Consider the following 288358-nt stretch of genomic DNA (forward strand, 5'->3'; position numbering starts at 1 on the left):
TTCCAAGATCCTATAGGGAACGATGAACCGAGGCTTGAACTTAGGAGAAAAGACCTTCATAGGAACAAAACGAGAAGACAACCACACCAAGTCCCCAACACGAAGTCGAGGACCCACGCGGCGACGGCGATTAGCAAACTGCTGAGCCCTCTCCTGGGACAACTTCAAATTGTCCACCACATGACTCCAAATCTGATGCAACCTTTCCACCACCATGTCCACTCCAGGACAATCAGAAGGCTCCACCTGACCAGAGGAAACACGAGGATGAAACCCCGAATTACAAAAGAAAGGAGAAACCAAGGTAGCAGAACTAGCCCGATTATTAAGGGCAAATTCGGCAAGCGGCAAAAAGGTAACCCAGTCATCCTGATCAGCAGAAACAAAACACCTTAAATAAGTTTCCAAGGTCTGATTAGTTCGTTCCGTCTGGCCATTCGTCTGAGGATGGAACGCAGACGAAAAGGACAAATCAATGCCCATCTTAGCACAGAACGTCCGCCAAAATCTAGACACAAACTGGGATCCCCTGTCAGAAACGATGTCCTCCGGAATCCCATGCAAACGAACCACGTTCTGAAAAAACAGAGGGACCAACTCAGAGGAGGAAGGTAACTTAGGCAAGGGTACCAGATGAACCATCTTAGAAAAGTGGTCACACACAACCCAGATGACGGACATTTTTTGAGAGACGGAGATCCGAAATAAAGTCCATGGAAATGTGCGTCCAAGGCCTCTTCGGGATAGGCAAAGGTGACAACAATCCACTGGCGCGAGAACAGCAAGGCTTAGCCCGAGCGCAAACTTCAGAAGACTGCACAAAAGAACGCACATCCCTCGACAAGGAAGGCCACCAAAAAGACCTGGCCACCAAGTCTCTAGTACCAAATATTCCAGGATGACCTGCCAACGCAGAAGAATGGACCTCGGAGATGACTCTACTGGTCCAATTATCCGGAACAAACAGTCTTTCAGGCGGACAACGATCAGGTTTATCCGCCTGAAACTCCTGCAAAGCACGTCGCAAGTCTGGGGAGACAGCCGACAAAATCACCCCATCCCTAAGGATACCAGTGGGCTCAGAATTTCCAGGGGAGTCAGGCACAAAACTCCTAGAAAGAGCATCCGCCTTCACATTCTTTGAACCTGGCAGGTATGAAACCACAAAATCGAAACGGGAGAAAAACAGTGACCAACGAGCCTGTCTAGGATTCAGACGCTTGGCAGACTCAAGGTAAATCAGATTTTTGTGATCAGTCAAGACCACCACACGATGTCTAGCACCCTCAAGCCAATGACGCCACTCCTCAAATGCCCACTTCATGGCCAAAAGCTCCCGATTACCAACATCATAATTCCGCTCAGTGGGCGAAAACTTTCTAGAAAAGAACGCACATGGCTTCATCACTGAGCAATCGGAGCTTCTCTGCGACAAAACCGCCCCCGCTCCAATCTCGGAAGCATCAACCTCAACCTGAAAAGAAAGCGAAACATCTGGCTGACGCAACACAGGAGCAGAAGAAAACCGGCGCTTAAGTTCCTGAAAGGCCTCCACAGCCGCAGGAGACCAATCAGCAACATCAGCACCCTTCTTAGTCAAATCCGTCAAAGGCTTAACAACACTAGAAAAATTAGTTATGAAACAACGATAAAAATTAGCAAAGCCCAAGAACTTCTGTAGACTCTTAAGAGATGTAGGCTGCGTCCAGTCACAAATAGCCTGAACCTTGACGGGATCCATCTCAATAGTAGAAGGGGAAAAAATATACCCCAAAAAAGAAATCTTCTGGACTCCAAAGAGACACTTTGAACCTTTTACAAACAAAGAATTGGCCCGCAGGACCTGAAACACCTTCCTGACCTGCTGAACATGGGACTCCCAGTCATCAGAAAAAACCAAAACATCATCCAAATACACAATCATAAATTTATCCAGGTATTCACGGAAAATATCGTGCATAAAGGACTGGAAGAAAGAAGGAGCATTAGAAAGTCCAAAAGGCATCACCAAATACTCAAAATGGCCCTCAGGCGTATTAAATGCGGTTTTCCACTCATCACCCTGCTTTATCCGCACAAGATTATACGCACCCCGAAGATCAATCTTAGTGAACCATTTAGCCCCCTTAATGCGAGCGAACAAATCAGTCAACAATGGCAAAGGATACTGATATTTGACTGTAATCTTATTCAAAAGACGATAATCTATACAAGGCCTCAAGGAACCATCTTTTTTGGCCACGAAAAAAAAACCTGCTCCCAAAGGGGACGAAGATGGACGGATATGTCCCTTTTCCAAGGACTCCTTAACATAATCCCGCATAGCAGTATGCTCTGGCACTGACAGATTGAACAAACGTCCTTTAGGAAATTTACTGCCAGGAATCAAATCTATAGCACAATCGCAATCCCTGTGAGGAGGAAGCGAATTGAGCTTAGGCTCCTCAAAAACATCCCGATAATCAGACAAAAATACAGGAACCTCAGAAGGAGTAGATGAAGCGATAGAAATCGGAGGTGCATCATCATGAACCCCCTGACATCCCCAGCTTAACACAGACATCGTTTTCCAGTCCAAGACTGGGTTATGAGTTTGTAACCATGGCAGACCAAGCACTAAGACATCATGTAAATTATACAGTACCAGGAAGCGAATCACCTCCTGATGAACGGGAGTCATACGCATGGTCACTTGTGTCCAGTACTGAGGTTTGTTCATAGCCAAAGGTGTAGAGTCAATTCCTTTCAAAGGAATAGGCACTTCCAGAGGCTCCAGACTAAACCCACAGCGGTTGGCAAATGACCAATCCATAAGACTCAGGGCAGCGCCTGAATCCACATAGGTATCGACGGAAATGGCTGATAATGAACAAATCAGAGTCACAGACGGAATGAACTTAGACTGTAAAGTACTAATGGCAACAGACTTAACCTTTTTTGTGCGTTTAGAGCATGCTGATATAACATGAGCTGAATCACCACAATAAAAACACAACCCATTTTTCCGCCTATAGTTTTGCCGTTTACTTCTGGACTGAATTCTATCACATTGCATTGTCTCAGGTGCCTGTTCAGAAGACACTGCCAAATGGTGCACAGGTTTGCTCTCCCGTAAACGCCGATCAATCTGAATAGCCATAGTCATAGACTCATTCAGACCTGTAGGCGCAGGGAACCCCACCATAACATCTTTAATGGCCTCAGAAAGCCCATCTCTGAATCTTGCAGCCAGGGCGCACTCATTCCACTGAGTAAGCACCGACCATTTCCAAAATTTCTGACAATATATTTCTGCTTCATCTTGCCCCTGAGAGAGAGCCAATAAAGCTTTTTCAGCCTGAATCTCTAGGTTAGGTTCCTCATAGAGCAAACCCAATGCCAGAAAAAACGCATCCACATTGAGCAACGCAGGATCCCCTGGTGCCAATGCAAATGCCCAATTCTGAGGGTCACCCCGCAGGAAAGATATAACAATTTTGACTTGCTGAGCAGGGTCTCCAGAGGAGCGAGATTTCAAAGAAAGAAACAACTTGCAATTGTTCCTAAAATTCAGAAAACTAGATCTATCTCCAGAAAAAAACTCTGGGATAGGAATTCTAGGTTCAGACATAGGAGCATGTACAACAAAATCTTGTATATTTTGAACCTTAGCAGCAAGATTATTCAGGCTGGAAGCCAAACTCTGGACGTCCATGATAAACAGCTGAGGTCAGAGCCATTCAAGGATTAAGAGGAGGTAAGACGCAGCCAGGCTGCAATTAAGGCTAGGCAGCAAACTGAGGGGAGGAAAAAAAAAAAAAAAAAAAAAAACTTCCTCAGACTACTTTTCCTCCTACTTCAGCCAATACGATTACCATTTTCGGGCCGGCTATACTGTCATGATCCCAATGGCAGGGGATCACAAAAGGACAAGCACAAAAAACAAAACAAGCTCTAGGGTGATGGAAACTGAGCTGACCGCGATCCTGAACCTAAACACACAACTAGCTGTAGCCGGGGAACGTGCCTACGATTATTCCTAGACGTCTCGCGCCAGCCGAAGGACTAACTTCCCCTATTAGAAGAAACACAGACCACTCTTGCCTCCAGAGAAACACCCCACAGAAATAGCAGCCCCCCACATGTAATGACGGTGAAATGAGAGGAAAGCACATACGTAGTTATGAAAACAGATTCAGCAAAATGAGGCCCGCTAAAGCTAGATAGCAGAGGATACAAAAGTGAACTGCGCGGTCAGCGAAAAACCCTACAAAAAACCATCCTGAAATTACTTGAACTCATGTGCCAACTCATGGAACATGAGGAGTAATATCAGCCCACTAGAGCAACCAGCAAAAAGGAATCACATATCTGCAAGCTGGACTAAGACAAAAATTAAGCAAAACGTGGAACAGGAAAATCAAAAACTTAGCTTGTCCTGAAGATTACAGAAGCGGGAAGCAGAGGTAACAAGACACACTGATTACATTGATAGCCGGCGAGGAAATGACAAGAAAGCCAGGTTCAATAGGAAACTCCCATATCCTGATAGAACAGGTGGACACCAGAGACCGCAGAAAACACAAGTCACCCAGTACCATCTGTAACCACCAGAGGGAGCCCAAAAACAGAATCCACAACAGAAAGCACTGATTTGGTAGTGATTATGATGGACAGCTGCCCTTGGCCAATGCCTGCTTCTCATTTAAAGCACGACATGCAAGTTATAGGGTAGATTATATTTCATTAAATAAAAAAGTCAGACACTAATTGTATTTTTCCAAATATTAAATTAACCAAAACTTGAATCCAGATACATGCACCCTAGTCCCCACTAACCCACATAAAAGCTATTAACCAACTGAGGACGAAACTGCTCATTAGCTCATGACACTGACAGTGCTCACTGTCTCACTGCCCAGAGTTCCTCTCCCTCCTCACCACCTATAGTCCTTTATATAGTGTTATGCACCCCTCATAGTCCTTTATATAGTACAATGCACCTCCATATAGTAAAATTCACATCCATTGTCCTCCTTGTAGTATAATGCACCCTCCATGTAGTATAATGCTCCCATCATAGTCCTCCATGTATTCTAATGCACCCCAATAGTCCTCCATATAGTATAATGCATCCACCCTAGTCCTCCATGTAGTATAATGCATCTTTAATAGTCCTTCATATAGTATAATGCACCTAGTAGTCCTTATGGCCACCACAATGTACTCACTGTACATTGTAGCTACTGCATAAGGACCAACTCCCTACAAGACACATACAGACAATACTATTAAAAGGAAAAGTAGACCCGTTTCTAATATTAACTAGTAATATTTTAGCCCTTTGTTTAGCGCCTCACCGGTTAATATGGGTATTTGCTTAAAGGGGTTGTACACTACAAGCACAAACCTTTCTCAATCCAAATGTTTGGCTACAATAAAATGGATTCTCTTTGCCTCTTGTGTCGGTGCTGTTCCACCTGTGTCGACACTTGCATTCCTATGGCTCCAGAGCGGTTGCATGACACTTGGTGCCTGGCGCCCAATTAGCGCTGGTGTCACTTTCCCTGCCTTTGTACGAATTGAACATGAAGAAGAAGTCAGAAATCAGATGCAGCCCTGGCTTCGTTTTCATATTCAATTTGTACGACGGTGGAGACAGTGACTCCAGTGCTGATTGGGGGCCGGGCACTAGATGTCACAACAGCAGCACAGGAGCTCCGGAATTGCGAGTGCCAACACAGCTGGAACCTCGCCAACATGGGAGACAAATAGAGCCATTTTATTGGAGCCAAACATTTACATCGAGAAAGGGTTGTCCTTGTAGTGGACAACCACTTTAAGGGAGGGGAGGGATGTCAGCTACAAAAGAAAAAGTCTGTAGCTAGTCATTCTACCTGACTGCAAGCTGCCTAATTTTTCTGTATTCCCATGCAAGAAAGAGGTCACAATGCAGTTTTGCAGTCATGGGCCGACTAGACTTCTATTGTCCTTTCTGATCAGCGTCGGCGTGGAGCACCTTGAGCCCTCCAGAGAATATCATTCTTGGGGCCCACTATGTAGCTACATAGAAATAAATACAAGACCACCAATTGTGCGGTATAACGCGCTAATATCTGGTATAATATAAGGTAGTACGTCTTAATTACCATATTTTGCGGATGATAAGACACTCCAGATTATAAATCGCACCCCAAATTTTGAGGAGAAAAATAGGAAAAAAACTTTTTTTTAATAAAATGGTGGTGCTTCTTATCCACGCGTCTTATTGCTTACCGGGGGTGGTGGCTGCGGTGAAGCGGGGTCCCAGGGGCGCTGATGGAGGAGGCAGGAGTGGGGTGATGTTGCAGGCTGGGTTAAGGGGGTGTCCCGATGTCCGGTGCTGCTGTGCTGTGTCCCATGCTGTTGAGCGGTGTCCGATGCTGTTGTGCTGTGTCTGATGCTGCTGCACTGTTCCAGATCTTAACTCCCGAGATCTGGGTACCGAGATTTCCATCTGCGCATGCGCCACTCTCTGGTGGCCATTTTCCCGGAGTCCACCGCACAGAAAACCACGGGGGCTCTGGACTTTCACAAAATGTCGGCAGAGCCCCCGCAGCACCGCCGAACACAGTACAGCAGCAAATTTTTTGGGGAAAAAAAGTGTGTCTTATTATCCAAAAAATACGTTATGTAGCAGGACTTGGGGTAGCCCCCTCATAGAATATACACTGTGCAGAATTATTAGGCAAGTTGTATTTTGATCACATAATACTTTTATTACATGTTGTCCTACTCCAAGCTGTTCAGGCTTGAGAGCCAACTACCAATTAAGTAAATCAGGTGATGTGCATCTCTGTAATGAGGAGGGGTGTTGTCTAATGACATCAAAACCTTATATAAGGTGTGCTTAATTCTTAGGCACCAAACCTTTGGTAAAATGGGTCGGAAGAGAGATTTGACGGGCTCTGAAAAGTCCAAAATTGGGAGATGTCTTGCAGAGGGATGCAGCAGTCTTGAAATTGCCAAACTTTTGAAGCCTGATTACCGAACAATCAAGCCTTTCATGGCAAATAGCCAACAGGGTTGCAAGAAGCGTGTTGGGCAAAAAAGGCGCAAAATAAGTGCCCATGAATTGAGGAAAATCAAGCGTGAAGCTGCCAAGATGCCATTTGCCACCAGTTTTGCCATATTTCAGAGCTGCAATGTTACTGGAGTAACAAAAAGCACAAAGGTGTGCGATACTCAGGGACATGGCCAAAGTAAGGAAGGCTGAAAAACTATCACCAAGAAACATAAGATAAAACCTCAAGATTGGGCCAAGAAATATCTTAAGACTGACTTTTCAAAGGTTTTATGGACTGATGAAATGACAGTGACTCTTGATGGGCCAGAGGCTGGATCAGTAAAGGGCAGAGAGCTCCTCCACTCCAACTCAAACGCCAGCAAGGTGGAGGTGGGGTACTGGTATGGGCTGGTATCATCAAAGATGAAGTTGTGGGACCTTTTCGGGTTGAGGATGGAGTGAAGCTCAACTCCCAGACCTACTGCCAGTTTCTGGAAGACAACTTCTTCGACATCATTCAAGAAAAACATGATTTTTATGCAGGACAATGCTCCATCACATGCCTCCAACTACTCCACAGTGTGGCTTGCCAGTAAAGGTCTCAAAGAAGAAAAAATAATGACATGGCCCCCTTGTTCACCTGATCTGAACCCCATAGAGAACCTGTGGTCCCTCATAAAATGTGAGATCTACAGGGAGGGAAAACAGTCCACCTCTCGGAACAGTGTCTGGGAGGCTGTGGTGGCTCCTGCACGCAATGTAGATCGTAAACAGATCAAGCAACTGACAATCTATGGATGGAAGGCTGCTGAGTGGCATCATAAAGAAAGGTATATTGGTCACTAATTTTGGGGGTTTTGTTTTTGCATGTAAGAAATGTTTATTTCTAAATTGTGTGCAGCTATATTGGTTTACCTGGTGAAAATAAAAAAGTGAGATGGGAATATATTTGGTTTTTATTAAGTTGCCTAATAATTCTGCGCAGTAATAGTTACCTGCACGAACAGATATCCTCCTAAGATAGCCAAATCTAAAAAAAAAAAACACTCCAACTTCCAAAAATATTAAGCTTTACTATTTATGAGTCTTTTGGGTTGATTGAGAACATAGTTGTTGATCAATAACAAAAACAATCCTCTAAAATGCAACTTGCCTAATAATTCTGCACACAGTGTAATGTTTCTTTGTGAAAATATAAAAAAACTAGATTCTAACGCATCGGGTATTCTAGAATATGTATGTAGTTTATTTATGAAGATTTTAGAATAATACAATGAATACACAGAATTCAGCTGGCCGGCGCGACCAATTAGTGAAGCGTGGCTCAAATCCCGCGCCATTTCGTGGCCAGAGTGCGCCTGTCGCTGATTGTTCGCAGCCGGCCACGTAGTATATAGCACAGCCACGTAGTATATAGCAGCCCACATAGCATATCACACAGCTACGTAGTATATAACACAGTTCACGTAGTATGTAACAGCCCACGCAGTATATAACATAGCCCACGTAGTATATTGCACAGCCACGTAGTATGTAGCACAGCCCACGTACTATATTGCACAGCCACGTAGTATGTAGCACAGCCCACGTAGTATATTGCACAGCCCACGTAGTATATTGTACAGCCATAGTATATTGCCCAGCCACGTAGTATATTGCACAGCCACGTAGTATATACCACATCCACTAGTATATAGCATCCAACATAGCATATAACACAGCCATATAGTATATAAACATAGCTCATGTAGTATATAACAGCCCATGCAGTATATAACACAGCCCACGTAGTGTATAACACAGCCACGTAGTATATAGCACAGCCCACATAGTATGTAGCACAGCCCACGTAGTATATTGCACAGCCACGTAGTATATTGCACAGCCCACGTAGTATATTGCACAGCCATAGTATATTGCACAGCCATGTAGTATATACCACATCCACTAGTATATAGCAGCCCATATAGCATGCAACACAGCCACGTAGTATATAACACAGCTCACGTAGTATAAAACAGCCCACGCAGTATATAACACAGCCCACGTAGTGTATGACATAGCCCACGTAGTGTATAGCACAGCCCACGTAGTATATAACACAGCCCATGCAGTAGATAACACAGCCACGTAGTATATTGCAGTCCACGTAGTATATTGCACAGCCAACGTAGTATATAACACAGCCCACGTAGTATACTGCACAGCCCACACAGTATATAACACAGCCCACGTAGTGTATAACACAGCCCACGTAGTGTATAACACAGCCCACGTAGTGTATAGCACAGCCCACGTAGTATATAACACAGCCCATGCAGTAGATAACACAGCCATGTAGTCCCACAGTATATAGCACAGCCACATAGTATATTGCACAGCCCACATAGTAGATTGCACAGCCCACATAGTATATTGCATAGCCATAGTATATTGCCCAGCCACGTAGTATATTGCACAGCCACATAGTATATACCACATCCACTAGTATATAGCAGCCCACATAGCATATAACAGCCACGTAGTATATAAAACAGCTCACGTAGTATATAACAGCCCATGCAGTATATAACACAGCTCACGTAGTGTATAACACAGCCCACATAGTGTATAGCACAGCGACATAGTATATAACACAGCCCATGCAGTAGATAACACAGCCACATAGTCCCACAGTATATAGCACAGCCACGTAGTATATTGCAGTCCACGTAGTATATTGCACAGCCAACGTAGTATATAACACAGCCCACGTAGTATACTGCACAGCCCACACAGTATATAACACAGCCCACGTAGTGTATAACACAGCCCACGTAGTGTATAGCACAGTCCACGTAGTATATAACACAGCCCATGCAGTAGATAACACAGCCACGTAGTCCCACAGTATATAGCACAGCCAGGTAGTATATCGCACAGCCACGTAGTATATTGCACAGCCCACGTAGTATATTGCACAGCCATAGTATATTGCCCAGCCCACGTAGTATATTGCACAGCCTCGTAGTATATACCACATCCACTAGTATATAGCAGCCCACATAGCATATAACACAGCCACGTAGTATATAACACAGCTCACGTAGTATGTAACAGCCCATGCAGTATATAACACAGCCCACATAGTGTATAACACAGCCTACAAAGTGTATAACACAGCGACGTAGTATATAACACAGCCCATGCAGTAGATAACAGCCACGCAGACCCACAGTATATAGCACAGCCATGTAGTATATTGCAGTCCACGTAGTATATTGCACAGCCAACGTAGTATATAACACAGCCCACGTAGTATACTGCACAGCCCACACAGTATATAACACAGCCCACTGTTATGATCTGGTGGCCTTGGAGCAGCATGAGACGTACTCTGGAGAAGGTGGTCCCTGTACTGACCGCAAACCCTGAACCTAGCAGCACAACTAAAAGCAGCCGTGGGGGGTACCTAACACTCCCTAGACCCCTCGACACAGCCTAAGATCTAACTACCCTAAAGACAGAAACAGGAAACCTATCTTGCCTCAGAGAAAATCCCCAAAGGATAGATAGCCCCCCACAAATATTGACTGTGAGAGGAGAGAAAAAAACATATGCAGATATGAAATCAGATTTTAGCATAGGAGGCCATACTAGCTAAAAAGAAAGAATAGAACAGAGTACTATGCGGTCAGTATAAAAACACTAGAAAAATATCCACCGCAGAAAATACGGATCACCACATCTGACTAAAGACATGTAGGGTATATCTGCATCTCCAGAGAAATAGCTAGACTGCAAAAAATCCTTCACAGACCAAGCTGGACAGGACAAAAACATGAAAATGCACAGAACTATAAGGTCCACTGCAGGTGGACAGCAAAAACAAAGCCAGGACTTATCTTTGTAGAAAAACACAGCAAACTGGAGAGACCAGCAGGGAAGTGAATCCTTCAAGAACAATGGACAACTGGCACTGACTAAAGGATCCTGCAAAGCTATATACCCCAGTCAGCCCTGCAATTAGTAGATACACATGTCCACTCCTGCAATCCAGGCCCAACTGCATTACCCTCTACAACCACCGGAGGGAGCCCAAAAGCTGAATTCACAATAGTACCCCCCCTTGAGGAGGGGTCACCGAACCCTCACCAAAGCCCTCAGGCCGATCAGGATGAGCCCGATGAAAGGCATGAACCAAATCAACGGCATGGACATCAGAGGCAGAAACCCAAGAATTATCCTCCTGGTTATAACCCTTCCACTTGACAAGGTACTGAAGCTTCCACCTCGAAAAACGAGAATCCAAAATCTTCTCAACAACATATTCCAACTCCCCATCGACCAATACAGGGGCCGGAGGATCAACAGAGGGAACAACGGGCTCCACATATTTCCGCAACAAAGATTTATGGAAGACATTATGAATAGCAAACGAGGCCGGAAGCGCCAGGCGAAAGGACACCGGATTAATAATCTCAGAAATCCTATAAGGACCAATAAATCGAGGCTTAAACTTAGGGGAAGAAACCTTCATAGGAACATGATGGGAAGATAACCAAACCAGATCCCCAATCCGAAACCGGGAACTGTTATGATTAGGTAATTCAGAACCACAATGGACCTTGAAGTTCAGAGCACACAAAGTGACCTGACAATTACCAAAAGACATAGGACGAGCTCTGAGACGTGGGAACTCTGCTGACCGCAATCCCTAATCCTATCCAACCACACTAGAGGCAGCCGTGGATTGCGCCTAACGCTCCCTATGCAACTCGGCACAGCCTGAGAAACTAGCTAGGCCTAAGATAGAAAAATAAGCCTACCTTGCCTCAGAGAAATACCCCAAAGGAAAAGGCAGCCCCCCACATATAATGACTGTGAGTAGAGATGAAAATACAAACGCAGAGATGAAATAGATTTAGCAAAGTGAGGCCCAACTTACTGAACAGACCGAAGATAGGAAAGATAACTTTGCGGTCAACACAAAACCCTACAAACAACCACGCAGAGGGGGCAAAAAGACCCTCCGCACCGACTAACGTTACGGAGGTGCTCCCTCTGCGTCCCAGAGCTTCCAGCAAGCCAGAAAAACCAATAAAGCAAACTGGACAGAAAAAATAGCAAACAAAAATAACACAAGCAAAACTTAGCTTATGCAGAGCAGACAGGCCACAGGAACGATCCAGGAGGAAGCAAGACCAATACTAGAACATTGACTGGAGGCCAGGAGCAAAGCACTAGGTGGAGTTAAATAGAGCAGCACCTAACGACTTCACCACATCACCTGAGGAAGGAAACTCAGAAGCCGCAGTACCACTCACCTCCACCAACGGAAGCTCATAGACAGAATCAGCCGAAATACCACTTGTGACCACAGGAGGGAGCTCTGCCACAGAATTCACAACAGTGAACCAACACACCGACGACGATTAGCAAAACGTTGAGCCTCCTCCTGAGACAGCACCAAATTGTCCACCACATAAGCCCAAATCTGCTGCAACCTGTCAACCACAGAATCCACACCAGGAAGGTCAGAAGGCTCAACCTGCCCAGAAGAAAAACGAGGATGAAAACCAAAATTACAAAAAAAAGGCGAAACCAAAGTAGCCGAACTAGCCCGATTATTAAGCGCAAACTCGGCCAATCGCAAAAAGCCACCCAATCATCCTTATCAGCAGACACAAAGCATCTCAAATAGGTCTCCAAGGTCTGATTAGTTTGCTCAGTCTGGCCATTTGTCTGAGGATGAAATGCAGAAGAAAAAGACAAATCAATGCCCAGCTTGGCACAAAAGGCCCGCCAAAACCTAGAAACAAATTGGGAACCTCTGTCGGACACAATATTCTCCGGAATACCATGCAAACGCACCACATGCTGAAAAAACAACGGAACCAAATCAGAAGAAGGCAATTTAGGCAAAGGCACCAAATGAACCATCTTAGAAAATCGGTCACAGACAACCCAGATAACCGACATTCTTTGGGAAACAGGAAGATCGGAAATAAAATCCATAGAAATATGTGTCCAGGGCCTCTCGGGGACCGGTAATGGCAAAAGCAACCCACTAGCACGGGAACAGCAAGGCTTAACCCGCGCACAAATCCCACAGGACTGTACAAAAGAACGCACATCCCGCGACAAAGAAGGCCACCAAAAGGACCTACTAACCAAGTCTCTGGTACCAAAAATCCCAGGATGGCCAGCCAACACAGAACAATGAACCTCAGAAATCACTTTAGTAGTCCATCTATCAGGAACAAACAGTTTCCCCACAGGACAGCGGTCAAGCTTATCAGCCTGAAATTCCTGAAGAAAAACAGGGACCATCGAGCCTGTCTAGGATTCAGCCGTTTGGCAGACTCGAGGTAAATCAGATTCTTATGATCGGTCAGGACCACAATAAGGTGCTTGGCCCCCTCAAGCCAATGTCGCCACTCCTCAAATGCCCACTTCATAGCCAACAACTCCCGATTGCCGACATCATAATTGCTTTCCGCAGGCGAAAACTTCCGAGAAAAGAAGGCACATGGTTTCATCAAGGAACCATCAGAACTCCTCTGAGACAAAACGGCCCCTGCCCCAATCTCAGACGCGTCAACCTCAACCTGAAATGGAAGAGAAACTTCTGGCTGACGCAACACAGGGGCAGAAGTAAATCGGCGTTTAAGCTCCTGAAAGGCAGAAACAGCCGCGGAGGACCAATTCGTCACATCAGCGCCTTTTTTGGTCAAATCGGTCAGAGGTTTAACCACACTGGAGAAGTTGGCAATGAAACGACGATAAAAATTAGCAAAGCCCAAGAATTTATGAAGGCTCTTCACAGATGTGGGCTGAATCCAATCATGAATGGCCTGAACCTTAACCGGATCCATTTCTACAGATGAGGGAGAAAAAATGAAACCCAAAAAAGAAACCTTCTGCACTCCAAAGAGGCACTTTGACCCCTTCACAAATAAAGCATTATTACGGAGGATCTGAAATACCATCCTGACCTGTTTCACATGAGACTCCCAATCATTGGAAAAAAATCAAAATATCATCCAAATATACAACCATGAATTTATCAAGATAACTCCGAAAGATATCATGCATGAAGGATTGGAACACAGATGGGGCATTAGAGAGTACGAATGGCATCACAAGGTATTCAAAATGGCCTTCAGGCGTATTAAATGCAGTTTTCCATTCGTCACCCTGCTTGATACGAATAAGATTATATGCCCCTCGAAGGTCAATCTTAGTAAACCAGCTAGCCCCCTTAATCCTAGCAAACAAATCAGTAAGCAAAGGCAAGGGGTATTGAAATTTGACCGTGATCTTATTCAAGAGGCGATAATCAATACAGTCTCAAGGAGCCATCCTTCTTGGCAACAAAAAAGAACCCTGCTCCCAACGGTGAAGAGGATGGCCGAATATGCCCTTTCTCCAAAGACTCCTTAATATAGCTCCGCATGGCGGTATGTTCAGGCACAGACAGGTTGAAAAGTCGACCCTTAGGGAACTTACAACCTGGAATCAAATCAATAGCACAATCACAGTCCCTATGCGGTGGAAGGGAACTGGATTTAGGCTCATCGAATACATCCTGGAAGTCAGACAAAAACTCAGGAACTTCAGAAGAGGGGGAAGAGGAGATTGACATCAAAGGAACCTGATCATGAACCCCCTGACAACCCCAACTAGTCACAGACATGGATTTCCAATCTAACACCGGATTATGTAGCTGCAACCATGGAAAACCCAGCACAATATCATCATGCAAATTATGCAACACCAGAAAACGACAATCTTCCTGATGGGCTGGCGCCATGCGCATGGTCAGCTGTGTCCAAAACTGAGGTTTATTTTTAGCCAACGGTGTAGCATCAATGCCCCTCAAAGGAATAGGGTTCTGCAAAGGCTGCAAGGGAAAACCACAACGTCTGGCAAATTCTAAGTCCATTAAGTTCAGAGCGGCGCCTGAATCCACAAATGCCATGACAGAAAATGATGATAATGAGCAGATCAAGGTCACAGATAACAGAGATAACAGAAATTTAGGTTGTATAGTACTGATGGCAACAGAACTAGCGATTCTCTTAGTACGCTTAGGGCAATCAGAAATAACATGAGCAGAATCGAAACACGAGAGAAAAAAAAAGGATATGCACACAGTGGGATCAACCTAGTATAATAAATTTTATTTTATTATGACACCTCACCACACAGAGGCAAAACGGGGAGAGACAAACATTTAAAAACATTTAAAAACTAGACAGACCTACCCACATCCCCCCCGAATGCAATAACGAGGGACCATATACAAATATACAACAAATGTGCAAGTTATGCAGGGAACAAACAAATTGGCAGAATAACAAAATGACAATACATATATTTAATCCCTAATGCTGCCAGCTGAAGAAATCCCCACACAGACAAATACTTGTTGGATCCCAAAATGTAGGCAATGTCTCCCAGTCATATCACAGGCCTGTAGCAAATGCAAAATGCTGTTCCCAAAAGCAATCCAGTGCTTAGCCAAGCAAATGCCTAGTATAGCTACAGCCTGCCCTAATTCTAACACCCCATATCATATGTTACCAGGTACAATGCAGCGCTCCCTGCCACTGAAGAGATAATACCTCATTGATACCAAATGAATGAAAGGTGCCTTTGGGGCAAATATAAGCGCAGCAAACTTATAGAGGTATATATACCTAAGTAAAACTGGTGTGGAAGAAAGAGCCAAGACCAGGATCCAAAGCGGGGGAGGGGGGGAAAAAGGCCCCACGCGTATCGACGCTGCTAGAGCAACACTTTAAGCAAAAGAAAAAATAGTCTTATCTGGGGTCCAGATGATAAGCATATGCCTCTGCCTCAATGCCCTGCCATGATGCCAATTCATCAGGAGGCTAAAGGATCAGCCGATGCCAGTAGATACGCAGCAACACGGCAGTCAGGACATCCTAGTTGCAAGTGTGTTGATTTTTTTTTTAATTCAGATTTTTCAGATACAATGAACAAAAACCAGCAATTCAGTTATTTGCACTTTTTGCACTTCCCACTGTGAGACATGTATAATTTTTACTTTGATTACTGGTCTCAAACTGCAGTACTTCTGTACAGCAGTGCATGAGACCTGAAAGGGTATGTTACCATGGGCCGGATTACATCCGGATTAGCTGCGGATTGAACGCTGCGTACAACCACAGTGTCCAGATGCTACAGCATAGTGGAGGGGATTTTATGATATCCTGTCTCCACTTTGCGTGCGAACACGCATCCGGCGGCCCTGCGTTTCTGGACATGCGGTGCGTCTTTTTAGACCGCAGCATGTCTGTTTACCTTGCTCCAATGAACACATTCGAAATCACAGCTTGCACAGAAGGGGGCGGCGCTTTCGGCAAAGTGGGGTTTCTGCTCCGTCCAAAGCACCGACAGTACGGCCCATGGAGACATACCCTTAGTGTCTCACTGACTGCCTGTGATGCCAAGCTTATTGCTGGATCTCATAGGTGACCATACCCTGGGGTCATCACATGACCTCAGGGTACCATGGTAACCATCGGGACCCATGATTCAACACTGGGGTTCGACAATTACTTAGGGGGTCTTCTGACTCCCTTACAACTTAAATACCGCCGTCGCAATGGACAGCGGTATTCAAGGGGTTAATTATCCCCGATGGGACGCAAAACTGGCAGGGTCTGATACTGAAGGATGACAGCTGTCATGTACAGCTGATACCTGGGGGAAATCGCCCCTGCTGGGCAGCGCTATTCTTTCCTTCCCCATCGCTGTTTTAAAAATGGCAATGCGTGAATAAGGCCCCTTAACAACTGCTGGTATAATACGAATCGGTGGTTGTTAAGGGGTTAATGGTGCTGCAGCTTCCGCGGCCTTTCAGAAAAGGTGTGTATATACTGACAGATCCTGTGATACTTAGATTGCACAGAGGTGGACTTCCTTTTATTTAGCATGTGACTTATGAAGGTAATTGCTTGCACTAGAAATTTTAGTTAAGTGGTGAATATATATTGTGACAATCATTGGTGAAGTTATGGAGGGGAGACCCGCATCATTGCGCATATTGGTGTCGGTGATGTAAAGTCAGAATAGATTCCTCCAACACACTACGTGTTGGGACCATTTATTGAAAGTTCTATTATAGGCTGGTTTTAGTGAACATTCATAGAGGGTATCTCCACCTGCCTTGTCCTGACAGGACCTGTGTGATGTTGAGATCATGTGATCACATGTTGGTTAAATCACATGGTCTGGGCTTAAATAACTGACTAAAAGCTTTCAGCGTGTGCCTGGAGACGGAGCACTCCAGGGAAGTGTGTGATAAACCAAAACCGTGGACATAGCTTCCTGTAAGCAGACAGATCCCAGCTAGGAAAAGGACTGTTTTTCTTTGTTTTGCCCAGAGGGTCGTGGTTACTTTCCCAAGCTTGGTTTACAGTATGTGGTCTTCAATAAACCAAGCATTTTCTTAAAGAGACAGTGTTCAGGTACTACCTCTGTGTCCAGCCGAGTGAGCTGCTCTACCACAATATGCACATGAAAAATTGTAGCTATTTGATCCCATAAAATGTATTCTTATATTTTTATCACCTCATTAACTTAGACTATTTATAGACTACTTAATGATGATGCATCACACAAATCAGATTAAATATTTTTGTAAACAGGTTGTAATATAAAATATGTATAAAGCCTGAAACCGGGTGGGATTAATACTTTCACAAGTTAGTTTAGATCCTGGGGAGCTGAAACCCAGTAGAAAACTTTTCAAACAAAGATACACACCAAACTGTAATTGTTGAGACTTGGAAAATCCAGGTCACATTTATAGCACAATGAAACCAGTAAGACGGAGACCCAAGAAACAATGGTGAAATTGTATTTTTTTTCCTTGACATGTCACCCCACTTTCTTTTTTCCAGTTTTTCATTACAATTGGGTTAATTTGGTCATTTAAAACTACAACTCCTTAATATAAATCCTCATACAGTTATATTTGAAGGAAGTGTAGACAGATTACACTGGTCTACAAAAAAAAAAATTTCTGGCATGGACTTTAAGAACAGTTTTAGACTAATTTGAGGGTGCTGAATTCAAATCTGATTTTATAATTTCTCCATCACATCACGTTTTTGCGCTATAGGTATATAGCCCATTTTCATGAATTCCATGATAAATATAAGGCTAGGTTCCCATTGCGTTAATGGGACCGCGCTAACGGACAGGGTTGCATGGCGAAATTAACGCTGTGCAACACGTCCGTTAGCGCGCCCATTGGCAGCAATGGGAACGCGCATCGCTAGCGCGTGCCATTTTCGGCACGTGCCAGCGATGTGCCGGTGTTTTGTGACGCGCTTCGGACTCTGCTTGCAGCGTCCGAGGTCCGTTTCCCGCTCTCGCAGATCGGGGATCTGCGCTAGCGGGGACGTTAAACCCGACCCCGAAAAAGACATTGCATTAGCGCAATCCGCTAGCGCTAAATGGATTGCCCTAACGCAATCTGAACCTAGCCTAAGTAGTGTATGAAAAGTGCCGGTTTATACGGTTCACTAAGGTAAATTTAGTTTTCATTTAGTCTCCCAATGAATGTGAGAATATCTTTGTTTTCTTTGAACATGCATAATTCCCATTTGTTATGATAGCACCCTTTTTTCTGTGCTACTGGGACAGTAGAGCATTGGGTGAAAATTGAATGGCCTCAGCGACAGTTTGGCATCTGGCGATAAGAATCTCATCCATGATCCTCTAGTGCAAGGGTCCCCAACCTGTAGCTCGGGAGCCAGATGTGGCTCGCGGTCCCATGAATTGTGGCTCACGGCTGTCTGCCAGCTTTGTTCATTAGCTCCAGATTTAGTAAACAGGTATGAAGAGCACATCTCAGAATGGTGAAATTTGTGAGTAGCCCTGCACAGAAGAGCAGATTTGGGTACACTTCTACTGGTCTTGGTGGTTTAGAGATAATTTAAGTATGGTACGCAGGAGACAGGATGATACTACCGGTCAGGAGGTGCTTGAAGCTGAATGTGATTGTGTTGGGAGTGATGGAAGAATGCTGAATGGGGGTTTGGTAGGAACCCCTGGATCTTGGTAAACTGATTCAGGGTGATTTGTGTGGAAAAACTTTGGTTATCATTATACCCGTAATTGGGGATTTGGTTGCCACTACTGTGAGGGGAGCAGGAGCTGGATGTGGCTGTCGACCCTCTTGCAGAGCTGAATGTAGCTCCCAAGGTCAGAAAGGTTGGGGACCATTGCTCTAGTGGATAGGAAGGACATTGTCTTTCCTCCCTTACACATAAAACTTGGATTGATGAAGCAGTTCCTCAAAGCTCTCAATCACAGTGAAGAATGCTTTATCTATATATGTTCAATTTTTCCTGGTCTTAGTGAAGAGAAGAAAAAGGCTGGAATATTTGATGGACCTCAAATAAGAACATTTATGAGAGACCCAAATTTTATCACATCAATGAATGAGACAGAAGAAAGAGCTTGGAATGCATTTTGTAATGTGGTGCAGAATTTTCTAGGGAATAAGAAAGCAGACAACTATGAAGAGATTGTGGAAGAGCTACTAATGAGTCTGCAAAATCTTGAATGTACAGAATGAGTATCAAGATTCACTATTTACACAGCCATTTGGACTTTTTTTCCAGAGAACCTTGGGGATGGGAGCGAGGAACAAGGGGAGCGTTTTCATCAGGACATTAAAACAATGGAAAAACGGTATCAAGGCCGGTGGGACTCACATATGATTGCTGACTATTGCTGGAGCTTGATGAGAGACAACCCAGAAGCCGTACATCACAGATCAGCCAAGAAAAGAAAGTTCAAATAACTGCCATTTGTCATTCATCTGTGTGCCATATATGTGTTTTTATACTTTGTAGTTTAATTCTGTAAGTATATTTGATGACAGACTTTGTAATCTGTTATTCTTTGATTAAAAATATACAAAATATAGTGCTGAAAATCATGTGTTTTTATCATAAAACATTAGGAGTAATTTTCATAAAAAAAATCTCGAAATCCTGATGTGACAGCCAAAAACGGAGTTCATATTCGTAATCAGCAGCCAAAATTGACTTAAAATAGGTTTTAAAACCTTTTGCCAGAAAAATTGCGTTGACCAGTGTTATGGCTCTTAGAAGGGGAGGATAAAACAAAAAAGTGCTAAAACACAAAGTCATGATGAGGTTAATTGGTAGTAGATTGCCTTTTTGGTGCAGTTTTCTTCCGTCTCCGGGAGAGCCAGCTTGCATACCTTTTGTAGAAAAACCATGCTGGTATCCCCCTTTCCTCCCTAACACACCCCAGCAGGATCTTCTCAAGGAGAACTGGTATTTTTTAAGATCTCTGCAAGACTTTAGGCTTTGTGCGCACATTGCAGATTTGCTTGCAGAAACTTCTGCAAGGTTTCTGCATTTCTTGGCTGAAAATATGGATTTACAAAAACTCATGAAAAAAAAGCGCATAGAGCTAAATAAAGATATATAAAAAAAAAATGGAAATGGCATCACAATTTATCTTTGTTCAACCTCTTCAGCCAGATACCCTCATTATTATTATTATAGCGCCATCCCCGACATCCTCTTCTCCTACAAACAATCAAAAAATAATAAACTAACATATAATACCATCATGTCTGACGTAGTCCACTTAATACAGAGTGTCCCACAGGAATCTCACGTGTAGAACAGACAGACTGCTCTACCCGGCGATACCTCCTGTCAGTGTAATCGCTCCCGCAGTGTATCGCTGCGCTGCCTCCCGCCAGTGTATCGCCGGCGGCTGGGAAGAGCGGACACATCTCCCGATGTGACTGTGCTACGCATGATATCGCCGTGGGACACTCGGTATTACATGGACTACGGCGGACAGGGAGTATATGTTGGTTTATTATTTTTAATGGTTTGCAGGAGACACGGGCATCGTGGATTAGGCATTCAGCGAGTGTGTATTTTGCATGCGAGTATGTAAAGGTTTAGATTTTTTTTTTTTTTTTTTTTTTTTTTTTACAAATGAACACAGGCACCAGCTGAGGAGACTATTCTCCCATCATCGGCTCATACTGTCTTTATTATGTGTGACAAAAGACGTAGCCGGATGGGAGTAGCAGCCCCATCAGATGACGCCCAAGTACAATCACTATGGGCTGTTTGTCGCATGGGTAGACAAAGACACACAGAGAAAGACATTCTCTGCCCACACTCTTCCTCCTTCTGACATACTTTCCCTTTGACAATTCGCAGCGTTTTTGGCAGCAAATCTGCAAACCTTTTTACACCTGCATTTTTGCTGCAGATTTGACTGACTCAATTGAAGTCAGAGTCAAAAACGTTGCAGAACCGCAAAAAGAATTGACATGCTACAGAAAATAAAAACGATGCAAATACGGATGGAAATGTACTGATCATGTGCACAGCACTTCAGGATTGTCATTGAATTACCTTGCTTTAGTATTCAATTGCGTTTTTGGACCATTTATGCGAGTAAAAAAAACGCAGCGAAAACACAAATGCATCGTGTGCACATAGCCTTATATGGGAATGCATTGGAGTAAAAAGAATGATAAATGCCAAGTCTGTGCCTTTTTAAAGGGAACCTGTCACCCCGTTTTTTGAGATTGAGCTATAAATACTGTTAAATAGGGCCTGTGCTGTGCGTTACTATGGTGTATGTAGTGTACCCTGATTCCCCATGTATGCCGAGAAATACATTACCAAAGTCGGCGTTTTCGCCTGTCAATCAGGCTGGTCTGGTCAGGTGATGCAAGCTCGGCTTTGGGAAAATGGCCGCCGCGATCTCTTCTGCGCACGCGCGGCATCCCGCGGCCATTTTCCTGAAGCCCCGTGCAGCAGAGCACTACATCTGCGCACGCGCGGCCCCAGGAAGATGGCCGCCCGCACCGATGAAAGGAATGACAGCGCAGATCGCACGCTGTGTCTTCACGTGGGCACAGGGAATCCGGACCTTGGACATGCGCACACCACTACGCCACCAACGGAAACCTGGGGAAGAAAAGAACGCTGTGAACACGCCCACCTGACCAGACCAGCCTGATTGACAGGCGAAAACGCCGACTTTGGTAATGTATTTCTCGGCATACATGGGGAATCAGGGTACACTACATACACCATAGTAACGCACAGCACAGGCCCTATTTAACAGTATTTATAGCTCAATCTCAAAAAACGGGGTGACAGGTTCCCTTTAAGCCATTTTCTGAATATTTTATGATGGGTGGGATTGGGGAGTGTTTTACAAGAACAGTGCCGCCTAGTCATTACATACAATGAAATCAGAATAGTTATGGATCCTAATAAGCATCAGGAAATACTCGGCAGTAAATGTAAAAATGTATATTTAATTAAACAGTATGCTGTTAGGGATATATTGGAATCATACAAAAGTAGCCATTTTTCCTGCGAGCAATACATGATTGATAAGCACATGAGATGCGATCTCTAAGTCTTCGAAGATGTGATTTTGGGAATATTGTAGATTCATTTAGTCTTCTCCTCCACAAAGTTTCAGGAGAACCTTCCTGTAATCTCCAGAACAGTCTCCCTGGAAAGAAAAGCGAAAGGTCAAAACATCAAGCTCTACAAACCATGAAAAAACAAGCAGGTTGGTTCTCCTTTCTCTCCATTCAATCAACCACTTCTCTCATCATTCTTGCAACCTATACTTTAGCCAAATACCTATGGTTAATAACTTTCCCTTGTTTAAAACTTTTCTTGTGCTGCACTTTTCTTTAAAGTGACTGTCACTTGAATTTGGAGGGAACAATTTTCGGCCATAGAGGCGGGGTTTTCAGGTGTTTGATTCACCCTTTCCTAATCCGCTGGCTGCAATATTGGATTGAAGTTCATTCTCTGTCCTCCATAGTACACGCCTGCGCAAGGCGTGTACTATGGAGGACAGAGAATGAACTTCAATCCAATATTGTAGCCAGCATGCAGCCAGCGGGTAAGGAAAGGGTGAATCAAACACCTGAAAACCCCGCCTCTATGGCCGAAAATTGTTCCCTCCAAATTCAGGTGACAGAGTCCCTTTAATGCTTGGCACAATCAGCCTTTGGGCGGATTTAGAAGAGCAGACCAAGGTTGGTAAATAACCGCTGACTGGCTATGTTCAAGCTGCTCGGCACACTTGATGGCCGTTTTATTTGCGCACAGAAGGACTGTTAATATGATTGATCTGCACACACAGAATATAGTAGTTGGCAGCACATCTTCTGATTACAGCACACGTGCTGTCAACAACGATGATTTTAATGCCAGCATGAACGATTCCATAAATATACATTTTACTCATTAGTTGGGTGACTGCACATTTACAGGAGCCAACAATCAGAGAACAAATGTATTAACAATTTCCCAAATAATCAGCTCTTATAAATGGGCCCCAAAATGCTATTAGCCTGCAGATACGGGGTTAATTTGCATGTTACATAGCATTCCAAAGCTGCCCGACTCCCATATTGCAAGCCTAGCTACAGGGAGGAGATGAACCTTATTCTTACCGACAGCCTCTTGCTTTCAGTCAGAGGTGCGGCTTCAGTCACCGGTCAGTAAGTAGTGAGCGGTGGCTATGACCACACCCTGGCACGGAGAAAGCCGGCTGTGTACTGATACACTGCTGTGCTGGCTGTCAGTCAGTGCTGCGGTTTGGTTACAGCCACCGCTTACTATGTATGTGCAGCACGGTGGCGCAGTGGTTAGCACTGCAGCCTTGCAGCGCTGTATTCCTGGGTTCAAATCCCACCAAGGACAACATCTGCAAGGAGTTTGTATGTTCCCCCCTGTGTTTGCGTGGGTTTCCTCCGGGTTCTCCGGTTTCCTCCCACATTCCAAAGACATACTGATAGGGAATTTAGATTGTGAGCCCTATCGGGGACAGCAATGATAATGTGTGCAAGCTGTAAAGCGCTGCGGAATATGTTAGCGCTATATGAAAAAAAATTTTTTTTTTTACTGACCGGTGACTGAAGCCTCTATGATTTAAAACTAGAGGCTGTCAGGAGGAATAAAAATTTCCTTCTGGTGCCTGGGCTTTCAGTGCAGTGGCCGCACAGCTTTGGAAACTCAGGTCTGCAGGTTAATAGCATTTTGAGACATGACAATTTTTTTTTTTTTTTTTTTTTTTTTAAACCTTTCCATACAAAAGCTGCCACTAATTTAGCAGACAGTTGTATGTTAATGGCAGAGTGGTCACCATCTTGTTTCTGTGACTACAGAAGGAGGGATTTACATATAACCAAGCAAGTCGTTGCCCATTAGTAGACTTGATGAATGGCAATAGAGGCTAGTGAAATCTCTGCTCAGCGAGGAAGTGGCATTTACCTATATAGGAGGGCTGAGCCGGACTACATGGGGGTAAGAGAACATATGCCCCATTTGGAGGTTTATGCAATGGTGGGAAACTTCAACTAGACGTGTTCAGAACGGTGATTGACAATGATACATTTAGAAATGGTATGACATAGCCAACTAGGACATGGAGTTTCATGCTCTGACAAATACGGCATCCTTTGTGCCACCGATTAGGACTCTCACCTTGATAAAAGAGTGCAGGGACTTTCCATACAACTTCTTGAACTCTGAGCGGATTTCCAACATGTCAATTTCACAGCGAGAGACCATTACTCTGATCAGCGTGTCGTCATCAGTGCCCAGACCCTGTGACGGGAGCACATACATGTAATGGCAGCCCGGATTACTATAGCAGACTCTAAGCACATTTATGGGTTCAATTTTGCCTAAATACTAAAGTTTGTTCTAGAACATTTTAGAAATAAAGCCATTAAAAAGGAAAAACTGGTAATTACATTTTGCTAATTTTTACTTAGAAATAATGCTGCAGTATTACTTTTATGTTGATTTCCACAGCACCGAGTCATGCATAAAATGACATGTAAAAGTTTGGGCACCCCTGGTCAATGGGCTCATATAGGAACAGAGATGCTATTCGGCAGTGTGCATGCACGATGTCCCCTCTATTCTTTCCCTGGGGGCTTCGGTTAGTTCTGGCAGCTGCATATAGAAGAGTTGTGGTCAAGCATTTGCACTGCCGCTCTATTCCAACGGGGATATAAAATGCCCCGTTCTGCCTCCACCGATCAATAAGTTATCACCTATCCCATAGATGTGCTATAAATGGTTCCCATTTTTCATCTTTACACTGGTGTGAAGTTCGATCCAGAGGAGCCATAATATCACAGATGTGGGAAGCGCAGGTGTCAGAGTTACTATATTATAAATCAGGCTGCAGATCCACTTCAAATATTCAATTAAAACCAGTTTTATTTTTCTTCTCCGTGATCGAATTTAGGTAGGAAAAGAAATCTTCCATCCAAAATATTGCACTCCCCCGTCATACTTCTGTATCTCCACTAACTAACTTCTCATCCATTATTCGTCCCCCCATGCATCTCGCTTGCTCTCTCGGAGCTGTAATGAATGCCAAGCAGAGCTGCCGCTTCTCCGCTCATTTGTCACTTGTGGTTCAGCTTCACTGGAGCTTAAAAAGAGCAAATCCTTCAGCAAGTGAGAAAGATACCCAGGCTGTACCAGGAGAGTGCCAGCCACAGCATCCCTCCTGGGAGAAGGCGGCAAAGTGACAGATGACCAGAAAAAAAAAAAAAAAAAAAAAAATGTATTACCGGCAGTCATATTCCTCTAGCCCCATCCTAACCTTTATCAAAAACATCACACACCTAATTTATTCTAGATCTTAATAGGTGACTCTCATTAATATTTATAACCACAAAAAAAGTCAAGTACTCTAAATAAGCATTCATTATGTCACGATTAGGTCTTACACGGTGTCAGTCACATTCATGAAAGCGTGGCTTGTTGCCTTTTCTTACTCACAGAAGGTCATCGCAAAAAGCAGCCCCCATAACCTGCTCCCATAATGTGGGAAAGGGAGACCGCTTCAAAAAGCCGAACAAACGCTGAACAGCATGGCACCCATTAAATGTGTAGGGTGACTACTAAACTGAATGGATGCTGGCGGCACTCAAGAATACTCAAGTATGATACGGTAGAAACACGCAAGCCAAAAACCAGGAGTGGGTAAAAAATGCACAAGTGGTGCACAAATAGTGATGTAAAATACTGACCGAATACTGAATGCGTGAACGTGGCCCAATTCTCGTCAGACGAGCGCTTGTTCTCAGGTGAGAGAATTGGGCCGATTATGCCAATGTCACATGGATCAAACAGAATTTGAGCCGAGGGACATCTAAGTGTGATAGAATTCTCTGACATGAGAGAGTTGTATCAGAGGCACAGAGAAGACAGAGAAGTTAATCTTCTCCACTCTGTGTGTCTGCGATAGTTAGCCTGTGCTTGGATGACATCAGAGTGCAGTCCGATGTGTCACACGCACCCATAGACTTGTGTAGGTGCACGAGACCAGGTTATCGGATGCACTTGCAGCCTGCGGTCACTGCTTTCTCATGCTGAATCGGCACAAGGAGAGCGAAAAAACAAAATACATGTTATAAGGACCATCAATACGGCATGCGATTTCTATAGATACATTACAATTCTGTAGCATAGGAAACGGCAAATGATTAATAGCTGCCGAAAAAAAGTCTCACTTTCCTGGATTAGAATGGGACTGATTTTTATACACAAGTGTGAGAGAACCCTAAATGTTCCACTCACTGGCTGCACAACGTCCATTACTTGTAAAATAAGATTATATCAAGTCCACGGTGACATCACTATTTGCAAAATTCCCAGAATGTAGTCTTCTGATGAGGCTACGGTCACATGTTCAGTATTTATTAGACTTCAACAATATTGGGAGGGGAACAAATACTGAGGTAAAATACTGAAGTGGTGACTTGTTTCTATCTCCCACGCCTGGTCTTGGCTTCCAGATACAGAGGTAAAAATACTGATAGTCTGACTGTAGCCCAATACTGAGAAAAAGACTTGCTGGAAGAACTCGCATCCTCTGTAATATGCAGCCGCTATAGTTCATAATCATTTATGGCTCTGTACAGTATATAAGAGGTGAGGATTCCACACGTTAATCCCTAGAAAAATTATTATTGAGCTCATGTAGCGATTTGTTAATATGAAGGAAAAGTGGTAGTTCCAAAAGTCTTTATTTTCAAATTTAAAATTCCATCGTAAACATGAAATCCTTGTACATAGTGGACATATATGCAGCGGAACAGAGGTACAAGCAACGCGTTTCGATCAGCTAGCTAGCTTTGAAAAAGATCTTGTGAGATCGAAACGCGTTGATGGAGTTTTACATTTGAAAATAAAGACTTTGTAATTTTAAAGGAGCTGGAACTACCACTTTTCCTTCATATTGATATTTGCTGCACGTCAAGTCAGGACGAAGTTCCGCGCACCTGTGGTTGTCGGTGAGCTGGCTGGGGCAAAGCCTCTTTACTTATTGTTATATGCATTTGTTAGATGCAGTAAAAGCTTTCATTTAGCCAAGAACAACTCACCTTCATGGATTTATATAATCTCTCAGCAAAGTAAGTGGGTCTATTTCTGATACATTTTACTGCAAAATGAAAAGAAAAAAAAAAAATGGCACGTTAGAAATACAATTCCTATGCCTGGGTAATGGTGAATAGCATGTTATCAACAGAGACATACAGCTCAGGGGGGGATGAACCATCAGAATGGGCCCCTAACCAGCAACCCTGAACATGTAAGATTACAGTACGGTTATAGTGGCTTACACCTGACGCTCTTTCTGATGGAGTTGTTCATTTCTCAATTTCACCCAGACCAACATGACAGCTTCTCCAGCCACAACTCATCTGCAGAGACTACAACAAAGACACATTTGGCTTCACGTTACCAACACCGTCACCATCTATTCCCAGCCTGCTCAAACAAATCAGCCTCCTGAAACCCCAACGCTGAGCTGCTGCCGCCATGTGTCCCTATTACCACACCTGCTGTGTGGTACAATGACAGCACTTTGCTTTTTGCCCCACATAATAATGCCCCCCGCTGTGCCCCTTACATAATAATGCTTCCCTTGTGCACTCTAGATGGTAAAATTGTCCTTTAGAAATGAATGCCTTGTACAAATTCCCTACAAAACAGTGTCCACATTTTGGCTTTTTGACGGCCACAATACTCTGAGTGCCCCTATAAAAACATTAATGCTTCTTAAAGGGAATCTGTCACCCCTGGGACGTATATGACCTATTAATATGGGTATACAGGTAATAGCAATGTTGCACTAATCCTACCTATAGGTTTCATGTTAATGGTCTTGTTGCTGAGAAATGTTATCTTCTGTCTTTAGCTTAATGATTACTTCAGGGCTCCAGGGCATGCGGTGCGTGGAAGAAATCCCTGGCTAAGTATTATAATTGATGAGAGGAGGCACTCCCATGCACGTCCGTTATGGCCCCATAATCCCGCGCCCTGCACTCCCTCAGAAATCCATACCTCATCCTCCCTTCTATGAGCGCTGCATTCAGGGATCTCCTAGGCTGGCGAGTTACCATGACCTCCGGTGTGTGCGCCGATAAGGTGTTCTCACTTCCTCCCTGCACACTCATTGTTAGGAACCATGTGTACATAGCGATGACCATGCAGGGAGGAAGTGGGGAGAGCAAGTTATTGGCGCGTACACGAGTGGTCACTGGAGCAGAAGTCGCCAACGTAGAAGATCCATGAATGCTGGGACCTCAGAAGGGAGGAAGAGGTATTGTGGAGGGTGTGCAGGGTTCCAAGGTTGTAAATGATGCTGATGGGAGAGGGGTAGTATTACAATGAGGAAAGGAGGCAGGGATTTCTTCCATACACCGCATGCCCCAGAGTCTGGAAGAAATCATTAACATAAAGACAGAATAACATTTCTCAGCAATAAGGCCATTATTATGAGGTATACAGGTAGGACTAGCTTAACATTACTATTACCTGTATGCACATATTAAATAGGTCTTTATTATACCTTTAAGTGTCCACTTAATATTTAATAATGTCCACTAAGTCGCCCTATGTACAGCTCCTCTATAAACAAAGTATGATGTCTCACTGCTCACTCAAAACACTGTATAATGGCCTCCATATTAGTTCCCACACTAGTCCTCAAACTGTGTAATGAGCCTCACGTAAGCTCCTACACTGTATAATGGGCTCCATATTAGCCCCCAAACTGTATTACGGGCTCCATACTTGATAAGGCCCCCCACAGTAGTCCCTATAATGTATGAGATTCCCCCCACTGTTTCAACATCACCCATTGTTTGTTTGTTTGTTTGTTTGTTTGTTTGTTTATGATGCCCCCACAAGCTTTAATTGTAAGTAAAAAGAAAGAGGAAAAAACAAACAAACAAACAAAAAAACCACATACACAACACATTCACCTAATCCAGGATCCCGACGACTCCACTGGCAAGGCTTAGGCAGACCAACGCCTTGTCACAGGGCGGAGGCACGCACAGAAAGTCAGAATCCCAGCGCGATGACTGCCAAGATGCGACTGTCCTGGCTGAAAACCACTGTTTAATGAGCTGCTGAGAGCTGGTGACATCATCATTGGCAATTTCCCACGGTCCTGAGGTCACCGCAGTTCAGCCCGACCTCGATGAGGTCACCGCTGGTGAATAATACTGCGCTCTCAGCATCTCATTCACCAGTGGTTCTCAGCCAGAACAGTGGCATCATGGCACAGTCCAGGTTGAAAACTATTTAGGCCCCAGACATGGATTACAGCGTGGGACAAAACGACAGATAGGTATGATATATTGTTGTTTTTTTTTTTTATTTTATAGGAGATCGAGGGCGTCGTGGAATTAGGTGTTGCAGTATGGTTTAATTGAGATTAATAAAGGAGTCTCTGTAATTTTTTCAAATAAAGGATTTTATTCTGGCTGTGTCTTTATTTAACATATAACAATAGGATTAGTAATGGAGAGGTGTCTTATAGGCACCTCTCCATTACCAAGCCGTGGGCTTGATGTTGCCTGACATTAGAGGTGACGTGAACCCCATTTGCCACCGCTACAGGGCAAGTGGGATGAGCCGGGCAAAGCGCCAGAAAAGGCGCATCTAATAGATTCGCCCTTTCTGGGCAGCTGCAGGCTGCTGTTTTTAGGCAGAGGGGGTCTATATCACTGGTCCCTTACCAACTTGAGAATACCAGCCCCCAGCTGTGAGCTTTATCAAGGCTGGTTGTCAAAAATGGGGGGGACCCCACACCTTTTTATTATTATTGTACTAATTAAAAAAAAAAAAAAAAACAGCGTGGGGACCCCTCTATTCTTGATAACCAACCTTGCTGAAGCGGACAACTGAGGGTTGCAGCTCCCAGCAGTGAGTTTTTTGCCTGGTTGGTTCAAGAAAATAGGTGGGGGGAAGCCACGCTGGGTTTTTCATTCATTTCTTTAGATCGCAGGCGGTGGGTGAAGAATACCCCGATCATCCGCTCCTGCTCTCACTGTTATTAGCGGCAACAAGTGTCGGATGATGGGAGTAATTGTCCCAAAAGCCCCCACCTGCTGTTATCGTTCGGAGTTTTCATTCTCCTCTGCTCGCGCCAATCTCTGTCAGAGTAGGGGAGAATGATGTGTGTCTTCAGCACCCACCGCCAGGGAACAGTGCTTACTGTAGTGCTTCTTCCCCGATGCTTATGCGAGTCACTCGGAGGACAACAATGTGTGTTCTCCGTGTCAACGCGTGCGGGACATTTTGCCGTCCATATTGACGGTTGAAAACAGACATGTCTACGTGTGGGGCACACGGACATGGTCCGTGGAAACACATGGACATGAAAACTGTCTCCTCACATATCGGAGACACAGATTTGTGAAAAAGGCCTAACAGGCAGGGAAAGGTTTTGCCTCACAGAAAGAATCAGCTGTGATCCACTATTGTCCTGTCTGTACACTCCTCTTCTTCCTCCCCTCCCCAGGAGCTGTTGTATGATCAGACCATGTTCCTGTACAGTCAAACACGGCCATTACACAGTACACAGCAGGGGCACATTTATAAGATTATCAGCACAGGAATTTTTTTTTTTTTTTTTTAAACACATCCAATTCTGGAAATTATTACAAGATCTGTTATTTATAACGTACTGTGTATGGTAAAACGCCTTTAACTCTATCAGCATGCTTTGCTCGGCAATACAGTTAAGGGTGGCATAGCTCTTGATGTCCCCCTAAGAGCGTGGCCCAGGGCAACCACACTCTCTGCCGCCCCCCAGTAGCTACATAGCCACCATACAAAAATCTCTTCTGTGGGATTAATCATCCACATTTCCTGGTGTATTAATAGATAAAGTAATTTTATGGAGGCAGAGTGGAACAATAATAATAATAATCTTTATTTTTATATAGCGCTAACATATTCCGCAGCGCTTTACAGTTTGCACACATTATCATCACTGTCCCTGATGGGGCTCACAATCTAGAACAATGCACACAATAACATCACAGTACAGAAGTAATGATCACCTGAAGCCATTAAGAAATGGTTTTGTATCAGAATTATAGTGCCCAGTATGGGAGTAATATGCAGTGATGTCACAGTATGGCGCAATGACCAAAGCGAACTACAAAAATAGATAATAGTTAGTGATGAACAAATATACTCGTCACTCGAAATTTCTCGAGCACGCTCCGGGGTCCTCCGAGTATTTTTTAGTGCTCGGAGATTGTTTTTCTTGCCGCAGCTGAATGATTTACATCTGTTAGCCAGCATACGTACATGTGGGGGTTCCCTAGCAACCAGGCAACCCCCACATGTACTTATGCTGGCTAACAGATGTAAATCATTCAGCTGCTGCAAGAAAAACTAAATCTCCGAGCACTAAAATATACTCGGAGGACCCCAGAGCGTGCTCGAGAAATCTCGAGTGATGAGTATATTCGCTCATCACTAATAATAGTTTATACACAGAAAAATCAGTAAAAAAAAAAAAATAATAATACTTGCTGATTTAGTCTTTGAGCAGATAGCTCATCATCATATTCTCTGTATAAATTATAATTAGTAGGTCATAAAAAAAATAAGAAATCCAGTAAAGAGTTATGACCTCCTCCTTAATATGGCATCACCTGGTGGTCAGAGTGTGCAGCAATGTGCAGGCCCATCTAAGGAGCTGAAGGATACTGGTCACACGTGCTCAGTCTACCTCTAGCCAAGTGCCTCCATAGTAATCTTTTATTTCACTGCAGAGCAGCTAATACAAATGGGAAATGGGGTAGAAAGTCAATTCTATTGGCTACTCTGCAGTGAACAAAGGGTTACTATGCATACACTTGACTGATGGTGGTCATACATGCTCAGACACTCTCCCTACAGTCACTCAGCTCCTGTACACTTTGACCACCAGGCCATGCTGTATTATAAGGAAGATCATAACTCTTAAAAATAAGCTAGTAAAGAGAATTTATCAACAGGTTTTTTGCTATTTAAATCTAAAGATCATGTAAGAGCAGAAAATCTGATTAAAAAAGGGTGTCAATTACTCAGCAGCTTGATGTAGTTTCAACACAATTAGTGTTTTTTTTTCAGCAGGAAATTATCAGTGAAGGACTAGGTGTCATGTGCAGGCCAGTCAGGCTAGTCTGTGTAAACCCGCCCCCACCACTGATTGGCAGCTTCCCGTGTACATTTTTCATTAAGCTGTTAACGTGGCTATAGTTATACAGAGCTCGGCATCTTGAGCTCTGCTGGATCTCCAACATGGAATACAGGTAGTTTATCAAAGCTGCACCAAGCAGCCCAGTTAGGCAGAGTCCCACTAGAGTCTTATATCTGTCCGATTTTGTTCCGGAAAAGTCGGGCGAATGTCACATTTTTCATGAGAGTACAATCCAATTTTTAACAGACATCATCCGATTGCAATGTAACATGATTAGATAGATCGATAGATAGATAGATAGATAGAATCAGTACCGTACCAATAGCCAGGAGAGCATCTTCAAAGTCACCAGACATCTCAGACTTGATACTGGCCTCAATTTCCTTCTTTGAAATCTTCTTGTATTCATCAAACACTAGAGACGGCACAGAGGAAAGAGTTAAGTTAAAGCTGTGCGCACAAGCTAGAAAATCCATTTAATAGTTGAGTTTTATCTTTGACCTAGTACAACGATTGAGCTGAGAATTCATCAAAGCTCTAAATCCTCTGTATAGACATTGGGGTAGAATATTGCCATCAGGCCAGTTTCTAGCACTAGGAGAATGCTGTATTTCCGCTTAAGCACAGGTCTCATACAGTTGAAATTAAATTTTTATTTTTTATGTGCAGCCCCTTATACTACATGGAGAGCTGTGTGGGGATTGTAGTTGGAGAATCATTCTGTGGTGAGGGGATTGAATTGGGGGAATGGGGTCATCATACCGTGAATATGGAGGAATTCACTGTGTGGGTATGCACTTTTATTTGCACCATACTTTATTATTCGAGGTTTTTTTTTTTATCCTTCGTTACTACATATTTAAATTGGGCCAGATGCTTTTTACTGCTCTTATAATAAAATATTAATGTAATGTTAGGCAAGATCAATTAATTAAAATGTACTTTGTTTATGGGACAACCCTTTTAAGTGTTAAAAAGCAAGGTAGATGTGTTAATAAAAATTTAAACTTTTAATAAGTGCAAAATAAAATAATGAAGCCCTTTGGTCCACCGAGGACAAAACAGAACATACAAAACACAGAAAAAGTCATAGAAATCATCACTTGTATATTTCCATCACTATGGCTAAGCGATTCTTCATTATTTTAATTTTGTACTTATTAAAAGTTAAATTTTATTAAAACATCTACCTCGCTTTTTCCACACATCACCTTTTGATTGTTGGACTATTGATTCATGACAACCCCTTTAAGTTTGATTTCATATGAAAAAGTTCATTGCTATATTTTGCTGTAGTGACCAGTACGTTATGCCCAGCCCGCGCTTCTGGATACATGCACCCATAAATTAGGGGGGCTTCCATCACTACAGAAATGCCAAACATAGTAACATAGTTAGTAAGGCCGAAAAAAGACATTTGTCCATCCAGTTCAGCCTATATTCCATCATAATAAATCCCCAGATCTACGTCCTTCTACAGAACCTAATTGTATGATACAATATTGTTCTGCTCCAGGAAGACATCCAGGCCTCTCTTGAACCCCTCGACTGAGTTCGCCATCACCACCTCCTCAGGCAAGCAATTCCAGATTCTCACTGCCCTAACAGTAAAGAATCCTCTTCTATGTTGGTGGAAAAACCTTCTCTCCTCCAGACGCAAAGAATGCCCCCTTGTGCCCGTCACCTTCCTTGGTATAAACAGATCCTCAGCGAGATATTTGTATTGTCCCCTTATATACTTATACATGGTTATTAGATCGCCCCTCAGTCGTCTTTTTTCTAGACTAAATAATCCTAATTTCGCTAATCTATCTGGGTATTGTAGTTCTCCCATCCCCTTTATTAATTTTGTTGCCCTCCTTTGTACTCTCTCTAGTTCCATTATATCCTTCCTGAGCACCGGTGCCCAAAACTGGACACAGTACTCCATGTGCGGTCTAACTAGGGATTTGTACAGAGGCAGTATAATGCTCTCATCATGTGTATCCAGACCTCTTTTAATGCACCCCATGATCCTGTTTGCCTTGGCAGCTGCTGCCTGGCACTGGCTGCTCCAGGTAAGTTTATCATTAACTAGGATCCCCAAGTCCTTCTCCCTGTCAGATTTACCCAGTGGTTTCCCATTCAGTGTGTAATGGTGATATTGATTCCTTCTTCCCATGTGTATAACCTTACATTTATCATTGTTAAACCTCATCTGCCACCTTTCAGCCCAAGTTTCCAACTTATCCAGATGCATCTGTAGCAGAATACTATCTTCTCTTGTATTAACTGCTTTACATAGTTTTGTATCATCTGCAAATATCGATATTTTACTGTGTAAACCTTCTACCAGATCATTAATGAATATGTTGAAGAGAACAGGTCCCAATACTGACCCCTGCGGTACCCCACTGGTCACAGCGACCCAGTTAGAGACTATACCATTTATAACCACCCTCTGCTTTCTATCACTAAGCCAGTTACTAACCCATTTACACACATTTTCCCCCAGACCAAGCATTCTCATTTTGTGTACCAACCTCTTGTGTGGCACTGCATCAAACGCTTTGGAAAAATCGAGATATACCACGTCCAATGACTCACCGTTGTCCAGCCTATAGCTTACCTCTTCATAAAAACTGATTAGATTGGTTTGACAGGAGCGATTTCTCATAAACCCATGCTGATATGGAGTTAAACAGTTATTCTCATTGAGATAATCCAGAATAACATCCCTCAGAAACCCTTCAAATATTTTACCAACAATAGAGGTTAGACTTACTGGCCTATAATTTCCAGGTTCACTTTTAGAGCCCTTTTTGAATATTGGCACCACAAACAGGTGGATGAAACATGTGGTTTAGGTACACTGTGGTGCTCAGAAGGGAGGTGGGCATATGAATTTGGGAGTGCAGAATTTCTTTTAGGGGGTGAGTATCCCTAACGCTTTTCCAGAGCCTTTGTACTAGCAGTAACGTGGAAGTCCCCTATATTTCCGTTGACAGACCCGAGAGGACTTTTATTGGGAACATTTTACATAAAGTTTGGGATCACATTTATCTGGCGCCTACACTGAGCACATATTTAGATGGAAACCCCAAATTCTGAGTGATGTGACAGATGAAATCCCCGATCCAATCACTAATGAGGCAGCAGAGTTACTCTGGGCTCTGTCTGGCCTCTGTTCAGCGGTGTCCTTTTCAGATGTACATTAAAGGGCAGCCAGCCAGTTTTGTGTACGACTAAAAAGACAGACACCATCGGATCACAGGTCTTATGGCTTCCACAGTGCCTCCATCTGCCTTGTTCTGGGGAATCTTTGGCCAGGGGTTCCGTCTGAATCACGAGTTTTAGAGATTTACACAAACTCCGGCGTAAGCGCTCAGCGCAGTGCGCGGGATAAATGTGCGCCGAGCCTTACTGCAATCTTTGGGAGGCAGAATGAAAAAAAACAAACAAAACAGAATATGAAGAATTGGTTTTATTTTTTATGCCGTTCCTCGTGCGATATAAGTGATTAGGCGACTTTATTCTTTGGGTCCATGCGATTACAGCGATACCAGATTTATATCAGGTTTTTATGTTTGGCTGCTGTCACACACTAAGACGCTTTTTATTGCAAAAACAAGTTTTTGCATCACTATTTTGAGAGCTAAAATTTTTCAATATTTCGGCCGACAGTCATGTGACAGCTTGTTTTTTTGCGGGTCGAGTTGATTTTTTTTTTTTTTTTTTATTGATACCATTTTTGGGCCCTTTCTATTCTGATTTTTGGGAGACAGAATGATCAAACACCAGGATTTTTTTTTTTTTTTTTTTTTAAATGACATTCCGTGTGTAGTAAAATTAATAAAGCAGCTTTATTCTTTGTATCAGTACGATTACAGTGATACTACATTTATATTGTTTTAGGTTTTGCCGTTTTTACACCATAAAAACTATTTTATAGAAAAAAATAATTGTTTTCACATAGCTTTATTCTGAAAGCTCCAACTTATTTTTCCGCTGTTGTAGCTGTATGGCAGCTTGTTTTTTGCAGGACAAGATTACATTTTCATCGCTACCATTTTTTATGTTGATTTGACTTTTTGATCGCTTTTTATTCTACATTTTGTTTGGTGGCATGATGAAAAAGCAAAAGGTTTTTGCTCCATTTTTACAGTGTGCACTGAAGGAGTTAACAAATGTGACCGTTTTATAGGTTGGCTCGTTCCAGACGCGGCAATTCCAAATACCGGTATGTGTTTTGCTGCTTTTTACAGTGCCAGCAAACCCTTTGAGATTTCAGAAATCTCATGCACACACATTGGTTTTTTGTGTGATCAGTATTTTGTGCTTTGCTGCGTTTTTTAGACATAGAGCATGTCACTTCTTTCAGCGTTTTTTCAGGGTTTTTCACCCATTGACTTGAATGGGTGTTAAACACAGCAAAAACGCAGGTATCATTATTTGCTGTGTTTTTGCTGCTGAAAATTCAAGGACATTAGCATGGACTAAGAAAAAAAAACACACCAAAAAGCACACCAAAAAAATGCACCTAAACCTGCATTTTTGGTGCAGCTTCTTTCCTGCCAAGAAGATCAGGTTTTGCTGCAGAAAAAAAAAAAAACAGCAAAATCGCCCTGTGCGAACTTACCCTTACACAGCCAGACTCAGCTGCAGGCCGCGTCTAACAAGCCACTGTAGCAGGCAGACCTGGAAGTCATCACGCGACCTCCGGCTGCCGGGACAATGCAGGATCCCCCATGGGATCAGGTCTCATCACGGAGGGCGTCAGAGGTGAGTTAAGGTACCGTCACATTAAGCGACGCTGCAGCGATATAGACAACGATGCCGATCGCTGCAGCGTCGCTGTTTCGTCGCTGTGTGGTCGCTGGAGAGCTGTCACACAGACAGCTCACCAACGATGCCGAAGTCCCTTGGTAACCAGGGTAAAAATCGGGTTACTAAGCGCAGGGCCGCGCTTAGTAGCCCGATGTTTACCCTGGTTACCATTGTAAATGTAAAAAAAACCAAACAGTACATACTTACATTCCGGTGTCTGTCCCCCGGCGCTCTGCTTCCTGCACTGACTGAGCGCCGGCCGGCCGGAAAGCGGAGCGGTGACGTCACCGCTGTGCTCTGCTTTACGGCCGGCCGGCGCTCACAGTCAGTGCAGGAAGCTGATGGCGAGGGGACAGACACCGGAATGTAAGTATGTAGTGTTTGTTTTTTTACATTTACAATGGTAACCAGGGTAAACATCGGGGTTACTAAGCGCGGCCCTGCGCTTAGTAACCCGATGTTTACCCTCGTTACCAGTGAAGACATCGCTGAAATCGGCATCACACACGCCGATTCAGCGATGTCTGCGGGTGATCCAGCGACGAAATAAAGTTCTGGCCTTTCTGCTCCGACCAACGATGTCACAGCAGGATCCAGATCGCTGCTGCGTGTCAAACACGATATCGCTAGCCAGGAAGCTGCAACGTCACGGATTGCTAGCGATATCGTTGTTAAGTTGGTCAGTGTGAAGGTACCTTAAAGCAGAGGTCCCCCTCTGCCATCTCCTAAAGGCTGTGATAGCAGCATCTAAAAGATAGCAAAGGGTTAACATCATTGGGACCTGTTCTAATCAGGTCCCGATAATGTCACCTGTCAGAGCTACCACTCAGCACAGGAATTGCTGTGCTTGCAGGACCCTGGGGGTCCAGAGCGCTGAGAGACCACCCACTGCTTGTAAACGTCGGGGCACAGAGCCCAGACGTTTATTTACCGTTGGCGGTCGGGAAAAGGTTAAAGAAACAATGGTGGAATTGCACTTTGTTATAACTTTTTCTCCCCATTTTTCTGGACATTGTATGGCAAAATGAATGGTTTGTATCAAAATTACAACTTGTCCAGCAAAAAGCAAGCTCTCGCATGGCTAAGTTAACCCCTTCAAGACCCAGCCTATTTTGACCTTAAAGACCTTGCCGTTTTTTGCAATTCTGACCAGTGTCCCTTTATGAGGTAATAACTCAGGAACGCTTCAACGGATCCTAGCGGTTCTGAGATTGTTTTTTCGTGACATATTGGGCTTCATGTTAGTGGTAAATTTAGGTCAATAAATTCTGCATTTATTTGTGATAAACACGGAAATTTGGCGAAAATTTTGAAAATTTCGCAATTTTCACATTTTGAATTTTTATTCTGTTAAACCAGAGAGATATGTGACACAAAATAGTTAATAAATAACATTTCCCACATGTTTACTTTACATCAGCACAATTTTGGAAACAAAATTTTTTTTTGTTAGGAAGTTATAAGGGTTAAAATTCGACCAGCGATTTGTCATTTTTACAACGAAATTTACAAAACCATTTTTTTTAGGGACCACCTCACATTTGAAGTCAGTTTGAGGGGTCTATATGGCTGAAAATACCCAAAAGTGACACCATTCTAAAAACTGCACCCCTCAAGGTACTCAAAACCACATTCAAGAAGTTTATTAACCCTTCAGGTGCTTCACAGCAGCAGAAGCAACATGGAAGGAAAAAATGAACATTTAACTTTTTAGTCACAAAAATTATCTTTTAGCAACAATTTTTTTATTTTCCCAATGGTAAAAGGAGAAACTGAACCACGAAAGTTGTTGTCCAATTTGTCCTGAGTACGCTGATACCTCATATGTGGGGGTAAACCACTGTTTTGGCGCACGGCAGGGCTTGGAAGGGAAGGAGCGCCATTTGACTTTTTGAATCAAAAATTGGCTCCACTCTTTAGCGGACACCATGTCACGTTTGGAGAGCCCCCCGTGTGCCTAAAAATTGGAGCTCCCCCACAAGTGACCCCATTTTGGAAACTAGACATCCCAAGGAACTTATCTAGATGCATAGTGAGCACTTTGAACCCCCAGGTGCTTCACAAATTGATCCGTAAAAATGAAAAAGTACTTTTTTTTCACAAAAAAATTCTTTTAGCCTCAATTTTTTCATTTTCACATGGGCAACAGGATAAAATGGATCCTAAAATGTGTTGGGCAATTTCTCCTGAGTACACCGATACCTCACATGTGGGGGTAAACCACTGTTTGGGCACATGGTAAGGCTCGGAAGGGAAGGAGCGCCATTTGACTTTTTGAATGAAAAATTATTTCCATCGTTAGCGGACACCATGTCGTGTTTGGATAGCTCCTGTGTGCCTAAACATTGGCGCTCCCCCACAAGTGACCCCATTTTGGAAACTAGACCCCCCAAGGAACTAATTTAGATGCCTAGTGAGCACTTTAAACCCTCAGGTGCTTCACAAATTGATCTGTAAAAATGAAAAAGTAATTTTTTTTCACAAAAAAAATTCTTTTCGCCTCAATTTTTTCATTTTCACATGGGCAGTAGGATAAAATGGATCATAAAATTTGTTGGGCAATTTCTCCCGAGTATGCCGATACCTCATATGTGGGGGTAAACCACTGTTTGGGCGCACGGCAGGGCTCGGAAGGGATGGCACGCCATTTGGCTTTTTAAATGGAAAATTAGCTCCAATCATTAGCGGACACCATGTCACGTTTGGAGAGCCCCTGTGTGCCTAAACATTGGAGATCCCCCAGAAATGACACCATTTTAGAAACTAGACCCCCAAAGGAACTAATCTAGATGTGTGGTGAGGACTTTGAACCCCCAAGTGCTTCACAGAAGTTTATAACGCAGAGCCATGAAAATAAAAAAAAAATTATTTTCTCAAAAATGATCTTTTAGCCTGCAATTTTTTATTTTCCCAAGGGTAACAGGAGAAATTTGACCCCAAAAGTTGTTGTCCAGTTTCTCCTGAGTACGCCGATACCCCATATGTGGGGGTAAATCACTGTTTGGGCACATGCCGGGGCTCGGAAGTGAAGTAGTGACGTTTTGAAATGCAGACTTTGATGGAATGCTCTGTGGGCGTCACGTTGCGTTTGCAGAGCCCCTGATGTGGCTTAACAGTAGAAACCCCCCACAAGTGACCCCATTTTGGAAACTAGACCCCCAAAGGAACTTATCTAGATGTGTGGTGAGCACTTTGAACCCCCAAGTGCTTCATAGAAGTTTATAATGCAGAGCCGTGAAAATAATAAATACGTTTTCTTTCCTCAAAAATAATTATTTAGCCCAGAATTTTTTATTTTCCCAAGGGTTACAGGAGAAATTGGACCCCAAAAGTTGTTGTCCAGTTTCTCCTGAGTACGCTGATACCCCATATGTGGGGGTAAACCACTGTTTGGGCACACGTCAGGGCTCGGAAGTGAGGGAGCACCATTTGACTTTTTGAATACGAGATTGGCTGGAATCAATGGTGGCGCCATGTTGCGTTTGGAGACCCCTGATGTGCCTAAACAGTGGAAACCCCTCAATTCTAACTCCAACACTAACCCCAACACACCCCTAACCCTAATCCCAACTGTAGCCATAACCCTAACCGCAACACACCCCTAACCACAACCCTAACCCCAACACACCCCTAACCACAACCCTAACCCCAACACACCCCTAACCCTAACCACAACCCTAATTCCAACCCTAACCCTAAGGCTATGTGCCCACGTTGCGGATTCGTGTGAGATATTTCCGCACCATTTTTGAAAAATCTGCGGGTAAAAGGCACTGTGTTTTACCTGCGGATTTTCCGCGGATTTCCAGTGTTTTTTGTGCGGATTTCACCTGCGGATTCCTATTGAGGAACAGGTGTAAAACGCTGCGGAATCCGCACAAAGAATTGACATGCTGCGGAAAATACACATAGCCTAATTCTAAAGGCATGTGCACACGCTGCGGAAAACGCTGCGGATCCGCAGCAGTTTCCCATGAGTGTACAGTTCAATGTAAACCTATGGGAAACAAAAATCGCTGTACACATGCTGCGGAAAAACTGCACGGAAACGCAGCGGTTTACATTCCGCAGCATGTCACTTCTTTGTGCGGATTCCGCAGCGGTTTTACAACTGCTCCAATAGAAAATCGCAATTGTAAAACCGCAGTGAAATGCGCAGAAAAAACGCGGTAAATCCGCCATAAATCCGCAGCGGTTTAGCACTGCGGATTTATCAAATCCGCAGCGGAAAAATCCGCAGAGGACCAGAATACGTGTGCACATTCCTAACCCTAACCCTAGCCCTAACCCTAGCCCTAACCCTATTCTAACATTAGTGGAAAAAAAAAAAATTTTATTTTTTTATTGTCCCTACCTATGGGGGTGACAAAGGGGGGGGGGGGTCATTTATTATTTTTTTTATTTTGATCACTGAGATATAATCTATCTCAGTGATCAAAATGCACTTTGGAACGAATCTGCCGGCCGGCAGATTCGGCGGGCGCACTGCACATGCGCCCGCCATTTTGGAAGATGGCGGCGCCCGGGAGAAGACGGACGGACCACGGCTGGATCGGTAAGTATGATAGGGTGGGGGGGGGGACCACGGGGGGGGGGGGGGGGGATCGGAGCACGGGGGGGGGGGGGAATCGGAGCGCGGGAGGGGTGGAACGGAGCGCGGGGAGCGTGGAACGGAGCACGGGGGGGCTGGAACGGAGCACGGGGGGGGGGTGGATCGGAGTGCAGGGGGGGTGATTGGAGCACGGGGGGGGTGATTGGAGCACGGGGGGAGCGGACACGAGCACGGGGGGGAGCGGAGCACAGGGCGGAGGGGAGCCGGAGCAGTGTACCGGCCAGATCGGGGGGGTGGGGGGGGGCGGCACACTAGTATTTCCAGCCATGGCCGATGATATTTCAGCATCGGCCATGGCTGGATTGTAATATTTCACCCGTTATAATGGGTGAAATATTACAAATCGCTCTGATTGGCAGTTTCACTTTCAACAGCCAATCAGAGCGATCGTAGCCACGAGGGGGTGAAGCCACCCCCCCTGGGCTAAACTACCACTCCCCCTGTCCCTGCAGATCGGGTGAAATGGGAGTTAACCCTTTCACCCGATCTGCAGGGACGCGATCTTTCCATGACGCCGCATAGGCGTCATGGGTCGGAATGGCACCGACTTTCATGACGCCTACGTGGCGTCATGGGTCGGGAAGGGGTTAAGAAAAAAAAAATTGGCAGTGTCATTTTGTGGTTCGTTGGGTTTATTTGTATTCCTAAGAATGACCTATTAAACCCAACTGAATGTTGTGTACAGATCACCTGAAATTATGTCTAAAATAGATCTTAGAAATGAAGGAAGCAGGAGTATTGCACATGTTCTGGTCATGCCCGTGTCTGCACTTATACTGGGGAGCGGTTTGGGCCATATAGAATCAGCCTATGGGTGCGCGGTGACTAATAATCCTCTCACCTGCATACTGGGATATGACAAACTGTACCGTTGAGACTGGGAAACTTGCCATAGCTCAATTACTATACATGGCTTAAAACTGGATTTCTGCAACTCCTCCGACAGATTATTAATCAAGTGGAGTCCCTCAGATCATTGGAAAAAGGGATAGCAGTAAATTATTTGATAAAGTATGGGGACCCTGGCTTGGAGGTAACCAGTGATCAGCCTCGATAGGATCTTGTTAGATGTGTATCAGTTGCTATGGAATCACTACACATTGCCTTTACAAAAGGCCAATCAGCTGTGTGCCTTTCGACTTGGCTGGTCTTGACAGGCCTGATTTGTATGGTCATATATCCATGATCTGGTATTCTGAAGAAGAAATGTTAGGAAGGGGGGGAGGTGTTCATGGTACGGGGCAGGGGGTTAAACACCATTGGTTGAGAATGTTATGTATGTGGAATTAATAAAAATTTACTTGAAAAAAAAAAAAAAAAACAACCCACAACTGATTGTTCCAGGATAAGGGAAATGCAGAACAAAGTCATGCTACAAGAGCTGCATGTATTTTACCTTTAAGTAAATGTTTCCTGTTCCTTGAGCAGAGAATAGTCAAAAACTTGACTTCATCTGTTCCCCATTTCTTCTCACCAGCTTCATACAAGTCCTGGAATAAGATGAGCAGATTTCAAGGTCAATGTACCACTTATAAACACTAGGGTGCTGCCCTACAACAACCTTTCCTGACTGAAAATAGTCAGAATCGGCTCCTGCTTCCTGTGACGCCACATCGGCAGAGCAGTCCCTTCACTTCCACTTCGCTCTGTCCATGGGGTAGTCACTGCCTACGTCACCGATTGACATCCAGCTCCACCCAACACAGCAGGGAATGTGCCATCAACCAACATGACAGCAGTGCAGTGGTCCTGTTAAAAAAAGGGGAATAGAAGGGACTGCTCTGTCGACATTACATCACAGAAAGCAAGAGAATCTGTGGCAGGAGTGGTCCATGACGGCAGAGTCGGGAGAGAAGATCACAGGGCAGAAAAGGCAGGTAGTTGGCAACTACCTGCCAAAAAGTGTTTAGTCCCATAGCTACACCTATAGAAGCCATACTATGGCCACAAAAACACACAGAGATCATGCAGAGAACACAGGGTTTATTCTAAGTTTTAGTCTCGCAGGGAGGTTTCTGCCGCAGTTATCTTACTGGAAAACACAGTGAGGAAGACATGACTGCTCTTCTGAGACACAGATTTCTTGATCTACAGGATTTCTCAATTTTAAAATTGCAAGATAAGACAAAGTAGAAGCAGAAATACAGAACATTATTAAGGGAAGGTGCACATGTTGAGGACTTGCAGCAGAAAATTCTGATTCAAATTCTGAGTAGCGATGGGCAAACCCAAACCTCTTCAGGCACGGCTCCCATGTGGACTTCTCCAGGAAATCAGTGTTTCTTGCTGGGGTGCCGAACTGGAACAGTTACACAAGCATCACTGATCGGCAGCAAGGTTATTTTCACCAGTCAGAGAGCCAGCAGCTGTGACTGGCAGTAAAAAGTTTACCTCCTGACACAGAGGCATCGGCTGATGGGAGTAGTACTCCCGTCAGTCTACGCCCACTGCCACTAATAACAGCAAGATCAGGCGCCACTGATGGGAGTATTCAGCCAGTGCTGGAGCTATAAATAAAAAAAATAAATACATTTAGAAAAACACATGTGTGGGTTCAATCCATTTTTGACAACCAGCCAAGCTAAAGCAAGCAGCTGGGGGCTGGTATTCTCAGGCTCATAAGGGGCCATGGATATCGCCCCCCCCAGCCTAAAAATAGCCCACAAACGCCCCAGAAAAGGCGCATTTATTAGATGTGCCAATTCTAGCACTTTGTCCGGCTCTTCCCACTTGCCCTGTGGTGGTTGCAAATGGGGTTAATATTTGTGGGGTTGATGTCACCTTTGTATTGATCGGGGACGTCAAACACAGGTTAGTAATGGACAACCGTCTATACAATGCCTATCCATTACTAACCCAACAGATTATAAATAAAAAAAATACCAAGAATAAAGTCCTTTATTTGATATAAAAATCCATACAATGTTTTACAAGTTTATTTAAATATACCAAACAGTTCTACTCACCTTACTCCCATTCCATTGAAGCCCTTGTCCCCTGTAAAAAAAAAAAAAAGTAATAAAACAAACAACCATATTCCTCACCTCTCCGAAGTGCACCTAATCCATGCTGTCCCATGATGACTCGAATGATTTGGAGAGCGGTCACATTAGTGACCACTCTCGCCAGCCGACAAAAACTGACAGTAGTGTAATCGTTCCTGTCAGGGTCTAGCGCCAAGCTCCCGCAGTGAGAACTTACTTACGGCACCGCTTGCTGTGTGAGAAAGTTCTCTTGAGCAAGTATGAAGTTTACCATGATCCTCAACACTTAAAATGTGTAGTCAATTCCATGTATGGTCCATCCCCAGTTCATTAAAACGACATCTGACACACGTTAGTACAACTTCTTGACAATTAAAGGGCTGCTCCACTAATTTTAGAATAACTACTTAAGTCAGATTGATGACTGTGATGCCCAGCATCTCAACTGGTCATCTGATCTCAGTGCTAGCTGCGACCGCGTTAAGTTGACGGAGCTGTGCTTTTTTAGATCCGCAACGGTTTCGTAGTGGCCGCTGCAAGGTAACAGAGATGCTATTCTATTCAGTATGGTGCAGTGGCCACTACACAGTTGATTGCATTTGCGTGGCTGAACAGCATAGCTTAGATATCTGGGGACAGCTGATCAGTGGGGGTGCCGGTGTCAGATCCCCACTCGGATACAGATTACCTATCCTGTTTGGTCAAATATAAAAAGGTAGTGGAATATACCCTTTAAATGGAAAAGCCAAGGCCCCTCTACTGTTTCTAACTGCACGTACAGTCCGGTAGCTAAATAAATGTGAGTCGCCCGCCAGGGCTGTGGGGTACTCGTTACCGGGTCCTGAGTTCACAGGGGGATGTCACGGTGGCGACCATGTAAAAGTGGAAAGTCTTTAAAGGGATTTAATCAATAAAGTTTATGTTCGTGACGCCACCTGTGATATTTGGTCAGTGGGGGACAGACGGTGCTTTAAGGTGTCCTCTGGGGTGAGGTTATGGCAGCAAGATGGTATACCTTCCCACAGGTGAAGTATATCTCCAGGGCTCCTGGTGTTTAGATGGAAGATATTGAATGGCGCAGTAAAGAACCAGGACACAGGTTTGCAGTCTCTTTACCTTGTTTACTGAAGACTTCAGGCAGCCACAATCGAGGGCACCAGATCACAGGGCAGGCAGGGTCCGGCCGGCTTGGAGGCAAGTTGGGAGTCCCCTTATTCAGGTAGAAATCAAAGCCTTCCTCTAGCGTGGTGGTGTTGTAGTTCCTTACTGCCTATGACTTCATATAAGGTCCTCACAGATGTGCTCTCTGTCCCCCGTATAGGATAGGACAATACCTGTATGACTAGTGACTTGAGCCTTTTTACATGGACTCTAGCACGCCCCGGGCTCTATAGGGGTGACCGTGCCTCCTGGGTATTAGGGCGGACAGGTAACTTGCAGTTCAGCTGTCCTGCCGGTCTCTGATGTAAGTTATAGATTCCCTTACAACGGTGTTCCGGCTATCGGTGTCTGCGTCTCAGAAGGAGGCAGCCTGCTCGTGGCTGGTCTCCCACTGATATCCTCTCCTGTGTTTCGCTCTCCTACACGCTCACTGCAATATATTTGGCTTTCGTATAATCTCTTCCCAGAAGCTGCAGCACTGCAGCTACACAGCTAAGTACACCTTCTTCTGCCTCAGACTGCTCCCGTCTGCTTCCTGGCAAAAACTGATTAACTTTCCCTTCAAACTACCATATATATGGGGAGTCACCTAGTAAATAGGATCAAAAGCTCCCCCTGGTGGCCTGGAGTGTGAACATGTTACATGTTTGTGTTTACCTGGTGACCGTTATCCTTCCTCGCCTCCAAAAGTAACATCACCTCCCCCGTGAGGGAAGCTATGCTACTGTGACGACCAGGACCCTGGGGCGCCACAGATGCGCTTGGCACCGTTGATCTGACCTTTACACTTTAACTGCTGTACAGGAACCTAGACTTACACATGAACCCCAGGGCAGGGGCTATGTGGTAAGCTGCTGGCTGGTGATGCAGGCTGGCAAGTTGCTGCGTCAGAACCAGGCGGTGGGGGGGTGTTGCAGTAAAAAGGTACATGATCAGAAGACACAAGAATAATAAGTAAATGGGTAGAATAGGAATCCAAAATACAGGAGTTGAGGAGCAGCTACGGCAAACCACAGGGAGAACAAATTGTATCTGGCAGCTACCAGCAGTAAGCTGGGAGGTTTAGTAGGGTGTAGTACGTTACAATTGGCTGAATCAGGAAGCAAGTTACTCCAGCTCGATCTCACACACCCATACTGCAAGGCACTACAGGTCCCAACCACCCCAATCTTAGTGGCTGGACAGAGCTTGCCCCACCCAAGAGGTAATTGTCCCAACATCACATTACAGACAGAATCGATATAGCGGCGTCTGGTGACAAAAATGTTGCATAAGAATGTCTCAAAGGAAATGTCACAGCTGGAGTGTCAGGAGTCAGACGCCCTCCCTTACCCCCACCCAATAAATAATTGATAACGAGGATTTTCAGGATTGTAACACAGTGTGTCCGTAAAGTCATGGCGCACTTTTGACGAGTCACTGGAAAGCAACAAAAAAAAAAAAAAGAAAAAGATAGAAATGTGAAATCTGCTCCAAATAAAAGAAAAACTCTCCCAGGTTCATACCTATTCAGTGCAGTTCGATGTGGCCTCTATTTGTTGCCCTACACACATCCAAACAATAGTGAAGTTCTTGCCACACATGGGTAAGGATGTCAGGTGTAACAGAGTGAATAACATGTGATTCTCTGTTTTAAGTGACTAATGTCGTTTATGCGTTCAATGTACACATGTTGCTTCACATAACCCCAAAAGTATAAGTCTAAGGGCGTCAGATCCCGAGATTGTGGTGGCCATGGCATGACAGAACCCCTACCTATCCACCGGGGGAATGTCGTAACCAGAAACTCACAAACAATGGTGGCGTAGTGTGGAGGAGCACCGCCCTGTTGAAAGAGGACACCTTCTGGAAATTGTGGCACTGTATACAATTCCAACATGTCAAGATACACGTTTGCCGTCACAGACCGCTCCCCGAAAAAAATGGGCCTATCACCTTATCATGCATCAGGCCACAAGACACGTTCACTTTAGGGGTGTTACCTTAATACTCAACATAGGCATGAGGATGTTCAGGAGCCCATATTCGGACATTATGGCGATGAACATGTCCACAGATATGGAAGGTCGCCTCATCGCTAAACACAATCTTCGACAATGATGCAAGATTTCTGCAGATCTCATGAAGCATATCTGTAGCAAACGCGCATCGTTTGGGTCTACCTGCCGGTTTGATAGCGTGCAACAGCCCCAATTTGACCTGGCAGTGTAGTAATCACAGTTCAGTTTATCAGGGGTTAATCTGACTGGGGGCTCAGCAACAGTTTGTGCTGTTTGATTGGTTCTTGTCATCTCTCCTCATGAACATGTCTGATATGATTGGGCCAGAGAAAGGGCGCCAAAATGTAAACTGTAAATAGATCCTGTGACTGGTCAAAAGTGCACCATGACTTTACGGACACACTGTATTCCTGGCTTAAGAACCATAAGGATGCATACAAAAACACAGGGAAATAGATGCATCGTATACACAGAAGCCAATTACAGACATTTGTAAGTATCCTCTCAGCAGAAGTGCAGAAATTACAGGAAAATAACTGATAAATATTTAATAGCAGGCATTAACATGAGCTCAGCGGAAGTTATTGTTCACCATTATACTGCTAAACCACAACGGCGATAGAAGCCTCTAAAAACCGTAAATCTTTTTCTAAAGAATAAAGTGAATCTTAAAAAAAAAAAAAAAAAAAAAAAAAAAAAAAAAAAGAGAAAGATGAAAATGATACCAGGACATTCATAACCCATGGAAGATTCCACCTGAGGAGTTAAAAGACGCACAAGTACAAAGCATGGACCGAGCTGAAAGGAAGGCAGGCAGTGTTTCCTTGTGAGGGGGAAAGCTCAACGTGCGTCTGTACGAGGATGTTACAGGGCGAATAAGCAGTGGAAAAAAACAAACGAAAATATAGCAGCAAGAAACGTGTCAAAAATGGAGGATTTTTTTTTTTTTTTGTAAATCAGAACAAAAGACTGAATCCCGCCGTCTTCACAAACCCGTCACATGTCTCAGACATTCTGCAGACGCCACGGAATTATCCATGTGAAACCTGCATTTTGCTTTAGAATTTACAGTTCTGACAGGAGCAACACTGGGGAATGATTGGAGAAGGTCAGATTCGCACTTCAGTCTATACGTAGTATGCTCAGTATCTTAGTAAAGACTATTGTTTTACTGAGGTTGAGCCCACATTAAAATGATGCAATAGAAGTTCTACCTTCAGACTTTTAAAGGGGCCAACCACAATGGAAACCCCCCCCCCACCAAACTGGCAGCTGGGGAAGAATGCAATAAAACAAGTATTCATTACCTGTTATTCTCCTGTCACTCCAGCTCCTCCTGGATTACTGCGCTGCAAACATCTACACATGTGACCACTGCAGCCAATCACTGACCCCAATGGGGCAAACACTCAGATCAGTGATTGTCTACAGAGGTCGTAGCAGGACAGTAAACCAGGACCAGCAGCACACACACACACACCTCAACAGTGGCATCAAAGTTACACGGTGGCTCAGTGGTTAGCACTGTAGCTTTGCAGCGCTGGAATCCTGTGTTCAAATCCCACCAAGGACAACATCTGCAAGGAGTTTGTATGTTCTCCCCGTGTTTACGTGGGTTTCCTCCGGGTGCTCCCGTTTCCTCCCACACTCCAAAGACATACTGATAGGGAATTTAGATTGTGAGCCCTATCGGGGACAGTGATGATAATGTGTGCAAACTGTAAAGCGCTGTGGAATATGTTAGCGCTATATAAAAATAAAGATTATTATTATTGGATATAACAGGAAAGTATTGATTGTTTTATTATTTTCTGGTGTTTTTCCCTTTTGCCCATTTTTCTGTGTTAGTTACAACCCCTTTAATTCTTATTGCATTCCCAGCAATACCCTTCACCCTCAGTATCTGTACAAAGCATATTCTACTGTATTGCATTTTGGGTTATGTGTACTTTAACCCATGAATAACAGAGCAAGTCTGAATATAATATATTCCTCCCAGAATGTACCCTGGTGGCAGAACCATCGGCATCAATTCTGCCTTTCATTACCCTTCACTTGAAAAATTGCCTTCTTAAAAGAGGTTGTTTTGTCTTCTCTTGGATCAAACACTGGGTAAATAATTGCTGAACTTGGTCATGTTTAAACCATAAATTGGAAATATAGGAAAACACTGAAGTCAATTGTACCTGCTTCAGGTTTGATAAAACTGGATTGATGAAGAATCAGTCAAGGACATCTGTTTTTATGTAGAGGTTAAAGGGAACCTGTCACCCCCCTCCAGAGTTTGTAACTAAAAGAGCCATCTTGCGCAGCACTAATGCTGCATTCTGACAATGTGGCTCTTTTAGTTATGCTCCCTGCACACGCTGAAATAAACGCTTAGAAAATGTGCCCCTCATACCGTGAAATCGTCCCGGTGGCGGGTCTTTCCCCCCTAATCTGACGCAGCACAGCTGTCACTCCGGGCCTGTGCGTGCTGGGCGCCGCCTCCTCGTGCTTGATTAGTGTTCCCAGGGCCTGCGCTATAAGTATTTTTTTCCAGGCATGCGCAGTTGTGCTGCCCTTCGAACTTACAGTGCAGGCGCCAGGGACGCTAATGAAGCAAGAGGAGGTGGCGCTAGGTGCGCACAGGCCCGGAGGGACAGCTGTGCTGCGCCTGATTAGGGGGAAAAGACCCGCCCCCAGGACGATTTCACGATATGAGGGGGCACATTTTATAAGCGTTTATTTCAGCGTGTGCAGGAAGCATAACTAAAAGAGCCACCTTGTCAGAATGAAGCATTAGTGCTGCACAAGATGGCTCTTTTAGTTACCAACGCCGGAGGGGGGTGACAGGTTCCCTTTAAGCGCTATTGTTACGGCTTTTGCAGATACTTACCTTGCCTCCTGGGTCCCTCGCCGCGTCTCGCCTGCTCTTCCGGGTCCTCAGCTGCGCTGGGGATCCCATTCCCCGTGTATACGTGCTAGGCTGCGCGCTCTCCCGGCTTCTTTATGATGCCGGGTTGTACTGACCCGGAAGCGCTGTCCTACCTGGGCAGCAGCCTCCGGGTATATTAGGTCGCTCCCTGCTAGAGGAAGCGCCTGATTGTTATTGTGCCTATCCATGCCTCCTCCAGATCCTCTTAGGTTTCCGTACCTCTCTGGGTACTGTTCTCCCCTGTACCTTCACTGCTCTGTCCCAGTACGCTTCTCATGTCTGCGTGTTCTACTCAGCCCCTGTACGCTTCCAGTGTGTGCGTGCTCTGCTCCTGTACGCTTCCAGTGTGTGCGTGCTCTGCTCAGCCCCTGTACGCCTCCAGTGTGTGCGTGCTCTGCTCAGCCCCTGTACGCCTCCAGTGTGTGCGTGCTCTGCTCAGCCCCTGTACGCCTCCAGTGTGTGCGTGCTCGCTCTGCTAATTCGCTGACAACTCCAGTGCGTGCTCTGCTTCGTCCAGGATCCAGTACCCTCTGGGTGAACCCTGCGGTGTCCCGAGTCGCTCAGTGGCTGCTGTCCGTCTGGTCCTCGGTAAGTACCCTGATTCTTCTCGTTGTCCTCGAGCCACCCCTCTGGCACGAGTATCGAGGGGTATCTCCCTCCTAGGCCTGTCCCTAACGATCCCTGTATAGGGGTCGGTTCCACCTGGCCAGCTCGCCTGGGATCAGTCATCACCGAAATCCAGTGGGTATACTCCAGGAATCATAACAGCTATACTGAAGCCAGTGATGGCCTTTGCTGATCAGTACAGGAACAGCTGCTGAAACCAAAGACAACTAACTTATCACAGCGGGAACAATGCAGGTGTTACACAGTGCTCACTCTAGAGAAGAGACAGCAATGGTGCCACTTTGGCATATAAAGGAGGATATGGAAAATCCATTTAGCTTCTTACCATCCTTTTACTATAAATCAATATATAAATATGTTTAGATCACCTAATCAAGACTCGTTGCATTAAGAATCGTGCGCTTACACAAAACACACATACCTTGGCATCCTGCTTGGCAAGTGCATCATCAACATTATCACTTTGGTCTCTGCCGGCCTGTAGAATAACAAGATCATTAATATATATTAAGTCTATTAGATTTTACTAGTTTCACAAGAGAACATTCACATGTTTGTTTCCTAAAGTCCATCTCTGCATAATAGTATTCAAAGGTTACTGATAAAATAGTATATAACACAGCTCAGCAGCGCTGTTTGCCGATTAGGGCCTGCAGAATGGAACAGATGGGCTTTAGTTAAATGACTGATACTAGGGAATGTATGAATGAATGAATGAATGAATGAATGAATGAATGAATGAATGTATAGACAGACATAAAAGGATAGCAATAAATGTACGATAAATGTACGAGAGAGAGAGAGAGAGAGAGAGAGAGAGAGAGAGAGAGAGAGAGAAGAGAGAGAGAGAGAGAGAGAGGAGAGAGAGAGAGAGAGAGAGAGAGAGAGAGAGAGAGGATAGCAATAAATGTACGAGAGAGAGAGAGAGAGAGAGAGAGAGAGAGAGAGAGAGAGAGAGAGAGAGAGAGAGAGAGAGAGAGAGAGAGAGAGAGAGAGAGAGAGAGAGAGGATAGCAATAAATGTACGATAAATGTACGAGAGAGAGAGAGAGAGAGAGAGAGAGAGAGAGAGAGAGAGAGAGAGAGAGAGAGAGAGAGAGAGAGAGAGAGAGAGAGAGAGAGAGAGAGAGAGAGAGAGAGAGAGAGAGAGAGAGAGAGAGAGAGAGAGAGAGAGAGAGGATAGCAATAAATGTACACCAAAAAGGGACCAAAGGGAGGGCTTTAAACAAGGGCTATGCATAAAGGCGATATTTAATTTTATTAGACATACAAAGCAAAATAAAGAATAAAAAACTAAAAACAAAACCACATCTATAGGTATACAGATGGTACAATGGTTTATGAAATAGTACAGAGGCTCAAATCAAAAGGTTTGGGGGGTGCATAGATAAGTACACAAATGAAGCTCAAATGTATATACACAATTTTACTTTTTTCCATGTGTATCTAAATAGAATGTATGTTAATTCAACTGTACAATGTCAATTGAGGTCTGGCACTGTGGGTTTGCAAATAAGAGATTAGATGCATCAATGTGCTCACATATTATGCAAGCATATTAATTATATGGCCATGATTGTATAAAAGTATCTGTTATGCTGTGCTATCAGGCAACACAGTGTGCAGTAATCAGCGCACATACAGTGATATGGCAATAACCCAAAAACAATAGAACAAGCTCTGGGACATGGAATCTCTGCAGACTGCAATACCTGAACCTATCCTCACACAACTAAAAGCAGCAGTGGATTGCGCCTAACAACTACCTATGCAACTCGGCACTGCCTGAGGAGCTGACTAGCCTGAAGATAGAAATACAAGCCTGACTTGCCTCAGAGAAATACCCCAAAGGAATAGGCAGCCCCCCACATATAATGACTGTTAGCAAGATGAAAAGACAAAACGTAGGAATGAAATAGATTCAGCAAAGTGAGGCCCGATATTCTAGACAGAGCGAGGATAGCAAAGAGAACTATGCAGTCTACAAAAAACCCTAAAGCAGAACCACGCAAAGGGGGGCAAAAAGACCCACCGTGCCGAACTAACGGCACGGCGGTGCACCCTTTGCGTCTCAGAGCTTCCAGCAAAAGAGAATAGCACAGCTGGACAGAAAAAACGGAAACAAAAACAAAGTAACACTTATCTAGCAGAGCAGCAGGCCACAGGAAAGATGCAGTAGCTCAGATCCAACACTGGAACATTGACAAGGAGCAAGGAAGACAGACTCAGGTGGAGTTAAATAGCAAGGCAGCCAACGAGCTCACCAAAACACCTGAGGGAGGAAGCCCAGAGACTGCAATACCACTTGTGACCACAGGAGTGAATTCAGCCACAGAATTCACAACAAGTATCTATGTATCCCAATGCAAGTATTAAAGATCAAAGCACTAATGTCAATGCAACATTTACAGCCTTAGCCAAAAATAATCTTATACACAAGGTAGATCATATAAAATCTAAAAAAAACACATTTGAAGTTGTCGGTATAATGTGGAAAATTCAAGGGGCTTTAATTCAAGGCAACGCATCCATGGCTTATTGGTGGACGTTCACAGTGAAGGCACTACTGCCCCTATAGGGGTTGTCCGCTGTGGCTTACATTTAGTTAAATCTTTTATTGAGGCTTCATATAGGATATAACGAGATGCGAGGCATTTGTCTACAAGGAAAGAAGGGGACTGTGAATGCAGAAATTGACCGGAGTATTCATTAATCAATCTGTTTAGCATCTGCAGATGAGGCTCGTCAATCCTGCACTCGGCTCATCACTGGAGAGGACGGACGATGCTCCTCGCACATTTGACACGGACTTTTCAGCACTGCACAGCAGTTATTAAATATGACTTTTCATCACATTAGCTTAATGCACATAATCTGTTCCAGAAATTGACCCAATTATCTGCTCTGATGGATCCCATCACACTGGGCTAATTTACATTACTTAAAAAGGATATTATACTTCTAAAACTCTTTACTGTTCAACTTAATGAGTGACCCAAAACTGAAAAAATCCCCGTTTTGTGGAGGACATGAAGACTTCTTTATTAATTGGACATGCATGTTCTCTACTTATGTAAGGTTACTGTAGTGTGAATGAACACATGAGGTCTTATATCCATGCTCCTGCATGGGTAAAACGGAATTAGAGAATTATCAGCATTAACCCCTTCCCGATCTCCGCTGTACTAATACTGCGGAGGTCGGGTCCCCTGCTTTGATGTGGGCTCCGAAGCTGAACCCACCTCAAAGCCGGGACATGTCAGCTGTTTTGTACAGCTGACATGTGCCCGCAATGGCGGCGGGTGAAATCACGATTCACCCGCCGCTATTAACCAGTTAAATGCCGCTGTCAAACGCTGACAGCGGCATTTAACCGGCGCTTCCTGCCGCGCGGCCGGAAATGATCGCATCGCCAACCCCCGTCACATGATCGGGGGTCGGCGATATGTCAGGACAGTAACCATAGAGGTCCATGAGACCTCTATGGTTACTGATGCCGGTCTGCTGTGAGCGCCACCCTGTGATCGGCGCTCATAGCAAGCCTGCAATTCAGCTACACAGCAGCGATCTGATGTAGCAGAGGTGATCCAGTTGTGCCAGCTTCTAGCCTCCCATGGAGGCTATTGAAGCATGGCAAAAGTTTTGAAAAAAAAAAGAAAAAAAAGTTTAAAAAAAAAATATGAAAAAATAAAAAAAAAAAAATGTTTAAATCAGCCCCCTTTCACCCCATTCAAAAAAAAAAAAAAAAAAAAAAAAAATCAAACCTACACATTTGGTATTGCCACGTTCAGAATCGCCCGATCAATAAAAAAAGGATTAACCTGATCGCTAAATGGCGAAGCGAGAAAAAATAAAAAAATCGAAACACCAGAATTACGTTTTTTGGTCGCTGCGACATTGCATTAAAATGTAATAACGGGCGATCAAAAGAACGTATCTGCACAAAAATATCATTAAATATTTTTTTTTTAGCAAAGTTTTGAATTTTTATTTTACCACTTAGATAAAACGTAACCTAGACATGTTTGGTGTCTATGAACTTGTAATGAGAATCAAAATGGCTGGTCAGTTTTAGCATTTAGTGAACCTAGCAAAAAAGCCAAACAAAAATCAAGTGTGGGACTGCACTTTTTTTGCAATTTCACCGCACTTGGAATTTTTTTCCCGTTTTCTAGTAAACGACATGCTAAAACCAATGATGTCGTTGAAAAGTGCAACTTGTCCCACAAAACACAAGCCCTCACATGGCCAAATTGACGGAAAAATAAAAAAGTTATGGCTCTGGGAAGGAGGGGAGCGAAAAACGAGAACGTCAAATGGCAAGGCCGTGAAGGGGTTAAAGGGTGATTCTAGCATATCTGTCCAGACAAGGAGAAGAGGACAGCATTCAGAGATTCCTCTAACGTTTTTCCTTCAGATATCACAGAGTATGATGTAGGTCAAGACACAGTGTTGAAAGATCTTTGGGAATTTTTAGGCTATGTGCACACATTGCGGATTTCCTGCGGATCCGCAGCGTTTTTTTGAGGTGCAGAAACGCTGCAGATCCGCAATTGATTTACAGTACAATGTAAATCAAGGAGTAAAAAAAAAAAAAAAACGCTGTGCAGATGGTGCGGAAAATTCCATGCGGAAACGCTGTGGATTAAAAGTAGCAGCATGTTCCTTCTTTTTTGCGGATCTGCAGCGTTTTTGTACCCATTCATTACAGAAATCCGCAACGATAAAAAACGCAGTAAATCCGCAGCAAATCCACACAAAAAAACGAGACAAATCCACACCTGCTTTTTCTGCCAAGAGATGCATAATCCGCACCAGAAATTCCTAAGCCTAATCCGCAACGTGTGCACATAGCCTTATTATGATTTTTGTAGAAGACAACTATATGTAACAAAAAAAAATCCTGGGATACTATGGATTGATTCTCCCATTTCAAAAAGTGGCCATTTTATTAAAAAATGGTGCCAAAATCCAATTTAAAAAAAATTGTATTTTTTTCTCCTTTTTACTCACATTTTCCACTTTAAGGCCAGGGTCACACTAGACCGTAATACGGACGAGTGCAATGCGATAAAAAAAAAAAAAAAAAAAAAATCACATAGCACTCGTCCCAATGTTAATCTATGGGGCAGCTCCCATCATCCGATATTTTCTCGGCCGTATTCAGGATCCGAGTGAAATCGCAGCATGCTGCGATTGTCAGCGTTTCGCGGCCGAGAATCGCCAATGAAAGTCTATGGAAGCCCCAAAAATACGGATCACACACGGACCAGCAGTGTGACTTGCGAGGAATACGCAGCGCTGTTAGAGAGAAAAGCCGGCAATTCAGTGCGGTGTACAGTAAAATCACACTGACAGCTTAGAATAGGTCGAATAAATGTGTACACATAGAATAGATAATAGAATCTATATATCTATATCTATATATCTATATCTATATCTATCTATCTATATTAGAAAAAAGGAACAGCACAAGATGTACTTATCTTCAAGTGCACGGCCCCAGGATAACAGTCCTTGTATCCAACTCTATCAATATAAGGCAAAAAAGAGGTAGCACTCCATATTTGCAATGTTCAACGTGCAGGATTTAATCAACCCACTGTTCAGGGCGACGTTTCGGCTCAGATTGAGCCTTTCTCAAGCCTGGGAGCTTTCTAGGCAAGTTCCCACGATCTATGAACAGCCAGCAGAGGGCGCCTCAACGCAAATGAAGCTAAATATAGATCATTGATCTATATTTAGCCTCATTCTCCGGGATTTTGCAGCAAGGAGCAGCATTGCATTAGCAAAGCTCCTGGCTGCAAAATATTTTAACCCCTTCAGAAGGATTGACATCGTTGGACGTTACAGATCTGCGGAGGGTAAGTATATTGTTGGTTTATTATGTTTTATTACTTACAGAACGAGGGTCTTCAGTGACTGGATTGGGCGTAGAATAAAATACTCCAACAACCATTGTTTTTATTTCATTAAAATAATTTTAAATATTGTGTTTGTCTTTTATTTAACCCTTTCATTCAATTGGATTAATAATGGATAGGTGTCAATTGACGCCTCTCCATTATTAATTAGGCTTAATGTCACCTTACAATAGCAAGGTGGCATTAACCCTTCATTACCCCATATCCCACCGCTACACGGGAATGGGAAGAGAGTGGCCAAGTGCCAGAATAGGCGCATCTTCCAGATGTGCCTTTTCTGGGGTGGCTGGGGGCAGGTGTTTTTAGCCAGGGGGGGGGGCCAATAACCGTGGACCCTCTCCAGGCTATTAATATCTGCCCTCAGTCACTGGCTTTATTACTCTGGCGGAGAAAATTGCGCGGGAGCCCACGCCAATTTTTTCCGCCATTTAACCCTTTATTTTAAGAGCGAGAACGGCCAAATTTTGCAGATACACACTACTGACATTAGTAGTGTGGAATCTGCAAAAAAAAAAGATGGAGAGAAGACATGGTTTACTGTATGTAAACCAGGTCTCAAATCATGTCGGGTTTTAGGAAGGAGAAAGCAGAAGCCGGCAATTAAATTACCGGCTTTCTGCTATATCGTGCTGGATGAAATATTAATATATATACATATATGTGTCTACTGAGAGATTATATATATATATATATATATATATATATATATATATATATATATATATATATATATATATATATATATATATATACATATACACACACACACACACAGTATATATGTTTGTTGGTTTTTGACACATGGATCCCTTGTATTGGCGTATGTTGGTTTTGCAAGCCTGCGATAAAAACACGCAGTACGGATGCCATACGGATGTCACACGGATCATTTGATGCGAAAAAAAAAAAAAAAAAAAAAAAAAAAAAAAAATCGCATCCTCGCACTGCACTCGGATCACTGTTTTGTAAAAATTTTTGCGATTCTCCTCCGTCAAAAACGGACCTTTTTTTATACGTTGTGTGTGCCCCCGGCCTAACAGGGGCATTCAATTGGCCCCAGTTACAGAGGAAAACAGCCCTGGTGTCACTGATAGAGATGATCTGCAAGGATTTACAGGTTTTACAGCTGCAGCCAGAACACATCTGATCTGTACCGTGGTGCCTGCAGATTGGACTGCATTTTCATGGTGACAGGTGACCTTTAAAGTGTTAGTACTAAGATTTGAAGTTATACCCCAGCTTTTGGATACTGAATGGCAATACCATCCTGAATGCTGGGGTCTGACCACTAGCTGAGCGCAGTATTTGGCTTTTTCAGTCCCATACAGAAAAATAGTAATATTATAGGGACGTTGTGCACGCTTAACGTTTGCTCCATTCAGATGAGGCTCTGGACCTTTTCTCAGGGATGGTGGGGGGGTCCTAGGAATTAAATAGGACCGAACTTAAAATCTTGGTAGAGACGCTTAAAGCATTAACTAATAAAGTACCATTTTAAATTTGGAAAAGCTATGACATGTGGTTTTATTCACAACTATTAATACTGGGCTCAATTCATCAAGAGTTACGTCTTATCATCTAGTCTTTATGGACAGTGCACTGAAGAGGAAGCAAATTCATTAAAAAGGGGTGGTCCGAAGGAAAATAATTTCTCTTTATCCATTTAGTCCCATAATCTAAGCCATTTTCTAATATACCGTACTTGCATCAGAAAATCCCTTTTGTTCCCAAACTAATTTTTTAAAACTAGTTAACATTTATTAATGACCTTGTAGGGGGCATTCAGAGTAGAATTTCAATATTTGCAGATGACACTAAACTCTGCAGGGTAATCAATACAGAGGAGGGCAATTTTATATTACAGGATGATTTATGTAAACTAGAAGCTTGGGCTGATAAATGGTAAATGAGCTTTAATGGGGATAAATGTAAGGTCATGCACTTGGGTAGAAGTAATAAGATGTATAATTATGTGCTTAATTCTAAAACTCTGGGCAAAACCGTCAATGAAAAAGACCTGGGTGGATGACAAACTCACATTTAGTGGCCAGTGTCAGGCAGCTGCTACAAAGGCAAATAAAATAATGGGATGCATTAAAAGAGGCATAGATGCTCATGAGGAGAACATAATTTTACCTCTATACAAGTCACTAGTTCGACCACACTTAGAATACTGTGCACAGTTCTGGTCTCCGGTGTATAAGAAAGACATAGCTGAACTGGAGCGGGTGCAGAGAAGAGCGACCAAGGTTATTAGAGAACTGGGGGGTCTGCAATACCAAGATAGGTTATTACACTTGGGGCTATTTAGTTTGGAAAAATGAAGACTAAGGGGTGATCTTATATTAATGTATAAATATATGAGGGGACAGTACAAAGACCTTTCTGATGATCTTTTTAATCATAGACCTGAGACAGGGACAAGGGGTCATCCTCTACGTCTGGAGGAAAGAAGGTTTAAGCATAATAACAGACGCGGATTCTATACTGTAAGAGCAGTGAGACTATGGAACTCTCTGCCGTATGATGTTGTAATGAGTGATTCATTACTTACATTTAAGAGGGGACTGGATACCTTTCTGGAAAAGTATAATGTTACAGGGTATATACACTAGATTCCTTGATAGGGCGTTGATCCAGGGAACTAGTCTGATTGCCGTATGTGGAGTCGGGAAGGAATTTTTTTCCCCAATGTGGAGCTTACTCTTTGCCACATGGGTTTTTTTTGCCTTCCTCTGGACCAACATGTTAGGGCTTGTTAGGTTAGGCTATGGGTTGAACTAGATGAACTTAAAGTCTTCCTTCAACCTTAACTGTTACTATGTTACTCTTTAGGCTGGCTTCACACTAGCGAGTTTTACAGACGTATGATCGCATAAAATAGGTCCGTAAAACACGCATTACACACGGCCCAATGCTTCTCTATGCCCCTGCTCCTATCTGCCGTATTTTACGGCTTTCTACGGCCGTAGAAAATCGCAGCATGCTGCGTTTGTCACCGTATTACGCAAAAAAATACACCAATGAAAGTCTATGGGGGCCAGAAAAATACGGATTACACACAGACCAGAAGTGTGACTTGCGAGAAATACGCAGCGGTGTTAGAGAGAAAAGCTGGCAATTCAGTGCGGTGTACAGTAAAAATCACACTGACAGCTTACAGTAGAATACATGTGTACTAATATATATATATATATATATATATATATATATATATATATTTATTAGACAGTACATATGTTTTTTGGGAGGCTATGGATCCATTGTATGTCGGTTTTGCAAGCCTGCGTGAAAATCTCGCAGTACGGATGCCATACGGAGGATGCCATGCGGAAAATACGCTGACACACCCTGCCTACGGAGGAGATACAGACCACTATTTTGGGGACTTTTCTGCGTATTACGGCCGTAAATTTCAGACCGTATTTTTATACGCCGAGTGTGAGACCGGCCTTAAAAAGAGTTTATCAGCAGGATTTTTGTATCAAGGCACTTCCCAAGCCTCTGCCTCTCAGTCTCTGCTCCCCTCCTTCCCCTGCTTGACGGACTGGACCGCTCACTGACTAAAGTCTTGCTACTGAGCTGTCAATGCAGAAAATCTGAGACTGGGTGGGAAATAGAGTCAGGGAGGAAGAAGCTTGGGAAGTGCTCTGACACAATCAGAGCACTTAATGCTCTTTTACATATAAATTATGTAAGATTTTATTGTCAGGGAAAAACAGATCCCATAAGCAAAAGGTGTGGATGACTGTCAGTGAGCAACTTGCCATATTTTGGATCCTTTTGACATGTTCAAATCACATCAAGCAAAATATCTCCAGTTTGTATATTCTCCCGTGTTTGCGTGAGCTTCCTCCGACTTCTTCCCACAAGCCAAAGATATACCGATAAGGAAGTTATAGTGTGAACCCCTATGGGGACAGCGATAATGACAATGATGATGCTATATAAGGGAGTAAAATAAGTATTTTTATTTTTTATTTCTAAAATTGTAGTTAGTGATATGGCTATATATATTTTTTACACACACATATACACACACTTTCTTTTTTTTAATTTTACAAAGAAATTAATCAAGTAATCAATTTGATCGCTGTTATTCATGTAAAAATCGTCTCTCTCCCCTTTGACATGATCTATCCTGTAGCTGGAGAGAGAAATGAGGTCCACAGGCCCTCCACAGTACCTTAGACCGTGATCACCATCCCCTGGTCCTTCTCGTCCTTCTCCCAAAAGCAAAATGATGGGCGCATGAACACTGCACCAGCTGAGATTTTTTTCTATTGGTTCCTGGCTATCAGCATTAATAAATATGACAGTACTTGGGCTGTGCACCCCCTTAATCATCCCACCTCCCTGAGTCATCCACCGTAGTCAGATTACAAAATGACAACCCAATGTGCTCACATTCTGTGTACTACCTGTGGGTTCAAAACGCTCATTGTACCCCTGGGTGAAATCCTTCAGGGGTATATAGTTTCGAAAATGGGGTCAGTTGTGGGGTAGAAACACGCCTTAGGGGCCCTGTAAATGTAACAGCACCCGCATTTTCTTTCAGCCAGATTTGTGTTAATAAATTCAAATATTGTCCCTTCTGTTCCGAGCCTTGCCATTTGCCCAAACAGAACTTTTTGACTACATGTGGGGTATCGCCGGGCTCATAAGAAAGTATGCAAACTGCTGGGTCCACTTTTTTGGTGTTACCGCTTGCAAAAGTGAAAAAAGATTGGGGCTTAAGCAACATTTTAGGGGTAAAGTTTATTTTTTCCCCCCCCCCATTCGATTTTGCATTAATTTTTGTTTAGCAACTGAAGGGCTATAAAAATTTCCTGACAACAGTTTTGAAGTATTTGAGGGGTGCGGATTTTAAAATGGCATCAATTTTGGCAAGTTTCTAATATTTAGGCCCCTCAAAGTCCATTTATATCTGAACAGGTCTCTTAAGAAAAAAAAAAAAAAATGATAAACTTTTGCCCTTTTAACAGCCAAACAAAATAAAAGGACATTTGAAAAATGATGCAGATGTAAAAGCATGATGAACTGGTTTAAGAAGATAAAGAGTAAAAGTTTAAAAAAATATCACCAAAATTGTGAGATTTTCACAAATAATTGAATATTGTACAAAATTTTACCGCTATCATGACGTGCAATAGATCACAAAAAAAGCAAAAAAAAAAAAAAAAAAAAAAAATCACTGTGATACGTTGAAGCGTTTGAGTTATTACCACAAAGTGACACTGGTCAGTTTTTAAAAATTTGTCCTGATCACTAAAGTCAAAATTAGCTTGGTGACTAAAGGTGCCGTCACACTAAGCGACGCTGCAGCGATACCGACAACGATGTTGATCGCTGCAGCGTCGCTGTTTGGTCGCTGGAGAGCTGTCACAGACAGCTCTCCAGCGACCAATGATCCTGAAGTCCCCGGGTAACCAGGGAAAACATCGGGTTACTAAGCACAGGGCCGCGCTTAGTAACCCAATGTTTACCCTGCTACCAGCGTAAAAGTAAAAAAAAAAAAAAAAAAAAAAAAAACAGTACATACTTACCTACCGCTGTGTCCCTGGCGCTGTGCTTTCCTCTGCACTGACTGAGCACAGCGGCCGGAAAGCAGAGCGGTGACGTCACCGCTGTGCTTTCCGGCCGCTGTGCTCACAGCCAGTACAGGAGGAGTGCAGGAAGTAGAGTGCCGGGGACAGACAGCGGTAGGCAAGTATGTACTGTTTGTTTTTTTTACTTTTATGCTGGTAACCAGGGCCCTGCGCTTAGTTACCCGATGTTTACCCTGGTTACCAGTGAAGACATCGCTGGATCGGTGTCACACACGCCAATCCAGCGATGTCAGCGGGAGATCCAGCGACGAAATAAAGTTCTGGACTTTCCTCAGCGACCAATGATCTCCCTGTAGGGGCCTGATCGTTGGTCGCTGTCACACATAACGATTTCCTTAACGATATCGTTGCTACGTCACAAAAAGCAACGATATCGTTATGTGTGACGGTACCTTAAGTGGTTAATGCTTCAGTCAGGGTTTTTTTTTTTGTTTGTTTTTTTTTTTAGTTTTCCACGTTGGAAAATACATCTATTCAAATACATCTAAAGTCTTTAGAGGTAATCTGTCAGCAGATTTTTCTATGTAATCTGAGGTGAGCATGAGGTAGGGGCTGAGATACCTATTTCAGTGATCGTCACTTAGTAGGCTTTGTGCTGTTTCAATACAATCAGTGCTTTATCAGCAGGAGATTATCCCTTCAGGACAAGCTGCCCATGTGCCTCCTGGTCCAGCCACGCCCCCTGCACTGATTAGCAGCCATGTTTATTGTACAATGACCATAAACTGTTAAATCAGTAGTGTGGGCAGGGTCAGCTTTCTGAGCACAGCTACTGTACATCTAGAGCAGAGAACTCAGACTGTATCATGACTTCTGCACCCAGTAAACTACAGTAGGTGGCAACGCTGGAATCAGGGTCTCTTATCCCAAGTTATGCTGCAGAGGAGATAATATTTTAAAGGGAATCGGTCACCAGGTTTTCCTGAAAGTGTGCTCGGGCGCTATATTCTAAGAAAAGCTGTGTGGACAATAAAGATGAATTATACTGGTGTGTAATATTGTACATGCAAATTGCCTCTTCTGAGAAAAAGAGGACTTGAACTCTATAGCGCCACCTGTTGGAAGTAGCGATCCTACAAGTCACAATCAACCCTTTAACGAGTCGTGCAATATTACTTAGGATAAAAGCCAAATCAGTATCTCAATAATATTGTACAGGCAGACCGCTATATCAGCGACATCCTCTTCATATCTACCATGTATACAGCCTAATGCAGGTGGGAGGGACAGCGTTACAGACTGATGGCACTTACAGCAGAGAGAGACACCAGCACCCTCTGGAACATGTGAGATGTGTCAGAACAAATATCGTCCTCCAGGGGCTTGCCGAATTCTGCAAGAGATAGAAGATTAGAAAGAATGATGAGGCTTAGGAATACCTGGTGGCAACACACACAGCGCTTCATTGTTTCGTTCAGTTCTTAATGACGATTTTGGAAATGCATCATACATTTATTATGAGGATGCAAATATGGCAGGAAGAAATAGTAGTCTGTCACTGAAATTCTACTGGGGCTTTTCCCCATCGGCACACACACACATTATATCTCTTGTCGTGGGAGGACAGAAAAATTACAGATATAAACATTGTTTGTTGAGGGTACATGAACTGGGCCTGGTGTTCAATGGGGCTGGGTTATGTGTCCAATGGGCATCCAACTGCTCGGCCATTGGCAGTAGCGAGCTACAGCCTGGGTTAACGAGCCAAGACAAGGAAGGGCTTTTTGTCGGCCTACAAAATGCTGTAGGCCGGGTTCACACATGCGAGAAACACGTCCGTGTCTCGCATGTGAAATTCAAGCTCTGGCGCCGGCACTTCGGAGCGGAGCGTGCGGCTCCATGTGTTGCTATGCGGCCGCACGCTCTGCTCCACAGTGCCGGCGCCAGAGCTTGAATTTCACATGCGAGACACGGACGTGTTTCTCGCATGTGTGATCCCGGCCTTAGTGAGGTGGTAGCTTCTCATCTTACTTCAATCTATGGCATTTTAGTTCCTAGATTGAGTGAGAATCCCCAAAAGCATAGAGGTTTTACAGGGTAGTCCTCCACTTAGGGTCATGTGAATTTACATTTTACCATGTTCCTTAAAAATAAAAAAAAATTATACACATCTTTGTTTATAAATTACTTTTTGTCATGGAACAAAAAACAAAAAACAAAAATGTAAATGCAAAAAAAAAAAAAAAATATATATATATAACGCATCAGGTATTCTAGGATATGCATGTTCCCGTAGTATATGGACAATGATGATTCCAGAATTCGCGGCAGACTGTGCCCGTCGCTGATTGGTCGAGGCAACCTTTATGACATCATCGTCGCCATGGCAACCATTATGACATCTACGTCGATACTGTGCCCGTCGCTGAATCAGAAACGTGAGATGTCTACGTCCTTTATGACATCATCGTCGCTGTGCCCGTTGCTAATTGGTCAGAGCCGGGATTTCCAGGACAGACAGAAAGACAGAGACTGAAAAACCCTTAGGCAATTATATATATATATATATATACTAGATTGTGGCCCAATTCTAACGCATCGGGTATTCTAGAATATGCATGTCCCCGTAGTATATGGACAATGATGATTCCAGAATTCGCGGCAGACTGTGCCCGTCGCTGATTGGTCGAGGCAACCTTTATGACATCATCGTCGCCATGCTGTGCCCGCCTCGACCAATCAGAGACGCGGGATTTCCAGGACATAGACATAGAGATAGAGATATATATACAAAAATAACCCTACAGAGGTCCGGTCATGAAATTATTAATGCTGAACTTGACCCTGTGAGACACACACACACACTGTAATAGTGGCTGCAGAGGAGAAAAAAGTGCATTTTATTTATTCCATCTCGCCTCTTAGTTGGTGAGATATTAGCAAAATAGATATTTGGCACCTAATGAGTTAATTTTTCATGAAACGGGTGCTAGTTTTCACTGGGGGTGTGTACTTCTCCCTTTGTAAGACTTTGAGTGTTGCTGTGTGCTTATGATTGGGCAAAGAAAAATAAGCACACCACACCCCAACCATAGCTTACAGTAAACCAGTCATCAGGATTTTGCAAAGTAAACTACAGGCATTGTTAGGTTGATGCAGTTACACTGATTAAAATGATACCTGGGCACAGTATTGAAGATAGAAGGCAGGTACCTCTCATTTAAGCCCAGAGTGAGGAGGAGGATGAGACCAAATCACCCCCCCCAAAAAAAAAAAATTAAGTAGGACTTCATTTTCAGTAACTCATTAAGTGCCAAATGCTTCTATGCTATTAAAACAAGTTTTATTCTGCTCTGCATCCACTATTCCATTGCATGTCCAGTTCAACATAGGAGGGAAATAAGTGGATGTCTCCATGCTGTCAAGTTTAAAAACAGACAGCACATGAATGAGAACAACATTTGATGTCTGATCAACAAAAAAAAAAAAAAAAAAAAATCATAGTCCAAAAAAAATATAAGAAGCAATGATTCTCCAGTTTCCTTACTCAATCTATAAACGCCATTGATGTGTCTGATCTCTTCTGCAGAACGAGAGGCCAGGATTTCAATAAGACAACCTTCATCAGTTCCGGCACCCTTAAAAAAAATAAAAATAATAATAATCTTCCTTAAGAGCAGTATATTATATTATATATTACATTATACTGTATACACAAACTATGTGGCCACAAGTATCGGACACCTTATTTATTGACTTCAGGCTTTTCATTCAGTTCCATTCCCACAAGTGTATAACATCCAGCCCCTCGCCATGTAGTGCACTTTTACTAACATTTATGCTAAAGAGCTCACTGGTGCCAGCACGGTCCTGTAATAGGAGCCTCTGCTGTAACATGTCAGCTTAGGATATCCCTTCACTCCTAACTATTCCACCATCAACAATTATTCTAGAAAAGTGGAAGGAACCGTAGCAACTCAGCTGTAAAGTGTAGTCCATGTAAGGTTGCAGAGCAGGGTCATCAAATTTTGAGGAGCAAAAAAAAAAAAAAAAAAAAAAAAAAAAAGTGTAATTATAGCTCTGCTGTACCCATTACCGAACAACCCAGACTTCCTCTGGTTTTAACACCAGTACAAACATTGCCAGGAGTGTCATGGCAGAGCCGCTGCATGCAGCCTTACATCACCAAGCACAATGCCAAGCGTCAGATGGAGCGGTGTAACGTACACCACCACTGGACTCTGGAGCAATAGAAATGTTTGGCGCATGAAATCACAGTTCTCCATCTAGAAGTCTGGTGGTGGAATCTGGGTTTGGTGCCAGGAGAAAGTCATCTGCCCAGCAGCATTATCCCAAACTTTACAGAATTTAATGGAGCAGTTTTTATTTGCGTCAGTGAAGGGAAATCTTAGAGGGGTCTAAAAAAAAAAAAAATATCAGTAAGTCTAAATATGGATTTACAATGTGGTGTGATAACCTCCAGCAGGTGTAATTTGCAGATGTCCCAACACTTTTGCCCATGTAGTGCGTATATATACCCAATAATATACCTGCATAGTAAGAAACCTCTGTGCTTTTGGTCGGACACTTCATGCACCCAGTGTCTTAATATTACAATATCATGGTAACTACAGTCTTCATCGTGGCCATCACGCCCTTGTGTTACCTTCATTGCCTTCTTGAGCTCCAGCACATCATACAGTACTATAGGGGTGATCAGGCCAAGAATCACTTTTTCAAAGTTTCCAGTGAGCTCAGATTTTAAGTCGTCCTCCAAATCCTGTATATACAAAATAAAGAGTTCTGTATTATAATACGGAAAACCAAGATGTTAACTTGGATATGTAGTTACTGAGACATTTCTATTTCATGTTGACATTTTGCATCGTCCCTATTGTGATATACAGTAGACGACCTGTACCAACTGACTACAAGACATGGCATCTCGTGTTAGCTTGCCGACCTACGCTTCAGCAGACTAAGAAACCTATAGTTTTTCAGGTATCGGCAGGTGGTGCAAGCTGTGCAGAGATCCCCCTCACTATTGACTTCAATACATTGACAAGGGGTTAATTCCCTACACCATTCTTGTCAGGAGGAAGCCCCAGAGAGGACCTATCACTTGACATTGAGGTGCAATTTCTCTACTGGTGTAAATAGAGATGTTCTTCTGAATCTAGCGTTGCTTTTCTTTGGTTTCTGCACCTCTTAATTTATTTATTTTTTTTAATATTGCCCCCTCTTCCCTGTATATAGTCTAGCCTTGTTAGTCAACTGGCCAAGGTCGTTAGGACCCGACACACGTTACTAATTTTATTAAAAATTTCAGAAACTAATATAATACCATAGGATCTCAAGAAACTTATAAACTATCCAAATCAGGGAAATCATTTCGTAGCTCAGCCACAGGGAGAGTATACTATCAGAGGAACTTCTCCAATTGTAAAACTACAGGGGTGGTGTATATGGCGAAATGCTCATGCCCGAAAGATTATGTAGGCAAAACCAAAAGAGAATTTAGGAGACGAGTGGGGGAGCACATGGGGGACATCAGAAACAACCGGGACACCCCACTAGCAAAGCATATACAAACCCATCACGGAGGTGATATCAAGAGCGTGACCTTTACCGTCATCGAGGTGGTCAACATCAACCCCAGAGGGGGTAATACAGATAAGACCATTCTAAGGAGAGAGTGAATGGATATTTAGAATGGGGAGTCTTGAACCTAAGGGACTGAACGACCAATTGTCATATGCCTGTTTTTTGTAGCACAGTCAAAATAAGGGTATTGGATAGGGGTCAATAATTTAGTAGCCGTGCATTTGTCTAACTTCTGTCTGGAGTCTCCCGATGTAATAGGGGAGCGGCATGGATCGATGTGCAATATAAAGATATCAATGTTATATGTCCCGCTCTTATAGCCCCATACACCGTCCTATCAACAGCAGGTCCGCACAATTCTCTAGGTGCATGATCATGCCACTGGCGGGCGGATACACTTGATCAGAAATATCGGAATAGGTGTCCGCCAGTGATGTCATCAGTGGGTCCTGTGGGGTATAAAAACAGCGCGCAGGCGCTAAGTATACCGGAGGATAAGTGTGGCGGCGGACCTAGGTCACTACGCTTCAGCTATGGGTTTAGCCATAAAAAGAGCCGGCGAGGTTTTAAACTTTAAATTAAAAAACCCCCCAACCCCTCCCTCCATCTCTCCTCCCAACCGGCTCCCCCGCCCCTTACTGGGCTCGAGATAGTGATGCCCTATGGATTGTGGCCATACGCATGCGCTAATCATCTGCGGCGGTGCAGTATGGATATATCCGGGGACGTCAAAATGTCTGACAGACTCAGGGGCTTGAGAATAATGTCGGCAGTAAGACATGATCTGAGTGTCTCAATAAAACAAAAATTATCGCACGGATCATCCATGCGCAAGCGCAGTAAAACATTAAGAGATGTGTGTAGATAACGATGTCTTATGGATTGTGGTCATACGCATGCGCTAATTATCTGCGGCGGTGTAGTATGGCTCTATCCGGGGACGTCAAAATATCTAATAAATCTAGGGGACTGGGGACTTATGTCCGTGGTAAGGCATTGTCTGAGTGCCTCAATAAAAACATACGTCATCACACTGATCATCCGTGCGCAAGCGTGGTAAAATATCGAAAGATGTGCACAGCTGCAGGATTTGGGGCTGGAGCATGCGCAGTGAGAACAAGCGGGGGATAATCCGGAAGTGGCGCTGGTCGCTTAGCGCGTCCCCGGAAGTGATGGGGCAGCGGGGACCCGGACGCCGGCCTGCCGCCGGCGGGGTCTCAGGCGAACCAGCGGGAGCAAGCGCAGTGACACCGGACATGCGCAGGTAGGGGGCGTGGCGATCTAGTCCACCGCTATGGCGGCAGTGGGTTAAAAGAGCGGCTTTGCTGGGGATCACTCAGCCATGACGCCGCATCAGGACACACGTCAGTGAATCTTGCCTCCTGAGGAGCCCGGGGAGGGCGAAACGCGTTGAGGCGCTGTGGTCTAGGGCAAAGGACGTACAGAGGGAGATAAGTGCTCACAATGTATCATCTAGAGTTGTGATTACACTTGTACACATGCTTGGGTGACACTGGTCTGCGGGTTCAGCCAGGGTCAAGTGGATCGGCCATGACTGGCAGTATATACCTGTATGAGAGACTGTGCCCCTATAAGCACTCCCCGACAAATACGTCTGCATCGATGTGCCTTATGTGTTCTGCACGTTGTTTTTACTTTGTGGGGATCTAGTGTTCCCTTAGTACAGGAGCTTCTCTGTTTAGCCTGTAGTGGGCCCTAGGCTGTGGGTAGTGGGTGTCCCGTGGCTATCGTAGGGTGCCTTAGTAACCCAGGGACAGCCGCCGCGGAGTGGGGGCGCCACAATGCTCCCCCGTAGGGTGTCAACCTCCACAGCCAGGTAGGGTAGAAGCATAGTACTAATTAGGGATTCATAGTACCCCCCCAATTTTAACTTAGTGTTTTGTTTTGAGCACATTTTTTGTTTTTTGTCATTTTTGTCCTTTTTTTGCGGTGTGAACCAATACAGGTTCTTTGCATATATGAATAAAGATTTGTTATTTTAGGATAGTTTATGATAAGTTTCTTGAGATCCTATGGTATTGGATAGTTTACTAATTTTATTTGCAGCAGGTAAAAAGTCCACCTTAGTTTGGCTATGGTTCCCCTATGCCTGCAGATGCCCCTACTGGATGATGAAGTACGTGCGTAGTATTGATCTTTGCGACCTTCTGGTAAAGAAGTCACAGCAGAAGTAGGTTTAGGCTTTGTGCACACACTGCGGATTTTACTGCAGATCCGCAGTGGATTTGACGCTGCGGATCTGCAGGAGTTTTCCATGAGTTAACAGTACCATGTCAACTTATGGAAAACAGTATCTGCAGTGCCCATGCTGAGGAAAAAAAAAAAAAAAAAAAAGTGGAAAAACCGCGGTAATTCCACAGTGCAGTTTTCCTGCGGATTTACCAAAATCAGTGCAGAAAAATCCACACACCATTCCGCAACGTGTGCACATACCCCTACAATTCACATTGTCTCTCCTGGATTTAACAAGGAGTTATTTGAGGCAAAATTTTTAAAAAGGTCTCATCCACACACACACACACACACACACACCCCTACCCAACCACTCCTATGCAAGGATGACGGCAAATTATATGTATGAGTCTGTGTGTTAAAAGACTAAGAGAAAAAAAAAAAAAAAACTCATGTCCAGAATGAGGTGTAGGCTCCTGCCCAGGGCGCTACCTCCTGCCTACCTTGGAGGTGTGTGGTGTCCAACATAAAGTGAGGTGAGGGGCTGTGCAAAGGAAGCATAAAATGAAGGGGGACAGCAAAAGCATATGAGGAGCTACAGTCATAGCCAGAAGTATTGACACCCCTGCAATTCTGTCAGATAATATTCGTTTTCTTCCTGAAAATGATTGCAAACACAAATTATTTGGTATTATCTTCATTTAATTTGTCTTAAATGAAAAAAAAAAAAAAAAAAAAAAAGCACAAAAGAGAATGAAACAAAAAGCAAAAAACATTGATCATTTCTTACAAAACTCCAAAAATGGGCCAGACAAAAGTATTGGCACCCTCAGCCTAATACTTGGTTGCACAACCTTTAGCCAAAAAGCCGGATTACGTACCGGTAGTGCTCTTTTAAGGAGTCCACGACAGCACCCCACATGAGAGAGACGGATCCGCCCATAGGAACAGGAAACCTACAGAATAAAAGGAGGTGGTCCCCTCTCCTCCTCAGTTTAGTTTACAGAGTATAAAAAGGGAACCGCAAAAGTGTTAGTATTCATTCTTATTCAGTAACATAAAATTCTTAACTCTATACAACCATTACTTGTGAACTTAAAGGAAAGAGCTGTGCATAATTTAGGGAGGGTAATACATGGGTGCTGTCGTGGACTCATTAAAAGAGGATTACCGGTACGTAATCCGGCTTTTTACCCTTCGCCACGACAGCACCCCACATGAGAGATTTTCAGAGAGTCATTATTTGGGTGGGATTACTGTATTAAGAACAGCTCTACCAAAGGTCAGATCAGAAGATGTAGATAGATCAAGTCTATAATGGTTGTAAAAGGTAGAAGGTGTAGACCAAGTTGCGGCCTTACATATTAAATGGATCGGTACATCCGCTTGTTCCGCCCAGGAGGAAGCCATGGCTCGTGTTGAGTGAGCTTTTATACCCACTGGAGGAATCTCGCCTTTTGACGTATAGGCCAAGCAGATCGCATCTCTGATCCACCGAGATATGTAGGTAAGCCGGGTCCCTGTAGGAACAGGAAACCTAAACTGAGGAGGAGAGGGGACCGCCTCCTTTTATTCTGTAGGTTTCCTGTTCCTATGGGCGGATCCCTCTCTCTCATGTGGGGTGCGGTCGTGGCGAAGGGTAAAATAACTGCGACCAACCGCTTCCGGTAACCATCTATTAGTTTCTTACAATGCTCTGCTGGAATTTTAGACCATTCTTCTTTGGCAAACTGCTCCCGGTCCCTGATATTTGAAGGGTGCCTTCTCCAAACTGCCATTTTTAGATCTCTCCACAGGTGTTCTATGGGATTCAGGAATTCTGGACTCATTGCTGGCCACCTTAGAAGTCTCCAGTGCTTTCTCTCAAACCATTTTCTAGTGCTTTTTGAAGTGTGTTTGGGTCATTGTCCTACTGGAAGACCCATGATCTCTGAGGGAGACCCAGCTTTCCCACACTGGGCCCTACATTATGCTGCAAAATTTGTTGGTAGTCTTCAGACTTCATAATGCCATGCACAGGGTCAAGCAGTCCAGTGCCAGAGGCAGCAAAGCAACCCCAAAACATCAGGGAACCTCCGCCATGTTTGACTGTAGGGACCGTGTTCTTTTCTTTGAATGCCTCTCTTTTTCTCCTGTAAACTCTATGTTGATGCCTTTGCCCAAAAAGCTCTACTTTTGTCTCATTTGACCAGAGAACATTCTTCCAAAACATTTTAGGCTTTTTCAGGTAAGTTTTGGCTAACTCCAGCCTGGCTTTTTTATGTCTCGTAGTAAGAAGTGGGGTCTTCCTGGGTCTCCTACCATACAGTCCCTTTTCATTCAGACGCCGACGGATGGTACAGGTTGACACTGTTGTACCCTCGGACTGCAGGGCAGCTTGAACTTGTTTGGATGTTAGTCGAGGAACTTTATCCAACATCCACACAATCTTGCGTTGAAATCTCGTCAATTTTTCTTTTCCGTCCACATCTAGGGAGGTTAGCCACAGTGCCATGGGCTTTAAACTTCTTGATGACACTGCGCACGGTAGACACAGGAACATTCAGGTCTTTGGAGATGGACTTGTAGCCTTGAGATTGCTCATGCTTCCTCACAATTTGGTTTCTCAAGTCCTCAGACAGTTCTTTGGTCTTCTTTCTTTTCTCCATGCTCAATGTGGTACACACAAGGACACAGGACAGAGGTCAAGTCAACTTTAATCCATGTCAACTGGCTGCAAGTGTGATGTAGTTATTGCCAACACCTGTTAGGTGCCACAGGTAAGTTACAGGTGCTGTTAATTACCCAAATTAGGGAAGTATCACATGATTTTTCGAACGGTGTCAATGCTTTTGTCCACCCCCTTTTTATGTTTGGTGTGGAATTATATCCAATTTGGCTTTAGGACAATTCTTTTTGTGTTTTTTCATTTAAGACAAATTAAATGAAGATAATAATACCAAATCATTTGTGTTTGCAATCATTTTCAGGAAGAAAATGAGTATTATCCGTCAGAATTGCAGGGGTGTCAATACTTTTGGCCATGACTGTAGCTGATAATGGTAGATAGTGTGGAGGCTATATACCATAGGGGGCTTATTTAAGGTCATAATATGGACAGATATTTTAATGCAGAGGGCATTTTAATAACATTTTTAAGGGCAAGGTGTAGGGATGTGCTACAAAAGACCGGAGAAGAGGAAGGTCCGCAGAAACCAGCTGTGGCTGTGAAAAGTCATCATGGCATCTGGATAATGGAGGAGATGAAAAGAAAAAGACGACTGAAATGTAATTAGAAAAGTACCTGGATGTAAAAGTTTATTTGTGATACTGACTAATTCTCAACAGTACAGTGGGGTGAACGTTCACACTGAACATTTAACACAGAACCTAGAATTTTACTTCAGCGTTTTGTACATACAGGGCTAGGGCTCCCCCTTTTTGGGTAGGCATCTTGTCTATAGCTTTCCACAGGCATGTGAAAAGCAGTCAGGTCTGGGTCCTGCCCCACCACTTGAGGTCTGCTAACACAGTGAGGTGAACTACAAGAGTTGGGGTCATCCGGATTGGGTACATCTTGTCGCGGTGAGATGGCTTTTACACTCTTGATCAAAATAGTGTTAAAGTTAAGCTATCGAATAATGCACAATTTGCTCTATATACACCAGTGTTTCTCAGGCACCAAACGTTTGTGCTTGCCCAAAGTCTTATTGATTAAGTACTATCAAGTACCTTCAGCCATATTGATATAGCATCCTCTGATTTTATATATATTATATATACACACACACGTACCCAGTGTTCCAAATTATTATGCAAATTGCATTTAAGTGTCAAAAAGATTTAGTTTTGTTTTTCAAATAAACTCATGGATAGTATTGTGTCTCAGGGCTCAATGGATCACTGAAATCAATCTTAGACACATGTGATAATTAGTTTTCCAGGTGATTCTAATTAAAAGGAAGACTACTTAAAAAATGATGTTACACATTATTAAGCAAGCCACAGGTTTCAAGTAACATGGGAAAGAAAAAGGATCTCTCTGCTGCCGAAAATCATCAAATAGTACAATGCTTTGGTCAAGGGATGAAAACATTAGATATTTCCCGAAAACTTAAGCGTGATCATTGTACTGTTAAGAGATTTGTGGCTGAATCTGAGCACAGACGTGTTCGTGCTGATAAAGGCATAATGAGGAAGGTTTCTGCCAGGCAAGTTAATCGGATTAAGAGTGCAGCTGCTAAAAAGCAGCAAACAGATATTTGAAGTTGCTGGGGCCTCTGGAGTCCCTCGATCCTCAAGGTGTAGGATCCTTCAAAGGCTTGCTGTGGTGCATAAACCTAATATTCGGCCACCCCTAAACAGTGTTCACAAACAGAAACTGTTGCAGTGGGCCCAGACATACATGAAGACTAATTTCCAAACAGTCTTGTTTACTGATGAGTGTCGAGTAACCCTGGATGGTCCAGATGGATGGAGTAGTGGACGGTTGGTGGATGGCCACCATGTCCCAACAAGGCTGCGACGTCAGTAAGGAGGTGGAGGAGTCATGTTTTGGGTGGGAATCATGGGGAAATAGCTGGTATGGCCGTTTAAGGTTCCTGAAGGTGTGAAAATGACCTCTGCAAAGTATATAGAGTTTCTGACTAACAACTTTCTTCCATGGTATAAAAAGCAGAAATGTGCCTTCAGGAGGAAAATCATCTTTATGCATGACAATGCACCATCTCATGCTGCAAAGAATACCTCTGAGTCATTGGATGCTATGGGCATAAAATGAGAAACTCATGGTGTGGCCACCATCTTCCCCTGACCTCAACCCTATAGAGAACCTTTGGAGTATAATCAAGCAAAAGATCTATGAGGGTGGGAGACAGTTCACATCAAAACAGCAGCTCTGGGAGGCTACTCTGACTTCATGCAAAGAAATACAAGCAGAAACTCTCCAAAAACTCACAAGCTCAATGGATGCAAGAATTGTGAAGGTGATATCAAAGAAGGGGTCCTATGTTAACATGTAACTTGACCTGTTAGGAGGTTTTTGATTTAAAAGTTTTTTTGTTCAGTGAATGTGACCTCCTAATGCTGCAAATTCTACAAATGAGCATTTTCAGCTCTTTAACCCCTTAGTGACAGAGCCAATTTTTGCAATTCTGACCACTGTCACTTTATGAGGTTATAACTCTGGAACGCTTCAACGGATCCCGCTGATTCTGAGATTGTTTTTCGTGACATATTGTACTTCATGTTAGTGGTAACATTTCTTCGATATTACTTGCGATTATTTATGAAAAAAACGGAAATATGGCGAAAATTTTTAAAATTTTGCAATTTTCAAACTTTGTATTTTTATGCCCTTAAATCAGAGAGATATGTCATGAAAAATAGTTAATAAATAACATTTCCCACATGTCTACTTTACATCAGCACAATTTTGGAAACAAAATTTTTTTTTGTTAGGGAGTTATAAGGGTTAAAAGTTGACCAGCAATTTCTCATTTTTACAACACCTTTTTTTTTTTTAGGGACCACATCACATTTGAAGTCATTTTGAGGGGTCTATATGATAGAAAATAATGAAGTGTGACACCATTCTAAAAACTACACCCCTCAAGGTTCTCAAAACCACATTCAAGAAGTTTATTAACCCTTTACGTGCTTCACAGGAACTGCAACAATGTGGAAGGGAAAAAAAAAATGAACATTTAACTTTTTTTTGCAAACATCTTAATTCAGAACCATTTTTTTTATTTTCACAAGTGTAAAAACAGAAATGTAACCGTAAATTTTGTTATGCAATTTCTCCTGAATACGCCAATACCCCATATGTGGGGGTAAACCACTTTTTGGGCGCACCGCAGAACTTAGAAGTGAAGGAGCGCCGTTTGACTTTTTCAATGCAGAATTGGCTGGAATTGAGATCGGACGCCATGTCACGTTTAGAGAGCCTAAACAGTGGAAACTCCCCACAAGTGACACCATTTTGGAAACTAGACCCCTTAAGGAACTTATCTAGATGTGTGGTGAGCACTTTGAACCCCCAAGTGCTTCACAGAAGTTTATAACGTAGAGCCGTGAAAATATAAAAATCGCTTTTGTTTACACAAAAATGATCTTTTCGCCCACAAATTCTTATTTTCACAAGGGTAACAGGAGAAATTAGACCACTAAAGTTGTGCAATTTCTCCTGAGTACGTCGATACCCAATATGTGGGGGTAAACCACTGTTTGGGCGCACCGCAGAGCTTGGAAGAGAAAGAGTGCCGTTTTACTTTTTCAATGTAGAATTGGCTGGAATTGAGATCGGACGCCATGTCGCGTTTGGAGAGCCCCTGATGTGCCTAAACAGTAGAAATCCCCCACAAGTGACCCCATTTTGGAAACTAGACCCCCCATGGAACTTATCTAGATGTGTGGTGAGAACCTTGAATGCCCAAGTGCTTCACAGAAGTTTATAATGCAGAGTTGTGAAAATAAAAAATATTTTTTTTCTCCACAAAAAAGATATTGTAGCCCCCAAGTTTTTATTTTCACAAGGGTAACAGGAGAAATTGGACCCCAAAAGTTGTTGTCCAATTTGTCCTGAGTATGTTGGTACCCCATATGTGGGGGTAAACCACTGTTTGGGCGCACGGCAGAGCTCGGAAGGAAGGAGCGCCTTTTTGGAATGCAGACTTTGATAGAATGGTCTGTGGGCATTATGTTGCGATTGCAGAGCCCCTGATGTACCTAAACTGTAGTAACCCCCCACAAGTGACCCCATTTTGGAAACTAGACCCCCCATGGAACTTATCTAGATGTGTGGTGAGAACTTTGAATGCCCAAGTGCTTCACAGAAGTTTATAATGCAGAGTCCTAAAATATATATATATATATTTTTTTTTCCCACAAAAAAGATTTTGTAGCCCCCAAGTTTTTATTTTCACAAGGGTAACAAGAGAAATTGGACCCCAGAAGTTGTTGTCCAATTTATCCCGAGTACGCTGATGCGCCATATGTGGGGGTAACCCACTGTTTGGGCGCACGGCAGAGCTCAGAAGGGAGGGAGCACCATTTGACTTTTTGAGCGCAAAATTGGCTATCGTGTTTGGAGACCCCCTGATGTACCTAAACAGTGGAAACCCCCCAATTCTAGCTCCAACCCTAACCCACCCCTAACCCCAACCCTAAGGCTACTTTCACACTTGCGTTGTTTGGCAACCGTCGCAATCCGTCGTTTTGGACAAGAAACAGATCCTGCAAATGTGCCCGCAGGATGCGTTTTTTGCCCATAGACTTGTATTGCCGACGGATCGTGACGGATGGCCACACTTCGCGTCCGTCGTGCACTGGATCAGTGTTTTGGCGTACCGTCAGCACAAAAAAAAGTTCTATGTAACTTTTTTTGTACGTCGCATCCGCCATTTCTGACCGCGCATGCGTGGCCGTAACTCCGCCCCCTCCTCCCCAGGACATAGATTGGGCAGTGGATGCGTTGAAAAACTACATCCGCTGCCCACGTTGTGCACAATTTTCACAACGTGCGTCGGTATGTCGGGCCGATGCATTGCGACGGCCCCGTACCGCCGCAAGTGTGAAAGAAGCCTAACCCTAAATTTAGCCCCAACCCTAACTTTAGCCCTAACCCTAGCCCTAACCCTAACCCTAATCCTAGCCCTAACCCTAATCCTAGCCCTAACCCTAATCCTAGCCCTAACACTACCCCCAACTGCTCTTCTCCTGCCGGCAGATGGAGACAGATGGCGGGCGCACTGCGACCGCCATTTTCTTTTGCCGGCGGCCAGGAGGAGCAGCAGGAGGACCCAGGTGAGTATGGCAGGGTCCCCGAATCCCCCTATTTCTCTGTCCTCTGATGTGCGATCACATCAGAGGACAGAGAATTACACTTTACTTTTTTTTTGCGCGGTCGCCAGTAAACATTTAATTACCGGCGATCGCAAAACAGGGGTCGGTAAAACAGACCCCGATCATGCTCTTTGGGGTCTCGGCTACCCCCAGCAGCTGAGACCCCAAAGATTCTCGCGGGGCCAGCCGGCGGGCGCACTGCGCATGCGCCCACCATTTTGAAGATGGCGGCGCCCACCGGGAGACACGAGGAGCATCGGGGAGATAGGTGAGTATTGGGGGGCCACCTGGGACCCCTTTTCTCTGTCCTCCGATGTGCGATCACATCGGAGGACAGAGAAATTAAAAAGATTGCGTTTTTTTTTTTTTTTTTGCGATCGCCGGTAAATGGTTAATTACCGGCGATCGCAAATGCGGGGTGGGTTAAAAACCCCCCGAATCATGTTCTCTGGGGTCTCGGCTACCCCCGGCAGCCGAGACCCCGGAGAAAATATGACTCTGGGGGGCGCCATTTACTTTTTCCACAGCGCCGTTAATTACCCTTAGCGGCCGCCGTTAAAAGGCGTATCGGCGGTCGCTATGGGGTTAAAACATATCAAATGTTTATAAATTCTACTGTGCTTAATAATTTGTAACAGTGCATTTTGAGTTTTTATTTATTTTGGAGATTATACTGTTATCATTGGGAGGTTTATTCAATAAAATTCGATGTATAATCTAACGGGTGATGACTTATTAGACTGACTGTCATTTGCACCGACCATTTAGAAAAATCCAAGAAAAATATCATTTGCATAATTTAATAATAATAATAATTTTTATTTATATAGCGCCAACATATTCCGCAGCGCTTTACAAATTATAGAGGGGACTTGTACAGACAATAGACATTACAGCATAACAGGAATACAGTTCAAAACAGATACCAGGAGGAATGAGGGCCCTGCTCGCAAGCTTACAAATTATGAGGAAAAGGGGAGACACGAGAGGTGGATGGTAACAAATGCTATAGTTATTCGGACCAGCCATAGTGTAAGGCTCGGGTGTTCATGTAAAGCTGCATGAACCAGTTAACTGCCTAAGTATGTAACAGTACAGACACAGAGGGCTATTAACTGCATAAAGTGAATGAGAACAATTTTTTTTTTTTTTTTTTTTTTTTTTTTTTAAATAGGCCACACAGGGATCCTTACATTAATGCATTGAGGCGGTAGGCCAGTCTGAACAAATGAGTTTTTAGGGCACGCTTAAAACTGTGGGGATTGGGGATTAATCGTATTAACCTAGGTAGTGCATTCCAAAGAATCGGCGCAGCACGTGTAAAGTCTTGGAGACGGGAGTGGGAGGTTCTGATTATTGAGGATGCCAACCCGCGGTCATTAGCGGAGCGGAGGGCACGGGTAGGGTGGTAGACCGAGACCAGAGAGGAGATATAGGGTGGTGCTGAGCCATGGAGTGCTTTGTGGATGAGGGTAGTAGTTTTGTACTGGATTCTGGAGTGGATGGGTAACCAGTATAATGACTGGCACAAGGTAGAGGCATCGGTGTACCGATTGGTGAGGAATATGATTCTGGCAGCAGCATTCAGGACAGATTGGAGCGGGGAGAGTTTGGTAAGAGGGAGGCCGATTAGTAGAGAGTTACAATAGTCCAGACGAGAATGAATAAGTGAAACAGTAAGAGTTTTTGCAGAGTTGAAAGTAAGAAAAGGGCGAATTCTAGAAATGTTTTTGAGATGCAGATAAGAAGAGCGAGCCAGTGATCGGATGTGGGGGGTGAATGAAAGGTCAGAATCAAGGATGACCCCAAGGCAGCGGGCATGTTGCTTTGGAGTAATGGTGGAACCGCACACGGAGATGACAATGTCAGGCAAAGGTAGGTTAGTAGAAGGAGAGAACACGAGGAGTTCAGTTTTTGACAGGTTTAGTTTCAGATAGAGGGAGGACATGATGTTAGAGACAGCGGTAAGACAATCACTGGTGTTTTCTAATAAGGCAGGCGAGATATCAGGAGCAGAAGTGTATAATTGGGTGTCGTCAGCATAGAGATGGTACTGGAAACCAAATCTACTGATTGTTTGTCCAATAGGGGCAGTATACAAAGAGAAGAGAAGGGGGCCTAGGACTGATCCTTGAGGAACCCCAACAGTAAGGGGAAGGTGAGAGGAGGAGGAACCAGCAAAACATACAGTGAAGGATCGGTCAGAGAGATAGGAGGAGAACCAGGAGAGAACGGTGTCCTTGAGGCCGATGGAGCGGAGCATAGTGAGGAGGAGCTGATGATCCACAGTATCGAATGCTGCAGAGAGATCCAAGAGAATAAGCATGGAGTAGTGACCATTAGATTTAGCTGTTAGTAGGTCATTAGAGACTTTAGTGAGGGCAGTTTCAGTAGAGTGTAAAGAGCGGAAGCCAGATTGAAGAGGGTCTACAAGAGAGTTATCTGAGAGATAGCGGGTAAGACGGGAGTGGACCAGGCGTTCGAGGAGTTTAGAGATGAAGGGAAGATTAGAGACAGGTCTATAATTAGCGGCACAGTTTTGGTCCATGGTGTATATACAGAGCTATATACAGACCTAGATAGCCGATAATTCAATTGTCGACATCTGTAAAATCATTACAGAACCCGACAGGATATGAGACATGATTTATATACAGTAAACCATTGCAGTGTGTGCGTGGTGTGTGTGTGTGTGTGTAAAAAATGTTGGAGCTGTATGTGATAAATTAAAGAATTAATTAATGGAAAAAAACAGACATGGGCTACCGTGCAATTTTCTCTGCCAGAGGGAAAGCCAGTGACTGAGGACAGATATTAAAAGCCTAGTGAAGGGCCATGGTTATTGCCCCCCCCCTCCCCCCCCCCCACTCTGCTAAAAGCCATCTTCCCCCAGCCACCCCAAAAAAGGCACCTATTCCAGCACTTAGCCTCTCTCATCCCTCTGACCTGTAGAGGTGGCATATGGGGTAATAAGGGGTTAATGTCACCTTGCTATTGTAAGGGGACATTAAGCCTGGTTAATAATGGAGAGGTGTTAATTATTAATCCAATAGTATGAAAGTTAAAAATATACACATTAAAAATAAAAAGTCTTTTAATGAAATAAATAAACACAGGTTTAACATCTTTATTGCACTCAATCCAAGTGAAGCCCTTGATGTTCTGTAAAAGAAAAAAAAAAAAAAAAAAAAAAAAAGCAAAAGCAAAAAAAAAAAAAAATATCCCATACCTGTCCGCCGTACAGACAAATCCCATGCTGGGATCTATCTCAAGGGTTTAAATAGTTTACAACCCGGAGCGGTGCTAATGCTACCGGCCAGGCTGTAAACCACGGAGGAATGAATGAAAAGCTGCCTGTGCAGCCACCCCGCCTGACTGGACATGAACTCATTAGCGTGGTAAAGTTTCTTAACATTTTCCCACGCTGTCAAGCTCACCGCATCAGGAGGGGAGTCAGCGAATGCTCAGTGACTACTTAGTCAGGGACATATAAAAATATAACAGAGGGTTTACTGTATGTAAACCATGTCTCATATCCCGTCGGGTTCTGCAATGATTTTACAGAACCCGACAATTGAATTAATCGGAGAATATAATCGTATAGGGAGATATATATATATATATATCTTACTATACTATGTGTAGACATTTATTTTATCTACTAGATGGCAGCCCGATTCTAAAGAATCGGGAGTCTAGAATCCATATATACTTTATTTATTCAAATGTAAGAATAATACAATTAATAAATAATAGTAAGAAAGAACAAAAAATGGCTGCACTCACCAGCTCTTGACAATTCTTGTTATTTAAGGTACAGTTACACAGGATCCATGAACATGCTTATGAGGGGAGGGATGAAAGACATCAGACGACAACTTTGCGTGTTGTGGCAAATGCCACAACAACGGTTCTTTGCTTAAGAACAATAATGTAAATAATATGTATCAATAACTATGTATATTGGTATGTTCTATGACATTTTAAAATATTTCATTATTATGCGTAAAGGCTCTTAGTACCCATACTTGTGTGCCCATCAGGTATTAAATATGCAGTTTATATTGCAGAGAAATTGCTGGGCAATAATGGACAATGTCCTTATGTGGCAAATAATAGAGCAATATACCCAATGTGGCAAAGAAGAGGTTAATAAACGGCAGTCTCTCAGTATAACAGTCAGTGAATAATAGGCAGTATATGGAGAAAACACCAAACAAAAGTTCAAAATTGGTGTGAAAATGTCACTGAACCACTTCACAACTAAATATATATAGTTTTGGTAAATGGTATTATGATTTTTTTGACGAAATTCGGCAGGAGCTTGAAGAGCAACGTCACTGGGCCCGCCTCCACGCAGTAGAAACTTGCTGTGAGGTAAAAATTCAAAAATAACACCAAAATGGCGGGTGGAGTGTGTCACAGTACGGCACGTTTCTGATTGGTCGCTCGCAGCAGGCGGCAACCAATCAGACACTGGACACTGTTGACGTCACTTATCTCCGGACATTAGCTCCGGACATTATCTCCGGACAGGAAGTTGGCACAAATTGCAGGAAGTAGTATTCTAGGCAATTATATATTAGATTCTATTGTAAGCCGTCACTGTGATTTTACTGTACACCGCTCTGAATTGCCGGCTTTTCTATAGGACACCTGTGCGTATTTCTCGCAAGTCACACTGATGGTCTGTGTGGTGTGCCAGTTTCTCGCACCCATAGACTTTCATTGGCGTATTTCGGGCGCAATATGGTGACAATCGCAGCATGAGCGATTTCCTCCGCACGTATAATACAGCTGAGAAGACAGCGGAAGATGGGAGCTGCCCCATAGATTAACATTGCTCCGAGTGCTATGTGATTTTTTTTTTTTTTTCTTCCTTTCACAGCACTCGTCTGTATTTCTCTCTAGTGTAACTCAGGTCTAATAGTGAAGGAGGACCTCAGCAGATGACCGCACGGTTACTGAAAATCTCTATACAAAGACCAACATGGATAATACCGACATATGGTCAGTGGTAGATATGTTCTGTAGGACTGGTATAAGTGATCACCGCTCAGTTACAGATAATGTCTTACCACTGATGTTCTTTCTGATGGAATCGTTCATTTCTCCCGTCTTTTTCATCTGGCCCAGACTGACATGACAACTTCATCCACCCAGGACTCGTCTGCAGGGAATCCAACAAAGACACATTTCACTTCTCATATTCCAGCCCCATCACCATCTATTCCCAACCTGCACAAACTCCTCATCCTGCTGAAACCCCAAATACTGAGCCGCTTCTGCCGTATGCGTCCCTATTAGTGTACCTGCTGTGTGGTTCCCTGTGCCCTCTAAATTCTAAAACACCCCTTTATAATATAGTAACGCCGGGTGCAAGTGCCCTAGAAAACAGTGCCCATATTTTGCCCCCTAGAAAGTAATGCCCTGTGTGCCCCTTTGATAGTCACAGAAACCCGAGTTCCCCTATAATTATAAGTGCCCACTTTACATTTAATAATGTCCCGAGTCTCCCCCGTACAGCTCCCCTATACACAGTATAATGCCCCCTCACTGAATAGTACCACCCACACAGTATACTGACCCCTTAGTAGCCCCCAAACTGTTTGATGGCTCCAACACTGTATGATGGCCCCCTAGATAGCCTCCATATAGTATAATGCACCCCCATAGGCAGACTCTAAAGCACAAGGCAGCAGCCCCCTTAGGCAGACTCTGTAGTATAAGGAAGCCCCCATAGGCAGACTGTAATAAGGCAGCCCCCCATAGGCAGACTCTAGTATAAGGCAGCCCCCATAAAAATAAATCACCTCTCTTTTTCCTGGTTCCTCATCTGCTCTGAGCGTCCGCTCATCAGTGTCGGTGGCATCAGACGCTGACAGGGGGATGATCGGAGAAGGAGCACAACGCTCCCTCTCTCATCAATGCAGTCAGCAGTTGCGATGACAGGCGGAGGGATCCACTGCTGGCACCGGGCCCCCCCACCTGCTCAGGGGCCCCATAGTGGCCGAGCAGCATTGCAGGGAGATTTACATTCTGCAGCAGAGCAGGGAGAATCTAACTATCAGTGCGCTGTGCACACGCCGATTCAGTTACAGTAGCGTAGCTCCGGGTGAACCCGCTCAAAGCCCCGGGGGAATGATCCCTTCTGACCCCCAGTAGCTACGCTACTGGTGCAGTGTCAATGAAAACAAGGGGAAAAGATAGTGGCAGTTCGTGTTAGATCAACTTAGCCTGTCAGTCGTCTTCCAGGCCATGGCCCACCCAGTATTTATTTTAAAGGGACTCTGTCACCTGAATTTGGCGGGACTGGTTTTGGGTCATATGGGCGGAGTTTTCAGGTGTTTGATTCACCCTTTCCTTACCCGCTGGCTGCATGCTGGCTGCAATATTGGATTGAAGTTCATTCTCTGTCCTCCATAGTACATGCCTGCGCAATGCAATCTTGCCTTGTGCAGGCGTGTACTATGGAGGACAGAGAATGAACTTCAATCCAATATTGCAGCCAGCATGCAGCCAGCGGGTAAGGAAAGGGTGAATCAAACACCCGAAAACTCCGCCCATATGACCCAAAACCAGTCCCGCCAAATTCAGGTGACAGGTTCCCTTTAAAGGCAAGTTTAATTGAAATGAATACATTTGTATTTAAGACCATTAGACCCCTCTCCCCTTCTTGAAGCCAATTCAGTAAAGCTGGCTGTTTTGTCTTCTCAATTGCTGTTGCCGATGTCTATGTACGGAGCAGCAGTGGAGAGGCGTTTGTCATCGCCTGATGTACTCTACATAGGTGGACTCTCCAATGTTTTCCTAGGCAAAGCAGCTTCAGGAAAAAGCCAGTGGTCTTTTTGCCCTGAAGAAGTTTCGCTGGGAGGTTTACCGTGGTTTTTGCTTCAGCTCCACTGCGGAGTTATTTTATACAAATTGAACTAGAACTAGTGAGCAGTTTCCTAGTGAAAGCTGCCCTTAAACATGTTACTTTTTTGTTTTTTTTTAAACTATTTTGTTGTTTTACATTGCATCATTCACTCTTTGTGGCGCTTTTTCAGGTGGGTTCAAGATGGAGTTCATCTGAAAAAAAAAAAAATAATAATAATTGTGCCCACATAGCCCTAGGCCCCTTCTAATCAATCCTGTATCCTCCCTGCCCTTTAAATTTATAGGCTTTTAGACAGAGAGGCAGGCTTTATAAAAATAATTAGCTTTAAGGTCCTACTAGAGAAAGCTCACCTTGTTGAGGCTGGTGGGCTCATGAATTAGCTCACCTTGTTGAGGCTGGTGGGCTCATGAATTGGCCACTTTGTGAAGCACGGTTATAAAATAAGCATATTCCATATAACAGTAATGCTGTCCAAATTCAATACACCAAATGTTTACCTACAGCTCAGTGCCGAAAGTGTGCTGCTGTACTGTATATTACGTTTTAGTAAAAAAGTTTCCTCATTTTAAGTGGCAAGCAAGAACTCCGATCTCTGAGCTTCACCCACAGGTTACTCCTGCCAGAAAGGCTCCAACCTCACCAGTCTAGCTCTAAAAACTCAATAAGTCCCAGTCAAGTGTCCCCTGAGCCGATGTGCTGGCATTACTGACTCATACCTGACAACCTGCGGTAGTTCCTCAGCAACTGAACGTCACACTCGTCCTTCACTAATTTTAGATTCCTCCATAGCTCCCCGCTGTGAAGGAGCAGTGTGCAGGGGAAGCGTGTCATTCACGCAGGCGAGCGCATGGAGGAATGGTGAACTAGAAAGATGGCGTGATTAGATGCTGACCGTCACTAGCCTTACAGTTACTGTAATTAGCATAACGAGGAGTTAGCTCACACATCACTTACTAGATTTTCACATAAAAACTAAACTTTCCCATAAAGTTAGAGACAAAAAAAAAACGACTAGAAATAGAAGTCAGAATCAGCATCTTAAAGAAAACTGTTACCAAGTGAAAAATGTTCAGTTTTTGCTCTTATTTTATTCTTGCTGCTCCTTTAAGCACTCAGTATTTTTAATTTTTTTCAATACACACAGGATCCAGAGTCCATGACCATTATTAATTGCTATTGTTTATGGTCATTACCAAGCTTGAGTGGCTTACAGGGCAAAACTAAAGCCAAAGAAATTAGCTTAAGTTGATATACGTGCAATATGTAAGAGAACATCCACATTGGCCATTTTCCAGCCAAAACCCAAGAAAAAAAAAAAAAAAAAAAAAACACATTTAAACACTTTATAAAAACAAAAAAAAATTAAAAATTTAGGGGCTCCTATAGGCGTGGACCACCTACTTACACAAATTACACCTAAGGCTACAAACATAACCCTATCTGAATTATTTTGCCATGCCCAACCAGGTAAAAAAAAAAAAAAAAAAAAAGTCAGATCGGTTCAGTCTAGAATGCCATTACATCATGTGTAATAAATCGCCCAATACTTATAGGAATACTTTTGTTTTATTGCTGAATATTACCCATTTCTGTCACTAAAGAATTCGGGAGAAACAAATCTGGTATGAGATTTTTCATGCAACACGCCCTGGTGACCAAAAATATTTATTAAATTCCAAGATAAAAAAAAAAAGAAAAAAAAAAAATTATATTGGTAACTGAAAGAGCAATACGGAAAATAATGTGTGCGTCAATGTTGACCTATATTGTACTGGCCTGTGCAAAAGACAGAAGTAGGTGGAGGACTGTGAGACCGGCATCCACAGGTATTCTGCACATGTTATGCTTGGCGGATCATTGCATAAAAAGGGTCAGTACATACTAACTAGCAAAATAGTATGCACGGAAAGTCAGACTATAAAAGCAGACAGTCACACATTGCCCAATACTAGGGGGAAACAAGGCCTCTGGGTCAGATATGGGGGTGACCGGCCCAATAGTGAGCAGGAGTGTCAGGAAGGGGACATCTGTCGTCACCTCACCTGTACATCTAATAGCCAACATTATTTTACATTAGGTAATTGATCGCCTTTATAACAATAAGTACAATTTTTTGTGCAAAATATAACACTGCATTATGGAATTTGTGGTTCCAGGCCTAACTAAACTGATGCATATTATGGAGGGAAAAAAAAAATAGAAGTGTATTCACAACATAAATTTATGATATACGCTGCTGCCCCATGTATTGGGGTCTTACCTTTCCGATTAAGGTCTTATAAGCAGTTTTGATTTCCTGGCGTTGGGCAATTGTCCGGTTTGCAATCACATCAATGATGGCATCTTCGTCCGTGCCTGAAAATAACAGACGGAGGACGGGCATAAGATAAAGGTGGAGCAGGCATGTTGTATCATTAAAGCGAGACAAAAAAAAAAAAAAAAGGGGGGGGGGTTGGCTTGGACTGTGGAATATTTTTAACATTCAACTTCCAGAATATAATAAAGGAAATTAAATAACAGAAAGGCGATCACACCGCCCTTCTCTACTCTGGGGGAGTTTACATTGCACCATGAGATCATACATATTTGTGCCGTGTCAGTGACATTTTGTAGACTCACTAGCCTGTGAAAATGCCATTTATACCCACATTCCTACAGTCCCCGCTATATACACTGATCTATTGTCTAAAAGCTGCTCCTGATCCGGACCTACACACTATGGAAACGCCAAGCAACAGGTCTGCACAAAATATACAACTGACAAATACTAAATCCTTTACAGAAACCTACTAACTTTTGAAGGCGAGGAAGACTTGGGGACAGGATTCTGCACCGTGCCCAGTAACGCCATCATTTTATCCTTTACTCCCTTATGTTGTTTCATATTCTAATTCTCACACCAGAGAACACCAGCTCTACCGACTTGGACCAATAGGATTAGTCCAAATATCAAGGTCTCAGAACCTCTCAGGAATGGATATAGACTCCCTGGGACTCACCCATCCCCTTCATGGCTTTCCGCAGTTTCTGGGCATCGTCCGCTGCATTAAAGTTTGGGTAAGGCCTGATGGTTCCCTTCGTTCCAGCCTGCAAATATGAACATGTGAGACAATGACCACCAACAGACAAGGAATTTAGCGAAAAGCTTGGCAGACCTGATGATAACCAAGTGTGCCCGTGTGATATTATAAGGGAGCGGAGAGGGAAAGTGAGGGGGGGGGAAAAAAAAAAAAAAAAAAAAAAATATCTATCTATATACATACAGCAGTCCCTGGGCATAGGGACTGTGGTTGGTGACTGACCGCATCTCCTGCATTGTGGGCAGGGCACACCTCCTGGGATGGCAGATACTCACCTGTTGGTGCAGTTTGGACCATCGCAGAGTTGTCTGGAGCTGGGCTCCGAACTACAATTTCCTCCAGTCACCACTCAGTGTTCTGTGTGAGCTTTGACAGGACTGGCGAGTGTCGTTGAGGTAGATCCATCATGTACAGGACAGGCTGCTGTGGTGTCAGAACTTGGAGATGCAGCAATGAGTACAGATCAACAGCCTGGTATTGTACTACTAACACAAGGCTATTGAGCCGTTTTCACCACTGGAATTAGTTACCACTGCAGCGCTGCTCTGAACAATGCGAGTGGCGCGCCAGTGGTGAGAGTACAGTAGGTCAGCAGCCCGGTACTAGTAGTACAACGTCAGGCTACCAACTTGTGCGCACTACCGCTGTCACTGTAGTGGTGTTTTAATCTCCCTACTGAACTCTGCTACATCAGTGCAACGCCTCGGACGTCCCTGCATTATTGACACCTGAATGATGCTTTATGCCGACATAGCAGAGCCGCATATGTCATCACATCGTATGCCACGTGAGCCACAGACCAAACCTGCCTATCGAATGCCCATCGTGTGTGATACAGCCCGCAGATACATGCATCTAATCCCAGCATGAGATGTAGAGACATTTACCTAATCCTTGCATGGTATAAATTCAGCGCATCTAATACTAATGTAGGATACAGTCTAAATATCATAATCAGTCCACGTATCTAATCAGCGCGTGATACGACAAGCAGCACCAACTAACAATCAATGCTAAAAAAGAAAAAGTAGGATGTCATGATATGATAATCCCACCACCAATTATTTAACGCTGAGCTATTGGTGTGCCTGGAGTGAAGACTGTAGGGGTCCTTCCATCAATCCATCTCACACCATAGTCCCAGGAGTAGGTCCGATGCAAAGGACCCTTGAAGGCCTCTTCATGGCATTGACCTGATCAACTCTGGCTAGCATTGCGTCCAAGACAAAAGCGGACTCAGTGTAAAAGGTTATACCTCAATTCCAGCCTCCATTGATGTCTTTCTCTGCACCATGTAGCCTTTGAGATGAGGGGTGTAAGGTCAATGGATCAATTGTGGCAGAAGTCTGGCTCATAGACAAATGTCAGGCAAGCGCCTTTTGATGGTTTGTGTAGACAGTTTGACGTCTTACACTGGACAAGACATTAGTCGTTGCCAAGTTTTTTTTTTTGTTTTTTTTTTATTTTAGCTACCACATCAATTTTTTTTTTTTTGGGGGGGGAGGGGGGGGGTATTCTCACAACCCTCACACAAATCTTCATCAAAAGAGTACATACTCTTAAGTGCATTGTCTACTAGTGACGGTCTTATCCGAGCATGCTCGTGTGCTAACCGAGTGTCTTCGGTGTGCTTGAATAATATGTTAAGAGTCCACTCGCCTGCATGTTTTGCGGCTGTTAGGCAATCACTGCGTGTGTGGCGGCTGTCTAATAGCTGTGAGACCTGCAAGCGAGGGGACTCCAACACATTATTCAAGCATGCCGAAGACACTCGGTTAGCACCTGATTATGATTGGATAACACCTTATCCCAGCACGTTCTCTCATCACCTACCTTACATAACCTTTGGAATTAATATTAACAACAAAAACAAAATGCTAAGGAATCCCTAAAGCACTCACTCAGTAGATCCCTTGTGCCCAGCAAGCTGCTTGTGGAACATAACAGACAATCCTCACTTAGCTCTACATTTTACCCAGATTTCAAACTATTACATAATAGGGAAAGTTTCTACAGATGAGCAAACACGGAATAAAGCTTGTTATATGATTCATGCAAGCAAATACTTATCCGGTAACAAACAGTCAGATACACAGAAGTGGAATGAAGCAGTTTATCCACCTCCCGATTTACAAAGAATTATGGCATTAGAAGGGTGTAAAAATAGCAAACAGATGCACATACTGCTGCAGGCACCATATTCAGAACCTCCTACTGCCATTGTATGACTGGATGCACTAAATGCAGCATGAATACGAATGTCCATCCACGCAACCTTCTATCTTCTTGGGAGGCCAGTACAGTAAGCAAGCAATTAGGGTATGTGCACACGTAAAATGGACCTCTGCAGATTTTTTTGCAGCGGATTTTAGAAATCCGCAGGTAAAAGGCACTGCGTTTTACCACGGCTTTTATGCGGATTCCCCTGTGGTTTTAAACCTGCGGATTTCTATTGTGGAGCAGGTGTAAACCGCAGCGGAATCCGCACAAAGAATTGACATGCTGCGGAATCTAAACCGCTGCATTTCCACACTTTTTTCCCGCAGCATGGGCACATCGTTTTCTGTTTCCCATAGGTTTACATTGTAGTGTAAACTCATGGGAAACTGCTGCGGACACGCAGCTGCAGATCCGCAGCAAAATCCGCAACGTGTGCACATAGCCTTACAGACTGATACAGAGGGGTGAGAACTCTGCCCTTGCGAGCTTACATTCTACAGGATGGTGGGGATGGAGACAATAGGTTGAGGGTTGTAGGAGATCCGGTGAGGCGGTAGCTTCAGTAGTGGTGAGGAGGTAGCAGGGTCAGTGCAGGCTGTAGGCTTTCAGGTTCTGTCTGATAGTCGGATGTGTTGGGGCAAAGAATTCCAGAGGATGGGGGATATTCTGGAGAAGTTTTGGAGGTGGTTGGATGAGGAGCGGATAAGTGTGGAGGAGAGAAGGAAGTCTTGGGAGAACCGGAGATTGCGTGAGGGAAGATATCGGGAGATTAGTTCAGAGATATATGGAGGAGACAGGTTAAGAATGGCTTTGTAGGTCAGTATTAGTAATTTGAACTGGATACGCTGAGGGAATAGGAGCCAGTGAAGAGATTTGCAGAGGGGGGACGCGGAGGAATAGCGAGGAGAGAGATGAATTAGTCGGGCAGCAGAGTTAAGGATGGACTGGAGAGGTGCAAGGGTGTTAGCAGGGAGGCCACAGAAAAGGATGTTGCAGTAGTCAAGGCAAGAGATGAGGGCATGCACAAGCATTTTAGTAGATTGATGGTTGAGGAAAGAACGGATTCTGGAGATATTTTTGAGCTGGAAGTGACAGGAGGTGGAAAGAGCTTGGATGTGCGGTTTGAAGGACAGGGCAGAGTCAAGGGTTACCCCGAGGCAGCGGACTTCCGGTAATGGGGGGAAAGCGTGAGGTCGTTAATTGCGATAGATGGGTCAGGTATGGAAGATCTAGGAGATGGAGGAAAGATGATGAGTTCAGATTTGTCCACATTGAGTTTGAGGAAGCGAGAGGAGAAGGAGGATATGGCTGATAGTCAATCAAGGATTTTGGACAACAGAGAGGTGACGTCTGGGCCAGAAAGGTAGATCTGAGTGTCATCACCATAAAGTCCCATGGATTCCAGTACCACCTTTATGAGTTGTCCCAGACCAAGTGTATAGATTGAGAAGAGTAGGGGTCCTAGAACAGAGCCTTGAGGGAGTCCAACAGAGAGAGGGTGGAATGAGGAGGTAGTGTGGGAGACGCTGAATGTGCTGTTGGAAAGGTATGAGGAGATCCAGGATAGGGCGAGGTCTTTGATGCCAAAGGAGGAGAGGATCTGTAGGAGGAGGCAGTGGTCAACAGTGTCAAAAGCAGATGACAGGTCTAGAAGGAGGAGTACAGAGTATTGTCCGTTAGCTTTGGCTGTAAGTAGGTCATTAGTGATTTTGGTCAGGGCTGTCTCAGTTGAGTGATGGGGGCGGAAACCAGATTGTAAAAGAGCAAGTTAGATAATAAGTGGGAGGAAAGTTCGGCGTGGACGTGCTGCTCCAGGATTTTGGAAGTGAATGTAAGCAGCGATATTGGGCGATAGCTGGACATAGCTGTTGGGTCGAGGGTTGGCTTTTATGTATAGGTGTGATTGTGGCATGTTTGAAAGCAGAAGGGAAGGTGTCAGAAGTGAGTGATAGGTTGAAGAGGTGGGTTAGGGATGGGATAAGTGTGGGGGTGAGGTTGGGGAGGAGTTTGGATGGGATGGGGTTAAGCGCACAGGTGGTGAGGTGAAATTTGGAGAGGAGACGATTAAGCCCCCCCCCCATCCTTTAGTGATCTTGGAGAGGGAGGTTATGGGGTTTCGGCATTGGTCTGGTATACAAAGGGGTTGTGGTGGTTGAACAATGAAGACTTGCCTTGTTTGGTCGATCTTATTTTTAAAGTGTGTGGCAAAGTCCTCAGCAGAGATGAGGGAGGTTGGAGGGGGCAGAGGAGGGAGTTAAAGGTTTTGAATAACTGTTTGGGGTTGTAGGGTAGGGAAGGTACGAGGGTTGTGAAGTAGGCCTGTTTAGCAGAGGTGAGAGCAGATTTAAAAGAGAGTGTTGCCTGTTTGAATTCAGTGAAGTCGTCTTGCGAATGAGTTTTCTTCCAACGCCGCTCTGCAACCCTGGACCCTGTAATGAATACAGCAGTAGCCTGCGCACACAACTCACATCCAGCCTACATTACATGGAGACACTCCGTAGAGGAAAATCTGAAACCTGCATATCAGGAGGTCTGAATAGAAGTTAAGATTGTAAGATTGCATATTGAAAGTTTATGAACTAAAAAAATTAAACGCTAACCAATATAAGACTATCTCTCCCCCCCCCCCCCCCTCCATGTCAAGGCGTGCAGAGCCTTTAAGGTTGATTTGTCCAAATATTATTATTATTATTTATTGTTATAGCGCCATTTATTCCATGGCGCTTTACATGTGAGGAGGGGTATACATAACACCTAGATTGGTGTATTTTGAAAAATGCATGTCAGAAAGGCTGTATAATTAGGATAATAAAGTGGACATTTTAGGAGTCCAGCTAAAGAGTTAGAGGTCATTAATCCAAATGTATTTAGTCTCTGCCCGGCCAGCTGCAATGTACAGGGAGCATGGTGAGTTCTCAGCAGCAACAGGAAGGAGGCAGGGCTGTGGAGTCGGAGTCATAATAAATGTGCACTTTTTTTCTTTTAAATACAAAGTGCTTTATCGCTTTTTTTTCTGCACAGGATTTTACAGCAAATGAATGAGATTAATGAAATCTCATGCTGCTTATTTTTTTTCTTAGCAGATATGAAGCAGTTTCAAACTTGCACCATGTCAATTCTTTCAGTGTTTTTCCCCCTTTCAAGTAAATGGGACAAAAAGGCAGTAAATGGGCAGACAAGTCTACTGCAAATACTTAAAGTGTGCACATGGCCTTATACAGCCATCTGACATGGATATTTTAAGGTACACTAGTCTCATCAGGACTAAGATCTATTTACTAATATAGTTGGTATTGCGGATTCTTGTGACAAGGTCGTTTTCAGACAATCGCTGTATATCAATAATGAATCTGGGGATAAGTGGAAGATTCGATAGAAGGCGATCTGCTGTAACAGGTGCAATCACCGCTCCGTAAAATCTATTTACAGCTCAGGTAATAAAGATATTGATGTGACAACATATGGGGAATACTTACTGCAGCCATGATTGCTCCTAATGACACCACAGATTATTATTAGACAGATGTCAGCTGCAATAAAAAACAGATAAGATGTAGATTACAAAAAGGAAACACAAGGTTTACATCCGCATCTGATCAGCATAAAGAATAAATAGAAAGCAAAACGCCTGCCTGCCATGTCATATAATGTCCCTGGTTACCCATTACAGGTGACTGAAGATCTTAAGACAATGGATTCTTATGAAACCACGTTTCAAGGTCCAAGTGTAAACAGCGACTACGAGACGTATCTGCCAAGATACATGAATAGCGTGAAGACAAGACACAGGCCAAGCAAATATTGCATAAAGTCAGTACAGCATTTTACTGTATTTAGATAATGTAGAGACTACCATATACTGGACATTAAGGTTGGGGTTTTCAGTATGAAAAAAAAAAAACACTTACTGAACACCCCATTTTTTTATCATGTCAGATGTTGTCTAAATCTGATAGCCACTTTAGCTTGATTTCACAGACAATGGGGGTGAAGGCGGAATATAGGCGTGCATTCTGTATGCTGGATGTCTCAAATATAAGACCACCCCCTATGATGAACATATAAACCAAACAGATAAGGTTTGTACAGGTGGAACACATCCAAAATACATTTTAGGGGCTCATTCAGACATCCATGCAAGTCGGTCTAATCTCAGACTGGTCACGGCTCTTCCGACCAGAGTGTGACTGCCTTCTAGAAATAAGTCTGACACGCTCCAGTCAAGAGAGCTGCAGCCAGTCCATGCATTGCAGTCCCATCTCAGACGTCGGAATGTGCCCTTAGGCTGGGTTCACATTGCGTTCATCGTGTCCGTTAGACGGACTACGTTACACCGCGGCATAACGCGGTGTAACAGTCCGTTAACGCCCCCATTGAATGCAATGTTGGACGCATCGCTAGCGCACGCCCACAGTGGGCGTGCGCTAATGATGTGCCATCACTGATTGACGGACCCTGAGACGCGGGCTGCAGCATTTTCGGGTCCGTCACCGCTAGCGCAGATAGAGCTAGCAGATGCTCTGTGCTAGCGTGCTGCCAAAAGTCTTAGTTACTCACCGGTTAATGGTGTTTTTCGGAGTCCATGACAGCACTATGGAGAGAGGGGATCCGCCCTTCAGGAACAGGAAACCTACAGATACATAAGGGCGGCACCTCTCCCCACGCATCAGTTGGTTTACAGAGCACAAGAGGACCACCAAGGTTAATAGCATACACAATAAACAATAATACAATATTAACTATTCACTACCCGTGAATTATATATAAATAAAGGAAGAGGTGTACACCCAGAACTTAAGACGGGAGGGTATGTACAGGTGCTGTCATGGACTCCGAAAAACACCGTTAACCGGTGAGTAACAGACTTTATTCGGTCGTCCATGACAGCACTACGGAGAGAATTACAGAGAGTAACTAACTAGGGAGGGACTACAGCTTGCAGCACCTTTACACCAAAAGAGAGGTCAGAGGAGGCACCCAGGTTCAATCTATAATGGTTATAGAAAGTGTTTGGAGAAGACCAAGTAGCAGCCTTACAAATCTGGTCAATCGACACCTCCAATCTTTCCGCCCGCGAAGCCGCCATAGCTCTAATGGAATGCGCTTTAAGACCTTCAGGCGCCGGCTTGCCCTTTGAGATACAAGCCAGCGAGATAGCCTCCCTGATCCATCTAGCTAGAGTAGACTTCGATGCTCTATGCCCTTTCCTACTACCCTGATAGGACACGAATAGGGCATTATCTAACTTCCAGGGATCAGTTACCGCTAGATACTCCAGGATACATCTTCTTACATCTAAAGTGTGTAACTTCCTTTCCTTATCGTTAGTAGGATTGGGGAGGAAAGATGGAAGGACTATTTCCTGTGTTCTGTGGAAACTGGACACTACTTTAGGGAGATATGCTGGATCAGGGGATAGTATCACTCTATCATCCCTAAGCTGCATGTAAGGGGGAACCCTGGATAATGCTTGTATGTCACCTATCCTACGTGCCGATGTTAGGGCTACCAGGAAGGCTACTTTAAGGGATAGATTTTTTAATAGAGGCTGAAGTAATTGGCTCAAATGGGGCCTCTGTCATGGCTGAGAGGACTAGGTTCAGGTCCCAAGGCATGACTATTCTTCACAATTGGCCTAGACCGTTTTGTTGCCCTGATGAATCTGCTGACCCAGTGATTCTCAGCAATGTTGCAGCCAAAAGAGGGCCCCTAAGGCTGATACCTGCACTTTAAGAGTATTTGGGGATAACCCCATATCTAACCCCCTTTGGAAGAATTCCAAGATCTGGACAATCGGTATTGACTGTCCAGCTGTTGCCCCCGAGTTCTGAAGAAACCTCTTCCAGATTCTGACATAGATTTTTGTGGTTATCATTTTCCTGCTTTTCAGCAGCGTGTTAATGAGGGCCGGCGAGAACCCCCTATCTTTTAGTAGCGCCCGCTCAAAATCCACGCCGTCAGATGAAGGCCAACCGCTCGAGGATGGTAGACTGGGCCCTGGGATAGGAGATCCGGAATGTCTGGCAAGACCCATGGATCGGACATCGACATAGCCCTCAGGCATGGAAACCACGTCCTTCTGGGCCAGAAGGGGGCAATTAATATTACTGTGGCTTTGTCCTTCCTGATTTTCCTCACCACCAGAGGAAGTAGAGACAGGGGAGGAAAGGCGTAGGCTAGCCTGAAGTTCCAGTCTATGAGGGCGTCTACTGCCAGGGGATTTTCTCTGGGGTTCAGAGAGCAGAATTGTGCCACTTTCCTGTTTTCTTTTGTGGCAAACAGGTCTACCTCTGGTTGTCCCCACCTTTCCACGATAAGGTCGAAGATGGTGCCGTTCAGGGACCACTCTCCCTGCCTTAATGTGTTGCGACTTAAGAAATCCGCTGTAGTGTTTTCTGCCCCTTTTATGTGTAGAGCCGTCAACGAGAGAAGATGATGCTCTGCTAGATGAAACAGACGATCTGCTACACACATCAGGGATCTGGAACGAGTCCCGCCTTGGTGATTTATGTATGCCACGGTGACTCGATTGTCCGAGAATACCCGCACGTGGTGGCCCTGTAGACAGACAAGGAGTGTTTTAACCGCCTGCTCCACAGCCGTTAACTCCTTTAGATTGGAAGACATCTCCATCTGATCATGATCCCAAAGCCCCTGGACCAATGAATCCCCCATGTGAGCCCCCCACCCAGAAGGGCTAGCGTCCGAGGTGATAATACGAGTTATATTATACTCCCAGGGGACCCCTGTGGACAGGTTCTTTTGATCTAACCACCACTCGAGGGATACCACAGCGTCTTGGGATAGGGTCAGCAGACTGTCTAGACCTCCTCCCAACCTTTTTTGATGTAACAGCACCTCGCCCTGGAGTATCCTTGTATGATACTGAGCCCATCGGACCGCTGGAATACAGGACGAGAGAGAGCCTAACAGAGACATGGCTCTACGTAGGGACATGGTGGGGTTTTTTGAGGCATTCAGCACCTGAAGGTGCAGGCGATTAATTTTTTTCTTGAGGCAAACGGCATTCCTGAACCTGGGAATCCAGGGTCAGGCCAAAAAAAAAAAAAAAAAAAAAAAAAAACGCTGCACCGTCATGGGCTGTAACCGAGATTTTTTAACGTTTAGCATCCACCCCAGACGCTCTAGAGCCGACATCACTTTATGTAACTGTTCTAGACAGTGATCCGCCGTTTTACCTACGATAAGGAGATCGTCCAGGTAGGGGATTATTAGAATGTTGGACTCATGTAGGTGTGCCATAACTTCTGCCATTACCTTGGTAAATACCCGAGGGGCGACTGAAATCCCAAAGGGAAGGGCCCTATACTGGAAGTGTCTTATTACCCCATCCAACCGTACCGCCACCCTCAGGTATCGTTGGTGACCTGCATAAATAGGGATATGGTAATAGGCGTCCTTCAAATCCAATACTACCATAAAGCAGTTTTTAAACAGCAACTTTATTGCGGTATTAATAGTTTCCATTTTAAATGGTTGAACGGTCAGAAAGTTATTCAGCGCTCTAAGGTTGATAATTGTTCTGAAGGAGCCGTCTGGTTTACTTATTAGGAATAGAGGAGAGTAGAATCCACTACCCTGTTCTCCTTCCGGAACCTCAGATAGGACATTTTTATTGAGCAGTTTTATTGAGCAGATCGTGAACTTCCGCTTCCAGGGCCGCCTGTTCCGCTGGAGAGGATCTGAGAGGGGTGACTCTGAAGAAGTTCTGAGGGATAGAGGAGAATTCTAGCCGCAGACCCGTAGCTATCAACCCCAAAATCCAATCACTACTGGAGATCTTGGACCAGGCCGGGTAGAAGGCAGATAGTCTACCTCCCACCGGGGCGACTAGTCATTGGGGTGGTTTTTTGACTTCACAGGGTGGCTCCTGACGTCCTCCACCAAACATGAACCCAGTACCTCTCTTTTTCTCGTCCCATCTGCTCTGATCTCTGGCCGGTCTCCTCCGAAAGAATCTTTTCCCTGCGAAGGGGCGCCTGTAAGAAGTAGTTGGTAGATTAGGAAACTTCTTCTCATCTCCGGCTTTCTCTAGCAGCTCATCTAGGACTGGCACAAACAGGTATTCCCCTTCGCATGGGATAGAGCACAGACGAGATCTGGACTGAAGGTCACCCGGCCAACATTTCAGCCATAGGGCCCTGCGTTCGATAGTCCTGCCGCTCTAGCCGCCATTCTTGCGGAATCCGCAGAAGCATCTGCGAGAAAGGCAGCAGCATTTTGAATTGTTGGCAGGAATTTCAACATGGAATCTCTGGAAACACCTTCTTCCAATTTAGACCCCAGCTGATCTAGCCAGACCATCATCGATCTAGCTGCGCATGTCGCAGCTACAGCAGGTCTCAAGGCACCAGCCGACATTTCCCATGTCCCTTTAAGGAACAAGTCAGCCTTTTTATCTAGAGGCTCCTTTAGGGAAGCCATGTCGTCAAAGGGGATAGAAGATTTATTAGATGCCTTAGACACCGCCGCGTCTAATTTTGGTGCCTTATCCCATGTGTTCACCATGGGGTATCTTCGTTTAAAGGCCGGTGGAAAAGAGCCTTTTTTCTCTGGCTTTTTCCATTCCTTTTTAATGAGGTTTTGGACCTTGTCATTGAGCGGAAAAGACCTACGTTTTTTAGGGTCTAGACCGCCAAACATTAAGTCCTGTGCTGAAAGTTCTGGCCTTTCATCCGCCACCCCCATAGTGGATCTAACTAATTTAATCAGTTTGTCCATTTGGTCCAACGGGAAACAGAACCGGTTAGACTCTTCATCCGAAGAGGACGCTGAGGAGACAGAGGCGTCTGAATCATTCTCCCTACTTGGGCCAACAGACGAATCTGAATTTGAGGCGCTAGGCTCCCTTCTTCTTTTGGAAGGCTCCCCCCGGGATAGGGATTTCAGGGAATCCTTCACCTCCTTTCTGATAATCTCCCTAAGATTTGATGTGAAATCGGGAGACTCCTCCGCCACCTATGGGAGCGGAAAAAAAGGCTATGTAAATCCTCCGGTGCTACCGCTATATAGTATCCCATTCATCTATTTCCTACCGTCTGCCGCACACACGACTGACAAAGTCTTTTAGGGTTGGTGTCTGGCAAAGGGCAAGCGCATAGCGCGCACTCCTTGTTTTTTGATTTACCAACGCTTTTTTTCCCCCTATGGAAATAAACATAGGAAAAGACTGCATCAGGGTACATTCACGAAGATCTTACCCAGGCAGTAGCGGTAGGTACCGGATTACTGGGGGGAGGGGGGGGGGGGGGGGGGGGGGTCGGTCCAGATCCTTCTGTCTTGATCTGCGACTGGCCTGAACACTGCGCCCGCGGGTCTTCTGCTGGGTATTTGCCTCCGAGGATCTGTCCTCTGGCTCCAGCAGATCACCGGCAGCTTCTGGCACATCCATAGCTGCAGATGCCATTAGCAGCTCTGCAGCAGTCTAATCGGCCATATACAGCCCCCATCCGGAACATGTGCAGGTGTGCATGGCCAGCTTAATCAATTTTCCCCCCTGTGCCGGACCCTGCTCCACCCTCCCCCGCCCCTGGACGCTCCCTCCCCGTCGCTCCCACCGCATGCAGGACTGCGGCATCCCCAGCTGAAGCCGGCCGGCGTCTAACTTCCGGTCCCGGCTCTGCCCCCCTCTCGCGTCACTTCCGGCAACGCTAGAGCGCTCAGGGACGCGCCCGGAAGCCGGGGACGGCGTCGCCGGATCCCCCAGCCACACGCCGCCATACCATCACCGCACATGGCCCCAGCACAGCGGCGATCGCGGCGGAAGCCGGCGCTCGACCCCCCCCCGATCCCAAAGGAGCGCAGAGGGGCACTACGGGAAGCCCGCGCCGCATGGATAGGACTCAGAGGTAGGGAGGACAGGGGCACGGGAGAGCGAATGGACCGGGGGGGTGGGGGAGACACACTCACCTTTGCTGGCCACAGAGAGACCTCCTCCGGACGCTGCTCCCCACTGCACCGCTCACTGTCGTGGAGCCCTACCCGGGCCCACCGTGGCGCTTCCAGAGACCCGCACTGCCCGAGGAGACCCCCTCGCTACCTGGGTCGGACAGCCGGCCTGGGTGCTTGATAGGTGACTGAAGACAAATCTGTAGGTAATCCTGTCCTCCAGGAACAGGAAACCAACTGATGCGTGGGGAGAGGTGCCGCCATTATGTATCTGTAGGTTTCCTGAAGGGCGGATCCCCTCTCTCCGTAGTGCTGTCATGGACGACCGAATAAACGGCACTTGCGTTAACAGCAGCCTGTTAAACACATACGTTAATGAGCTGCTATTAACGCAATGTGAACCAGGCCTTAGGGTGTGTTAAAGGAGCGTAGGGATACACAGACTGCTTCTAGCTTACACAGGCAATGTCTGTGGTCCAAGAACAAGAAAACTTTTATTGTCTCCATAAACTTCCAGATGCAAAAAGCAAGAACACAGTCTTATTCAGCAGAAGAGTAAACACAAATTAATTAGTCCATACATTGGCGGTCAATGTCCAGCAATGCAAGCTCATGAATATTACATCAAAGCCATGTTCTTTTAGACAGTGGCCAAGTGTGTCAAACTCTACAGGGTGTGAGAGATCTATCTATCTATCTATATATATATCTATATATCTATATACACATACATATATACACACACATACACACCACCTCAAAAGTGTTTGTCTTGATAATATTGTAACAGTGTTATTCAAAGTTTCCTGCTTTTGATAACATAATTGAGGTTTTCAATACAGAGAAATTTGACAATACAATGTGGGTGGCTATATTATGGTAAAAATTCCCATTTTCCAAATGAGTGGGATCCCCAGAAGTTTTGTCCAAAGGTCTCCACTGCTTTTGACATCATGCAGTCACAGTTCTAATAGAATGCCAATTTATCACCAATTTCAAGAGAACAAGTTCTCTAACAGAGGAGACTCGTCACCAAGGGTTAAACACAGATTTAAATACAATATGGTACCTCCTATTTGCATCCCAAATAGCCCCAAAATAATCCTCGCTCTCCAGCTTATTTGTATAGTACATTGGTTGCCCCCTACACAGACAGTCGCTATACACCAAGAACATAAACGTCCTGACTCACGTTATCAGGAATGCAAATCAATGGCTGTTCTGATCTCAGGACTTTTTGCTAAATTTGATTCATTTTGCTTATCTTGATCTTTTTCTTTACGGAGGTTAATAATTTGCAAAGCTTAGACATTTCTTCCTTGACACCTGTCTCTTTGTATCACCATGTAGTCTACTGTCTAACTGAACGCTGCATAAAACACCTGTTTCGTTTAGGAAAGAGTAGCATCTTCCTTCCCCCATGTGGCAGGTTTTCTAGATTTCAGTTATTAGGAGGTGTTCGCGTTACATGGGGCATTATAATAAACTAGATGGTGGCCCGATTTTAACGCATCGGGTACATGTATGTATGTATGTATGTATGTATGTATGTATGTATGTATGTATGCATGTATGCATGTATGTATGCATGTATGTATGTATGCATGCATGTATGCATGTATGTATGCATGTAGCACAGGCCACGTAGTATATTTGGTAGCCATGTAGTATATAGCAGACTCGCAGTCTATAACATAGCTCACGTAGTATATAGCAGTGTGGGCACCATATCCCTGTTAAAAAGATTATTAATTAAAATAAAAAAATAGTTATATACTCACCCGCGGGCGTCCAGCGAAGCTGTCCCTATGCACGCGATGTGGCCGCCAGCTTCCATTCCCAGAGATGCATTGCGAAATTACCCATATGACTTAGCGGTCTCACGAGACCGCCAAGTTTTCTGGGTAATTTCGCAATGCATCTCTGCGAACGGAAGCTGGCGGCCGCATCGCGTGCATAGGGACAGCTTCGCTGGACGCCCGCGGGTGAGTATGTAACAATTTTTTAACGTAAGAATAGCAGGTTTTGGTTTTTTTTATTATTTTTAACATTAGATCTTTTTACTATTGATGCTGCATAGGCAGCATCAATAGTAAAAAGTTGGTCACACAGGGTTAATAGCAGCGTTAACGGAGTGCGTTACCTGCGGCATAACGCGGTCCGTTAACGCTGCCATTAACCCTGTGTCAGAGCTGACTGGAGGGGAGTATGGAGCAGGCGCCGGGCACTGACTGGACGGAAGTAGGGAGAGACTAATTCTCCGCCGGACTGTGCCCATCGCTGATTGGTCGAGGCCGCCAGGCCTCGACCAATCAGCGACGCGGGATTTCTGGGACAGACAGACGGAAGTACCCCTTAGACAATTATATAGTACACTAGATTGTGGCCCGATTCTAACGCATCGGGTATTCTAGAATATGCATGTCCCCGTAGTATATGGACAATGATGATTCCAGAATTCGCGGCAGACTGTGCCAGTCGCTGATTGGCACAGCATGGAGACAATGATGTCATAAAGGTTGCCTCGACCAGTCGCTGACGCGGGATTTCCAGGACAGACAGAAAAACCCTTAGACAATTCTATATATAGATTAGGAAATAGATTAGGAAATATACGTATAGATTATCACATCAAATCTGCCAGATACATCAGTTTGTTTTTTTTTTCGTTTATATACCTTATTAGGGGATTGGATCTGCCAATCGCAAAAATTCACAATTTTGTCCATCCAACATGTTTACTGTAAACCATGTATGGTCTATGGTCTGATACAAGATTATACACAGCCTGTGTTCAAGTCAGGAGTGCATACTGGCCAGTGCGTGAACTGAACATGGACCTATTAAACCCAGTTCATGTGCAATTTTTTTTTACAAAGGCCAGCACTCAGTGCCATCAAAAATTGCTATGCGTGTGCACTACTGTGAAGTGGTTAGTATCATTGGAGAACCCAACTAAACATATATAATACATCTTCCAGGACTTCACGGCCCTCGTGTCAGTGGTCATATTGGCCCTATGGGACTCTCCAGAACCCCCATATGGCAAAATACGTACGCTACTCACCTGGTAGCAGTGTTTTTTCAGGAGCCATGACAGCACAACGAGAGGGGATCCGCCCTTCAGGGACAGGAAACCTACAGACATAAAAAGGGCGGTACCTCTCTCCCACGTCAGTTGTTTCCAGAGCATGAGAGGACCACCTTGGTTAATAACACAGATGCAGTATATACATAAATATATTTTATTATGCAAGTGAACATAAATTTTAACCCAAAACTAACAGGGTGTTGAATCATCCAAAACAAAGGGTAGGGAATCTAAGGGTGCTGTCATGGCTCCTGAAAAAACACTGCTACCAGGTGAGTAGCGTACGTATTTATTCAGTCGCCATGACAGCACAACGAGAGACTTTCAGAGACGAAAGATTTAGGGGGGGGGGATAATAGCTTCCAGTACTCTTCTCCCAAATGTAAGGTCTGAGAAACTACCCAGATTAACCTGTAGTGTTTAAGAAAGGTAGAAGGGGAAGACCATGTGGCCGCCTTACATATGTCTTCGATCGACACTTCTGACTTCTCCGCCCAGGAAGATGCTACGGCTCGCGTGGAGTGTGCCTTTATACCATCTGGAACTTCGTTGCCACCTGCGGTATAAGCGAGAGAGATCGCCTCCCTAATCCATCTGGCTAGAGTGTTTTTAGATACTCTAAGACCCTTCCTCACCCCTTGATAGGCTACAAACAGGGAGTTATCCTTTTTCCAGGCATCTGTTACTGCAATATATTTAAGGAGGCATCTTCTTACATCTAAGGAATGAAAACTATGTTCTTTATCGTTAGCAGGATTAGAGCAAAATGAGGGTAAGTTTACCTCCTGTACTCTGTGGAATCTTGACGCCACTTTGGGAAGATATAGGGGATCGGGTTTCAATATTACCCTATCCTCTCTGACCTGCATGTATGGTGGATGTCTGGAAAGTGCCTGCAGATCACTAACCCTTCTAGCCGATGTGAGTGCAACCAACAGGGCTGTTTTAACTGAAAGGATTTTTACAGGGATGGAATCAATGGGTTCGAATGGGGCTTGCGTTAGGGCAGAGAGTACCAGATTTAGGTCCCATGGGACTAACCTTTGTCTAATAATCGGTCTAGATCTAGTGACTGCTTTAAAAAAAAACCTAGAAATCCAGTGATTACTGGCTAAGTTAAGGTTATATAATGCCCCCAGCGCTGACACCTGAACTCTAAGAGTACTTGTGGCCAAGCCCATCTCTAGGCCTTTTTGTAAAAATTCGAGAATCTGGTTTATACATGGTTTTTGGTCAATTTGAGCCCCTGAATATGAGAAATTTTCTCCACACTCTAACATAAATGCTCGTTGTAGAGGGTTTCCTACTTTTAAGGAGTGTATTTACCAGATTCTGAGAGAATCCTTTTCCCCTCAGTAAGGACCTCTCAAGTTCCATGCCGCTAGGTGTAAGTTGGCTACTTGAGGATGGAGGATTGGCCCTTGGGAGAGCAGATCTGGTAGCTCTGGCAGGATCCATGGTTGGCAGACAGACATCTTCCTCAGCCAAGGAAACCAAGCCCTCTTGGGCCAAAATGGAGCTATCAAGATTACCTGGGCCCTGTCCTCCCGAATCTTCCTTAGAACTAGACGAATTAGATTTAGAGGGGGAAAAGCATATGCGAGCCTGAAGCGCCAAGATATCAGCAGAGCGTCCACAGCGTATGGGTTGTCTAATGGATTTAGGGAGCAAAATTGGTGTAATTTTTTGTTTCCCCTGCTGGCAAAAAGGTCTATCTCTGGACAACCCCATAACTGAATGATTTGATTGAAGACGGCTGGATTTAGCGACCACTCTCCCTGTCTGAGTACATTGCGGCTTAGATAGTCGGCTTTGGTATTGATACTTCCTTTTATATGAAGCGCCGTCAGGGAGAGAAGGTGTACCTCGGCCACCTGAAAGATATGATTTGCGACCTCCATCAATGAATTGGATCGCGTGCCACCTTGACGATTAATGTAGGCCACAGTTACCCGATTGTCTGATAACAGCCTGACGTGTCGACCCTGTAGGGGTACAAGGAATTTATTTAATGCATGTTTTACCGCCAACAGCTCTTTCAAGTTGGAGGAAGAGTCCTGTTCAGACTGAGGCCATAGCCCCTGAACCCAATCCTCTAAGTGAGCCCCCCACCCCTTGGGGCTAGCGTCCGTAGTCAATACCCTAGACACATGATTTATCCAAGGGACCCCCCTGCGTAGATTCGAAGTGTGAGTCCACCAACCAAGAGAATGTATAGACGCCGCAGAAAGAGTAAATTTACTGTCGAGGTGAGCTCTTAGACGAGAATTGTGTAATACGTCCCATTGTAGAGTCCTTGTGTGGAACTGTGCCCAGAGAACCGCCGGGATACAGGATGTAAGAGAACCCAAGATCGACATCGCACTTCTGACCGATACTAAGGGATTATTTATTGCTCTGGTGACCAACTGCTTAACCTTAGCAACCTTTGCGTCTCGCAGGCGACATTCCTGCTGACTAGAGTCTATAACATATCCCAGGAACTCCTGTACTTTTAGGGGCTGAAGACGCGATTTTTTGACATTGATTATCCAGCCCAACTCGTGTAACGCACTCATGACCTTCTGTAGTTGGTCTTTGCAATGTGACTCTGAATGACCCACAATTAGTAAGTCATCCAGGTATGGGACTACTAATATATCCTGTTCATGCAAGTGCGCCATAACCTCCACCATCATTTTTGTGAACACCCGAGGTGCAATTGCGACTCTGAAAGGAAGTGCCTGATATTGAATATGTTCGACCGTGCCAGCTAGTGAAACCGCCACCCTAAGAAACCTCTGATGATCTACATGTATTGGAACATGGTAATAGGCGTCTTTGAGATCTAAGACAACCATAAAGCAATGGTTAAAGAGTAATTTTATTGCTGTCTTGACCGACTCCATTTTGAAGGAGGGCATCAACAAAAAATTGTTCAGGCCTTTCAAATTGATAATGGCGCGATATGAACCACCAGGTTTTTTGATCAGGAACAGAGGGGAATAAAACCCCCTACCTTCCTCGCCCGTAGGGACTTTGACTAGAACTTTCTTCTGTTGGAGTTCCCGGACCTCAGACTCCAGCGCCAACTGTTCTGTAGAGGAGGAACGAACAGGTGTCAACATAAATTTGTCCCGAGGAGTATGGTGGAAGTCAAAGGTTAGGCCTTTCCCCACAATGCTTAGAATCCATGGATTGTTTGTAATCCGTACCCAGGCTGGGTAGAAGGCCGAAAGCCTACCCCCCACCTGGTCCGCCAGTCATTGCGGTTTTTTAACATCTCGTGAGGGATTAAACATAAATCCTTTACCCCTCCTTCTGCTGCTGTCATATCTGGTAGATTCTCTATATGGCCTTCTGCGGTTGGACCATCCTCTATTATAATCTCGTCTGTAGAAGGGTCTTCCTAGGAAGGGAAAGCGTTTTTTATCATCTCCTGCTTCTTCCAACAGCTCATCTAGGACCGGTCCGAATAAGTGAGCTCCTTCACAGGGAATGCCACAACTTTGTTCTGGTCTTTAAGTCCCCTGGCCAACACTTTATCCATAGCGCTCTTCGGGCTGCGTTAGATAACGCCGAGGACCTGGCGGCCAACCTGACCGAGTCTGCCGATGCATCCGAAAGGAAAGCTGCTGCATCCTGGATTATAGGCATAGAGGATAGTATTTTTGCCCTAGGGACTTTATCCTTGAGCTGGTCTTCAAGGTGACCTAACCATACCATCAGGGACCGGGCTGTACAGGTGGCTGCTATAGCTGGTCTCAAGGACCCCGCTGAAGTCTCCCAAGCCCCTTTAAGGAAGGTATCAGCTTTCCTATCTAATGGATCCTTCAAGTTCCCCAAGTCGTCAAAGGGGAGAGATGTTTTTTTGCATGCCTTGGCGACTGCCGCATCCAGTTTCGGAACTTTATCCCATGAGGATGAAGCCTCCTCTTCAAAAGGATATCTTCTTTTAAAAGCTGGCGGAAGCGAACCCTTCCTCTCTGGTTTCTTCCATTCCTTTGAGATTAGTAATTTGATTTTATCAACCACTGGAAAGGCTCTTCGTGACTTCCGCTCAATACCTTTGAACATAACATCCTGAATGGAATGTTCCGACTGGGTATCCTCTATCCCCATTGTGCTGTTAACCGCTTTAACTAGATGGTTAACCCCATCCAGGGACAAGCAGGCTTGACTGGACTGTTGATCTTCAGAGGAAGAAGTAGACGGGAGGGACCCTGAGCTCAGCTCACCCGAGTCTGAATCCACGTCAGATAACGGGGAAGATTTTTTAACCTTCGTTTCCCGAGGCCTGGATCTCACAGAATTTTTGATTTCCTGCCTAACCATCTCTCTTATTGTAGAGGTTAGATCAGGAGCCTCCTCCTCCAGCAGGCGTTGAATACATGATTTGCATAACTTTTTCAAATGCCCATCCGGAAGCGGCTCTGCACATTCAGCACACTGTCTATGTTTAGCTTTAGACGAACTTTTTTCTCCCCTAGTAAGGAGAGAGGAAAAGAACAAGGGGAACACAACCATCACTAAGTGAACTTTCACGAAGATCACTTACCCCGCCAGTAATGAGTGGTACCGTAGAGGGGGGGGGGGTCCTTCGTAGCCGGCAATTCTTTACGGCTTGAGGACTTCGGTATAGAAACTCGAGCCTCCTTAGCTCCACCAGTGCGGCTACTGCCACTAGACCGACGCTGGGAGCTTCTTCGAGGTTTTTCTGACTGCTGCTGCTGCTGGCTGTCGATAGTTCCTTCTGGCGACTCCATAATGAAATGAGCAAGGAACATGAGCCATCCCAGCTTGCAGCCTTAAATAATGCCCCCAAGGTACCGCCCCGGATGGGGGAAGGCAGGGAGTCCCAGGTGTCATTCGATTGATGGGGCCACTATGCGTACTGCGCCGCCCTCCCCCGAAGCCCTGATCGTCCCCGCAGCTGGGCGCCGCCATTAGCCAGCGAACGGCGCCACTGCGCATGCCCGGCCGCATCGCGTCATCCGGACACGCCCCTTCCAGACGCGGCAGCGGCGCACAGCCGACACGCGGACCAGGACGGCAGCGGGCACTCACTGGACCGACGCCGCACCCCCGCAAGGCACCGACTGGCTCCCGGGAACCCAGCACACACACCCCAGGTACCTTATCCAGGACACCATAGAAGCCAGCCTATATGCTCGAGGCTGCTTCCTCCTGCCGCCACCTACACAAACAGTCCCCCTGCCGTGTGGTGCTTCCTGCCTCCTGATCAGGCCGAGGTAGGGGACCCCCGCTACCTGCATCGGCCTGCCAGGAGTGGGGATATCTTCGACCCTCTTCTCAGGGCCTGTCTGAAGAGGTTCCACTGTCAGGGACAGGAAACCAACTGACGTGGGAGAGAGGTACCGCCCTTTTTATGTCTGTAGGTTTCCGGTCCCTGAAGGGCGGATCCCCTCTCGTTGTGCTGTCATGGCGACTGAATAAACCACGTATTCCAATAATGGACAAATGGAACATATATGGTGGTTTCTAAGCAGTTTTGGATGGTACGGATATAGAGTAGAGTTAGGTGCCAGGAGTGAAAGTTCACTACTAGAGAAAAGCTTATGGAGAGAAAAAAAAAAAAGGGAAACTAAAGAAAGCAAGTTTAGAGCTCCTTGGATTCTGCAGACAAGTACAGTGCCTTGCAAAAGTATTCGGACCCCCTGAAACTTTTCAACCTTTTCCCACATATCATGCTTCAAAGAAAGATACCAAATGTAAATTTTTGGTGACGAAACAAGTGGAACACAATTGTGAAATTGAACGAAATTGTTTTATTTTAATTTTTGTGGAAATTCAAAAACTGAAAAGTGGGGCGTGCAATATTATTTGGCCCCTTTAACTTAATACTTTGATGCACCACCTTTTGCTACGATTACAGTTGCAAGTCACTTGGGGTATGTCTCCATCAGTATTGTACATCGAGAGACTGAAATTCTTGTCTATTCTTCCTTGGCAAACAGCTGGAGCTTAGTGAGATTTGATGGAGATCGTTTGTGATCAGAAGTTTTCAGCTCTTTCCACAGATTCTCGATTGGATTGAGGTCCGGACTGTGACTTGGCCATTCTAACACCTGGATACGTTTATTTGTGAACCATTCCATTGTAGATTTTGCTTTATGTTTGGGATCATTGTCTTGTTGGAGGACAAATCTCCATCCCAGTCTCAGGTCTTTTGCAGACTACAACATGTTTTCTTCAAGAATGATCCTGTATTTGGCTCCATCCATCTTCCCATCAATTGTAACCATCTTCCCTGTCCCTGCTGAAGAAAAGCAAGCCCAAACCATGATGCTGCCACCACCATGTTTGACAGTGGGATGGTGTGTTCAGGGTGATGAGCTGTGTTGCCTTTACACCAAACATATCGTTTGTCATGGTTGCCAAAAAGTTCGATTTTGGTTTCATCTGACCAGAGCACCTTCCACATGTTTAGTGTGTCTTCCAAGTGGCTTGTTGCAAATTTTAAACGTCACTTTTTATGGATATCTTTGAGAAATGGCTTTCTTCTAGCCACTCTTCCATAAAGGTCAGATTTGTGCAGTGTACGACTGATTGCAGTCTTATGGACAGACTGTCGCACCTCAGCTGTAGATCTCTGCAGTTCATCCAGAGTGATCATGGGCCTCTTGGCTGCATCTCTGATAAGTCTTCTCCTTGTTTGAGATGAAAGTTTAGAGGGACAGCCGGGTCTTGGTAGATTTGCAGTGGTATGATACTCCTTCCATTTCAATAATCTTTATTTTTTTTTATATAGCGCTAACATTCCGCAGCGCTTTACAGTTTTGCACACATCATCATCACTGTCCCCGTTGGGGCTCACAATCTAGAATCCCTATTAGTATGTCTTTGGAATGTGGGAGGAAACCGGAGTGCCCGGAGGAAACCCACGCAAACACGGAGAGAACATACAAACTCTTTGCAGATGTTGTCCTGGGTGGGATTAGAACCCAGGACCCCAGCGCTGCAGTGCTAACTACTGTGTCACTGTGCTGCCCTTAACATACGGTATTTGCTTGCACAGTGCTCCTTGGGATGTTTAAAGTTTTGGAAATCATTTTGTATCCAAATCCGGCTTTAAACTTCTCCACAACAGTATCACGGACCTGCCTGTTGTGTTCCTTGGTCTTCATGATGCTCTGTGCTTCAAACAGAAGCCTGAGACTATCACAGAGCAGGTGCATTTATACGGAGACTTGATTACACACAGGTGGATTATATTTATCATCATTAGGCATTTAGGACAACATTGGATCATTCAGAGATCCACAATGAACTTCTGGAGTGAGTTTGCTGCACTAAAAGTAAAGGGGCCGAATAATGTTGTACACCCCACTTTTCAGTTTTTGAATTTCCACAAAAATTTAAAATAACCAATAAATTTCGTTGAACTTCACAATTGTGTTCCACTTGTTGTTGATTCTTCACCAAAAATTAACATTTGGTATCTTTATGTTTGAAGTAGGATATGTGGGAAAAGGTTGAAAAGTTCCAGGGGGCCGAATACTTTTGCAAGGCACTGTATATGTAATTGGAAGCTGTATCTCGGTAATGGGAAAGTCTTGACTGAAGACAGATGTTGCCTCATAATTGAGTGAGATTTTATAGTAAATGACCGATACATTCTGGCAGAGAAAGAAGCAGATTTCTCGGATAAAAGATCTATTACCTCAAGAAATTAGATTAAGAATAAATGATCAATTTTGGCAGGGAAAGCAGAATTGTCTGATCAGATATATTACAAGGTAGTTTATTTTAATGTGTACCATTGATCTAGAAAAATCAAATGTAAACAATGGTTACTGTTTAGTCTCTCCCTGTGATGCAGGCTCCAGGCTGAGCCCGCATCTTTCCAGCATATGACAGCTGATTTGATCAGCTGTCATGTGCCCCCAAACCACGCGTGGACTAGTGATCCAACTCTCACAAACCGTATGCGTGTCATAAGGTTATTTGCCCAAATCAGGAACTGCTGCGGGTTTAACACTGCGTATTTATGCAGCTTCAAAACCAGTGGCCAGCTGTGACAGCATAGTAGATGGGATTTCTAGAAATCATATGTCCACTATGCGTGCATAGTCGCCTGTGGATCACCAGCGGAGACTGATGCAGCACGTTTTTAAAGATGCAAGTCTCCATAAGAGTAATTACATCAATAGAAATGTATTGAATGCGGTAAATCTGCGTGGTTCAATGAACACATGAACGTTCAATAGAAGGCAGCACTTTGGACGCAATGTTCAAAACACTACTAGTTCCAGATAGTGGCCACCCCTGTCACATAATTACAGGGGGCCGCCTGCAGAAGACCCTGATGCTTGTCATGGAGAACCTCCTAAGAAAACCAGTCCATGGCTGAGGCCCGAGAGAGAGAACATACGTGTTTTCCCTCAAAAAAAAAAAAAAAAAAAAGCATAATATCCCATGGAGGTCTGGATTTGAAATGATACTCAAAATCAAAGTGAAAAAAAAAAATCAAATTACAGGCTGATCCAACTTCAGTGGAAATGCCTCAAGACAAGGAAATTATGCTCAGTAGTGTGTGTATGTTGCCTCCATGTGCCTGTATGACCTCCCTACAATGCCTGAGCATGCTCCTGATGAGGCGGGTGATGTTATCCTGAGGGATCTCCTCCCAGACCTGGACTAAGGCATCAGTTAACTCCTGGACAGTATATGGTGCAATGTGGTGTTAGTGGATGGAACGATACATGATGTCCCAGATGTGCTCGATTGGATTCAGGACTGGTGAACAGGCAGGCCAGTCCTTAGCATCAATGCCTTCATCATTCAAGAACTGCTGACACTTTAGGACACATGAAGCCTAGCATTGTCATGCATCAGAAGGAACCGAGGGCCCAGTGCACCTGCACATGGTCTCAAAGAGTCTGGGGATCTCATCCCAGTACCTAATGGCAGTCAGGGTATCTCTGGCTAGCACATGGAGGGCTGTGCGGCCCTCCAAAGAAATGCCACCCCACACCATTACTGACCTGCTGCCATACTGGTCATGCTGGAGGATGTTGCAGGCAGTAGAACGTTCTCCACGGCGTCTCCAGACTGTCACATGTGCTCAGTGTGAACCTGCTCTCATCTGTGAAGAGCACTGGGCGCCAATGTTGAATCTGCCAATTTTGGGTGGTCTCTGGCAAATGCCAATCGCCCTGCACGGTGTTGGGCTTTAACCCCTTCATGACCCAGCCTATTGACCTTAAAGACCTGGCCGTTTTTTGCAATTCTGACCAGTGTCCCTTTATGAGGTAATAACTCAGGAACGCTTCAACGGATCCTAGCGGTTCTGAGACTGTTTTTTCGTGACATATTGGGCTTCATGTTAGTGGTAAATTTAGGTCAATAAATTCTGTGTTTATTTGTGATAAAAACGGAAATTTGGCGAAAATTTTGAAAATTTCGCAATTTTCACATTTTGAATTTTTATTCTGTTAAACCAGAGAGATATGTGACACAAAATAGTTAATAAATAACATTTCCCACATGTTTACTTTACATCAGCACAATTTTGGAAACAAAATTTTTTTTTGTTAGGAAGTTATAAGGGTTAAAATTTGACCAGCGATTTGTCATTTTTACAACACCATTTTTTTTAGGGACCACCTCACATTTGAAGTCAGTTTGAGGGGTCTATATGGCTGAAAATACCCAAAAGTGACACCATTCTAAAAACTGCACCCCTCAAGGTACTCAAAACCACATTCAAGAAGTGTATTAACCCTTCAGGTGCTTCACAGCAGCAGAAGCAACATGGAAGGAAAAAATGAACATTTAACTTTTTAGTCACAAAAATTATCTTTTAGCAACAATTTTTTTATTTTCCCAATGGTAAAAGGAGAAACTGAACCACGAAAGTTGTTGTCCAATTTGTCCTGAGTACGCTGATACCTCATATGTGGGGGTAAACCACTGTTTGGGCGCACGGCAGGGCTTGGAAGGGAAGGAGCGCCATTTGACTTTTTGAATCAAAAATTATTTCCATCGTTAGCGGACACCATGTCGCGTTTGGATAGCTCCTGTGTGCCTAAACATTGGCGCTCCCCCACAAGTGACCCCATTTTGGAAACTAGACCCCCCAAGGAACTTATTTAGATGCCTAGTGAGCACTTTAAACCCTCAGGTGCTTCACAAATTGATCTGTAAAATGAAAAAGTACTTTTCACAAAATAATTCTTTTCGGCTCAATTTTTTCATTTTCACATGGGCAGTAGGATAAAATGGATCATAAAATTTGTTGGGCAATTTCTCCCAAGTACGCCGATACCTCATATGTGGGGGTAAACCACTGTTTGGGCACACGGCATGGCTCGGAAGGGAAGGCGCGCCATTTGACTTTTTGAATGGAAAATTAGCTCCAATTGTTAGCGGACACCATGTCGCGTTTGGAGAGCCCCTGTGTGCCTATGCATTGGAGCTCCCCCACAAGTGACCCCATTTTGGAAACTAGACCCCGAAAGGAACTTATCTAGATGTGTGGTGAGCACTTTGAACCCCCAAGTGCTTCATAGAAGTTTATAATGCAGAGCCGTGAAAATAATAAATACGTTTTCTTTCCTCAAAAATAATTATTTAGCCCAGAATTTTTTAATTTTCCCAAGGGTAACAGGAGAAATTTGACCCCAATATTTGTTGTCCAGTTTCTCCTGAGTACGCTGATACCCCATGTGTGGGGGTAAACCACTGTTTGGGCACACGTCGGGGCTCAGAAGGGAAGTAGTGACTTTTGAAATGCAGACTTTGATGGAATGGTCTGCGGGCGTCACATTGCGTTTGCAGAGCCCCTGGTGTGCCTAAACAGTAGAAACCCCCCACAAGTGACCCCATTTTAGAAACTAGACCCCCCAAGGAACTTATCTAGATATGTGGTGAGCACTTTGAACCCCCAAGTGCTTCACAGACGTTTACAACGCAGAGCCGTGAAAATAAAAAAATCATTTTTCTTTCCTCAAAAATGATGTTTTAGCAAGTATTTCTTTATTTTCACAAGGGTAACAGGAGAAATTGGACCCCAGTAATTGTTGCGCAGTTTGTCCTGAGTATGCTGGTACCCCATATGTGGGGGTAAACCACTGTTTGGGTGCACGTCGGGGCGAGCACCATTTGACTATTTGAATACAAGATTGGCTGGAATCAATGGTGGCACCATGTTGCGTTTGGAGACCCCCTGATGTGCCTAAACAGTGGAAACCCCTCAATTCTAACTCCAACACACCCCTAACCCTTATCCAACTGTAGCCGTAACCCTAATCACAACCCTAACCCTAAATGTTGCGGATTCGTATGAGATTTTTCAGCACCATTTTTGAAAAATCCGTGGGTAAAAGGCACTGCGTTTTACCTGCGGATTTACCGCGGATTTCCAGTGTTTTTTGTCCGGATTTCACCTGCGGATTCCTATTGAGGAACAGGTGTAAAACGCTGCAGAATCCGCACAAAGAATTGACATGCTGCGGAAAATACAACGCAGCGTTCCCGCGTGGTATTTTCCGCACCATGGGCACAGCGGATTTGGCTTTCCATATGTTTACATGGTACTGTAAACCTGATGGAACTCTGCTGCGAATCCGCAGCGGCCAATCCGCACAGTGTGCACATAGCCTAATTCTAAAAGGTATGTGCACACGCTGCGGAAAACGCTGCGGATCCGCAGCAGTTTCCCATGAGTTTACAGTTCAATGCAAACCTATGGAAAACAAAAATTGCTGTACACATGCTGCAGAAAAACTGCACGGAAACGCAGCGGTTTACATTCCGCAGCATGTCACTTCTTTCTGCGGATTCCGCAGCGGTTTTACAACTGCTCAAATAGAAAATCGCTGTTGTAAAACCGCATTGAAATGCGCAGAAAAAAAAAAAATGGTAAATCCGCAGCGGTTTAGCACTGCGGATTTATCAAATCCGCAGCGGAAAAATCCGCAGAGGACCAGAATACGTGTGCACATACCGAAACCGTAACCCTAACCCTACCCCAACCTTAGTGGAAAAATTTTTTTATTTTTTTTTATTGTCCCTACCTATGGGGGTGACAAGGGGGGGGGGGGGGGGGTCATTTACTATTTTTTTTATTTTGATCACTAAGATATAACCTATCTCAGTGATCAAAATTCACGGAGTCGATCAGGGCACGGGGGGGGGGTGGATTGGAGCACGGAGTGGGGGATCGCTGTGCGGGCGGGTGGATCGGAGCCAGGGGGGGGGGTTCTGGGGAAAAAAAAAAACAAAAAAAAAAAAAACATGCTGTGCGGGGGATCGGAGTGCGGGGGGGGGTGTGATTGGAGCACGGGGGGGGAGCGGGCAGGAGGACGGGGGAGCGGAGCACAGGACCGAGGGGAGCAGACCACAGATCGGGGGGCTGGGGGGGGCGATCGGAGGAGTGGGGTGGGTGCACATTAGTGTGTCCAGCCATGGCCGATGATATTGCAGCATCGGCCATGGCTGGATTGTAATATTTCACCATTTTTTTTTGGTGAAATATTACAAATCGCTCTGATTGGCAGTTTCACTTTCAACAGCCAATCAGAGCGATCGTAGCCACGAGGGGGTGAAGCCACCCCCCTGGGCTAAACTACCACTCCCCCTGTCCCTGCAGATCGGGTGAAATGGGAGTTAACCCTTTCACCCGATCTGCAGGGACGCGATCTTTCCATGACGCATATGCTGCGTCATGGGTCTGAATGGCACCGACTTTCATGCGTCAAAGGTCGGGAAGGGGTTAAGCACAGCATCCACTTGCGGACATCGGGCCCTCATAACACCCTGACAGTCTGTTTCTGACAGTTTGAGCAGATACATGGGTGTTATTGGTGTGCTGGAGGTCATTTTACAGGGCTGCAGCAGTGCTCCTCCTTGCACAAAGGAGGAGGTAGCGGTCCTGCTGCTCGGTTGTTGCTTTCCTACGCCCGCCCCCCTCCATGTCTCATGCCTGTCTTCTGGTATCTGCTCCATGCTCTGGACACTATGCTGACAGACACAGCTACCCTTCTTGCCCCAGCTCGCATTGATGTGACATCCTGAATGTACCTGCAACTTCTGCGGGTTGTAGACAACACCTCATTACTGTACAGAACCTCTAGGAGTGAGAGCAATGACAAAATGCAAGAGTGACAAAAACAGCCAAAAAAAGGATGAGAACAGAGAAATGGTCTGTGGTCACTCCTTGTAAAACCACTCCTTTATAGGGGTTGTCATGCTAATTGTTTATCATTTCTAACTGTTGTCTGTTACACTTGCACAACAGCAGGGGAAATTCACAGTCAGTGTTGCTTCATAACTCGATGGGTTGATTTCACAGAAGTATGATTGACTTGTAGTTACATTGTGATGTTTAAGTGTTCATTATTTTTTTGAGAAAAAAAATTATATAACATTTAGAACATTACACCAATTACTCTTTCAAATAGCAAACTCTCCTACAGGTAGCAGAATGCATCATTGGCAGCATGACAGATGAGAGATCGTTAACCAATGCTGGACTGAATAAACACAAAGAGACATAACGAATATCATCCCAAGGCCAAATGTGCCAAAAATGCAAGAGATCCAATGTGATATTTCAAGAAGTTTAGAAAACCCAATTAATGCACTCTGTTAAAAGCAGAGAATTTATCATTTAGGGCCCACATCTATTAACTGGAACTTTGCATAGCTAAACTGGTCAATTAATAAATTTGAGATACCCAAACATGACAAAAAAATGACAAAAAAAAACAAACAAAAACACACCTGATATTGCATAGTTAAAGGCAGTTTCAGATGACAACTGTATTCTCGTTTGACTCCCAAGTCAAACCCCCCAAAGGATGAGGAATCAGTCATGAAAGGTTGACCTTAAACCAGCTAAAAAGACAGTGTCGAAAAGGAGGTCAAACGGAGTAAAAAGTTCCATAAAGAAGCCCCAGATTGAGTCATAACGCAATCCCAGGCTAGAACACATAGCAGTGGGTTTGTATTATATTTTTTTCTTTTTAAGCTCCAGTCTTTAGACATTAAATTTCAGAACATGGTAGGGTCACATGTATGAGTTAACCCTAACCGCTCATGTGGCTCTGGGAAAAAAAATAAAATAAACCCCCCTGAAGTGTGTAAATTTATAGTTACTGGCCATGTGGTTGTTTATTTTTTTTTAATCAAAGCGGAAAATATGTTCAATTTGTAAAACACTCATGGTGTATATCTAGTTTCTCTGAAGACATGGAGAATTTAGTCTGTAAGAGTTCATATCCCTAAAGTGAGATAAAGACATTAATGTGACCAAACATCATACTCCAGTAGAACGGGAAAATCAACTGAGACTTACTGGAGAGTGGTAGTTCTAGTTCTCTGGACATAGTTGAATGTTTACTTGAAATATTTGTCCCCATTAACAGGGATCCTTCCCCACTTTCAGCAAGCTAGAATGTCCACATTGGTGGATAGTAAATGCAGAGCTGAATAATAAGTATTTTTTTCCATCTTTTTTTCCCCATCTTTGTTGCAGAGATATGAGCTTGTCAAGTTTAGATTCTAATTTCCACTTCAACCAAGAGGCAATTTCTGGTTTGACCCTGAGGATGTGTAATTTTTCCTCTGTATGATCTTGCCCAATCATAAGCAGGAGGCATGGGGTGACAAAACGAGCGCATCACACCCCTCCTCCCAGCTTGTAGGGCCACGGAGTGCTCCTAAAGATTGACAATTGAGGCCGATTGCATGGTTGCGCAGCTGGACCAAACTATGTGGCCTCTGATGCTGCAAGCAGCGGAAGTTTTGCCTCTGCAGCCTTGGAGGAGAATTGGGGCACTGAAGCTGGCCAGAAGCAATGAACTGGCCAACTTCAGGAGCAGACTGTGCAATGCGCTTCTTGCCTAGGAGACCGCAGTAAACTATATAGTATTAGAGCTCATACCCATATGCAAGAAAAAAAAAAAAAAAAAAAAAAAAAACACAGACGAGTGCCATGTGATTTTTGTACGATTTTTAAATGCAACATCTGTACGACATGTGTATGCAATCCATGCGCTATGCGATTTTAACATGAGCTTTTACATACAGCAGTTCTGAAAAAAATTATATATATATATATATATATATATATATATATATGTTTTTATGCAGGGTGCAGTTTTTAGAATGGTGTCACTTTGGGGTATTTTCTACCATTTAGACCCCTCAAAGTGACTTCAAATGTGATGTGATGTGCCCACGCTTGTCTACTCTACTTTTAACCCTTATAACCCTCTAACAAAAAAAACAAAAAAATTGGTTCCAAAATTGTGCTGATGTAAAGTAGACATGTGGGAAGTGTTTACTTATTAAGCATTTTGTATGACGTATCTGTGCGATTTAAGGGCATGAAAATTCAAAGTTGGAAAATTGCGAGATTTTCACCAAATTTCCTTTTTTTTTTCCCACAAATAAACGCAAGTCATATCAAAGACCTTTTACCGCATGAAGTACAATATGTCATGAGAAAACAATGTCAGAAAAACTGGGATCCATGGCAGCATTTCAGGAGTTATAACCTCATAAAGGGACAGTGGTCAGAATTGTAAAAATTGGCCCGGTCATTAGTGTGCAAACCACCCTTGGGGGTAAAGGGGTTAACATCGGATTGAATTCAGACCAAATTTTTTATCCGATTGAATTCGTTCAATTTCATTGCAAGTGGGCATGAGCCCTAAGGCTAAGTGCACACATTGCGGATTAGACTTAGGAATTTCTTGTGCGGATTCTGCCTCTCCTGGCAGAAAACGCACCTGCGGTTCCGCAGCGTTTGTGCGTTTTTGCTGCGGTTTTCTATAATGGAATGGGTACAAAAATGCTGCAGATTCACAAAAAAAGTAGTGACATGCTGCTACTTTTAAACTGCAGCGTTTCCACAGCGGATTTTCCGCAAAGTGTGAACATTTCTTTTTTTTTTTTTCCCTCATTGATTTACATTGTACTGTAAATCAATTGCGGATCTGCAGTGTTTCTGCACCTCAAAAAAACGCTGCGGATCCACAGAGAATCCGCAATGTGTGCACATACCCTTAAACAGCTCTTTGTTTGTGCACATGAGGTGGTCAAACCTGCCATGGTTTTCAGGCATAAACTGTTCATGAAATGCTGGATGGGAAAAAAAATAAATAAAATAAAAACGCATGTGGGAAGATGTTATATATTTGACCACGCCATGGTACAATGAGTGCCTGTAAGGCTGGGTGCACACGATCTGGAAGTAGCAGGGCTTTGGATGCAGCGGACATGTTCTGCATCCAAAGCGCTGCCTTCTATTGAACGCAGGTAAATCCACATGTGTTCACTGAACCGTGCGGATTCACTGCGTCCAATACACTCTTTTGGTGAAGTTTCTCTTGTGAAGACAAGCGAGAAATTGACATGCTGCGGTCTGGGGGTCTGGGGAGATGCGCCGAATGTCAGTCTCCGCGAGCGTCCGTTTACGCATAGTGGACATGGGGATTTCTTGAAATCCTATCCACTAAGCTTTAACATCTGGCTGCTGCTCAAGTACGCAGCGTTCAACCCACAGCAACTCTGGATTGTGGGCTCACACCCTAGTTGGTTTGAACAATGAGTCTGTGCTGACAGAGTCCCTTAAACTCCCAAGTTATTCCCTAGTCCAGTCACTGTACAAGTGTGTTTTCGTCAAAGTCTTGGGGCTTAAGACAATTGGGTATTCAGCCTGTGCGCACTACGCACAGACTCATTATAGCCAGTGTGCCACACAGACCCATGGATGCCGCACTATTGGAGAAAGCAGTCAGACCAAAGATGAATGAAAATCAAGTCCAGCAGACAAAGATTAAAAAAAGATGACCCTGCTCGTGAGAGCTTACAATTTACAATGAGGTGGGGGGGTGGTAGATGGAGATAGTGAATGGGCTACACACACCCAAACATGAAATTACTTTGATTAGTTAACATGGTAGGCCGCTCTGAACAAATGTGTTTTGAGCGAGCGCCTAAAACTATGCAAGTTGTGGATGGTCCTAATATCTTGGGGTAGAGCATTCCAGAGGATTGGCGCAGCACAGGAGAAGTCTTGGAGTCGGAGGTACGGATTAGTGCAGAGGTTAGCCGAAAGTCATTTGCAGAGCGCAGCGGTCGGCTAGGCCGATAGACCAAAATGAGGGAGGAGATGTAAGGGGGTGCCGCACTGTGGAGAGCTTTGTGGGTGAGAACAAGTACTTTGAATTGCATCCTGTAATGAATGGGCAGCCAGTGTAATGACTGGCGAAGAGCGGATGCATCTGAGTAACGATTAGCCAGATGGACAACCCCGGCTGCCACATTAAGGATGGACTGGAGAGGGGAAAGTCAAGTGAGGGGGAGGCCAATTAATAGAGCATTGCAGTAGTCCAGGCGTGAGTGGATCAGGGCGACAGTGAGGGTTTTTGTTGTTTCCATGGTGAGAAGAGGGCGGATTCTAGAGATGTTCTTTAGGTGTAAGCGGCACGAGCGGGCAAGAGATTGTATGTGGGAGGTGAAGGGGAGATCGGATTCAAACATAACACCCAGACAGCGTGCCTGCTGCCGGGGTGTTATTATGGTGCCACCCACAGAGAGGGAAATGTCAGATTTAGGGAGGTTCGTAGAAGGCGGGAGCAGAAGTTGTTCAGTTTTGGAGAGGTTGAGTTTCAGATAGAGAGCGGACATGATGTTGGAGACTGCGGACAGTCAGTGGCGTTCTGTAGTACAGTGGGGGTAAGGTCAGGGGATGACGTGTATAGTTGTGTGTCATCGGCATAAAGATGGTACTAGAAGCCAAATCTGCTGATGGTCTGTCCAATTGTGGCCGTGTAGAGAGAGAAGGGGGCCAAGGACTGAGCCCTGAGGTACCCCAACAGTGAGAGGAAGAGGAGATGAAGTGGAGCCAGAGAACAGAACACTGAAGGAGCGGTCAGAAAGGTAGGAGGAGAACCAGGAAAGAGCAGTGTACTTAATGCCTAGTGACTGGAGCCTAGAGAGTAGGAGAGGGTGGTCAACAGTGTCGAAAGCTGCAGAAAGGTTGAGAAGAATGAACAGAGTGGTCACCGTTACGTTTTGCTGTCAGAAGGTCATTGGTCACCTTGATGAGTGCAGTTTGTCGAATGTAGGGGGCGGAAACCGGACTGTGAAGGGTCTAAGAGGGAATGAGTGGAGAGGTAACGGGTAAGGCGGGAGTAGATCAGGTGCTCCAAGAGTTTTGAGATGAAGGGGAGATTGGAGACCGGTCTGTAGTTGTTTGTGCAGGATGGGTCGAGGGTAGGTTTTAGTAATGGAGTAATGATAGTGTTTGAAGGAGGAGACGAAAATTCCAGAGGAGAGGGAGAGATTAAAAATTATAGTTAGGCGAGTTGTGAAGACTGGAGAGAGAGAGACTGGAGGAGGTGTGAGGGAATGGAGTCGGTGGTGCATGTAGTTGGACGAGAAGAGGAGAGGAGCTTGGAGACTTCTTCAGTGATGGGATCGAATGTGGAGAGTGAGCCAGGGCTGTTTCACTCTGTTTGGAGGTTCTGAGGGTGAGGGGAGCTACTTGGTCAAGGGTGCTTCTAAGAGTGTCATTGTAGTGATGTACAGCCAGATCAGGACAGGAAAAAGAAGAGATTGGGGACAATGATGAGTGTAAGGAGTCTGAAAGTGTATGATGGTTAATGGCTTGTAGATTTCTGAATGTGTGGTAGGTAGGAGAGTGCTGGGGTGGGCGAGGATTTGTGAGTGTGAAGGATAGAATGTTGTGGTCAGAGGGGGAAGCGGTGAGTTATCTAGGTAGGAGATTGAACAGAGCCGGACAAAGACCCAGGTCCAGGGTGTTACCATCTTTGTGTGTTTCAGAGGTTGAGAGCTGTGACAGGCGAGCGAAGTGGTTAGTGATAGAAGCTGGGATGCAGATGTAGAAGTGGGGTTGTTTATGGGGATGTTGAAGTCTCCCAGGATAAGGGTTGGGAGTTCTGAAGACATGAAGTGCGGCAGCCAGGCAGAGAAATGGTCCAGGAAGTGGGTGGGTGAGCCTGGGGACAGTTATATGACCGCTACTCTGAGGGAGAGGGGACAGAAGAGCCTGATGGTGTGGACCTCAAAAGAAGGGAATGAGAGTGATGGAACTGGGGGTATAACCTGGAACGTGCATTGTGGGGACAGGAGTATGCCGACTCCACCACCAGGTCTGTTTGTGGGTCTCGGGGAATGGGAAAATTGTAAGCCACCATGGGAAATGGCAGCAGGGGAGACAGTGTCAGAGTCCTGGATCCAGGTTTCAGTGAGGGCCAACAGATTCAGACAGTTGTTCACAAAGTAGTTGTGCAAGAAAGGAAGCTTGTTACATACAGAACATGGATTCCAAAGGGAACAATTGAAAGAGAGAGACGAGGGAGTGCAAGTAATATTAATAAGGTTAGTATGGTTTTGATATGAGGTAGGGTAGTGGTTGAGCTTGGGGGATGGGGGACATGTCTCCCGAAATCAGTAGGAGTAAGAAGATAAAAAGCAAGTAGTTTTTGGAAGTGTATGAAGTTTTTTGTGCAGTGTGTTTGGGCAAGATGGGCTGAGGTTTTTCAGGAAGGTGAGAAGTGCATGGGAGAGGGAAGGAGAGAGGAGCTGATGTATGAGTCCTGGTGGAGGGGGGGATTGGGCGGTGAATGTGGATTGCAAGGGAACACAGGAGGATAGGAATAAAGCACATGGATAGAGGGCAGTGCAGAGTGTGGGTTACCTGACTCCTGCCCTAACTAACTGCCATGGAATAACTGCTGTATCACGACGCTTATCTTCTGGGACGCTTGCGTGCACCCCTAAGGATAGTTCTAAATTTATAGTCCAGACTGCTGGGTCAGAAGAGATGGATTGTGGGACCAAGGTGGGGATAATTTGGCAGCTGGGGCCAGCACACCAGGGGGTGGTTAAATGATCAAACACATTGTGGCTGGCAACATGCTATGACACCTTCCACCTGATATCTAGAGTGGCCACAGTCATGGATATACATCAAACAAATATGTATATAGAATTTTTTTAATAATGCCCAAGAGATACAACAAGTGATGACTTAGTAATATAGCAGAATGGCACTCCTTTGTTCAACAAGTGGCAATAAAAGCATAGGAGAGTATAGGAGTGCCTCAAACTTTTCAACTGCACTTTCGGTCATAATATCACTGTGTAAACACAACCTCAAGACATACATGCAGACTGCACGGGAATAGCTCAAGGAAGATTTACAAACTATACATTTTATTTATTTATTTTTTTTTTTTTTTTAAACACCTCCTTCCTCCATCAGCTTGGTATGGCAGCAGGTGCTGTATACATTGCCAAATTCACCGAGTGTACTCTGGACTACAGGTCAGCTTGTTGGGCCGACAACTAGGCCAGAGTTTACAGTGCACACAGGCGGCATTGTACATAACTCACCGTACAGGGATTGTTCTGCCAGTCTACCCCACCCACCGCTGTGCGTACTGTCCGCCTCAGGCCATCACCACGTACTTCTCTCAGCCACACCTAACTCTGGGGAATAGGAACTCATTCACATCTCGTACATGAACGTGTCCTGAGCCCACACCAACGACTTCCCAGCAATCAGACCCATCTTACACATACTGAGGTTTGCCCACGTTAGCCATTTACACTGAAATATTTTACAAAGATGGACTCTGTTGTCATCTTGATCTACTATAGGACTGTCCTGCTCCCTGAGGAGAGAAAAAAAAAAAAAAAAAAAAAGTCTTTCATATGACGTTTACGTTCCAGAAAGTGATTGACAGATGGATTTGTAAGTGACTCAGATCAGCTTTTCAGCAGATGAGACTCATTTATTCATAGTGTCAAAGTGTAGAGATTGACGAGATAAGGCCAGTTTCACATTCGCGTTTCCTTGATGTGCGGATGGCTGCGGACTTCCTCCGTGAAGCCCCGCCCTCAGCCGCACCTCCGCCTACATCTGCATGCAGCCCGCATGCGGCCTACGTACCTATATTTAACATTAGGTACGCAGGTCGTGCGGCTGTATGCGGATGGTGCCGCATGCGTCGTTTTGACGATGCGGAGACGCAGCCACGTAGCATTTTTTTTTTTCCGCATCGTCAAAACGACGCATGTGGCACCATCCGCATACAGCCGCACAACCTGCGTACCTAATGTTAAATATAGGTACGCAGGCCGCATGCAGATGTAGGCGGAGCTACAAGCGGAGGTGCGGCTGAGGGCGGGGCTTCACGGAGGAAGTCCGCAGCCCTCCGTACATCAGGGAAACGCTAGTGTGAAACTAGCCTAAGAGACCTGGGGCAATTTCCTAATTGCACTTATATGGTACATATATAATTAACACATTTGTTTCCTTAATGCTGTGTGTCTATGAGGAGTTTTTAAACGCAGCGTCTTACAGTTCCAGCAATGTAGATGGGATTCATAGAGATCTCATGCCCACTGTGTCACCTGAGCTGCGGTGCGGGTTTAAATCCGCAAATGACAGTTTCTCTCGTGGATGCGCAGAGTCTTATTTGTGGAACTTTCCCATAGTCCTGGGTTAGATGCAAACAATCTACAGGTACAAAATGCATTTTTTTGTTGACGTAGCTTTCCAAGGTGAAAACGCATAAAAACAAAAAAAAAACAAAAAAAAAAAATGAATGTATTCCGCAAATGATGTTAATAAGATTTTGTAAAGCTGAATACCAGGAAGGATCAAACAACAAAGCAGCTTTATTTAAAACCTGACACCCCAACAAGTGACAAAAATTGCATAGGGGGAAAAAAAATAAATAAAAAATCTGCAACATCAAAAACTCACGAAATATGAATCGTGGGAGCATAGCCCAAGGTCTACGATCCAGAACTAGCAGCGCTTTGGACGCATCATATGTTCACTGGATCCAAAGAACTGCCTTCTAGTAAACGCAGGTAAATCCACATGTGTTCACTGAACCACGTGCACTTACCTCATCCAATGCATTCTATTGGTGAAATTTCTCTTGTGGAGACGCTAGCTGGAGAAATTGACATGCTGTGGTCTGGTAAGATGTGCCACATGTCAGTGTTAGTGGGTGATACATAACAGCTGGCCACTGCAGGTTTGACGCTGCATAAATACGCAGCATCAAACCCGCAGCAGTTCCTGATCGTGGGCAACCTGTCAGCAGGTTTTTGGTGAGTAAACTACAGACACTATCAGGCTGGCAGAATTATACTGGGGGTAAAGAAATCCATCTTGTGTAATCAGATGCCCGTGCTCTGGGGCCGGACTGTAGGCAGAGTCTTATCTTCCTGCTCTAAGCTAGAGAAACGAAGGAGAGACCTGACCATAGGCCGCCCCGAAGCACGGACAGCGTCTCTATGATGAGCACCGTGTCTGTGCTTCGCGGACAGGTCTCTGCTTGGCTTCTCTGGCTTAAAGCAGGAAGATAAGACTCTGCCTACAGTCCCAACCTGGAGCGCAGGCGTCTCATTAACTGAAAACTGATTACACAAGATGGATTTCCTTACCCCAGTATCATTTTTAGGGCTCATACTCACTTGCGTGAAATACTGCCGAGTCTCGCATGTTAAAACCAGTCTCTGCCGTCAGCACTCCAGAGCACAGCGTGCGGCCTCATAGCAATACATGGAGCCGCACGCTCCGCTCCCAAGTGCCGGCGGAAGAGCCGGGTGTTACCATGCGAGACTCGGCCGTATTTCTCGCAAGTGAGTATGAGCCCTAATCAGTATAAGAGCAGCAACATGACAATGCCTGTAGTTTACTGAGCAAAAAACCTGCTGATAGGTTCCAGACAGAAAAAAAAAAAAAAAAAAAAAAACCTCCCATAGACTTACTACACAGGTAGGGGGGGGGGGGTTAGTCACTGAGGGGAAGATTTGCCAGCGTCCTGCTTTGGACCACTCATCCGAGTTGCAGTCACGTCTTCAAACTACGATTTCTCTGAAATTCTGCAGTTTCAGAGTAAAACATACACAACTGCAACAACAACCAAAGTCTGATTTCTGTTGCAGAACCAATATCGGACAGAATGAATCTGCAGTCAGGCTCCCCTTCATAAAAAGCTGCATACGCACAAAAGAAGTTTACACACTGCTGATTTATAGAACACAAATGCCAATATCCATGAGAAGATAAAAAAAAAAAAAAAAAAAACACCACCACACTCCAGTATGTGGATGTGATTGACAAAACTAATACATTTAAAAGCCAAACAAAAAAAAAAAACAAAAAAAAAAAAAAAAAAAAAACAGTTCAGCGAGCCCTCTGGTGGGGTCCCATGTAGTGGTCACCACACACTCACTGCGCAGCCATGTGAGGAAAGCAGCAGCCACTTTCCTAAGGCTATGTGCACACGTTGCAAAATGTTCTGCACAAAATCAGCATCTCCTGGCAGAAAACGCAGGTGCAGATTTGATGCGTTCATTCTTGCGTATTTTGTGCGTTTTTTACCCCTGCGGATTTCTATAATTGAATAGGTGCAGAAACGCTGCAGATCCGCACAAAAGTAGTGACATGCTCCTTCTTTCAATCCGCTGTGTTTTCCATGCGGAATTTTCCGCACCATTTTTTTTCCCCTATTGATTTAAATTGTACTGTAAAGCAGCGTTTCTGCGCGGAAAAAAAGTGGTGCGAATCCACAGTAAATCCACTACATGTGCACACAGCCTAAAGATCATGAATGGAGATGACAAATTCGATGTGCGCTGCCCTTGTCGGTCACTAATATGGGCCTTATTGGCAGCCGCTCTTTTGCGCAGAAGTGAAGACCGTCTGCCACAGAGGACATACTGGCCAAGGGCAGCGCAGAAAATGGCTCTTTTCTCATTATTAAGTGTAAACGCACACCATGGGCAGACATATCATCACAGGTGCAACTATATGGGTGCCCGGGAGTTACACAGGTGGAATTGTGCATTATGAGGAGATATTGGACTGTGAGGGGCCATATACTGATGGGACCCAGAGGAAGCTATCCCATCCCCCTTCCTCAGAAGCTTGTGCACCAGACCACCAGTATGTATGTATGTATGTATGTATGTATGTATGTATGTATGTATGTATGTATTCTTCCTCTCTTCATTAAAGAGGTGGGACACAAACAAGCGGCTGTGCACCCAGAATCTCATGCATGACACCCATAATTTAGAGGTTATCCTCCAGACTAGCTCTTCAGGTTACTCAGATGAGAAGTTTTGCCATCACATGACAGACGCTCATCTATGGAATTAAAATTGTATGTCTGTCAGAAACAAAAAAGTCATTGTGCAACTCGCAGATCTCAACAACAAACATCAGTTGTCACAACAGAAGGTCAGAACACACACTCAGCTCTGCTGCATCTGCTCCAGGACTTGGAGGAAAGTTACAGCATAACTACCATGCAAACTGCCTCTCCAGAGAGGAAGAGAACCTGACCTCCATAGCTACAAGTGACAGCCCCCCAGCCTCACCTCAGCAGATGGCAGCCCCTGCACAGAACCCTCCTCAGATGTGCCCCGGTTATAAGGGAGGCTGCTGGCACAGGGAGGTGCCTGCTCTCCCGGCCTGGGTGTGGTGTGTGTGTCCCTCCTACCATCACAGTTCCTGTGGGTTTAGGAAGCAGTTTATTCAATCAATACAGAACTTCATGGTTATTATGTGATAGTGCTGGGCTCAGCTTGCTGGGCTCTGTAGTTCTACAAGTGATAAACAGCTGCAGTGTGGGAGGTTCCTATGCATAGAACAGACTCTGAAGCACAGTTTCAACCGAAAAACAACTCGTTCTGGTCTGGGCTTGTACATGGGCCATTAGTCATGTGCTTACTGCGTGTTATAAGTCAGGGATGTGTTTTTTTTTCATCAGGCAAAAACCTCTCTCTTGGCAGCTTACAAAAAGCCGCTTTTGCTACATTTTTGCTGCTTTTTTTTAATTTTTTGCTGAATATTTCAGTGTGGATTATATGTGTCATCTGTCTACAGTATGTTTGATAACATTCGTTTTATTAACCAAAATGCAACATGAAAGCAAGGTTGTGTTTCTTAGGCCGGGTTCACATTAGCGTTTCTGTGCGCAGTGTATGATCCGCATGCGTCATGCGTACATAGCTTTAACATGGTGTACGCAGGGAGATGCTTTTGCATGCGGATGCGTCGTTCCGCGGTGTCCGCGAACACAACCTGTTGCTCTTTTTGAGGTGGCAGATATTGCGCTATCGTTCACATGCGGATGATTGCGTCCAAAAAACGCATTACTGCCTATGGGAACCAGGTACGGACTGGGACTGAAATTCAGCCCTGGCATTTGAAATCACACAGGCCCATGCTGTCCCCATCCCCAAGCATCAAATGGGATATATTATTAATATTACCCTGCAAGGAGGAAAGCAAGATTTACTACAAAACCAATATTTCTAATGATTCTTTAGTCACAACTCTTAACAGTATGGGTATCTTGAGAACACCGATTCTGTGAACAATGTAGCAGACAAGGCAGCCCACGACCAGACAGGCCCTTCTGGCATTTGCCAGAATTGCCAAATGGCCAGTCCGGCCCTGATGGGAACGCATTTGTACGCAAGGACATGCATACACATGAGTTCGATTGCATGCGTACTTTAGTCTGCACATGTCCAGAAAACGATGTCCACGCAATAAAAAAAGGAGAAAAATAAATCTAGCATTCTTACTCCACAGCTTATTGGCCAGATGATGTAATTTATGGTGGGAGCATTGTGTCTGTACATGCTGCTGCTCTGGAATGCCAACCTTCCCTACATTTTTTAATATTAATTTTGCATTTTTGAATGGAATATATAAGCTCATTGCTTTGTGTTTATTCATATTTGTTTGCAGTTTTTGCACCAGCTGGAAAATCTTGTCCAGAGCCGGAATTTATTTGACTGAACAACTAGGATATGTGCACTGATCAAGCGGTTGGCAGGCATGTGACGTGAAGAATAGCATGTTGACAAGGTTCTCTTTATTCTTGTAAAAAAAAACATAAAACCTCCCTTGCCATGCAAGTGGTATTAAATAGAGATGAGCGAATTTGATCAGGTCCCTGCTTATTCGGCAAGCTATAGCGCTTACCGAATAAGCTACAGAGGGAACCCGGATACATAGAGTGCGCCGGCTGATCAGCAGTTCGGCTCCGCAGCTTCATGTGTCGGGGCTGTGTGATAGTCACAGCACATGCATGGAGAGCCTAACAAACAGGCTATCCATGCATGTGTTGTACTGTGGCACATGCAGCATTGGCGCCGAACAGCTGATCAGCCGACACGCTCCATATATCCGGGTTCCCTCTGCAGCTTATTCGGTAAGCGCTATAGCTTGCCGATAAGCAGGTACCCGATCAAATTCGCTCATCTCCAGTATTAAAGAGCTGGGACACGTTCCCACTTGCGATGCAATCGGAGTGCAATCCAAAAAAATAATCGTATTGCACTCACCCCAATGTTATTTTATGGTACACTCATATTTGCGATTATTTTCTCATGCCGATACGGCATGCAAAAACAATCACATCATACTGCTATTGCACCCGAGAAACAGATCGTACACAGCCATATAAATCTATGAGTGCGTGTGAACATTGCACTTCACATGGATATCACTTGAGTGCAGTGCAATTCCCACCGACTCAGGTAGCAGTGGAGATGGAGATATCAACAAAACTAGAATTTGACATATAGGGCTGGAGTAAAATAACATCAAACAGCACACAACGTCAGGCTAGTTATATGAACGAACAATAAAAACCCATCAATAGTTGCATATAGACAGTGCCACTGATGGCTATAAATAATGTAAAAAAGGAACAATCTCACCGGTTCCAAAGTAGGGGCCCAGGAGCGCCGGATAATTTCTGGTCAGAAGAAAATCCGGAAAAGTAATGGAGACGACAGTCCCTATGTCAGTCCCTATGGGGCTATCGTTAGACTATCCCCAAAGCTCCTGCCCTTACAAGGCATTCGGTCCTTTCTGGGGATAATCAGTCTCTGTGGTCACCATACCAATTGTCTGAGACTTTGCCCCAGTATTTTTATTCACTTGGGTGTTTGGTTTAAGTTTTTTTGTGTGTGACTTTAGTCATAATAAAAGTTACGTTTTATTTTTGCCACTTATGCTTTGTTAGATATATGATTTATAGTGGTATCGTCTATGCGACTTGCAGTCAATATATAGACTTTGCTTTGTCTCTAGCAGTGGAGATGGAGAAATTAATTTCTCTGTCTCTTCCGCAGCTGTGCTGTGAGCACAGAGCACTAACACTCGGATCATGCTCGCAGCAGAGCAGAAGCGAGGGGTCATGGCCTAACAAGGCCCATTCATACAATAAATAAATACTCCAGACAATGTTTGGAAGAAATGGCCGTGTCATTTATTTTTGAGTTACTTAAATTCCATATACACCAAATTCTTTAAATTACTTTTAACCATCAGTTTAAACACCATAGAACCAATCCACCCAATAAGGGTGACTTTCCCACAAAAAAAATGATCACGACAGGGAAGAATACATAAATAAGGGAGGGAGGGCGGGGACTTCAGTTTCTTCAGAAACCACCGCTGAGTGAGGTGTTGTGAATTCTGTGGCAGAGCTCCCTCCTGTGGTCACAAGTGGTACTTCGGCTGATTCTCTCTGTGAGCTTCCGTTGGTGGAGGAGAGTGGTACTGCGGCTTCTGAGTTTCCTTCCTCAGGTGATGTGGTGAAGTCGTTAGGTGCTGCTCTATTTAACTCCACCTAGTGCTTTGATCCTGGCCTCCAGTCAATGTTCTAGTATTGGACCTGTTTCCTCCTGGATCGTTCCTGTGGCCTGCTGCTCTGCATAGCTAAGTTCCGCTTTTGCTATTTTGTTTGCTGTTTTTTCTGTCCAGCTTGCTTATTTGTTTTTTTCTTGCTTGCTGGAAGCTCTGGGACGCAGAGGGTGTACCTCCATGCCGTTAGTTCAGTACGGAGGGTCTTTTTGCCCCCTTTGCGTGGTTTTTTGTAGGGTTTTGTGTTGACCGCAAAGTTATCTTACCTATCCTCGCTCTGTTCAGAAAGTCGGGCCTCACTTTGCTAAATCTATTTCATCTCTACGTTTGTCTTTTCTTTTTAACTCACAGTCATTATATGTGGGGGCTGCCTTTTCCTTTGGGGTATTTCTCTGAGGCAAGGTAGGCTTATTTTCCATCTTCAGGCTAGCTAGTTTCTCAGGCTGTGCCGAGTTGCATAGGGAGCGTTAGGCGCAATCCACGGCTGCCTCTAGTGTGGTTGGAGAGGATTAGGGATTGCGGTCAGCAGAGTTCCCACGTCTCAGAGCTCGTTCTATGTTTTTGGGTTATTGTCAGGTCACTGTATGTGCTCTGACTTCTATGTCCATTGTGGTACTGAATTACCTTATCATAACAGTACTGGAGGCCAGGATCAAAGCACTAGGTGGAGTTAGAGCAGCACCTAACGACTTCACCACATCACCTGAGGAAGGAAACTCAGAAGCCGCAGTACCACTCTCCTCCACCAACGGAAGCTCACAGAGAGAATCAGCCGAAGTACCACTTGTGACCACAGGAGGGAGCTCTGCCACAGAATTCACAACAGTAGAATCCTAGACAGGCTCGTTGGTCGCTGTTTTTTGCCCGTTTTAACTTTGTGATTTCGTACCTTCCGGGCTCTAAAAATGTGAAGGCGGACGCTCTGTCTAGGAGTTTTGTGCCCGACTCTCCGGGTTTATCTGAGCCGGCGGGTATTCTCAAAGAGGGAGTAATTGTGTCTGCCATCTCCCCTGATTTGCGGCGGGTGCTGCAAAAATTTCAGGCTAATAAACCTGATCGTTGCCCAGCGGAGAAACTGTTTGTCCCTGATAGGTGGACGATTAAAGTTATCTCTGAGGTTCATTGTTCGGTGTTGGCTGGTCATCCTGGAATCTTTGGTACCAGAGAGTTAGTGGCTAGATCCTTTTGGTGGCCATCTCTGTCGCGGGATGTGCGTTCTTTTGTGCAGTCCTGTGGGATTTGTGCTCGGGCTAAGCCCTGCTGTTCTCGTGCCAGTGGGTTGCTTTTGCCCTTGCCGGTCCCGAAGAGGCCTTGGACACATATCTCTATGGATTTTATTTCAGATCTTCCCGTCTCTCAAAAGATGTCAGTCATTTGGGTGTTCTGTGATCGCTTCTCTAAGATGGTCCATTTGGTACCCTTGTCTAAATTACCTTCCTCCTCTGATTTGGTGCCATTGTTCTTCCAGCATGTGGTTCGTTTACATGGCATTCCAGAGAATATCGTTTCTGACAGAGGTTCCCAGTTTGTTTCGAGGTTTTGGCAAGCCTTTTGTGCTAGGAAGGGCATTGACTTGTCTTTTTCCTCGGCTTTCCATCCTCAGACTAATGGCCAGACCGAATGAACCAATCAGACCTTGGAAACATATCTGAGATGCTTTGTTTCTGCTGATCAGGATGACTGGGTGTCCTTTTTGCCTTTGGCTGAGTTCGCCCTTAATAATCGGGCCAGCTCGGCTACCTTGGTTTCGCCGTTTTTCTGCAACTCTGGGTTCCATCCTCGTTTCTCTTCAGGGCAGGTTGAGTCTTCGGACTGTCCTGGTGTGGATACTGTGGTGGACAGGTTGCAGCAGATTTGGACTCATGTAGTGGACAATCTGACCTTGTCCCAGGAGAAGGCTCAACGTTTCGCTAATCGCAGACGCTGTGTGGGTCCCCGACTTCGTGTTGGGGATTTGGTTTGGTTATCTTCTCGTCATATTCCTATGAAGGTTTCCTCTCCTAAGTTTAAACCTCGTTTCATTGGTCCGTATAGGATTTCTGAGGTTCTTAATCCTGTGTCTTTTCGTCTGACCCTTCCAGATTCTTTTTCCATACATAACGTATTCCATAGGTCATTGTTGCGGAGATACGTGGCACCTATGGTTCCATCTGTTGATCCTCCTGCCCCGGTTTTGGTGGAGGGGGAGTTGGAGTATATTGTGGAGAAGATTATGGATTCTCGTGTTTCAAGACGGAAACTCCAGTATCTGGTTAAGTGGAAGGTTTATGCTCAGGAAGATAATTCCTGGGTTCTTGCCTCTGATGTCCATGCTCCCGATCTTGTTCGTGCCTTTCATATGGCTCATCCTGGTCGTCCTGGGGGCTCTGGTGAGGGTTCGGTGACCCCTCCTCAAGGGGGGGGTACTGTTGTGAATTCTGTGGCAGAGCTCCCTCCTGTGGTCACAAGTGGTACTTCGGCTGATTCTCTCTGTGAGCTTCCGTTGGTGGAGGTGAGTGGTACTGCGGCTTCTGAGTTTCCTTCCTCAGGTGATGTGGTGAAGTCGTTAGGTGCTGCTCTATTTAACTCCACCTAGTGCTTTGATCCTGGCCTCCAGTCAACGTTCTAGTATTGGACCTGTTTCCTCCTGGATCGTTCCTGTGGCCTGCTGCTCTGCATAGCTAAGTTCCGCTTTTGCTATTTTGTTTGCTGTTTTTTCTGTCCAGCTTGCTTATTTGTTTTTTTCTTGCTTGCTGGAAGCTCTGGGACGCAGAGGGTGTACCTCCGTGCCGTTAGTTCAGTACGGAGGGTCTTTTTGCCCCCTTTGCGTGGTTTTTTGTAGGGTTTTGTGTTGACCGCAAAGTTATCTTTCCTATCCTCGCTCTGTCCAGAAAGTCGGGCCTCACTTTGCTAAATCTATTTCATCTCTACGTTTGTCTTTTCTTCTTAACTCACAGTCATTATATGTGGGGGCTGCCTTTTCCTTTGGGGTATTTCTCTGAGGCAAGGTAGGCTTATTTTCTATCTTCAGGCTAGCTAGTTTCTCAGGCTGTGCCGAGTTGCATAGGGAGCGTTAGGCGCAATCCACGGCTGCCTCTAGTGTGGTTGGAGAGGATTAGGGATTGCAGAGTTCCCACGTCTCAGAGCTCGTTCTATGTTTTTGGGTTATTGTCAGGTCACTGTATGTGCTCTGACTTCTATGTCCATTGTGGTACTGAATTACCTTATCATAACAGTGAGGTAACTCAGTGCAAACAGGGCTTTTTATATTCAAATAAAAGCCCGCCAAACACTTAACCAGCCAATGGACAGCCGTTATTTCAGGCGCCAAAGGACTGGATAAAACCAGTTCCAGCTGCTCGTGGAATAAAAACCACAGCTTACTTGTTCCTCAAAATTCACCACAGCCCCTTCACAATAATAAATAATGGTTCCTTCAGGGCCTGTGAGGCCATGAGACCCCCCCTATAATGTTTTTATTATGTGCGGGGGAGGGCCGACATTAGCATATCGCGCCCCATCCTCTCACATCAGATGTGATTCGCTAGTGGGACCCCACCTTATACTGAAGTTTGGCAGTTGTCATCTATCCACGGAATAGGGAATAACTTCCCAACCACTGGTACCCTCAGAGATCAAGAAGTTATCCCCAATCCTTTGAATAACTTCCAAACTTGAGAATACTGCTTTAATACAATTGGACATACCTCCCAAATTTAAGGGTATGTGCCCACGATCAAGAAATTGTAGCACTTTGGATGCAGCGTATTTTCCAAAACGCTGTATTCTATTACGCAGTTAAATCCGCATGTGTTCAATGAACAATACGGATTTACCACATCCAATACATATCTATTATGGAAATCTCTGTAGCATCTCTGCAACAGAAATTGACATGCTGCGGCTTGTAAACTAGAATCCAGAACTGTTTACTGATATCTATGAATGCGAACAAGAACTTATCTTCAACATCCAAGTTGTCCATACAGCCTGGCAAGTCTCCGTTACCTGCTTGTCTGTGACCTCGTTCACATCTCCCCGTGTAAGTGAACCTGACCCCTGTGATCGGCAGCTGCAGTGTCGGCACCTGCTTATGAGTGGTACCTGGTGGCTACCTGCAGCCCAGTCTGTCTCCTGCAGGCTCAGACTGGCCCATAGTGGAACAGGGGAATTCATCGGTGGGCCCCTGTGCAGACCCCAGCCCCAAACCCCACTATATGGGCAGTACTTGGTATGATTAACTTGATACACTCTGTATATAAAAAAGCAGCATACAGTGGGCACGAAAAGTATTCAGACCTCTTTTAAATTTTTCACTCTTTGTTTCATTGCAGCCATTTGGTAAATTTAAAAAAGTTAATTTTTTTCCTCATTAATGTACACTCTGCACCCCATCTTGACTTTAAAAAACAGAAATGTAGAATGTTTAAAAAATGTATTAAAAAAGAAAACTGAAATATCACATGGTCATAAGTACATAAGTATTCAGACCCTTTGTTCAGTATTGAGTAGAAGCACCTTTTTGAGCTAGTACAGCCACAAGTCTTCTTGGGAATGATGCAACAAGTTTTCACACCTGGATTAGGGATCCTCTCCAGTTCCGTCAGGTTGGATGGTGAACATTGGTGGACAGCCATTTTCATGTCTTTCCATAGATGCTCAATTGGGTTTAGGTCAGGGCTCTGGCTGGGCCAGCCAAGAATGGTCACAGAGTGGTTCTGAAGCCACTCCTTTTTTATTTTAGCTGTGTGCTTACGGTCATTGTCTTGTTGGAAGTTGAACCTTTGGCCAAGTCTGAGGTCCAGAGCACTCTGGAAGAGGTTTTCATCCAGGATATCTCTGTACTTGGCTGCATTCATGTTTCCTTCAATATTTAATAACAACCAGTCATCCTGTCCTTTGCAGCTGAAAAACACCACCATAGCATGATGCTGCCACCACCATGTTTCACTGTTGGGATTGTATTGGGCAGGTGATGAGCAGTGTCTGGTTTTCACCACACATACCGCTTACAATTATCGCCAAAAAGGTCTATCTTCGTCTCATCAGACCAGAGAATCTGATTTCTCATAGTCTGGGAATCCTTCATGTGTTTTTTAGCAAACTCTATGCAGGCTTTCATTTGTCTTGCGCTGAGGAGAGGCTTCCGTCGGACCACTCTGCCATAAAGGCCCGACTGGTGGAGGGCTCCAGTGATAGTTGACTTAGTGGAACTTTCTCCCATCTCCCTACTGCATCTCTAGAGCTCAGCCACAGTGATCTTGGGGTTTTTCTTTACCTCTCTCACCAAGGCTATTCTCCCACGATTGCTCAGTTTTGCTGGACGGCCAGGTCTAGGAAGACTTCCCAAACTTCTTCCATTTAAGGATTATGGTGGCCACTGTGCTCTTAGGAATCTTGAGTACTGCAGAAATTCTTTTGTAGCCTTGGCCAGATCTGTGCCTTGCCACAATTCTATCTCTGAGCTCTTTGGCCAGTTCCTTTGACCAAATGATTCTCATTTGGTCTCACATGCACTGTGAGCTGTGAGGTCTGAAATAGACAGGTGTGTGCTTTTCCAAATCAAGTCCTATCAGTTTAATTAAACACAGCTGGATTCCAATGAAAGAGTAGAACCATCTCAAGGAGGATCACAAGGAAATGGACAACATTTGACTTAAATATGAGTGTCTGAGCAAAGGATCTGAATACTTATGAGCATGTGATATTTCAGTTTTTATTTTTTAAGAAATTTGCAAACATTTCTACATTTCTGTGTTTTTTCAGTCAAGATGGGTTTTTTTAATTTACCAAATGGCTGCAATGAAACAAAGAGTGAAAATTTTAAATGGGTCTGAATACTTTCTGTACCCACTGTATTATCATTCATTTACCATACTACCCAGTTTATTATATAGAGGTGTAGGTAAATTTGTGAAAGAGGGTGCTGTAATGTTTGCATGCAGGTGAAAAGTGGGCCCCCCAAAGTCAATGTTACTGGTGGGCCCTTGGCACACCAATCCGACACTGGTGTCCACCATCAGGAACTGCAGTGAACACAAGGTAGCTGCTTTGCTACGCCTCTTTCTATGCAGGTCCGGCCATGTGTCACAGTGGGTCCACGAACCACGTGCACCACCTGCGGGCAAAACCGAATATAATGTCCACTGCAGCTCCAACCAGCAGTATGAGGACCCCCCACAACCCTCCACATAATATGAGGGCCCCCACACACAATATGACGGCCCCTGCAGTCCTCCACTCAGGGCCCCACAGACCCCACTCAGTAGGGGGATCTTTTCACACAGTGAGTTAGTCCTGCATCCCACTCAAACATACAGGTGCTTCTCACAAAATTAGAATTTCATCAAAAAGTTAATTTATTTCAGTTCTTCAACACAAAAAGTGAAGCTGACATATAATATAGAGTCATTACAGACAGAGTGATCTTTTTCAAGTGTTTATTTCTGTTTATGATGATAATTATGGCTTATAGCCAATTAAAAAAACAAAATTAGGATAAAAATTAGAATAATTAACAAATAGAATTAACAAAAAACACCTGCAAAAGCTTCCTAAGGGTTTGAAAAGGTCCCTTAGTCTGTTGCAGTAGGCTCCACAATCATGAGGAAGACTGCTGTCTTGACAGATGCCCAGAAGGCAGTCATTGACACAGAGTGCTGTATCCAAGCATATTAATGGAAATTTGAGTGTAGGGAAAAAGTGTGATAGAAAAAGGTGCACAAGCAACCGGGCTGACCGCAGCCTTGAAAGGATGGTTAAAAAAGGCCATTTAAAAATTTGTGGGAGATACACAAGGATTGGACTGCTGCTGGAGTCATTGCTTCAAGAGCCAACACACACAGACGTATCCAGGACATGTGCTACAAGTGTCGCATTCCTTGTGTCAAGTGTGAGGCAGTGACCCCTGTTACAGCTAGGGGGCGCTGTTTGTGCTCTCCAGAATGCGCATGGAGGCGTAGTGAAGCCATGAGGGCATACTGCAGACACAGGTGTGGCTGTAATTAGAATGGTGAAGCAGTGACTGATTAAAAGCCCTGTAGAAGAAGGGAAGGTTTGTCAGTGTTGGTTTGGAGGCAGACAGAGCAGTTTTCTGCAGAGCTCTTTGTGGAGCAACACGGGCAAAAGGAACTGACACCCTGCATCCCGGGCTGTCTTGTGTTGCCAGGCTGCAATCTGGAGGATAGCGTGAGGTGCACGGCGTGAGTAAAAAGACTTGGTATCGGCGGGCAGTCGCCCCAGGGAAACTGGACAAAGGGAAGTCTGGCCTGTGTAGGGACTGCAAAGTAAATCCGGTTACTGTGTATTTCTATGGGACTGTATTAAGAAGCCGTGTACTGTGTATTTTCCTTTGGCCTGGATGAAGAAGCCGTTTACCATGTTTTGCTAATGGACTGTGTGAAGTAACACAATAAAGGAACGTTTTGTTTGACCTTACTTGGGTCACTGCCGTTTCACTGTGTATGGTCCTACCGCTGCATCACACAAGCCACTTATGTCCAATAGACAACTGCCAGAAGCATCTTACCTGGGCCAAGGAGAAAAAGAACTGGACTGTTGCTCAGTGGTCCAAGGTGTTGGTTTCAGATGAAAGTAAATTTTGCATTTCATTTGGAAATCAAAGTCCCAGAGTCTGGAGGAAGAGTGGAGAGACATACAATCCAAGCTTCTTGAGATCTAGTGTGAAATTTCCACAATCAGTGATGGTTTGGGGAGCCGTGTCATCTGCTTGTGTAGGACCACTGTGTTTTATCAAGACCAGAGTCAGCGCAGCCGTCTACCAGGAAAGTTTAGAGCACTTCATGCTTCCCTCTGCCAACAAGATTTTTGAGATGGAAATTTCATTCTCCAGCAGGACTTGACACCTGTCCACACTGCCAACCAATACCTGGTTTAAACACAACAGTATCACTTTGCTTGATTGGCCAGCAAACTCGCTTGACCTTAACTCCATACAGAATCTATGGTATATTGTCAAGACATAGATGAGAGACACCAGACCCAACAATGCAGATGAGCTGCAGGCTGCTATCAAAGCAACCTGGGCTTCCATAACACCTCAGCGGTGCCACAGGCTGATCGCCTCCATGCTATGCCGCATTGATGCAGTAATTGATGCAGAAGTAGCCCGGACCAAGTATTGAGTGCATTTACTGAACAAACATTTCGCATTTTAAAATCATTTTTCAAGCTGGTGTTAAAAAGTATTCTAATTTACTGAGATAATGACTTTTAGGTTTTCATTGGCTGTAAGCCAAAATCATCAACATTAACAGAAATAAACACTTGAAATAGATCACTCTGTAATGGCGCTATATAATATGAGTTTCACTTTTTGTATTGAAGAACTGAAATAAATTAACTTTTTGATGATATTCTAATCTTGTGAGAAGCACCTATACACTATAATGCCTCAGGGAATCATGACCCCACAAGTAATGATAGTAAGAAAAACAATACAAACTGCTCCACTTTTTTCTGTCCCCTATAATCTGATCCGTTCAATGCACTATGCCGACTGAGGCTTTTTCCGCACAATCTAATTATGTAATAATCCTTGCTGTGCTGAGTCACTCTCAGTCGCGCAGAGTGAATAGTGTAGCAACAACTCTCTGTTGCATCATTCTATTCAAAAACATGAAGATACCCTTGAAATTGGGATTACGTTATGGGCATGGTGAGTTGAGGGGAGTAACCGCTTTGCACTGGGCTCCCTCAGCTCACACAAGCAGCCAGAAGATGCCTTGGACGTCACAGGCAGACATGTAGAGGCAAGCTGAAAGTCTTTAAGAGGTCCTGGAAGCTGCAAGCATGAGACATGAGACATCCTGGAAGATGCAGACATACGTAGAGGAAAACTGAAAGTCTTAAAGGTGTCCTGAAGACCACTGACAGATAGCAAGGTTACTGGAAACTGCAGACAAACAGGTGAAGTCCTGAAGACCTCTGACAAGCAGCATGGTTACTGAAAGTTGCAGACAAACAGGTGCAGTTCTGAACATCGCTGACAAGTAGCCGGATTAGCCGCAGACAAGTAACTCACCGGGCTACTAACAAAGCCCGAAGTGGAACACAAGAAAACGTAATAGACTGGGGCACGTATGTAAAAAAGAGCCATCATAAGTACATGAATACATCACCAAGACCACTATCAGTACATGAATACAGAACCAGTACCTCCATCAGTACATGAATACAGAACCAAAACTCCAATCAGTACATGAATACATCACCAGAATCATCAGCAGTAAATAAGTACTTCATCAGAACCACCATTAGTACATGAGAACACCAGAACCACTATCAATGCAGGAATACATCACCAGAGCCACCTTCAGTACATGAATTCGGCACCTTAAAGGGACACTGTCACCTGGATTTGGAGGGAACAATCTTCAGCCATGGAGGCGGGGTTTTTGGGTGTTTGATTCACCCTTTCCTTACCCGCTGGCTGCATGCTGGCTGCAATATTGGATTGAAGTTCATTCTCTGTCCTCCATAGTACACGCCTGCGCTGTGCAAGATTGCCTTGTGCAGGCATGTACTACGGAGGACAGAGAATGAACTTCAATCCAATATTGCAGCCAGCATGCAGCCAGCGGGTAAGGAAAGGGTGAATCAAAAACACAAAAACCCCGCCTCCATGGCTGAAGATTGTTCCCTCCAAATTCAGGTGACAGTGTCCCTTTAATAGATTTGCTAGACTGCTGTTGGTCACACTAAGGCTACGTTCACACTAGCGTTGCGCCGCCCTGCGTCGGCGACGCAACGCGCGCAAACACGCGCAAAAACGCGCGCGTTTTGCGACGCGTGCGTCGTTTTTTGACGAAATCGGACGCAAGAAAAATGCAACTTGTAGCGTTTTCTTGCGTCCGACGCTAGCGTCTAAAACGACGCACGTGTCGGAAAACGCGTGCAAAAAGACGCACGCGTCCCCTATGTTAAACATAGGGGCGCGTCGCCGCTGCGTCGCCGACGCAACAGCGACGCGACGCTAATGTGAACGTAGCCTAATTCCCACTTAACTTCATAAACTATTTTAAAACTAGCGCAAAAAGTGAAAAGTTGTAGATCATGGCACAAATATGATGTGTATCATAATTTACTTCTTCTAAAAACAGAAAAAAGCTGATGGCTCAAAACATTTTTTGAATTATACAAAACCAAAATAGAATACCCAATACCACATGGAAAGCCATACATTGCCACATAGGATTCTTGTGGCCCCATGGTAGATAGTGCAGGAACATCTGTTTGCTGCCATTTGGCCATATGCAGACATTTTTTATGTAAAGACCATAAACATTAGCCAATGCAGAAAAGAAGTGGACAAACACATCCAATAATGAAAAAAAAAATCTTCAAGCTTTATTTCAAATACATAGCTTTAAAAATCCATACAAGGATGATGTGGTACAAGAACAGCTCTGACGCGTTTCTGACTCCTACTGCACCATAGAGCTCTAAATAAAGAATAAAGCTTGAACATATGCCTGTCCACCTCTTTTTTTTGTATTGGATATTTCTGGTTGGTCAGCAGCATTGGAAAGGCACTCCAGAAAATAAAGATAGATGTTTCTTAAAATGCGAGTACGATGGATATTTTCTGTTCCTTTTTCATGTAGTACATAAAAATTAGCAGTGAATAAAAAGGCCCATATCCCTGGAAACATATAGCAGATTTTAAAAGCCCCCCAAAAACTATGATGTAGTCAGGGAATAAGGTAAGATAAAAAATGGGCTCCTTTTGACCTGGTCACTGTTCCTCTTTTAGATCACGGGCAAGAAAGTTCAATCTCCATGTCTTTATCTCATAAACCTGTCACGATTTCATCACACTATAAGTGACAGCTCAGGCACTCGATAGGATAGGGGCGTGCTGCTGTCAGTATTATGAGTGAGAGCCCAACTGCCCAATCTAAGGCAGGGGCATGCTGGACTGTCGATATTATTATTGAGAGCCCAGCTGTCCAATCTGGCCAGGTCTGCAGGGTCTTCCAGGTGTCACCCATTGTGGATGATTACCTGGCTATTTAGCTGGCTGGCTATTTTCAGACCTTGCAAGTTGTAGCTTTTATTTCAGTGGTGAATAGCCAATGACAAACAGCCAATCGGTTTATCAGTTTAAAGGAAATTTGTCACTAGGTTATACCCATCTAATCTGAGAGTAGCCACTGATTGACAGTTTTCTGCACTGTTTACACAGAGAGCTGGCAATCAGTGGTATAGTCAGGGTTATACAGAGATCCGCATTCAGAGAACTGGTAGATCTGCAGAAGATGCATTCGTGATTTTATCAAAACTGCAGCAAGTAGCCCTGTGTGGCGACATTTCTTCTTAATTATGTCAGACATAAATTGTGTAGGCCCAAAATCTTAAACTGTTGTCTGAAGTATTGACTTTTCTTGTTGGATGAATATTTACCTCTAATATGATCTCCTACAGTTTATTTTCTGTTATCTTTGCAAAACAGTAATGCATGGCCACTGAACAACGATGTTTGCTGATATGTTGATTACGTACATTGTCCATGCTAGGAAATTTGTTGGCATACCCAGAGGAGGAAAAACTATGCAAATAGATTACATAATCAAACAATGCAGGTTGGCCTCATTCACATCTCTCTGTGACCTCTGGATGTTGGGTGAAGGCCAGCTGTGAACTGATCTGGTTCGTGTGACTCCACAGATCAGCTTAGGGGACTACAGCCCCAGCTGAAAGAACTCAGGACTGCTTCATTGACCATTACTGAAACCACAGAGACGTCTTAAAGAATCCAGGTGGGGACCATCAAGTCACCTGGCCACGTACCTCACTGCTCTTGGTTAGCTTCCTAAGCTTGTCGACACCTCTTTGCTGTGGGGGCCCGCCAAAAGCGGGGAGCCACTGATGGGGTATGCAGCACTGGAGGCAGCCTAATCCCGGCAAGTCAGCGGAAGGGTGAGATTCTTTAATTTGCACCATCTTGGGTATTTGCTGGGACTGTTCTGTATGCTATTGTGTGTTGGTGGTTCAATAAATTTTTTGCTCCACTTTTTTACCTTGTGTTGTCTAAGTAGTGTTCTGCCCACAGGGACAGAGGACGGATGTTCAGTGGTATGAGCCCTGGTCCATGCAGTCATTCTAAAGACAGCCAGGCCAAAGGACGAGAGTACCCACTGGCTCCCCTGTCTACACACCCTGTAAGTGACACATCACTGGAATCAGGGTATCTCCCCCTTTATCATGCTGCTCTCAGATGAGGTAGCAAAAAACAGGTGACAGATTCCCTTTAAATGGAATTATCAGAACTAATTTTTTTCTTAGCTTAAGTGTAACAACTCTGCTGGCATCACGTCATGGCCTCACATCTCTCACACAATCTTACCCACTGCTCCAGGCCATGATGTGGTTTCTGTTTAATGCCAGCTCCATGTTCTGTGTCTCTGCTCTCTGCATGCCTCATGGCTATGTGTATAGGGGGCCGGCGCCTGAACTCTCTGGTTCTTATAGGAATCAGGTGCATCTGTCTAATCAGTTCCTGACCAATTATCAAGAGGCCTCCTGTATATAGTGCAGCTCCACCCTGTGGTCTGGGCCTGTGCAATGTGTTAGCTCAGTTAGTGTTTAGCTGCTGAGTTTGCCTGGCCTTGCTCTGAGTTACTCCCTCTCTGGAGGCTTTTCTCTGTGCTATTACCTTGATCTTGTAGTCCGCCCTCCAGGAGGCAGAATATCCTGGTCCCTGTGTCTTTGTCCCTGTGTCTTGTTCCATTGCCTTGTCTGTACTTTGTCTTTTCTCGGTCTCCTTGTCTGTGGCTTCCTTCCCTGCTTTGTCTTTCCTTGTGTTCTCAGTCTGCTTACACTCCGCACTCTTGCGGCTCTGCACTCAGACTTTGCTTCGCACTCTCTGGCTTTGCTCTGTGGCTCTGCTCTTTTGCGGTTCTATCTGGCTCCGCTCTTTGCGGTTCTATCTGGCTCCACCTCCTGTGTTTCTGCACTTGGCTCAGTCTCTGCTCTTGGCTCCGCCTACAGCGTCTCCGCTCTTGGCGTTACCTCCAGCATCTCCGCTTTTGGTTCCGCCTCCAGCGTCTCCGCTCTTGGCTCCGCCTCCAGCGTCTCCGCTCTTGGCTCCACCTCCAGCATCTCCGCTCTTGGCTCCGCCTCTAGCGTCTCCGCTCTTGGCTCCGCATCTAGCGTCTCCGCTCTTTGCTCCACCTCCAGCGTCTCCGCTCTTGGCTCCGCCTCCAGCATCTCCGCTCTTGGCTCCGCCTCCAGCGTCTCCGCTCTTGGCTCCGCCTCCAGCGTCTCCGCTCTTGGCTCCGCCTCCAGCGTCTCCGCTCTTGGCTCCGCCTCCAGCGTCTCTGCTCTTGGCTCCGCCTCCAGCGTCTCCGCTCTTGGCTCTGCCTCCAGCGTCTCTGCTCTTGGCTCCGTCTCTTACGGCTCCGCCCTTGGCTTTGCCTTCTCCTTCTCTTTTAGTTCCACCTTCTACTTGTTACTTAGTCCTCCTGTCTGAACAGGTTCCAACCTGTTTCACATACCTGCCTGCAGACCGGTCCCTACCGGTTCTTCCTATGTTCCAGCCGTACCCGCCTGCCTACCAGAGAGCCAGCCGTGTCCGCCTGCCCGCCAGTGTCTCTGTTGTTCCCGCCTGCCTGCCTGTGTCCCAGCCGTGCCCGCCTTTCAGCCAGAGTGCCAGCCGTGCCCGCTCCGTTCCTTAGTGGGATCAGCAGCCACAGCCAGACATCATCCTGGAGTGGCACCTGGTAGCTTCCTATTGCACAAGTCTGACCTCACCATCAGAGGCTCCAGCGAACACCTAGGAAGCTACTTACTTACGCCCCTTCCAGGGAAGTTTGGTCTGTGGTCCAGTGGGGCCACACCCCCGTATGCCCGCGCCAACCAGTCTGGGCGCGTGCGTGACACTAAGCTTCTTCAATCTGTAAAAAAAATTCCGTTTAATATATCAGCAATAGAATAGGGTACAATGGTGTGCACTCAGTCAATTTAACGCGAGGTGCAGGTTTCACGGACTAAAACAGTCCCAGTAATCAAATATTGTTCGGGAGACACCGCACACTCTAGTGATCAATTATGCAAGATAGTGTGAGTTTATTCAACATAACTCAATATAAGTAACACATGGGAGCAATTCTACAAACATAAGGTAAGCGATCAAATTTAGTAACATAACATGACGTTTTGACTCTCCCGAGTCTTAAGGTACCTTCACACTGATCAACTTTCCAACAATCACGACCAGCGATACGACCTGGCCGTGATCGTTGGAAAGTCCTTATGTGGTCACTTGAGAGCTGTCACACAGACAGCTCTCCAGCGACCAACAATGCCGAAGTCCCCGGGTAACCAGGGTAAACATCGGGTTACTAAGCGCAGGGCCGCGCTTAGTAACCCGATGTTTACCCTGGTTACCATTGTAAATGTAAAAAAAACCCACTACATACTCACATTCCGGTGTCTGTCACGTCCCTCTCCTTCAGCTTCCCGCACTGACTGTGAGCGCCGGCCGGCCGTAAAACAGAGCACAACGGTGACGTCACCGCTGTGCTTTACGGCCGGCGCTCACAGTCAGTGCGGGAAGCTGAAGGAGAGGGACGTGACAGACACCGGAATGTGAGTATGTAGTGTTTTTTTTTTTTACATTTACAATGGTAACCAGGGTAAATATCGGGTTACTTAGCGCGGCCCTGCACTTAGTAACCCGATATTTACCCTGGTTACCAGTGAACACAACGCCGGATCGGCGTCACACACGCCGATCCAGTGATGACAGCAGGTGATCCAGAGACGAAATAAAGTTTTGGACTTCTAGCTCCGACCAGCGATGTCACAGCAGGATCCTGATCGCTGCTGCGTGTCAAACACAACGAGATCACTATCCAGGACGATGCAACGTCACGGATCGCTATCGTTATCGTTCAAAAGTTGCTGAGTGTGACGGTACCTTTAATCATACCATCACTAAAAGAAAAAAACAGAACATTGGTAAATACAAACATATAGTATGTACATATATACAACTCTACAAAGTACATGCATAGTACACCATGTTCATTAGAGAAATTTCAAAGAGGTATGTCAAGCAACCGTAGACCTTGAAAAGCACCAATGAATACACCGAGGTGAATAAAATGCTTATGATATCATGGATGTGGAGGATATAGGTGGTCTAGAGGTCAAAGTGGTATAGACCAGGAGGAGACAGGAAAGGTGACAGTATACACTAATTACCTTGGTATGGTGATAATAATGCTTAAATGTAGCAAATCTTTAGTTTTAGAAACATGGGTAGTGCTGTAGAGGATTAATAAGGAATACACAGAGGGTTCCTGGTTAAGTACCTAGTTGATGGTGAGGTAATATATAGCCCAAGGTGGTTTGTTGCCCTGTGTGTGGGACCTAAAAATGAAGAATAATAGACACCCTTGGTCAGGGATCGTGCTGGATTGAGCTTTAAGGTTGCCACCACAGACCGGCTCTATTGGGGAGGACGTTGGTCTCAAGTGGTGACTACCTGTAGAGAGCATGGAAGACACTGGTAGGTGGTCTCACTGGCAGAGCCCTTTTCCATGTCTTAATTGTGCAGTGTGCTCTAATGTCAATAAATCGGATAATGTCACTCATCCTAGGACAGGGAAATCGTATCCCATACAGGGCTTCTTCACTTGCGATACTAACTTTGCAATCTATGTCATCAAGTGCCATTGTAGCCTTTTATACGTTGGTGGACCACACAACATGTCAAAGACCACATAGCAAGCCACAAATCTACAATTTGGTGTGGCAAAACATGGCTTCCCATCCCTGATCATTTTACAGTATTACCCACAAACATACTGTGGCCCAATTAAAGTTTCAGATACTCGAGCAGGTCCTTTGTCCCAGAAGAGGGGGCAACCACGTCAAATTACTTAAAAGCAGAGAAACCTTCTGGATACACACGTTAGATACCCTCTCGCCCAGGGGGTTGAATAGGGAAATAGACTGGCTTATATGTTAAAATTCCAGCATTAACCATTTGTTTTGTCTTTTAGACCCGCTGAATACTCATCACACAGGTGAGTTATCATCACAGTTCCCCCTTTTTATTTTGTTCATATTTTTTCCTTCTCCATTCTTTTATTTTTCATTTATTTTTTATTTTTCATTTATCTTTCTATTTTTCCCTACATTTTATCGCATTATTTTGCTGCATTAATTTTGTCTCTTTTTTATTTTTTTATTACCCTTCTTTTGGATTACTTTCTATTTTTATTATTCATTATTTATTCAAACTTTTTCATCGTTTTTTCCATCCCATTTTTTGTGTATGCACAGCCTTTTCACTGCTCTGAACACTGGATATCAACATTTGATCATCTTTTACGATACCCACCATTAGCAATCATCCTAATTCGGCATGATCCTATTAATCCCTTGTCACATATATACTGACATTACCCCCAGTCCACAGCCTCCACCTTGCGGCAATCTACTGTATACATCATTTTGATGTCTATACTTATATTTTGTCTTTTTTATATATTTTTTTTATATTTCTTGATATTTTTTTTGCTGACATTTCTCCCAATCATCCATGTAATGTTCTCTTTCCATTATTATTATTCATATGTTCAATATTCATTTTATCTTATGTTTGTCTTTTATTTGTATTATTTTTTCATTTTTTCACCTCCCATTCTATTTAATTTCTTTTTTCCAAATCTCATTAGCCAGTATCTATTTCCCTCCCCATATTCATTAGACTACCCCATTTCAGTTTCATGCTTTCATTCAACATGGTCCCAGATACCCTTGTATATGCAGGGTCCACCCAAAATGGCCGCCGCTATTTCATACATATGGCTGATTACCCTAGTTACATGTACACAGGCGCCTCCACACTCTGCACATGGCTGGGCGGGACTTCCGGTCCGGATGACGCACTTCTGGTCCGGCGGTCACCGCTCGTATTTAACAGCCCCATCCTGACTTCTCTCAACACGCCGGCATCTGCAAGGCGCGGGAGTGCTGCCATCCAAGCTGCATATCGCAGGTAATGCAGGGCTCTGTGTTATGAACAGGTGATTCAGAACCACAATGGACCTAGTGGTTAAGAGCACACAAAGTGACCTGATAATTACTAACATAGGACGAGCTCTGAGACGTGGGAACTCTGCTGACCGCAATCCCTAATCCTATCATACCACATTAGAGGTAGCCGTGGATTGCGCCTAACGCTCCCTATGCAACTCGGCACAGCCTGAGAAACTAACTAGCCCTGAATCCACAAATGCCAAGACAGAATAGGATGACAAAGAGCAGATCAAAGAAACGGACAAAAGAAATTTCGACTGTACCGTACCAATGGTGGCAGAGCTAGCGAACCGCTTAGTGCGCTTAGGACAATCGGAGATAGCATGAGTGGAATCACCACAGTAAAAACACAGCCCATTCCGTCGTCTGTGTTCTTGCCGTTCAGCTCTGGTCAAAGTCCTATTGCATTGCATAGGCTCAGGTTTATGCTCAGATAATACCGCCAAATGGTGCACAGTTTTACGCTCACGTAAGCGTCGATCGATCTGAATGGCCAAAAACATAGACTGATTCAGACCAGCAGGCATAGGAAATCCCACCATGACATCCTTAAGGGCTTCAGAGAGACCCTTTCTGAAAATTGCTGCCAGAGCACATTCATTCCATTGAGTGAGCACAGACCACTTCCTAAATTTCTGACAATATATCTCTACCTCATCCTGACCCTGACACAGAGCCAGCAAGATTTTCTCTGCCTGATCCACTGAATTAGGTTCATCATAAAGCAACCCGAGCGCCAGAAAAAACGCATCAATATCACATAATGCAGGATCTCCTGGCGCAAGGGAAAATGCCCAGTCTTGAGGGTCGCCACGTAATAAAGAAATAATGATCTTTACTTGTTGAACTGGGTCACCAGAGGAGCGGGGTTTCAAAGCCAGAAATAGTTTACAATTATTTTTGAAATTCAGAAACTTAGCTCTATCTCCAGAAAATAACTCAGGAATAGGAATTTTAGGTTCTAACATAGGATTCTGAACCACTAAATCTTGAATGTTCTGAACACTTATAGCGAGATTATCCATCAAAGAGGACAGACCTTGAATGTCCATGTCTACACCTGTGTTCTGAACCACCCTGATGTAAAGGGGAAAAGAAAGACAAAACACAGTGCAAAGAAAAAAAAATGGTCTCAGAACTTCTCTTTTCCCTCTATTGAGAAGCATTAGTACTTTGGGCCTCCAGTACTGTTATGAACAGGTGATTCAGAACCACAATGGACCTAGTGGTTAAGAGCACACAAAGTGACCTGATAATTACTAACATAGGACGAGCTCTGAGACGTAGGAACTCTGCTGACCGCAATCCCTAATCCTATCATACCACATCATAATCCTATCATACCACACTAGAGGTAGCCGTGGATTGTGTCTAACGCTCACTATGCAACTCGGCACAGCCTGAGAAACTAACTAGCCCTGAAGATAGAAAAATAAGCCTACCTTGCCTCAGAGAAATTCCCCAAAGGAAAAGGCAGCCCCCCACATATAATGACTGTGAGTTAAGATGAAAATACAAACACAGAGATGAAATAGATTTAGCAAAGTGAGGCCCGACTTACTGAATAGACCGAGGATAGGAAAGATAGCTTTGCGGTCAACACAAAAACCTACAAACAACCACGCAGAGGGGCAACAAGACCCTCCGCACCGACTAACGGTACGGAGGTGCTCCCTCTGCGTCTCAGAGCTTCCAGCAAGCAAGAAAAACCAATATAGCAAGCTGGACAGAAAATATAGCAAACAAAAGTAACACAAGCAGAACTTAGCTTATGCAGGGCAGACAGGCCACAAGAACGATCCAGGAGAGAGCCAGACCAATGCTGGAACATTGACTGGAGGCCAGGAACAAAGAACTAGGTGGAGTTAAATAGAGCAGCACCTAACGACTTAACCTCGTCACCTGAGGAAGGAAACTCAGAAGCCGCAGCCCCACTCACATCCACCAGCAGAAGCTCATAGACAGAACCAGCCGAAGTACCACTCATGACCACAGGAGGGAGCTTGACCACAGAATTCACAACAGCTCTGCCAGTGAGACCACCTACCAGTGTCTTCCATGCTCTCTACAGGTGGTCACCACTTGAGACAAACGTCCTCCCCAATAGAGCCGGTCTGTGATGGCAACCTTAAAGCTCAATCCAGCACGATCCCTGACCAAGGGTGTCTATTATTCTTCATTTTTAGGTCCCACACACAGGGCAACAAACCACCTTGGGCTATATATTACCTCACCATCAACTAGGTACTTAACCAGGGAGCCTCTGTGTATTGCCTTAATCTAGTCTCACCTTTGGTTTCATGATGCTGATCTGTATTCCTTATTAATCCTCTACAGCACTACCCATGTTTCTAAAACTAAAGATTTGCTACATTTAAGCATTATTATCACCATACCAAGGTAATTAGTGTATACTGTCACCTTTCCTGTCTCCTCCTGGTCTATACCACTTTGACCTCTAGACCACCTATATCCTCCACATCCATGATATCATAAGCATTTTATTCACCTCGGTGTATTCATTGGTGCTTTTCAAGGTCTACGGTTGCTTGACATACCTCTTTGAAATTTCTCTAACGGACTGATGGTGTACTATGCATATACTTTTTAGACTTGTATATATGTACATACTATATGTTTGTATTTACCAATGTTCTGTTTTTTTCTTTCAGCGATGGTGTGATTAAGACTAGGGAGAGTCGAAACGTCGTGTTATGTTACTAAATTTGATCGCTTACCTTATGTTTGTAGAATTGCTCTCATGTGTTACTTATATTGAGTTATGTTGAATAAACTCACACTATCTTGCATAATTGATCACTAGAGTGTGGGGTGTCTCCCGAACAATATTTAATATATCAGCAAGACTTCAATACTTTAAAGGTGTCACCATCCTATGATATACTCATTACCTACTTTAACCCCTTAACGACTGTCGATACGCCTTTTAACGGTGGTAATTAAGCTGTGGTCATTAAGCTGTGGAAAAAGTAAATAGCGCCCCCCAGAGTCCGATTTTCTCCGGGGTTTCGGCTGCCATGGGTAGCCGAGACCCCAGAGAACATGATTCGGGTCGGTTTTTACCGACCTCGCTTTTGCGATCGCCGGTAATTAACCGTTTACCAGCAATCGCAAAAAAAAAATCCAGACTTGCGTTTTCTTTCTCTCCCCTCTGATGTGATCGCACATTAGAGGGGAGAGAAATAGGGTCCCCGGAGCCCCCCACGGTACCTTATGTACCGAAAAAAGTGCCCCTCCGGTCCCCGACCCTCCACCGTCTCCTCTGGCCTCCAAAATGGCGGGCGCATGTGCAGATGCGCCCGCCAAAACCTAGCTTCCCCCGCCAGTGTTTTTACCGACCCCAGGAGCGATCGCAACCCCGGGGGTCTTAACAGACCCCTGGGGTTGCAATCGCTCCATATAGCATGTAAAAAAAAAAAGTTTGCTTTGCATTTCTCTCCCCTCTGATGTGATCGCACATCAGAGGGGAGAGAAATAGAGTCCCCTGAGCCCCCCACCATACCTAGAAGTCCCCCACAGGTGATGTCCCCCGGTCCCAGGTCCCCAGCCCACAGCTCCCGGCCCCCATTCTTCTTCTATGCTGAAAGAAAATGGCGGGTGCATGCGCAGTGCGCCCGCCATGATCTGCCAGCAGACACCCAGCAACGTGTGAGAATTTTCTCATTGGCTGCTGGGTTTTGATTACTGTGATATGTCCTATCACAGTGATCAAAACCCCTAATATTTAATAAATATGGCAGCACTTGGGCTGTACCTCTCTCTTCTCTCCTTGTAGTTGTTCTGGGAGAGAAGAGACAGAGATTACATATCAAGTGCTGCCCTGTCAGTTAACAAAAACATATTTCTGCATCCGCCAGCATCCCATTTACCCACCCCCGTTCTCCGTATTCCCTGCATCATCAGCAGAGGATTATAAAAAAATTAAAAAAATGTATAATTTTTTTTCTAATAATTTTATTTTATTTTTTAGGGTTAGGGTTAGCAGAGGAAATTAATAAAATGGCCCACATAACTTTAAGCGCGGAGCAAGCTTACAGCCTGCTTTGCTCTGGCAGCTCCGGCAATGAAACAGATTCTGCCCCTGAAGTTGAGCAGCTTTCAGACAGTGATGACGACTCTTCCTCCATGGGATCCCCCAGCCCGGTGGTAGCGGAATCGGTCGTCACTGCTGAAGCTTCAGAGGCAGGACCAAGTACCGCAGTCCCCCCACCACTGTGGTATAATGACACCTCATTTTCCCCTCAAATTCCCCCTTTTTCTGCAGCCCCTGGAATAAGAGTAGATGTCGCCAATTTTACCCCTATTGATTTTTTTCAAATTTTCATTAGCCCCGAAGTCCTGCAATTAATCGTCCACCAAACAAACCTGTATGCCCGGCAATATATTTCCCAAAAACCCACTGCCTTTCATTCCCGTTCCTGGATCCCCACAAATGTCCCCGAAATAAAAAAAATTCTTAGGCCTCACCTTGAATATGGGTTTAGTAAAAAAAAACACACTCCGCTCTTACTGGGCAACAAAAGCTGTCCACTGCACCCCTGTATTTGCAGCCGTCATGTCCCGAGTCCGTTACGAAGCCCTGATGAGATTCCTCCACTTCAGTGACAATTCCCAAGCTCTCCCAAGAACTGACCCCAACTACGATCGGCTAAATAAATTAAGACCCCTAATTTCCCTCCTAAAAACTTAGTTTCTAAATTCCTATACCCCAGAGCAAAATGTGGCAGTCGACGAGTCCTTGATGAGCTACAAGGGCCGTCTGTCATTCCGCCAATTTATTCCCTCCAAGAGAGCTAAATACGGCATAAAATTATACAAAACTTGCGAGAGCTCATCAGGGTACACGTCCACCTTCCTAATTTATGGAGGTAGGGACCGCCAAATAAACCCCCCAAACTGCCCCCAGACAATTGGTATCCCAGGCAAAATTGTCTGGGAGCTAATGACGTCCTTTTTCCATCAAGGGTACCACCAGGGACGCTGCTTCCATTAGGCGATTTGAGCCCTTTGGCTCAGGTGGCAGAAGAGAGGGGGCGGCAGATTCCGTAGTAACTGGATTTGCGCTGCTAGGTTTTTTTTGTTTTTGTTTTTTTTTATAAAACTCCGGGGTCAAGTGCCCACCCCCCCTCCCTCCCTCCTTCCCGCCCCCCCCTCCCTGAAGACGTAATACTCACCTTCCTCCAGCGGTGGCTGCAACTGTGTCTCAGCGCCGGCAGCGCGTCCTGTCTTCAGCGGTCACATGGTACCGCTCATTTAAGGTCATGAATATGCGCATATTCATGACCTTAATTAGCGCTATCATGTGACCGCTGAAGACAGGAAGGAAGACGCTGCAGAAGAGATGCCAGGAAGTTCTGTTCTGTGCCGCGCGGTGAGAGGTGAGTATGACAGGGAAAAAGGATGGGGAGCCATGCATGCAGGGTGGGAGGATAAGGGAGGCATGCACGCAGGGGAGAAGGATAGGGGAGCCAAGCACGTAGGGGAGATGGATGGGGGAGCAATGAACGCAGGGGAGAAGGATGGGGAGCCGCTAACGCAGGGGAGAAGGATGGGGGAGCCGTGAACGCAGGGGAGAAGGATGGGGGAGCCGTGAACTCAGGGGAGAAGGATGGAGGAGCCGTGAACGCAGGGGAGAAGGATAGGGGAACCGTGAACGCAGGGGAGAAGGATGGGGGAGCCGTGAACGCAGGGGAGAAGGATGGGGGAGCCATGAACGCAGGGGAGAAGGATGGGGGAGCCATGCACGCAGGGGAGAAGGATGGGGGAGCCATGCACGCAGGGGAGAAGGATGGGGGAGCCATGCACACAGGGTGGGAGAATTGAGTATTAATATGGAGTATAAATACTAGGCCCTATAGGGGGGACACAGTGTGAGAGGACAGTGTGAAGAGGGGGCCTGTTGTGAATTCTGCTCTTGGGCTCCCTCCGGTGGTTGTTGATGGTAATGCAGTTATTAAGGTCATGAATATGCGCATATTCATGACCTTAATTCGCGCTATCATGTGACCACTGAAGACAGGAATGAAGACGCTGCAGAAGAGATGCCAGGAAGTTCTGTTCTGTGCCGCGCGGTGAGAGGTGAGTATGACAGGGAAAAAGGATGGGGAGCCATGCACGCAGGGTGGGAGGATAGGGGAGGCATGCACACAGGGGAGAAGGATAGGGGAGCCAAGCACGCAGGGGAGATGGATGGGGGAGCAATGAACGCAGGGGAGAAGGATGGGGAGCTGCTAACGCAGGGGAGAAGGATGGGGGAGCCGAGAACGCAGGGGAGAAGGATGGGGGAGCCGTGAACTCAGGGGAGAAGGATGGGGGAGCCGTGAACGCAGAGGAGAAGGATAGGGGAACCATGAACGCAGGGGAGAAGGATGGGGGAGCCATGAACGCAAGGGGGAAGGATGGGGGACCCATGCACGCAGCGGAGAAGGATGGGGGAGCTGTGAACGCAGAGGAGAAGGATGGGGGAGCTGTGAACGCAGGGGAGAAGGATGGGGGAGCCATGAACGCAGGGGAGAAGGATGGGGGAGCCATGAGTGCAGGGGAGAAGGATGGGGGAGCCATGAACGCAGGGGAGAAGGATGGGGGAGCCATGAACGCAGGGGAGAAGGATGGGGGAGCCATGCACGCAGGGGAGAAGGATGGGGGAGCCATGCACGCAGGGTGGGAGGATAGAGGAGCCATGCGCGCAGGGGAGAAGGATGGGGGAGCCATGCACACAGGGTGGGAGAATGGAGTATAAATATGGAGTATAAATACTAGGCCCTATAGGGGGGACACAGTGTGAGAGGACAGTGTGAAGAGGGGGCCTGTTGTGAATTCTGCTCTTGGGCTCCCTCCGGTGGTTGTTGATGGTAATGCAGTTATTCCTGAGCAGCAGTCTTTGACAGGTGTTTCTGCTAATTGCAATTCGGACTGGGGTATTTAGCTGTGCAGGACTCATTAGTCCTTACCAGTAGTCAATGTTCCTTTGGAAGTTTTGGTCCTCTGCCTGGCCCCTCCTGCTTGCTGCCAATTCAGCTAAGATAAGTGTTTTCTTCATTTTTTTAGACACACTGCTGTGTGTTTATTTTCTGTGCTTATCTTGTTTCTATTTTGTTCCTGCTAGACAGTGCCTGTTGTTTTTCTCAGTCTAGTTGGTCTCCCTGGAGTCGCAGATATACTCTCCACATCTTTAGTTAGGTGGTGGAGTTTTTGTATTTTTCTGCTGTGGATATTTTGTAGTGTTTTATGCTGACCGCATAGTATCCTGTACTATCCTTTCCTATCTAGGTAGAAGTGGCCTCCTTTGCTTATCCCTGTTTTCTGTCTGTGTGTGTCTTTTCCTCTCCTACTCACAGTCATTATTTGTGGGGGGCTACCTATCCTTTGGGGGTCTACTCTGAGGCAAGAGAGTTTTCCTATTTCCATCTTTAGGAATATTTAGTCCTTAGGCTGTGTCGAGGTGTCTAGGTCTGGTTAGGCACACCCCACGGCTACTTCTAGTTGCGGTGATAGGATCAGGGGTTGTGATCAGTAAAGTTACCACTGCTCCAGCGAAGGTCATTTCATGCTGCTCCAAGGCCACCTGATCATAACAGGGGCTGGTGTAGAAAGGAGAGGTCAGTGTGAAGAGCATGTACCATAAGAGGGACAGTGTGGGGGTCATATTTTGTGCAGACAATATAATGAGGGGCAATTTTTTATTCCGGAGCATTATAATGACACTTGTATCTTTAAGGGCGTCTTGTGGAGATTTTCTGCAAAAGAGCGGAAAAGATGGAAGTCTGCAGAGACGGCTGTGGCTGAGAAAACTCATCATGGGGTCTGGACAAGATGAAGAAAAGAAGAACGGCTCCAGAGTCAACGCCTTCTATAAGGTACCTGGATGTAAATGTTATTTGTGATACTAACTAGTTCTCCCCCTGTTTTGAGACCAACCACACCACCTACAATTATTAGTTTGTTTATTTTTCAATAATTTTTATTTTCTGCTTAGTGGCCCCAGTAGAACAATTTGGAACAATTGATAAAGAATATTTTAATTAGTAGATCCCATTTTACCCCATTTCACAATTAATTCCAGAACTTGATCAATCTCATACCAAACTACTATCTGAACAAATTCTCATCCACGTACCCACGTCTGTACGCTCTAGAGTGTGGACCACACAAATGTTCTTGCAAAGTCAGGTCATCTGAAAATTCTAGGACTCGATCAATCCCATACCAAACTACTATTCCAACAAATTCTCGTCAACGTTCCCACGTGAATAAGCATTAGAATGTGGACCCCAGAAATGGTCTTGAAAAGTGAGATCATCTGAAAATGAATTCTAGGACTTGATTACTCACAAACATTTTTGACCATTTATCTAACTTTGACTGTTTTTATGACTGTCTTGCTACACAAAACTTTGGCTTCCATTTATATTACTTATATTTATGTTGATGATACGGGCATGATCATTTTATTGTAGGATTTCTAAAAAATTAGGAAGTTCCGTACTTATACACTATGGGCTTTACTTTATGGTTCTTGCCGAACCTCTGGTACCAGACAATACTTTCTATAGAGAACTGGTTGTTTTGTGCATATAGCGGTTCTGACCTTGGCGGGTGGGAGCTTGCTATGGTGTACCACATCTATTGGCACATTCGTCTCTCATGTAGGGATTGATGGAGCTAAAAGGATGTTGTATGACCAGTCTCTGAAAGTGTCTACCATTCTAGCCCTGATGGTGTTCTTTCATCTTTGGAACAAACTCCGCTTTGCCACATAGTTGGCTGCATTTTCCTACATATTTTGCCCTTCATTCCAGTACAGTTTATTCTTCCTGCTATAGTATACGCAAATGCGGGACAACTGTTTTGTTAGCAAGACCAATTTTATAGTCAGCCAATGTGTTTTAGGAGCATGCCTCCCTCTGTGAGTAATAATTCCTGGAAGGATTTTCTTTTTTGCTCAATGTCTCTAGAAGCTTTGAATGGGTCCTGGATCTTCAATTTCAAATAAAGCCAAATTTGTCACATTGTGCCCCTTTCTGTCCAAGCCCTGCCATTCGTCCAAACAGAACTTTTTGACTACATATGGGATATTGCTGCGCTCATTATAAAGTGGGTAACGAATTGTGGGGTCCACTTTTTGATGTTATTTCTGAAAAAAGTGAGACATTCAGGTCTAAAACAAGATTTTCGTGGAAAAAAATGAATTTTTTCAATATGACGACCTAATGTTATCAAACTCTGTGTCGTACATGTGGGTTCAAATTGCTCAATATACCCCTGATTAAAATCTTTGAGGGGTGTAGTTTCCAAAATGGGGTCAGTTGTGGGGGGTTTCTGCTGTTAGGCACATCTACAAACCCAAAATGGCGTCCGCTCTCACAATTAAGAGATTAAAAAGTCAAACGGCGCTCCTTCCCTTCCAAGCTCCGCAGTGCGCCCAAACAGAGGTTTATCCCCACATACGGGGTATCGACATATTCAGGACAAATTGCACAACAACTTTTGGGGTCCAATTTCTCTTGCTACCCTTGGGAAAATAAAAAATTGGGGGTGAAAAGATCATTTTTGTGAAAAAAAAATGACTTTTAATTTTTTCGGCTCTACATTATAAACTTGTGTGAAGCACTTGGGGGTTCAAAGTGTTGACCACACACCTAGATAAGTTCCTTAGGGGGTGTGTTAGGTGTCGAGTTCTCGCCTCTGCACAGGGGGAATCTCGAACCATCTCTGCAGCGGTCTCCCATTCTTCTCCAGCCGCAGTGGAGTCTGCTCAGTGGAGACGTCGTTCCCAGCGTCTTGCTCAGTCTCACTCTGTGCATAAGATTACTGCTGCTTTGCCTGCTTCTGCCATTGAAGCCAGTGTCGGGCAGCGGCGAGCAGACGCTTTTGGCATCTAAGTCCTGCTTTTTCCCTTCTGAGCATGCCCAGGGTGAGATCTCCCATTGGAGATCGAGGGTCACATGTTCAAATGCTGCACCGGTTCCCATTGGTCCTTTATTGGAAGGTCCTGAACGTGCTGCAGCTATATAAGCTGCGCATGACCGCACGGCCATGCGCTAGTGTGCATTTGTAAACGTGTGTGTGTTGTGAGTGAAAGTTGTTCATTAAAATCCCCTCCCAATTGGATAACTGTTCGCGGAAGGTGGGTGATTGCTATCTAGCGCCAGACTTAGCTACCAGCACGCTACACACCATACAGCGTCTAATTGCTGTGACCGCCAGTGCGGCGCCGTGCGCTTTCACAGCGCTTTCCTGACCCAAGCCTGGGTGGTTAGTGGCGTCCGCCAGTGCGGCACTGCATGCACTCTCGTGCATCTGTTATTATTACTTTGGTTACGCTGACACCCCCTTAGCGGTGTCGAGCTCAAGTAGTCTAGTCGGACTCGGATCCCAAGTCTTGGGACTGAGCTTGGTGACTCCTTGCTTGCGCTCTTGTGTGCGGTACCGCAGCCCTGTGACTTAACAGGGTTCGCTTCCTTCACACAGGGTGAAGTTAACCCGTGTGTGTATTCACATTGTAACGCCATATAGTCCATCATTACTTGGCAGCAGGTTCCATCTCTGCACGGTGGACCCCGGGCTGTGAACGCACCTTAATCTATCTTATTATTTGGTGCGTTCCGCTAGCCCTATCAGGGTGTAGTGTCCAAAATGGGGTCACTTGTGGGGGGTTTCTGCTGTTAGGCACATCTACAAACCCAAAATGGCGTCCGCTCTCACAATTAAGAGATTAAAAAGTCAAACGGCGCTCCTTCCCTTCCGAGCTCCGCAGTGCGTCCAAACAGAGGTTTACCCCCACATACGGGGTATCGACATACACAGGACAAATTTCAAAACAACTTTTGAGGTCCAATTTCTCTTGCTACCCTTGGGAAAATAAAAATTTGGGGGTGAAAAGATCATTTTTGTGGAAAAAAATTATTTTAATTTTTTCGGCTCTACGTTATAAACTTGTGTGAAGCACTTGGGGTTTAAAGTGTTGACCACACACCTAGATAAGTTCCTTAGGGGGTCTAGTTTCAAAAATGGGGTCACATGTTGGGAGTTTCCACTGTTTAGGCACATCAGCGGCTCTCCAAACGCGACATGGTGTCCCATCTCAATTCCAGGGAATTCTGTGTTGAAAAAGTCAAATGGCGCTCCTTCCCTTCTGAGCTCCACTGTGCACCCAAACAGAGGTTTACCCCCACATACGGGGTATCGACATACTCAGGACAAATTGCACAACAACATTTGGGGTCCAATTTGTCTTGCTACCCTTGGGAAAATAAAAAATTGGGGGTGAAAAAATGATTTTTGTGAAAAAAAAATGATTTTTAATTTTTTCAGCTCTACGTTATAAACTTGTGTGAAGCACTTGGGGGTTCAAAGTCTTGACCGCACACCTAGATAAGTTCCTTAGGGGGTCTAGTTTCCAAAATGGGTTCACTTGTGGGGGGTTTCCACTGTTTAAGCACATTAGCAGCTCTCCAAACGCGACATGGTGTCTGATCTCAATTCCAGGGAATTCTGTGTTGAAAAAGTCAAATGGCGCTCCTTCCTTTCTGAGCTCTGCTGTGCACCCAAACAGTGGTTTACCCCCCCCCCCCACATATGGGGTATCGGCAGTCTCCGGACAAATTGCCCAACAAATCTTGTGGTTCATTTTTTCTTTTTACACTTGTGAAAATAAAAAAAATTGGTTCTGAAGTAAAATGTTTGTGAAAAAAAGGAAAATGTTCATTTTTTCCTTCCACCTTGCTTCAGTTCAGCAACTGAAGGGTTAATAAAGTTCTTGAATGTGGTTTTGCGCACCTTGAGGGTGCAGTTTTTAGAATGGTGTCACTTTTGGGCATTTTCTGCCATATAGACTCCTAAAAATGACTTCAAATGTGAGGTGGTCCCTAAAAAAAAAGATTTGTAAATTTTGCTGTAAAAATAAGAAATTGCTGGTCAAATTTTAACCCTTATAGCTCCCTAATAAAAAAAAAATTTGTTTACAAAATTGTGCTGATGTTAAGTAGACATATGGGAAATGTTATTTATTGACAATTTTGTGTGACATATCTCTCTGATGTAAGGGCATAAAAATTCAAAGTTTGAAAATTGCAAAATTTTCAAAATTTTTGCCATATTTCCGTTTTTTTAATAAATAAGCACAAGTAATATCGAAGAAATTTTACCACTAACATGAAGTACAATATGTCACGAAAAAACAATCTCAGAATCAGCGGGATCCGTTGAAGCGTTCCCGAGTTATAACCTCATAAAGTGACAGTGGTCAGAATTGTAAAAATTGGCTTGTCATTAAGTAACAAATTGGCTCTGTCACTAAGGGGTTAATATTTAAGGTCTATCCCATCATTAATACCTATTACTTAGCTTGTGTCATATTCATTGTTTTTAGCTCATTAGATATTACATTGTGAAGCTTTCACTGTATTTATAAGACCTCACCAGGAAATAACCTAATGTGGACACTTGCCGGCCTACCCTAAATGAATATTGCATGTTCATCATAAATGCTTTATGTACCATATTAGAACAACGGTATCTAAAAATCTTTTCCTACTTTTCTTGAAGACGTATTTTCTAGTATACAATCACCTCTGGCTTTCCAAGATAATCACCTTTTTTATTCCAATTGTGTATGGTGACAAAGACAAAGATAACCTCATGTAGATATGGTTTGGCCTGTTTATGAGTACAGAGGAAACATAGGAGAAATCTTGGAGGCAGTAGTGAGAAACGCATACATGAAAAGTGCAAAGAAGGAGGTCTTGTTGGGACTTCAGATGAGTGAGAAGGTAGCAGGACATTTGGTATAATTCTACGGGTAATGTGTAGCACTAGTCAGTGAAGGAATTAGTATAGGAGAGGCATGAGAGTCACTGGGCAGAGGAGTCACCAGGCAGAGGAGTCACCCGACAGCAGAGCTAGAGGTAGATTGGAAATATCCAAGAGTGTTAATGGAAATGTACTCAAGTGCATCATTCCTCTTTTACATGCTGAGCCCCATCTTATTCTGCCATTATCTCTATGCTGTTAGTAAATGATTTTTTCTGTCTTATAAAATACATTTTCTTTCCTGTATAAACACAATACTGTATATTTTTAGTTCATAAATAAAAGAAAATTCAAGTTAAAACCGAACACATACGTTGCCAATGGATGAAGCGGACAATCTCACGGTGGGTTATTGGGGTGACCATGAGATAACAAGATTCTTGGACACATAGCGCACCAGAGGGTACTGATTATTCCAAGGACACGTATGTGCTACTGCATGTTGGTGCTAGTTTTTGTGCACCTATCCTTTAGGTTTCTCTTGAATAAAAATTACTCTTGAGGAAAAATATTTGCCTGTCATCAAGGGCAGAATACAATAAAGACAATCTTGGCTACCACCTAGGGCTCTATAGGAACCCATATCCATATTGTCCCTAAAATAATTTGAATTTCCAGTGGCGCACTGCAGCGAGGAAGGGAGCCATGGAATAATTTCTGGGTAGAATAGATTTATGATATGCGCTGCTGATTTAAGCACTATCCAGATGATCTCAGGAAAAAGTGGTTTAATGTCAGCACGTTTCAGAGTCCATCTGACTCCTTCCTCAGCACAACTACAAATGGATAGATCTCTGCCACTACGATGTATGCCATATACAATTCTATACAATCAAATATAGAACAGTGTGGCAAGAAGCTATCCTTGGCTCCCTGTCCAGTTCCCTCTCTGTGATGCAGATGCAGCCATGATGTCATTGTGCCACCTGTGTAATTCCGCAGGATCCAGGCTAGAAGAGTCTAAGGGTGCACAGAGAATAAACGGCATACAGAAACGTCAGGAAGTGAGTGGGTTTTTTCTATTTGACTTTTTCTGTGGCAAATTGGTAGTGGGGGAGAGGCACAGGGTTATGAGCACTCACACCAGGGAAACATCATACCTACAGCTAACAGATCCCTTTACAGAATAGAAAGGCCCAAGCCACACAACTAAAAACACCACCTCGAATCTGTCTGCCTAAAAGGCAGTCGAGGGGTTTCTCTTACCTCCTGAGGAACAATAGGGGAGGCTGCAACACACTACCAACAAAGGGATAGGAAAGTGCAGGGAGAGATACAAAAACCCAAGGTGGGAAAGTAAGACACACTCAAATAAGGTTGGAGTGGTGAATTTTAAGGGTTACCGAAAATAAAAGAAACTAGAAAGACCTCCCAAGAACCTAACAATGGTAAGAGGAAAAGATGCTGGAAAGGAAAGCAATTGAACTTGCAGCAAGAAGACAACTGAAGTTTACCCAGCAAGGTAAACCCCTAAGTGATACTATATAAAGCCCCAGTCAGTACATGATAGGGCAAACCAAAATGTGAAAATGAAAAATATCTGGAAAGGAGCAAACCAAGAAGGGAGAATGAAAAAAAAAAGGAAGAATCAGCATTAAGACAGAGAATGAAAAGAGCCATAGCTCAACAGGCAGAAAAACTGACCTTGAAGCAACAGGTCACCGAGTTAAATCCCCAAACTGAGCAGTGACACAGAGTAGGTCATTGAATAGGGGGAGGCACAGTAGACAATTGAATGGGGGATGAAGCACAATTGACAATTATGTATTAAATGGAACTTGTCAGCGGATTATCTTTCCAACCATATCACCCTTTTATATTCCCATAATAGTGCACCATAACGTTGAAAAAAACAGTTTTGTAAAATGTCCCACGCATTAAATTAAATGCAGATCTGTACTAGACCGTCCAATGGGTGAAACATCCATTGGGCACCTCGGCACAGATTTGCATGCAGCGTGAGACCCTTATAAAACATTTTTCAAATGTATGCTATATTTCTTTGGAGATTTAAAGGAGTTATAGGGAAGTGATTTACAATATGTATAAAGAGGTGTCCACATTACGCTTCTGTTGAATGATGTATTGCAAATTTGTATTCAGGGGTACAGTATGAGATATTTTGTATTTAAAAGGCATATACAGTATATAGGGCAGCACAGTGGCTCAGGAGTTGCACTGGGTACAAATCCCACCAAGTACAACATACGCAAGAAGCTGATATGTTTTCCCCGTGTTTTCATGGGTTTTCTCCACATACTCCAGTTTTCCACACACTGCAAATACAAGTACATACTCATAAGTAATTTAGGTTGTGAGTTCAAATGAAGGTCAGTGATGATGATGTCTGTAAAACGTTGGTGAATATGATGGCGCTATAAAAGTAACATAAATAAATTAATATACAGAACCAGCCAAAAGTATGGTCACACCAGTTCAGGCAATGGTTTTTCTTGTTCTTATTAGAATGTGCACTTTATAGGTTCATACTGAAGGCATCAAAACTACAAAAGAACATATATGGAAACAAGGAGTTAAAATAATGTGTTAAACGAAACAGAATTTGTTACACCTCAGGTTTCTTAAAGTACCCTCTTTTACTCTGATGACTGTTTTACACACCCTTAGCATTCTCTAAAGCGGCTTCATCAGTACAATATTACATAGTTTCCTCTCATATATAGCCGGAGTCTATTATTATATAGAGTCCTCTCTTATTAGGTATAGTGCCTTCCCTTGTTACATAAGGACTTGCCCTATTATGTATAGCACCATTATTACATAGTGTCATTTGTTATGTTTAGCAGTGTCTTTTATTATATCATGTATAGTGCCATCTCTTTTTACATAGTGTCCTCCCTTATTACATATGACTCCATCCATTGTTATATAGTGCCCTCTCTTATTATGTATCGCGCCATCCACTGTCATATAGTGCCCTTCTGTACTATAACCAGTAACTTATGCCTCTGGATGTAGTTTTTATTAGTTTTAGTTGTAGTCTGCATTCATTTTGAGGAGGTAAATGCTATATACAGGGCCTTTTCTTGTGTTCCAAACGCACTGGAGCATGTGTTCATCACATGATTTGCCAAGTGACCTGTCCTCCCCATTAGGTGACACATCTCATTACACATCAGGTGACATTGTTATGGGGGCCCACACAGTCTGAACTGCCATGGGCTTAACACCAGCCTGTCATTGAAAGTTGCTTGTACTCCCCATGATCTTTTTCTGATGTGGTGTAATGGCTATAGAAATAAAAAAATAGTTTTGTTTCACATTAATTTATCAATGCGTTAGAAAACCACTGTTGGTGTCAATGAACACATGTGAGAATGAGTCATTTGTGGCCTTATGTTATGGTTAGTGTAAAGTATACATATTTGTGTGTATCATACTCATATATATGGCACAGATGCAACTTTAATTATAATACTCTTCAAATGTGTTACTATTAGCTGCACCCTCAAATAAGTTGGCAGTTACGCAGAAGCACACAACATGACTGAGTAATGGCAGAGTATAAAGACAAAACCGCTCAAAGTAAAAGTACAAACCTTCACCAATTGTTAACAGTGCTCCTAAATGAATGTCTTGGGTGAAAGGTGAATGGTATGTGTTTGAAGATAGCCACGCTACTGTGGAACAGAAATGGTCCCACACTCTGATGCAGGTTCAAGTAACTTTATTTACACATTTATGGTTTGAACCAAACCTTTTTCAGAATAAACTACAGATACGGATTTGTGCAGAAGAATATTTTTTTCAGTAACACTCCTCTGGGTGTGGGGAGGGTGAGTCATCATTAGAGCTACAATTTCATATCACTTGCAGAACAGATTCACCCATCGTCAACTCTTGACCCATCTGCTCCACTCCTCCCTCTTGCCAAGGACTTTGCAGTGATGTAGAATTGTAGTTCTAACGATGACTCATGTAACGAAAATAGACTTCATGCTTCTACATAGAGCTTACAAAGATTTAGCTCGTCTGTTTTTAATCACGTGATGTCATAGGTGTTACGTGTTACGGAACCACTCAGCACCCAGAATATGTTGTGCAGTTATATGTATGTATAATAGGTTCCATGTGAGATACATGTCCCTAATGCATCAGACCACAGGCTGCGCCCCTGGGCAGAGGGGAACACGATATTCCCCTTTTGTCCTCCTCCCACCTTTGTAATTCCCACAGTAAATATCGCCAGGCTCCGGCCACCTGCGGCTATTGTAATGTATGTCTGGCCTGCCGCTTTTCTATTGGCCTGCCCTCTGTATCTGTGTGATATATTCTGTGTCCTGTGAGTAAAGTTTGGTCAGACTGGAAATACGTGGAGAAGCAGTGATCTTTTATATGCGCCCATGTAACCAAGCAATTCCAGCTAGCGTCCTTCATTCAGAAGAGAAGAATTATCTGGGTAGAAAGGCAAAATGAGTAATTGTAATTACACAGTGCTATATAATATAATGACCACAATATATTAAGAGGATAACAAATTTCATGGAAGAGCTTCTTTAAAGTCAGGACTCAACAGCTGAATAAAATATCCACTAGCGATGAACTGAACTTATGCTTTCTTTACTAGAATGATAAAGCTGCTGAAAGCATTACATCTTGATGACAGTTGTGAAGAGAGGTGAATTTAAGTTTATTAGGGTGTGAGAAGTAAATATCCTGAAATGAAAAATAAAAATTAGGGTGTGTGACGGATTTACTGACATTCAAAACCGTGACAGCTACTGGTGAATTAGTTGGAGGATCGTATTTTTCCACTATACCAGCGGAAAATGCGTTAGCAATCTTGTTTAGAATAAATTTGTTTCAAGCCAACATGATTGCTATTTACAAAAAACTATATGTAAATTATTGTGATAATTAATTTTAACGAGAGGTGAATTAGGAAGAGCAAGATTTATAGGTTCACCTTCAGTGTCAAAAAATAGTTAGAAATGAGCTGTTAATAGGGAAATATACGGTAATTGCCAGTGGCATAAATTTCAAGGAACTACGCATGAACTTTGTCTGATGTGGTGATTGGCTTTAGAAATAAAAAAAATAGTTTTGTTTCACATTAATTTTGAATCAATGAGTTAGAAAACCCCTGTTGGTGCCACTGAGCACATGTGAGAATGAGTCTTGTGTGGCCTTATGGTTATGGTTGATATGAAATATACACCTATTTGTAGATCATAATCTTTTACATGGCACAGATATCATTTTAATTACAATTCTATTCATACGTGTTACTACAGCCGCACCCTCAAACAAGTTGGCAGTTGCAAAGAAACACACAACGAGACTGAGTAATGACAAAGTAAGAATACAGAACGACTCCGAGCAAAAAGGACAAACCTTCATCAAATATTAACTGTGTTACTAAATGAATGTCGGCGTTGCTGGAAAGCAGCTTTACTACAGAACTGCGTAACCCAACACTCCAGTCTTGCATCGTGAGCCTAGTTACTAAATGTCTACCTTCTCATATCTCCTTGTGTTAAGCATTAAACAAAGGCCTGACTGTACACCACCTTACACAACAAATGGGCAATAGGGCAACCATATGGAGAAAAATGCAGGTGGCATCTTAAAAAGACTCCTCAAACCACCTGAGCATAGAAACTGTTCTAACCCAGATTAGTTCAGATTCAGGCCTGCCTGCTTTAATCTTCTGCACTCATCCACACTCGATTACCTGCATATTGGCTCTGCCAACACCAACCACATTTAATATTTCTACTAGGTACAGCTAAGTTCACATTTCTAGTTGGGACTTCTGTGTGTGTTCTATTTTAGACAAAAAGGAATTCATGCTCATTGTGGATCCCTATGTAAGCTAATACAAAGGGACTAAGACAGGCATGATTGACATTTATGGGGTCTGTCTGTTTTTTGTTTAGTGCCAGTTTGTTTTGTTGGAAGATAAACTAATTAATAACAATAATATTGCTCAACGAACCAACCAATGGATTTTCAGGACAGCCCAGTCTTTTACAAAATTGAATGGTTAGTCACAAAATATTAAGTTATCCTCTATTTATGGGACTTCACAAACAATTTTTTCTTGCTGGAACCAATGAACCTCAGTTTACAATACCCATAGATGGTTTATTTACATTTGATTATTTAGCCTGATAGAAATTTAAATATGCTGAAATATTATTATTTCCTATTAATACCTTTGTTCACTTCAAAACTATGCATGTCATAATTTTATATATTTTCTGTTTTAACTAGAAAGTTCTATGAAACCATTATTGGAGATCTATAGACTGCTCTGTGGTCCTGCTTTACCTAATATGATCCTTGCATTTCCTATCATCCTAAATGGGTCTTTCCCCCGTACAAGATCACGTGCCTAAGCCCTCGCTGGCCCTAAACTTACCCTGTCTAGTGCATAGGCCAGACACTAGTCCAACTACTACAAAAAGATAACATGATGAAGGTAAGACAAACAGGTGGGAAAAGACATAGTAAATAACACTCCTTGGCTTCTCTAAGGCTGGTTTCACATTTGCATTTTTTGGCGCTGCGTTTTAGCACAAAAAAAGGATGCATTTTTTTCCTATATTTAACATTAAAAACGCATGCGTTTTTTTGTATGCGTTTTGCCGCTTTTGATGACGCATGCATCGTTTCTGTTGTGAATTCTGTGGCTGAGTTCACTTCTGTGGTCACAAGTGGTATTGCAGTCTCTGGGCTTCCTCCCTCAGGTGTTTTGGTGAGCTCGTTGGCTGCCTTGCTATTTAGCTCCACCTGAGTCTGTCTTCCTTGCTCCTTGTCAATGTTCCAGTGTTGGATCTGAGCTACTGCATCTTTCCTTGGGCCTGCTGCTCTGCTAGATAAGTGCTTCTAGTTTGTTTTCTGTTTTTTCTGTCCAGCTTGCTTTTGTCTTTTGCTGGAAGCTCTGAGAAGCAGAGGGGTGCACCGCCGTGCTGTTAGTTCGGCACGGTGGGTCTTTTTGCCCCTTTGCGTGGTTTTCGTTTTAGGGTTTTTTGTAGACTGCATAGTTCTCTTTGCTATCCTCGCTCTGTCTAGAATATCGGGCCTCACTTTGCTGAATCTATTTCATTCCTACGTTTGTCTTTTCATCTTGCTAACAGTCATTATATGTGGGGGGCTGCCTATTCCTTTGGGGTATTTCTCTGAGGTAAGTCAGGCTTGTATTTCTATCTTCAGGCTAGTCAGCTCCTCAGGCAGTGCCGAGTTGCATAGGTAGTTGTTAGGCGCAATCCACTGCTGCTTATAGTTGTGTGAGGATAGATCAGGTACTGCAGTCTACAGAGATTCCACGTCTCAGAGCTCGTCCTATTGTTTTTGGTTATTGCCAGATCTCTGTATGTGCGCTGATTACTGCACGCTGTGTTGCCTGATTGCCAGCCATAACAGTACAAGGAGCCACACCAATGATTCCCAATAGAGGGAAAAAAGAAATCCTGACATCATTTTTTTTTCTTAGCTCTGTCTTCAGTCTTTTTTTTCCCCTAGACATTAGAGTGCTTCAGGACACAGCTGTGGACATGGATATTCAGGCTCTGTGCTCCTCAATGGATAATCTCGTTGTAAATGTACAAAAGATTCAAGATACTATTGATCAGAAATCGATGCTAGAACCAAGAATTCCGATTCCTGATTTGTTTTTTGGTGACAGAACTAAGTTCCTGAGCTTCAGAAATAATTGTAAGCTATTTTTGGCCTTGAAACCTCATTCTTCTGGTAATCCTATTCAACAGGTTTTGATTATTATTTCTTTTTTGCGCGGCGACCCACAGGACTGGGCGTTTTCTCTTGCACCAGGAGATTCTGCATTGAGTAATGTTGATGCATTTTTCCTGGCGCTCGGATTGCTTTACGATGAGCCTAATTCAGTGGATCAGGCTGAGAAAAATCTGCTGGCTTTATGCCAGGGTCAGGATGATGTAGAAGTATATTGTCAGAAATTTAGGAAATGGTCAGTACTCACTCTGTGGAATGAATCTGCACTAGCGGCTTTGTTCAGAAAGGGTCTCTCTGAAGCTCTTAAGGATGTAATGGTGGGATTTCCTATGCCTGCTGGTTTGAATGAGTCTATGTCCTTGGCCATTCAGATCGGTCGTCGCTTGCGCGAGCGTAAATCTGTGCACCATCTGGCGGTACTGCCTGAGAGTAAACCTGAGCCTATGCAGTGCGACAGGACTATGACTAAAGTAGAACGGCAAGAACACAGACGTCTGAACAGACTGTGTTTCTATTGTGGTGATTCTACTCATGCTATTTCTAATTGTCCTAAACGCACTAGGCGGTTCGATAGCTCTGCCGTTATTGGTACTGTACAGTCCAAATTCCTTTTGTCCATTACCTTAATGTGCTCTTTGTCATCGTATTCTGTCATGGCGTTTGTGGATTCAGGCGCTGCCCTGAATCTGATGGATTTGGATTATGCTAAACGTTGTGGATTTTTCTTGGAGCCTTTGCGGTGTCCTATTCCGTTGAGAGGAATTGATGCTACACCTTTGGCCAAGAATAAGCCTCAGTACTGGGCCCAGCTGACCATGTGCATGGCTCCTGCACATCAGGAAGTTATTCGCTTTCTGGTACTGCATAATTTGCATGATGTGGTCGTGTTGGGGTTGCCATGGCTACAAACCCATAATCCAGTATTGGATTGGAACTCTATGTCGGTAACCAGCTGGGGTTGTCAGGGAGTACATGGTGATGTTCCATTTTTGTCTATTTCGTCATCCATTCCTTCTGACATCCCAGAGTTCTTGTCGGACTTTCAGGATGTATTTGAAGAGTCCAAGTCTGATGCCCTACCTCCGCATAGGAATTGTGATTGTGCTATCGATTTGATTCCTGGTAGTAAATTCCCTAAGGGTCGTTTATTTAATTTGTCCGTACCTGAACACACCGCTATGCGCAGTTATGTGAAGGAGTCCCTGGAGAAGGGACATATTCGCCCATCGTCGTCACCATTGGGAGCAGGGTTCTTTTTTGTAGCCAAGAAGGATGGTTCGCTAAGACCGTGTATTGATTACCGCCTTCTTAATAAGATCACTGTTAAGTTTCAGTATCCCTTGCCATTGATTTCTGACTTGTTTGCTCGGATTAAGGGGGCTAGTTGGTTTACTAAGATTGATCTTCGTGGTGCGTATAATCTGGTGAGAATCAGGCAGGGAGATGAATGGAAAACGGCATTTAATACGCCCGAGGGTCATTTTGAGTATCTGGTGATGCCGTTCGGACTTGCCAATGCTCCATCTGTTTTTCAGTCTTTTATGCATGACATTTTCCGTGAGTATCTGGATAAATTCTTGATTGTTTACTTGGATGACATTTTGATCTTCTCAGATGATTGGGAGTCTCATGTGAAGCAAGTCAGAATGGTTTTCCAGGTACTGCGTGCTAATTCCTTGTTCGTGAAGGGATCAAAGTGTCTCTTCGGTGTGCAGAGAGTTTCATTTTTGGGGTTCATCTTTTCCCCTTCTACTGTCGAGATGGATCCGGTTAAGGTTCAGGCCATCCAGGATTGGACTCAGCCGACATCTCTAAAAAGTCTGCAGAAATTCCTGGGCTTTGCTAATTTTTATCGTCGCTTCATCTGTAATTTTTCTAGCATTGCCAGACCATTGACCGATTTGACCAAGAAGGGTGCTGATTTGGTTAATTGGTCTTCTGCTGCCGTGGAAGCTTTTCAGGAGTTGAAGCATCGTTTTTGCTGTGCCCCTGTGTTGTGTCAACCTGATGTTTCTCTTCCGTTCCAGGTCGAGGTTGATGCTTCTGAGATTGGTGCAGGGGCGGTTTTGTCACAGAGAGGTTCTGGTTGCTCAGTGTTCAAACCATGTGCTTTCTTTTCCAGGAAATTTTCTGCTGCTGAGCGTAATTATGATGTGGGCAACCGAGAGTTGCTGGCCATGAAGTGGGCATTCGAGGAGTGGCGTCATTGGCTTGAGGGTGCTAAGCATCGCGTGGTGGACAGGTTGCAGCAGATCTGGACTCAGGTAGTGGACAATTTGACCTTGTCCCAGGAGAAGGCTCAGCTTTTCGCTAATCGCAGACGCCGTGTGGGACCCCGACTTCGTGTTGGGGATTTGGTTTGGTTATCTTCTCGTCATATTCCTATGAAGGTTTCCTCTCCTAAATTTAAACCTCGTTTTATTGGTCCGTATAGGATTTCTGAGATTCTCAATCCGGTGTCTTTTCGTCTGACCCTCCCAGACTCCTTTTCCATACATAATGTATTCCATAGGTCGTTGTTGAGGAGATACGTGGCACCTATGGTTCCATCTGTGGAGCCTCCTGCCCCTGTTTTGGTGGAGGGGGAATTGGAGTATATTGTGGAGAAGATTTTGGATTCTCGTGTCTCTAGACGGAAACTCCAGTATCTGGTCAAATGGAAGGGTTATGCTCAGGAAGATAATTCCTGGGTTTTTGCCTCTGATGTCCATGCCCCAGATCTTGTTCGTGCCTTTCATGTGGCTCATCCTGGTCGGCCTGGGGGTTCTGGTGAGGGTTCGGTGACCCCTCCTCAAGGGGGGGGTACTGTTGTGAATTCTGTGGCTGAGTTCACTTCTGTGGTCACAAGTGGTATTGCAGTCTCTGGGCTTCCTCCCTCAGGTGTTTTGGTGAGCTCGTTGGCTGCCTTGCTATTTAGCTCCACCTGAGTCTGTCTTCCTTGCTCCTTGTCAATGTTCCAGTGTTGGATCTGAGCTACTGCATCTTTCCTTGGGCCTGCTGCTCTGCTAGATAAGTGCTTCTAGTTTGTTTTCTGTTTTTTTCTGTCCAGCTTGCTTTTGTCTTTTGCTGGAAGCTCTGAGAAGCAGAGGGGTGCACCACCGTGCTGTTAGTTCGGCACGGTGGGTCTTTTTGCCCCTTTGCGTGGTTTTCGTTTTAGGGTTTTTTGTAGACTGCATAGTTCTCTTTGCTATCCTCGCTCTGTCTAGAATATCGGGCCTCACTTTGCTGAATCTATTTCATTCCTACGTTTGTCTTTTCATCTTGCTAACAGTCATTATATGTGGGGGGCTGCCTATTCCTTTGGGGTATTTCTCTGAGGTAAGTCAGGCTTGTATTTCTATCTTCAGGCTAGTCAGCTCCTCAGGCAGTGCCGAGTTGCATAGGTAGTTGTTAGGCGCAATCCACTGCTGCTTATAGTTGTGTGAGGATAGATCAGGTACTGCAGTCTACAGAGATTCCACGTCTCAGAGCTCGTCCTATTGTTTTTGGTTATTGCCAGATCTCTGTATGTGCGCTGATTACTGCACGCTGTGTTGCCTGATTGCCAGCCATAACACGTTTCTCTGCTTGCGTTTTGTTGCAGAAATCCAACATGTAGTAATTTCTAGAGGCATTTTTTTGCCGCAAAAAAAGCATGCGCTTTTTTGCGGCAAAAAAGCGTATTGCTGTCTATGTAAACGCATGCGTTTTTAAGCACATGCGTTTGGTTGCGTTTTTAAACGCATGCGTTTCCATAGAAAAAAACAAGTCTACACACTGATAAGCCACCCCCCACCATCAAGGTGATAAAGGGATCCTAACCCTAACCCCCCACCATCAAGGTGATAAAGGGATCCTAACCCTAACCCCCCCACCATCAAGGTGACAAAGGGATCCTAACCCTAACCCTAGGGATCCAAACCCTAACCCTAACCCCCCACCATCAAGGTGATAAAGGGATCCTAACCCTAACGCTAGGGATCCAAACCCTAACCTTAGGGATCCAAACCCTAACCCTCAGTATCCAAACCATAACCCTAACCCCCCACCATCAAGCTGTTAAAGGGATCCAAACCCTAACCCTAGGGATCCAAACCCTAACCCTAACCCCCCACCATCAAGGTGATAAAGGGATCCTAACCCTAACGCTAGGGGCCAAACCCTAACCCTAACCTTAGGGATCCAAACCCTGACCCTAACCCTAGGTATCCAAACCCTAACCCTAGCTATTTCTATTTATAGTGGGTTTTCTAGTTGATTGTGATGATTGGCAGCTGTCACACACTTCTCATCATGCATTTCAAAAACGCAAATGCAGGAAAAAACGCATGTAAACGCGTCAAAACGCCGCGTTTTTTACCGCATACGAAAACGCATGCGTCTAAAAAACGCAGCGTTTACATGCGTTTTTTTTCACCACCTGCGTTTGCGTTTTTAGCGCTGCGTTTTTAAACGCTAATGTGAAACTAGCCTAAGAGGAAACTTCACTACTGCAACAGGAACAAACACCAAACCTTATCCAGAGACAAGCTCCTTCAAAGAGGTCAATATAGAAGAACTATAACCAGCAAGTAATTAAGCTAGCTGTGGGTTTATATAGTGGAAGGAATTGATCACAAGGTGGTGCAGCTGAGAATTCAAGCTACAATTTCACAGCCAGAAGGGAAAGGATCCTTAGCGCTTTCATCACCAAGTGAACATAAATCCACTGTAATTCAAGGTAATAGACAGACTGACACTAAAGAGGACCTGTGATCGATTAAACTTTGTGACCTTCTGATACCAGATCTCCCAGGGGTCGCATCAGTATGTGGCAAACTAGTGACAATAATGCCATGCTATCGCTATGCTCACAAGGGACAACTTCAACATTTAGGTTAGGAACATCTTACAGACTATATAATTTTTTCTCAATAGAAACATACAATAACTAGTAAAATACTTCAAAATTTACAACTACCTACAATACAAAGGACAAAAGTGGGCAAGTGTCCTTGGTGACAGTTCATTATTCACATGCTCTGATAGACCACTGTTTATAGCACATCGTAATGAGCTACATATACAGTCATGGCAGAAAGTGTTGGCAACCTTGAAATTGTTCCAGAACATGAAGCATTTCTCCCAGAAAATTATTGCAATTACACATGTTTTGTTATACAACCATTTATTTGCTTTGTGTGAATTGAAACAACTCAAAAAAAAACTGAGAAAAAAAAGGCAAATTGGACATAATTTCACACAAAACGCCAAAAATGGGTCTGAGAAAATTGTTGGCACCTTAGGACGCAAACTCAGCTTTCTGACACTGGGCACTACATTGCGACCCAAAATCCTCTGGTAATCTTCAGATTTCATGATGCCTTGCACACAGTGAAGGCAGCCAGTCCAAGAGGCAGCCAAACAACCCCAAAACATTTTTTTATTTGTATTATTTAATTCCTCTGTTTTAACTGGTACATCTGAACTATCTCTTAATCCAGAATACCCACTTCCCCCCTGAATCCCATGTACTCCTCTTCCTCTGTTCTAACTGGTACGTCTGAACTATCTCTTAATCCAGAATACCCATTGCCCCAGAATCCCATGTACTCCTCTACCTCTGTTCTAACTGATACGCTGCTGCTTTTTCCTTGACTTTAATCCCATGTATGATACTTCAATACTTCAAATCTACTGAATGCATATTGATATGTACATGCTCCTCACACCTAGCCCTATCCTTCCATCTTATTCTGTCTCTTTCCTCAGCTTTGATGATAGTCAAATGTTCTATTAAAGGTACCTTCACACATAACGATATTGTTAACGATATCGTTGCTATTTGTGACGTAGCAACGATATCGTTAATGAAATCGTTATGTGTGACAGCGACCAACGATCAGGCCCCTGCTGGGAGATCGTTGGTCGCTGAATAAAGTCCAGAACTTTATTTCGTCGCTGGACTCCCTGGAGACATCGCTGGATCGGCGTGTGTGACACCGATCCAGCGATGTCTTCACTGGTAACCAGGGTAAACATCGGGTAACTAAGCGCAGGGCCGCGCTTAGTAACCCGATGTTTACCCTGGTTACCATGCTAAAAGTAAAAAAAAACAAACACTACATACTTACCTACAGCTGTCTGTCCTCCAGCGCTGCGCTCTGCTCTCCTCCTGTACTGGCTGTGAGCCGGAAAGCAGAGCGGTGACGTCACCGCTCTGCTTTCCGGCTCCCAGACAGTACAGGAGGAGAGCAGAGAAGCAGAGCGCAGCGCTGGAGGACAGACGGCTGTAGGTAAGTATGTAGTGTTTGTTTTTTTTTACTTTTAGCATGGTAACCAGGGTAAACATCGGGTTACTAAGCGCGGCCCTGCGCTTAGTTACCCGATGTTTACCCTGGTTACCGGCATCGTTGGTCGCTGGAGAGCGGTCTGTGTGACAGCTCTCCAGCGACCAAACAGCGACGCTGCAGCGATCCGGATCGTTGTCGGTATCGCTGCAGCGTCGCTTAATGTGAAGGGGCCTTAACTGCAATCTGTTAATTGCTCCCTGCTGTGAACTGTCCTCCTGGTGTAAAATTTTTAGCAGTTTTCCATGAACATGACACAGTTTTCAAAGCTATTGTGTGTACAGTTTCAAAGCTGTTGTGTAATAACGCTTACAGTCGATGGTGAACATATCGCCTGGACTGTACACACAACAGCTTTGAAACAGTGTCATGCTCATGGAAAACAGCTAAAAATTTCATTTTGACCCCATGCTACATATCAGCTAGTGTTACTAGTGACCCAAGATATATACAATTGAATGGTATAAGTTGAACGGAGCAGGTCAAATATGACCTTGGTCATATGTGACATCATTTGAAGTGTTACATCTTTCAAGTGTAACATCAGAAATATAGCAGAAATAGTCAAGAAATTGGTCAGACGGTAAGACTAATCACTGTCTTTTAATTTTACTTACCGTATATACTCGAGTATAAGCCGAGATTTTCAGCCCAAAATTTTGGGCTGAAAGTGCCCCTCTCGACTTATACTCGAGTCACGGTGGTCGGCGGGTGAGGGGGAGAGGGCGCTGAGGCATACTCACCTAGTCCCGGCGGTCCTGACGCTCCCTCTGCCCGTCACACGGTCTTCGGTGCTGCAGCTCTTCCCCTGTTCAGTGGTCACGTGGGACCGCTGATTAGAGAAATGAATATGCGGCTCCACCTCCCATAGGGGTGGAGCCGCATATTCATTTCTCTAATCAGCGGTGCCGGTGACCGCTGATAGAGGAAGAGGCTGCGGCACCGAAGACCCTGTGACAGGCAGAGGGAGCGGGACGCCGGGAGCAGGTAAGTATGTAATATTCACCTGTCCGCGTTCCACACGCCGGGCGCCGCTCTGTCTCCGCGTCCTCTTGCTCTGACTGTTCAGGTCAGAGGGCGCGATGACGCATATAGTGTGCGCGGCGCCCTCTGCCTGATCAGTCAGTGTGGAGAGACGCCGGGACCGGACGCTGGGAGCTGCAAGCAAGAGAGGTGAGTATGGCATTTTTTTTTTATTGCAGCAGCAATGGCAGAGATTTATATGGCACAGCTATGGGGCAATAATGAACGGTGCAGAGCACTATATGGCACAGCTATGGGGCAATAATGAACGGCGCAGAGCACTATATGGCAGCTATGGGGCAATAATGAATGGTGCAGAGCACTATATGGCACAGCTATGGGTCAATAATGAACGGTGTAGAGCACTATATGGCACAGCTATGGGGCAATAATGAACGGCACAGAGTACTATATGGCAGCTATGGGGCAATAATGAACGGCACAGAGCACTATATGGCAGAGCTATGGGACAAAAATGAACGGTGGAGAGCACTATATGGCACAGCTATGGGGCAATAATGAACGGTGCAGAGCACTATATGGCACAGCTATGGGGCAATAATGAACGGCGCAGAGCACTATATGGCAGCTATGGGGCAATAATGAACGGTACAGAGCACTATATGGCATAGCTATGGGGCAATAATGAACGGTGCAGAGCACTATATGGCACAGCTATGGGGCAATAATGAACGGCGCAGAGTACTATATGGCAGCTATGGGGCAATAATGAACGACGCAGAGCACTATATGGCAGAGCTATGGGACAAAAATGAACGGTGCAAGCACTATATGGCACAGCTATGGGGCAATAATGAACGGCGCAGAGTACTATATGGCAGCTATGGGGCAATAATGAACGGTGCAGAGCACTATATGGCAGCTATGGGGCAATAATGAACGGTGCAGAGCCCTATATGGCACAGCTATGGGGCAATAATGAACGGCGCAGAGCACTATATGGCACAGCTATGGGGCAATAATGAACGGCGCAGAGCACTATATGGCACAACTATGGGGCAACAATGAACGGTGCAGAGCACTATATGGCACAGCTATGGGGCAACAATGAACGGTGCAGAGCACTATATGGCACAGCTATGGGGCAATAATGAACGGCACAGAGCACTATATGGCACATCTATGGGGCAATAATGAACGGTGCAGAGCACTATATGGCACAGCTATGGGGCAATAATGAACGGTGCAGAGCACTATATGGCACAGCTATGGGGCCATAATGAACAGTATGGAGCATCTATTTTTATTTTTGAAATTCACCGGTAGCTGCTGCATTTTCCACCCTAGGCTTATACTCGAGTCAATAAGTTTTCCCAGTTTTTTGTGGCAAAATTAGGGGGGTCGGCTTATACTCGGGTCGGCTTATACTCGAGTATATACGGTACCTTTTCTTCTCTTACCCTGCTCTTTAACCATGCTCCCATTTTCCCTCACCGTTTTGCTCCACTAATCCTCACTCTCCTTCGCTATCCCCAAACCCCTGCACCCTCGAACCAAATAACTATTTCCCCTCTCTCCCCTACCTTACTTCATTTGCAGAGCTGCTCCTTTACCTCAGACCTCTCCTACTAAAATATAATATAAGCCAATCACTCTCTTCCACCCACCTGCTTTCCTTTTCTCTGCTTCTGCTCACTGCTGGTAACATATCCTTCAATCCTGGCCCCCTCCCCCCCCCCCCGCCTCATACATACCACTATTCCTCACCCCTATACTTCTCACACTAAGAGAAACTACCGCAATCCCTCACACTTAAAATCTGTGCCACTGACCCCCACCCCCTGCTTCCTCTCTGTGGAGCACTTTGGAATGCCCGCTTCATCTGCAACAAGCTCCACATGATCCATGATCTCTTTACTTTCCGCAACCTTTCCTTCCTGGCCCTCACTGAGACCTGGCTGACACCCCTCGACACGGCTTCCCCTGCTGCACTGAGTTACGGTGGCCTCCACTTTACCTACACTCTTCGTTCTTGCAACAGACATGGCGGAGGAGTGGGTTTCCTTCTTTCCAAAAACTGCTCCTTCAACCCTATCCAACTCCCACCCTCCCTTATCCTCCCTTCTTTTGAGATTCACTCTGTCCGTATTTACTCTCCCTCTAATCTCAAAATGGCTGTCATATACCGACCACCAGGCTCAGCCACTTCCTTCATTGACCAATTCTCCACCTGGCTTCTTCACTTTCTCTCTGCTGACATCCCCACCATCATCATGGACGACTTTAATATCCCTACTGACACCCACCAGCCAGCAGCCTCCAAACTCCTGTGCCTTACCTCATCCTTTGGACTTACTCAGTGGCCCTCCACCGCCACCCACACAGACGAACATACACTAGACCTCATCTCCACCTGCCTCTGTTCCCTATCTAATCTCACAACCTCTCCCTTCCCCCTATCTGACCACCATCTGCTCACCTTCTCATCCTTGTCCTCCTCACCCGCCCCCATGTCAAGCCACTAGCACATCCACGCAGAAACCTTGCACACTTAGACATTCACAGACTCTCTACCTCTGTCCTCCATATCTTCACTCCATGACACGGACAGTGCCACCGCTTTCTATAACGCTACCCTCACATCAGCTATAGACTCAGTCGCCCCTCTCATGCATTGCAAACTGCGACAAATCAATAGGCAACCCTTGCACAACAATCTCACCAAAAAACTTCGACAAGCATCCAGGGTCGTGGAGTGGCGTTGGAAGAAAACACACCTGCCAGACGACTTCACTGCTTTCAAACAAGCTACACTTGCCTTCAAATTAGCCCTCACCTCTGCTAAACAGACCTATTTCACAATTTCACAAACCTTGTATCTTCATTATCCTACAACCCAAAACAACTATTCAGCACATTCAACTCTCTCCTCCACCCACGACTGCCACCTCCAACTCCCCTCACCTTTTCCGAGGACCTACTTCAAAAACAAGATCGACCAAACAACACAAACCTTTACTGTTCCACCCCAGCCACTCCATATACCAGACCTCTGCCTTTCCCTAATAACCTCCCTCTCCAACGTCACTGAAGGAGAGCTTACTCACCTCCTTTCTAAATCACACCTCATCACCTGTGCATTTGACCCCATCCCTTCCCACCTGCTCCCCAACCTCACTAACACGCTCATTCCAGCCCTAACCCATCTCTTCAGCCTATCAATATCTTCTGGAACCTTCCCCTCTGCCTTCAAACATGCCACCATCACACCCATCCTCTAAAAACCTAACCTTGACCCAACTGCTATGTCCAGCTATCGCCCCATATCACTGCTACCGTTTGTTTCCTCCTCCTAGTCCTTGAGCAGCATGTCCATGCTCAACTTTCCTCCCACCTCTCATCTAAAGGTACCGTCACATTTAGCGACGCTGCAGCGATCTAGACAACGATCCCGATCGCTGCAGCGTCGCTGTGTGGTCGTTGGAGAGCTGTCACACAGACAGCTCTCCAGCGACCAACTATGCGAAGTCCCCTGGTAACCAGGGTAAACATCGGGTTACTAAGCGCAGGGCCGCGCTTAGTAACCCGACGTTTACCCTGGTTACCAGCGTAAACGTAAAAAAAAAAACACTACATACTTACATTCCGGTGTCTGTCCCCCGGCACTGTGTTTCTCTGCACTGACTGTGAGCGCCAGCCGGAAAGCACAGCGGTGACGTCACCGCTGTGCTCTGCGACTGAGTCTATGGCTGATGTGAGGGTAGCGTTATAGAAAGCGGTGGCACTGTCCGTGTCATGGAGTGAAGATATGGAGGACAGAGTGTGTAAGGTTTCTGCGTGGATGTGCTAGTGGCTTGACATGGGGGCGGGTGAGGAGGACAAGGATGAGAAGGTGAGTAGATGGTGGTCAGATAGGGGGAAGGGAGAGGTTGTGAGATTAGATAGGGAACAGAGGCAGGTGGAGATGAGGTCAATGAAGGTAGTATATGTTCGTCTGTGTGGGTGGCGGTGGAGGGCCACTGAGTAAGTCCAAAGGATGAGGTAAGGCACAGGAGTTTGGAGGCTGCTGGCTGGTGGGTGTCAGTAGGGATATTAAAGTCGTCCATGATGATGGTGGGGATGTCAGCAGAGAGAAAGTGAAGAAGCCAGGTGGAGAATTGGTCAATGAAGGAAGTGGCTGAGCCTGGTGGTCGGTATATGACAGCCATTTTGAGATTAGAGGGAGAGTAAATACGGACAGAGTGAATCTCAAAAGAAGGGAGGATAAGGGAGGGTGGGAGTTGGATAGGGTTGAAGGAGCAGTTTTTGGAAAGAAGGAAACCCACTCCTCCGCCATGTCTGTTGCAAGAACGAAGAGTGTAGGTAAAGTGGAGGCCACCGTAACTCAGTGCAGCAGGGGAAGCCGTGTCGAGGAGTGTCAGCCAGGTCTCAGTGAGGGCCAGGAAGGAAAGGTTGCGGGAAGTAAAGAGATCATGGATCATGTGGAGCTTGTTGCAGATGGAGCGGGCATTCCAAAGTGCTCCACAGAGAGGAAGCAGGGGGTGGGGTCAATGGCACAGATTTTAAGTGTGAGTTTCTCTTAGTGTGAGAAGTATAGGGGTGAGGAATAGTGGTATGTATGAGGCGGGGGGGGGGGGGGGCAGGATTGAAGGATATGTTACCAGCAGTGGAATGTAAGTATCTAGTGTTTTTTTTTTTTACGTTTACGCTGGTAACCAGGGTAAACATCAGGTTACTAAGCGCGGCCCTGCGCTTAGTGTTATGAACTGGTGATTTAGAACCACAATGGACCTGGTGGTTAAGAGCACTGAAAATGACCTGATAGTTACTAATAACATAGGACGAGCTCTGAGACGTGGGAACTCTGCTGACCGCAATCCCTAATCCTATCACACCACACTAGAGGTAGCCGTGGAGCGCTCCTGACCAGACCTAGGCACCTCGGGCACAGCCTGAGAAACTAGCTAGCCCTGAAGATAGAAAAATAAGCCTACCTTGCCTCAGAGAAATTCCCCAAAGGAAAAGGCAGCCCCCCACATATAATGACTGTGAGTAAAGATGAAAATACAAACACAGAGATGAAATAGATTTTAGCAAAGTGAGGCCCGACTTACTGAATAGACCGAGGATAGGAAAGATAGCTTTGCGATCAGCACAAAAACCTACAAACAACCACGCAGAGGGCGCAAAAAGACCCTCCGCACCGACTAACGGTACGGAGGTGCTCCCTCTGCGTCCCAGAGCTTCCAGCAAGCAAGACAAACCAATATAGCAAGCTGGACAGAAAAAATAGCAAACAAAAATAACACAAGCAGAACTTAGCTTATGCAGGGCAGACAGGCCACAAGAACGATCCAGGAGAGAGCAAGACCAATACTGGAACATTGACTGGAGGCTAGGAACAAAGAACTAGGTGGAGTTAAATAGAGCAGCACCTAACGACTTAACCTCGTCACCTGAGGAAGGAAACTCAGAAGCCGCAGCCCCACTCACATCCACCAGAGGAAGCTCATGGACAGAACCAGCCGAAGTACCACTCATGACCACAAGAGGGAGCTTGACCACAGAATTCACAACAGTACCCCCCCCTTGAGGAGGGGTCACCGAACCCTCACCAGAGCCCCCAGGCCGACCAGGATGAGCCAAATGAAAGGCACGAACCAGATCGGCAGCATGAACATCAGAGGCAAAGACCCAGGAATTATCTTCCTGACCATAACCCTTCCACTTAACCAGGTACTGGAGTTTCCGTCTCGAAATACGAGAATCCAAAATCTTCTCCACTATATACTCCAACTCCCCCTCAACCAAAACCGGGGCAGGAGGATCAACGGATGGAACCACAGGTTCCACGTATCTCCGCAACAATGACCTATGGAATACATTATGGATGGAAAAAGAAGCTGGAAGGGTCAAACGAAAAGACACAGGATTAAGAACCTCAGAAATCCTATACGGACCAATAAAACGAGGCTTAAACTTAGGAGAGGAAACTTTCATAGGAATATAACGAGACGACAACCAAACCAAATCCCCAACACGAAGTCGGGGACCCACACAGCGCCTGCGGTTAGCGAAACGTTGAGCCTTCTCCTGGGACAATGTCAAATGTCCACTACATGAGTCCAAATCTGCTGCAACCTATCCACCACAGTATCCACACCAGGACAGTCCGAAGACTCAACCTGCCCTGAAGAGAAACGAGGATGGAAACCAGAATTGCAGAAAAACGGAGAAACCAAAGTAGCCGAGCTGGCCTGATTATTAAGGTCGAACTCAGCCAAAGGCAAAAAGGACACCCAATCATCCTGATCAGCAGAAACAAAACATCTTAGATATGTTTCCAAGGTCTGATTGGTTCGTTCAGTTTGGCCATTTGTCTGAGGATGGAAAGCCGAGGAAAAAGACAAATCAATGCCCATCCTAGCACAAAAGGCTCGCCAAAACCTCGAAACAAACTGGGAACCTCTGTCCGAAACGATGTTCTCCGGAATGCCATGTAAACGAACCACATGCTGGAAAAAAAGTGGCACCAAATCAGAGGAGGAAGGCAATTTAGACAAGGGTACCAAATGGACCATCTTAGAGAAGCGATCACAAACCACCCAAATGACCGACATCTTTTGCGAGACAGGGAGATCCGAAAAAAAATCCATAGAGATATGTGTCCAGGGCCTCTTCGGGACCGGCAAGGGCAAAAGCAACCCACTGGCATGAGAACAGCAGGGCTTAGCCCGAGCACAAGTTCCACAGGACTGCACAAACGAACACACATCCCGCGACAGAGATGGCCACCAAAAGGATCTAGCCACCAAATCTCTGGTACCAAAGATTCCAGGATGACCAGCCAACACCGAACAATGAACCTCAGAGATAACTCTACTCGTCCATTTATCAGGGACAAACAGTTTCTCCGCTGGGCAACGGTCAGGTCTATTAGCCTGAAATTTTTGCAGCACCCGCCGCAAATCAGGGGAGATGGCAGACAAAATTACCCCCTCTTTGAGAATACCCGCCGGCTCAGGCAAACCCGGAGAGTCGGGCACAAAACTCCTAGACAGGGCATCCGCCTTCACATTCTTAGAGCCCGGAAGGTACGAAACCACAAAGTCAAAACGGGAGAAAAACAGCGACCAACGAGCCTGTCTAGGATTCAACTGTTTGGCAGACTCGAGATAAGTCAAGTTCTTGTGATCAGTCAAGACCACCACGCGATGCTTAGCTCCTTCAAGCCAATGACGCCACTCCTCGAATGCCCACTTCATGGCCAGCAACTCTCGATTGCCAACATCATAATTACGCTCAGCAGGCGAAAACTTCCTGGAAAAGAAGGCACACGGTTTCATCACTGAGCCATCAGAACTTCTTTGCAACAAAACAGCCCCTGCTCCAATCTCAGAAGCATCAACCTCGACCTGGAACAGGAGCGAAACATCTGGCTGGCACAATACAGGGGCAGAAGAAAAACGACGCTTCAACTCCTGAAAAGCTTCCACAGCAGCAGAAGACCAATTGACCACATCAGCACCCTTCTTGGTTAAGTCAGTCAACGGTTTAGCAATACTAGAAAAGTTATTGATGAAGCGACGATAAAAATTAGCAAAGCCCAGGAACTTTTGTAGACTCTTCAGAGATGTCGGCTGAGTCCAACCATAAATGGCCTGAACTTTAACAGGATCCATCTCGATAGTAGAAGGGGAAAAAATGAACCCCAAAAATGAAACCTTCTGAACACCAAAGAGACACTTTGACCCCTTCACAAACAAAGAATTTGCACGCAGGACCTGGAACACCATTCTGACCTGCTTCACGTGAGACTCCCAATCATCCGAGAAGACCAAAATATGATCCAAGTATACAATCAGGAATTTATCCAGGTACTCTCGGAAGATGTCATGCATAAAGGACTGAAATATTGATGGAGCATTGGAAAGTCCGAATGGCATAACCAGGTACTCAAAATGGCCCTCGGGCGTATTAAATGCTGTTTTCCATTCATCGCCCTGTTTAATACGCACAAGATTATACGCACCATGAAGATCTATCTTGATGAACCAACTACCCCCCTTAATCTGAGCAAACAAATCAGACAGCAGCGGCAAGGGGTACTGAAATTTGACCGTGATTTTATTTAGAAGGCGGTAATCAATACAAGGTCTTAACGAACCATCCTTCTTGGCCACAAAAAAGAACCCTGCTCCCAATGGCGCGACGACGGGTGAATATGACCCTTCTCCAAGGATTCCTTTACGTAACTCCGCATAGCGGCGTGCTCAGGCACAGACAAATTAAACAGTCGACCTTTAGGAAACTTACTGCCAGGAATCAAATTGATAGCACAATCGCAATCCCTATGCGGAGGTAGGGCATTGGACTTGGGCTCATCAAATACATCCCGGTAATCCGACAAGAACTCTGGGACCTCAGAAGGGGTGGATGATGAAATAGACAGAAATGGAACATCACCATGTACCCCCTGACAACACCAGCTGGACACAGACATAGATTTCCAATCCAATACTGGGTTATGGACTTGTAGCCATGGCAACCCCAACACGACCACATCATGCAGATTATGCAACACCAAAAAGCGAATATCCTCCTGATGCGCAGGAGCGCATGGTCAATTGGGTCCAGTACTGGGGCTTATTCTTGGCCAAAGGCGTAGCATCAATTCCTCTCAATGGAATAGGATACTGCAAGGGCTCCAAGAAAAACCCACAGCGCCTAGCAAACTCCAAGTCCATCAAATTCAGGGCAGCGCCTGAATCCACAAATGCCATGACAGAATAGGATGACAAAGAGCAGATCAAAGTAACGGACAAAAGAAATTTCGACAGTACCGTACCAATGGTGGCAGACCTAGCGAACCGCTTAGTGCGCTTAGGACAATCGGAGATAGCATGAGTGGAATCACCACAGTAAAAACACAGCTCATTCCGACGTCTGTGTTCTTGCCGTTCAGCTCTGGTCAAAGTCCTATCACATTGCATAGGTTCAGGTTTATGCTCAGATAATACCGCCAAATGGTGCACAGTTTTACGCTCATGTAAGCGTCGATCGATCTGAATGGCCAAAGACATAGACTCATTCAGACCAGCAGGCATAGGAAATCCAACCATGACATCCTTAAGGGCTTCAGAGAGACCCTTTCTGAAAATTGCTGCCAGCGCACATTCATTCCCTTGAGTGAGCACAGACCACTTCCTAAACTTCTGACAATATATCTCTACCTCATCCTGACCCTGACACAGAGCCAGCAAATTTTTCTCTGCCTGATCCACTGAATTAGGTTCATCCTAAAGCAATCCGAGCGCCAGAAAAAAACGCATCAATATCACATAATGCAGGATCTCTTGGCGCAAGGGAAAATGCCCAGTCTTGAGGGTCGCCACGTAATAAAGAAATAATGATCTTAACTTGTTGAACTGGGTCACCAGAGGAGCGGGGTTTCAAAGCCAGAAACAGTTTGCAATTATTTTTGAAATTCAGAAACTTAGCTCTATCTCCAGAAAATAAATCAGGAATAGGAATTCTAGGTTCTAACATTGATTTCTGAACCACAATGTCTTGAATTTTTTGTACTCTTGCAGTGAGATGATCCACACAAGAAGACAGACCTTTAATGTCCATCACTACACCTGTGTCCTGAACCACCCAAATGTCTAGGGGAAAGGAAAGACAAAACACAGTGCAGAAAAAAAAAATGGTCTCAGAACTTCTCCTTTCCCTCTATTGAGAAGCATTAGTACTTTTGGCCTCCAGTACTGTTATGAACTGGTGATTTAGAACCACAATGGACCTGGTGGTTAAGAGCGCTGAAAATGACCTGATAGTTACTAATAACATAGGACGAGCTCTGAGACGTGGGAACTCTGCTGACCGCAATCCCTAATCCTATCACACCACACTAGAGGTAGCCGTGGAGCGCTCCTTTCCAGACCTAGGCGCCTCGGGCACAGCCTGAGAAACTAGCTAGCCCTGAAGATAGAAAAATAAGCCTACCTTGCCTCAGAGAAATTCCCCAAAGGAAAAGGCAGCCCCCCACATATAATGACTGTGAGTAAAGATGAAAATACAAACACAGAGATGAAATAGATTTTAGCAAAGTGAGGCCCGACTTACTGAATAGACCGAGGATAGGAAAGATAGCTTTGCGGTCAGCACAAAAACCTACAAACAACCACGCAGAGGGCGCAAAAAGACCCTCCGCACCGACTAACGGTACGGAGGTGCTCCCTCTGCGTCCCAGAGCTTCCAGCAAGCAAGACAAACCAATATAGCAAGCTGGACAGAAAAAATAGCAAACAAAAATAACACAAGCAGAACTTAGCTTGTGCAGGGCAGACAGGCCACAAGAACGATCCAGGAGAGAGCAAGACCAATACTGGAACATTGACTGGAGGCTAGGAACAAAGAACTAGGTGGAGTTAAATAGAGCAGCACCTAACGACTTAACCTCATCACCTGAGGAAGGAAACTCAGAAGCCGCAGCCCCACTCACATCCACCAGAGGAAGCTCATGGACAGAACCAGCCGAAGTACCACTCATGACCACAAGAGGGAGCTTGACCACAGAATTCACAACAGCTTAGTAACCCGATGTTTACCCTGGTTACCAGTGAAGACATCGCTGAATCGGCGTCATACACGCCGATTCAGCAATGTCTGTGGGAGATCCAGCGACGAAATAAAGTTCAGGACTTTCTGCTCCGACCAACGATGGCACAGCAGGATCCTGATCGCTGCTGCCTGTCAAACTCAACGATATCGCTAGCCAGGACGCTGCAACGTCACAGATCGCTAGCGATATCGTTCAGTGTGAAGGTACCTTAACTCTCTCCTTGACAACCTCCAATCTGGCTTCTGCCCCCACCACTCCACCGAAACTGCCCTGACCAAAATTACTAATGACTTACAGCCAAAGCTAACAGACAGTTCTCCATCCTCCTCCTTCTCGACCTGTCCTCTGCCTTCGACACAGTTGACACTGCCTATAGCTACAGATTCTTTCTTCCCTCATTGCCTCATACCTTTCAAACCGCATATTTAACGACTTTTGCCACTCCCACACTAGCGCCTCATCCCGGCCTCTCTCTGTTGGAGTCCCTCAAGGCTCTGTCCTGGGGCCCCTACTCTTTTCCATCTATACTCTTGGCCTAGGACAACTTATAAAGTCCCATGGCTTCCAGTACCATCTGTATGCGGACGAGGCTCAGATCTACCTCTCTGGCCCAGATGCCACCTCTCTGCTGTCCAGAATCCCGGAGTGTCTATCAGCCATATCCTCCTTCACCTCTTGCTTCCTAAAACTCAATGTAGACAAAACCGAACTAATTATCTTTCCTCCTCTACCCGACTTATCTATTATGGTAAAAGGCATAACGCTCCCTCCCGCACCTGAAATGCTCTGCCTCGGAGTAACTCTCAACTCTGCCCTGTCCTTCAAACTGCATGTCCAAACTCTTGCCACCTCCTGTTGCCTCCAACTCAAAAATATTTCCAGAATCCGTCCCTTCCTCATCCCTCAATCTACTAAAGCTCTTGTGCATGCCCTCATCATCTCCCTCCTTGATTACTGCTACACCTTCCACTGTGGCCTCCCCGCTAACATTTCTTGCACCACTCCAGTCTGTCCTCAACTCTGCTGCCCAACTAATTCACCTCTCTCTTTGCTACTCCCCTGTTTCTCCCCTCTGCAAATCACTCTACTGGCTCCCAATTCCGCAACAAATCCAGTTCAAACTACTAACACTGACCTGCAAAGCCATCCACAACCTGTCCCCTCCCAATATCTCTGAAATAATCTCCCAATATCTTCCCTCACATAATCTTCGATCCTCCCAAGACCTCCTTCTCTGCTCCACACATATTCGTTCCTCACACAACCGCTTCCAAGGTTTCTCCTGAATTTCTCCTGGAATTCCACGCCTCAACACGTCCGATTATCCACCACCCTCGGATCCTTTAGATGGAACCTGAAAACCAATCTCTTCAGGAAAGCTTACAGCCTGGAATAACCGTTCTGCCGCCTCACCACCACTCGAGCTGCCACCTCACCACCACCAGAGCTGCTGCACCCCAACCTTCTGTCTCTTCCCCATTATCCTGTAGACTGTAAATCCGCATGGACAGGGTCCTTTCCCCTCTGTACCAGTCTGTCATAGTAAATTTGTTTACTGTAAACGATATTTATAACTTTGTACGTAACCCCTCCTCATGTACAGCACCATGGAATTAATGGTGCTATATAAATAAATAATAATAATAATTAGATTGCACCATTGACTCCATGGTACTGTACAGGAGAAGGAGTTACATACAAAATACAGATATCACTTACAGTAAACAAACTAACAATTATAGACTGGTACAGAGGGAAGAGGACCCTGCCTGTGGGTTTACATTCTATATGATGATGGGGAAGGAGGCAGTAGGTTGGGGGTTGCAGTAGATCTGGTGGTGTTGACATGGCAGCGTAGTCACTGCAGGTAGTAAGCTTTCTTGAAGAGATCGGTGTTCAGGTTCCATCTGAAGGATCCAAACATAGTTGATAGTCAGACAATATTGGAGCACAGAATTCCAGAGGATGTGGTATATTCAGGAGAAATCTTGGAGGTGATTGATTGATGAATGAATAAGTGTGTAGGAGAGAAGGAGATCTTTGGAAGACGATAGATTATGTGAGGTAAGATAATGGGAGATTTGTTCGGAGATGTATGGAAAAGAAAGGTTATGAAAGCCTTTCTAGGTCAGTGTTAGTAATTTGAGCAGGATTTGCTGGGAAATTAGGAGCCAATGAAGGGATTTGCTAAGAGGGGAAATGAAGGAGTATTGCAGAGAGAGATGAACTAGCCAGGCAGCAGAGTTAAGACAGACTGGAGAGGTGTGAGAGTGTTAGCAGGTAGACCTCAGAGGAGGATGTTGCAGTAGTCGATATGGGAGATGATGGAGGCAGCGGGAAGTGACGAGAGCTTGGATGTGCAGTTTGAAGGACAGGGTTAAGGGTTACTTACGAGACAGCAAATTTCTGGTACAGGGAAAAGCGTGATGTAATTTATTCTGATAGATAGATCAGGTAGGGTAAATACATGAGATAGAGGAAAGATAATGTGTTCATACTTGTCAACATTGATCTCGAGGAAATGAGAGGAAAAGAAGGTGGATATAGCTGATAGACACTCCGGGATGTTGGACAGCAGAGAAGTGACGTCTCGGCTAGAGAGGTAGATCTGACTGTCATCAGCGTACAGATGGTACTGGAAGCCATGGACTTTATGAGTTGTCCCAGGCAAAGAGTATAGATGGAGAAGAGTTGGTGTTCTAGACAGAGCCTTGAGGGAGTCCAACAGAGAGAGGGTGGGATGAGGAGGTAGCAGGAGGGTGGGAGATGCTAAATGTGCGATTAAAAAGGTTTGAGGTAGAGTTGATCGACTTTTACTTTTTTCAGATCGAGTCGGGTTTTGCGAAACCCGACTTTGTCAAAAGTCGGGTCGGGTGAAATCGGCCGATTATTGCGAAAAGTCGGGGGCCGACTGAAACACAAAACCCAATGCAAGTCAATGGGGAATCAAAGTCGGCAGTGAGTGGAGGACAGGAAAACACCTACAGTGCCCATTTTAATGCCAAAAACAACAATTCTTATTACTTAAGCTTGTCAATCTTAATTTACCTTATAATAATAGTTAGGCATTGAAAACTGGGGGTCATTTGGCTAAAGTTGTGGGGGGGGGGTAAGGCTGGCTCAAGATTTTCGTGGGCCCAGGAAACGCGGAATACGTCACGGCGGTGGAGCAGGGAGAGGTAAGTATTTCAACTTTGCAAGTGCTGTGATCCTGAGCAAGCAGAGTGGGCCCACTCATTGGCACTGGCACAGGGCCCCTCATAGTACGGCGGTGTGTTTGACGGTGGGTGGCGCCTCCCACTGGCAGAGACACTTTTGCGTACTATGAGTGGCCCTGTGCCAGTGACGTCGCCAACGAGTATGCCCCCCCACCTGATGATGGAACCTGCACTTTCATCTGCACCTTCTTTTTTGATCCCGTGTAAGTTGGTATAGTATGCGGGAAGGGGAGCCTGACTTTCAGCAGGGTCAGATTCTGGCTGTGTAGATTACAAGGGGAATGTAGTGGTCTGGGTCAATGTACCAGCAGTACTCATCTAGCAGTGGCTGGGCAATGGGCAGGATGAGGAGGAAACACAGATATAGGCCCAAATAATAAAGTAGGCTAAATGCAGTTCAAAATTGGTAACAGGACTAAACAGGTGGCATTGCTTTGTTCAGTGGAGGACAACTGTAATGAGTGGCAGACACAGTTAGTAGGCCCAAATACTAAAGTAGGCTAAATGCAGTTCAAAATTGGTAACAGGACTAAACAGGAGGCATAGCTAGGTACAGGGGTGGGCTCCTCTGCTGAGTAGCAGACAGTGGTAGTAGGCGCAAAGTATAAACTGGTCTAAATGGAGGCCAGGGCCCCTGTATATTTTAGCTATCATCTATCATTTCAACAAATTAGTATTGGCAGTGCCATTGAAGGATTTCACAGCACAGACTACACAGTAGTGGAGCAGGGAGAGGTAAGTATTTCAAGTGGTAGAGCACTGTTTGGGCTGGGGAGGGAACACTCTCTGGTGGGCGGCGGTACTGGCACAGGGCCCCTCATATTACGACGGTGTGTCTGACGTTGGTTGTGCACCACCACCGTCAGAGAAACTTCATTGTACTATGAGGGACCCTGTGCCAGTGCCGTCGCCCAAGAGTGGGCACACCCACCTGTCCAGGCAAACGGCACTCGCACGCGTGCTTGCGCCAGGTGGTGACCCTGGCCCTGCGGGGGGAGTCAGCCCATTTAGGGAGGTATAAAAATGGCTTATGGTGGACATTCAGCAGCTGCAAATGGAGGAATTGGAGAAGTCAGTAAGAGGAGGCCAAAAGCAAGACATTTTTCAGGCAAGCTACGTATCAACAGGGGAAGGTGGGCGTCACGAGATTGTATGAAATATAATATGATTTTGGAGTTTGCCTGTCAAACTCATGCTGCGGGCTAAACAGCCCTCCCTTCCCACTGTGTTTCTGAATCTATGTGTAGAAGAGGTTTTTATTGCCCTGGCCATAAATTCCAAGCTTGGAGCAACTTACTTCCCCCCTCCCATCTGTCCAGCTATAACTGGTATAGAAGTTGTCCAAAATCCATGAGGGTCTTTGTTCTATATTGGGCCAACGATTTAGGCTAGGAAAATAAAAAGCACATATTGCTAAAGTCCATCGGCGCATCTATCCATCACTGTAAGCAGGAGCCTCCAAGTCCAACACGGACAGAGTATGGATTTCTCTGGAACGATGCATTGCATCCAGCCCAAATTTGGTCTCCTTAGAACGCCAATGTTAAAATAAGGGGAATGCTGGGTGTGTTATGATTCTGACATGTTCTGGACCGAAAATACACAAATTATAAGAATTGTTGGAGAAAACTAGAAGGCTGAAGATAGAGGAGGGTCTGAGTAAACCAGCCCTGTTGGTGATGTCTCGGGCTGCGGTTTATAAGTTTCTGACAGACTCCCAGCAGTTTTAGTTTTACCTGGGAAGCCCTGACTGCTAGCCTGATGCATTGGGACATATGGAAACTAGCCTGGTTGCCTGCAATGCTCTGAACACATGTAAGTGTTAATTTCTCATTTCACCCCTGTTATTTTTATAATTACCTTGTACATATTTTCAATTGTCTCATATTGTAACATCTTTTATATGCCTTTTTATAAACACTGCCTTAAACTTTCGGAGTAAAATATATAAATTACTAGTTCGTTCTTCCTGTTCTAAAACGTACCCTAAGTCTTCTGTAGGGAATTATGCTACTGTTTTGGGTTAGCTTCGGACCCGTTTAATCGAAGCTAGTGGCAGCATACCGTGTGCGGGCCTTTGGGTGTCATTGTAGCAACTGCGGCGTTGATAATTATTGTACCTGCCAGAGTGGGAGTAGTTTATCGCGTCGCTGCAGCGTACCCAATGGCCAGTACATAGCAGGCAGCCTGTCTGGTGACTAATTCCCCTAGGTGCAGTACCTAATCTGACCTGAGAGTAAGGGGGGCGCCAGAGATCTGCAAGTTTCAAGTGAAACTGTAAGCGGGATATAAATAAATCCCTGCAGTTCGTGGTATATTGAAGACCAGTGGGATACCTAAAATAAGCCCCTGCTGTAAACTAAGAGGTCAATAGCCGTGTGTGTTTTTTCATCACATTGTGGAGTGGAGGGATAACTAAGATAAGCCTACCTGCACATGTGATAGCCGTCTGTTGGCCTAAAGTCACCCCGACCCGTGACGTGGGGGTGACGGTCACGGTGTTAATCGTGACAAATTGGTGGCAAGGCGGTGGGATCTTAGAGCATTAGTGATTTGGTTTGAGCAATCATTCCTCTCACTAAAAACTTGCAAAGTTCTTGCAAGAACTGCGCAAATAAGTTTGGAGAACGAACTCAGTGTTTATTAGTCCTGAGACAATTGTGTGTACTGGTAATTATCCCTTCCCTTTCTCTTCGTTTTTCTATCCTATCTTTTATTTGACAACCATGGCTGCGAAAGGAGAAGCCTGGTACGCCCAGCGGAAGAAGGACACTCTTGCTGGGATATGCACGTACCATGGCCTGAACTCCCATGGCAAGTCCAAGGCTCAAATGGTCACTGAACTGGTGCAATTTGAAGCAGACCAAGCCAGGCCACAGAGCCCAGAGGCCGCAGAAGCCAGCACAAGCGAACATGGTGCTGCAGCAGAGGTCCAACCATCGAATGCCGGCCCTATTAGCAATCGGGGCGAATTGGACCCCCACCTGCTGGCGGTCTTGGCACTACTCCTCGCCGATGACCGTGAAGGACGTCGGCAGCTGATCCAGCAACACCAGGAGAGAGCCGAGCGAGAGGCCCAGCGGGAGGCTGAGAGAGCCGAGCGTCAAGCCCAGCGAGAACATGAACGGGAGATGCTCCAGCAGAGGGTGATGCCCTCCACCGCCCGGAGCCATGAGCCTGGCAGCGCTCAGACACGGAAGCCCCGGCCTGATCACTTTCCTGTTATGGAAAAGGACGGGGACTTGGACACTTTTCTGCGGGCATTTGAGAAAGCCTGCAGACAGTACCAGCTGCTTACAGATGAATGGGCACGATACCTTACACCAGGGCTGAGAGGCAAAGCTCTGGAGGCGTTTCTGCCCTCCCTCAAGACCAAGATGGTGACTGAGGCAATCAAACAGGCCCTCGTAGCCAAGTGCCAGCTTACATCTGAGGTTTACCGTAGAAAGTTCCGGAACTTGGCCCACACGACAGCTATGGCGATGTGGTGCATTGACTCAGGACCCACTTTAACCAGTGGATCCAAGGACTGTCAGTGACCACCTTTGAGCAGCTGGGAGACCTGATCATCAAAGACCAGTTCTTACATCTTTGCCCAGCCGAGGTGCGACAGTTCGTGATGGACAGAGAACCCAAAGACGTGACGAAAGCAGCGCAGATTGCCAATGCCTATGAGGCCAACCGTAGATCGGAAGTGCGGAAGCCAGTCACCACCAGCTGGAGAAAGGGTAAAACTGCAACCAATTCCCAGTACCCCTGCCAGCCAACACACCAGAGGTCCTGTCCCCATGGCCAACAGCACCAGACCTACCACCGAACCTCGCCAGTGTTTCCACTGCAAGCGGACTGGTCATATCAGTCCCCACTGCCCAGACAAGCCGAAGAACCCCCCAGCCAAGGCCCCAGGGCCTAATGCAGCAGTTCTTTTGGTGGGTGGTGTGGTTGGGAGAGTGTGTGACAACGTACAGCACGTCACGGTGGGAGGCCATGTTGCTACAGGCCTCAAGGACACGGGGGCTGAACGAACCCTCATCCGACCCGAACTGGCGGCCCCTGAAGAAATCATTCCGGGGAAAACCCTAACTGTCACTGGGATTGGGGGCATCAGCTGTCCCTTACCAATGGCCCGCGTTTATATTGATTGGGGTGCTGGGAGCAGGGTGAAGAAAGTGGGGCTGTCTGATAAATTGCCCACTTATGTTTTGTTGGGGACTGATTTGGGGAGGATGGTTGCATACTACGTCCCTGACACCCCTCCCCAATCTGCTAATAAGGGTAACGTTAACCCTGATAATGATGATGATGATGGGAAATCGCATGTGTTACCTGACCATGCTTTATCTTGTACTGATGCATCTGATAACCATTTTTCCCTAGGATTGATTGTGAAAAGGTTGTACCTGTGCCAACTGAACCTAATAACCATTTTTCTGCAAAGGTTAATGTGTCCATAGGTACAGGCATGCTCAGCCACGTCGCTCTGCAGAGTGAGACGGCTGAGGAACCCCTAGAAGGGGCAAGTGTCGGTGTTACAGGAAATGGGGAGATGCATGGGAACCGTGAGAAAGGTGATGCCATGAAATTGACCAGTGCCACCGAGGAAGGTAACTGGCCCATAAGTAGCAATGCTCCTGAGGTAATGGGGGTGGATGGGGAGATAGAGCCCATAGCAGCGTTGGCGGATGGGTCTGTAGAAATCCCCGGGGAGACAGCCTACGTAGCTGCTGTCACCCGCAGTCAGAGTGCCCGGAACGCAGATAACAGTCTGCCTTCCGGACCCTCCTCAGTCATCGCTGTGACTGAACCAGAGGTGGACCCAGAGCAGGTCCAAGAGGGTTCCCGTGGGGAAGGGACCCTGACATCGCTTCTGGCTTCCCCTAGCCAGGAGTTTCAGGCTGCTCTGCGCACAGATGCGAGCCTAGAGAGTTTGAGACAACTCGCCGAAACGCCCACCTCCGTGACTGGTAAGGAGAGGGTGTTCTGGGAACGAGGATGGTTATACCGGGAGACCGTACCCGGAGAATCGCAAAAGGAGTGGCTGAGGGAAAGACATCTGGTCGTCCGGCAGCAATTCCGGGGTGAGTTGTTATGGATTGCCCATGAGATCCCACTAGCTGGACACTTGGATATCAGCAAAACTAAGGCCCGGCTGTCTCAACACTTCTATTGGCCTAAGATGGGGACAGATGTGTCAAACTACTGCCGCTCCTGTATCACCTGTCAAAGAGTGGGGAAGGCGGGGCCTGCTCTTAAGGCTCCCCAGATCCCTTTGCTAGTGATAGAGGAGCCTTTCCAGAGAATCGCGGTGGGCATTGTGGGCCCGCTGGCCATCTCCAGCAGCTCTGGAAAGCAATACATCCTTACTGTGGTAGACTACGCTACCGGTACCCAGAGGCAGTAGCTCTGTCGTCAACTAGGGCAGATAAGGTGGCGGATGCCCTGTTGGCCCTCTTTTCACGTGTAGGATTTCCCAGGGAGATGCTTACTGATCAAAGGACCCAATTTATGTCTCGCCTAATGGAGGCTCTCTGTAGGAGAATGCAGGTGAAGCACCTGATATCAAGTGCGTATCACCCACAGACCAATGGCTTGTGTGAACGCTTCAATGGTACCCTCAAACAGATGCTACGCATGCTGGTTGAGACCCAAGGGCACGACTGGGAGCGGTGCCTCCCACACCTGCTATTCGCTTACCGAGAGGTTCCGCAGACCTCGACGGGATTCTCCCCCTTCGAGCTCCTGTACGGCAGGCGAGTCCGGGGACCCCTTGGGTTGGTAAGGGAATCCTGGGAAGAGGAGCCGAACCCTTCCGAAGCATCCATAGTGGAGTATGTCATGCGGTTCCGTGACAAGATGCAGACCTTGACGCAGTTGGTGCATGACAACATGACGCAGGCTCAGGTTGACCAGAAGTACTGGTACGACCAGAACGCCCGGGAGCGGACCTACCATGTGGGACAAAAGGTGTGGGTGCTGGTCCCCGTACCAGCAAATAAGCTTCAGGCAGCCTGGGAGGGCCCGTACGTCGTCCACCAACAGCTCAACCCTACGGCATACCATGTGCTGGCCTTTGGGTGTCGTTGTAGCGACTGCGGCGTTGATAATTATTGTTCCTGCCTGAGTGGGAGTAGTTTAGCGCGTCGCTGCAGCGTGCCCAGTAGCCAGTACATAGCAGGCAGCTTGTCTGGCGACTAATTCCCCTAGGTGCAGTGCCTAATCTGACCTGAGAGCAAGGTGGGCGCCAGAGAGCTGCAAGTTTCAAGTGGAACTAAGCGGGATATAAATTAATCCCTGCAGTTCATGGTATATTGAAGAGCAGTGGGATACCTAAAATAAGCCCCTGCTGTAAACTAAGAGGTCAATAGCCGTGTGTGTGTTTTTTCATCACATTGTGGAGTGGAGGGATAACTAAGATAAGCCCCCCTGCACATGTGATAGCTGTCTGTTGGCCTAAGGTCACCCCGACCCGTGACGTGGGGGTGACGGTCACGGTGTGAATCGTGACAGTGGGGCAAAATAATTTGAAATCCATGATTGGTTCATTTTAATAAAGGTTAGATCATCAACATTCTGGGTAGCCAGACGTGTCCTTTTTTAGCTCAGTATTGAACCAGCAGCACTGAAGACACTTTTTGATAGCACACTAGCAGCAGGGCAAGCGAGCTCCTGTAATGCATATAAGAGGAGGCAAAAGAGCTGGAGGCTGAGACAGCAAGGAAAGCCAAAACTTTTTCCTGCTGCTCCGGCTTTAAAAGCTGTTTTCCTACTCCCAGATAAGGGAGCCTTCGAGGCCTTGTGTAGCTAAACGATGACGCTGGCTCAACACCTCCAGCCTTAGGTGCTATTGTGCTTTTGCCAATACCACCAGATACACCACCACCATCAGTACCAGCTGGCAACCACCGCCCAAGGGCTCTTCCACCAGACTTTCTCATTTTTTGGAAAATCTAACCAAAATAACAACCGTTATATGGCACTGTAAAACAAGGTAGAAGATCTATATAAACTTGTTGAGAATTTAATTCTCCCTTTTTTTTGGGGGGGGGAGACTGAACCAAAACTCAGGCCCAGTGTATATAACAACACAATCTAAGTGGCTGGCTGACATACGACAAACTAACAGGACTGCAGTATATCCACTTTGTGATAATTTGAATCTCACTTTTTTTTGGGAGACTGAACCAAAACTCAGGCCCTGTGCATAAAACAACACAATGAAAGTGGCTAGAAGATATATGAAAAAATACAAAGACTGTAGTACAATTTCAATCTACCTACAATGATCTCAGGACAAGTATGGCAGTAATAAAAAGGACTGCTGCACACAAAAGTTTGGACAAATAAACAAGACTGTGCAGAAAGGAGCAACAGGATTTTTGCTTTTAAAAAAGCAGTTGGTTTGCACAGCAGCGTACAAACAGCAATGCAGCTATCAGTAAGCCTTATAAGGCAGCTTAATAAGCTACAGAGCTGATGCAAAAAAATATAGCCTCGACTGTCCCTGTAAAAAAATGGTGATGTTGGACAGTGGAAATCGCTACAGCACAAGCAGTTTGGGGGTTAATCTTCCCTCCCTTCTTCTTCTGAAGCTGCAGCAACCTCTCCCTATGCTAATATCGGCAGAAGTAAGATGGCGGCCGGCGTGCACGCCCCTTTATAACCCCTGTGACACCGCAGAAAGCAAGCCAATCACTGTCATGCCCTTCTCTAGGATGCTGGGGACCGAGACCTATGTCATCACGCTGCCGACACTCTGCGTCCTCCTTCATTGGCTGAAAAATGGCGCTTAAACCATCATACGAAATGCGACTTTTGCGCGTAGATCGCCAACCTCATGGCCAATCCCACACTAGGATCGGGTCGGGTTTCATGAAACCCGACTTTGCCGAAAGTCATCGATTTTTTAATTTGTCCGATCCGTTTCGCTCAACCCTAGTTTGAGGCAATCCAGGATAGGGCAAGGTCTTTGACGCCAATGGAAGAGAGGATGTGTAGTAGGAGGCGAATGTCAACTGTTTTGAAGACAGATGACAGCTCTAGAAGGAGTAGTATAGAGAACTGTCTGTTTGCTTTTGCTGTAAGTAGGTCGTTAGTAATTTTGGTAATCACTAGAGTTGAGCGACCTTGACCTTTTTAGAGTCGAGCCGGGTTTCGCGAAACCCGACTATCTCAAAAGTCGGGTCGAGTGCAATCGGCCGATTATGACGTAAAGTCGGGATCGACCGAAACACGAAACCCAATGCAAGTCAATGGGGCAGCATAGTCGGCAGTGAGTGGGGGCCAGGAAAACACCTAGAGTGCCCATTTTAATGTCAAAACCATCTATTCTTCTTAATGAAGCTTGTCAAGCGTAATTTACCTTATAATAATTGGAAGGCATTTGAAATTGGGGGTCATTTGGCTAAAGTTGTGGTGGGTAGGGCTGGTTCAAGTAATTAGTGGGCCCAGGAAATCTGGACCACGTCACGGCAGTGGAACAGGGAGAGGTAAGTATTTCAACTTTGCAAGTGCTGTGAACCTGAGCAAGCAGGGGGGGCCCACTCGTTGGCATTGGCACTGGCACAGGGCCCCTCAAAGTACAGCGGTGTGTTTGCACGGCGGGGGCGCCTCCCACCGGCAGCAACACTTTTGCGTACCATGAGAGGCCCTGTGCCAGTGACGTCGCCAACTAGTATTCCTCCCCCCACCTGATGAAGGAACCTGCACTTTCATCTGCACCTTCCTGTTTGTCCCCGTGTAAGGTGGCATGGTATGCGGGAAGGGGGACCTGACTTTCAGCAGGGTCACAATCTTGCAGTGTAGCGTGCACGGGAAATGTTGCGTTATGGGTCAATGTACCAGCAGACTCATCTATCACTGGCTGGGCAATGGGCAGGATGAGGAGGAAACACAGATATAGGCCCAAAGAATAAAGTGGGCTAAATGCAGTTCAAAATTGGTAACACAGGACTAATCAGGGGGCATTGCAGTGGAGGACAACTGGAATGAGAGGCTGACACAGAGAGTAGGCCCAAATCAGTAAGTAGTCGAAATGCAGTTCAAAATTGGCAACAGTAGTAAACAGGCGGCACAGCTTTGTTCAGTGGAGGAGAACAGCAAGGAGTGGCAGACACCGATAGTAGGCCCCAACCCAACTAGTAGGCCAAATGCAGTCTAACATTAACAACTACTTAACGAGCGCCTGAAAACGGAATTTCAGGACAGGAAACCAGGAGAACAGCAAGGAGCGGCAGACACCGATAGTAGGCCCCAAACCAACTAGTACGCCAAATGCAGTTGTTCCGTTTAACCACAATTTAATGAGAGCCTGAAGATAGAAGTTCAGGAAAGGCAACCTGGAGAACACCTTGGAGTGGAACACACCATCTCTCTACACCCCATACCCAATTTGTAGGTCTAATGCAGCGTAGTTTCCAACAACTACTAAACGAGAGCATGATGATCGAAGCATTGGCGAGGAAACCTGGGGAACACCTTGGAGTGGAACACACCATCTCTCTACACCCCATACCCAATTTGTAGGCCTAATGCAGCGTAGTTTCCAACAACTACTAAACGAGAGCATGATGATCGAAGCATTGGCGAGGAAACCTGGGGAACACCTTGGAGTGGAACACACCATCTCTCTACAGTGGAACACACCATCTCTCTACACCCCATACCCAATTTGTAGGCCTAATGCAGCGTAGTTTCCAACAACTACTAAACGAGAGCCGGAAGATCGAAGCTCAGGAAAGGCAACCTGGAGAACACCTTGGAGTGGAACACACCATCTCTCTACACCCCATACCCAATTTGTAGGCCCAATGCAGCGTAGTTTCCAACAACTACTAAACGAGAGCCGGAAGATCGAAGCAATGGAGAGGAAACCTGGGGAACACCTTGGAGTGTAACACACCATCTCTCTACACCCCATACCCAATTTGTAGGCCTAATGCAGCGTAGTTTCCAACAACTACTAAACGAGAGCCGGAAGATCGAAGCAATGGAGAGGAAACCTGGGGAACACCTTGGAGTGTAACACACCATCTCTCTACACCCCATACCCAATTTGTAGGCCTAATGCAGCGTAGTTTCCAACAACTACTAAACGAGAGCCGGAAGATCGAAGCAATGGAGAGGAAACCTGGGGAACACCTTGGAGTGTAACACACCATCTCTCTACACCCCATACCCAATTTGTAGGCCCAATGCAGTGTAGTTTCCAACAACTACTAAACGAGAGCATGAAGATCGAAGCAATGGAGAGGAAACCTGGGGAACACCTTGGAGTGGAACACACCATCTCTCTACACCCCATACCCAATTTGTAGGCCTAATGCAGCGTAGTTTCCAACAACTACTAAACGAGAGCATGATGATCGAAGCATTGGCGAGGAAACCTGGGGAACACCTTGGAGTGGAACACACCATCTCTCTACAGTGGAACACACCATCTCTCTACACCCCATACCCAATTTGTAGGCCTAATGCAGCGTAGTTTCCAACAACTACTAAACGAGAGCCGGAAGATCGAAGCTCAGGAAAGGCAACCTGGGGAACACCTTGGAGTGGAACACACCATCTCTCTACACCCCATACCCAATTTGTAGGCCTAATGCAGCGTAGTTTCCAACAACTACTAAACGAGAGCCGGAAGATCGAAGCAATGGAGAGGAAACCTGGGGAACACCTTGGAGTGTAACACACCATCTCTCTACACCCCATACCCAATTTGTAGGCCTAATGCAGCGTAGTTTCCAACAACTACTAAACGAGAGCCGGAAGATCGAAGCTCAGGAAAGGCAACCTGGGGAACACCTTGGAGTGGAACACACCATCTCTCTACACCCCATACCCAATTTGTAGGCCCAATGCAGCGTAGTTTCCAACAACTACTAAACGAGAGCCGGAAGATCGAAGCTCAGGAAAGGCAACCTGGGGAACACCTTGGAGTGTAACAAACCCTCTCTCTACACCACGGAAGGGCTGATTCTTAGGAAGGAAGGCTGTCGGAAAGAAGCAGGGCGCGTCCGAGGGTGATTATATTCTTATTAGGTATATACTCACCCTCGGACGCGCCCTGCTTCTTTATTTGTAATGAATGTTTATTTGCAATGTGGTTTTGACTTACTCTATTTTTTTGGTAAATAATGATTTTATTATTTTCATTGTTTTGCATCTTCTTGGCAATAATATAAAGAAGACGCGACAGGACAACACTCGGTGGATGCCATATCTGTGTTTAAAATTGAAAAAACCTTTCAGTTAACTACTTGCAGGAGAAAGTTATTGTAGCTGGTGGCCATTTTTAGTACTGTACCAGATTTTTGTTGTATGTGTTTGTTTTTAATGTTAAAATGTCTGCATTTGATATCTCTCCAGTATTTTCTTTTTTATAAGCAAAATACTTATTTTTATATTTTCTGATGTTGGTTCCAGGGGTACACGGGCAGCAGTGGTGTGGTCAGTGGAGGCCTAGTGGAAGGAGTGACCGCAGACAGGCATCGAAGGCCTAAAATAATAACACATGGCTGTAGGCAATTTTAAATTGGTTCCAGGGGTACACGGGCAGCAGTGGTGTGGTCAGTGGAGGCCTAGTGGAAGGAGTGACCGCAGACAGGCATCGAAGGCCTAAAATAATAACACATGGCTGTAGGCAATTTTAAATTGGTTCCAGGGGTACACGGGCAGCAGTGGTGTGGTCAGTGGAGGCCTAGTGGAAGGAGTGACCGCAGACAGGCATCGAAGGCCTAAAATAATAACACATGGCTGTAGGCAATTTTAAATTGGTTCCAGGGGTACACGGGCAGCAGTGGTGTGGTCAGTGGAGGCCTAGTGGAAGGAGTGACCGCAGACAGGCATCGAAGGCCTAAAATAATAACACATCGCTGTAGGCAATTTTAAATTGGTTCCAGGGGTACACGGGCAGCAGTGGTGTGGTCAGTGGAGGCCTAGTGGAAGGAGTGACCGCAGACAGGCATCGAAGGCCTAAAATAATAACACATGGCTGTAGGCAATTTTAAATTGGTTCCAGGGGTACACGGGCAGCAGTGGTGTGGTCAGTGGAGGCCTAGTGGAAGGAGTGACCGCAGACAGGCATCGAAGGCCTAAAATAATAACACATGGCTGTAGGCAATTTTAAATTGGTTCCAGGGGTACACGGGCAGCAGTGGTGTGGTCAGTGGAGGCCTAGTGGAAGGAGTGACCGCAGACAGGCATCGAAGGCCTAAAATAATAACACATGGCTGTAGGCAATTTTAAATTGGTTCCAGGGGTACACGGGCAGCAGTGGTGTGGTCAGTGGAGGCCTAGTGGAAGGAGTGACCGCAGACAGGCATCGAAGGCCTAAAATAATAACACATGGCTGTAGGCAATTTTAAATTGGTTCCAGGGGTACACGGGCAGCAGTGGTGTGGTCAGTGGAGGCCTAGTGGAAGGAGTGACCGCAGACAGGCATCGAAGGCCTAAAATAATAACACATGGCTGTAGGCAATTTTAAATTCGTTCCAGGGGTACATGGGCAGCAGTGGTGTGGTCAGTGGAGGCCTAGTGGAAGGAGTGACCGCAGACAGGCATCGAAGGCCTAAAATAATAACACATGGCTGTAGGCAATTTTAAATTGGTTCCAGGGGTACACGGGCAGCAGTGGTGTGGTCAGTGGAGGCCTAGTGGAAGGAGTGACCGCAGACAGGCATCGAAGGCCTAAAATAATAACACATGGCTGTAGGCAATTTTAAATTCGTTCCAGGGGTACATGGGCAGCAGTGGTGTGGTCAGTGGAGGCCTAGTGGAAGGAGTGACCGCAGACAGGCATCGAAGGCCTAAAATAATAACACATGGCTGTAGGCAATTTTAAATTGGTTCCAGGGGTACACGGGCAGCAGTGGTGTGGTCAGTGGAGGCCTAGTGGAAGGAGTGACCGCAGACAGGCATCGAAGGCCTAAAATAATAACACATGGCTGTAGGCAATTTTAAATTCGTTCCAGGGGTACACGGGCAGCAGTGGTGTGGTCAGTGGAGGCCTAGTGGAAGGAGTGACCGCAGACAGGCATCGAAGGCCTAAAATAATAACACATGGCTGTAGGCAATTTTAAATTCGTTCCAGGGGTACATGGGCAGCAGTGGTGTGGTCAGTGGAGGCCTAGTGGAAGGAGTGACCGCAGACAGGCATCGAAGGCCTAAAATAATAACACATGGCTGTAGGCAATTTTAAATTGGTTCCAGGGGTACACGGGCAGCAGTGGTGTGGTCAGTGGAGGCCTAGTGGAAGGAGTGACCGCAGACAGGCATCGAAGGCCTAAAATAATAACACATGGCTGTAGGCAATTTTAAATTCGTTCCAGGGGTACACGGGCAGCAGTGGTGTGGTCAGTGGAGGCCTAGTGGAAGGAGTGACCGCAGACAGGCATCGAAGGCCTAAAATAATAACACATGGCTGTAGGCAATTTTAAATTGGTTCCAGGGGTACACGGGCAGCAGTGGTGTGGTCAGTGGAGGCCTAGTGGAAGGAGTGACCGCAGACAGGCATCGAAGGCCTAAAATAATAACACATGGCTGTAGGCAATTTTAAATTGGTTACAGGGGTACACGGGCAGCAGTGGTGTGGTCAGTGGAGGCCTAGTGGAAGAGTCACCGCAGACAGGCATCGAAGGCCTAAAATAATAACACATGGCTGTAGGCAATTTTAAATTGGTTCCAGGGGTACACGGGCAGCAGTGGTGTGGTCAGTGGAGGCCTAGTGGAAGGAGTGACCGCAGACAGGCATCGAAGGCCTAAAATAATAACACATGGCTGTAGGCAATTTTAAATTGGTTCCAGGGGTACACGGGCAGCAGTGGTGTGGTCAGTGGAGGCCTAGTGGAAGGAGTCACCGCAGACAGGCATCGAAGGCCTAAAATAATAACACATGGCTGTAGGCAATTTTAAATTGGTTACAGGGGTACACGGGCAGCAGTGGTGTGGTCAGTGGAGGCCTAGTGGAAGGAGTGACCGCAGACAGGCATCGAAGGCCTAAAATAATAACACATGGCTGTAGGCAATTTTAAATTGGTTCCAGGGGTACACGGGCAGCAGTGGTGTGGTCAGTGGAGGCCTAGTGGAAGGAGTGACCACAGACAGGCATCGAAGGCCTAACATAACAAAAATGTCAATACAATGGTATTGTCAGTGGCAGGCATTGAAGGATGTCAGCGCATAGACTAAACATTGGTGGAGCTGTGAGATAATTTTGCAAGTGGTAGAGCACTGTTTGAGCTGGGGTGGGGGGAAACTGTCTTGTGGCCGGCGGTACAGGCCCAGGGCCCCTCATATTACAACGGTGTGTCTGACGTTGGGTGCGCACCACCACCGCCAGAGACACTTTATTGTACTAGGAGGGACCCAGTGGCAGTGCCGTCGACCAAAAGCGGGCTCACCCACCTCTTCAGACAAACTGCACTCTCACGGGTGCTGTCGCCAAGTGTCGATACCACGGCCCCGTGTGGGGAGTTTGGCCATTTAGTGAGGTGTAAACATGTCGTATGCTGGACAATCAGGTCCAGAAAATTACGAGATTGGAAAAGGCATTCAGAATAGTCCACAGGCAAGACCTTTTCATAGGAAAGCTAGGTGTCAGCCGGGCAAGGTGGGGCAAAAGATTTCGAAATCCAGTTGTGGTTCATTTTAATGAATGTTAGATCATCAACATTTTGGGTAGCCAGACGAGTCCTTTTTTCTGTTAGTATTGAACCTGCAGCACTGAATACTCTTTCTGATAGGACACTAGCTGCCAGGCAAGCAAGCTCCTGCAATGCATATTCTGCCAATTCTGGCCAGGTGTCTAATTTTGATGCCCAGTAATCAAATGGGAATGACGGTTGAGGGAGAACATCGATAAGGGATGAAAAATAGTTTGTAACCATACTGGACAAATGTTGTCTCCTGTCACTTTGAATTGATGCTGCAGTACCTGTCCTGTCTGCGGTCATAGCAAAATCACTCCACAACCTGGTCAGAAAACCCCTCTGGCCAATGCCACTTCTGATTTCTGCCCCTCTAACTCCTCTGGTCTGCTGGCCCCTGCAGCTCGTGTGAGAACGATCACGGGCGCTGTGTGCAGGGAATGCCAGAAGCAAACGGTCAACAAGAGTTGATTGTTTGGTTGCTAATATTAGTTCCAAGTTCTCATGTGGCATTATATTTTGCAATTTGCCTTTATAGCGAGGATCAAGGAGGCAGGCCAACCAGTAATCGTCATCATTCATCATTTTAGTTATGCGTGTGTCCCTTTTGAGAATACGTAAGGCATAATCCGCCATGTGGGCCAAAGTTCCAGTTCTCAAATCTGCGGTTGTGCTTGGTTGAGGGGCAGTTTCAGGCAAATCCACGTCACTTGTGTCCCTCCAAAAACCAGAACCCGGCCTTGCAGCGCCACCAATTTCCAGTGGCCCCGGAAAAGCTTCCTCATTAAAAATATAATCATCCCCATCATCCTCCTCGTCCTCCTCCTCCTCTTCGCCCGCTACCTCGTCCTGTACACTGCCCTGGCCAGACAATGGCTGACTGTCATCAAGGCTTTCCTCTTCCTCAGCTGCAGATGCCTGATCCTTTATGTGCGTCAAACTTTGCATCAGCAGACGCATTAGGGGGATGCTCATGCTTATTATGGCGTTGTCTGCACTAACCAGCCGTGTGCATTCCTCAAAACACTGAAGGACTTGACACATGTCTTGAATCTTCGACCACTGCACACCTGACAACTCCATGTCTGCCATCCTACTGCCTGCCCGTGTATGTGTATCCTCCCACAAAAACATAACAGCCCGCCTCTGTTCACACAGTCTCTGAAGCATGTGCAGTGTTGAGTTCCACCTTGTTGCAACGTCTATGATTAGGCGATGCTGGGGAAGGTTCAAAGAACGCTGATAGGTCTGCATACGGCTGGAGTGTACGGGCGAACGGCGGATATGTGAGCAAAGTCCACGCACTTTGAGGAGCAGGTCGGATAACCCCGGATAACTTTTCAGGAAGCACTGCACCACCAAGTTTAAGGTGTGAGCCAGGCAAGGAATGTGTTTCAGTTGGGAAAGGGAGATGGCAGCCATGAAATTCCTTCCGTTATCACTCACTACCTTGCCTGCCTCAAGATCTACAGTGCCCAGCCACGACTGCGCTTCTTTCTGCAAGAACTCGGACAGAACTTCCGTGGTGTGTCTGTTGTCTCCCAAACACTTCATAGCCAATACAGCCTGCTGACGTTTGCCAGTAGCTGCCCCATAATGGGAGACCTGGTGTGCAACAGTGGCAGCTGCGGATGGAGTGGTTGTGCGACTGCGGTCTGTGGACGAGCTCTCGCTTCTGCAGGAGGACGAAGAGGAGGAGGAGGGGGTGCGAACGGCTACAGCCAATTGTTTCCTAGACCGTGGGCTAGGCAGAACTGTCCCAAACTTGCTGTCCCCTGTGGACCCTGCATCCACCACATTTACCCAGTGTGCCGTGATGGACACGTAACGTCCCTGGCCATGCCTACTGGTCCATGCATCTGTTGTCAGGTGCACCTTTGTGCTCACAGATTGCCTGAGTGCATGGACGATGCGCTCTTTAACATGCTGGTGGAGGGCTGGGATGGCTTTTCTGGAAAAAAAGTGTCGACTGGGTAGCTCGTAGCGTGGTACAGCGTAGTCCATCAGGGCTTTGAAAGCTTCGCTTTCAACTAACCGGTAGGGCATCATCTCTAACGAGATTAGTCTAGCTATGTGTGCGTTCAAACCCTGTGTACGCGGATGCGAGGCTAAGTACTTCCTTTTTCTAACCATAGTCTCATGTAAGGTGAGCTGGACTGGAGAGCTGGAGATCGTGGAACTAGCGGGGGTGCCGGTGGACATGGCAGACTGAGAGACGGTGGGAGATGGTATTGTTGCCACCGGTGCCCTAGATGCAGTGTTTCCTACTACGAAACTGGTGATTCCCTGACCCTGACTGCTTTGGCCTGGCAAAGAAACCTGCACAGATACTGCAGGTGGTGCGGAAAATGGTGGCCCTACACTGCCGGAAGGGATGTTGCGTTGCTGACTAGCTTCATTGGCCGAGGGTGCTACAACCTTAAGGGACGTTTGGTAGTTAGTCCAGGCTTGCAAATGCATGGTGGTTAAATGTCTATGCATGCAACTTGTATTGAGACTTTTCAGATTCTGTCCTCTGCTTAAGGTAGTTGAACATTTTTGACAGATGACTTTGCGCTGATCAATTGGATGTTGTTTAAAAAAATGCCAGACTGCACTCTTTCTAGCATCGGATACCTTTTCAGGCATTGCAGACTGAGCTTTAACCGGATGGCCACGCTGTCCTCCAACAGGTTTTGGCTTTGCCACGCGTTTTGGGCAAGATACGGGCCCGGCAGATGGAACCTGTTGCGATGTTGATGCCTGCTGCGGCCCCTCCTCCTCCGCTTCAGAACTGCTGCCGCCTGCACCCTGTTCCCCCAATGGCTGCCAATCGGGGTCAAGAACTGGGTCATCTATTACCTCTTCTTGTAGCTCGTGTGCAACTTCGTCTGTGTCACCGTGTCGGTCGGTGGTATAGCGTTCGTGATGGGGCAACATAGTCTCATCAGGGTCTGATTCTTGATCAGCACCCTGCGAGGGCAATGTTGTGGTCTGAGTCAAAGGACCAGCATAGTAGTCTGGCTGTGGCTGTGCATCAGTGCACTCCATGTCAGATTCAACTTGTAATGGGCATGGACTGTTAACTGCTTCACTTTCTAAGCCAGGGACGGTATGTGTAAAGAGCTCCATGGAGTAACCCGTTGTGTCGCCTGCTGCATTCTTCTCTGTTGTTGTTTTTGCTGAAGAGGACAAGGAAGCGACTTGTCCCTGACCGTGAACATCCACTAACGACGCGCTGCTTTGACATTTACCAGTTTCACGAGAGGAGGCAAAAGAGCTAGAGGCTGAGTCAGCAAGATAAGCCAAAACTTGCTCTTGCTGCTCCGGCTTTAAAAGCGGTTTTCCTACTCCCAGAAAAGGGAGCGTTCGAGGCCTTGTGTAGCCAGACGACGAACCTGGCTCCACAGCTCCAGACTTAGGTGCAATATTTTTTTTCCCACGACCAGCTGATGCTCCACCACTACCACTACCCTCATTACCAGCTGACAATGAACGCCCCCGGCCACGACCTCTTCCACCATACTTCCTCATTGTTTTAAAAACGTAAACAAACTAACGGTATTTGTTGCTGTCACACAAATTACACGGTGAGCTATAACTTCAGTATGATTTAGCTACCCCTTTACAGGTGAGTGAGACCACAACGAAAATCAGGCACAATGTTACACACTTTGTTGTTGGTGGCAACAAATGAGAGAGATGCCACACACGCAGGACTGTCACTGAAGCACAAATGTAAATATTAATCTCCCACTGATTTGATTTTTTTTTTTTTTTTTCAGGGAGACTTTAGGAAAAAAAAATAATAGAATAAAATGATTTTTTCAGGAAGAATTTAGAAACCAAATAAAATAAAATGATTTTTTCAGGGAGAATTTAGAAAACAAATAAAACAAAAAGAGGCTTTCTATGGCCCACAATTGGAGAGAGAGAGAGAGAGAGAGAGATGGCACACCCAGGAGTCAAGACTGGCACACAAGCAGAAAGGGCAATATTAATCTCCCACTGATTTGTTTTTTTTTGGTTTTTTTTCAGGGAGACTTTAGGAAAAAAAAAAATAGAATAAAATGATTTTTTCAGGAAGAATTTAGAAACCAAATAAAACAAAAAAAGGCTTTCTATGGCCCACTGAGTGAGAGATGACGCACACAGGAGTCAGGAGTGGCACACAAGCCCAGAGGCCAATATTTATCTCCCACTTTTTTTTTTTTGTTCCAGGGAAAATTTATAAACCCAATAAAAAAAAAATAATAAATAGGCTTTCTATGGCCCACTATCTGAGAGAGAGAGATGGCACGCTTAGGACTGGCACACAAGCCCAAAGGCCAATATTAATCTCCCACTGATTGATTTATTGATTTTTTCAGGTAGAATTTAGAACCCAAATAAAGCAAAAAAAAAAAAATGGGCTTTCTATGGCCCACTGAGTGAGTGATGATGCACACAGGAGTCAGGAGTGGCACACAAGCCCTGAGGCCAATATTTTTCTCCCACTGATTGATGTAGTGATTTTTTCAGGTAGATTTTAGAACCAAAATCAAGCAAAAAAATAGGCTTTCTATGGCCCACTGAGTGAGAGATGACACAGACAGGGATGGCACTCTAGCAGAAATGTCAATCTTAATCTCCCACAAAAAAAAAAAAAAAAAAAAAAAAACAGGGAGTGTCCTTCAATTACTATCTCCCTGCAGTAATCTCAGCCAGGTATGGCAGGCAGCAATAAGGAGTGGACTGATGCACAAATTAAATAAAAAGTGTGTACAAACCAAAAAGATAGCTGTGCAGAAAGGAAGGAACAAGAGGATTTGTGCTTTGAAAAAAGCAGTTGGTTTGCACAGCGGCGTACACACAGCAATGCAGCTATCAGGGAGCCTTCTAGGGCAGCCCAATGAGCTACAGCGCTGAGGGGGAAAAAAAAAAAAATGTAGCTTCCACTGTCCCTGCACACCGAAGGTGGTGTTGGGCAGTGGAAATCGCTACAGCACAAGCGGTTTGGTGGTTAATGGACCCTGCCTAACGCTATCCCTGCTTCTGACGAAGCGGCAGCAACCTCTCCCTAAGCTCAGATCAGCAGCAGTAACATGGCGGTCGGAGGGAACTCCCCTTTATAGCCCCTGTGACGCCGCAGACAGCAAGCCAATCACTGCAATGCCCAAAATTTTGGGCTGAAAATCTCGGCTTATACTCGAGTATATACGGTATTTTAAAATTTATGTTTTTGTGAATCTAATTTTTTTTTTTTCATTTTTTTAACAGACTTCACAGCGTACTCCTGAGTTGGATGGTGAGGAGGTCGGGCTAAATATTGACCTCCTCATCGATGTGATCCAAGAGAGGGAGCCGCTGTGAAACATGGCTGACCGCCACCACGCTGTTGTCATTGTGACCCATCGGCTCTGGGAGCAAGTCTGCAAACAGCTGGTAGACAACTGGGAGGACCTTGATGTTCGGGCCCAGAATCAAGCACGTAAGTATACACAGTTCAGTTATGTTGATGGATTTAAACTGTTGTATCCTAACCAATTTGTGTTTCTCCTTTTTTTACAGGTGAGAGGATTGTCAAGTGGTGGTGGTCAATCAGGGATCGCTTCAAGAAGGAGTTCAACAAAGAGATGTAGGCCCCGAGTGGATCTGGAGGATGCAGGAGCAGATATAAATATGCCCAAGCACTGTCGTTCCTCAGGTCAACGATGGTGAGCCGAAGGTAAATATTACCCACCACATTTAAAAACCAATGTTTTACATTTCTAACCCTCTTTTGCTGTTTCAGCCAGGGCCATGCAATATCAGTATATTAATTAGATTTTCTTTTCTCTTTGTTCCACAGCACCGTCGGCAGCACTCGGGAGCCTGCAGCAGAGTTGAACCCTTCTGGGGCGATCCCTCAGGAGTTCGCCACCGTGGGACACTTCGACAGTCCCGGCCCCTCTGCACCTTCCCAGCCTTCCCTCGCATCTGATCCTTCAGTCCCATCCACCAGCGCTGGAGTATCCTGGCCAGCTGCATTGCATGAATCTGCTGGTGAGGATATAGCTTTTCCTTTACCCCACCCCTCTGATGCTGCCACCTCTAGTACACCTGTGGCTTCAGGGCGGCAGCGCCAGATGGGTCAGGTACAGAGCTATGCGCCCGAGTTTTTGCACCTGAATGCATCCTTCCAGAACTGTCTCAAAGTTTTGTCCAAGCAAATGGCTGCACGTTTCAATTTGATAAATAAAAGCATTCTCAAGTTGCATACACTTCTGCTACGGATGCATTCAGAAGCAAGTCAATTACCGAACCACACCTTTTTTCCGGTCGGTACTCGAGCGCATGGATAAGCTATCTCCTGATCAGCAGATGCAAGTAATTAAATCGTGCCAGTCTGCTCTAGCGCTTATTACCTCTCAAGCCACCACACCTCCCCCCTCCTGAACCTGCCCCCCGTCCTCCACCTGCCCCCCTCCAGCCACTGTCCTTCACTCCAGCCACTACCATAATCCTGCCCCGTACCAGTAGAGCGCCCCCAGACACAGGGCCACAGGTTACTCAGTACCGGTCCTTTCTGTCTCAGTTCTGGGGTTGTCACGGTGGCTGGACCCGGTCCGTGACCCTGCTAAGGGGCGTCCAATGAAAGGTGATAGGAGTCTGTCAAGGTTTTGTGACGCCACCTGTGGTGTTCTGTTATGACCTGGTGGTCAGGACAATAATGGACCTGGTGGTTAAGAGCACACGGAATGACCTGATAGTTACTGATAATAAAGGACGAGCTCTGGGACGTGGGAACTCTGCTGACCGCAATCCCTAATCCTATCACACACACTAGAAATAGCCATGGATTGCTCCTAACGCTCCCTATGCAACTCGGCACAGCCTAAGGAACTAGCTAGCCCTGAAGATAGAAAAATAAAGCCTACCTTGCCTCAGAGAAATTCCCCAAAGGAAAAGGCAGCCCCCCACATATAATGACTGTGAGTAAAGATGAAAATACAAACACAGAGATGAAATAGATTTAGCAAAGTGAGGCCCGACTTACTGAACAGACTGAGGATAGGAAAGGTTGCTTTGCGGTCAGCACAAAAACCTACAAAAAGACCACGCAGAGGGCGCAAAAAGACCCTCCGCACCGACTCACGGTGCGGAGGCGCTCCCTCTGCGTCCCAGAGCTTCCAGCAAGCAAGACAACAATAAAAATAGCAAGCTGGACAGAAAAATAGCAAACCAAAGAAAAACAAGCAGGAACTTAGCTTCTGCTGGGAAGACAGGTCACAAGAACGATCCAGGAGTGAACTAGACCAATACTGGAACATAGACAGGTGGCGTGGAGCAAAGATCTAAGTGGAGTTAAATAGAGCAGCCAGCTAACGAATTAACCTCGTCACCTGTGGAAGGAAACTCAGAAACACCCACCAGAGGAAGTCCATGGACAGAACCAGCCGAAGTACCATTCATGACCACAGGAGGGAGCCCGACAACAGAATTCACAACAGTGTTCGGTCAGGGTGACCGACGCTGCTTAGGGGTCCACTGGGGTGATGTGATGGCAGCTAGATGGTATACCTTCCCACAGGTGAAGTATGTCCCCAGGCCTTCCCAGTAAGGTGGATGGTGATGGTGTGAGGTCCAGACAATAACGAGGACACAGGGTTGCAGTCTCTTTACCTCTTTACTAAAGACTTCAGGATCCTCAATCCAGAGCACATTTAACAGGGCTGTCTGAGAACGGCCAGTCCGATGGCACATCCAGAGTTCCCTTTACAGGTGGAAATCGTTGCCTACCAATAGCGCCTGTGTGTTGTAGTGCTACCCTGCTGAGCATTCGGAATAGTCCTCACAACTTCTGTTCTCGTTCGTTCGTTCTTTCTAGTTCTTTCTAATTCTTTCTCTTTCGTTCCAGATGTTTCTAGTTTCTCGTCCCCCAGGTATATTATGGCTAGGACGCACCCATATGACGGGAAGGCTCAGAGCTCTTCCGGGACCCTAGAGACGCCCCTCTCCACGCGTTGCCCCTATGTCTGCGTAGGAAATTTCAGGTAGACAGCCAACCTATAATTAACTGTCCTGCGGAGTTTGAAGTAAGGCATAGAGTCAGTTACTTCCTGGGTGTTCCGTCCACCAGCTACGCGCCTCAGTAGGATGTTGCCATTCTCGGGGCACGACTCCTACTGGCTCTCCTTTGTGCTTGATCTCATTTCTCACTGTTCCACAATATCAGGGGAGATGGCAGACAAAATTACCCCCTCGTTGAGAATACCCGCTGGCTCAGGAACACCCGGAGAGTCAGGCACAATACTCCTTGACAGGGCATCAGCCTTCACATTCTTAGAGCCCGGAAGGTACGAAACCACAAAATCAAAATGGGAGAAAAATAACGACCATCGAACCTGTCTCGGATTCAACCATTTGGCAGACTCAAGATAAGTCAAATTCTTGTGATCTGTCAAGACCACCACGCGATGCTTGGCTCCTTCAAGCCAATGACGCCACTCCTCGAATGCCCACTTCATGGCCAACAACTCACGATTACCAACATCATAATTACGCTCAGCAGGCGAAAACTTTCTAGAAAAGAAAGCACATGGCTTCATCACCGAGCCATCAGAACTTCTTTGCGACAAAACAGCCCCTGCTCCAATCTCAGAAGCATCAACCTCAACCTGAAACGGGAGCGAAACATCTGGCTGGCACAACACAGGGGCAGAAGAAAAACGACGCTTCAACTCCTGAAAAGCCTCTACAGCTGTAGAAGACCAATTGACCACATCAGCACCCTTCTTGGTCAAATCAGTCAACGGTTTAGCAACACTAGAAAAATTAGCGATGAAGCGCCGATAAAAATTAGCAAAGCTCAGGAACATTTGCAGGCTCTTCACAGATGTCGGCTGAGTCCAATCGTAAATGGCCTGGACTTTAACAGGGTCCATCTCGATAGTAGAAGGGGAAAAAATGAACCCCAAAAATGAAACCTTCTGAACTCCAAAGAGACACTTTGACCCCTTCACAAACAAGGAATTCGCACGAAGGACCTGGAACACCATTCTGACCTGCTTCACATGAGACTCCCAATCATCCGAAAAGACCAAAATATCATCCAAATACACAATCAGGAATTTATCCAGGTACTCTCGCAAGATGTCATGCATAAAGGACTGAAATACTGATGGAGCATTGGAAAGCCCGAATGGCATAACCAGGTACTCAAAATGGCCCTCGGGCGTATTAAATGCTGTTTTCCATTCATCGCCTTGTTTAATACGCACAAGATTATACGCCCCTCGAAGATCTATCTTGGTGAACCAACTAGCCCCTTTAATACGAGCAAACAAATCAGACAGCAACGGCAAAGGATACTGAAATTTGACTGTAATTTTATTAAGAAGGCGGTAATCAATACAAGGTCTCAAAGAACCATCCTTCTTGGCCACAAAAAAGAACCCTGCTCCTAACGGTGATGACGACGTGCGAATATGGCCTTTCTCCATGGATTCCTTTATATAACTCCGCATAGTGGCGTGTTCTGGCACAGATAAATTGAACAATCGGCCCTTAGGAAACTTACTACCAGGAATCAAATTAATTGCACAATCGCAATCCCTATGAGGAGGTAGGGCACTGGCTTTGGGCTCATCAAATACATCCCGATAATCCGACAAAAACTCTGGAACTTCAGAAGGAGTGGAAGACGAAATAGACAAAAATGGAACATCACCATGTACCCCCTGGCAACCCCAGCTGGACACAGACATAGATTTCCAGTCTAATACTGGATTATGAACCTGTAGCCATGGCAACCCCAAAACGACCACATCATGCAGATTATGCAACACCAGAAAGCGGATATCCTCCTGATGTGCAGGAGCCATGCACATGGTCAATTGGGTCCAGTACTGAGGCTTATTCTTGGCCAAAGGCGTAGCATCAATTCCTCTCAATGGAATAGGATACTGCAAGGGCTCCAAGAAAAAACCACAGCGCCTAGCATACTCCAAGTCCATCAAATTCAGGGCAGCGCCTGAATCCACAAATGCCATAACAGAATAGGATGACAAAGAGCAAATCAGAGTAACGGACAATAGAAATTTAGACTGTACCGTACCAATGGTGGCAGACCTAGCGAACCGCTTAGTGCGCTTAGGACAATCGGAGATAGCATGAGTGGAATCACCACAGTAAAAACATAGCACATTCCGACGTCTGTGTTCTTGCCGTTCAGCTCTGGTCAAAGTCCTATCACATTGCATAGGCTCAGGCCCATGCTCAGATAGTACCGCCAAATGGTGCACAGCTTTACGCTCACGCAAGCGTCGATCGATCTGAATGGCCAAAGACATAGACTCATTCAGACCAGCAGGCATGGGAAATCCCACCATGACATCCTTAAGGGCTTTAGAGAGACCCTTTCTGAAGATTGCTGCCAGGGCACATTCATTCCACTGAGTGAGCACAGACTACTTTCTAAACTTCTGACAATATATCTCCGCTTCATCCTGACCCTGACACAAAGCCAGCAAGATTTTCTCTGCCTGATCCACTGAATTAGGTTCGTCATAAAGCAATCCAAGCGCCAGGAAAAACGCATCAACATCACGCAATGCCGGATCTCCTGGCGCAAGGGAAAATGCCCAGTCTTGAGGGTCACTGTTATGATGAGGTAATTCAGTACCACAATGGACATAGAGGTCAGAGCACATACAGTGACCTGACAATAACCCAGAAACATAGAACGAGCTCTGAGACGTGGGAACTCTGCTGACCGCAATCCCTAATCCTCTCCAACCACACTAGAGGCAGCCGTGGATTGCGCCTAATGCTCCCTATGCAACTCGGCACAGCCTGAGAAACTAGCTAGCCTGAAGATAGAAAATAAGCCTACCTTGCCTCAGAGAAATACCCCAAAGGAAAAGGCAGCCCCCACATATAATGACTGTGAGTTAAGATGAAAAGACAAATGTAGAGATGAAATAGATTTAGCAAAGTGAGGCCCGACTTTCTGAACAGAGCTAGGATAGGAAAGGTAACTTTGCGGTCAACACAAAACCCTACAAAAAACCACGCAAAGGGGGCAAAAAGACCCTCCGTACCGAACTAATGGCACGGAGGTACACCCTCTGCGTCCCAGAGCTTCCAGCAAGCAAGAAAAAACAAATTGACAAGCTGGACAGAAAAAAACAGCAAACAAAATAGCAAAGCAGAACTTAGCTATGCAGAGCAGCAGGCCACAGGAACGATCCAGGAGGAAACAGGTCCAATACTAGAACATTGACTGGAGGCCAGGATCAAAGCACTAGGTGGAGTTAAATAGAGCAGCACCTAACGACATCACCACATCACCTGAGGAAGGAAACTCAGAAGCCACAGTACCATTCTCCTCCACCAACGGAAGCTCACAGAGAGAATCAGCCGAAGTACCACTTGTGACCACAGGAGTGAGCTCTGCCACAGAATTCACAACAGGTCACCACGTAACAAAGAAATAATGATCTTTAATTGTTGAACAGGGTCACCTGAGGAGTGAGGTTTCAAGGCAAGAAACAATTTACAATTATTTTTGAAATTCAAGAACTTAGATCAATCACCAAAAAACAAATCAGGAATTGGAATCCTAGGCTCTGACATCGGATTCTGAACCACAAAATCTTGAATGTTTTGTACCCTTGTAGTGAGATTATCCATCCAAGAGGACAGACCTTGAATGTCCATGTTTACACCTGTGTCCTGAACCACCCAGAGGTAAAGGGGAAAAGAGAGACAAAACACACTGCAAAGAAAAAAAAAATGGTTTCAGAACTTCTCTTATCCCTCTATTGAGATGCATTAGTACTTTGGGCCACCTGTACTGTTATGACCTGGTGGTCAGGACAATAATGGACCTGGTGGTTAAGAGCACACGGAATGACCTGATAGTTACTGATAATAAAGGACGAGCTCTGGGACGTGGGAACTCTGCTGACCGCAATCCCTAATCCTATCACACACACTAGAAATAGCCGTGGATTGCTCCTAACGCTCCCTATGCAACTCGGCACAGCCTAAGGAACTAGCTAGCCCTGAAGATAGAAAAATAAAGCCTACCTTGCCTCAGAGAAATTCCCCAAAGGAAAAGGCAGCCCCCCACATATAATGTGTTGTGAATTCTGTGGCTGAATTCACTCCTGTGGTCACAAGTGGTATTGCAGCCTCTGGGCTTCCTCCCTCAGGTGTTTTGGTGAGCTCGTTGGCTGCCTTGCTATTTAACTCCACCTGAGTCTGTCTTCCTTGCTCCTTGTCAATGTTCCAGTGTTGGATCTGAGCTACTGCATCTTTCCTGTGGCCTGCTGCTCTGCTAGATAAGTGTTACTTTGTTTTTGTTTCCGTTTTTTCTGTCCAGCTGTGCTATTCTCTTTTGCTGGAAGCTCTGAGACGCAAAGGGTGCACCGCCGTGCCGTTAGTTCGGCACGGTGGGTCTTTTTGCTCCCCTTTGCGTGGTTCTGCTTTAGGGTTTTTTGTAGACTGCATAGTTCTCTTTGCTATCCTCGCTCTGTCTAGAATATCGGGCCTCACTTTGCTGAATCTATTTCATTCCTACGTTTTGTCTTTTCATCTTGCTAACAGTCATTATATGTGGGGGGCTGCCTATTCCTTTGGGGTATTTCTCTAAGGCAAGTCAGGCTTGTATTTCTATCTTCAGGCTAGTCAGCTCCTCAGGCAGTGCCGAGTTGCATAGGTAGTGTTAGGCGCAATCCACTGCTGCTTTTAGTTGTGTGAGGATAGGTTCAGGTATTGCAGTCTGCAGAGATTCCACGTCTCAGAGCTTGTTCTATTGTTTTTTGGGTTATTGCCATATCACTGTATGTGCGCTGATTACTGCACACTGTGTTGCCTGATAGCACAGCATAACAGTACAAGGAGCCAAACCAATGATTCTCAATAGAGGGAAAAAAGAAGTCCTGACATCATTTTTTTTTCCTCAGCTCTGTCTTCAGTTTTTTTTCTTTTTTTTTCCCCTAGACATTAGAGTGCTTCAGGACACAGCTGTGGACATGGATATTCAGGCTCTGTGCTCCTCAATGGATAATCTCGTTATAAATGTACAAAAGATTCAAGATACAATTGATCAGAAATCTATGCTAGAACCAAGAATTCCTATTCCTGATTTGTTTTTTGGTGACAGAACTAAGTTCCGGAGCTTCAAAAATAATTGTAAGCTATTTCTGGCCTTGAAACCTCATTCTTCTGGTAATCCTATTCAACAGGTTTTGATTATTATTTCTTTTTTGCGCGGCGACCCACAGGACTGGGCGTTTTCTCTTGCGCCAGGAGACCCTGCATTGAGTAATGTTGATGCGTTTTTCCAGGCGCTTGGATTGCTTTACGATGAGCCTAATTCAGTGGATCAGGCTGAGAAAAATTTGCTGGCTTTATGCCAGGGTCAGGATGATGTAGAAGTATATTGTCAGAAATTTAGGAAGTGGTCAGTACTCACTCTGTGGAATGAATCTGCACTGGCGGCTTGGTTCAGAAAGGGTCTCTCTGAAGCTCTTAAGGATGTCATGGTGGGATTTCCTATGCCTGCTGGTTTGAATGAGTCTATGTCCTTGGCCATTCAGATCGGTCGTCGCTTGCGCGAGCGTAAATCTGTGCACCATCTGGCGGTATTGTCTGAGAGTAAACCTGAGCCTATGCAGTGCGACAGGACTATGACTAAAGTTGAACGGCAAGAACACAGACGTCTGAACAGGCTGTGTTTCTACTGTGGTGATTCCACTCATGCTATTTCTAATTGTCCTAAGCGCACTAGGCGGTTCGATAGCTCTGCCGTCATTGGTACTGTACAGTCCAAATTCCTTCTGTCCATTACCTTGATATGCTCTTTGTCATCGTATTCTGTCATGGCGTTTGTGGATTCAGGCGCTGCCCTGAATCTGATGGATTTGGATTATGCTAAACGTTGTGGATTTTTCTTGGAGCCTTTGCGGTGTCCTATTCCGTTGAGAGGAATTGATGCTACACCTTTGGCCAAGAATAAGCCTCAGTACTGGGCCCAGCTGACTATGTGCATGGCTCCTGCACATCAGGAAGTTATTCGCTTTCTGGTACTGCATAATCTGCATGATGTGGTCGTGTTGGGGTTGCCATGGCTACAAACCCATAATCCAGTATTAGATTGGAACTCTATGTCGGTAACCAGCTGGGGTTGTCAGGGAGTACATGGTGATGTTCCATTTTTGTCTATTTCGTCATCCATTCCTTCTGACATCCCAGAGTTCTTGTCTGACTTTCAGGATGTATTTGAAGAGCCCAAGTCTGATGCCCTACCTCCGCATAGGAATTGTGATTGTGCTATCAATTTGATTCCTGGTAGTAAATTCCCTAAGGGTCGTTTATTTAATTTGTCCGTGCCTGAACACACCGCTATGCGGAGTTATGTGAAAGAATCCCTGGAGAAGGGACATATTCGCCCATCGTCATCACCATTGGGAGCAGGGTTCTTTTTTGTAGCCAAAAAGGATGGTTCGCTAAGACCGTGTATTGATTACCGCCTTCTTAATAAGATCACTGTTAAGTTTCAGTATCCCTTGCCATTGATATCTGACTTGTTTGCTCGGATTAAGGGGGCTAGTTGGTTTACTAAGATTGATCTTCGTGGTGCGTATAATCTGGTGAGAATCAGGCAGGGAGATGAATGGAAAACGGCATTTAATACGCCCGAGGGTCATTTTGAGTATCTGGTGATGCCGTTCGGACTTGCCAATGCTCCATCTGTTTTTCAGTCTTTTATGCATGACATTTTCCGTGAGTATCTGGATAAATTCCTGATTGTTTACTTGGATGACATTTTGATCTTCTCTGATGATTGGGAGTCTCATGTGAAGCAAGTCAGAATGGTTTTCCAGGTACTGCGTGCTAATTCCTTGTTCGTGAAGGGATCAAAGTGTCTCTTCGGTGTGCAGAAAGTTTCATTTTTGGGGTTCATCTTTTCCCCTTCTACTATTGAGATGGATCCGGTTAAGGTCCAGGCCATCCAGGATTGGACTCAGCCGACATCTCTGAAAAGTCTGCAGAAATTCCTGGGCTTTGCTAATTTTTATCGTCGCTTCATCTGTAATTTTTCTAGCATTGCCAGACCATTGACCGATTTGACCAAGAAGGGTGCTGATTTGGTTAATTGGTCTTCTGCTGCCGTGGAAGCTTTTCAGGAGTTGAAGCGTCGTTTTTGCTGTGCCCCTGTGTTGTGTCAACCAGATGTTTCTCTTCCGTTCCAGGTCGAGGTTGATGCTTCTGAGATTGGAGCAGGGGCGGTTTTGTCACAGAGAGGTTCTGGTTGCTCAGTGTTGAAACCATGTGCTTTCTTTTCCAGGAAATTTTCTGCTGCTGAGTGTAATTATGATGTGGGCAACCGAGAGTTGCTGGCCATGAAGTGGGCATTCGAGGAGTGGCGTCATTGGCTTGAGGGAGCTAAGCATCGCGTGGTGGTATTGACTGATCATAAGAATCTTACTTATCTCGAGTCTGCCAAGCGCTTGAATCCTAGACAGGCCCGTTGGTCGTTATTTTTTGCTCGTTTTGATTTTGTGATTTCGTACCTTCCGGGCTCTAAAAATGTGAAGGCGGATGCTCTGTCTAGGAGTTTTGTGCCCGACTCTCCGGGGTTATCTGAGCCGGCGAGTATCCTCAAGGAAGGAGTCATTGTGTCTGCCATCTCTCCTGATTTGCGGAGAGTGTTGCAGAAATTTCAGGCTAATAAACCTGATCGTTGTCCGGCCGAGAAACTGTTCGTCCCTGATAGGTGGACTAGTAAAGTTATCTCTGAACTTCATTGTTCGGTGCTGGCTGGTCATCCAGGAATCTTTGGTACCAGAGAGTTAGTGGCTAGATCCTTCTGGTGGCCATCTCTGTCACGGGATGTGCGTGCTTTTGTGCAGTCCTGTGGGATTTGTGCTAGGGCTAAGCCCTGCTGTTCACGTGCCAGTGGGTTGCTTTTGCCCTTGCAGGTCCCGAAGAGGCCTTGGACACATATTTCGATGGATTTCATTTCTGACCTTCCCGTTTCTCAAAAGATGTCGGTCATTTGGGTGGTCTGTGATCGCTTTTCTAAAATGGTCCATCTGGTGCCCTTGGTTAAATTGCCTTCCTCCTCTGATTTGGTGCCTTTGTTCTTCCAGCATGTGGTTCGTTTGCATGGCATTCCTGAGAATATTGTTTCTGACAGAGGTTCCCAGTTTGTCTCGAGGTTCTGGCGAGCCTTTTGTGGTAGGATGGGCATTGACCTATCTTTTTCCTCGGCCTTCCATCCTCAGACTAATGGCCAGACCGAACGAACCAATCAGACCTTGGAAACATATCTGAGATGTTTTGTTTCTGCTGACCAGGATGATTGGGTGTCATTTTTGCCGTTGGCTGAGTTCGCCCTTAATAATCGGGCCAGCTCGGCTACCTTGGTCTCTCCATTTTTCTGCAATTCTGGGTTCCATCCTCGTTTCTCTTCAGGACAGGTTGAGTCTTCGGACTGTCCTGGTGTGGATTCTGTGGTGGACAGGTTGCAGCAGATCTGGACTCAGGTAGTGGACAATTTGACCTTGTCCCAGGAGAAGGCTCAGCTTTTCGCTAATCGTAGACGCCGTGTGGGTCCCCGACTTCGTGTTGGGGATCTGGTTTGGTTATCTTCTCGTCATATTCCTATGAAGGTTTCCTCTCCTAAATTTAAACCTCGTTTTATTGGTCCGTATAGGATTTCTGAGATTCTCAATCCGGTGTCTTTTCGTCTGACCCTCCCAGACTCCTTTTCCATACATAATGTATTCCATAGGTCGTTGTTGAGAAGATACGTGGCACCTATGGTTCCATCTGTGGAGCCTCCTGCCCCTGTTTTGGTGGAGGGGGAATTGGAGTATATTGTGGAGAAAATTTTGGATTCTCGTGTCTCTAGACGGAAACTCCAGTATCTGGTCAAATGGAAGGGTTATGCTCAGGAGGATAATTCCTGGGTTTTTGCCTCTGATGTCCATGCCCCAGATCTTGTTCGTGCCTTTCATGTGGCTCATCCTGGTCAGCCTGGGGGTTCTGGTGAGGGTTCAGTGACCCCTCCTCAAGGGGGGGGTACTGTTGTGAATTCTGTGGCTGAATTCACTCCTGTGGTCACAAGTGGTATTGCAGCCTCTGGGCTTCCTCCCTCAGGTGTTTTGGTGAGCTCGTTGGCTGCCTTGCTATTTAACTCCACCTGAGTCTGTCTTCCTTGCTCCTTGTCAATGTTCCAGTGTTGGATCTGAGCTACTGCATCTTTCCTGTGGCCTGCTGCTCTGCTAGATAAGTGTTACTTTGTTTTTGTTTCCGTTTTTTCTGTCCAGCTGTGCTATTCTCTTTTGCTGGAAGCTCTGAGACGCAAAGGGTGCACCGCCGTGCCGTTAGTTCGGCACGGTGGGTCTTTTTGCTCCCCTTTGCGTGGTTCTGCTTTAGGGTTTTTTGTAGACTGCATAGTTCTCTTTGCTATCCTCGCTCTGTCTAGAATATCGGGCCTCACTTTGCTGAATCTATTTCATTCCTACGTTTTGTCTTTTCATCTTGCTAACAGTCATTATATGTGGGGGGCTGCCTATTCCTTTGGGGTATCTCTCTGAGGCAAGTCAGGCTTGTATTTCTATCTTCAGGCTAGTCAGCTCCTCAGGCAGTGCCGAGTTGCATAGGTAGTGTTAGGCGCAATCCACTGCTGCTTTTAGTTGTGTGAGGATAGGTTCAGGTATTGCAGTCTGCAGAGATTCCACGTCTCAGAGCTTGTTCTATTGTTTTTTGGGTTATTGCCATATCACTGTATGTGCGCTGATTACTGCACACTGTGTTGCCTGATAGCACAGCATAACATAATGACTGTGAGTAAAGATGAAAATACAAACACAGAGATGAATTAGATTTAGCAAAGTGAGGCCCGACTTACTGAACAGACCGAGGATAGGAAAGGTAGCTTTGCGGTCAGCACAAAAACCTACAAAAAGACCACGCAGAGGGCGCAAAAAGACCCTCCGCACCGACTCACGGTGCGGAGGCGCTCCCTCTGCGTCCCAGAGCTTCCAGCAAGCAAGACAACAATAAAAATAGCAAGCTGGACAGAAAAATAGCAAACCAAAGAAAAACAAGCAGGAACTTAGCTTCTGCTGGGAAGACAGGTCACAAGAACGATCCAGGAGTGAACTAGACCAATACTGGAACATAGACAGGTGGCATGGAGCAAAGATCTAAGTGGAGTTAAATAGAGCAGCCAGCTAACGAATTAACCTCGTCACCTGTGGAAGGAAACTCAGAAACACCCACCAGAGGAAGTCCATGGACAGAACCAGCCGAAGTACCATTCATGACCACAGGAGGGAGCCCGACAACAGAATTCACAACAGTACCCCCCCCTTGAGGAGGGGTCACCAAACCCTCACCAGAGCCCCCAGACCGACCAGGATGAGCCAAATGAAAGGCACGAACCAGATCGGCAGCATGAACATCAGAGGCAAAAACCCAGGAATTATCTTCCTGACCATAACCCTTCCACTTGACCAGGTCCTGGAGTTTCCGTCTCGAAATACGAGAATCCAAAATCTTCTCCACCACATACTCCAACTCCCCCTCAACCAACACCGGGGCAGGAGGATCAACAGATGGAACCACAGGCGCCATGTATCTCCGCAATAACGACCTATGGAACACATTATGGATGGCAAAAGAAGCAGGAAGGGCCAAACGAAATGACACAGGATTGATAACCTCAGAAATCTTATACGGACCAATGAAACGAGGCTTAAACTTAGGAGAGGAAACCTTCATAGGAACATAACGAGACGACAACCAAACCAAATCCCCAACACGAAGTCGGGGACCCACACAGCGCCGGCGGTTAGCGAAACGTTGAGCCTTCTCCTGGGACAATGTCAAATTGTCCACCACATGAGTCCAAATCTGCTGCAACCTATCCACCACAGTATCTACACCAGGACAGTCCGAAGACTAAACCTGCCCTGAAGAGAAACGAGGATGGAAACCAGAATTGCAGAAAAACGGCGAAACCAAAGTAGCCGAGCTGGCCCGATTATTAAGGGCGAACTCAGCCAACGGCAAAAAGGACACCCAATCATCCTGATCAGCAGAAACAAAGCATCTCAGATATGTTTCCAAAGTTTGATTAGTTCGTTCGGTTTGGCCATTTGTCTGAGGATGGAAAGCCGAGGAAAAAGACAAATCAATGCCCATCCTAGCACAAAAGGATCGCCAAAACTTTGAAACAAACTGGGAACCTCTGTCAGAAACGATGTTCTCCGGGATACCATGTAAACGAACCACATGCTGGAAAAATAATGGCACCAAATCAGAGGAGGAAGGCAATTTAGACAAAGGTACCAAATGGACCATCTTAGAAAAGCAATCACAAACTACCCAAATGACCGACATCTTTTGAGAGACGGGGAGATCCGAAATAAAATCCATAGAAATATGCATCCAGGGCCTCTTCGGGACCGGCAAGGGCAAAAGCAACCCACTGGCACGAGAACAGCAGGGCTTAGCCCGAGCACAAGTCCCACAGGACTGCACAAAAGAACGCACATCCCGTGACAAAGACGGCCACCAAAAGGATCTAGCCACCAAATCTCTGGTACCAAAGATTCCAGGATGCCCAGCCAACACTGAACAATGAATCTCAGAGATAACTCTAGTAGTCCATCTATCAGGGACGAACAGTTTCTCCGCTGGGCAACGGTCAGGTCTATCAGCCTGAAATTTTTGAAGCACCTGCCGCAAATCAGGGGAGATGGCAGACAAAATTACCCCCTCTTTGAGAATACCCGCCGGCTCAGGAACACCCGGAGAGTCAGGCACAAAACTCCTTGACAGGGCATCAGCCTTCACATTCTTAGAGCCCGGAAGGTACGAAACCACAAAATCAAAACGGGAGAAAAATAACGACCATCGAGCCTGTCTCGGATTCAACCGTTTGGCAGACTCAAGATAAGTCAAATTCTTGTGATCTGTCAAGATCACCACGCGATGCTTGGCTCCTTCAAGCCAATGACGCCACTCCTCGAATGCCCACTTCATGGCCAACAACTCACGATTACCAACATCATAATTACGCTCAGCAGGCGAAAACTTTCCAGAAAAGAAAGCACATGGCTTCATCACCGAGCCATCAGAACTTCTTTGCGACAAAACAGCCCCTGCTCCAATCTCAGAAGCATCAACCTCAACCTGAAACGGGAGCGAAACATCTGGCTGGCACAACACAGGGGCAGAAGAAAAACGACGCTTCAACACCTGAAAAGCCTCTACAGCTGTAGAAGACCAATTGACCACATCAGCACCCTTCTTGGTCAAATCAGTCAACGGTTTAGCAACTCTAGAAAAATTAGCGATGAAGCGCAGATAAAAATTAGCAAAGCCCAGGAACATTTGCAGGCTCTTCACAGATGTCGGCTGAGTCCAATCGTAAATGGCCTGGACTTTAACAGGGTCCATCTCGATAGTAGAAGGGGAAAAAATGAACCCCAAAAATGAAACCTTCTGAACTCCAAAGAGACACTTTGACCCCTTCACAAACAAGGAATTCGCACGAAGGACCTGGAACACCATTCTGACCTGCTTCACATGAGACTCCCAATCATCCGAAAAGACCAAAATATCATCCAAATACACAATCAGGAATTTATCCAGGTACTCTCGTAAGATGTCATGCATAAAGGACTGAAATACTGATGGAGCATTGGAAAGCCCGAATGGCATAACCAGGTACTCAAAATGGCCCTCGGGCGTATTAAATGCTGTTTTCCATTCATCGCCTTGTTTAATACGCACAAGATTATACGCCCCTCGAAGATCTATCTTGGTGAACCAACTAGCCCCTTTAATACGAGCAAACAAATCAGACAGCAACGGCAAAGGATACTGAAATTTGACTGTAATTTTATTAAGAAGGCGGTAATCAATACAAGGTCTCAAAGAACCATCCTTCTTGGCCACAAAAAAGAACCCTGCTCCTAACGGTGATGACGACGGGCGAATATGGCCTTTCTCCAAGGATTCCTTTATATAACTCCTCATAGCGGCGTGTTCTGGCACAGATAAATTGAACAATCGGCCCTTAGGAAACTTACTACCAGGAATCAAATTAATTGCACAATCGCAATCCCTATGAGGAGGTAGGGCACTGGCTTTGGGCTCATCAAATACATCCCGATAATCCGACAAAAACTCTGGAACTTCAGAAGGAGTGGAAGACGAAATAGACAAAAATGGAACATCACCATGTACCCCCTGGCAACCCCAGCTGGACACAGACATAGATTTCCAGTCCAATACTGGATTATGAACCTGTAGCCATGGCAACCCCAACACGACCACATCATGCAGATTATGCAACACCAGAAAGCGGATATCCTCCTGATGTGCAGGAGCCATGCACATGGTCAATTGGGTCCAGTACTGAGGCTTATTCTTGGCCAAAGGCGTAGCATCAATTCCTCTCAATGGAATAGGATACTGCAAGGGCTCCAAGAAAAAACCACAGCGCCTAGCATACTCCAAGTCCATCAAATTCAGGGCAGCGCCTGAATCCACAAATGCCATAACAGAATAGGATGACAAAGAGCAAATCAGAGTAACGGACAATAGAAATTTAGACTGTACCGTACCAATGGTGGCAGACCTAGCGAACCGCTTAGTGCGCTTAGGACAATCGGAGATAGCATGAGTGGAATCACCACAGTATAAACATAGCCCATTCCGACGTCTGTGTTCTTGCCGTTCAGCTCTGGTCAAAGTCCTATCACATTGCATAGGCTCAGGCCCATGCTCAGATAGTACCGCCAAATGGTGCACAGCTTTACGCTCACGCAAGCGTCGATCGATCTGAATGGCCAAAGACATAGACTCATTCAGACCAGCAGGCATGGGAAATCCCACCATGACATCCTTAAGGGCTTCAGAGAGACCCTTTCTGAAGATTGCTGCCAGGGCACATTCATTCCACTGAGTGAGCACAGACCACTTTCTAAACTTCTGACAATATATCTCCGCTTCATCCTGACTCTGACACAGAGCCAGCAAGATTTTCTCTGCCTGATCCACTGAATTAGGTTCGTCATAAAGCAATCCAAGCGCCAGGAAAAACGCATCAACATCACGCAATGCCGGATCTCCTGGCGCAAGGGAAAATGCCCAGTCTTGAGGGTCACCACGTAACAAAGAAATAATGATCTTTACTTGTTGAACAGGGTCACCTGAGGAGCGAGGTTTCAAGGCAAGAAACAATTTACAATTATTTTTGAAATTCAAGAACTTAGATCTATCACCAAAAAACAAATCAGGAATTGGAATCCTAGGCTCTGACATCGGATTCTGAACCACAAAATCTTGAATGTTTTGTACCCTTGTAGTGAGATTATCCATCCAAGAGGACAGACCTTGAATGTCCATGTTTACACCTGTGTCCTGAACCACCCAGAGGTAAAGGGGAAAAGAGAGACAAAACACACTGCAAAGAAAAAAAAAATGGTTTCAGAACTTCTCTTATCCCTCTATTGAGATGCATTAGTACTTTGGGCCACCTGTACTGTTATGACCTGGTGGTCAGGACAATAATGGACCTGGTGGTTAAGAGCACACGGAATGACCTGATAGTTACTGATAATAAAGGACGAGCTCTGGGACGTGGGAACTCTGCTGACCGCAATCCCTAATCCTATCACACACTAGAAATAGCCGTGGATTGCTCCTAACTCTCCCTATGCAACTCGGCACAGCCTAAGGAACTAGCTAGCCCTGAAGATAGAAAAATAAAGCCTACCTTGCCTCAGAGAAATTCCCCAAAGGAAAAGGCAGCCCCCCACATATAATGACTGTGAGTAAAGATGAAAATACAAACACAGAGATGAAATAGATTTAGCAAAGTGAGGCCCGACTTACTGAACAGACTGAGGATAGGAAAGGTTGCTTTGCGGTCAGCACAAAAATCTACAAAAAGACCACGCAGAGGGCGCAAAAAGACCCTCCGCACCGACTCACGGTGCGGAGGCGCTCCCTCTGCGTCCCAGAGCTTCCAGCAAGCAAGACAACAATAAAAATAGCAAGCTGGACAGAAAAATAGCAAACCAAAGAAAAACAAGCAGGAACTTAGCTTCTGCTGGGAAGACAGGTCACAAGAACGATCCAGGAGTGAACTAGACCAATACTGGAACATAGACAGGTGGCATGGAGCAAAGATCTAAGTGGAGTTAAATAGAGCAGCCAGCTAACGAATTAACCTCGTCACCTGTGGAAGGAAACTCAGAAACACCCACCAGAGGAAGTCCATGGACAGAACCAGCCGAAGTACCATTCATGACCACAGGAGGGAGCCCGACAACAGAATTCACAACAGTGTTCGGTCAGGGTGACCGACGCTGCTTAGGGGTCCACTGGGGTGATGTGATGGCAGCTAGATGGTATACCTTCCCACAGGTGAAGTATGTCCCCAGGGCTTCCCAGTAAGGTGGATGGTGATGGTGTGAGGTGCAGACAATAACGAGGACCCAGGGTTGCAGTCTCTTTACTAAAGACTTCAGGATCCTCAATCCAGAGCACAGTTAACAGGGCTGTCTGAGACCGGCCAGTCCGATGGCACATCCAGAGTTCCCTTTACAGGTGGAAATCGTTGCCTACCAATAGCGCCTGTGTGTTGTAGTGCTACCCTGCTGAGCATTCGGAATAGTCCTCACAACTTCTGTTCTCGTTCGTTCGTTCTTTCTAGTTCTTTCTAATTCTTTCTCTTTCGTTCCAGATGTTTCTAGTTTCTCGTCCCCCAGGTATATTATGGCTAGGACGCACCCATATGACGGGAAGGCTCGGAGCTCTTCCGGGACCCTAGAGACGCCCCTCTCCACGCGTTGCCCCTATGTCTGCGTAGGAAATTTAAGGTAGACAGCCAACCTATAATTAACTGTCCTGCGGAGTTTGAAGTAAGGCATAGAGTCAGTTACTTCCTCGGTGTTCCGTCCACCAGCTACGCGCCTCAGTAGGATGTTGCCATTCTCGGGGCACGACTCCTACTGGCTCTCCTTTGTGCTTGATCTCATTTCTCACTGTTCCACAATATCCTTCGCTTCGTGTCTCTTTCTTAGGATACCGCCGCGGGGTGTGCAGGCGCGGTTCCGTAACGCTCTATTCTGGACGCTAGGTACCTGCCAGGTTCCTATGCCTGACAGGGACCCCGTTGAATCTTCTCCCTGCAACACCCCCTGCCACGGAATGTTGCCTGAATCCAACCCAGTCAGCTTCTGACTAACTTCCTATCCAACCCCTAGTTTTACCAGTGTGAGGAGTGGCCCAATAAATAAACCTTTTTCTCCCCCTAGTGGCCGGAGTGTGAAGTGTAATGTGTGCTGGTGATACCTGGTCAGAAGAACTCCTTTAGTGCCATCAGACGTACCATCACTCCCCTTAGTGGCAGAGTGTCATACTGCAATGACCAGATCTCTGGGGCGCTGCACTCCCCCCCTGTTAAATCCAGTACTCCTGGACTGGGAAGAAGAACAACAATACATATCAGCAAAAGACATACAAAATTTTGGAATGCTTGAAACAAGTAAATATAACAAAGCTTCCTTTTATGGGAGGTGAGGACACTTGAACGTTACAAACAAAACAAGGTTAAATATTTTTAAATAACATTTTGACTATAAATAACTTCTGGTGCCCTGCCGAGTATTCTACTAAGTGCAAATTCTGAACAATAATTTAACTTTTCCTTTAAGGGCGTATAAGCTGAACCCACTAAAGGCCTACTATAAAGTACTACAATATAAACTCCACTTTTCTTCTCTTTCTAGCTTCACCAATGCAGGACCGCCTAGCTCCTTGGCTGGGCCTACTGTCATTGTCTTTTAATCAGCAACCAACTATCGTTCTACGGTTCTCAGGAGGACTCTCTCTCTAACCCCTGCGGGTTAACTTTCAATTTTTCCTGTCCTCAATCTCTAGTAACATTATCAACAGTTTCTAAATCTCAACATTATTACAATTCTAACTTTCCTAAAGCAACATTTTTTTTTTTACTTTAGTGCAACATGTGAACATTCCCTTTAAGAGGGAACCAAGTCTCTTTGAGGTAGTGCAGATTCTCTCTGTCTGCAAGTCTGTGAGAAAGCAAGACCTTCCGTGCTATATTCAAAACAGTCTCTTCGCAAAGTCTTCCTTCTTTTGTACAACCAGTAGAGGGCGCCTTTAATAAGGTGCGAACTATATACAAAACACAGTTTTGGAATCATTCACTGTCCATGATCCGGCAGTCTTTAAACAATGATGAACTTATAGAAAAGTAGAAAAATGTAAAACAATAGGAATCCCAGGTCAACAAAGGGATCCCTTTAAGAAATAACCCTAAACGGGTTTTAAGTAGAAAAAGAGCAATAGACAGTTAGTTAACTATTTACAGTTTCAGGCTTCCGAGGTTTATCCTCGCAACGGTGGGTTGCATGGCACCAGTCGGAAACGCACACTTCCTGACCGGGGAAGGTCTGTATCCGAACTCTCGTCCGATGCCGTATCACCGTTGTGGGTTTGTCTCTCCGGTGTGGTCAAGTCATTTGGGATCGGTGTTCGAATGTCAGTTTTGGTAGTCTTAGTCAGGCCAGCGGGTGGCGCCGCGACGGGGCTCACCCGCAGGCCTTCTGTCACAGGGGCAGGGTCGTTCCTCATACCTGCTTCAGATGCGGTCCCTCCGGTGCCGGCCTGCTCCGTCTCCGCTGGGATCTGGAACGCTGACTGTGGGGCCTTGCTTTCTGGCTTCAGAGCGCTGGAACTTCTTTCTTGCTCCGGACCAGACGAGGCTGCCGACAGACGTCTGGTGAGGCCCCCGATGACGGTCTTCTTCCACCCGGCCACAGCTTCCAGCTCCTGGCACACGAGCTGACTGGTGCGTTCTTTCTTCTGCAGGAGGTCCGGATTCGTCGTCGGTGAAGGGTGCAGTTCTTGCAGGCCCTGGCTGGGAGAGTCCTCGTACTCCATCGCATGCTCCGGGGTCCGCTCACCTCCCTCCGCCATGTTAGTTTTCGGCACCTCCTCCCTTACCGGGGCAGGGTCAGTGTACTCACCCGCCACCACAATGTCCTGGGGGTCGGCTGGCTCTGCCGACGGCGGGCGCCGCGACGGGGTCGGTGGGGGTTTCGGTCGCGGCACAAGGGGCGGCATCAGCGTCGATGGGTCTTCCGCAGGTGCTACTTGAGACGAGGACTTGGTCTCCACCTGCAGCTGCAGGAGTTGATTGATCAGCCCCTCCATTCCAAGCTGCAGGGAATCAGCATCAGTAGTGAAGGCTTGGCCTGGGTGCTACTCCTTGTCCTTTTCCCGCTCTCTCCTTCGTGGGCGGTTTCGCTTTCTTTGTCTCCGTCCTCCATTGAGAATCAGGAGGCGGATCTCGGCTGCTGACGGCCACGTCCTCAAGGTACAGAAATATTTAGACTGGGCGGCCATTATCTTTCGCGCTCTTCAGCTTGCCCACACCCACTTCCACGCCCTTCTTCTTCTCCTGCGCTCCGCGTGGCGCGGCCATGGCGGCGGTTTTGGCGGGAATCTTGCGGCAGATAGCAATACACAGTCTTTGCAATAAATCACAGTTCAAACACGTTTCAATCACAGTTCCAAGGCACACATGACCTGATTCTTCAGGCTTAAGTACGATCCTGTTCGTGACGCCAAGTTGGAGCGCCCCCAGACCCAGGGCCATAGGTTACTCAGTACCGGTCCTTTCTGTCTCAGTTCTGGGGTTGTCATGGTGGCTGGACCCGGTCCGTGACCCTGCTAAGGGGCGTCCAATGAAAGGTGATAGGAGTCTGTCAAGGTTTTGTGACGGCACCTGTGGTATTCGATCAGGGTGACCGACGCTGCTTAGGGGTCCACTGTGGTGATGTGATGGCAGCTAGATGGTATACCTTCCCACAGGTGAAGTATGTCCCCAGGGCTTCCCAGTAAGGTGGATGGTGATGGTGTGAGGTCCAGACAATAACGAGGACACAGGGTTGCAGTCTCTTTACCTCTTTACTAAAGACTTCAGGATCCTCAATCCAGAGCACAGTTAACAGGGCTGTCTGAGACCGGCCGGTCCGATGGCACATCCAGAGTTCCCTTTACAGGTGGAAATCGTTGCCTACCAATAGCGCCTGTGTGTTGTAGTGCTACCCTGCTGAGCATTCGGAATAGTCCTCACAACTTCTGTTCTCGTTCGTTCGTTCTTTCTAGTTCTTTCTAATTCTTTCTCTTTCGTTCCAGATGTTTCTAGTTTCTCGTCCCCCAGGTATATTATGGCTAGGACGCACCCGTATGACGGGAAGGCTCGGAGCTCTTCCGGGACCCTAGAGATGCCCCTCTCCACGCGTTGCCCCCTATGTCTGCGTAGGAAATTTAAGGTAGACAGCCAACCTATAACTAACTGTCTTGCGGAGTTTGAAGTAAGGCATAGAGTCAGTTACTTCCTTGGTGTTCCGGCCACCGGCTACGCGCCTCAGTAGGATGTTGCCGTTCTCGGGGCACGACTCCTACTTGCTCTCCTTTGTGCTTGATCTCATTTCTCACTGTTCCACAATATCCTTCGCTTCGTGCCTCTTTCTTAGGATACTGCCGCAGGGTGTGCAGGCGCGGTTCCGTAACGTTCTATTCTGGTCCCTAGGTACCTGCCAGGTTCCCACACCTGACAGGGACCCCCCCTGAATCTTCTCCCTGCATCACCCCCTGCCACGGGATGTTGCCTGAATCCAACCCAGTCAGCTTCTGACTAACTTCCTATCCAACCCCTAGTTTTACCGGTGTGAGGAGTGGCCCAATAAATAAAGCCTTTTTCTCCCCCTAGTGGCCAGAGTGTCAAGTGTAATGTGTGCTGGTGATACCTGGTCAGAAGAACTCCTTTAGTGCCATCAGATGTACCATCACTCCCCTTAGCGGCAGAGTGTCATACTGCAACGACCAAGTCTCTGGGGCGCTGCACCAGCATCCTGCCCGTGCCCCGTCCCAGCATCCTGACCGTACCAGCATCGTGCCCAGTCCCAGTATCCTGACCCGTACCAACATCCTTCTCGTGCCCAGTCCCAACATCCTGACCTGTACCAACATCCCGCCCCATACCAGTTACCAACAACATCTTCTGCGCCTCTTCTCCCTGCCCACTACCACCGGTCTCCTTCACCCATCATGTCACTATCCCAACCCTCTTCTCCACCCATCACCTCTTCTGCCTCCCAATCCATCAACTACACCCCTCCATAATTTCAAATTCCAAATCCAACTCCAAGTTTCCTGTCCACCCGTTCACTTTCTTTCTCCACCCCTTCACCGCTACCTACTGATCTGTCACCACCATCACATGCCTCTCTCCATACTCCCACTGTCGAAGTGTCCCAATCTGACAGCCCCTCCAGCAATATCTCCACCCCAAATTATGAAAACTTATAAAAGTTATTTATGTTTAAAATTTTTTTTAATAAAACTGTTTTGGTAAAACAAAATTTGTATTTTATTTATAGGTATAGTAATACATTTAAGAATGTGGTTAGAGGTCAAATACTTCAAACAGGTACACAACTTTGGTAATATAATGTTAAAGGTTAAATTCTTTTGTGGCAACACAAACAGGTACACAACTTGACTACAATAAGGTAAAATATGGTTAACAAGGTCCAAGAAAATTTTTCAAACTCTCTCATCCTGCCAGTCTACTCTTCCTTCAGGTAAAATAAAGTATTCTGCGAATTGGTCCCTCATTTGAGAATCAGCCACAGAACTTCTATATGTAATGTTGTTATAATCAACCAAGGTGGTTTCTTCAGAGAGGTCTTCAATGGAAATATGTTCCTTGCATATCACATAATTGTGCAGGACAACACAAGCTTTCAACACCTCGTCAACAGTGTCAGTCTTCAAGTTTATAGCTGTCAATAGAACTCGCCATTTGGCGGTCAAAATCCCAAATGCGCACTCCACCATTGACCGTTCGCGTGTGAGACAGTAGTTAAAAATCCTTTTGGTATGCGTTAATCCACTACTGGAGTAGGATTTCAGCATGTATTCTGACAGCTGGAAAGCTTCATCCCCAACACAAACAAAAGGCATTGGTGGCCCAGAGGTTTGAGGAAGTGGTCTTGGGGGGGGAAATTGGAAGGTGTTTCTATGCAGATGACGCCCCATTGCAGACAATTTGAAAACTTGGGAATCATTTGAGTGGCCATACGCCCCAATATCCACCGCTATATATTTGTACTCCGCATCGGCGATGGCGATCAGCACAATGGAGAAGTATTTTTTATAGTTGAAATATTCCGCGCCAGAACTAGCCGGTTTCAGGACACGGATATGTTTCCCGTCCACTGCACCAACGCAATTGGGAAACTGACAAACTTGCTGGAATTTCTCGGCTACTTCCAACCAACTCTCCATTGTGGGATGTGGTATATATTCACCGTGCAAAGAGTCCCACAGTGCATGGCAGGTGTGCTTGACAATTCCAGAGATGGTGGAAATCCCAAGTCTGAACTGGAAATGGAGTGACGAAAGGGATTCTCCAGTTGCAAGGAATCTATGAATAAAAGCAAGGCAAACATTATTAAAAAATACCGGCAATAACATTACAGTTATAAGGCAGCAATAAACAGTAGGAGATACAAGAAAAAGATCACTAAAAACTATTCTAAAAAGAAATTACTAGCAACAACATTAAAGTGTGCTTTAGGATGAGATACAATAAAAATAGCTTACCGAAGACTGACCATCAGACGCTCCACGGTGAAATGGAGATTCGGCAATTCGTGTCACTCCTTCGGATTAGATGTCCAATTCGGTCCACCAATAGATCGAAGTTCTCCGCTTTCATCCGCACATATGAGAAAAATTTCTCTGGGTCTCTTCTTAGCTCCATGTACAGTGTAGAAAACAACCCACGTGTCATTCTCTGTGCAGTGATGGGGTAGATCCACAAACGCCGTCGGCGCAGATGCATGATGCATTGTCTCTCTCACTCCTCCAGAACAATTGTTTTCAAGCGTTTCGCCTCCACAGTGAAATCCACGTTGATCTTCAGAATATTTGCAATAACGACATCCATCTTGCTCTCCAAACACTTGCTCCTCTACAACCTGTCACTGATGGGCTGTAGGAAAACTGTTGTCACGGCCACTCCTTCCGCTCATACTTACCCGCTGCAGCGCGCCCCTCCTGCAGGCATGAGTCCTCTCCTTCATTCTTCTCCGCTCCCTGGTTCTCGTCGGGTGCGCGTACGCATCGCCCACTCCAGCACTTCCTCTTTCTGATTTACAGGCGCTCTGTATCTCCTCTCTGTGATCCTGGAGGACAGTGACCCGGAAGATCTCCAGCACACCATGTATATAAGGCGATTCCTTCCTCTGCTCCTTGCCTGTCTGTCATTTGTGTTTCTGTGACTCAGGTCCACCTTTGTCTTTGCACTGCCTGTTCTGAGTCTCCGCTCTTTCCAGCCAGTTCAGCTTCTCTGTCTCTCCCAGGCTTCCTAGTCTCCTCGTCCAGTCCAACCCTCACAGTGTCCTCTCTGTACTCTGTTAGTCTGGTGTCTCTGTCCTGTCCGGCTTCCTTTGTGTCTTCCCCTTCGCTGTGCTCCTTTGGTCTCGCCTGTACCCAGCTCTTACCTAACTGTACTTCATCTTTCCCTGCACTGTCCGTCCTACGCCTAGCTCCCCTATTTTGTACCTCCTACTACCTGTCTCCGGGTTCCAGCTTCTGCGGCAATAGTCTCCCTTGGGTCTGCCCCTAACGCTCCCTGTATAGGGGTGGTCTACCTGGTCAGCTCACCCTTGGGAGGTTCATTGTCTTGGATCTGCAGGTCCACCCCAGGTATTCCAAAAGATCTCACAATAGGACTGCACTCGGATGACATCTGAGTGCAGTCTGATTGTCACAACTGTATATATAGCTTTCAAGGGGCCAATCACATTTTGAAGCGTCCCAGGGGCATTTTTAAATACCGGATCTGTCAGAGACCAGATAAAAAAAAACGGAAGAAACGGATGCCAACCGTATGGAACAGATCCGGTTTTCCGTCGGATCCAGGTATCGGATCCGGCAGAAACCGGATCCGTTCCATATGGTTTTCACAAATTATTGGAAACAATAACCAATACCCCCAGAAAAAAACAGTATGTTAAACATGTGTCGGGTTGAAATATAGGCACAGTGATTCGAAATTACAAGTAACCACTTCATTGTGCAGTTAGTGCATACGTAGCTTTCTTACAGTGTCTTTGAGAGAATGTGGTGCTGATGAGAGGTCTTGGGAGTTTGTGAGGAAGAATCTCCATCTTTTCTGCAGGGATTCCTTGTGGGCTTGAAGAAGAAGAGGTACTGAAAGGTCCATGGCCACGTGCACATACTAAATGCCCCTAGCCATCAGCAACCCCTATAGTTTAGTGTTAGCGGTGTTGGTGTGTGCAACTGTATGTTGCCAAATCCCCTGTCTTTAGTCCATTATAGTTATTCTCTATCCTGTACTGTCCCTGTAGTGCTAGTGTAGTTTTTACATTACCCTGAGGTCGCTTCAAGTGTCTGTCCTGCCCTGTCTAGGTCTCTCTATCCTTGCGGTCAGCTGCTACAGCCTTAGAGTGGCAAATGGCAGCTACCTGCCACACACAAACCTAGTATAAATCATAAACCTACCCTATAAAAACCAATTTTTATTATTCATTAATAAAACCAATAGATAGGTTACACAAAAAAACCAAAAAACACCGTGAAATAACAAACAATCCCAAACATGGGATATTAGGGGAATCCCTAGTGCCGTACCTAAGTTATCACCTTCCTATCAGTGGGGGTTGGCACCCTATGGGAAACGCATTGGCGCCCCCGCTCCACGACGGCTGCCCCTAGAGGCCCTAAAGATAACATGAGCCGTAACCCTCCCCAGATAGGGAATAAAGGGCACCTCTAGGTCTAAACAGAGATCACTCCTACAAAACTAGGGATAACCCTAATCCCCCAATGTACATACCCATTAAAAACAGAATGATGAACACAGTCGGCGTATGGTGGTACTATTATGCATCGGGATCTCACTTCATGATCCCAATAAGGTCACCATAGAAAAACAGACTCAATAACATCAATGGTTAACCCTTTAAGCCAACAAGTACCACAAAATCATGTATATTTTTAGTGACACAGGTTTGCTGCAGTCAAAACCCTGCCCTCATGGCCCTTCAAAAATATGAGCACTGATTTAAACATGAATATACAGTGGGGTAAAAAAGTATTTAGTCAGTCAGCAATAGTGCAAGTTCCACCACTTAAAAAGATGAGAGGCGTCTGTAATTTACATCATAGGTAGACCTCAACTATGGGAGACAAACTGAGAAAAAAAAAATCCAGAAAATCACATTGTCTGTTTTTTTATCATTTTATTTGCATATTATGGTGGAAAATAAGTATTTGGTCAGAAACAAACAATCAAGATTTCTGGCTCTCACAGACCTGTAACTTCTTCTTTAAGAGTCTCCTCTTTCCTCCACTCATTACCTGTAGTAATGGCACCTGTTTAAACTTGTTATCAGTATAAAAAGACACCTGTGCACACCCTCAAACAGTCTGACTCCAAACTCCACTATGGTGAAGACCAAAGAGCTGTCAAAGGACACCAGAAACAAAATTGTAGCCCTGCACCAGGCTGGGAAGACTGAATCTGCAATAGCCAACCAGCTTGGAGTGAAGAAATCAACAGTGGGAGCAATAATTAGAAAATGGAAGACATACAAGACCACTGATAATCTCCCTCGATCTGGGGCTCCATGCAAAATCCCACCCCGTGGGGTCAGAATGATCACAAGAATGGTGAGCAAAAATCCCAGAACCACGCGGGGGGACCTAGTGAATGAACTGCAGAGAGCTGGGACCAATGTAACAAGGCCTACCATAAGTAACACACTACGCCACCATGGACTCAGATCCTGCAGTGCCAGACATGTCCCACTGCTTAAGCCAGTACATGTCCGGGCCCGTCTGAAGTTTGCTAGAGAGCATTTGGATGATCCAGAGGAGTTTTGGGAGAATGTCCTATGGTCTGATGAAACCAAACTGGAACTGTTTGGTAGAAACACAACTTGTCGTGTTTGTTGGAAAAAGAATACTGAGTTGCATCCATCAAACACCATACCTACTGTAAAGCATGGTGGTGGAAACATCATGCTTTGGGGCTGTTTCTCTGCAAAGGGGCCAGGATGACTGATCCGGGTACATGAAAGAATGAATGGGGCCATGTGTCGTGAGATTTTGAGTGCAAACCTCCTTCCATCAGCAAGGGCATTGAAGATAAAACGTGGCTGGGTCTTACAACATGACAATGATCCAAAGCACACCGCCAGGGCAACGAAGGAGTGGCTTCGTAAGAAGCATTTCAAGGTCCTGGAGTGGCCTAGCCAGTCTCCAGATCTCAACCCTATAGAAAACCTTTGGAGGGAGTTGAAAGTCCGTGTTGCCAAGCGAAAAGCCAAAAACATCACTGCTCTAGAGGAGATCTGCATGGAGGAATGGGCCAACATACCAACAACAGTGTGTGGCAATCTTGTGAAGACTTACAGAAAACGTTTGACCTCTGTCATTGCCAACAAAGGATATATTACAAAGTATTGAGATGAAATTTTGTTTCTGACCAAATACTTATTTTCCACCAAAACAGACAATGTGATTTTCTGGATTTTTTTTTCTCAGTTTGTCTCCCATAGTTGAGGTCTACCTATGATGTAATTTACAGACGCCTCTCATCTTTTTAAGTGGTGGAACTTGCACTATTGCTGACTGACTAAATACTTTTTTGCTCCACTGTATGTTGGTACTCATCCGTGCATATCCACTCGCCACTTCCGCCTCAACGCGTTTCGCCCCTCTGGCTCATCAGGAGGCCCGATATACAGAAAGTGTTCCGATTTTGATATGATGCTTACCGCTATATAAATCACCTCCATTTAAATAGTCCTGCTCTCCTTTCTTGCCCCTTACACTTCCGCCGTGTCTAACCGGAAGTGGCGTACCCGCACTGTATTGTGGGAAACATCCCACTGCTCATGCGCCGGCTGGAACACAAACGAACACCCAGCGTACCCTCGATGTGAAGCGCACGGCCATTGCCGTACAGGAGAGTCGCGCTGTGACGCTGTCCGCAGGATCCCACTGCTCATGCGCCGGTTGGAACGCAAAAGAACCCAGCGCACCCTCGATGTGAAGCGCACGGCCATTGCCGTACAGGAGAGTCGTGCTGTGGCGCTGTCCCCAGGACATTCAATGGACCGCCGATGACGCCTGCGCACACATGCACCGGCGATCCTGACATGATATAATCATATGGCTCTCCCTGAATTGTTAGTACTCTGTGGTATCGGCCGATAGAAAGCCCCTCTGTGCAAGGAGACAGAGCCACCTATTTTGATTAACCCATACATCTCATTATTAGACAGCCGAGGGGGAAACAAGATAAAATAAATATGATGTTATAAATTCAGGACACGGTGAACCGTCTTAGGTTACCGTCACACTATACGATTTACCAACGATCACGACCAGCGATACGACCTGGCCGTGATCGTTGGTAAGTCGTTGTGTGGTTGCTGGAGAGCTGTCACACAGACAGCTCTCCAGCGACCAACGATGCCGAGGTCCCCGGGTAACCAGGGTAAACATTGGGTTACTAAGCGCAGGACCACGCTTAGTAACCCGATGTTTACCCTGGTTACCAGCGTAAAAAAAAAAAAACAGTACATACTTACATCCCGGTGTCTGTCCCTTGCCGTCTGCTTCCCGCACTCAGTGACTGCCGGCCGTAAAGTGAAAGCACAGCACAGCGGTGACGTCACCGCTGTGCTCTGCTTTCACTTTACGGCCGGCAGTCAGTGAGTGCGGGAAGCAGACGGCAAGGGACCTGACGGACACCGGAATGTAAGTATGTACTGTTTTTTTTTTTTACATTTACGCTGGTAACCAGGGTAAACATCGGGTTACTAAGCGCAGCCCTGCGCTTAGTAACCCGATGTTTACCCTGGTTACAAGTGAACGCATCGCTAGATCGGTGTCACACACACCGATCCAGCCATGACAGCGGGAGATCCAGCGACGAAAGAATGTTCCAAACGATCTGCTACGACGTACGATTCTCAGCAGGATCCCTGATCGCTGCTGCGTGTCAGACACAGCGATATCGTATGGATATCGCTGGAACGTCACGAATCATACTGTCGTAGCGACAAAAGTGCCACTGTGTGACGGTACCTTAAGGCAGCGAGCAGGGACAATACCCTAAAATAAATAATAGATTTATCATTATCATTCTGCCACAATATCAACAGACAGTTTACACGATGGATGTAATAAATTTTAAAAGGGAAATAATTCACTCTATAACACGAGATCAGGGAGGCGGAGCCTATGGAGGATTTTTATTCAGAGATAGGTTACAGCAATATGTATGACCCCAACAAACAAGGGGGGAAAAATTTCTCGAGTCCAGTACTAAACTTATTGGCTTTTCTATGTCCCCAAATAAACAGACCAAGAAATACACATCAGTGAGGTTGAAGAAACGCCCCAGACCTACAGAAAGCATGCAAATGACATTACTTCATTAAGACCTTTGCGCACCAATGAATCCAATCTGAATGTCCATTCACATTCTGTTTTAAGAATGGACTTATCCCAGTTGCCTCCTCTGCAATTATTTTTAACAACTTCAATAACCATAAAGTGAATATTGTTGAGTTGGTTACCATGGACCAATCTCATATGTTTAGCCAAGGGAGTATCCCTACTGTTCCTTATGTCCCCCAAGTGTTCCCCCACTCTTCTCCGGAACTCACGTTTCGTTTTTCCTACGTAGTCCCTTGGGCCCCCTGGGGATCCCCTTTTTCAGGGGGACAGGATGATGACTTTGCCAATTGAGGAGATTATTAGTACTAGTAGGTTTGCGGTATATGTTAGATGACAATCTACCGTCAGGTTCTTTTTTAATCTTTACATCCAGAAAGGCTATCTCCTCCCCTTGGTTCTCTGATGTAAACCTCATACCAATGTTGTTGATATTCAGGGAATCAATAAACCGTTCAAACAATTCCCTGGTGCCTGTCCAAACCACAAAAACATCATCGATGAATCTATACCAAATGGCTATAGATTCATGTCACCATTCAGTGTCTCCCCCAAACACTATTGTCTCCTCCCACCAGCCCAGGAACAGATTTGCATACGATGGGGCACATGGACTCCCCATCGCGGTGCCCCTGAGCTGGTGGTAGTGTCTCCCATTGAAAATAAAGGAATTATGGGATAGGGTAAACTCAAGAAGAGTAAGCACAAATTCATTGTGGGCGCTACATGCTATCGACCTTTGCCTGAGGAAGTGATTAACTCCCTCAATGCCTTTGTTATGTGGTATATTGCTATACAGGGCTTCCACGTCTATTGATGCCAGCCATGCACTCTTATCAACGTGGAGGCCCACCAAATTCTGCAAAAGATCTGATGTGTCCCGTAGGTATGAAGGGATCGATCTTACAAAAGGGCGAAGTATCTCATCTAGATATAGACCACAATTTTGTGTTAGTGAATTAACCCCCGACACGATTGGGCATCCTTTCAAGGGATTCAAGCCCTTGTGCACCTTGGGGAGTGTGTAGAACGTTGCCACCAAGGGAAAGGAAGGTAGTAAAAAATCATACTCATTTTTTGAGATGAGGTTTGCAGTAAACGCCTGGTCCAGAATTACTGTCAGGTCAGTCTTATACTCATTTAATGGGTTAGACCTCAGGACCTCATAGGTCTCTCTGTCCTGAAGAATAGCATTACACATTCTACAGTACTCGACATGGTCCATGATTACTAAATTTCCACCTTTATCAGATGACTTGATGATCAAATGATCATTCTTTTTTAATGCTTCTAGGGCTTCTCTCTCTTTCTCTGTTAAATTGAATTCCATGTCTGAATAGGACATGTAGGATACCTACATCATCTTCTTCTTCCTCTCTTTTAGAGCAGGGTGCAAGGACGGGCTACTTTCTAAGAACCAAGTACAATTAAATAGGGGTCAAATTATTAATCAATCTTCTTATCCTCTCTCAAGGACTGAAACCGACGTTTTACTTAAAGGGTTAAATTTTGTACCAACAAATAAATTTACTTGCTTTGAATGGGTTAAGGACATCAACCTGTTCTGTAGGAAATTAAAGTCGAATTTTTTTTTTAAGTCTAATGATTGAGAAGAGTGCCTTAGACTTGTCCTACAGGAGGAGGACCTTGAGGGGTATCAGGCTTTACTTGGCCTCATGAGGGAAAATATACAGAGTTCAGAGAGTGGAAAAGGCCCCTTTACTACTTTAAAAAATAAAAGTACCCGGATGGCACCCCAGGGAGACATAATGAATATAGATATCTTCCTGCAGTTAGTAGAAAGAGACCTGAAGAAAATAAAAGGGTCCTATTCAGACATGGAATTCAATTTAACAGAGAAAGGGAGAGAAGCCCTAGAAGCATTAAAAAAGAATGATCACTTGATCATCAAGTCATCTGATAAAGGTGGGAAATTAGTAATCATGGACCATGTCGAGTACTGTAGAATGTGTAATGCTATTCTTCAGGACAGAGAGACCTATGAGGTCCTGAGGTCTAACCCATTAAATGAGTATAAGACTGACCTGACAGTAATTCTGGACCAGGCGTTTACTGCAAACCTCATCTCAAAAAATGAGTATGATTTTTTACTACCTTCCTTTCCCTTGGTGGCAACGTTCTACACACTCCCCAAGGTGCGCAAGGGCTTGAATCCCTTGAAAGGACGCCCAATCGTGTCGGGGGTTAATTCACTAACACAAAATTGTGGTCTATATCTAGATGAGATACTTCGCCCTTTTGTAACATCGATCCCTTCATACCTACGGGACACATCAGATCTTTTGCAGAAACTGGTGGGCCTCCACGTTGATAAGAGTGCATGGCTGGCATCAATAGACGTGGAAGCCCTGTATAGCAATATACCACATAACAAAGGCATTGAGGGAGTTAATCACTTCCTCAGGCAAAGGTCGATAGCATGTAGCGCCCACAGTGAATTTGTGCTTACTCTTCTTGAGTTTACCCTCTCCCATAATTCCTTTATTTTCAATGGGAGACACTACCACCAGCTCAGGGGCACCGCGATGGGGAGTCCATGTGCCCCATCGTATGCAAATCTGTTCCTGGGCTGGTGGGAGGAGACAATAGTGTTTGGGGGAGACACTGAATGGTGGCATGAATCTATAGCCATTTGGTATAGATTCATCGATGATGTTTTTGTGGTTTGGACAGGCACCAGGGAATTGTTTGAACGGTTTATTGATTCCCTGAATATCAACAACATTGGTATGAGGTTTACATCAGAGATCCAAGGGGAGGAGATAGCCTTTCTGGATGTAAAGATTAAAAAAAGAACCTGACGGTAGATTGTCATCTAACATATACCGCAAACCTACTAGTACTAATAATCTCCTCAATTGGCAAAGTCATCATCCTGTCCCCCTGAAAAAGGGGATCCCCAGGGGGCAGTTCCTTAGACTTCGTAGGAACTGTTCTGATAATAAAATCTTCAGAAGTGAGGCAGGAGATATGTACAGCAGGTTTAAGGAAAAAGGGTATCCGGGACATGTGTTAGAGGCAGCCTATAGGGTTGCTGAAAAAGAAGATAGAGAGAACTTGCTACAGGGAAGGAGTGGTAGAACAGCTCAAGAATCTGAAAAGGAGGAGATCAGAATCATTGGTACTTTTGATCATCAACATCAGAGTGTGAGGAATGTCATTAGTAAACATTGGGATATATTAAAAATGGACCCGGATCTGAGAGACTGTATAGGTGAGCGTCCCAATATCACATTCTGCAAGGGAAGGTCCATTAAAGATCTATTGGTGCATAGCCACTATAAAAAACCTGTGGCAGAGGGGACCTGGCTGGACAGAAAGCCATGTGGTTTTTATCGTTGTGGCCACTGTCAAATGTGTAAGTGGATGAAACCAAATAAATCTTTTGAAAGTTCATCCACGAATAAAAAATTCTACCAAAGAGACTTCTCTAACTGTAAAACAACTGGTGTTGTCTATAAGGCCACTTGCCCCTGCCCAAGGGACTACGTAGGAAAAACGAAACGTGAGTTCCGGAGAAGAGTGGGGGAACACTTGGGGGACATAAGGAACAGTAGGGATACCCCCTTGGCTAAACATATGAGATTGGTCCATGGTAACCAACTCGACAATATTCACTTTATGGTTATTGAAGTTGTTAAAAATAATTGCAGAGGAGGCAACTGGGATAAGTCCATTCTTAAAAGAGAATGTGAGTGGACATTCAGATTGGATTCATTGGTGCCCAAAGGTCTTAATGAAGTAATGTCGTTTGCATGCTTTCTGTAGGTCTGGGGCGTTTCTTCAACCTCACTGATGTGTATTTCTTGGTCTGTTTATTTGGGCACATAGAAAAGCCAATAAGTTTAGTACTGGACTCGAGAAATTTTTCCCCCCTTGTTTGTTGGGGTCATACATATTGCTGTAACCTATCTCTGAATAAAAATCCTCCATAGGCTCCGCCTCCCTGATCTCGTGTTATAGAGTGAATTATTTCCCTTTTAAAATTTATTACATCCATCGTGTAAACTGTCTGTTGATATTGTGGCAGAATGATAATGATAAATCTATTATTTATTTTAGGGTATTGTCCCTGCTCGCTGCCTTAGACGGTTCACCGTGTCCTGAATTTATAACATCATATTTATTTTATCTTGTTTCCCCCTCGGCTGTCTAATAATGAGATGTATGGGTTAATCAAAATAGGTGGCTCTGTCTCCTTGCACAGGGGGGCTTTCTATCGGCCGATACCACAGAGTACTAACAATTCAGGGAGAGCCATATGATTATATCATGTCAGGATCGCCGGTGCATGTGTGCGCAGGCATCATCGGCGGTCCATTGAATGTCCTGGGGACAGCGCCACAGCACGACTCTCCTGTACGGCAATGGCTGTGCGCTTCACATCGAGGGTACGCTGGGTTCTTTTGGGTTCCAACCGGCGCATGAGCAGTGGGATCCTGCGGACAGCGTCACAGCGCGACTCTCCTGTACGGCAATGGCCGTGCGCTTCACATCGAGGGTACGCTGGGTGTTCGTTTGTGTTCCAGCCGGCGCATGAGCAGTGGGATGTTTCCCACAATACAGTGCGGGTACGCCACTTCCGGTTAGACACAGCGGAAGTTTAAGGGGCAAGAAAGGAGAGCGGGACTATTTAAATGGAGGTGATTTATATAGCGGTAAGCATCATATAAAAATCGGAACACTTTCTGTATATCGGGCCTCCTGATGAGCCAGAGGGGCGAAACGCGTTGAGGCGGAAGTGACGAGTGGATATGCACGGATGAGTACCGACATATATTCATGTTTAAATCAGTGCTCAAATTTTTGAAGGGCCATGAGGGCAGCAAACCTGTGTCACTAAAAATATACATGATTTTGTGGTACTTGTCGGCTTAAAGGGTTAACCATTGATGTTATTGAGTCTGTTTTTCTATGGTGACCTTATTGGGATCATGAAGTGAGATCCAGATGCATAATAGTACCACCATACGCCGACTGTGTTCATCATTCTGTTTTTAATGGGTATGTACATTGGGGGATTAGTGTTATCCCTAGTTTTGTAGGAGTGATCTCTGTTTAGACCTAGAGGTGCCCTTTATTCTCTATCTGGGGAGGGTTACGGCTCATGTTATCTTTAGGGCCTCTAGGGGCAGCCGTCGTGGAGCGGGGGCGCCAATGCGTTTCCCATAGGGTGCCAACCCCCACTGATAGGAAGGTGATAGCTTAGGTACGGCACTAGGGATTCCCCTAATATCCCATGTTTGGGATTGTTTGTTATTTCACGGTGTTTTTTGGTTTTTTTGTGTAACCTATTTATTGGTTTTATTACTGAATAATAAAAATTGGTTTTTATAGGGTAGGTTTATGATTTATACTAGTTTATTTATACCCTTTAGTTATTTGAATTTGGCATTCCACACACAAACCTAACCTAACCATCAAAGACTCTGGTGAACACCATAGTAGCTGCTTAGTTACCACCTACCACGGGAGAATTCAGTGAGATCAGCCTCTATTTGCTCCAGGAGGCGGTGGCTGGCCTAGTTTTCCGTTTCTTTTACAGTGATGGAGTCCATGGAACTCCCATCACTGATGTCAACTTGATAGCATCGTGCTTGGTGAGGTCTTCAAGCATTACATACACCTAAGCAATCCCTTTTTGGTGGCTTTACTGTAATTTTGTTTGGCTCAAGTTGATGCAGCGTAGAGGCACATGCCCCTGTCATACTGTGGCCACAGTGAGGGCGACAAAGAGTCGGGGTATTGTCTCATCCTATGGACTCCATCTTTACCTCTACCCCTTTTATTGGCACAGGCCCGCACCAGCATGGTGAATATGGTCCCAGGCCTGTGGGGCCTTTTTCAAACATGATCCCTTTTCTTCCGAACTCTTTTATGCACATCCAAAAGGTCAATCATTCCACCCCGGCCACTGGGTGGGAGAGCTGATTGGTAGCCACCAGTCTAATATTTGGCACCTTCCTAGACTGGCCGGCATCAGGAAAGTGAGTTTGAAAGTACTCTTCCAGCAGGATGGTCACCTGGGACCCCATGTCCATCAAGCAGCAGATGAGTTCCCCATCAAAGTCAGCCCAGGTGATAGGCCTTTCAGAAAAAATATCTTTGGAGTCTTCCTCCCCTTGGTCTAGGGCATGGGGCCCCATGGTGCACTCATCGACCTCAGGGCGCATTACTATTACTGATGGCTTTTGCTTCCAGGGCAGTCCCAGAATATATGTTTCCCTTGCCGCCACAGGTCCAACACTCCAACACTCCACTCTACGTTTGCCCAATAGGTGATGAATTCAACGGACCAAGTCTGGGAGGATATTCTCCTTCATCTTTCCCTCTGTATCGAATCTGGGGTTAACTTCTCTGAATGCTACCAGGGGCTCCATTTATACTGCACAATTTTCCTCGGATGTCCCTGATCTCCTGACTTAATTTGGGTTCCCTGCTAGCTGCTTCTGAAGGTGTGGCCACTAGGGTTGAGCGACTTTTCTTTTATAGGATCGGGTCGGGTTTCACAAAACCCGACTTTTTCAAAAGTCGGGTCGAGTGAAATCGGCCGATCCTATAGAAAAGTCGGGGTCGGGGTCGGCCGAAACATGAAACCCAATGCAAAGCATTGGGTTTCTAATGGTTCCCAGGGTCTGAAGGAGAGGAAACTCTCCTTCAGGCCCTGGGATCCATATTTAAGTGTAAAATAAAGAATTTAAAAAAAAAAAATATTGATATACTCACCCTCGGACGCGCCCTGGTTCTCTCCGGCAGCCTTCCTTCTTAAGAATGAGCGCCTGAAGGGCCTTTGATGACGTCGCGGCTTGTGATTGGTCGCGTGAGCGGTCACATGGGCGGTCACGCGGCCAATCACAAGCCGCGACGTCATCTAAGGTCCTTCAGGCGCTCATTCTTAGGAAGGAAGGCTGGGGGTTAGAACCAGGGCGCGTCCGAGGGTGAGTATATACCTATTAGGAATATACTCACCCTCGGACATGCCCTCGGACGCTTTCTTCCTAAGAATTAGCGCCTGAAGGACCTTAGATGACATCGCGGCTTGTGATTGGCCGCATGACCGCCCATGTGACCGCTCACGCGACCAATCACAAGCCGCGACGTCATCAAAGGCCCTTCAGGCGCTCATTCTTAAGAAGGAAGGCTGCCGGTGAGAACCAGGGCGCGTCCGAGGGTGAGTATATCAATATTTTTTTATTTTTATTCTTTATTTTACACTTAAATATGAATTCCGATACCGATTCCCGATATCTTAAACATATCGGGAATCGGTATCGGAATTCCGATTCCAGATCAGAAGATCGCCGACCTCATGGCCGACCCCACACATGGGTCGGGTCAGGTTTCATGAAACCCGACTTTGCCAAAAGTCGGCGACTTCTGAATCTGGCCGACCCGTTTCACTCAACCCTCATGGCCACCTGGTGGTTCCGAACTACGTCCATTAGAGTAGGTGCCTCTTTTTCTTGGATTCGAGCCTTATCTCCAAAAACCATGAAACTCATGTTGAGATTAGATCGTGGCCGCTCTTTCAGGGCCTGTTTCAAATATGGGTCAATCAAGCAGGCAACTAATTGGTCCTGCAGCACTTTGTTTAAAGGGCCCATTCCCTACTGTTGTTCTTGAGTCTTCTTGGGGATATATAGAGAGGGGGAAATAGTCCACTCTAGTGATGATGAGTTAATTTGTTCTGAAAACGATCGCCAAACATAAATTCGGCACGAATATGGCACATTCGGATTCATGATTGAAAACACGAGCAAAATTTTATGAAATTGGAAAATATCGGTAACATTCGGTAAAAAGTGCGAAAATTTTTTTGTGTTGCCACAAAAGTATTTTCAGCACTTTAGCAAGGATAATGGTGGTGTATCATGAGCGTTTGGCACGTATTTGTTGAGGGGAGGGTGTTTGCAGAGCTCAGAGGCGCAACGTTTTTGTAAACAGTCTTTTTTTTCTCCTAATTTTATGTGTGCACATTGCGGCTAGCCAATCAGGGAGCAGGAAACATCCACAATGTCCTAACACTACGGCTTGTGTTATATGTCCCTCTCTATATAAATAGCGGACATCTTGTTTTAGTGCCAATTTGACACTAACAGCACAGAGCGGCTGATCCTGACGCTGGCACTGTTAGCAGTAAGATTTTAGCTAGTTAGCTAGGCGGTTGTATTTCAGTCAGTTAGTGTAGCTAGCTAGTGTCCTGTGTGGATGTTAAATTTACCTCCCAACTTTTTTTGCCATTACCGAGGTCCACAGACAAAGCCAGCAAGGCACATGTCTTACAAGTGTGTTGTGTACTGTTTCTATTGTGCTTCATGCACGAGTATAGCATTCTAAATACTATTTTTTCACTAGCTAAATGTGAAACAGCCTGCTGTATCCCAGATTTTAGCTAGTTAGCTAGGTGGTTGTATATCAGTCAGATAGTGTAGCTAGCTAGTGTCCACTGTGACTGTTAAATTTACCTTTCAGCATTTTTTTTTGCCATTACTGAGGTCTGCAGACAGACAAAGTCAACAGGGCGCATGTCCTACAAGTGCGTTGTGCACTTCTATTTTGCTCCATGCATGAGTATAGCATTCTAAATAATATTTTTTTTCCCTATTTTAGTGCTGTGGTGATATGAAACTCTGCAGACCTAAGGCACATTAAAAAAATTATAATTTTTCAGTTGCAAAAATTTAGACAGCATGGCGTATCACACTTTGCCATTTTGTTGGGTTGAAATTAAGCTGTAGAGGACTGATCCAGATGCCACCCAAAAATTATTGTGTTCCTAAAGTCATATAGTAGGGAACGTGACTTTAAAATAGTTTGTAGCCTCTAGTGTGTTATAGAGGCCTGATCTAGAGGCCACAAAAAATTCTTCCGTTCCTAGTGTCATATAGTAGGGAACCTGACTTTAAAATAGTCTGTAGCATCTTGTGTGTTATAGAGGCCTGATCCAGAGGCCATACAAAATTCTTTTGTTACTAGTGTCATACAGTAGGGGACCTGACTTTAAAATAGTTTGTAGCATCTAGTGTGTTATAGAGGCCTGATCTAGAGGCCACAAAAAATTCTTCCGCTCGCAGTGTCATAGTAGGGAACCTGACTTTAAAATAGTTTGTAGCATCTAGTGTGTTATAAATGACTTATCCAGAGGCCACCAAAAAATCCTTCTGTTCCTAGTGTCATACAATAGGGGATGCGACTTTAAAATAGTTTGTAGCATCTAGTGTGTTAGCACCACATCGGAACCCTGCTCTGAAAGGCAGGGTTGCCGGCGTGTCTTTTTACTCACCTATGCTGCAGACAGTTCTTTCCTTCCCCATGCTTGGCATGCTTCCAGCAGGTCCTCTAGCCATGTCCTTAGGGCACCCTCTTAAAGGGCCAGCGCATGCACTTGCTATTTACTCCCCAGCCAATGGCTATGGGACATTATGTATATATTGCTTCATCCCCACTGAGGGGGTGCCTGAGCAACCTTCCTGTTTCGCAGTCTAAGTTGTGTAAGGTTGCATACCAGTCCCCACTGCACTCAACTGCAGATCCTGCCTGCTGCACTCAACTCCAGATCCTGCATGCTTCACTCTAATGCAGATCCTGCCTGGTGCACTCTAATGCAGACCTTGCCTGCTGCACTCAATTGCAGATCCTGCCTGCTGCACTCTAATGCAGACCCTGCCTGCTGCACTCTAATGCAGATCCTGTCAGCTGCACTCTGATACAAACACTGCCTACTGCACTCTGATGCGAACTGTCTGCTGCATTCTAATCCAAATTCTGCCAGCTGCACCGGCCAGTCTGTCCTCTGGGTCCAGCTGCTCCACTTCCATTGGTCTGCCCTGGAGTGGCACTTGGCGTTCATCGGGAGCCAAGTCTAACCTCACCATCAGAGGCTCTAGTGAACAGTCAGTTGTTCGCTTAGTCACGCCCCTCCAGGCTCTTAACGGTCCGTGGCGCAGTGGTTCCACAAACCACGTCCATGACAGTTTGCTCAGGTCATGGATCCCGCTGGACCCCGGATCCTGCCCATTTGGACCATGCACCAGGAGCTTTGACGACAGAAAGACGCACAGGAAGAGCTCTCCATACAGTTGCAGTCTTTAACCACTAAGTTATAGGCTTTAATCATCCCTCCTGAGTTCCAGCATGTTTAAGCTGCTGTGTTTTCTTCAGAGACTTCCCAGACAGTTTGCTTACTTCAAGATCCAGGTCCCCGACTGACAGCTCCACCACATTTTGATGGCAATCCGAAGCTCTGCAGTGGGTTCATCAATCAGTGCCGGCTACATTTTTAACTTCTCCCGCACCACTTCCCATTGGACCGAGCAAAGTAGCGTTCCTTATGTCGCACCTTGGAGGCGAGGCCCTGGCGTGGTTGAACCCATTATGGGAGAGAGAAGATCCTATCATCTCTGATTTGCATGCATTCTTGGAAGCTTTTCGATGAACCCTGGTGAACCACCTCGGCAGCTTTCGCTCTTCTTCGTTTACATCAGTCCAATTCTTCTGTGGGGCTATATGCGGTACGCTTTCGCACGCTGGCGTACGAACTCAGATGGAATACCGAAGCTTAGGTGCAACATTCTGAGAGGGGATTTCTGGAGATATTAATTATAAGCTAGCCAGTCGAGACCTACCAACTACTCTCGACGACCTGATCTCCCTTCCCATCCATGTAGACCTCTGTTTCCGCGAGCGTGCTTGTGGTGTGACCCGTGACAGAGAACTGCGGGGCCTGGCTCTGACTTTCCAAGGGCCACTTGTTCTTTCATCCTCCCTTGTCAAGTACTCATCGGAATCCATGCAAATTGACCACCTTGCCCTTGCTAGACAGTGACTAAGGGATCATTGTGCTAAAGACCAGTGCAGCGGATCGGTTCCAAAATCGTAGTTCATCCGCTAAAGAACCCCCTGGCTATAACATCTTTCAATGGGAGAGCTTTTCGGGAGACAGTTCGTCTTGCTACTGAGCCCCAAGAGGTTCATATTGGGATGCTTCATATGGAGAAGATTGCCTTCTATGTTCTTTCCCACATGTCTCATGCCTTTCTCTTTGGCCCTCCATGGCTACGGCAGCACAAACCTGTGTTGGCTAGAGAACTGGAGAGGTGCTCCGCTAGGGAAACTCCTGTCATGAGAAGTGTCTGGCTCCAGTACATCCGGTTAAGGCCCCGTCTTGTCCGTCATCACTGCCTGGCTTGCCGTCTGCCTATTGGTCCTTTGCCGATGTTTTTGACAAGAAGGAAGCAGAGACTTTGCTGCTCCACAGGCCGCATGACTGCCCTATCGACTTGATTCTTAGATCTACACCCCCTAGAGGCCAAACTTACCCTCTGTCCCCAGCTGAGGCTCAAGCTATGTCAGACTACATTCAGGAGAATTTGGCCAGGGGGTTCATTTAGAAATCCTCCTCTCCTGCTGGGGCTGGAGTTTTCTTCGTTAACAAGAAGGATGAATCACTCCGACCCTGAATCAAGGTCTCAACCAGATCACCAGATCGGAAGAATAAATACCCTATCCCATTGATTTCTGAGTTGTTCGTCCGATTAAGAGGAGCCAGGATCTTCACTAAATTAGACTTAAGAGGCACCTGCAACCTAACCCGCATTCGCCAGGGAGACGAATGGAAGACGGCTTTTAACATCCGGGACGGACATTATGAATACAGAGCGATGCCCTTCAGTCTCAGTAATGCACCGGCAGTTTTTCAAGAATTCGTCAACGACATTTTCCAGAACCTGCTTTATTCAAATGTCGTCGTGTATCTAGACGATATTCTGGTATTTTCCTCAGATCTGACCTCCCACAGACGAGCAGTTTGGCAGGTTTTCAGCGACTGAGGGGGAATCGCCTCTATGCCAAGTATGAGAAATATGTTTTCAAACAGTCCTCTCTTCCCTTCTTGGGTTACAATGTCTTGGATACCAGACTCAGTATTGATCCTGAGAAAGTCTCTTCCATCCTTAAATGGCCGCTACCCGTGGGGGTCAAAGCAATTCAGTGATTCCTTGGCTGTGCTAATTACTATCGGCAATTCATTCCTCGCTTCTCCATGCTGACCGCTCCAATCTCTGCTATAACCCAAAAGGGAGCCGATCCGAAAAACTGGTCCTCTGAGGCTGACGAGGCCTTCAATCTATTAAACGGTCCTTCTCCACCACTCTTGTTCTGCATCGCCCAGATTTGAACAAACAGTTCTTCCTAGAGGTAGACGCTTCCTTGTTAGGGGCTGGAGCTGTGCTCACCCAGAAGGACTCCTCTGGTCGCCATCTGTCCTGCGGTTTCATTTCTAAGGCCTTCTCTGCTCCTGAGCATAACTACTCTATCGGGGACCGAGATTTACTCGCCATTAAGATGGCTCTGGAGGAGTGGTGTTACCTGCTGGAGGGCGCAGTCTATCCTGTGGTCATCTACACGGACCATAAGAACTTGGCGTATCTCCAATCCGTCTAGAGACTTAATCAACGCCAAACTAGGTGGTCTTTGTTTTTTGCCCGCTTAAACTTTCTTTTGTATTTCAGGTCCAGTGGGAAGAATTTCAGAGCAGATGCCCTCTCTCACTCTTTTCTGTCTGAGGATCAAGAGGAGGATCCACAATTTATCATTGAACCGTCCAAGATGGTCACTGTCACTCCAGTCAGTCTGTCAGGAATTCCTCCAGGGAAGACTCTTGTGGCTGAATCTGAGAAGGATAGAGTTTTGTCTTGGGGCCACTCATCCAAGGTGGCTGGTCACGTGGGGCATAGGAAAACTCTACAGTTGATCTCTTGCCACTACTGATGGCTGTCCATGAGGAGTGAGATCTATGCTTACGTGGCTGCCTGTCTGATTTGTGCCCACAATAAAGTCCCCAGATGACTTCCTGTCAGTTCTCTCCTGCCATTAGCCGTACCATCTGGTCCATGGCAGCACATAGCTATGGACTTCATTATGGATTTGCCAGTATCCGAAGGTTGCACCTTCATCTGGGTAGTCGTGGATCGCTTCTCCAAAATGGCGCACTTTACCCCATTGTCTGCTCTTCCATCTGCTCCTGAACTGGCTGACAGCTTCATCAAACATATTTTCCGCCTGCATGGATTTCCTTGACACTGTTATGATCCGGTGACCTTGGAGCAGCATGAGAACTTTCAGTGGAGTAGGTGGTCACTATACTGACCGCAATCCTGAACTTAACACCGTAACTAGAAGTAGCCGTGGAGTGTACCTAACCAGTCCTAGACACCTCGTCACAGCCGGAGGACTAAATACCCCTAAAGATGGAAATAGGAATACTATCTTGCCTCAGAGCAGATCCCCAAAGGATAGACAGCCCCCCACAAATATTGGCGGTGAGTCGGAGAGGAAAAACCACACAAAGGCAGAAAAACAGGATTTAGCACAGGAGGCCACTCTAGCTAGATAGGACAGGATAGGAAAGAGTTCTGTGCGGTCAGTATTAAAACCCTTCAAAAATATCCGCAGCAAAATATACAAAAACTTCCTACATCTAACTAAAGGTGTAGGAGCGTATATCTGCAACTCCAGCAAACCCTACAATCAGAGCAGGACTACAAACAAAAACAAGCACACAGCAGTGTGCCACAGACTCAAAAAAACAAACACTTATCTTTGCTGAATTTGGCAGCTAAGCAGGAGAAGCCAGAAAGTGATCCAACACTTCACAAGGAACATTGACAACTGGCAAGTGCTAATGAATCCTGCACACCTAAATATCCCAGTCAGCATTGCAATCAGCAGATACACCTGGCCAGGACTGCGACTCAGAGACAACTGCATTCCCACCTACAACCACTGGAGGGAGCCCAAGAGCAGAATTCACAACAGTACCCCCCCCTTGAGGAGGGGTCACCGAACCTTCACCAGGGCCCCCAGGACAATCAGGATGAGCCAGATGAAAGGCACGGACCAAATCAGCAGCATGGACATCAGAGGCAAAAACCCAAGAATTATCCTCCTGGCCATAACCCTTCCATTTGACCAGGTACTGAAGCTTCCGCCTCAAAAAACGGGAATCCAAAATCTTCTCAACAACATATTCTAACTCCCCATCAACCAACACAGGGGCCGGAGGATCAACAGAGGGAACAACGGGCTCCACATATTTCCGCAACAAAGTTCTATGGAAGACATTATGGATAGCAAAAGAGGCCGGAAGCGCCAGTCGAAAAGACACCGGATTATTAATCTCAGAAATCCTATAAGGACCAATAAACCGAGGCTTAAACTTAGGAGAAGAAACCTTCATAGGAACATGACGGGAAGACAACCAGACCAGATCCCCAACCCATAGCCGGGAACCAACACACCGATGACGATTAGCAAAACGTTGAGCTTCCTCTTGAGACAACACCAAATTGTCCACCACATGAGCCCAAATCTGCTGCAACCTGTCCAACACAGAATCCATACCAGGACAGTCAGAAGGCTCAACCTGCCCAGAAGAAAAACGAGGATGAAAACCAAAATTACAAAAGAAAGGCGAAACCAAGGTAGCCGAACTAGCCCGATTATTAAGGGCAAACTCGGCCAATGGCAAGAAAGCCACCCAATCATCCTGATCAGCAGACACAAAGCATCTCAAATAAGTCTCCAAAGTCTGATTAGTTCGCTCTGGCCATTTGTCTGAGGATGAAATGCAGAAGAAAAAGACAAATCAATGCCCAGCCTAGCACAAAAGGCCCGCCAAAACCTAGAAACAAACTGGGAACCTCTGTCGGACACAATGTTCTCCGGAATACCATGCAAACGAACCACATGCTGAAAAAACAACGGAACCAAATCTGAAGAGGAAGGCAATTTAGGCAAAGGCACCAAATGAACCATCTTAGAGAACCGGTCACAAACAACCCAGATAACAAACATCTTCTGGGAGACCGGAAGATCAGAAATAAAATCCATCGAAATATGCGTCCAGGGCCTCTCATGGACGGGCAATGGCAAAAGCAACCCACTACCACGGGAACAACAAGGCTTGGCCCGCGCACAAGTCCCACAGGACTGCACAAAAGAACGCACATAACGCGACAATGAAGGCCACCAAAAGGACCTACCAACCAAATCTCTGGTACCAAAAATGCCAGGATGACCAGCCAACATGGAACAGTGAACCTCAGAAATCACTCTACTAGTCCATCTGTCAGGAACAAACAGTTTCCCCACAGGACAGCGGTCAGGTTTGTCAGCCTGAAATTCCTGAAGAACCCATCGTAAATCAGGGGAAATGGCAGAAAGGACCACCCCTTCTTTCAGAATACCGACCGGTTCTAAGACCTCAGGAGAATCAGGCAAAAAACTCCTAGAGAGGGCATCAGCCTTAATATTCTTAGAACCCGAAAGGTACGAGACCACAAAATCAAAACGGGAAAAAAACAAGGGCCATCGAGCCTGTCTAGGATTCAGCCGTTTAGCCGGCTCGAAGTAAATCAAATTCTTATGATCGGTCAAGACCACAATACGGTGCTTAGCTCCCTCAAGCCAATGTCGCCACTCCTCAAACGCCCACTTCATAGCCAACAACTCCCGATTGCCGACATCATAATTGTGTTCAGCAGGCAAAAACTTACGGGAAAAGAAGGCACACGGTTTCATTAAGGAACCAACAAGATCCCTCTGAGACAAAACGGCCCCTGCCCCAATCTCAGAAGCGTCAACCTCAACCTGAAACGGAAGAGAAACATCCGGTTGGTGCAACACCGGAGCAGAAGTAAATCGACGTTTAAGCTCCTGAAAGGCAGAGACAGCCGCAGAGGACCAATTCGCCACACCAGTGCCTTTCTTCGTCAAAAGCGGTCAAGGGTTTAACCACGCTGGAAAAATTAGCAATGAAATGGCGATAAAAATTTGCAAAACCCAAAAATTTCTGAAGGCTCTTCACGGATGTGGGCTGAATCCAATCATGAATCGCCTGAACCTTAACCGGATCCATCTCTATAGACGAGGGAGGAAAAATAAAGCCCAAAAAAGAAACCTTCTGCACCCCAAAGAGACACTTAGACCCTTTCACAAACAAAGCATTGTCACGAAGGATCTGAAATACCATCCTGACCTGTTGCACATGAGACTCCCAATCATCGGAAAAAATCAAAATATCGTCCAAATATACAATCAAGAATTTATCAAGATAAGTCCGGAAGATATCATGCATGAAGGACTGAATAACAGATGGAGCATTAGAGAGTCCGAATGGCATCACAAGGTATTCAAAATGGCCTTCGGGCGTGTTAAACGCAGTTTTCCATTCATCACCCTGCTTAATACGAACAAGATTATATGCCCCTCGAAGGTCAATCTTAGTAAACCAACTAGCTCCCTTAATCCTAGCAAACAAATTGGAAAGCAAAGGTAAAGGGTATTGAAACTTGAACGTGATTTTATTCAAGAGGCGATAATCTATACAGGGTCTCAAGGAACCATCTTTTTTAGCAACAAAAAAGAACCCCGCTCCCAACGGTGAAGAAGATGGTCGAATATGCCCTTTCTCCAAAGACTCCTTAATATAGCTCCGCTTGGCGGTATGTTCAGGCACAGACAGGTTGAAAAGTCGACCCTTAGGAAACTTACAGCCTGGAATCAAGTCAATAGCACAATCGCAGTCCCTGTGCGGTGGAAGGAAACTGGACTTGGGCTCATCGAATACATCCTGAAAATCAGACAAAAACTCCGGAATTTCAGAAGAGGAAGAAGAGGAGATTGACATCAAAGGAACATCATTATGAACCCCCTGACAACCCCAACTAGTCACAGACATGGACTTCCAATCCAACACAGGATTACGTACCTGCAACCACGGAAAACCCAGCACGATAGCATCATGCAAGTTATGCAACAGCAGAAATCGACAATCTTCCTGATGGGCTGGCGCCATGAGCATGGTCACCTGTGTCCAAAACTGGGGCTTATTTTTAGCCAAGGTTGTAGCATCAATGCCCCTTAAAGGAATAAGGTTCTGCAAAGGCTGCAAGGGACACAGATAACAAAAATTTAGGTTGTACAGTATTGATGGTAATTGAACTGGCGATCCTCTTTGTCCGCTTAGGGCAGACAGAAATGACATGAGAAGCGTCGCCACAATAATAACACAACCTATTTTGACATCTGAAACCTTGTCGTTCCGTTCTAGACAGAATCCTATCACACTGCATAGGCTCAGGAATTTGCTCTGAGGATGACGCCACAGTGTGCACAGTTCTGCGCTCCCGCAAGCGCCGTCAATCTGAATGGCCAGAGACATAGAATCACTCAGACCGGAAGGCGTGGGAAACCCCACCATAACATCCTTAACGGATTCAGAAAGACCCTTTCTGAAAATTGCCGCCAAAGCATCATTATTCCATTTAGTCAACACAGACCATTTTCTGAATTTCTGACAATACAATTCTGCCGCCTCTTGACCCTGAGACAGGGCCAACAAGGTTTTTTCAGCTTGATCCACAGAATTAGGTTCATCATATAATAATCCCAAAGCCTGAAAAAAGGAGTCTACATTTAGCAAAGCCGGATTCCCAGATTCCAGGGAAAATGCCCAATTCTGCGGGTCGCCACGCAGCATGGAAATGATGATTTTAACCTGCTGAGTGGAATCACCGGAGGATTGAGGTCTCAAAGCAAAAAACAGTTTACAGTTGTTTTTAAAACTCAAAAATTTGGACCTGTCACCAAAAAACAAATCAGGAGTAGGAATCTTCGGTTCTAAAACAGGAGTCTGAACGATATAATCAGAAATACCCTGCACCCTAGCAGCAAGCTGGTCTACACGAGAAGCTAATTCCTGAACATTCATGCTTGCACAAGGCTCCTCAGCCACCCAGATATTAAGAGGGAAGAGAACACAAAACAGACTGGAGAAAAAAAAATGGCTCAAGACCTTTCTTCCCTTCTTCTGAGATGCATTTAACTCATTATTGGCCAGTTGTACTGTTATGATCCGGTGACCTTGGAGCAGCATGAGAACTTTCACTGGAGTAGGTGGTCACTATACTGACCGCAATCCTAAACTTAACACCGCAACTAGAAGTAGCCGTGGAGTGTACCTAACCAGTCCTAGACACCTCGTCACAGCCGGAGGACTAAATACCCCTAAAGATGGAAATAGGAATACTATCTTGCCTCAGAGCAGATCCCCAAAGGATAGACAGCCCCCCACAAATATTGGCGGTGAGTCGGAGAGGAAAAAACACACACAGGCAGAAAAACAGGATTTAGCACAGGAGGCCACTCTAGCTAGATAGGACAGGGTAGGACAGAGTTCTGTGCAGTCAGTATTAAAACCCTTCAAAAATATCCACAGCAGAATATACAAAAACTTCCTACATCTAACTAAAGATGTAGGAGTGTATATCTGCAACTCCAGCAAATCCTACAATCAGAGCAGGACTACAAACAAAAACAAGCACACAGCAGTGTGCCACAGACACAAAAAAACAAACACTTATCTTTGCTGAATTTGGCAGCTAAGCAGGAGAAGCCAGAAAGTGATCCAACACTTCACAAGGAACATTGACAACTGGCAAGTGCTAATGAATCCTGCACACCTAAATATCCCAGTCAGCATTGCAATCAGCAGATACACCTGGCCAGGACTGCGACTCAGAGACAACTGCATTCCCACCTACAACCACTGGAGGGAGCCCAAGAGCAGAATTCACAACAGACACATTGTGTCCGATCGAGATTCGCAGTTCACATCCAGATTCTGGCAAGCTCTCTGTAAACATCTGGATATCATCTTGGATTTCTCATCGGCCTATCACCCCCAGTCCAATGGGCAAGTGGAGCGTGTCAACCAGATCCTGGGCAATTACCTGCGACACTTCGTCAATGCCCATCATCATGATTGGGTGAAATTCCTTCCCTGGGCTGAGTTCTCGTATAACACTCATGTTGGTAAAGCCTTGGGAGAATCTCCATTCTAAATTGTGTTCGGTCGGCAACCCGAGGTTCCCCTCCCGTTGACTGTTGCTTCTGATGCCCCTGCAACAGATATCCTCTCCAAGTATTTTGGGAAGTTGTGGGAGGACACCATAGCCACTTTAGAAGCATCCTCCGCCCATATGAAGAGACAAGCAGACAAAAGCCGTCTGGATCCTCCGTGCTTCCTTCCTGGTGACAAAGTAAGGCTTTCGTCCTGGTACGACCGGCTGAAGGTTCCTTCTTACAAATTGGGTCCTCGTTTTATCTGGCCTTTGAAGGTGCTGAAGCGAATCAATGAGGTCTCCTATAAATTGAAGCTGCCTCCATCTCTGCGGATTCAAATACCTTCCATGTATCTCTACTGAACCCAGTCATCCTAAGTCCCTTCTTCAAGGATTCCAGTACCACACCCATGCCAACAACCACGGATGATGTTTGGAGAACATCTTGGCCATGAAGAAGGTGAGAGGCAAAACCTTCTTCCTCATTGACTGGAAGGGATTTGGTCCTGAAGAAAGGTCCTGGGAGCCTAATTAGAATATTCACACTCCAATTCTTCTCCGGAACTTCCTAGATGGCTTGAAGAGGAGGGAGCATAAAGGGGGGATGCTGTTAGCACCACGTCGGATCCCTGCTCTGACAGGCAGGGTCGCCGATGTGTCACTTCACTCACCCATGCTGCTGACAGGTCTTTCCTTCCCCATGCTGGGCATGCTTCCAGCCGGTCCTCTAGCCAAGTCCTTAGAGCATGCATGCGTGCGCTCCCGCCCTCTTAAAGGGCCAGCCCATGTACTTGCCATTTCCTCCCCAGCCAATGGTCATGGGACGTATGTATTTATTGCTTCCTCCCCACTGGGGAGGTGCCTGAGAAACCTTCTGGTTTCGCAGACTAAGTTGTGCAAGGTTCCATACCAGTCCCTGCTGCACTCTAATGTATTCTTTGCCTGCTGCACTCAACTGCAGATCCTGCCTGATGCACTGTAATGCAGATCCTGCTTGCTGTGCTCTAATGCAGACCATGCCTGCTGCACTCAACTGCAGATCCTTTCAGCTGCACTGATACAAACACTGCCTGCTGCACTTTGATACAAACACTGCCAGCTGCATTCTGATGCAAACTGTCTGCTGCACTCGGATGCGAACTGTCGGCTGCATTCTAATGCAAGCTCTGCCAGCTGCTCCCTCCACTCTGTTCTCTGGTTCCAGCTGCTGCGCAACCGTTGGTCTGCTCTGAAGTGGCACCTGGCGTTCTTTATATAACCTCACTCTCAGAGGCTCTAGTGAACAATCAGGTGTTTCCTTAGTCACGCCCCTCCAGGCTCTCCACGGTCCATGGCACAGTGGTTCCACAAACCACGTCTGTGACAGGAATAAACAGTTTTCAAAGTGGATGGTGCCAAGATGCAACCGTCCAGACGGAGAATTACTTAGGAATGAGTATTGTCTGGCTGGTTATCAAAAATTACAGAGTAAACCTGTGAGGATAATGTATAATATAAGTGTGAGGATAATGTATGTCACGATAATATAAAAACCATAGCTGAGGGATTTTTGCACTTCTGACCATGGTACTGAAAGTACATGGCAGCTGAAAACCCCCTCTCTTCCCCCCCCCCCCCGAAGACAACAAACCAGCCCTATGGTAGACACTGGGTAATTTGAAGCTAGTGTGTGAGCAGGGTGTGGCTTTAAACTGCAGGTGACCAATCCTGCAAAACCACCTGTTGGCCCTCCCTTCTCTCAGGAATTTCTTCTGTCTCCAGGGTCTGAGAACATAAATATCTCTTACCTCAGTGAATATAATTAACCAGCCCTTAAGTGATGTCACGAGGCTGGAGTTTATAAGTCTTTACACTTAACCCAGTGTTTAGTCTGACTTTTTTACCCGAGGAGCTCTTACTGCTAGCCCTGATGCATTGGGATATTTGGGAGCTCTGCCTGACAGCATGGTGTTGCCTGACATGAACTGAAAACATGTGAGTGTTACCTTTCTTCTTTATTCCATGTTATTTTATACTTGCTTGTAGATATTTCCAATTCTCTCTTTTGTAACATCTTTATATGCCTTTTTATAAACACTGCCTTAAACTTTCGGAGTAAAATATATAAATTACTAGTTTCATCCTTCCTGCTCTAAAACGTACCCCAAGTCTTCTGAAGGGAATTACGCTACTGGTTTGGGTTAGCTTCAGACCCGTTAATCGAAGCTGGTGGCAGCATACCATGTTCTGTGCCTTTGGGTGTCGTTGTAGCGACTGCGGCATTGATAATTATTGTTCCTGCTTGAGTGGGAGTAGTGCAAGATGGAGCAAAGCAGCCCCAAAACATAACCAAACCTCATCTATGCTTCACAATAGGTACAATGTTCTTGTCTTTGCAATGCTTTATTTTTACATTTGAGAACATAAAGCAGATATGATTTGCTAAAATCTCCAGTTTTGTCTCACCTGTCCATATGACATTCTGCCAGATGCTCTGTGACTTGCTTTTTTATGATTCGATTTCAACAGTGGTTTCCTCATCAGTCTTTCCATGAAATTCACTTTGGCCAAGGCAGTGATGGATGGTGCAATGATGTACCTTGACCTTGAAGTTCACCTTTAATGTCTTTGAAAGTTGTTCTGGGCTCTTTGGTTATCATTCGTATTATCCATTTGTATTTGTCATCAATTTTCCTCTTGCGGACATGTCAAAGAAGATTGTCCACAGTCCTATAAACCTTATAATTCTGAATGATATGTGCAATTGTAGTAAAAGAAACATCAAGCTGTTTGGAGATGGTCTGAAGATTTGTCTTTAACATGTCGGTGTATAATTTTCTTTTTAATCTTCTGACGCAAATCTCTCTTTAGCTTTCTTTGCACCATCTTCAGTGCGGTACACACCATGATAGCAAACAGCACAGTGACTACTTTTTACCCTCTAAATAGGCCGAGTGATTGATTACAGGGTTTGTAGACACCTTCACATGTCCCTATGCTCATATTAATCTTTTCTTGGAGTGGCATCATTTTTGTCCAGATCAATTTCATTATTTTTTTTATATATATTTTTCTCTTGAGCCGCAGTTCAGAAGCAATGTCTGATTCTCATTAGTTGATATTCTTTAAATTTAAATTGAAAATTACTTAGATCAGTTTCAAGTTATTTTAGTTACCATTGTAGATTTTTCTTACTTTATCAAAAGTGTACCAACAATTTTGTCCGTGTGTGATATAATAAGTAGCCACTAATACCTTGCTTCCTGCCTACACACCAGACACTGTAGGAGAGATACAAACCAAATTGGAGAAAAACAAGGAAGAACTAGAGATACCAACACAAACTGATACATTACACTTTTTAAGAACCATTTTGAAATCATTTTCTGTAGGCTTTAAAATTGATCAACAGTATCAGATTAATAGGTAACTAAGTGGTCATTGTGTAACTCAAATCTATTTGTGACCACTGGTTTAAGTTGGAAAATCCCCTACTGATGGCACCTTGACCTCTACATGCCATGCCGGTTATTGCCCTGTATCTGTCTACAGTGCTGGGAGCTACCACTGTGTACTCATGATCTCCTACCTGGTCTTTTGGAATGAGGTTTTAAGAATAGAATAAATGAACGTTTATGTAATCCCCATCTGAAGTAAATTATTAGCTAAAATCAATTTTCCTCAACTTCTTGATAAAAGAAAAACTTCACCAGATTCTTGGCAAAACTCCAGTGTCTGTTTTACTTTCTTCCTCTCACTGTGTAAGCCATTGGCCTTACTATAGGCCTCCAGGAGCACTCTGCTGGAGGAATATCTGTGGTTAAAGATTGCAAAACCTTAGCTCGGGGTCACTGAAGTAACCTTTGGGCCCTAATGCAGATACATCTGTTAGTTTATCAGAGACTTCCCCATTCATTTAATTCCTCATTTACTTTTCATTAGTCCATTTCACTTGTTACCAGTCAGTGGTAGCGATACGTACAGTATAACCAGTATACTTCTACACTCTTTTACTCAGAGGCGTAGCTAGAGCTTTTGCCGCCCCAGGCTGTTCCCGAGTTTGGCGCCCCCCCCTCCCCCGGCTCAATACACACAAAGGTTACCAAAAATGGTTTTCCTGTTTTGTAGAACTTAAACTGGGCCTAATGGTGTCACCCCCACATGCCAAACCTGTGACTTAATACCACCACACCATGACCAGACCACATAGTGACCGAATAATACTACATACAAGGGACAAATACCACAACACCATTTCCAGACCACATATTACCACCACATAGTGACTGAATACTACAATACTGATCAGTAATAAAAAAAAACACAATACTATCACCATAAGTGCCAGTATTCACAGGAGATCTGTACTTAGTATGCAGTGTCTGTGTAGAGGTAATACAGAGATCACTGGTGGTATTATACACAGGAACTCTGTATATAATGTATAGATAATACAGTGATCACTGGTGAGGTGACATTGTACACAGGACCGCTGTATATATCATACAGTGTATAGTGTCAGTGTATAGGTAACACTGACTCACCAGTGACGTCTCTAGGTGAAGTCCTTCATCTTTCATCCAGCACAGACCGCCATCATTCCTTCCAGCCAGGACTCGTTTCTGCAGGAAATAACACAGTTATCTTGAGCTCCGCTTGCAGAACACATTACTTAATTATTCACAACTTCTACATTACACCACATGAAGAAAAAAAGGTGATATAGTGTCACTCTGCACAGTAACAGGACCGCCCCCCCATTTAAAACAGTATACTCAAAAAATAAAATAAATACATCACTGCAGTAATAATATCCCTTAATTAGCCCCTATGGTAATACTATTCCCCACCCTGGCCCCGTTTATCTCATTCCTGGCTCCAGCCATATGTTCTCGCATCCTGCCCTCATGAGTATCCATTCTACCCCATATGATCTCCCCATCCTGCCCCACCAGCCTCCATCGTATCCGTCCTGCCCCATGATCCAATCCTGCCCCATGATCCAATCCTGCCCCGTGTCTCCAATCATGCCCCGTATCTACTTTCTGCCCATGCCTCAAGTTCTGCCCCCAGTGTGTCCAGCATATTACCCCCATGTTGTCCAGCATTGCCCCAGTGTGTCCAGCATATTACCCCCAGTGTGTCCAGCAATCTGCCCCAGTGTCCAGCATATTACCCCCAGTGTGTCCAGAAATCTGCCCCAGGGTCTCCAGCATTGCCCCCAGTGTGCACAGCAATCTGCCCCAGTGTGCACAGCAATCTGCCCCAGTGTGCACAGCAATCTGCCCCAGTGTGCACAGCAATCTGCCCCAGTGTGCACAATAATCTGCCCCAGAGTGCACAGCAATCTGCCCCAGCGTGCACAGCAATCTGTCCCAGCGTGCACAGCAATCTGCCCCAGTGTCCAGCATTGCCTCAATGTGTCCAGAAATCTGCCCCAGGGTCTCCAGCATTGCCCCAGTGTGTCCAGAAATCTGCCCCAGGGTCTCCAGCATTGCCCCCAGTGTGCACAGCAATCTGCCCCAGCGTGCACAGCAATCTGCCCCAGCGTGCACAGCAATCTGCCCCAGCGTGCACAGCAATCTGCCCCAGCGTGCACAGCAATCTGCCCCAGCGTGCACAGCATTGCCCCAGCGTGTCCAGCAATCTGCCCCAGTGTCCAGCATTGCCCCAGTGTCCAGAAATCTGCCCCAGGGTCTCCAGCATTGCCCCAGTATGTCCAGAAGTCTGCCCCAGGGTCTCCAGCATTGCCTCAATGTGTCCAGAAATCTGCCCCAGGGTCTCCAGTATTGCCCCAGTGTGTCCAGCAATCTGCCCCATGGTCTCCTGTATTGCCCCAGTGTGTCCAGCATTCTGCCCCATGGTCTCCAGTATTGCCCCAGTGTGTCCAGCATTCTGCCCCATGGTCTCCAGTATTGCCCCAGTGTGTCCAGCAATCTGCCCCATGGTCTCCAGTATTGCCCCAGTGTGTCCAGCAATCTGCCCCATGGTCTCCAGTATTGCCCCAGTGTGTCCAGCAATCTGCCCCATGGTCTCCAGTATTGCCCCAGTGTGTCCAGCATTGCCCCCAAACAGAGTCAGACATAAAGAAAAAAAAAGTAAAATCCTCACCTCTCCCGTTCCTAGCGCAGGTTCGGTGCAGCCAGTCAGCGTCTCTCCGGCTCTGCAACGCTCAGGACAGAGAGGCTGAGCGGCTCGCAGAGTGATGACATCATCGCGCCCTCTGCCCTGAGACGTCGCAGAGTCAGAGGGCGCTGAAGACGCTGCAGCTGCCGCAGGAACCAGGAGAGGTGAGTAGAGCGGGGGGTGGGGGGAGCCTGGTCGTGGCGGCGGACGGCGCCGCCCGAAGATTTAAAGGGCCCGCGTCTTTTTTTTTTTTTTTCTTCCTCCTCCTGCAGCGCCGGCCGCCCCCCGCATTGTGCCGCCCGGGGCGGCCCGCCCCCCCCCCCCGCACCCCCCTTCCTACGCCACTGCTTTTACTGAACTCTTCACCCTTTTGCTCACTGACATGATGACTCTTGTACTTACGCAAATATTCATTCTCAAATTTGTATGGCAGTGTTCATGTGACTTCACTCAAATGCTGACATCTAAAACCAACCCTGGACATCATTTTAGTCTAAAAAGATCCAAAATCCTATATTGGTAAAACAGAATCTGTCGCTAAAAATGTAATAGAATTTTAGACCCTTTTAAGAGAAATCTATAGTGAAACCTCAGATTCATACAGTATGAATCTTTTTTTTTATTAATGCATCTTGCCTGATCTTTGACAGATTATTCTGCTTGTACTGCTGATTGCTGTAAAATCGCCTGTCAAGCCCGTCTGACTAGGTTATATATTTTCATTTCATCCCATGTTTGGTTGCTTTCTGTGACACTTATATGAGACTTTATGGAAATCCCAAGGAAGCAAATTCTATAGTCCATTGTCATTTCTGTTAGTTGCCACCCTCAGTTATATAAGAATCTTTAGCCCTTGTTCAGGATTCTGTAAGCATTTAGGTGCACACTCTTAATCTAAATTCTGACCGCTTCCGCTGTTTTGCGCCAAAAGCAGTGTGAAAGACTGGTGGAAAGCATGCCAAGATGCTTTAAAGCTGTGATTAAAAATCATGGTTATTCCACAAAATATTGATTTCTGAACTCTTCCTGAGTTAAAACATTAGCATTGTTGTTTCTAGATGATTATGAACTTGTTTTCTTTTTTACCATTATTCTTTGTCAGAAAAAAAAATAAAAAATTTATTGCTTGGAAATTCAGAGACATGTTGTCAGAAGTTTATAGACTAAAAGAACAATTTCCATTTTACTCAAAAATATATCTATAAAGAGAAAAATCAGACAAACTGAACATTTTGCAGTGGTCTCTTAATTTTTGCAAGAGCTATATTAGTAAAAATGAGGGAAAACACTGATGCAATTCGCTATGTAACTATGTAACTATGTAATATAATAATATTCAAAGTGTATCCGCACCAGAGCTTTATTTCCGCTCCTTTTCAATATACTTCGGAACATAATGGGCTATTCTGCTTTGATCAGATAAAAGTAGAACAATCGATCAGGAATCTATAACGTAGTGTGAAGGTCACATCTCTTAGTTTGGAACAAATGAATTGTCGCACAGTCATTCATGATGAAGAGATAAAATGAAGGAACAATTTATTCTATAATTTATCTATAACTGAGGAATTTAATTTTACTGATTGCTAATGAAGTAACTAGTTAATCTCTCATTTTAGGTGGTAGTTCATGGCAAGACAACAAAGAGATTGATCCACAGTATGAAATGTTTTCTGGAGTTTTCCCTTACCTGAGTGGGTGTATTTAGGGCAGAATGCACAGGGTTTCCGTTATGAATAGAAGTGCATATTCCAGTTAGCTGAAATTTTGAACTTGATTTGGAGATCCTACAGATTTTTATCTGCAGACACAAGAATACCAGTCATAAATTATGCCATATACAGTGCCTTGCGAAAGTATTTGGCCCCCTGGAACTTTTCAACCTTTTCCCACATATCATGCTTCAAACATAAAGATACCAAATGTAAATTTTTGGTGAAGAATCAACAACAAGTGGAACACAATTGTGAAGTTGAATGAAATTTATTGGTTATTTTAAATTTTTGTGGAAATTCAAAAACTGAAAAGTGGGGCATGCAATATTATTCAGCCCCTTTACTTTTAGTGCAGCAAACTCACTCCAGAAGTTCATTGTGGATCTCTGAATGATCCAATGTTGTCCTAAATGCCTAATGATGATAAATATAATCCACCTGTGTGTAATCAAGTCTCCGTATAAATTCACCTGCTCTGTGATAGTCTCAGGCTTCTGTTTGAAGCACAGAGAGCATCATAAAGACCAAGGAACACAACAGGCAGGTCCGTGATACTGTTGTGGAGAAGTTTAAAGCCGGATTTGGATACAAAATGATTTCCAAAACTTTAAACATCCCAAGGAGCACTGTGCAAGCGATCAAATTGAAATGGAAGGAGTGTCAGGATATTGTATGAAATGTAATATGATTTCATAGCTTTGCTGTGGGCTAAACTCCCCCTTCTCTCTTTGCTTCTATGTGTGAGTGAAGCTTTTCTTCTCAATGCTCTGCCCTGTCCTAAGCCAGAAAGGTTTATTGCGCTTGTGGCTGCACAAATCTCCCACCAGCTGAAACTGGTCTGATCTGTTGTGAATTCTGTTGTCGAACTCCCTCCTGTGGTCGTGAATGGTACTTCGGCGAGTTCTGTCTATGGGCTCCCTCTGGTGGCTATGAGTGAAGCTGCTGCTTCTGAGGTTCCTTACACAGGTGACGTGGTTTATCCTTTGGTTGGCTGCTCTATTTAACTCCTCTCAGATCGTTACTCCATGCCAGCTGTCAATGTTTTTGCATTGGTTCAGTTCGCTCCTGGATCTCTCTGGTGACCTGCCTTCTCCTGCAGAAGCTAAGTTCCTGATAGTCATTATTTGTTCACTGTTTTCTTGTCCAGCTGGTTATCATGATTTTGTCTTGCTAGCTGGAAGCTCTGGGATGCAGAGTGGCCCCTCCGCACCGTGAGTCGGTGCGGAGGTCTTTTTTGCACACTCTGCGTGGTCTTTTGTAGGTTTTTGTGCTGATCGCAAAGTTACCTTTCCTATCCTCTGTCTATTTAGTAAGTCTGGCCTCCCTTTGCTGAAACCTGTTTCATCTCTGCGTTTGTGACTTCCATCTTTACTCACAGTCAATATATGTGGGGGGCTTCCTTTACCTTTGGGGAATTTCTCTGAGGCAAGGTAGGCTTTGTTTTCTATCTCTAGGGCTAGATAGTTCTTAGGCTGTGACGAGGCGCCTAGGTCTGGTCAGGAGCGCTCCACGGCTATTTTTAGTGTGTGTGATAGGATTAGGGCTTGCGGTCAGCAGAGCTCCCACATCCCAGAGCTCGTCCTGTATGAGGTTTAACTATCAGGTCATTCCGGGTGCTCCTAACCACCAGGTCATAACAGTACAGCTGACCCAAAGTATTAATGCATCTCAATAGAGGGATAAGAGAACTTCTGAGACCATTTTTTTTTCTTTGCACTGTGTTTTGTCTTTCTTTTCCCCTAGACCTTTGGGTGGTTCAGGACACAGGTGTAGACATGGACATTCAAGGTCTGTCCTCTTGTGTGGATCATCTCACTGCAAGGGTGCAAAACATTCAAGATTTTGTGGTTCAGAATCCTATGTTAGAGCCTAGAATTCCTATTCCTGACTTATTTTCTGGGGATAGATCTAGGTTCTTGAATTTCAAAAATAATTGTAAACTGTTTCTAGCTTTGAAACCCCGCTCCTCTGGTGACCCCGTTCAACAGGTAAAAATCATTATTTCTTTGTTGTGTGGTGACCCTCAAGACTGGGCATTTTCCCTTGCGCCAGGAGATCCTGCATTGCGTGATGTTGATGTGTTTTTTCTGGCGCTTGGATTGCTTTATGATGAACCAAATTCAGTGGATCAGGCAGAGGAAATCTTGCTGGCTTTGTGTCAGGGTCAGGATGAAGTGGAGGTGTACTGTCAGAAGTTTAGAAAGTGGTCTGTGCTTACTCAGTGGAATGAATGTGCCCTGGCCGCAATTTTCAGAAAGGGTCTTTCTGAAGCCCTTAAAGATGTCATGGTGGGATTTCCCACGCCTGCTGGTCTGAATGAGTCTATATCTTTGGCCATTCAGATCGATCGGCGCATGCGTGAGCGCAAAGCTGTGCACCATCTGGCGGTATTCTCTGAGCATAGGCCTGAGCCTATACAGTGTGATAGGACTTTGACCAGAGCTGAACGGCAAGAACACAGACGTCGGAATGGGCTGTGTTTTTACTGTGGTGAATCCACTCATGCTATCTCCGATTGTCCTAAGCGCACTAAGCGGTTCACTAGGTCTGCGATGAGAATGAAAGAGGAATCCAGCTCAGGAAAGTATATAAAATCAAAAGTTATTTATTTGTCCGTTACTCTGATTTGCTCTCTGTCGTCCTATTCTGTAATGGCATTTGTGGATTCAGGCGCTGCCCTGAATTTGATGGACTTGGAGTTTGCCAGGCACTGTGGTTTCTTCTTGGAGCCCTTGCAGTATCCTATTCCATTGAGAGGAATTGATGCTACGCCTTTGGCCAAGAATAAGCCTCAGTACTGGACTCAATTGACCATGTGCATGGCTCCTGCACATCAGGAGGATATTCGCTTTCTGGTGTTGCATAATGTGCATGATGTGGTCGTTTTGGGGTTGCCATAGCTACAGGTCCATAATCCAGTGTTGGATTGGAAATCTATGTCTGTGTCCAGCTGGGGTTGTCAGGGGGTACATGGTGATGTTCCATTGCTGTCAATTTCGCCTTCCACTCCTTCTGAAGTCCCTGAGTTTTTATCAGATTACCGGGATGTATTTGAAGAGCCCAAATCTGGTGCCCTACCTCCTCATAGGGATTGCGACTGTGCTATTAATTTGATTCCTGGTAGTAAGTTTCCTAAGGGTCGTCTGTTTAATTTATTTGTACCAGAGCACGCCGCTATGCGGAGTTATATAAAGGAATCCTTGGAGAAGGGTCATATTCGTCCGTCCTCGTCACCATTGGGAGCAGGGTTCTTTTTTGTGGCCAAGAAGGATGGTTCTTTGAGACCTTGTATTGATTACCGCCTTCTTAATAAGATCACAGTCAAATTTCAGTATCCTTTGCCGCTGCTGTCTGATTTATTTGCTCAGATTAAGGGGGCTAGTTGGTTCACCAAGATAGATCTTCGTGGTGCGTATAATCTTGTGCGAATTAAACAGGGTGATGAATGGAAAACGGCATTTAATACGCCCGAGGGCCATTTTGAGTACCTGGTTATGCCATTCGGGCTTTCTAATGCTCCATCTGTGTTTCAGTCCTTTATGCATGACATCTTCCGAGAGTACCTGGATAGATTCATGATTGTATACTTGGATGACATTTTGGTCTTTTCGGATGATTGGGAGTCTCATGTGAAGCAGGTCAGAATGGTGTTCCAGGTCCTTCATGCGAATTCCTTGTTTGTGAAGGGGTCAAAGTGTCTCTTTGGAGTTCAGAAGGTTTCATTTTTGGGTTTCATTTTTTCCCCTTCTACTATCGAGATGGATCCTGTTAAAGTTCAGGCCATTTACGATTGGACTCAGCCGACATCTGTGAAGAGCTTGCAGAAATTCCTGGGCTTTGCTAATTTTTATCGTCGCTTCATCGCTAATTTTTCCAGTATTGCTAAACCGTTGACTGATTTGACCAAGAAAGGTGCTGATGTGGTCAATTGGTCCTCTGAGGCTGTGGAGGCTTTTCAGGAATTGAAGCGTCGTTTTGCTTCTGCCCCTGTGTTGTGCCAGCCAGATGTTTCGCTCCCTTTTCAGGTTGAGGTTGATGCTTCTGAAATTGGAGCAGGGGCTGTTTTGTCGCAAAGAAGTTCTGATGGCTCGGTGATGAAACCCTGTGCCTTCTTTTCTAGAAAATTCTCGCCTGCTGAGCGCAATTATGATGTAGGCAATCGGGAGTTGTTGGCCATGAAGTGGGCATTCGAGGAGTGGCGACATTGGCTTGAAGGAGCTAAGCATCGCGTGGTGGTCTTGACGGATCACAAGAATTTGACTTATCTCGAGTCTGCCAAACGGTTGAATCCTAGACAGGCCCGATGGTCGCTCTTTTTCTCCCGTTTTGATTTTGTGGTTTCATACCTTCCGGGATCTAAGAATGTGAAGGCTGACGCCCTGTCAAGGAGTTTTGTGCCTGACTCTCCGGGTGTTCCGGAGCCGGCGGGTATTCTTAAAGAGGGGGTAATTTTGTCTGCCATCTCCCCTGATTTGCGGTGGGTGCTGCAGAAGTTTCAGGCTGATAGACCTGACCGTTGTCCTACGGAGAAACTGTTTGTCCCTGATAGATGGACTAGTAGAGTTATCTCTGAGGTTCATTGTTCGGTGTTGGCTGGCCATCCTGGAATCTTTGGTACCAGAGATTTGGTGGCTAGATCCTTTTGGTGGCCTTCTTTGTCACGGGATGTGCGTTCTTTTGTGCAGTCCTGTGGGACTTGTGCTCGGGCTAAGCCCTGCTGTTCTCGTGCCAGTGGGTTGCTTTTGCCCTTGCCGATCCCGAAGAGGCCCTGGACGCATATTTCCATGGTTCCGTGGTTCATTTTATTGAAGGTTAGATCATCCAGCTTTAAAAGCTGTTTTGGCCAGCTGTTTTCCTACTCCCTGATAAGGGAGCCTTCGAGGCCTTGTGTAGCCAGACGATGACGCTGACTGAACACCTCTATTGTGCTTTTGCCACTACCACCAGATGCACCACCACCACCACCACCATCAGTACCAGCTGGCAACCACCACCCACGGGCTCTTCCACCAGACTTCCTCATTTTTTGGAAAATCTAACCAAAATAACAACCGTTATATGGTACTGTAAAGCAAGGTAGAAGGTGTATATAACCTTGTTGAGAATTTAAATCTCCCTTTTTTGGGGGGAGACTGAACCAAAACTCAGGCCCAGTGTATAAAACAACACAATGTAAGTGGCAGAAAGTGGCTGGCTGATATACGACAAACTAACAGGACTGAAGTATATCCACTTTGTGAGAATTTGAATCTCATTTTTTTTGGGGAGACTGAACCAAAACTCAGGCCCAGTGTATATAACAACACAATCTAAGTGGCAGAAAGTGGCTGGAAGATATATGAAAAAATACAAGGACTGTAGTACAATTTCAATCTCCCTACAATGATCTCAGGACAAGTATGGCAGCAATAAAATGGACTGCTGCACACAAAAGTGTGGACAAATAAGCAAGAGAACTGTGCAGAGAGGAGCAACAGGATTTTTGCTTTTAAAAAAGCAGTTGGTTTGCACAGTAGCGTACAAACAGCAATGCAGCTATCAGGGAGCCTTATAAGGCAGCTTAACAAGCTACAGAGCTTATGCACAAAAATATAGCCTCCACTGTCCCTGCAAAAAGATGGTGGTGTTGGACAGTGGAAATCGCTACAGCACAAGCGGTTTGGGGGTTAATCTTCCCTCCCTAACTATATCCCTTCTTCTGATGAAGCTGCAGCAACCTCTCCCCATGCTAAGATCGGCAGAAGTAAGATGGCGGTCGGCATGCACGCCCCTTTATAGCCCCTGTGACGCCACAGAAAGCAAGCCAATCACTGTCATGCCCTTCTCTAAGATGGTGGGGACCGAGACCTATGTCATCACGCTGCCCACACTCTGTGTCCTCCTTCATTGGCTGAAAAGTGGCGCTGAAAGCGTCAAACGAAACGCGACTTTTGCGCACAGATCGCCAACCTCATGGCTGATCCCACACTAGGATATGGTCGGGTTTCATGAAACCCTACTTTGCCGAAAGTCGGCGATTTTTGAATTTGTCCGATCCGTTTTGCTCAACTCTAGTGAAGAATATGGGAGACATAATATCATGTCAATCATTTGTATCCTAAACAAAGTTGTAGTCTGTAGTAGCACATAATTTGACCAATGCATGCATGCTCAGCAGCCAATGACAAGGCGATCTCTGTTTTTATATTTACATACTTTAACACTACAGATGGCAACTTTATTTGTTTGTTATATGTAGATATGGCTACTCTTAGTTTCCACCAGTTTCCTGATTTGGAATTGCCATTCAGTCTTTTGTTATTTTGTATAGTAGCTCTCTGACTTCCGTCCGTCAAAATTGGACCCATTTTTTTATACCTTAAATAAGTGTGACTCCAGCCTAAGAAAGAGACTGGGCAAAAATGGCATGCATGGCAGAGTTTCAAGACGAAAGCCACTGCAGAGCAATAAGAACATAAAAGCTCATCTCAGTTTTGCCAGAAAACATCTTGATGATCGCTAAGGGTATGTGCACAAGTTATGGATTTTGATGCGATTCCACAGTATTTTTGGTCTCGTGGAATTGCCTCAAATCCACCGTGCGTTGTGTACACAATGTTAATCAATGGGAAATACAAAAACGCTGTACACATGCTGCGGAAAAAAATGCGCGGAATCGCAGCGTTTTATTTTCCACAGCATGTCATTTCTTTTTGTGGATCTGCAGCGATTTTGCACCCATTGACTTCCATTGAGTCAGTCAAATCTGCAGCAAAACCGCAGATGTAAAAAAAGATCTGCGGTTTTGCTGCAGATGAAATGCTGCAGATCGGGAGGAGGGAGTGTGTGGGCGGAGTGTGGGTGGAGCTATGTGCGTGTATGTGTGTGTGCCGGTGTCTGCATGAATCTGTGTCTGTGTGCGGGTCTTTGTGTCCCTGTGTGTGTGTGTCCTTGTGTGTGTACGGGTCTGTATAAGCAGCCATTGTCTGATGGGATTACTGCTCCCATCCGGCAATAAATGCTCACAGTGACAGTGACAGCATTGCTGATGATGGGGAAGTAGTCCCATTAGACAATGGCTGTGTTTAGTAGTTGAAAAAAAAAGTATACAGAACATACCACATATAACATACAGGACATTTACATAACATACAACACATACCATAGAATATATACTTACGAAACACCTAGTCCCCAAAGCCCTTGATTCTCCTGTAATAAAAATAACATAATAAACCAACCTATACTTACCTTTCCACCGTAGTTCAGTTAAAGATCGAGTGTCGTGCGACTATCTCCCGTATAGAACAGTGACATCGGGCGATATCAGCGCTCTACAGGGGCCCAGCGATAAACTGACAGCGGAGGTAATCCTCCACGATGTATATCCCTCCGCCGGAGAGAGATCAGTTAAGTTCATTTTCTCTCCGGCAACGCTGTGTGAGAAAATTCCCACGCAGCATTGCCATAAAGCGAGAGAATGAACTAAAGTAACCTCTTCAGTGATGCACTGCAGGAGCCATTGTCTCCTGTCAGTGTGTCACTGGAGGTCTATAGAGCAGTGACATCACCCGATGTCACTGTTCTATAGGGGAAATCGTCGTGGGACACTCGTTATTAATTGGACTGCGTCGGATAGGGAGTATACGGTTGGTTTATTATTTTTTATTTTTTGCAGGTGATCGATGGTGGTTGTAAATGTAGTGAAATTAAGAATTTTTAAATACATTTTTCTGGCTGTGTGTATTTTTTAACCCTTTCACTACTATAGGATTAGTAATGGATATATGTCTTATTGACACCTCTCCATTACTAACCAGGCTTGATGTCACCTTACAATACAAAGGTGACATTAACCCCTTATTAAGCAATATGCCACTGCTACAGGGCAATGGGAAGAGAGGCTAAGTGTGCCATTTCTGGGGTGGCTGGGTGCTGGTATTTGTAGCCAGGGGGCCCAATATCCATAGCCCCTCTCTAGGCTATGAATATCAGCCTGCATCTGCATAGCCTTTCTGGCTATAAATTATAGGGGGACCCCATGTCATTTTTTGGGGCGGTTAAGGCTTCAAAGTGGCTGAATTATAATAATTCTGCAAAGATGAGTGGACCAAAAGTCCTCCAGAGCATTGTAAAAGACTCATTGTCTGTTATCGCAAACTCTTGATTGATGTTGTTGCTGCTAAGGGTGGCCAACCAGTTATTAGGTTTCGGGGGCAATCACTTTTTCACAAGTGCCATGTAGGTTTGGATTTTTTTCCTTAGTAATAAAGACCTTCATTTAAAGACTGAATTTTGTATTTACTTGTTTTATCTTTGCTTAATATTTAACCCCTTATTCCTCAAAGGTGGTTTGCACGTTAATGACCGGGCCAATTTTTACAATTCTGACCACTGTCCCTTTATGAGGTTATAACTCTGGAACGCTTCAACAAATCCTGATAATTCTGACACTGTTTTCTCGAGACAAATTGTACTTCATGATAGTGGTAAAATTTCTTTCATATTACCTGCGTTTATTTGTGAAAAAAATGGAAAATGTGGCAAAAATTTTGAACATTTTGCAATTTTCCAACTTTCAATTTGTATGCCCTTAAATCACAGAGATATATCACACAAAATACTTAATAAGTAACATTTCCAACATGTCTACTTTACATCAGGACAATTTTGGAACCAAAATTTATTTTGTTAGGGAGTTATAAGGGTTAAAAGTTGACCAGCAATTTCTCATTTTTACAACACCAAATGTGATGTGGTCCCTAAAAAAAATGAAGTCACTTTGAGGGGTCTATATGATAGAAAATACCCAAGTGTGACACCATTCTAAAAACTGCACATCTCAAGGTGCTCAATACCACATTCAAGAAATTTATTAACCCTTCAGGTCTTTCACAGGAATTTTTGGAATGTTTAAACAAAATGAACATTTAACTTTTTTTCACAAAAAAAATTATTTCAGCTCCAATTTGTTTTATTTTACCAAGGGTAACAGGAGAAATTGGGCCCCAAAGATTGTTGTACAATTTGTCCTGAGTATGCTGATACTACATATGTGGGGGTAAATAACTGTTTGGGCACATAGAAGAGCTCGGAAGGGAAGGCGCCATTTGACTTTTCAAAGCAAAATTGACTGGAATTGAGATGGGGCGCCATGTCTCGTTTGGAGAGCCCCTGATGTGCCTAAACATTGAAACCCCCACAAGTGACCCCATTTTGGAAAGTAGACCCCCTAAGGAACTTATCTAGATGTGTGTTGAGCACTTTGACCCACCAAGTGCTTCACAGAAGTTTATAAGGTGGAGCTGTAAAAATAACAAATCATATTTTTTCACAAAAATGATTTTTCACCCCCAATTTTTTATTTTCCCAAGGGTAATAGAAGAAATTGGACCCCAAAAATTGTTGTGCAATTTGTCCTGAGTATGCTGATACCCCATATGTGGGGGTAATCTTCTATTTGGGCTCATGGCAGAGCTCGGAAGGGAAGGAGCGCCGTTTGACTTTTCAATGCAAAATTGACTGGAATTGAGATAGGACGCCATGTCGCGTTTGGAGAGCCCCTGATATGCCTAAACATTGAAACCCCGACAAGTGACCCCATATTGGAAACTAGACCCTCCAAGGAACTTATCTAGATGTGTTGTGAGAACTGTGAGCCCCCAAGTGTTTCACTACACTTTATAACGCAGAGCCGTGAAAATAAAAAATCTTTTTTTCCCACAAAAATGATTTTTTAGCCACCAGTTTTGTATTTTTCCAAGAGTAACAGGAGAAATTGGACCCCAAAAGTTGTTGTCCAATTTGTCCTGAGTACGCTGATACTCAAAATGTGGGGGGAACCACCGTTTGGGCGCATGGCAGAGCTCGGAAGGGAAGGAGCGCCGTTTGGTATGCAGACAGATGGATTGGTCTGCAGGCATCATGTTGCATTTGCAGAGCCCCTGATGTACCTAAACAGTAGAAAATCCCCACAAGTGACCCCATATTGGAAACTAGACCTCCCAAAGAACTTATCTAGATGTGTTGTGAGAACTTTGAACCCCCAAGTGTTTCACTACAGTTTATAACGCAGAGGCGTGAAAATAAAAAAATCTTTTTTTTCCACAAAAATTATTTTTTAGCCCCCAGTTTTGTATTTTCCCAAGTGTAACAGGAAAAATTGTACCCCAAAACTTGTTTTCCAATTTGTCCTGAGTACGCTGATACTCCATATTTTGGTGTAAACCCCTGTTTGGGTGCACGAGAAAGCTCGGAAGGGAAGGAGCACTGTTTTTCTTTTTCAACGCAGAATTGGCTGGAATTGAGATCGGACGCCATGTCGCATTTGGAGAGCCCCTGATGTGCCTAAACAGTAGAAACTCCCAATTATAACTGAAACCCTAACCCAAACACGCCTCTAACCCTAATCCCAACCCTAACCATAACCCTAACTACACCCCTAACCCGAACATGCCCCTAGCCGTAATCCCAACCACACTCCTAACCCCAACACACCCCTAACCCTAATCCCAACCCTAACCACACCCCTAACTCCAACACACCCCTAACCATAATCCCAACCATAACCCTAACCACACCCCTAACCCTAATCCCAACCCTAATTCCAACCGTAAATGTAATCCAAACCCTAACTTTAGCCCCAACCCTAACCTTAACTATAGCACCAACCCTAACTGTAGCCCCAATCCTAACTTTAGCCCCAACTCTAACCCTAACTTTAGCCCCAACCCTAACTGTAGCTCTAACCCTAACAGTAACCCCAACCCTAAGTTTAGCCCTAACCCTAACTTTAGCCCCAACCCTAACCCTAACTTTAGCCCCGACCCTAACCCTAACTGTAGCCCCAACCCTAACTGTAGCCCCAACCCTAACTGTAGCCGCAACGCTAAGTGTAGACCTAACCCTAACTTTAGCCCCAACCCTAACCCTAACTTTAGCCCCAACCCTAACCCTAACTGTAGCCCCAACCCTAACTGTAGCCCCAACCCTAACTGTAGCCATAACCCTAAATTTAGCCCCAACCCTAACCTTAACTTTAGCCCCAACCCTAACCCTAACTTTAGCCCCAACCCTAACTTTAGCCCCAACCCTAACCCCAACTTTAGCCACAACCATAACCCTAACCCTAATGGGAAAATGGAAATAAATACATTTTTTAAAATGTTATTATTTTTCCCTAACTAAGGGGGTGATGAAGGGGGGTTTGATTTACTGTTATAGCGGGTTTTTTAGCGGATTTTTATGATTGGCAGCTGTCACACACTAAAAGACGCTTTTTAATTGCAAAAAATAGTTTTTGTGTCTCCACATTTGGAGAGCCATATTTTTGTCCACAGAGTCATGTGAGGTTTTGTTTTTTGCAGGACGAGTTGACGTTTTTATTGGTAACATTTTTGGGCACGTGACATTTTTTTATCGCTTTTTATTCCGATTTTTGTGAGGCAGAAAACCAGCTATTCATGAATTTCTTTTGGGGGGTGTTTATACTGTTCCAGGTTTGATAAAATTGATAAAGCAGTTTTATTCTTCGGGTCAGTACGATTACAACGATACCTCATTTATATCATTTTTTTATGTTTTGGCGCTTTTATACAATAAAAACTATTTTAGATAAAAAATAATTATTTTTGCATCGCTTTATTCTGAGGACTATAACTTTTTTATTTTTTTGCTGATGATGCTGTATGGCAGCTAGTTTTTTGCAGGACAAGATGACGTTTTCAGCGGTTCATGGTTGCTTATATCCGTCTTTTTGATTGCGTGTTATTCCACTTTTTGTTCAGCAGTATGATAATAAGGCATTGTTTTTTGCCTCGTTTTTTTTTCTTATGGTGTTCACTGAAAGGGTTAACTAATGGGACAGTTTTATAGGTCGGGTCGTTACGGACGCGGCGATACTAAATAGGTGTACTTTTATTGTTTTTTTAATTTAGATAAAGAAATGTATTTATTGGAACAATATATATATATATTTATATATTTTCTTTATTTAAGATATATATATATATATATATATATATATTTATTTTTTTTACACATGTAAATATTATTTTTTTTATTTTTGTTTAGATTGTCCCAGGGGGGGGACATGACAATGTGATGGACATGACTATGTAGTGTCAGATCGCTGATCTGACACTTTGCAGTGCACTGTGTGAGATCAGCAATCTGACGGGCACTGCAGGGAGGCTTGCTGGCGCCTGCTCTGAGCAGGCACTTGCAAGCCACCTCCCTGCAGGACCTGGAAGCAACCCCGTGGCCATTTTGGATCCGGGGCCTGCACGGAGGAGGAGATAGGAGACCCTCGGAGCAATTCGATCACATTGCGCGATACTGCCCTATGTCGCCGGAACGCTGCAATCATGTTTGATCGCAGTTTTCTGGGGGTTAATGTGCCGGGAGCGGTCCATGACCGCTCCTGGCACATAGTGCCGGATGTCAGCTGTGATAATCAGCTGACACCCGGCGGTGATCGGCCGCGCTCCCCCCGTGAGCTGCCAGGTCCTGTCCTGTCTCTGTCACCCAGTGGGGCTTGATACCCTGGTCTGAATCCTTGTCTCTGTGTCTTGTCCCGTTCCTGATCCTGTCTGTACTCTGGTCTATATCAGTTCCTGTTGTTTCCTTATCTGTTTGCCTTTCCCTCTCAGCTGTGCCTACCCTTGTGTTCATTACTTCCTGCTCCGCTCACCTCAACCTGTGGCTCTGCACCTCTCTACTCTGCTCGCCGCTAACCCGCTCTGTTCTGCTCTGCTGCATACTCTGCAGCTCTGCTCTTGCCGCCGCAGCCTGTGGCTCTACACCTTCCTGCTTTGCTCGCCGCAAACCTGTGGCTCTGCTCTGTTCCGCTCTGCTCTCTCTCTGTGATCTCGCTCTGCTCTCGCTCTGCGGTCCCGCCCTACGTTCCTGCTCTTGGCTCTGCCTCCAGCAGTTCTGCTCTTGGCTCTGCCTTCAGTGGTTCAGCTCTTGGCTCTGCCTCCAGCAGTTCTGCTCTTGGCTCTGCCTTCAGTGGTTCAGCTCTTGGCTCTGCCTCCAGCAGTTCTGCTCTTGGCTCCACCTTCAGCGTTTTAGCTCTTCAGCTCTGCTCCTTTTCAGCTCATGGCTCTGCCTCCTTCTTCTCTGCTATTGGCTCTGCCTCCTCCTTCTCTACTCTTGGCTCCGCCTTTTGTTTCTGCTCTTAGCTCTGCCTCCTGTTGTTCTGCTTTGCATGCGCTCTTGCGGTCTGGCTCTATCTCCATTCTTCAACTTGTTGGTCAGGTTCCTACCTGTCTCCATATACCTTCCTGTCAGAACAAGTCACTACCTGTTCCCATATACTCTCCTGTCTGAGCAAGTACCTACCTGTTTTCATATATCTGCCTGTATTCCGGTTCCTACCTGTCCTGCCAGAGTACCAGTCCTGTCTGCCTGTCCTGCCAGTGTACCAGCCGTGCCCGCCTGCTTGCGTCTCAGCTGTACCCACCTGCCTGCTAGTGTCTCAGCAGTGCCCGCCTGCCTGCCAGTGTATCAGCTGTGTCCGCCTGCCTGCTAGTGTCTCAGCCATGTCCGCCTGCCTGCCAGTGTCTCAGTCGTACCCACCTGCCTGCCAGTGTTCCGTCCCCCAGTGGGATCAGCAGCCACAGTCAGACACCACCCTGGAGTGGCACCTGGCAGCTACCTGCCGCACAAGCCTGACCAAGGTAGCTGCTTAGTCATGCCCCTTCCAGTGTAGTCTGGTTTGTGGCACAGTGGGGCCACAACCCCCCCACGCTCACGCCAACCAATCAGGGTGCGAGCGTTATACACACTTCCGGCTTCTGTGTGTTAAATCCTGTCATTAGTGATTGGCAGTGGGATTTAATTGGTTAACTGCCACAGCTGTTAAAGCATGTGATGACTGATTCATCTTGTGTGGGGAAAGGAAGTGGACTCGACCTTTGACGAAAATATACATCAAAGGTTGCGAACGGGTTAAACCAATGGATAGTAATGGTTATCTAGACTATTATAGCGCACATTTTCCAGAACAGAAAATAAATATTCCGTCATATTAGGAGGAATTGTACCCTGACAAAATATTATGTGAGCCAATCAAATATTTAAAAAAAAAAAAAAATGTTTTCTGAGAAAAGATATTAAAAAATATTATAAGAACTATAAAAAAATAAGGCAGCTTACCAAAAAATTCTACATATAGCGCAGAATGATTGCATTTTTAGTGAAAGTGTCACCCACAAAAACTGAACCACCCCCTGAAAAACACAAAGATTGGAAACCAGCATTACCAATGCTGATCAAACAAATACCCCCTGGAAATTTAATTTGAGTATGTCTTATAAAGGAAACCAAAACATCAAAGATTCAGAAAAAATATTAATATCTTTTAAAAAAAGATGTGATACTAAAGGATTAAATTTCAGCAGAATCAGGTATTGCATTCAGCAGGGGTATTACCACTAAGAGCATAATTGCACTGAGTAAACTTAAAAAGACTATTATGGATAATAGAAAAATTGACCCCAGGCAAACAAAAACAAGCATTTAAAATAATACGAATCCATGAGGGTTTAAATGTGGCATAAAGAAGGGCTGTTGTTGCAAAATCATCAATCATAATGCTAAATACAAAAAATCCAAGCGCACAAGGAGTATACAGAGTGGGGTAAAAAATGGCACTATAATAATAATAATAACATCCACCAAACACTGTCCTGTAATTCGATGCAATCAACTGCATTTGCGGTCTTCAATACACTGTGTGCAGAATTATTAGGTAAGTTGTATTTCAGAGGATTATTTTTATTATTGATCAACAACTACAGTTAGGTCCATATATATTTGGACAGAGACAACATTTTTCTAATTTTGGTTATAGACATTACCACAATGAATTTTATACAAAACAATTCAGATGCAGTTGAAGTTCAGACTTTCAGCTTCCATTTGAGAGTATCCACATTAAAATTGGATGAAGGGTTTAGGAGTTTCAGCTCCTTAACATGTGCCACCCTGTTTTTAAAGGGACCAAAAGTAATTGGACAATTGAATCCAAAGCTATTTCATGGAAAGGTGTGAGCAATCCCTTCGTTATGTCATTCTCAATTAAGCAGATAAAAGGCTTGGATTGATTTGAGGTGTGGTGCTTGCATTTGGAAGATTTTGCTGTGAAGTAAACATGCGGTCAAAGGAGCTCTCCATGCAGGTGAAACAAGCCATCCTTAAGCTGCGAAAACAGAAAAAACCCATCCGAGAAATTGCTACAATATTAGGAGTGGCAAAATCTACAATTTGGTACATCCTGAGAAAGAAAGAAAGCACTGGTGAACTCATCAATGCAAAAAGACCTGGGCGCCCACGGAAGACAACAGTGGTGGATGATCACAGAATAATCTCCATGGTCAAGAGAAACCCCTTCACAACAGCCAACCAAGTGACCAACACTCTCCAGGAGGTCGGCGTATCAATATTCAAATCTACCATAAAGAGAAGACTGCATGAAAGTAAATACAGAGGGTTCACTGCACGGTGCAAGCCACTCACAAGATTCAAGAATAAAAAGGCTTGACTGGACTATGCTAAAAAACATCTAAAAAAGTCAGCAAAGTTCTGGAAGAACTTTCTTTGGACAGATGAAACCAAGATCAACCTCTACCAGAATGATGGAAAGAGAAAAGTATGGCAAAGGCATGGTACAGCTCATGATGCATAGCATACCACATCATCTGTAAAACACGGCGGAGGCAGTGTGATGGCTTGGGCATGCATGGCTGCCAGTGGCACTGGGTCACTAGTGTTTATTGATGATGTGACACAGGAGAGAAGCAGCCAAATGAATTCTGAGGTATTCAGAGACATACTGTGTGCTCAGATCCAGCCAAATGCAGCCAAACTGATTGGTCCTCGTTTCATACTACAGATGGACAATGACCCAAAATATAAAGCCAAAGCAACCCAGGAGTTTATTAAAGCAAAGAAGTGGAATATTCTTGAATGGCCAAGTCAGTCACCTGATCTCAACCCAATTAAGCGTGCATTTCACTTGTTAAAGACTACACTTCAGACAGAAAGGCCCCAAAACAAACAGCAACTGAAAACCACTGCAGTGAAGACCTGGCAGAGCATCAAAAAAAGAGGAAACACGGCGTCTAGTGATGTTCATGAGTTCAAGACTTCAGGCAGTCATTGCCAACAAACGGTTTTCAACCAAGTACTAAAAATGAACATTTTATTTAAAATTATTGAATCTGTCCAATTACTTTTGGTCCCTTTAAAAACAGGGTGGCACATGTTAAGGAGTTGAAACTCCTAAACCCTTCATCCAATTTTAATGTGGATACCCTTAAATGAAAGCTGAAAGTCTGAACTTCAACTGCATCTGAATTGTTTTGTTTAAAATTCATTGTGGTAATGTCTATAAATAAAATTAGAAAAATGTTGTCTCTGTCCAAATATATATGGACCTAACTGTATGTTCTCAATCAACCCAAAAGACTCATAAATATCAAAGCTTAATATTTTTGGAAGTTGGAGCGGGTTTTTTTTAATTTGGCCATCTTAGGAGGATATCTGTTTGTGCAGGTAACTATTACTGCGCAGAATTATTAGGCAACTTAATAAAAACCAAATATATTCCCATCTCACTTGTTTATTTTCACCAGGTAAACCAATATAACTGCACAAAATTTAGAAATAAACATTTCTGACATGCAAAAACAAAACCCCCCCAAAAATTAGTGACCAATATAGCCACCTTTCTTTATGATGACACTCAACAGCCTCCATTTATAGATTCTGTCAGTTGCTTGATCTGTTTACGATCAACATTGTGTGCAGCAGCCACCACAGCCTCACTGACACTGTTCCGAGAGGTAGACTGTTTTCCCTCCCTGTAGATCTCACATTTTATGAGGGACCACAGGTTCTCTATGGGGTTCAGATCAGGTGAACAAGGGGGCCATGTCATTATTTTTTCTTCTTTGACACCTTTACTAGCCATTCACGCTGTGGAGTAGTTGGTGGCATGTGATGGAGCATTGTCCTGCATGAAAATCATGTTTTTCTTGAACGATACCAACTTCTTCCTGTACCACTGCTTGAAGAAGTTGTCTTCCAGAAACTGGCAGTAGGTCTGAGAGTTGAGCTTCACTCCATCCTCAACCCGAAAAGGTCCCACAAGTTCATCTTTGATGATACCAGCCCATACCAGTACCCCACCTCCACCCTGCTGGCATCTGAGTCGGAGTGGAGCTCTCTGCCCTTTACTGATCCAGCCTCTGGCCCATCCATCTGGCCCATCAAGAGTCACTCTCATTTCATTAGTCCATAAAACCTTTGAAAAGTCAGTCTTAAGATATTTCTTGGCCCAGTCTTGACGTTTTATCTTATGTTTCTTGTTCAAAGGTGGTCGTTTTTCAGCCTTCCTTACCTTGGCCATGTCCCTGAGTATCGCACACCTTGTGCTTTTTGTTACTCCAGTAATGTTGTATCTCTGAAATATGGTACAACTGGTGGCAAATGGCATCTTTGCAGCTTCACGCTTGATTTTCCTCAATTCATGGGCAGTTATTTTGCACCTTTTTGCCCCACACACTTCTTGCGAACCTGTTGGCTATTTGCCATGAAACGCTTGATTGTTCGGTGATCACGCTTCAAAAGTTTGGCAATTTCAAGACTGCTGCATCCCTCTGCAAGACATCTCACAATTTTGGACTTTTCAGAGCCCGTCAAATCTCTTTTCTGACCCATTTTGCCAAAGGAAAGGAAGTTGCCTAATAATTAAGCACACCTGAACAGCTTGGAGTAGGACAACATGTATAAAAAGTATCACGTGATCCAAAAAAACAACTTGCCTAATAATTCTGCACGCAGTGTATATTAGCCGCACTACTTAAACACTGTGGTCCCGCATGAATGGACATAGACATAATAGTAAGAACGGCTGTTTAAATCAAAGCTTCTCATGACACATTACTATTAAACATACAGAGGCTTGCAAGAACATTCACTGACCCCTCCCCCACCCCTGGCATTTTTCTTGTATTGCTACCTCACAACCTGTTTTTTTACAGTTTATTTTAGGGTTTGCATCAGTTCATGTAAAGAACATACATACAAATGTGAATATTTGGTTTTCTTTTTTTTGTAAACCAAACTGATAGGACCAAATAACTGAACATTTCAGTTTATCCCTCTAAAATCAGCACTTTGTAAAGCCTCTTTTTGCAGCAATTACAGCTAAAAAAAACAATTAAATTCCAAATTGAAAGGTAGCAAAACATGAAAAATGCCAAGGGAGTTGAATACTTTCGCAGGCCACTGTACATGTTTTTATCTTGATTTATATCATGACATAATAGCTCTACCCACTCAGTCATGGAGATGGCAATATATATAAGCTCATTACATCAATTGTTTCCCAGACACCTTAGGAAGGCTGAATACGCCGAAACATGTAGTGGTTTTAATACATTTTGAAGTGCTTTTTCATTATTTTTGACAGTTTCTCCACTCCAGCCCCTCGAAGAAGCAGGGCGAAACGCGCGTGTCAGGGCTAGGAGGCTGGAATCCGAGAGCACTTGAGAGCACTTTTCCACACACGGCAGCAGCACTGAGGTATCTTATTGCCTTTCATATCTTTACACATGCTGTTTCATTTTGGTTTATTGCAAACAAGCTTCTCTATCCTTGTGACCTTAGGCTGTTATGTGGACGTAGAAATGCATTTATTGTAAATACTGTTATCCCATAGATACAGCCTTACATCTGGAGGAATTTAGATTTACATTATGAATGTACCGTTACCATGTATTGCATTATAATAGTGATTCCCTTGTATTCGTAGGCACCTTAGAATTGTGATAAAATAGCACCTTCTATTTATTCATTAATTTTTATTTTTATTTGTAAATTATTTTAGGCAAATAACTTTTTAGTATTAGCATCCTAATTAACTCTTGGTTTTGGTGTTTACAAAAGCATTAGCACTTTTTGTTATCATTTGCTTTAAAATTAATTTAACATACTGTGACATGCAGAAGAAGCGCTATATCCTGTGCTTCAAAAGCATCCAGCAACTAGAGGGATTAACACAGTCACAGGCAGGTCCGGAGTTAGGGGCAGGCAGAGCAGGCAGCTGCCTAGGGCCCCTGCTACTCCAGGGGCCACCAGCTGAGCCAGTGGCATGCCACTAATAGCGGCACACCACACGGCCACTATGGGACCCGCACTGTACTGTGTGTTGGGGGAGGTGCACTGTACTGTGTGTAGAGGGAAGCTGCACTTTACTGTGTGTTGGGGAGCTACACTATACTATGTGTTTCGGGGGAGCTGCACTGTACTGTGTGTGGAGGGGAGTTGCTCTATACTGTGTGTGGAGGGGAGTTCACTGTAGGGTGTTTCATTTTGTATGGTAAAAATAAAAATGTCAAATTTTTGCAGACTTTGCTTACACCCCGAGTCTCACTAATGTAAAAAGTATATATGCGAAATTTCAAGAAGATCTAACAATATTTAGAGGTTACATACGTTTATCAGTTTAATAAAAGTACGCAAAAAAACAGATTTTCAATGTTAAGTATTTTTTATTAGAAATTCAAACAATTAAAAACTTAGAATAATAGTGACAATAAACAGTAACATTGATAGGCAGTATCATACGTGTTAAATGATTTACACTAATGTGCTGTGAAAGACGCAACTCCTTCTTTTGTTCGCTTGGTGACGGCTTTTCTATGATACTCGACAAATCTTAACAAGAACTGTTTCTGTTGTTCATCTCTGGTTGAATTATTAAACTTCTTTATCAGAGCAATGCCCCTTTCCACGGTGTCATTGGAGCGCCCCCATGGGCTAGGGGTACTCGGTACCGGGTCCTTCGGTTCTCAAGGGGGATGTCACGGTGGCTGACCCGGTCCGTGGCCCTCGGGAGGTCCGGTGTAAAAGGGAAGGTCTTTAAAGGGGAAATGTTCGTGACGCCACCCGTGGTATTCGGTCAGGATGACCAATGCTGCTTTAAGGGGTCCGCTGGGGCGATATGGCAGCTAGATGTATACCTTCCCACAGGTGAAGTATGTACCCAGGGCTTCCCAGTGTATAGATGGTGGATGGTGAATGGTATAAGGTGCAGTGAAGAACGAGGACACAAGGTTGCAGTCTCTTTACCTTTTTACTGAAGGCTTCAGCGTCCACAGTCCAGAGCACAGATCACAGGGCAGGCAGAGTCCGGCCGGTTTGGAGGCAAAACCAGAGTCCCCTTATCCAGGTGGAAATCAGTAGCCTTCCTCTAGTGCCTTTGTGTTCTAGTACCTTACTGCTAAGTCTCTCATAAGGTCCTCACAGATGTTGTAGATGTTATCGATGTTATCTCTCTCTGTCCCCCAGATGGATAGGACAACCCGTATGACCGGTGGCCTGAGGCTTTTTACAGGGACTCTAGCAAGCCCCGGCCTCTCGTGGGTGCCACCTTGCCTCCTGGGTATGGGGCGGATCAGTAATGTGAAATTGGCTGTCCTGCTGGTCTCTGGAGCAAGGCATAAAAGACTATTGCTCCCTTGGTGTTCCGGCTACCGGGATCCTGCACCTCAGAAGGAGGCAACCTGTGGAGGGCAGAACTCCTTCTGGTTTCCACTCTTTTTTGCTATGACTTCTTTCTCACTCTCTACAATATAATTCTTTGTTCGTGTCCTTTCTTAGGAACTGACGCATGTGGGGCAGGTGCAACTTCGTGACCTTCTGTCTGGGCCTCTGACAGGATCCCACCCCAGCCAGGGACCAACTACCTGAGCCGAAGCTCAGCCAGCAACTGCCTAACTTCCTATCCAGGTCACCAGTTTTACATAAGTGTGAAGAGGGTCCTAATAAATAGGAGCATAGCTCCCCCTGGTGGACTGGAGTGTGAAATGTGTTGTATGTTTGTGGTACCTGGTAAAGAGATCTCCTTTATTGCCTCCAAACGTAACATCACTCCCCCCTAGAGGAGAATGATATTACTGCAATGACCAGGACCCTGGGGCGCTGCATCATTCACCACCTTA

The 288358-nt window shown here is 45.2% G+C and overlaps 1 protein-coding gene across 1 annotated transcript; it reads right to left on the reverse strand.

Moving 5' to 3' along the window:
* Window positions 1–22362: 22362 nt before the first annotated feature.
* On the reverse strand, window positions 22363–128488 carry ANXA4 (annexin A4). Its single transcript, XM_069766554.1, has 13 exons — window positions 128382–128488; window positions 94468–94521; window positions 88691–88778; window positions 87952–88046; window positions 67857–67970; window positions 66738–66828; window positions 64504–64583; window positions 52140–52196; window positions 43426–43519; window positions 32931–33026; window positions 27501–27559; window positions 24577–24699; window positions 22363–22585 (listed from the first exon to the last, which is right to left on the reverse strand). Exons 2-13 carry the CDS (start codon window positions 94474–94476, stop codon window positions 22526–22528), a joined length of 966 nt encoding a protein of 321 aa, XP_069622655.1. The 5' UTR covers window positions 94477–94521; window positions 128382–128488; the 3' UTR covers window positions 22363–22525.
* Between the last annotated feature and the right edge of the window lie 159870 nt (window positions 128489–288358).

The sequence above is a fragment of the Ranitomeya imitator genome, chromosome 4, assembly GCF_032444005.1.
Source record: "Ranitomeya imitator isolate aRanImi1 chromosome 4, aRanImi1.pri, whole genome shotgun sequence".
Taxonomy (NCBI): domain Eukaryota; kingdom Metazoa; phylum Chordata; class Amphibia; order Anura; family Dendrobatidae; genus Ranitomeya; species Ranitomeya imitator.

Bases quoted from the DNA above. Each gene is read 5' to 3' on its own strand.
- ANXA4 (XM_069766554.1), bottom strand. The intron at 66,829-67,856 runs GTAACACAAGGG...ATTTTTTTTAAG, and splicing joins AGCTCAAGAAGGCAATGAAG to GGTGCCGGAACTGATGAAGG. The intron at 64,584-66,737 runs GTAAGGAAACTG...TATCTCTTGCAG, and splicing joins CAATGGCGTTTATAGATTGA to AATTCGGCAAGCCCCTGGAG.